The 288,358-nt window shown below is 41.9% G+C and overlaps 1 protein-coding gene across 1 annotated transcript; it reads right to left on the reverse strand.

The window, feature by feature from the left end:
• Positions 1 to 79,214: 79,214 nt before the first annotated feature.
• Positions 79,215 to 206,737, reverse strand: LOC145397679 (protein amalgam-like). The gene is made up of 8 exons (XM_080270716.1): positions 206,641 to 206,737; positions 203,220 to 203,369; positions 122,269 to 122,639; positions 87,824 to 87,964; positions 82,795 to 83,092; positions 82,352 to 82,494; positions 81,788 to 81,995; positions 79,215 to 79,270 (listed from the first exon to the last, which is right to left on the reverse strand). The coding sequence occupies exons 1-8, from the start codon at positions 206,735 to 206,737 to the stop codon at positions 79,215 to 79,217; spliced, it is 1,464 nt and encodes a 487-aa protein (XP_080126842.1).
• Between the last annotated feature and the right edge of the window lie 81,621 nt (positions 206,738 to 288,358).

Below are 288,358 nucleotides of genomic sequence, written 5' to 3' on the forward strand. Positions count from 1 at the left end.
GAGAGGCGAGTGTCGTGGCCGCACTTGCTAACGGCCAATGAGTGTGAGCGATACACAACCGCAATATCACTCAGGCAGAGGTTAATGTCGCACACAAAGATGATCACTTATGAAATAGTGAAAAATGTCCTGAAAAACACTCCCGATCGGGTGAATATGTGGAAGTTAAACTGAGCGATAAATACTGGGATTCCACTAGAATTCGCGGTTTCCCACGAAAGTTAATGTCACGAGTTTATTCAAATACTTAATCTCACCAACTCGTGACATTATGCCCCATGAAAAATGAAATTTTTTCTCAGGAAAAAAATTTCAATATACATACATATAAATCCTAACTCAGTCATACAAGATTCACACTGTGGTGTGTGTGTGCTACCCTGCTACAAGAGAAAGTCACAATCACCAGTGAGTGAAAAAACCTCGTATTTATGTTAATAGAAGCAAGCTTGAGGGAAAAACTCCGTGATGACGGTGAAAAATCCTGTACTCAGGTCAAACTGAGCGAAAATTTCTCTACATTTACATTAATAAGTAATTGTTATGTAGTGTAATGTATATAATACACGGTGTAGGTGTGACAGTTGTGGTGTAGCTATACCTACGTGTAAAATTACATAATGCAAATCAATAGTAAATGATGACGACGAGGCAGAAGAGAAGAGGCGGCAGCATGCATCAGGGATGATCAGCTGTTCTTTTTTTTTTTTATGCGAGGAAGAAGGAACCAAAGGCCATGAGCCCGCAGTAACACCTCCCTCAAAGAGAAAAATAAAATACAATAGAGAGCCAAATTCAAGATCCGATCATTTTGAGATGCCTGGACACACTGCGTTTGAAAGACTGGAGATCATAGGCAGCCGGAAATACAGACAGAGGGAGACAGTTCCAGAGCTGACCTGTTGCATAAATGAAAGACTGGGAGTAACGGTTAACTCTTGCATTAGAGAGTTCGACAGAAAAGGGATGAGAGTTTGCTGCCAGACGGGTACTACGCGCCCGTCGTAGAGGTGGAGGAATGCAAGCAGACAGTTCAGAGAAGCAGTGACCATTAAAGTAGCGATAGAAAAGAGATAAAGATGCCACAGTGCAGCGAAGAGACAGAGGTTGAAGGGAGTCAGTAAGAGGAGGAGAGTTGACGAGACGAAAAGCCTTTGACTCCACCCTATTGAGAAGAGCTGTATGTGGAGAGCCTCCCCACACATGAGAGTTGTACTCCACACAGGGGCGGATAAAACCCCTGTATAGAGTCAACAATTGTGCAGGGGTAAAGAAAGAGTGGAGTCGGCTTAGCACACCCAATCTCTTGGAAGCAGATTTTACAAGAGATGTAATATGATCTTTCCAAGCTAAGTCCCGAGTAAATGAAACCCCAAGCATGTTCAAGGATGATGCAGGATTAAGTTGAATATTATTAAACATTAGTGGGTATACCTGTGGAAGATTTTGTCAGGTTAATAGGTGTAAGAACTGAGTCTTAGATGCATTAAAGACAACCATATTATTTTTACCCCAGTCAGAGATACGAGCCAAGTCAGACATTAGGTGTGCCAAAGCCTCATCCCTTGTTTGTTGAAGTAACTGTTGAGATGGGCGTTGCGGGAACCGAATGGAAAGGTGAAGGGTGGAGTCATCAGCGTATGAGTGGATTGGGTTAGATGTACAGCTTAGAAGATCATTGATGAATAAAAGGAAAAGAGTTGGTGATAGGACAGAGCCCTGAGGAACACCATTGTTGATAGATCTAGGAGAAGAACGATGGCTGTCTACAACAGCGGCTATAGAACGACCAGAAAGGAAGCAAGTGATGAAGGCACAGATAGAAGGATAGAAACCGTAGGAGGGCATTTTGGAAATTAAAGATTTATGCCAGACTCGATCGAAAGCCTTTGAGATGTCAAGTGCAATGGCAAAGCTTTCGCCAAAGTCCCGAAAGGAGGATGACCAGGAGTCTGAAAGGTAGGTGAGAAGATCGCCAGTGGAGCGTCCCTGACGGAACCCATACTGACGATCGGAAAGAAGGTTGTGATAGGAAAGATGTCTTAATATTTTTCTATTAAGAAATGACTCGAAAACTTTTGAAATACAGGACGTTAAAGCAATTGGACGATAGTTGGAGGGTTGGGAATGGTCACCCTTCTTTGGGACTGGCTGAATGAGAGCAAACTTCCAGCAAGAAGGAAAGGTACAAGTTGACAGACAAAGGCGAAATAGTTTGCCTAGGCAGGGTGTAAGCACAGAAGCACAGTTCTTGAGAACAACAGGAGGGACCCCATCAGGCCCATATGCCTTGTTAGTACTGAGGCCAGTGATGGCAGAAAATACATCAACTGAAGAAATTTTAATGTCAGCCATGAGGAAGTCAGAGGGGGGAAGTGATGGAGGAACAGCACCGGAATCGTCTAAGGTGGAATTGGAGGAGAAAGTCTGTGCGAAGAGATCTGCTTTATCAGTAGAAGAAATAGCTACAGAACCATCAGAGTAGAAAAGAGGAGGGAAGGATGATGAGGTAAAGTTGTTAGAAAGATTTTTGGCAAGGTGCCAGAAGCAGCGGGAAGAATTCGAGTTGGAGAGTTGAGAGCATTTATTATAGATGAAATTATTTTTAGTAGAGTGAAGAACAGACTTAGCACGATTCTGGGCAGAAAAGTAAAGATGATGTGATTCAGGGGTGGGTTGGCTCCGGTACCTTTTGTAGGCCTTCTCCTTGTTGCGGACAGCATTAGAACAAGCGTGATTAAACCAAGGCTTTCTTGCGTTAGTGAAAGGATATGAGAAAGGAATGTATGCTTCCATGATCGAGAGAATAACCTCTGTAATGCGCAAAGCACACTCAGATGGCTCACGGCCATGGAAGCAATAATCATTCCAGGGAAAATCAAAGAAGTACTGCCTGAGGGCCTCCCAGTCCGTGGCTCCAAAATGCCACAGATGACGTTTCCCTGGAGGGTCCACAGGCTGTACCGGAGTGATAGGACAGGTTAAGGTAATAAGGTTGTGATTGGAGGAGCCCAACGGAGAGAAAAGATTAACAGAGTAAGCAGAAGGATTAGTTGTGAGGAAGAGGTCAAGTATGTTGGAGCTCTCTCCAAGGCGGTCAGGGATACGGGTAGGGTGCTGTACAAGCTGCTCTAGGTCATTAAGGATAGAAAAGATGTAGGCTTGCTCACCAGGTGGATCCGTGAAAGGAGAGGAGAGCCAATGGTGGTGGTGAACATTGAAATCTCCAAGAATGGAGATTTCAGAGAAAGGAGAAATGGACAAAATGTGTTCCATCGTAGAAGTAAGATAGTCGAAGAATTTTTGATAGTCAGTAGAATTAGGGGATAAGTAAACAGCAGAGATATATTTAGTCAGAGAATGACAGGAAAACCGAAGCCAGAGTGAGGAGAATTCAGAAGAATCAAGTTCAGGAACACGAGAGCAAGATAAGTCGTTGCGTATGTATACACAACAGCCACCTTTGGCTTTGAAATGGGTATAAAGAAAGTAGGAGGATACAGAAAAGGGTTTGCTGTCAGTTGCCTCAGACAGCTGAGTCTCCGTTAGAAAAAGAAGGTGAGGTTTAGAGGAGGAGAGGTGGTGCTCAACAGTGTGAAAGTTAGATGAAAGGCCGCGAATGTTCCAGAAATGAAGAAGAAGAGAGACAGACAGTGGTTCCAGGCACCTCGAGTCGTCACCGGGAGAGGGGCAGATGGAGGGGGCATTTATGGTCCCCCCCCCCCTGGGGACTCCGAGGCTTGGTGAATCGATGCCATTTTTGGTGAATTTTGAATAGGAAGTGTAGTGTGTACTGTGCATGTAGTTTGGTGAAGATAGAGAAATTTGTACTGGAGAGCATGCTGGCCTACTCTCTGTGTAACTGAGACACTGAAAAAGTTCAGCAAAGGGGGATGGTCAGGAACTAGTCCTGAGGGCTGATGAAACGGGAGCTCCAGCACTCCCTGTCATCAGCTTTCCATCCACCTCGGGAGTACTGCCCTGCTCGACTGGTGCTACAGTCCACTCCTCACTGCACGGCAATGCTGCATCCGCCAGCTGCACCTGCAAAAGGAATCAAGATGGAGCATCAAAAGTGTCATTTCTCTCTCTGCCTAGCAATCAGTACTTATGTCATTATTAACCAGGAAACGTAGTCTTAGGATTCACAAATCTTTCAGGACCCTTGTAGTTTACTGATTAAGCTAATTTATTAACCAGGAAACGTGTCAGTTCTTGAATTGCTCAAATCTCTTAGAACAGGCAGTTTACTGGTTAACCTAACGTTATTAACCAGGAAACGTGTCAGTTCTTGAATTGCTCAAATCTCTTAGAACGGGCAGTTTACTGGTTAACCTAACTCTACACTTATGACTAATAACAGGAAGCTGAGAATCGTTACGCAATCTCGGGCAGGTCACGTTTTAACACCCACGTGGGTGTGAACACTCATATGGATAATGTGCATTCTCCGGGAATCCTCTGATAGGCCAACAGCTCGAGACGTTCCACAAGGTAATTCACACACAGCCTCGGACTGTCTTGCGGGGTTCTCAAACTTACCCCTTAACCTACGGTACATAGGTATGTACAGGCCCTGGACATACTGTGTCCTGTGTGGCCAAAGGCCGAGACGTCAGGTCTGCACCCACATTACCACTGCCCTGTCTCTCAACTGCCTCTGAGATTATGGGTGTGGATTGCAACGGCACAGGAAGGACATGTCCTTGATTAGTGGTACATGGACACACATTGCAGGAATGCATAAAACTATCTATTTCTCGTCCCATCCCTGGCCAGAAAAAGTCAGCTTGGATATGGCTCTGGGTCTTCCTTTTGCCCATGTGACCTGAGGCTGAACAATGACCCCATTCTAACACTGCTTGGCGGTACTTGGCGGGAACCACAAACTGCAGTCGAACCTTGCCCTCGGGTGTTCGTGACTCACGGTACAGCTGTCCTTGTTTGTGAAGGAACTTGGCTTGACCTCCCCGTGAATACTTTATCACCCTTTCGTTTCTTTCGCACAGCAGCAAGTGTCAGGTTAGTATGTTGTTCTTGAACAACAACTTGGCTACACATCAGATCTTGCGGCGATTCAATGGTCACCGGGGTGACAGTTTGGAGCCTCAGCCATGGCTCGTGTTACTGTTGCCGAAGTCTGAGTAGCGTCATCTTCAGTGATCTTGCGGCGATTCAGTGGTCACCGGGGTGACAGTTTGGAGCCTCAGCCATGGCTCGTGTTACTGTTGCCGAAGTCTGAGTAGCGTCATCTTCAGAGCAACTATGCTTGGCACCGGGAATATAGCCTATGATAAGGTCAAATAAAGGTTCTTGCATGATAACTGCGAATGTCGTACCAGTGTACAATGGAGATGCCACCTGGATACGTGCCTCAGGGAACAATCTCACTGATCCATCAATAAGGTTAGCTTGGATCTGTCGACCTGTGTACTGCTCAGGCCGAACTAGACTCTGCCTGACAGAGCAACCTGAGGAACCATTGTCTCTCAGGACCTTCACAGGAATGTCTCCCACAAACCCTGGCTGAACAAGGAAGGCACTGTCACCTGCGGGAGGGGCTGTGGAGGAAGCAGCTAGCCACTGATTAGGCTGCTGAATAATTGATGGGGCAAACATGGTGCCCTGAGAATTAGATACTTGAGGGGTCATACTCTGCCTGGGGAGATGGAGCATTGGCCATCTGTGGAGGGGGGTTCACTGTTGCTGTGGGACTAGAGAATTGTGGGGGAGTACCTGTACTGGTAGGGATGTGACCACCGTGCTGCTGCTGAGGAATGAAGGCTGCGTTAGCCTCCAGCCTCCAATACACTGGAGCTGGTGCTGAAAAGGTTTGTCCCGTCAGTCGATTGCGTGGCTGATACTGCTGCTGGTTAGGGTACTTGTTGTACCTCATCCACTCAGGTTTCTGAGTGTTTTACCCCTGGTCCTTCCTCTGCGGTTTTGGACCTTGGCCATTATTCTGATAACGGCCTTGTTGCTGGGGTTCAGTCTGAGATGGTTTCCCAGATTTATCAGGTTTCCTGTTCCAGGGATGCTACTTGCAAGTTTGATACCCGTATGCAGTGAAGAATGCATCAGCCTTCTTCACCATATGGCTGCCATCTCTTACCTGGCAGATCTTATGCTGAGCCATAAGTTCAGTAGGCCACGACTTTTCCAGCTGCGTGCGCAGCATAAGGTCAAGTATCCCCTCATGCGTGGAAGGAGTTTCATCTTTCTCCATCCACTCATCTAAGTAAGCAGTAAGCCGGTCAAGAAACTGAACAGCAGTCTCTTTTTCCTGTAAACACGCCCTCATGAACTGACTCTTGGCGTCGTCAACTGTAAGACCATACGCTTTGACAAGTGCAGCCTTCATCATCTCATACATGAGATTGTCTCCACGAATTCTGTGGAGAATATCGAGGGCAGGGCCCTCAAACAGGCTAAGAAACTGAAGCCACTTAGCTGCATCACCCAGCTGGTACAGTTGAGCCATGTCTTCAAAATGAGCTATGTATGGCTTGATTCGCTCACCTTCTTTGTATGGGGGAAGCTTGATGTGTGGGGTCGCCATAATATGTGCAGGGATAGCGCTCGTGGAGCTTGGGCCAGCTGCACCAGATGTGTCTGAAGCCAAGGAATCTTGCTTGAGCTTCAACATTTCAAATTCATGTTTTTCGCATGCTTCTCGCTCAGCACGTTCATGTTCTTGTTCTCTGTCTCGTTGTTCACGCTCGTACTCACGTTCTCTCTCACGTTGTTCTAACTCGTGTTGAACTTCTCTCTCAAGTTGTTCTAACTCGTGTTGAAGTTCTCTCTCGCGTTGTTCTAACTTGGGTTCATGTTGTTTTTGCTTGTGTTCTCGCTGTTCTTGCTCGTATTTGCACTGTTCTCGCTCGTGTTCACGTTGGATTCTACGCTCTTCAAGGGCATCACTCTTGCGTTGCTGCTCGTGACTAAGCCGAAAGAGGACATAATCCTTTTTTTTCTCCGGATCCGTAAGCCCCATATCTTTGGCTTCTTGTATATAGACGCTGGTAGACATGATGCTAGCTCATTCTAAGTGAATTAGAGACTCAATACTGACTGCAATTTGCAAAGAAAGATGCCATTAATCAAGAATAAAGAATATAGGCACAGGTTAGTGGTGAGCAGTTTTTATCTAATTAAACTGGTAAAGAAAGAAAATTAAACAAACAAATGACTGTGAAAACTGTTACGTAAATTAATAGAACTGAATCAGTAATCACCAGTAAGATAGTGCCTATAGACTTTAATGATAAATACCTAAGTATGAGTGAGTGAGTATTATCTCGTGAATAGCTTTAGAGCTAGGAGTTAATATCCTGGAATGAGGTCGCCAAATGTCACGGGGTTTTTATATATATTCAATATTAAAAAATATTATTCAATAATCTTGGGAGCAGGACAAAGAATTGACTTGTGAAAATCAAGCAATGATTACTTTATGTCGTCTTACTTCACCAATTCTCTAAGGACGAGAATTTATAAACTTTCTCAACAGTACACAGCAGAGACTAATTACTCACACGTGCTGTTTATTAGTACTGTTGGCCTATGGAGAAAGTGACTCCATCCCTGACAATTAATAACGAATGCTAAGAACGATAAGCAGGTTCTTGCTGGTCCAATTGACTCCTAGATGGCACCACGGATTTAAGTTAATAAAAAGTGCTGGCCTAAGTACCAGTTATGAATAGCAAAGCGTTTATGCAAACTAGGAGCTATAAGTAAAATAAGCTCGTGGAGAAATAAAACACGAATTTACATTACATTAAGCTCAAGAAAAAGAACTGTTAATTTATTGATTACAATAAGATAAATTAACGTTACATGAGTCTCAAGATGATTTCAAATAAGATCGCACTCACTCACTCACTCAAAAGCTAACTCTTAAACCTAGGAAAAAAACAAAAAGAAATACTGGTCAGAAAAGTGGACCAAGCGAATGACTGGGCGTCGTTGCTGAGGAAGGAGTCTCTCGCCAATCACACTAGATGGGAATTCAATGGCGGCAGCGGGAACTGGGCGTCGTTGCTGAGGAAGGTCACTGCCACACACACTACCTGCTTCCACGGCACTCAAATCTTGACTGGTTCAAATTGTGGGAGAGAGGCGAGTGTCGTGGTCGCACTTGCTAACGGCCAACGAGTGTGAGCGATACACACCCGCAAATCACTCAGGCGGAGGTTAATGTCGGGCACAAAGACGATCACTTATGAAATAGTGAAAAATGTCCTGAAAAACACTCCCGATCGGGTGAATACGTGGCGATTAAACTGAGTGATAAATACTGGGATTCCACTAGAATTCGCGGTTTCCCACGAAAGTTAATGTCACGAGTTTATTCAAATGCTTAATCGCGCCAACTCGTGACATGAACTATAGATCGACTCCAGGTATGACTGACAAATCTTGCGCCGCTTCCCTGACCTATTCTCATGTGTTACTACTGGGACGGCCTCCTCCACCTCTCCTGTTCAAGCATCAAATTCATATTTGCTCTCGTATTCCTGGTCAGACCACAAGCCTGAACTTGTTTCAGTCTTTGGATTACACAGTGCCTTCAACTAACTGCCAGCCATATGTGATTGAAGCATTTTTCCTTGGGTCCTGATTGTTATAAAACGAACACATTGTCTTTGAATTTACTCTAGCAGCGTCGAGAATGTATCCAAGAGCATTCATTGTCCATTTTCAATATATAGTGTGTATTGTATGAAAACTTATCCTCTGATCCATAATGTCAGTGCCTCCTTCAGTGAAATCATACAACTTAGTTTTTTTTTTTTTTTTTTTCCAGATCATCCTTGGTAATACCCAATCTAGGGTACTGTACTCAGAAGTTGCACATTTTTCTTACCATTGCTTTTGGTGGGTGCTACATAGGAGTTGTTTCAATTCCTTCCTCTGTTTATTCAGTAAACTTGGTATGACCTATCTTCCCATTCAGTGACTACCTTTATCTCTGGTGGTATGCCATTTCTGGCAGGGTTGCCATATGTCCAGATTTTCCCGGACATGTCCTGCATTTAGGTGTCAAAATCTTCGTCCTGGAAGAATTTTTAAAATTCTCCAAAAGTCCGGAATTTCAGCTTCCATCACTTTTTCTCAAAAAATTTATTATACCATTAAAGTCTAATGAGAGAGATACCTACGTTTTCGTCAGGGAGCGTCCACACGTGCCTTCGAACATATGTTGACAACACGAGACCTACGTTTTCGTCAGGGAACGTCCACACGTGCCCTCGAACATATGTTGACAACACGAGACCTACGTTTTCATCAGGGAGCGTCCACACATAGCCCTCGAACATATGTTGACAACACGGTTGGCAGCATATCTGGATACATGTATGCAGCAGTATTTGGACAAATGTACCGTATGCAAACATGTTTCAATGCAGCTTCGAACACTGGCAGCACGGGCGATGGGATATGAGTAGCCAAACCAGGCTGCTGATACTTCATCATGATGTTACCAACAAGATCTGGACGCTGCTGTTCTCAACATGTTTGCAGCGTGTTCGTTATTGTGTTGCATACATGTTGCCAGGATGTGCCCTCAGCTGCTAAGTGTTGCCAACTTGGCTGATTTAGTGCTAGCAGCTGGCTAAACTGCCTTTCCTTGTTGTTCAGCCACGAGCTTTTTTTTTTTTTTTTTTCCCTGCCATAGTGCTGTTATAGTCATAAAATAAACGGTAATTGGCTTAGTTTTCGTTGTTACAATGTAGCATTTGTTATTCTTATGATCTTATCGTGCATCTAGTTTTAGCATTTATCAGTCATAATCTAGCCAGTTTTGTACTTTGCCTGTTTTCCATTATATTGTAAAAAGATTAAAGATTGTGATGCAGTACAGCAGTACTGGTCTCTCTCTCTCTCTCTCTCTCTATATATATATATAATGGTTTCATAACGTCAAAAGCCCAAAGTGTGAGTTGAGGACCGGGGGGGAGAATGGGTTTCAGCGGAGGACTCCAGTATTTTTACTATTCAGCAATGGCAACCCTATTTTTTTGTAGAATCTATAGTGCCTAAGGCAGTGATACCTTGTGTCTGAAGCCACCCAAATAATTCTATACTGGTATACAATCTCTCCAGACTAATAACCCTACCTCTAAAGTCGACAGCTGCTTGTAATTGACTTACTAGAGCTTTCACTGTTGAGGCTATTCATCTGTAGTGTGGTTCTGGCTCCCCAGAAGGTTTACCTGAATATACAGCTGTCCTAAAAATAAATGGATATCTAACAGCATAATAGATTTATATAAGAGGCCGTAGCACACGGGTTCGCTCTTATTGTACTGTCTGAACCCTAAATGTTCTACAGCTATACATTTCATCAATGGTCAAGGAGTCATCTGGCTCTAACTCTGAGCAACAAGTATTGAACTGTTCAGAAGCTCCCTGATTGCCGCAGACCAATCATGTACCCATCTCTGGTGTCTTGTATCATTGTTGTCGAAAATTATGTCGGCATGTGAGAAATCAAATCATTTTACTGACATGAAAGCTCCAAATACTGGGTGACCAAACCCTTACATGAAGAGACGTTTATAGCAATATTGTCCCAACAAGCCTCTTGCACAGAGAAGGCCAAAAAACATTTTTTAATTCTATGGAACCAGTCACCTTGACGTGTGTTGGTATTTCAGTATTGTCTGTATTATAAATTTCGGTATTTCTGCTTTGAATCCTATAATGGGTTACAATATCTTCAATCATATTAGATGTTATAAACAACTCCCATGCCATTATTTCTGTATTAGCTGCCCTTGCCTTTCCTAACAAACTTCCTTCCCTAACCCCTTAACCACGGGGCGTCACTTTCGTGACGCTTGGGAGCAAGGGATCATAACGCGGGGCGACACTTTTGTGATTCTGTGTTATTTTGAATTCGCCCGGGCTTTGAAGTGGTGGCTTGTATCATCTATCAGTACTGCCAATGTCCAACATTAGTCAGCACTCCTAATCTCATCTGTACTGCCATCCATTGTTGATAATTTAGTCATTTCTCCCCGTTCTTGACTCCCCTCCCTACCTCCCCTCCCTTACCCTATCCTCTCTCCTGCTCGGCCGTGCTACAGTAAATCTTCCCTGGAATTTTTCACTGATTTCATCCATTGAAATAAGCCCTATGCCCTATTCTTATACCAAATAATATATACAAGAAAGAAATAAGGTAAGTGAGAGTGCCATACACCTAGAATTGGCTAATTATCACCTGACAACACCTCACGTGCACTCGTTCGCTAATTTTCGCTGTTTATTTCCCCTTGAAATATGCTGTCTAATCTAGTTTCGTAATAAAAATATATATAAGAAAGGAAGGGAGAAGCCTAAGTGATATTTACATTCACCTGGAACTTCCTAATTATTGTAGGCCACCACACTGTATTCTATGCTAAGTATATCTTCCCTGGAATTTTCCACTGATTTCATCCATTGAAATAAGCCCTATGCCCTATTCTTATACCAAATAATATATACAAAAAAGAAATAAGGTAAGTGATAGTGCCATACACCTGGAATTGGCTAATTATCACCTGACAACACCTCACGTGCACTCGTTCGCTAATTTTCGCTGTTTTTTTCCCCTTGAAATATGCAGTATAATCTATTTTCGTAATAAATATACATATGAGGGAAAGCAGACGCCTAAGTGATATTTACATTCACCTGGAACTACCTAATTTATTATGTATTGTCGTGGTTTCCTGCCAATCATTTCATTGCTATATATTAGCAGGTCTCACAGGGCTGAAGTTGCACCTACCCTAGCCAGGCGGCAGGAGGCCACCACTATCAGTTCACTGTCGTCTTTGAAAGTGGGAGTATGTCTGATTTGCTCCTGCTAACTTCCGTCGATTTATAGCCCCATGCAAAGGGCCCTGTGACCTTTACCCCCTACTAAACCTCGTGTGGAAAGAGGTAAAGGGCTGACAATTGATAGAGAGTGACTACGATCTTCTTATTGAGTAAAACGGTGCAAGTGGAATTGTAAATAAAGTGTTAATAATGTGTAAGCAGCAAGAAACCAATGAATGTAAATATAAGTGAACAGTGGAAAATAGTTTTATAAGTTACTTCAAGTGACAATGCATAACACAGTGTAAATAAAATAGAAATGTAAATAACGTAGAGAACGTAAATAGAAATGTAAATGAGTGGTATTATAAGAATACGAGTATATATACTAGGAGTAATGAAAGTGAAAGTTTCACTCTAGCATGTATGAATACTATGAGTTATGAGAGTGAAGGTGAAAGTGACATTCACTCTCAATGCTAGTATACAGGACGAGAAAGTGAATGCTACATATTTTACTGAAAGAAATTGAATCCCTACAGTGACAATAAACTATTATTACTGAAGGAAACTTATGGATAAAGACTGTAGATATATACAAGTGTTATATAGTAACAGAAATATAAACTGTGAGTGTTTTTACATAAAGAATAATAGCCAACACTAGCGGCGAACTAACGTAAGTGGGACGGTCATACGCCCTCGTAATTTTCATTGCTTTCACAGTGTTTTTTTTGGGGAGTATGGATTCCAAACTATTTGAGAATCATAGATTAGTGTTTCTAGCGATAATATCAGGCTGTGGTAATCATATTACGAGTTGTCGGGAAGTGTAAAGGGGAGACTTCGTTACCCAACTTCAGAGGTCTCCACAAGTCCTACGGTACTCGAAGAAGGCTCAACAAACACCCAAGGAGAAAGCTGAAGGTATATGCCATAAGTATATGTGATTTTAATATTCTAGGACTAATAACTGATTTTTGGCAAATATTTTTAGAGAGTGTCGGAGTGCGAATATGCCCGCGGGAGCTGCAAGGCAAAGCAAAACAAGCCCGCGGTGTAAGGGCTAAGCAATACATTCTCAACAGGCCTACTTTCCGTATGACTGGTCCATGTAATTGACTTGCCGACATCTAATTTTCTCTGGGGTTTCTCTAAATTGCAAACATACCCTGAGCTTGCATGGCTGGGCATATTCATCATAATTATGTTTGTTCAAGCAACTGTCCAAAAAAGTGATTAATCTATTTTTTACCAATGGTTTCCTGTGTCTAACTGGGTACTCATTCTTCTTCATTCGATATATCATCATGCTGGTCTTTCTCTTCATCCTCGGCCTCAGCTACTTTCCACACGATAAGGTCAACATCAACACCAATTACCTCCGAAACGTAATCTTCATCTGGGTCGTCAACATAATCGAAGTAAAACAAAACAAAAAAAAATCCATGACTACGAGTCCGTCAGTATGACTACCCGACCCCTAATAATGCCCAACTACAGTAATTTCTCGGGCACGCCGGCCGCCACACGAGCCGCGAGATGTGTGTGTTTGAGTCTGTGCACAATACAATGCGCGCGTGTGTGTGTGTGTGTGTGTGTGTGTGTGTGTGAAGTAACCATTTCATTGGGAATGTGGAGTCATAAAACAAAACCAATGAATAATATACAAATAATAAAATACTTTTAATTAAGCTAGGAAACTGTATCGTACGTCTGGAAGCTGTGTTGTTGCCCGTTAGACCTGCGTAGACTACGGACCCAAATATTCCACTCATCATCGCGCGTTTCCTTTTTGTATAGCGCTCTCCACGAGAAAAAATCGTTAATATTAGAGAAAGGGCCTATTTCAACCCAGTGTTTTGGCTTAGAATCACCATTTATTGTGTTCCCAGTGATTTAATAAGAAAACATTCTTAAAATTTTGCATTACTTAAAAATTAAAGTTTGTTTATAAAACAGGCTAGGAGGTATCAAAAGTGTACCGGGCTGCATAGAATAGGGTTGACCTTAAGTCGAGGAGTTTTCTGTATTATGTCACAAGAGAAGTAATGTAATCGAAGTGCATTTCATTAGTCAACAGTGATAATCTCATTCTCGGAAGTTGTGTATTAAGTTAGGTCATTTTGGGTCTTACCATTTTTTAAATTTAGTGTTAAGTTTCATTATTGAAGTGAAAGTGTTATTGTAGGAGAGCGGTTCAGGATGTATTATTCCGTGGTCTTTATATTTTACAATCATCCCTCCTCGAGTCCTTCAGTGACCAAGGAGAACGACATCCACTCATAACTAGTATGGTCTTTCTGTTCCAAGTGGTATTAGAACAACGTTAGCTAAAGAAGTGAGGCTATGGATTTAAGCATTCATCTAATTTTGGGTATGATTAAAATCAACATCATACTCTTTAAATTCGGGTTTCCAACTAGGTACCCTTCTTTGATGGCTATGTATGGGGCAGCCCGCAAGGTGTACTAGGGAGAATAACAACTCGAGAACCTAAGTCTACCTAAATTCATGCTGATCCATTCAGTATGAAATCTGATCCTACAGTTTAGACATAAATTGGGTAAGTTATTGGTATCTATTTCGGAGTAAAAGGGGCGTAAAACACTCCAGTTGGTTTGGGTTTCACTAAATCAGGCTCGATAATTTGATGGCAGCCACGTTGGTAAGTAAGAAGTGTTATGCTCAAGGTCAGTCCAGAGACGGCTAGCCATAAAGAATATCAAGCTACCACATCTCCCATCCTCCATAAATTCTAATACAACCTTGAACTGAATAAGGAAACTAGAACCGGCTTAGAAATTTCACCTATTACTAAATACCCACTACCAACTGACACCATTATGATCTCAACTTCAAATTCAATGCACATTCCTAGGGATTTACGCTCCAGCGCTAAGCGGAGACAAAAGAAATTGTTGCAAAGGGAGAGATTATAGTGACGACAAAGTTTTGTGGGATCAGATTCATCGTAACATTATTCTGTTGTCTTAACAGTGAGATATAATTAAAAATTCTAAAGCAATACACTGGGGTTAGAGGTGGTATTCATTAAAATTCTCGGCAATACACTGGTGGCCAGTGAGTTATATATAAAAATTCCTACCAATACACATCCTCCAACCTTATCTCAACACACTACATGAATGGTTCACCACAAACCGGCTCAAAACAGCCCCAGCCAGATCTGCAGTGACCCATCTCACAAATTAGACAGCAGAACACAGTCACATCCCACACCTCACCATAAGCAACACTCCCCTAACACACACACACACACACACACACACACACACACACACACACACACAATCCTTGGTGTAACATACATCAGTCATTTAAACAACGCATCACGAACATTAAAAATAAAATAACACCAAGACTCAATGCCTTGGGGTCACTTGCCCATACAACATTCGAACACAACAAAGAAACCACCACCACAGTATACAAACAATACATACGTTCAGTGATGAATTATGCAAGCCCTGCCTGGGCTCCTAACCTCACCAAAACACACTACAACACTCTACAGACCATACAGAACAAGACCTTAAAAATAATCACAGGCTGCACAGCTACTACACCCACAGACCACCTACATCAAGAAACCAAAGTCCTCAAAGTCAAGGATCACCTACAGTAGACATGAGAGGCACCCAGATTCTTGCTGCAGCCTCCACAAACCCACAACATCCACAACATTACATGCCAGCACATCCACCCACACCAAGGAACATCAAAACAACACCCAGCACACGATATCATATATACTGTCATTTCTCCCCCCTCGCCCACCTCAGACCAGCTTCCAGAAGCATATTCTCACTTAAACCACTCGCCGCTCCATTCAGTCATAAAGACAACACACAGCTGCAAGCACGGCCTCCTGACATCCACCCTTCTGAATCCTATCTCCCTCGTGAGGACAGGGTCCACCTGGCCAGGCCTCTTAAGCTACCAGAAGAGACTGGATGACTCCGTTGCTGATGCCTGTCCAGGATGTAACAAAGCACCCCATGCTATTAAGCACATTATGGAACACTGCACTGCACAGAATCACCTATGCCAACTACACAACGTACACACTTTGAGAGGTCTGTTGGAAAGCCTGGTCTCTGCCGTGGCCTTCCTAAGGGACTCGGGACTGTTGGGCAAGACTGCCTAGGGAACAACAACTACTACAGCTACCACTTTACTACAGAGGTGCAGGATTTCTAATTAACAAAAATTTTGCTGAGAACATTATGAAATACAGCAGTATGTCTGACAGAACAGCATGGCTTGTAATTAGACTATGAAAAAAGTCATCCTTTAAAACTTCACAAGTCTATGCACCCGCTTCTCAAAGCACATATGAAGAAATAAAGACATTCTGTGACGACATCTCTCAGATTATGGAAGACGGAAAAAAAACAGGTATGTTATAGGCTACTCATGGCAGGCTTCAAGGCAATGGTTGGCAAACCGAAAAATGGAGAAACAAGAGTATGTATGGGAGAATTGGGAACACGAGAGAGGAATGACAGAGGGGAAATGGTAGCATGTTGTGCTGAAATGTATAACATGAGAATAATGAATACATTCTTCCACAAAAGAACTGTAGGAAAAGGGATGTAGAGAAATCCAAATGCAGGGGAAAAGAGAATGAAATCGAATTCATTATAGCAAATTAGAACAACACGATCACTTATGTCACACTTATCAACAAAGTAATTACAGGAAGTGACAACAGAGGGTGGATTGCACAGCAGGATTCAATTTAAGAAATAAAAGAAAGAAGCTGATTAAATATAAAAAGATGTGCCCAATAGAAGTAAGTAAAAGCAAAGCTGCGTTTTCGCTAGAAACAAAGTACAGATTTCAGGTTCTAAGTTATGTTGAATGTGACCCTGATGAGTTGAATGACAGAATGACAAGTGTTAAGGGAATCAGCGGACGTAGTAAGGAAAACTAATACAGCCAAAGCCAACAAGTATTCAAAAATGATACTCGAACTCATAAAATGAAGCAAGGAGATGAAAGTAAAAAAAATGAACAAGAAAGAATGGAATTAAATAAGCCTATCATGAAGAGACAGAGAGAAGAAAAACGATAACAAACTTGGAATAGATAAAAAAAAAACAACAACAAAGGAAATCGAAACAGGTCTGAAGCAGAATGACGCTAGGAAAGCAACAAATTATTTCACTGAAAGACAAACAATGAAGCCATTAAAGAGAAAGAGAAGGTGCTGCAGAGAGATGAAAATTTTTTCAAAGAACTGTATGCATCAAAGACAGTAGTACCAATACTTAACTCTTCAGTTGACACAAGCGAAATACCAGAGTTAACTCACCAGCCGAAATAAAAATTTGTTTTAAAAGTATGAAAAGTGGGAAGGTCCCAGAAGATGGAATACTAACATGTTTATTGTCTGGTAAACTAGCAATTCAGAACTGGGTCACCCACTTATTTATTCAACATATTAAGAAGAAACTTCTTAAAACATTGTATAATGCAATTTTTTTACCTTACTACTTTGTGTGCCAGGTATGATTTTTTTTTTTTACACTGCAGGCTATGAAGTAAATTGATCATTATATATACATGCTTATCATACTTAGTCATTATTGTAATTAAAGTAGAATACATTATTCACATGCATATATGTACTGTACACGTTTTATTGTAGTATTTATAACTTGGGCATATGGAGAGAAAGGATGAAGAGCAACTGGTGAAAAAGATAACTGGATCGGATGTGAGAGGTGTAAGGCTGAGATGAAGATCACGAATAGGATGGATGGACAATGTGAAGAGAGTGCTATGTGCAAGAGGGATGTCTGTAGAGCAAAGACGAATGGTTGCGCATGATAGGAATGACTGGAGAGAAATTGTTAATGAATAAATGGTGATGCGGACCGGAAGGGATATTCTCCCTCATTTGGTCTGATCGGTTGATCAGGTCAGGTGAGGGTAAGGGGATGAGTCCATTATGATATGGCAGGGGTAAACCAGCACTGCTATCGGGCCCTGCTACGGATGTTACTGATTACACTGTGCAGTTGTCACTCATGCGGTGTGGTGCGGTGAGGATCTGTTCCTTCTCCTCTTGGGGCTAAGACATGAGTAAATTTGTGTGTGTGTGTGTGTGTGTGTGTGTGTGTGTGTGTGTGTGTGGATAAGTAAATTGGGAGAGTGTCGTCTTGACTCGGCTACCCTCCTTTTTTCTGGGTAGAAAGCAACCTAGGTATATAGACAGATTTATTACTTGTATATAAAACAAATAATTGAGTAGTTATGGTATGATATAGCAAACATTACTGCAAATAGTTAATAAACGTATACACTCACCATATTAATGTGATCCTTGCCCTTGCTTCCCTTTAGCCAAAGTTGATATTTCGAGTCAACATCTGGATACTTTAATACAACCCTCAGAATGATCCGTTGCAAGCTTGCTGCAGTGGGGGTTAAGGATGTGATTCATTTGTGAAAATATCTGCTCACACCGATGTGTAGACTCAAACGCTGATAGCAACGCAAAAGCAACTTTCTTCATGCAATTGAATTTATCGGGCAGTGATGTCCAACAGCTTTGGAAGGAGGCTCCATGATCATTCACAGTAGTTTCCTGTATTTCTCGAAGTTCTTTGAAGTTAGCTGACCATACTGGGGAGACCTGAAAGTCAGCTAACTGCAATTTCAACTTCTCAATTTCCATCCACTCAAAGAGAGACTCATCCAAGCGATTGTATTTAAAGTTTTCAAGTCTGATAAAAAACGAAAACACTGGGTCAGTGTGTCGGAAATCTTGAAATTTGACTGAGAGCTCAGACCCTAATTCATGCATGTAGCCTTCAATATCAGTGATGTTAACAGGATTAATTGCAGATAAGTTCTTCAAGTTTTTGTAGTAATGGAAAGATTCTATTTAAATATCCAATGAGAAAACAGCAAGCTTTGCAACAAACGATTCCCAATTATCATACAAATCCATCAACGTTTGTCCCGTACCTTGCAACCTTGCAAGCGAAGACTGAGGTCGATGAGATGTGTGATGATGTCCGAGAAAAACAAGTTTCACAATCCAACCATTGCCCTCCAGTTCAGGAGAGTTCTGGCCTTTTTCTGTTTAAAAGATCTCTATTTCACCAACGCACACCACAAATCTCTCCAAAACCTTCCTACAGCTTAACTACTCTGCTGTGCAGAGGTATAGCTCTGTATGCACTGTCCACCTGTTCAGTAAAAGACTGAAACTGAATGCATGAGAAGAGCGTGCAACAAGAAAATTCACTATTTTTGTTACAGTGGCTATCACCTTGTTGAGATCAGAGTTCGAAAGCTTGGGACATAGATTTTCTTTATGACTGATGCAGTGCAATTTCAGAATGGGGTGCCCCAATTTTATCCTCAATAATCTTGGTAAAACCATCGTGTTTTCCTTCCATAGCAGGAGCACCATCCGTTGTACCTGTAAAAGTATTTTCTAATATCAACCCCTCTGTCCTCAGAATGGTCAGTGAACGTTTTCATTATGTCATCTCCCTTGGTAGTGTCATGCATAGGTTTAACACATTCACTGCAATGTGGCTCACCGGTGGGTCAAGGGCTATTCTCTTTTGGTATGATATGATCCACCGATGAGTAATATATAGATATTCACCAATTTTTTTTCTTATCTGTCAATATGAATCAGTATTCAATAATTTGCATTGCCAATAGGGGATTAAGGTATCAAAACATACAAATTTGTCAATTTTATTCTTTTTATTTGAAAATCAAAGTACATAATTTTAATGCAAGTACCATCCAAAATTATTAAGGAATTTTCCTATTTATCAAGTTTTCAATAAAGAATATATGGAATAGATGGGAAGTTGTTGAATGCTGTGAAGAGTATGTATGATGGTGCTAAGGCTGCAGTTCGTGTGGATGGTGAACTAAGTGAATTTTTCTCTTTGAAAGTTGGTTTGAAACTGGGATGTGTCATGTCTCCATGGTTGTTCAATCTGTACATGGATGGGGTAATAAAAGAGGTACAAGGTAGGGTAGTGGATGTTGGAGTGGCCCTGGTGAGAGAGGATAGTGTTTGGAAACTCCCTGTACTGTTGTTTGCAGATGATACTGTGTTGTTGAGTGAAGACGAAGGGGAGCTGCAAGGCTTGGTGGATGAGTTTGAGAGAGTGTGTAAGAAACGGAACCTAAAGGTGAATGTAGGGAAGAGTAAAGTGATGGTCTTTGAGAGAGGTGAAGTTAGTGAATGTACAGCGAGGTTGGATGGTGAGGAATTGGAAAATGTGAGTACGTTTAAGTATTTGGGTAGTGTGATGAGTAAGGATGGAGGTTTGGAGGATGAAGTGCTTGAAAGGGTACAGCAGGGAAGAAAGGTTGCTGGTTCTTTGAAAGCAGTGATAAGAAACAGGGAAGTGAGCATGGAAGTGAAAAAGTTACTACATGACAGTATTGTGATACCAACTCTATCGTACGGAAGTGAAGCTTGGACATTGTTGGAAGGACACAAGTCAAGAGTGAGAGCAGTGGAAATGAGTTATTTAAGAGGAGCCTGTGGAGTCACATGGAGAGACAGGCTGACGAATGAGGATGTAAAGGAGCGTTGTGGTGTGGATGTGGATGTGATAGGAAGCGTTATGAGGAACACACTGAGGTGGTTTGGCCATGTGGAGAGGATGGAGGGTGAAAGACTGACGAAGAGAGTGTATGTAAGTGAGGTGGAGGGGGGAAGAGGGAGGGGGAGGCCGAGGATGAGATGGAGGGATGGGGTGGAGAGGTATATGAGAGAGGGGGGTGTGAGTTGGGAGCAGGGCAGTGAAATGGCGGGGGACAGGGTGACTTGGAGGCGATTTGTTTGTGGCCACCCCAAACGGGATTGAGGCGTCTGGCAATAGATAGATAGATAGATAGATATTTTCCATTACGTGCATGTAAGTATATGCAGTACAGTACATACAAAACAATATCCTTACACAGTATCCTTAAAAACTCAAATGACATAGGCAGCATTAGCAAATAATACACATTATTTGTGTAGCACTAACATATGCCTTCCATTTGAATTTTCCTTTGATAATCAGATAACAAAACTAGTGAGTGCTCAGAGAGGGCAGACCTCCGCCAATGCCATACACATTAAAAGGGATCCGGATCCGGATCCGGATCTGTGGATATAGGATCCATCCAAAAATGTAATCATTTCTTTCTTGGTCCATAGCCCACCTTTCCACAAAAATTCGTTGAATGTCATCAGCCTTTGGAGACAGTGTGCGGGATACTCCGGATTCGGATCCGGATCCGGATCCATCCAAAAATTTTATTCTTTCTTGGCCAATGGCCCACCCTTCAACAAAATTTCATCAAAATCCATTCATAACTTATTATTAGTAATCCTGCTAACAGATCCGTGGATATAGGATCCAGATCAGAAACTGGATCTGCCTCAAATGCTATTAAATTCTTCCTTGGTCCATGGTGCACCTTTTCACAAAAATTCATTGAAATTCATTGAGAACATTTGGAGACACTGTGCGGGATACTCCGGATCCAGATCCAGCCCAAAATTTAAAAATTTCTCCCTTGGGCCATGGCCCACCCTTCCATAAAATATCATCACAATCCATTCATAACTTTCTGAGTAATCCTGATAAATAACAAACAGACAAGTAAACCAATTCATGGTAAAACATTACCTACTTGGCGGAGGTAAACAATGAACATATTCATCAGTGCTCTACGTAAATAGTACACACACTTTCCCTATCCCTGAAAAAGGGTAAAGTAAAAGTATATAATCTGTCTGAAAGGAAAAGGAAAAAACAAGCTGATTTGCATTAGTAGATTATGTAAATACGACAGTCAGTTATGACATGTAAGCAACACACACACACACACACACACACACACACATATATATATATATATATATATATATATACTGTGTATATTCATATTGTTATGTCCTCACCCCACACTGCCACAAACTCCAACAGCAGCAGTTCAGTACAGGAAGGACGTTGCCCAGTGAGTTGTTCTTCCTATGGTCAGCATTAAGGTGTACAGAACACAAGATCAGCTGAGGCGAAAATAAACACTGGCTCCTTAAAGGTCACTTTCCAAATAATTCCACATAATGCTTTCCAACTTCTCTTCACTATTCTCACAAGCACTGGAGCTATACACACTTTACTGATTGCAATTACACTTAATGTTTAACAACACTTCACAGCCATTATACTTAATGCTTGACAACACTTCACAGTTTTTCACAAGCACCGAAAATAATCTTCACTGACAGTAATTACACTTAATGCTTGCCAGCAACAGTGAACCAAAACCGACTGAACTTCACTCAAACTTAACTGAAAACCAACTGAACTTGTTCTAGTCTCTTGTCCATCCATATATAAACTTGCATTGTTCGAGAATCATCTACTTCTTCACAATTCTGGAACCTGCTGGTCTTGTACTTGTCCCTAGCAACAACAGCTACCAGCTAGGAGACATCAAAACATGCTAGAGAGTTCCTTTATTACATAACACCCTAAATCATTTACCATACGAACTTAAATTACATAATTTAATAAGCAATCACTTAAATAAAACATTTTAAAGAAAAAGAGCAGAAAAATTAATGCATAACTTACGAAATATCTACGCTCACAAACAGCAGGCAAACTGGCAACTCTAACTTGCACCGATACGGAACTACAGTACACGAAACGCCGAGAAGCTTCTCGAGCACCTAGCTGGCAACTCTCACTTCTTAACACTACCACCCTCCCTAGTTCTTTGTCGTCCCAACAAAGCTACACAATATATACAAACATAAACCTTAATCCCACTGAAACATCTATCTTTACACAAAATAATCCATCAACTTATCAGGTCGTCTTCTGTGCTGCTTCCGACGAAGTCCTTGTTCCTCCGAACAGTTCACTCCTGGAAGGTCTTGGTCATCTTCGTGATTCACATCTTCACTTGGGGAACTGTCACCATCCTCTTGGACTTCAGCTCCTTGGTCTTCCTCAACATCCTCGACTGCAGGTAAGCACAATTCCTTGGAGACATCCCAGCTGGACTGTCCTGGCCCATGGTACTACCACAGACGGTTCACATGTACCACCTTTGGGCAAGATTTCTCGCCTCCCTGAATCCGATGTTAATCTGATAGGCGCTCCAACACAGTGTAAGGCCCGTGCCATGGGCTTTGCAGCTTCGGTGATTGTCCCTTCTTTCACAGAGGATTGTATAATCAAACTTGGTCACCATCCTTGAAACTCACCTCACTTGGCATTGCATTTGCACTTCATCACCTCACCTGAAAACTTGAGGGCTCCTCACACTTGATGATGCACCTCAGCCAGCTTTTCCTGAAGATCCTTCGCATAGCCAGTGGTGTCAATAGGCAGCTCTTCACCAGGTGGTCTCCCATTAATAAGTCAATGGGTAGGCTAAATGTAACTCATGGCTGAACATCAGTGATGCAGGAGTGTAGCCAGTGGATGCATGGGATAGAGACTGATATGCTATCAGCAGTGCAGGTAATTTCTGGTCCAATTCTGTTTGTCCATCAATGCAGTACTTGGCCAGTTCTTGTCCCAGGGTCCAGTTGAATTTCTCCACCATCCCATCTGACTGGCCTTAGGAGGATCGGCCTGGTCTTCTTGAACCCCAGTAACTTGCAGCAGTCATGAAACACAGCAGACTCGAAGTTTCTACCCTGGCCTGAATGCAGCTCTTGTGGCATCCCAAAACGACAGAAAATCTGATCAACCAACACCTGAGCAACAGTCGCTGCCTTTTGATCAGGGATAGCATAGGCTTCGGGCCACTTTGTGAAGTAGTCCATGGCGACACACATATACCGGTTTCCTCTTGCAGTGAGTGGCAAAGGTCCAGCAATGTCCACCACGACTCTTTCCATCGGTGCACCCACTTGGTACAGCTGAAGAGGGGCACAACCGCGTTTCCTGGGTCCCTTCTTGGCACAACACACATCACAGGCCCGACACCACTCTTCAACATCCTGACGCATGCCAATCCAGTAGAACCTCTGTCGCAGCCGGCTTAGAATTTTCATCACTCCCAGGTACCCATTAGTGATCTGGCTATGGGACTCATCCAAGATCTCAGACCACATCTTCTTCGGAACCACCAGTTGCACATACTTGCTGAGGCCATCGGGTGTCTCCCACTGACGCTCCAGTAGTCCATTGTTCAGACGAAGTAGATCCCATTGACTCCAGTAGCTCTTGGTTGCAGGGCTTAACCTGGAAACTTCTTCCCAAGATGGACGCACTGTACTCTGATGCAGCCACTCTAGCACCGGTTGTAAATCTGCATCCTTCATCTGCATCCTCCCCAGGTCTTCATCTGATGCTGGCCCTGTCACTACAGTATGGCAGCGTTTCTTCCTATGATTCCTATTCTTACTACACTGCATATCGTCTGTTCTTCTGTCTTCTCCCAAACTATTAATCAAGGTTCTCCGGGATTTCTTCAGTGGTGGGTCTTCTGCAGCCCGCTTCTTAACATCCCAACCATTCTGATCTGCAAGTAACTCAAATTTTGCACGGTAACCTTCCCGAGATACTCTACCATCAAATTCCTGAGGTTTCTTCTTAATTGGATCCCCATTATAGCCATGCACTTCACTGGTTTGGGGCCTAAAAACTGGGGCATTATAATTAAGGCCAGGACTTAAATCTCCTACATTATGATTATTCAACCCTGTAATGCTACCTTTAGATCCTTGGGATCCATCAAGATTCACCATACACTGTCCATTCCTTTCATATGCTCCCTGTACTCTGACCTGAGGCTCAGCAGTGCAATAATTCTGTACAGCCTCAATTTTCTCACTAATTATCTTCACATGGTCAACTGCATCTTCGACTGGTTATCTACATGCTGTCTGCACTCCATCACTATTCCCTCACTAATCTTAAGCTGGTTGTCCACATGCTGTTTGAACTCCGTCACTATTTCCTCAATAATTGTTTTCAACTGTTCGTTCACGTTCTGTTTACACTCTATCACATTACTGTATTGCTTACCTCATACTTCTGCTGCTCTAGCTTGGCATCTACTTCCTCCTTAGGCTGTTGCTGTTCTTCCTTCATTTCCCCCATGAGTGCTTCTAGCTGTCCTTGCACTCTCAGTTGTACTTCCCTCTGTTGCTCCTCTGATGCCTCTTGAAGTTGCTCATATTGTTCTTTTTGTTCTTCACATTGTGCCTTTAGTTGTTCCTTATGTACCTTCACTAGTAGAGTTTGTGCCTGTAACAGTTCTTTGAGTTCTTCCTCTCCTTCAATCAGTGCCAGTAGTTGGACACTTCGTGTTTCCAATAGCTTCATGATTCCAACCAATGACACCTAGTCTTCCTGCCCAGCTCGAGATCCTGTCTGCACAACTCCTGCTTCCATGTCGAAGGTTAGCCTCACTGTAGCCCTGAAATAATAATCCACACTCCTGACACCAGTGTTACGTCCTTACCCCACACTGCCACAAACTAAACAGCTGTAGTTCAGTACATGAAGGACGTTGCCAAGTGAGTTGTTCTTCCTATTGTCAGCCTTAAGATGTATAGTCAGCCCAAAAAGTCGTGTCTTCGTTCCGAACCCCGTAAATATTCGAACAGGTAAATCGAAGCAGCAGAGATAGCTTCACAAGTCTGGCAACTGTGTCAGACCAGACGGTGGTGGGGGTGAGTGGTTTGGGGTGCCATGTATTACTGTCGGGTGGAAATTGTTGGGAATAACATACTGGGTAATAGGGTTACAGTCAACTATCATCACTGTTACGCCACTAAATGTCTACATATGCATCATTCATCATGAATTTACATGTAATCAGAATATACCGCAGTTTCATATACATGGGTTGTCATGTCTAATTCAACTTTGATATTTGAAATACTTCAGAGGACGGAATAACGGTGGAATACGTTTCGTAACAAGTGTTTGGAATTTAATGAAACGTCACGAATATGATATAAAACAGCTTTTATTAGTGATAACTAGAATCTCCCCTCTATTTCCCGTCGTCCTGTATAGATAGCTGAATGACTGTGAAGATATGACTATATGCTGGTGGGTGTATATCTTGGTTTCATCACCTGTGGCTGGGTTTCCCCATAGATAGAAATAAGACTAGATGCCTCATCGCCCATTCTTCAGTACAGCAGCGGTGCGTCTGTGCGGCCGCCATCTTGGAGCGGTCAAGCATGTAATAGTGGTGCTTGTTTTAGAGTGAATTCAGACTATGAGAATGAATGTTGTTGTGGTGGAGGTGGTGATGGTGGTTATTGCCTTGGTGGTGGTGATGGTGGATTCTGTTGTGGTGGTGGTGAAGGTGATTTTTGTTGTCGTGGTGGTGGTGCTGATGATTTTTGTTGTGGTAGTGATGGAGATGGTGGTTTTTGTTGTTCTTGTGGTGGTGGTGTAATTGTTGTGTTGGTGGTGATTGTTGTTGTTGTGGTGGTGGTTGTGGTGGTGGTTGTTGTTGTGGTGGTGGTTGTTTTTGTGGTGGTTGTTGTGGTGGTGGTGGTGGTTGTTGTGATGGTGGTGGTTGTGGTGGTGGTGGTTGTTGTGATGGTGGTGGTTGTTGTGGTTGTGGTTGTTGATGTGGTGGTGGTTATAATGGTGGTTGTTGTGGTGGTGGTTGTAGTGAAGGTGGTTGTTGTTATGAAGGTGGTTGCTTTTGTGGTGGTTGTTGTGGTGGTTTTTGTGATGGTGGTGGTTGATGTGGTGGTGGTTGTGGTGATGGTGGTGGTTGTTGTTGTTGTGGTGATGGTGGTGATTGTCGTGGTGGTTGTTGTTGTGATGGTTGTTGTTGTGATGGTTGTGGTTGTTGTCGCTGTTGTGGTAGTTGTGGTGGTGGTGGTTGTGGTGGTGGTGGTTGTTGTGGTGGTGGTTGTGGTGGTGGTGGTTGTTGTGGTTGTTGTTGTGGTGGTGGTGGTAGTTGTTGTTCTTGTTGTTGCTGTGGTGGTGGTGTTGTTGTGGTGGTGGTGGTGTTGTGGTGGTGGTGGTGGTTGTTGTTGTGGTGGTGGTGACTGATGTGGTGGTGGTTGTTATGGTGGTGGTAGCAGTTGTTGCTGCTGTTGTGATGGAGGTTGTTATGGTGGTGATGGCGGTTGTTGCTGTTGTTGTTGTTGTGGTGGTGGTGGTTGTTGCGGTGGTGGTGGTGTGGTTATTGTTGTTATGGTGGTGGTTGTTGTCGTTATGGTGGTGGTTGTTGTTGTTGTGGTGGTGGTGGTTGTTGTTGTTGTGGTGGTGGTGGTTGTTGTTGTTATGGTGGTGGTGGTTGTTGTTGTTGTTATGGTTGTTGTTGTTGTTATGGTGGTGGTGGTGGTGGTTGTTGTTATGGTGGTGGTGGTGGTGGTTGTTGTTATGGTGGTGGTGGTGGTTGTTGTTGTTGTTATGGTGGTGGTGGTGGTTGTTGTTGTTGTTATGGTGGTGGTGGTGGTTGTTGTTGTTGTTATGGTGGTGGTGGTTGTTGTTGTTGTTATGGTGGTGGTGGTGGTTGTTGTTGTTGTTATGGTGGTGGTGGTGGTTGTTGTTGTTGTTATGGTGGTGGTGGTGGTTGTTGTTATGGTTGTTGTTGTTGTTATGGTTGTTGTTGTTATGGTGGTGGTGGTTGTTGTTGTTATGGTGGTGGTGGTTGTTGTTGTTATGGTGGTGGTGGTGGTTGTTGTTATGGTGGTGGTGGCGGTTGTTGTTATGGTGGTGGTGGTGGTTGTTGTTGTTATGGTGGTGGTGGTGGTTGTTGTTGTTATGGTGGTGGTGGTTGTTGTTGTTATGGTGGTGGTGGTGGTTGTTGTTGTTGTTATGGTGGTGGTTGTTGTTGTTATGGTGGTGGTGGTTGTTGTTGTTATGGTTGTTGTTGTTGTTGTTGTTGTTGTTATGGTTGTTGTTGTTATGGTGGTTGTTGTTGTTGTTGTTATGGTTGTTGTTGTTGTTATGGTTGTTGTTGTTATGGTGGTGATGGTTGTTGTTATGGTGGTAGTGGTGGTGGTGGTGGTGGTTGTGGTGGTGGTTGTTGTGGTGGTAGTTGTTGTGGTATTGGTGGTAGTGGTGGTGGTGGCGGTTGTTGTTGTGGTGGTGGTTGTTGCGGTGGTGATGGTTGTTGTAGTAGTGGTGGTGGTGGTGGTGATGGCTGTTGTTCTTGTTGTGGTGGTGGTGGTGGTGGTGATTTTTTTGTTATTGTGGTGGTGGTGGTTGTCGTTGTTGTGTTGTTGTTGTGTTGGTGGTGGTGGTGGTGGTGGTTGTTTTGGTGGTAATGGTTGTGGTTCCTGGTTCATCTGAAACGTGAACTTGGTGGACTGCAGGTTTAAATTTCCCGTCTACAACCACCATCCTCCTTTCGGGGGATAGGGGAGCAGCTGAGGGACGTTTGCATAACCAGACAGTTGAACCGCTCATGCTATCGGTGTCACTCTTGATATATTCCGACGCTTTCTACACCCAAAAGCAGCAGTGTTGCAGCATTTCCAGGTAAATAGTGGTCAACTTTGCCCATTATCAGGAACACGACATCGTCTGCCTCGACCGTTCCAAGATGGCGGCCGGGCAGACGCATCTCAAGTAGTGTCATGCGGCATCTAGACTTATTTATATCTATGGGTTTCCCTCACCCCTTTACCAAAACACTAACCACTTGTGGAATGCTTTTCTTGTTATTACTGTGAAGGCACCGCATGCGTCTGCCACACCACACATGGTATACATATAATATATCCTGCCATGTTCAGAAGGTAAACATACTGTAAAAACACAGCTTTCTGTCCTTTATTCCGATGTCATGTGGCTTGTTGATACCCGACGGAGGGGGTGTGGCAGGAAAGTGGGGAGGGGGCGGGGTTGCACCTCGTCGTTTCATTTAACGTTTGATTGGCTACACGATCTAGGCATTATTTCTGGTTGACGATACATTTCATTATTTACAGGTATTAAATCACGTGTAATATCACATTTAGCACCTTTACTATGCGGTGTAATGCTAGACTACACTGCCAACAAGAACTACAGCACACACATCCTTCATTAACCCACCTCCACCCCCAAACCACTCACCCCACCACCGTCTGGTCCGACACAGCTGCCAGACTTGTGACGCTATCCCTTCTGCTTGGACTTATCTGTTCGAATATTTGCGGGGTTCGGAAAGAAGACACGACACTCTTGGCTGACTGTACAGAACACAAGATCAGCTGAGGCGAAAATAAACACTGGCTCCTTAAAGTTCACTTTCCAAATAATTCCGCTTAATACTTTCCAGTTTCTCTTCACTATTCTCACAAGCACTGGAGCTATACACATTACTGATTGCAATTACACTTAATGTTTAACAACACTTCACAGTTATTACACTTAATGCTTGACAACACTTCACAGTTTTTCACAAGTATCGGTACCGAAAATAATCTTCACTGACAGTAATTACACTTAATGCTTGCCAGCAACAGTGAACCAAAACCGACTGAACTTCACTCAAACTGAACTGAAAACCAACTGAACTTGTTCTAGTCTCTTGTCCATCCATATATAAACTTGCATTGTTCGAGAATCATCTACTTCTCCACAATTCTGGAACCTGCTGGTCTTGTACTTGACCCTAGCAACAACAGCTACTAGCTAGGAGACATCAAAACATGCTAGAGATTCCCTTCATTACATAACACTCTAAATCATTTACCATACGAACTTAAAATTACATAATTTAATAAGCAGTCACTTAAATAAAACATTTTAAAGATAAAGAGCAGAAAAATTATTGCATAACTTACGAAATATCTACGCTCACAAACAGCAGGCAAACTGGCAACTCTAACTTGCACCGATACGGAACCACCGTACACGAAACGCCGAGAAGCTTCTCGAGCGCGTAGCTGGCAAATCTCACTTCTTAACTCTCTCTCTCTCTCTCTCTCTATATATATATATATATATATATATATATATATATATATATATATATCCCATTGGATCCCAAGGGTGCTGGGCGAGGCATGGCACTGGGTGGGTACTAAGCGTACCGCCCTCTGCCTATTGCCTCATAGTCGCGAACCCCATAGGTCCCTACCCGGGGGTTCCCTACTTTATAAACACTTGAAAAATCCCAGTTCTGTCCAATATTCCGGACACTGGGTTGTTATGGGTTAAAGAGACTGTTAGGTTTGCCATTCATTAACCCATTGGATCCCAGGGGTGCTGGGCGAGCCATGGCGCTGGGTGGGTACTAAGCGTACCGCCCTCCGCCAATCGACTCATAGTCGCGAAGCCCATAGGTCCCTCTCCGAGGGTTCCCTACCTTATAAAGACTTGAAAAATCCCAGTTCTGTCCAATATTCCTAACACTGGGCTCCAATGGGATACGCACACACACACACACACACACACACACACACACACACACACACACACACACACACACAGAAGAGGAGAGAAGAAGAAATTTTTTTACAAAGTAATAGGATTGCAGGTACGAAAGTGGTACACAAACAAGATGGAAGAAAAAGGAGGAAGGTAGTAGAACCATGTCATGACAAGTATATAAACAAGATGATAAAGTTGATGTACTCAAATGTGGATGGAATGGTATCTAAATTACTAGAGATGAATGATTATGTCAGAGAAAATGAACCACAAATAATATGCCTAACTGAAACAAAATTAACACCAAGGATATCCAATGACATACTAAACTTAGAGGAATACAATATATGGAGAAAGAAATTTAAAAAAAGGAGGAGGAATTATAATATTAACTAAGAAAAATCTAAAAGTCAAGGAAATAAAACTAGATATACCATCACAAGTAGAACTGATTGCAGTAGAGATCGACACATCTGAAGGTAAAGTAATTGTAGCCAATTTGTACATGCCACCCAGATCAAACACATGGGAAAGAGACGAATTTGAGGACCTGGCTGAGAGTACAATTCAGAGTATAAGATCATTGCTACATAAAATGGAAGAGAAATCGGAAAGAATTATACTAACTGGTGACTTCAATACAAGTATAAATTGGAATACTCTAGATATAAATAGCCAAGAAAGCTGTTGGGACCAAAAGCTCCTGGATCTCGTACAAGAGTTTTTCTTAACGCAACATGTGAGGGAAACCACCAGAAAATGAGGACTTGATGTACTACCTTCAGTGCTAGATCTAATATTTACAAGGCAAGAAAATGATATTGACAGTTTAATATATCACCCTCCACTCGGCAAAAGCGATCATGCAGTACTAAATTATAACTTCAGGATAGCATATGACATAGTAAACAGCAATGACAGTTACAAAAAGAGCCTAAACTATAAAAAGGGAAATTATCAAGACCTAAAGAAGTATTTCTTAGAAATTGATTGGGAAAATGAGCTTAGAGGACAAGATTTAAATGCTGTATATAAAAATTTTTGTGAATTTTATGAAAAAGGAGTCCAGAAGTACATCCCACAGCACAAAGAAGCAGATAAGAAAATACAGAAATGGTTCAATACAGAATGTAAAAAAATCAAAAGAAAGAAGAGATTTGTTGTGGAATAGATACAGAAGACACAATAGTGAAAGGGGGTATAATAATTACAAACAGGCAAGAAACGACTATACAAGAATAAGGAGGGAAGCCCAAAAACAGTTTGAGGAGGATATAATAAATAAAAGTAGTGATCAACCAAAGCTGTTTTACAGCTATATCAGAAGCAAAACCAAAGTAAAAGATATAATACAATCCATTACGGACGAGGGAATCACTTATACACAAGAGAAAGATATTTGTGAAGCACTAAATAAGAATTTCCAATTAGTTTTTACAGAAGAAACAAATTTTGAGAGGGACTATGTGGAACACGCATGTCCACACATACTACCAGATATACAAACAGCAGAAAAAGTGATACTGGAGGAGTTGAGTGGATTAGACAGAGGAAAAGCAAGTGGTCCTGATGAAATTTCATGTTGGGTATTATGAGAATGTGCAAAGGAGTTAAGTAAACCATTACTTTTAATTTTCAAGAAATCCTTGAGTCAAGGTAAACTACCTGATATTTGGAAAAAAGCAAATATTGTCCCCTTATTCAAGAAAGGAAATAGACAGAATCCACTCAACTACCGACCAGTATCACTGACCAGTGTTGTAAACAAGATATTAGAAAAACTTATAAGAAAAGCTTGGGTAAATCATCTAGAAGAACACAGTATGATAACAGAAAGACAGTTTGGTTTCAGAAAAGGAAAATCATGTGTTACTAATCTGTTGAGCTACTATGACAGAGTAACAAACACAATACAGGAAAGGGAAGGATGGGTGGACAGTATCTATTTAGATTTCAAGAAAGCTTTTGACACAGTACCACACCAAAGACTTTTATGGAAACTGTACCATCAAGGAGGAATTCGAGGCAAACTTTTTTGTTGGATGCAAGACTTTCTCATAAAAAGAGAAATGAGGACAGTACTAAGAGGAAACTACTCATCATGGAAAGAAGTGACTAGTGGAGTACCACAGGGTTCAGTGCTGGCACCAATCATATTTTTAGTGTATATAAATGATATACACAGTAACACTGGAAATGAGAGCTAGCTGAATATGTTTGCAGATGATGCAAAAATACAAAGGAGAATTACTAACACAGACTCTTGTAGGGAGCTACAAGAAGAATTAAATAAACTTCATGAATGGAGTAGTACATGGCAAATGGAATTCAATGTGGACAAGTGTCATGTAATCAAGTTTGGTAAAAGTGGAAAAAGACCTGATTGGGATTATAAGTTAGGAAATAAAACCCTATACACATCAGAAAGAGAGAAAGACCTAGGTGTGATTATCAATAACAGACTATCTCCGGCTGACCACATCAGCGAGAAGGTACGGAACATGTATACACTGCTTGCAAATATGAGAATAGCATTCACATACATAAATGAAGACATGCTAAGAAGGATAATAACATCATTCATTAGACCAACCCTGGAGTATACATCAGTGGTCTGGAGTCCTCATCTCAAAAAACATATAGACAAGACTGAAAAAGTTCAAAGGGCCGCTACAAGATGGATACCAAGCTTAAGGGACCTAAGCTACGAAGAAAGACTAAATAAACTGAATCTACCAACACTACAGGAGAGAAGGAAAAGAGGTGACATGATAATGCTATATAAGTGCATATCAGGAAAGGAGAAAATAGACATAAATGATTACTTAACATATGGAGAAGCATCAGCAAGAGGACACTGCAAAAAACTGCATAAGAAGAGAGGTGATAAAGACGTAAGGAAATTTAGTTTCCCAAACAGAGCAATTGATCAATGGAATGCACTACCGAATGAAATAGTGTGTGCCAAAACAATTCACAAATTTAAGGATATGTACGATAAATATGGTTTAAGACACAGGACAGTACGAGCTTGACTCATTCCTGTAATGATACAATTAGGTAAGAACAATTAGGTAAGAACACACACACACACACACACACACACACACATCTCAGAAACAGCAGACATTGCAAAAGAAATGTTAAATGACCTGAACAGGGAATGTCTCAAAGTAGGGCTAAAGATGAGCTATTGACTAATCCACATACACCAAAAAGCGTCGTCAGAATAAGTGAAGAAATTCCTGAAGTCCAGGAGTGCAATTAATTAGGGTAAATACTAAAATTAGCGAAAGACCATGATAGCGATATAAAAGGACGCTTTAAAATTGGATGGAAAGGTTTTAGAGACATTATGAAAAGTACAGTTACTTGCCAATATGTATGAAACAAACGGTGAATGTATAAATCTAGCTATGACGTACCGTTGTGAGACCTGGAAACTAGCAAAATCGATGGGAAATAACTAATCCATTCTCTGAAAGCAATGGAAAGGTCAATGTTGGTAATATCTTTAAGAGACAGGAAAAGATCAACTTCGGTGAGATAGCAGACGAAAGTCAAAAACATTATAGTAGTTATAAAAGAACAGAAATGGAGGTGGGCAGGCCGTGCAGGAAAAGGGATAACCGATGGAGCAAGAGGCTGACTGACTAGACACCACGAGATTGTGAGCATAGCAGAAAAAGCCAGACAGGAGATGGAAAGATGAGATAGAAAAATTTGCAGGGAAAACATGGCAAAGATTGGCTCAGTCAAAGAATTCGAGAAGAAGATTGGAGGAGGCCTTTGTTCAGCAGTTGACTTGTAATATATATATATATATATATATATATATATATATATATATATATATATATACTGTATATCAAAAGTACAAAGTTGTACTCCGGGAAAAAAGAAAGAAAATGCATGACATGCTAGGCAACCTGAGCTTTGGAATTCAGTTATGTTTGGTGGCAAAGCATGGGACACAGAGGTAATAATTCCCATCGCATACCTGGCAGAAAGTTGATACCTTTTTTACTTTTCTTGAAGCCACCCTGGATCCTTCACTTTGGATATTATTTAATTTCAACTTACACACCTTTTTCTAGATTTCTTTTTTTGGCCCTTCTGCTTCTAATAAATAGTGTTGTTCTCCTGAGGACTTGTCAATACTTTTGCATTTTTTACCAGGACATAGTGGTTCAGTGGGAGAAACAGTTATAAATGACAATATGAGGGACTCTTTGAAATTTAGAAATGACCATCTTTCAAGTTTGAAATACGCAATAGGAGTACAATATGATATACATGACAAAAATCTTAGTATTGAAAATAATATCCACAAATAATGCATGTCCGTCAGTGGGTCATAACGCAAAAGATTCATATACTCGTACATTACCTATAATGCAGTGTGACCCACTGGTGGTCACACACAAGGTACGTCCATCAGTGAGTCATATCGCAAAAACATGATTGTTTTTGCTCGCTTCGCTCGCTCGAACACCAAATCTAGTCACAGTTTGGACCTTAGACATATGTAACCGAGTGAAAGTTCTATCACATCAGCAGGCAATGGGGGCAGGGGTCCGGAGGAAAACCATGTAGTACAGTAGCCAGTTTTGAAGTTGGAAGAAAGATAGACACCAATTTGGAAATTGCATAAAAATCCTCGGTTATTTTCATTTCATAGACAACCCGTAATTCCCAGTAGTTTTTCCATATATTGAGGAAACAGTTTTTTGTAAGGCAGATCAATGTAACAGCCGGCTGCCCAATAAGTAACTGTCTAAGTTTGCGTCAGTTGTGCAGCAGTATTTTCCGACGATTGCTAAGAGCAACCAGGTTTTGCCTTTTCAAAACAAGTAATACCTTCTGTTTGGCTTTTTTGGAAAATTTTGACTGAATCTGAGTCAAACTAATACCGTACCCCTTGATCAACGAAAGAAACTCTGAATTTCTGATTTGTGATTCAGATCGGAACACACCGAGAGGTTTGGTGAAAATAATTTTCCCCCTGGGGGAATGGGGGTTTCAAGAATACTGCTTGTTGTACGAGGCGACTAAAAGTGTTTGTGGTGGGTTAGTGCCCCCACTCCGTAAAAAGAACTAACTAAACAAGCGAACAAAGTGCCTCGGACCAGGATAGACCATACATTGACAAACAAGGAACGGGCAAAGGACATTCTAAGGATGAGAACGTGGAATGTGAGAGGAATGAATAATGAAGTGAAAGAGAGAGAGAGTGTTCAAGTGCTTGAGGATGCAAGAGTGGATGTATGTGGATTGACTGAAACTAAATGGGGAGGTGAAAGGGTGAGAGAATGAGAGTATGGTTTAGGAATATGTGTGGGAGTTAATGAGAATGAGAGGGCAAGAGAGGGGGTATGTCTGATGATAAGCAAGAAGTGGAAGGGGAATGTAAGAGAGTATGGAACAGTGCGTGCAAGGATTGTATGGGTGAGGATGAAAGTAGGTATACATGCTTGGGCGATTCTATGTGCGTATGCGCTGACAGAGGACCGAGTGGCAAGAGTGAAAGAGGAGTTTGGGTGAGTGCAGAGGCAAGTGTGGATAAGTCTGAGGGGAGTGAGAGAGTGTTTTTGACTGGAGACATGAATGACAAAGTTGGGAATGGACGAGTGGATGGAGTGGTTGGTCAGTAGAGTGTGCCAGCTGAAGCAGATGGGAATGGTAGTGCTTTGGTGGACATCTGTGCTAGTAAGGGGTTGGCAATAGCCAACACCTTCTTCCTGCATAAGATGACCCACAGGTATACATGGAGAGTCATGAGGAGGATGGATGATAAACTTGTTGAACGAAAGGCAATGATAGATTACGTGTGTGTGGATGAGCGAATGAGAAGACAAGTGTTGGATGCAAGAGTGGGGAGAGAGTGGAGGAATGGAATCTTGGACCATCACTTAGTTATGGCCAAGGTAAGGCTGCAAAGAAAATTGGTGAAAAAATGAAGGGGAAGACAGGAGGAAACAGCTCCTGTGAAAAGAGTGTAGAAGTTGTAAGAGAGTGAGAAAATGGCAGAGTATAAGAGTATAGTGGAAGAAAGATTGGGAAGGTATGAATTAGAGCAGATGGAAAAGGTGGAAAAAGTATGTGACATTTTCACGGAAGAGATAGGCGCAGCATATCAGGTGTTCGTGGAGTGAAGAGGAGATGCAGGGGTGTGCAGGGGGCAGCATGGTGGAATGATGGGGTGAAATGAGCTGTGGAACAAAAGAAGAAGGCATATAGTGACTGGCTAGCGGGTATAGGTATGGGAGAAGATGAGAGAGAAGAGAGAGAGATATGTGAGCAGGAGAAAGGAGGTGAAGAGATTGTTGAAGGAGAGTAAGAAGAGAGTGGATGAAGAGTTTAGGAGGAATCTGAGCGTGAAATGGATGGATAATAAGAAGTTGTTTTGGAAGGAGGTAAAGAAAGTAAGACAGTTTAACAGGAAAAATAGTAGGGGAGTGAAAGAGGGAAATAATAGATTGCTGGTGGAGAAGAGAGATAAAATGAGAAGATAGGAGCATTTTGGGGATTTGTTGAATGCAGAGATTGAAAGCAGTGCGAGTATAAGTGGTTGGGGAATGGCTGGGAGAAGGAGAGATGAGAGGGGGAAGAAGAGATCAGTAGGGCAGAAGTAATGGAAGCAATGAAGAAGATCAAAATGGGAAGGGTCCCAGGAATTGATGAAGTGTGTGGTGAAATGCAGAAGTATGGGGGTGAGATCGTTGTAGAGTGGATATGGAAGTTGTGTAAATTGGCTTGGGACGAGGGAAGGGTTCCAGAGGACTGGAAATCAGGTGTAATTGTTCCTTTATACAAAGGAAAAGGGGAGAGAGAAGTATGTGGTAACCATAGGGGTATTTGCCTTCTTAGTGTGATTGGAAAAATGTATGGTAGAATACTCATTGATAGGGTTAGGCATATAACAGAAGAGCTAGTTGGTGAAGAACAAGGGGTATTTAGGAAGGGAAAAGGGTGCGTAAATCAGATATTTGTTCTAAGATGTTTAGTGGAGAAGTATCTAGGGAAGGAAAAGAAAGTGTATGCTGCCTTCATGGACTTGGTGAAGGAATATGACAGAGTAGATAGGCAAGGTATGTGGAAAGTATTATGAATATATGGAGTGGATGGGAAATTGTTGACTGCTGTGAAGAGCACGTACGAGGGAGCACTGGCTACGGTGCAAGTGATGGTGAGCTGAGTGAGTTCTTTGATCTAAATGTGAGACTGAAACAGGGATGTGTGATATTTCCATGGCTGTTTAATATATGCATGAATGGGGTTGGAAAGGAGGTGCAAGGTAGGGCAGTGGATGTGGAGGTGGCTCTAGTGAATGAAGGTGAGGTGTGGAAGATTCCAGTGTTGCTGTTTGCTGATGATACATTATCGTTGAGTGAAGCTGAAAGGAAGGTGCAAGGTTTGGTGAATGATTTTGGAACAGCATGTAAGAAGAGGAGTCTGAAAGTTAATGTAAACAAGAGTAAAGTTAAGGTGTTTGAGAGGAATGGAAGCTATAGAATGCACAGTGAGGCTGGATGGTGCAGATATGGAGAATTTGAGTGCATTTAAGTACTTGGGTAGTGTGAGGATGGAAGTTTTGGGGATGAAATGGTTGAAAGGGTACAGTAGGGAAGGAAGGTTGTTGGCTCACTGAAAGCGGTGATAAGAAATAGGGAGGTGAGTATGGAAGTTAAGAAGTCACTGCATGATAGTATTGTGATCCCTACCGTGACGTATGGAAGTGAGGCGTGGACCTTGCTAGAGGGGAACACGTCAAGATTGATAGCCTGATTTACCTGAGAGGAGCATGTGGAGTGTCATGGAGGGACAGGTTGACGATTGAAGTGAAAGAACGTTGTGGGGTGTATATGGATGTGACTGAGAAAATTAGGAGAAATACACTGAGGTGGTTTGGATATGTGGAGAGAATGGAGAATGGAAGACTGACTAAGAGGGTGTATGTAGGTGAGGTGGAGGGAGGGAGACGGAGGGGGAGACCGAGGATGAGGAGGAGGGATGGAGTTGAGAGGTATTTGAGGCAGGGGAGAGTGGTTTGGGGGGAGGGCAGTCAAATGGTGGGTGATAGAGCGCCCTGGAGACGTTATCTCTGCGGCCACCCTTCGCGGGACTGGGGCGTTGGACTATAGACAGATAAATAGATAGATAGAATTTTTGTGAGTGAGCAAAAAGCAAAGTCATTATCAACCTGCAAGGTTCCAAGCCCAAGACGTAAAATTAAAACAAGAGAAGTATTGGTTTTAGGGAATATTTTTGGCGTAAGCTAATAAGTTCTTTTTTGTATTTTCAGGTCAGGAAATCAGAAGATGATGAGCAACATGAAACAATATTCAGCACTGCCTGACTTCTCCTTCGCTCGCTTGAACACGTTCCACACTTTCAGTGTATTACATGCTATATTTTTCTCGTAGTACCCACTGGTGTCCGCATCATTTTTTGGTGCTGAGGGACTCAGCAGTCCTAACAGACATTGCTCTCCCCCGCCCACTCTGAATGCTTGAGCGACACTGGAGTGCCAACTGCCAAGTGTTTTTCCTGTCGCAGTGAGGTGGAGTCTTCTGCGCTGCCAGATGCATGTAACGTGTCAAGACAGTGCAGCTCCTCGTGTAACTCTGTGTCACTATGCCTGGCAAGAATAACCAAGCTGGGAATGTCAATTATATTCACACTTTCATCAAGAGCCACACTGAACATAGGTGCATTTATTAAAGCAATAGATTGCTGCTCACCTACACTGGCAGCCATTTCAGAAATGCGCCTCTCCACGGTCCTAGCAAGACCAGTATGTCCCTAAGATGATAGTGTTCTTCTTTGAAATGCTATCAAATAATATTTCAGAGCAGTCCAGGAAAGCCGCTTTTCTATAATTTCCATCAGTAAAACGTTTTCCATGCTTAGCAATTCACAGAGATACTTTGTAACTGGCTTCAGTTGCATTATTTTTGCTGGTATTCAGGCTATTAAACACATTGCTTTGTTTCTCATTGCGGGATACTGCTTTCTTAATTGCTTCAGCCTTGTCTTCTCGTGTTTTGTTTCAAAGTGTCTCCTAACACTCAAAGTTCGGCAAACGACATTCTCGCAGCAAAGAGCAGACACAGCTCGATCATTCTGCTGAATAAATCCAGTCATTTGCCCATGATGACTGAATCGACCTGACATCAAGCTTGGCTTTTTTGGCAATAGCCATAGGTACATTAACTACACACTCCATCACTTGTGGCGGATAAATGGTCACTGAGATAGCAGCCTGACACGTCACCGACGGCTGGGACGAACGTATTTCATTGTCTACACCTCGACATACTCGTCCACTCAGCATCGCGGGTATGAAATATTTTCGTTGTAATTCAGTGTAGCCTATTGTGAATGAATTTGGTAGAATCGTACATAACCAATAATATGCATTTTTCATAAAATTAACATTCTGACCATGTAGAGACGTACCCACCTACTCTCTCTCTCTCTCTCTCTCTCTCTCTCTCTCTCTCTCTCTCTCTCTCTCTCTCTCATTATCTAAGGTTGCTGACCCTGTTATAATGCAACAGTTATTTTGCTTTAACAGAAAGGCGTCTCAAAATACATTAGTAACAATCGACGTATTAGTTTATTATCAGTTATGTACAAACTTCACTAAAGTCCTTACTTACAGAGTAACAAATGTGGAAGAAAATTAGTCTAATGAGCAGACAGGATTCCGAAACGGTTTTTCGACTACCGATCATCTACACACAAAGAATCAGCTGAGAAAACTACACAACATAATAAACCATTGTGTTTGTCGAATATGAAAAGGTCTCCGGCTTAGTGGAGCACATAGCAATTATAAATACACTGTGGGAAGGAGTAAACAAGAACATTGTAAAACTGCTTGAAAACATGTATAATGAGGGAAGTACTATAGATAAGATGAAGACTCAGAAAATGTTAGGACTGAGAAAGGCGTGCCTCAGGGAGATAAATTTTCAACATAATTACAAGTTCAACAGAATTATTTTTAGCATGTCTAGAAGGTATTTTCAGAAAGCTAGATTGGGGGAACACTGGAGTAAACATAAAGAAGATTTGCAGATGACATTGTCTTAATCTCAGAGACAGAAGACACACTACAAGAAATGTAAAATGACCTAAATGAAGAAAGCCCATGAGTAGGGCTGAAGATGAACCAGAGTAAAACTAAGGCAATGTTTAATCCAAATACACTAAAATCCGTCATCAAAATAAACGAGGAAATTCTTCAAGAAGTTGAGGAATAGAGTTACGTGGGGCAAATACTAACGCAAAGGAAAGACCATGAAAATTAAATAAAAAGAGAAGTATACTTGGATGGAAAGCTATAGTTAAACATAAAAACATCACGAAAAGTAGCTTGCTAGTATGACACAAAAAGTATATATCGAGTGTATAATCTCAGCTATGACGTACGGTTATGAGACCTGAAAACTGACAAATCAATGGATAACCAGCAAATCCGTTTTCAAAGGGCAATGGGAAGGTCAACGTCGAGATTATCTTTGAGACAGGAAAAGATTCACTATGGTGAGAGAGCAGACTATAGACAAAGACATGACAGAGGTTAAAAAAAAGAAAAAAATCACGCACACACAAATGAAGGTGGGCAGGTCATCTAGCGATAAGAGATAACCGATGGAGCAAGAGTCTGACTAAGTAGACTCCAAGAGATTGCAAGCATAGCAGAAAAAGATCAGATAGGAGGTGGAAAGACGGGACAGAAGTTTGCAGGCAAATTTTGGCAGAGACTGGTTCAGTCAAGGAATTCATCGAGAAGGTTTGGGCAGGACTTTGTGCAGTTGTGAACTTGCAATGCCTGCTGTTGCTGCTGTTGTTGTTGCTGCTGATATACATACACATACATTCATACATACATACATATATATATAGTGTATATATATATATATATATATATATATATATATATATATATATAGCAACGTATATATATATATATATATATATATATATACACCAGATGCTGTTGGCAGTGTGTGTGTGTGTGTGTACAGTACACCCTCGATAAAATGAACTAATTGGTACCAAACCCGACATTAAAGCAGATAGTTCGTTAAAGCCTAACACCATGCTGTTCGGTAATTTCTTTGGCATTGTGGACTTGGGGGAACAAAGATCGTTAAATATAAAGTATCATTCAGACTTACAACTGTGCATAGTTACATACAGCTACGTCTAAATGGCTCTTTTCTCAATAAATTTTTATTTACGGCTCCTCTCACAAATGCTGGTCACCCAGAGACTAATGCAACATCTGCAGGATGTGGAGGAGCGCGCGCATGTGTGTGTGTATAGGGACGCCACGTTAGTCGGTGTTTCGCATACATTCATTCTTTTACCGAACGAAAATTCGTAAAATGAACATAAAATTCAGCCCGCTCAAGGTTGTCGTTAAAATCGATATTCGTTAAAAGAGGTTTCTGTACATCTAGGGATTACTGTACAGTTGCGGACATACCAAACAGAAACACCCCGTCCACCCGAGGTAGTGTAAGCTCTCCGCATCTGGTAACACTGATTGGCATGGAACTTCACCAGGTTTCGTTCAGTCGCTAGGACGAACCGAACGCGGTGATCATTGCCAGTGTGCTCAGTTATTGATGGTATATAAACAATGTCCCGCCTGACAATATACCGTACTGAGTATAACAATGTTTTGTGAATATTGTACCCTAATAAAATAATATCACACAATACATATTCGTAATTTATTCACATGAAACACAGATTTCGTAAGTGTGACTTTCAACAAACATCACGAGCCATATAATTACCGATGGCCAGCATAAAAGCCATTATGACATAGTCTGCATTCCCTCACCTGTCATAATAATCCCAAAATTACCGTGAACCCCCTCCTCCCTGACCGTGAATTTGAAACTGGTAGACCTCTTTAGGTGGCGCCACGGGTGGAGGCAGGGTGGGGCCCTTGGGAGACAGGAGGAGGGATATGGGTGAGGAGGGGGTAATACTGGTCCGGGTGGTGGAAGGGGAGCTCAGTGATGCGGTAGAGGAGAGTGGACTGTGGCAGGAAACTAGGATGAGATGGATAAATGATACGCTGGTGATATGGTGCCAAATCAACTATACTTTAACGTTGATTATGGAGTTTGATTGTCAGGCTGTTAAACGTTATGCAAACTTTGCCACGTTTCGCAGTCTACCAGCATGTTTTGTAATATTGTCTAAAGGACGATCTACTCCCCATAGGGTGGCACATTACACAAACCCCGCATTATTTGTGTATGATGACCATGTTATCACATGGTGATATATGAAACGTCCCTAGAATGTTTGCCTGATGTCACACCTGTTGTCATAGCAACTGAAAACTATTCTTGTTGCGATTACGTAGTAACATCGTGGATGACGACTGTGATATCGAAAGCAGATTAGAGGGAGGGAGGAATTTTCTCTTGCTACAATAAATAATTGTTAACAGTAGTGATTCGTGCCTATGGTTCTCGTTAATATCTGTATGGCACCGGTGTAAACCAACACGTGAATTACTAGGGGGGGGGGAGATGGACTGGGTCCCAGAAAATAGGTGGCGATACTGGGATGGGCTAATAGTTAGTTAGAGAGATGCCTTATCAGCTGTATTATATGATCTTTATGTCGGATTACTGTTAACTTTAGAGTGATAGAGTAAATGTGGTATGAAGGACGCGTAACTGTTAAAAAATCTGATTTACAACCTCAGTATCCAGTTTACTGTTCCCCCTTCCCTCTTCCCGACAACTGCATGCACTCAGACATGGGTACTGACGGGGAGGGGAGATGGCCGTTATGACTGCTGCACCATGAACCGCGGATCACATGTTTATTCATCAACTTCAGTGGTTCACCTGTTTTCTTTAGTGGATTGCAATATACACAGTTACACAGCCAGGGCAACAGCTCCGTGTTCGGACACCGCTGAGATATGTGGCTCAGTAGTTGCTCTCCATTAATTGGGCAATGGTCTTGTATTTATATTTATCCTGTCTGTTTGGCAGTGGTCTTGTATTTATATTTATCCTGTCTGTTTCATACAGTGAGAACGCCACTCGGTTGCTTAGCATGACAAAACACACTGAAGATAAAGTGTGTGTTTGCATTTAATACAAGCGATTTCTGTAAATAATGGCATAGTTGATATAATATGCACGTGCTCAGGCTGGATAACTGCAGACATTTCAACCCTGTTCCACCATTGTTGGCTCGAGGGTCTGTGAAGGGATGCTTATGGCGTACGGCAGTTGCTCAGTATGAACCAAAATATAACTAATAACCACTGGCAAATCTGTAAAATCAACAGCCAAACATGGCATACAGAAAACGGTTACATAATTATACAGTACTCGGGTTAAGTAAATCCACCTTTATTTTACATTGATGCCATACAGATATTAAAGAGAGTTATGGGGACCATCATTAATGTCAGACTGTTCATATTAATTGGTGATAAAGGAAAAATCTACATAGGTCTATCCCTACTCTGTTTGCGATATCAGTCGCCATCCATGATGATACCACGTAATAAGCTACAAGGGTAATTCCCAATCACTATGACAACATCTGTAACAGCTGACAAACTGTAGGGACGTGTAATATATTTGCATATTAACAAATAGTCACTATACTCATAATACCAGGGTAGGCCTACTGAGCCTTCCAGTGGAAAGTGTGTCGTGAATTATTACAAATCAAGACGGTCAGTAACAACATTTGGCACAGCCAACATAACGGTTCATGGTCCGACTGAAAATTCCATATTTCCATGAAACACTGATTTGGTCCAGTCATCACCATGTAATCTATCCCTCCCATTGTAGCTCCTGTCGTCTACCGAAGTCCATTTTCCCATACCCCATCACCCCTCGCCTCTAGCCCCCAGTTCTAACACTATTGTCCCCTTCCTCATCCACCTCACTCCTCCTGTCTCCCAGGTCCCCCACCCACACCCTGCTGCATCCTGTGGAGCCATCTCCTGTATGTAGCGAACTTGCTTCGATTTCAGAGGTCTACCAATGTCAGGATCACGGTAGGGAGGATGGGCGTCACGATAATTTTCTGTTCATTGATAGTTGTGGGGAAGCTGATAACTTTTACTTATATGAAAACTTATTAACTATTCCAAGGTTCATGACTCGAAACTAAACCACTCATGAAATCCGTGTCATTCATAATAACTTCCATTATATATGTTGAGGGTGTATTGTGTGACATAATATTTAAAAACTTGCTATCAACAGTGTATTTGCTGATGGAACATTGGTCATATTTTATCACCAATAACTGAGCAAAACGGCAATAATCGCTGAGTTTGCTTCGTCCTAGTGACCGAACGAAACCTGGTGAAGTTCCATGCCAATCAGTGTTACCAGATGCTCAGAGCATGACACCACCTCGCTGGTGGACGGGGTGTTTCTGTTTGATATGTCTGCAACTGTACAATATGAGAGAGAGAGAGAGAGAGAGAGAGAGAGAGAGAGAGAGAGAGAGCCTATGTGGTACAGCGGTAAAGTGTGCGTTTTTGTACACTGAATGCCAATCAGTGTTACCAGATGCTCAGAGCATGACACCACCTCGCTGGTGGACGGGGTGTTTCTGTTTGATATGTCTGCAACTGTACAATATGAGAGAGAGAGAGAGAGAGAGAGAGAGAGAGAGAGAGAGAGAGAGAGAGAGAGAGCCTATGTGGTACAGCGGTAAAGTGTGCGTTTTTGTACACTGAAGAACGAGGGTTCACGCCCCTCCAGGGTAATAAACTTTGGGAGCGTTCTTCTTGCCATGTAATGCTTTGGCGGACATAAGGGGTGCCGTGGTTGAATCAGTGCCACATACTATAAAGTATGCTTGCACCCAGTTGGCTTGCGCGGGCCGATTACACTTGGTTCACAGTTTACACACATATCCAAAGCCACTCCAACATTACAATCACACTTACAAGCGCTTCTAACCCTACATACAATCTCTACCAGGCAGCCTAAGCCACTTGGTAGAGATACATTGGCTGTATCATCCCCACTTCGGTCGGGATAGGCCGGTCCTGCAGTGGACACTCAAACGGCTGATGAGATAAGATTTTATATATATATATATATATATATATATATATATATATATATAGTGCGGATAATGGGTCACCGTACGAAAACTGGAGCGATTTTTGGGCGAAAGAGCTGTACGAAAACCGAGTTGTACGGGTAGAGGGGCGTACGAATTCCGGGGTTCCCCTACATATATATATATATATATATATATATATATATAGATATATATATAATGTTTTCCCTTGGATACCCGGTGCCACCAATGGTTTAAATTAGCTCTTTTGCCATAGGATATCCCTGTTTTCCGTGCTCAGATAAGTTGAAATTGCGTTTTATTTTTTTCTTTTCATTACAGTTTTGTCATCTGTAAAGTTAATTATTCCTGAATGAAACGATGCATTTTTTTTTTTACATCACTTAAGTTTCTCAAAGCAGGTATAGGCTAATTGGATACCTGTATACTCGTACTTCCATGCGTATAGTGTAACATAGTTTTCTCATCTTTCAAACTATTTATCAGTCCTTTCAATCTGGTTACTTTTAACCTTTGCAAATCCAAGACAATTTTATTTAGCTTACGGGAATATATATATATATATATATATATATATATATATATATATATATATATATATATATATATATATATCAAATCTGATGATGGCTATCTAAAACGACTCTAACAGTCCTGCTTCTGCGATACCACCCTATTTGGAAACCGTGACAAAATAACATACAGTATATTACTCCTTATGATTATGGCTTTAGATGTCGCGAAAGTAAATATGCAGCCACCACAGATATGCAACTTAATATGCACTTCAGGAGTATGAAGTGTCAGAGGGATTCTTTATGACATTTTCTTTCAACCAGTTCATTTCAGTGACATCATATTGAATTTGCACTGTCTGTGGTCAGATGAAACTTATCAGTTTAAGACAGGCCTCTCATACTGAAGGGATTCATTGAGATGCTTAATATATTTCAGATAACCTAACTCCATTTTACTGAGGGAATGTCTTCCCAAACTGATAACAATTCTACTGCCTTGGCCATAGTAAAAGAGAAGATACGTGGGTTAAAGGATTTAAATGGAAAGCAACATATTAAGTGAATAACGAGGAACCTACACGTGGTGGCGCTGTGCATCCTGGTTGGAGCAGTGTGGGGTTCATCAAGGAGCCAAACCTCCTCATATTTCCTTGCAACTCGTTGTGGGAAAAGCCTTCGCGGAACTGTTTACCACAAGGACGCGCTGGATCCCTACACGATATAGTTAGTGTACTGTACTTGTAGGACGGATCCATAGAAGTTGCTTGTCTGTGGTCGAAGGGTATGCTGCAAAATACTGAGACTGACAAACATTTTAAAGTTATTATTATTTGTGCAAGCACATTCAGTAAACTGAACCACGTGCCCTTACAACAAAACTACATGCGTAGGAAGTATACAGGGTTATTAACAACAAAACGGCATATTCACAAAATACAATTATTATGCTTCCAGCACAACAAAAGAGTCGAGTGGAGTCAGATCACGTCGAGCCATGACTGTATTACATGCCATTCGTGTACTCGTTAACTTCTTTCTATAATTCAATAGCAACTGTTCACACCAGGGAACGAATAAAGTCATATCACAGTCAGCTGGAGGCAAATGCATCTTAATCAATTTGCTTCTCAGGAGAAAATGAAGACTTAGGATTCATGCCCATCGACTGCATGGGGGTCGTTAAAGTAGATAATTTTAGTTATGATCAAGTTTTCCTATTAATATGGCACACAATAATCGATTTGACATCGAGGTTAGTGATTGTACTGCTGGCTGGAGAGAGACAAAGGAAACAACCTTTGACCGGCCCAAGACTCTAACTCAAGATCCTGCAGTTACAAGCTGGATATGTTGCCACTTTCAGTAACGTAGAGAGTAGGCCAAACTACACTCCAATACAAGTTTCTCTAACTTTCAACACCAAACTACGTGCACCTTACACACTACACATCCTATTCCAAATTAACCAAAACGACATCTTTTAACCAAGCCGCGGAGTTCCCAGCGGGGGCGGGGACCATAAATGACCCTACCATCCGCCCCTCTCCCGGTGACAACCCAGGGAGATGCCTGGAACCACTGTCTGATTCACTTCTTCATTTCTGCAACATTCGCGGCCTTTCCTCTAACTTTCTGTCTATTGAGCACCACCTCTCCTCCTCTAAACCTCACCTTCTCTTCCTGACTGAGACCCAGCTGTCTGAGGCAACTGATAGTAAACCCTTCTCTGTGTCTTCCTACTTTCTCTGTACTCATTTCAGTGCCAAATGTGGCTTTGAGTATATGTACGCAACGACTTATCTTGATTTCTTGTTCCTGAACTTGATACTTCTGAATTCTCTACTCTCTGGCTTCAGCGTAACTGTAGTCCTCTGACTAACTATATCTGTATTGTTTACCTATCTCCCAGTTCTAGTAACTATGAAAAATTCTTCGACAATCTTACTTCTAAGGTGGAACACATCCTATCCATTTCTCCTTTCTCTGAAATCTCCATTCTAGGAGATTTCAGTGTACACACCACCTTTGGCTCTCCTCTCCTTTCACTGATGCACCTGGTGAACAAGCCTACATCTTTTCTATCCTTAATGACCTAGAGCAGCTTGTACAGCACTCTACCCGTATCCCTGACCGCCTTGGAGAGAGTTCCAACATACTTGACCATTTCCTTACAACCAATCCTTCTGCTTACACTGTAAATCATTGCTCTCTGTTTGGCTCCTCCAACCACAGCCTTATTGCCTGAACCTGTTCTATTGCTTCAGTACGACCTGTAAGAAACGTTGATTGTGGCACTTTGGAGCTGCTGATTGACAGGCCCTTAGGCAGAAGTTCTTTTATTTTCCCTGGAATGGCCGAGAGCCATCTGAATGTGCCATGCTTATTACGGAGGTTACTCTCTCGAGCATGGAAGCATACATTCCTTTCTAATATCCTCTGACTAATGCAAAAAAGCCTTTACTATATAAGATTTCAATTGGCAATCCATGCAGTGACCCCTTAACCCCTAAAGCTTGGATAATGGCTATTGCTGCCATAAGGAAAAAAGGTGGCCGGGATGGATCAGATGACAGCTGTAGCCACTTTGTGTTTCCCGTCACCATTTAAATTCCTACCTACTTTCTATGGTGCCCTTATGAGTCACACAGGCTTCTAGGTGTCATATGGCAGCCCTGGTCAGTTTCATTCTCACGCCGCCAGTTAAAACAAGCAAAAATTCAGATCCTGTATCTTCTGATTCCTTTCCTGCCGCATGTGGCTGCCTGACCCTGCTACCTTCACCCCTGCCAAGCCTTCCATGTGCCCAAGGAAGAGGTTGAGTGATAGTGCTATTGACAGGGCACTAGAGATGGTGTATCATCATTATCAAGTAACGAAACTACTTCTGAGAGTGAGAGCTATCATGTGGACAGCGATGTGCACTTGCTGTCCTCCATGTTGCCATTTGAAAGCAAGTCAGAAGACCCTACAGTGGTGAATGGTATTCACACACTACATCGACATCGCCTACCCTTCTGACATCTCAAAAGACTCATCTGAGGCATCAGACTCTGATATAGAGGCCCGGGCAGCTGCAAGTCATGTGCAGAAGAAACGCCACATTTTGGCCACCCAGCAACCTATGCATCAGCCAAGAACAAGCTCCATGCCACCACCAACCACACTGCCTCAGCCTGGACATTCAACAGTGATGTCCCCACAACCTGGCTCTTCACATCCATTCTTATCAGCACTGAGGCAACCACATGGGCAGGCGCAGGAGGCAGCATCGCCTCCCAGCACTCCCTTGGCATCAATATGTGGTGGATCAGCACCATTTATTCAACCTTCTTGCTTTACTATCTGTACCATCAATTTGTATTAGATATCATAGTGACAGTCTTCTCTGTAACAAGCAGCCTCGAAAGGACCATTAGGTGTGCTGTTTGCTTTCCTTTGTACCCCTTTGTACCCTCCCCACTGAGCACGAGTTTGTGCATGTTAGCGTGCTGTCCAGAGGCCAGAGAGTATGTGTTGCATGTGACCATCGCCCTGTTTCTCACAGGCCATGTGTAGAGACAATGGAAACCCTTGTGTGGGAGGAGGGGGGAAGGGTTTGATCCTGCAGCACCTGCCTTTGGTGACTCAAAGACAGGCGTCCAGGCAGATTTCCCATGGACAGTGACATCACACATTTTGGACGTTTTCATGGCATTTTTTTTCAGTGTCTGTGATGGAATACTTACTGCCAAAGATAAATTTTCACCAGGAAATCTTCCAATGCTGGCCGAACCTCCTATCCCATGATCATTAAAGCATGAGGGAGTGGAACCCTGTGAATAAAGATGAATTATATGTGTGGCTAGCTCTGACACTAATAGTGGCATACAGTGTAAAGCATGTCATCAAGACTATTGGATCATGGATACCTCACAGCCATGTCAGTCTTTAGAAAGTTCATGGCATGGGAAAAGTATATAGCCATACTGCAGTTCCCTCACTTTTCCTCCAACCTGGGATTTTCACCCAATGACAGGTTGTGGAAGATTCACCCAGTTTGGATCATGATGAAGCAATCGTTCACCAAGTTTTTCTGGCCTTCTTAGACAGGGGTGGTGGATGAGTTGCTTGTGTCGTGCCGAGGACGACAGGCATTGATCAGGTACATAACTTCAAAACGTCATAATTTTTGCATAAAATTCTTTGTTTTTTGTGACTGCAAGACTAGATATATGCTAGACTTTGTCGTGTACACTACGCCAGATGTGGATATCCCTAGTGATGGCCTGCATGACTTCTCAGGTGCCATCGCAAAAGTGCTAATGGACAAGTACTTCGGTGCAAACCACATTCTGTTCACGGAAAACTACTACACATCAGCCAGCCGCCCCAAAGAGACACAGTGCTGTTGTTCTGTCAAACAGGGTCACCCAGGCTTCTCCACATGGTAAACCTGGGGTTCAACCTACACGGGAAAAATTTTGTACAGGTGATGCCATGTCATCCTGAACAGTCAGCAATGGCAGTAGTTTCACAAGGAGACAGACTGTTGGTACAGTAAATGTAAGGCGGCACTGCGCACTGAGTCCTTCTTCACTTACACACTGAGGTCTGGTACTAGGGTCTGGTGTGTGGGAAAGTGTAAATATTGTACATAATGTAATTACTGCATAAGAAATTAGAATACAAAGATAAAAATTGTGTAAGAAACCCTTCTCAGGTTACAGTGAAAGTTTTTTCGCAATACAACTGCACATTACTGTTATGGTAATGTAGTGCATTATGTGTGCAAATTAGTGTGGCTGTGATATTAACCTAGAAGATATTTTGTGCAGCTCCTCTGCCACAGTAAAACTTAGTCAAGTAAAAGAGATTACTACTTCTAATATACTATAGCAGTAGCCGTGTGTGTGTGTGTGTGTGTGTGTGTGTGTTTTGGGCAGCCGAAACTTCACATTCAAATTGCACCAAAATTGGCAGAGAAATCGCAAAAAAATCGCTGATGTGAAAAAACTTGGTCCCATCACGATTGAAAAACTTTTACTATATTTAATGAGCGATCACATTTTGACCAAAAAACGCTGCTCCTGGCGCCCGACATAGGATCTCTGTAGAATTTTTTGTCCATAGGTAGAACTAAAATAAACTGGGTTCCATTACCGAAGCTACAAATAACACTATCGATTGGTTAGCTGCAAAAAATCCAAGTGCCAACATTACACTAGAACAGCACATAAACGCGAGATCCCCCCGCAGGAGCATGTGCGAGGGGCCCGAAGGGCCCAAGCGCACTTGTATGAATGTATAAAGTAAATGATAATATGGATATAAGGAAACGATCTCGGAATATAGTGAAAGTGAACTGGCAATACAAGTGCCAATAAGTGTTGCAAATTGTGCAGTATATGTGCAAATTGGTTTTGTTATAGTAAATTCGTATTTATTTTGTGTAGTTCCTCTAGTGAAGTAAGAAGTTAGACAAGTAAGTGCCTTGGAAAACATAAAATGTACTGGCATCACATGAGAAAACAAACTCAAAAAGAACTCAAATAATCTTACACAGCACAGAGAACATACTTCAAGAGAAAGTGAAAGTAATCCTTTCTGGCATGTAATGTGTAATACAAATTGGAATAAATTTCTCTTTCTATCTATCTATCTATCTATTGCCAGACGCCTCAATCCCGTTTGGGGTGGCCACAAACAAATCGCCTCCAAGTCGCCCTATCCCCCGCCATTTCACTGCCCTGCTCCCAACTCACCCCCCCCTCTCTCATATACCTCTCCACCCCATCCCTCCATCTCATCCTCGGCCTCCCCCTCCCTCTTCCCCCCTCCACCTCACTCACATACACTCTCTTCGTCAGTCTTTCACCCTCCATCCTCTCCACATGGCCAAACCACCTCAGTGTGTTCCTCATAACGCTTCCTATCACATCCACATCCACACCACAACGCTCCTTTATATCCTCATTCGTCAGCCTGTCTCTCCACGTGACTCCACAGGCTCCTCTTAAATAACTCATTTCCACTGCTCTCACTCTTGACTTGTGTCCTTCCAACAATGTCCAAGCTTCACTTCCGTACGTTAAAGTTGGTATCACAATACTGTCATGTAGTATCTTTTTCACTTCCATGCTCACTTCCCTGTTTCTTATCACTGCTTTCAAGGAACCAGCAAGATAATTTCTAAACTCCATCCCAGTCTGCCCTGTCAAAGTGCCAATGGGTCACCCTGACAGGTTCAGAGTGGGAGTGTGTAGGAGGGTTAACTAATGAGGCTTTGATGAGATTGTGGTCAGAGGATCCAAGTGGTGACAGTACCTCTATCCTGTATTGATCTGGATTATTTGTCAAGAATAAATCCTAAGAGATGGTCATGGTCGCATTATTGGTCAGCTGATTGCTTCTACCAACTGGGTGAGATTAAACTGGTTCCGCAAACGTTGTCTCTTAGACCAACTGGCAGAATGCACATAAACGTACTCACATTTTCCAATTCCTCACCATCCAACCTCGCTGTACATTCACTAACTTCACCTCTCTCAAAGACCATCACTTTACTCTTCCCTACATTCACCCCATCTCATCCCATACACTATAGTGCAGAGCATCATTCTGGAAAGGCCAATACATATGAGCAAATAAACTGAGCTAGCCAAATGCACAAGAGGTGTTCATTGATGCATACGGCAGTAGCATGGCTAGTGGTTAAAAGTGTCAAGGTCAACTGGGGCATGGGGAAGCGTGAGTGCAAGCAGGGAATTCCCATCTGGCACAGATAGGCGTACGGGCTGTGGGCAGTAGCCACGGGCTTAGACACTTTTCTGAACACAGCATTCAGCAGTCATGAAAACTGCCCCCATTCATCATCTATCTCCTCAATGCCGCCATCTAGAGACCTGGGGATACTTGCAGTGGAGAGATGAAGGATTGGTGAGTATTCTGATCTTTATTTGAAGGCTTTGTGTGCTGTAGTTACAGAATAATGACAATGAAAACAACCTACTTTTCGGGGGGGGGGGGGAACGCGCTGAGTAAGCACCAGGCTCGTAACCCCCCCCCCCCGAAGCATTGGGGGTTAAAAGCTGCCGATCTTCATCGCTGTACTTTCACTGGATCAGCTGGCAATTCAGTTTAGCTCTGTGTAACATACAATTTTTCACTTGTATTACTACAGAACCAACGTATCTTACCAATGAAACGTCATAAGTCATAGTAGCCATTAAACTTTTATTACCTTCTCCATTGCGAAACTGCACTGTCATAAACATCAATATTTTACCCTGACGCTAATCTTGTTAAAAATTCAGAGTTGAATTCAGTCTAGAATGTTTAGAGTCACCATTTTTCTCCTGTGCCTCACCAACAAAAACTTGAAATTAGTAAGGACTTTTCGAGGATGGAATCTTGGATATCTCTCTACTAGTTGCTCAAAGTTTATGAGAAATCGTTAAGTCTCATCATAGTGTAATTCACTTATGACACCCACATACCGGGGTAATAAATAAGACCGACATTTACCACAGTCAGCATGGAGGGATGTCGATTTTATGGTTAGGTTAGCTCCCATTAGGCTTTGCATGTACGAGTGAAGAGGTTCTGTAATTAATAATGTCAAAATTCCTCACTTTGCAACTTTAGAAACATGATACTCTGATAGTCAGGTTATACTCTACACAGAACATATAAAACGTGGTGTTATAGGAGGGGGAGCTCCCCTAGATTATCACCGATTTCTTTTTCCCATATTCCAGTTATCATTCGGTTGTTTACATGTATTATAATTTAAAATCCACACACATATCAAGTTAAGAAATAAGCAGAGAATTCAATGGTGACATTTAGGTTCCAAAAATTTGTACCGTAAAATATTGACGCATATTATATTTTCGATACAAAATGACGACTTTCATCTTGAATATAACTATGCTTAGAAAAAGCATAATCAGAAACTGACGAGCCCCCCCCAAAAAAAAAAAAAAAAAAAATATGTTGAGGAATCATAGCCTGAAAATTTGATATTTTCTTACACTTTATGTTTATATACCATACTGACATTAAACACTTTATCTCACTATTTATATATTAAATAATCCTTTGAGACGTTCAGATATGACAGTAGATGTTACAGTGAGAGGAAAAGAAACCAAGTGACAGAGAATTCTTCTGATAAGCTTCGTGGCAAAGTTTTACTACATCCGTGATGACTTCGTCAAAGCTCGAAGGCTGTCTTCAAGGGCGTTGTCACAGGTATTGACAAAGCTTTTTTTTTTTCTTCAACATAACACCAATCTACATAGCATCTAATTCTAATAAAAATATCTACCGCTCACTATCAACATAACGTTCACTGACAGCAGTATTGTAAATGATAGATTATAATAATGTTGAATATTTATGAATGGCGCTGATCTACTGTTTCAGCAAACCTGACCCAGATAGCAAAAGCAGCAGAAGCGGCAGCACCACAGAACACAACTGCACGCACATTCCTGCCAACCCACCACTCACTCCGCTGGTTGACGGCAACATCGCCATACCTGTTAAAATGACAACAGAAGAAAGTCGGTTCAATCAATCAATCAATCATTTCCTGTTGCACCCTCGGGGATGCATAGGGCCTCGATGAACTCACACCACCACATCCTATCTTGTGCTAACTCCTCAAGATCTCCCCAACACTCATCTCCAGCTTCCCGTCTCATTGTCCTCACCCACGTCTCTTTTGGCCTTCCTCTACCTCTCCTACCAAGTGCCACCCACCCTGGTGTACCTCGTACTATTCCCTGTCTGCTATACACATGTCCTAGCCACTTCCATCGTGAGAACCTAACATATTCATCGACCGTCTGCACTCCCGTTATTTCTATAATTCTACTATTTGGTATCCTTTCCCACCACTTAACTCCTAATATTCTTCTAAGTGCTTTGTTTTCAAACACCAAGAATTTATTTTCCATAGTCACTGTGCTGTACCAAGACTCGTGTCCATAATTTAAGATACTCCTAACCATTACCTTATAAAGTTTGATTTTTGTATGCACAGAAAAATTGTTATTATTCCAAATATTTTTAAGCATTCCCATTGCCTGATTAGCCTTCTTTAACCTTTCCTCGAATTCAAAGTTCAAAGAACCATCCTTGGCTAAATAAGTACCTAAATATTTAAACCTATCAACTTGCTTTACAACCATACCTCCAATTACACATTCCTGCGCATTTTCCATATTCATATTGATTATTTCAGTTTTTCCACAATTAATAACCAACCCACCTTGCGACCTTCACTCACCAAACAGTCCAACACTCTCTGCATCTCTTCTGGCCCATCACAAATCAAAACTATATCATCTGCATAATCTAAATCCAAAAGTTTTCTGTTCTCTCCCCAAAGTATACCTGCACAGGTTATTGTTCCAACGCGTTTCATAATGTAATCAATGACCAATATAAATAGTAAAGGCTATAGAACACCACCTTGAATTACTCCGGACTTGACTTCAAACGAATCACTCAGACAACCATCAACCATCACTTTACAAAATGTGTCCTCATGCATGTTCATAATGACCCTCACAAACTCCTCTGGTATTCCATAATGTCTCATGATCTTCCCCATAGTCTCTCTCGAAACACTATCAAAAGCCTTTTCAAAATCAACAAAACAAAGACTTAACGGTACTCTCATTTCATTAACTTGCTGCATCAAATGCCTAACTATAAAGATCTGATCATTGCAACCACGTCCCTTTCTAAAACCAGCCTGTTCATCCCTCAGAATACCCTCAACCACCGGCTCCAACCTATTTAACAACACTCTACTGAAAACTTTCAAAGCTATCGGTGACAAAGAGATTCCCCTCCAATTACCACATTCACTCAGGTCTCCTTTCTTCGGAACTTTAACAATTACACCATTCTTCCAAACTGATGGTAGTAACCCCGTCACCCATATCTTATTGAATAGCTTGGTCAAGATCATTATTAATCTATCCCCCTCCACTTTAAACATTTCCGAAATAAACCATCCCCCCCTGGTGCCTTATTATTCTTTAACTGTTTTACTGCTTTCTCCACTTCTGCAAGCCTCAACTCTCCTGTTTCTTTATTTAAATCTTCCTGAGCAGACGGTATATCCTCTTCTGGTGGTATTGGTCTATTAAGAACTGTCTCAAAATGCTCTTTCCATCTATTTTTAATATCTCCATCTTTTGTCAATAAATTTCCTTCCCTGTCTCTAACTGGTATTTCCTTGCGTTTACCTGCATTACCACTCAGTTCTCTAATCGATTCATATGCTGAGCACTAACACACAAAGCTTTTATCATTTATAAACTGCTGAGCACTAACACACCCTTTACTACACCATCACTTGCTTATTTCACTCTACGCGCGCGCGTGCGTGCGTGCGTGTGTGTGTGTGTGTGTGTGTGTGAACAAATTAAGTCATATTTCATCTGATTTTCAACAAAGCTGATGGAAAGATTCAATGTCTCCCAGGAGGCGACCTGTAGTTTTTGACAACAATAGATCAAATGTCAAAGTCAAAGATTAGCTCAAAGTTGGACGTGTCGAGGGTCAGCTTAAGCAGTTATTATTCGGCTAAACTTGGTGAAAGGAATGGCATTTGGGCAAAGACGAAAGAATTCAAAGTTAAGAACAATCGAATACAAAGCAAGGTGAACGTTCAAACCGAGTCCAACATAGTACCATTATGCCGGGAATCGAACCTGGGACTCTTAGGTGAGAGACAGGCAGCATACCACTACGCCACGACGAGGCCACAGTGGGGGCGGAGGGACATTGGTTACAAGATTGCGACAATGTGAATTAACTTTTACCTGGTCTTAGTGTAATGGTTTGCTGTCTTGCTCTCACCTGAGAGTCTCGGGTTCGATTCCCGACATAATGGTAGTATGTTGGATGATTTTTCCTGTGTAATGTACAGGTTTCTCTCTTCATTCTGACTTGCCATATGTGCTTGGGATAGATTAAAAGCATCCACTTGCCCGGGTGCCAGGGGGTATCTCATCCTCTTCAGGCCCTCAGTGGGGGCGGAGGGAAATTGGTTACAAGATTGTGACAATGTGAGATAACTTTTACCTGGTTGTGGCGCAGTAGTTTGCTGCCTGGCTCTCACCTGAGTCTCGGGTTCGATTCCAGGCATATTGGTAATATGCTGGATGGTTTTTCCTGTGTAAAGGACGGGTTTCTTACTTCGTTCAAAAAGTGTGTTTGAGTATGAACAAGGTAACTACTACAGCTTTTATCTGACGAGCCAATCTTGGTGCAAGGGTTGAGCATAAAATACCGGGTTGACCTAGGGTTTTTAGAGCAATAGGTCAAAGGTCAAGGCAAATTAGAGACTTTATAACCATAAAGAGATGCGATATCTCTATTCTGGGTTCCTGAGACGAGCGGTATTACTTCCACAAACGTCTTTAGAATAACAAATAAGTTCACAATTATCTTAATAATTTACCTTTCTTGGCCATACTTACTCTTTGAAACCTGCCCACGTTGGTTTTAAAACATGTAGGCATTACGGTGTTTTGATACTATGATCTATTAGAATAGAAAGTGCAGTTGCTATTACTCTTATTTTCATCATTTCATGATAAGAAGAACGAAATTTCCAATACTTGTTATAGATGTTTATATTATATCTGTATGCAGATCATTAAAAACATTCATGTTGGTAAGGTCTGGGTATAGTAAAATTATTCAGGAAGTCATTACTCAAGAAATTTTAGCGACTTGGCAACAACATTCCATTGTGGTGGGTGCTCAACACACTAAAATTTTCCTCGCTTTACTCTGCCTATTCCAGCTACTATTTCACCAGTCTCTCTTGCAGCCGATTCCCGACTTGCCACACTCACAAAATCTAGTATTCAATAAAACTGGGAAAAATAAGATATGCCTTTAAGGACAGTAAGACAGAAACATAAATATAGTATTTTGTGGTGGCCGGGAGCACAACAGTCCCACAAACAAGGTCTCACTGTTTTCCTGTGAGCTAATTTTCGGTCTAGCTTTCATATGAGACTGTCAGATACTATGTGTATGCTAACCAGTACTGCAGAGAGGGAGGAGGAGGAGAAAACGTCAAATAAAAAAGTATACTATTGTAAAGTTACTTAAGGCCGTATTATAAAAACCCAAAGCTCAAGCGGTCCAACGGCGAGGTTCAGTGGTCAGACGTTACTGAGCGTCAATCATCCTTACTATAAAAAATCTCGACCATCGGTCTTAGCGAAACCCAGTTCAGGAATTTGAATGCCGCGACAGTCGCTAGACTGGACAAGAATGAGCTGCATGAGCGCTAACAGAGCGCGAATTTTGAATGTTTCTTTTGTTCAGTAAAAGAGACACTACGCTAAGCCATTCTGAACTTTTATTTTTCTGTAGGATATTCGTATATATGAGATAGAATTGGTAAACACTGACGATAGAACGGATAAAGAGCAGAAATATATGAGCAAGATACGGTATAGGCTAAGCATGAAATATGATTTATCCTCCTTTTGCTATGATTTGCATGAAAAAAAATATTGAAGATATCTAGATCTGAAATTATACGAGCAAAGTGAATGTATTACATGTGATATACTTCATGAAGCAACCCATTAAAAACAATAATAATAATAATGATAATAATAATAACAACAATAATAATAATAATAATAATAATAATAATAATAATAATAATTTCATAAATTTCCAATGCCAAGATTATCACACACGGATATTCTTCGGCAAGAGGCAGAAGCTTATAGGCTTGCCTTCAAATGTGCTAACTACAGCACTGATATTGTTGCCAGTTCAAAAATTATTGAGAAATTATACAGGTAGTCTGATATCAACTCTGGAGCACAGTTTATTATTATAATTCCAAACATTATGCGCCACGTCTTCTTCTTCTTCTGGGTATTGTTGAGAAGCGGGATTTGCTAGTTAGGAAGTACTGGGAGGTTCTCAGTGTTTATCGTATTTTCCCCCGTTACGTGTCGGAGTTGCCTTGTGTATATATATATATATATATATATATATATATATATATATATATATATATATATATATACGGTCGTAATGACCAGGGGCTTTGGCCCCAATGGTCGATAGGCCAGAAAAAAAAAAAAAAAAAAAAAAAAAAAGAGTTGCCAGTTAGTCTGCTCTTTGTGAGTGGAGGTAATTTGTAAGTGGAGGTATTCTGTGCATTAATTGTTGTGCTCTTTTTCTATATAATGTTTATTTATGTGATTGTTAAATTATGTAATTTTTTCTCAGTTTGTATGCTAAATAATTTAGAATGATATACAGTGTATGAAAACTCTGGATATTTTGGATGTCTCTGAGTTGGTTACTGTTGTAACTGTTGCTCCCTCGAGAATGCACGAGAACTTTGGAAAGTAGTAGATCACTCTAGTAAATAGGAAGCTTATATAGGGATGGTGAAGAGACTATGAGGAGTTTCAGTGAGTTTCAGTTCAGTTTGAGTGTAGTTCAGTGCCAGTGCAATATCAGTGCAGTTAGTGAAGATTGTATAGCTTTGCTACTTGTGAAAACAGTGAAGTGTAATTGTTTGGAAAGTAAAGACAGTGAAATTAAGAAGCCAATGTTTATTTGCTATGCCTCAGTTGATCTCTTTGATGCACACCGAAAGGCTGAACATAAGAAGAACAGCTCACTGGGCAACGTCCTCCCTAAACCGTGGCAGTGTGGGATGAGGACGTAACCGTATTATGGTCATCAGTCGCATTTACAACCCTGTGCCCAGAAGCAGCTGCTAGCAGGTTGTCTCACTTTACAGGCAAGGAAGTTGGTCAGAGGAGTGCAGACAGGTGAACTGAACAATGTGGCCATGATGTGTGAGTCGCCAGCCCTGCCACTGAGAAGAACAGAGAGGGAGAGCTGGGGTATCCCTAACATTGCAAAACGTTCTTGAGGATGATGCGGTGAGAGTGGAATCTGGGACACTGCAAAAGTAAATGTTCAGTTGATTCAACTGTGTAGGGGAACCATGGGCATCTGGGAGACAGTACTATCCCCAGCTGATGCAAGTGACCTTGAAGCCCAGTATGTCCTATGAGGAGGCGGACCAAGGCAGTGTCCAGTCACCTGTTTGGGTGTCGGGCCCAAGGGCGGGCTGTAGCATCGTTACGAAAGAGTCCTAGATGGGTGGCTGCCAAGTCCTGCATCAGGGTTGACTCCCAGGTGGATCGACAGGCTTGTAGGATTTTGGTGCACCTGGCAGCCTTGTGAACTATCTCATTTACCCGGATGTCCACATGATAGGGGATCCACTGAAAGCACACCAAGCAGGGAGGGGAGGAGAGGTAGAGGAGAAGGGAGAGGATTGCATGAACTAATGGGACACGGGAGGGAGGATGCTGGGATAGGAGGCGGCAGAGTGAGGACTGAGAATCAGTGTAAAGGACTACAGGTTGTGGGGTCAGGGTATTCTGAACAAACGTCAGTGCTCAAAGAATGGAATAGAGCTCCGAGGTGAGGACACAGTGATGTCCAGATAAGGTCCACATCTGACAGAAGGAGAGGTCTTCATGGTAGGCAGCAGAGGCAAAAGAATCAGGCAGGAAGTGGGACCAATCACTGAACACCCGAAAGAACCCCCATACAGCGTGCTGTCCATTTCAAGGGAGATCTGGTTGGCGATGGCGAATTTGCTGACTTTCGGAATGGTATAGGAAAGGAAGGGAAGATCACTGGGGGAAAGATCCGGCCAAGAGGGGACAGGAGGAATAAGGGAGGGAGAAGGAGGTATGATCGAGATGGAGTCGGAGGTTTGCTTACCCCAGTCAAAGAAAGATGTGTTAGTATGGGACCAACGGAGGAGTGGGTACAGTGGCTGGTTGGTTAAGAAAAGGACTGAAAGGGGATGGAAACGGGGGTACCTGTCGGCCTGGTAAAGAAGTATGCACTCATGCTCAGCATGGAGTGTCGTGAGGGCAGCATCCCAGATTCTGTGTGTAGAGACACCAAAGGGGAAGACCTTAAAGTCCCCAAGGCAATACGAAGGGCAGTGTTCTGGATCGTGTCCAGTCTGTGTAAATGGGTGGACAAGGCAGACCCATACACCAGTGCTCCATAATATAGGCGGCTCCTAATAAAGGCAGAATAGATATGGATGCACCACGTTGCCAATGAACCAGCACGGATGTTTCATTTACTCGTATTCGTTACAGAAGCATTTAATCTTGTAAAAGTTTCTAAACAGCCCAGTATTTCTCATATTTTAGCCTGCCAAGGATTTTTTCCTGAATTATTCAGTGTTTATAAATTGAAAAAAACAGATATTATATTTATTAATATTTATGTCTGTTACACGAAAGGATGGTCTCTGGTGGTGTTTATCCTCCTGTCACATTCCAGTACTCTATTTCGCCATAACAGGTGAACGAACGGCTGGCGGGAGCTGCAAATTTATTTATGGTATGATAAACAGGAACGTCTGATACTCACATTTGGCAATACTAGGGCTTAGTTTTTATAGTACGGACCTTAGATGATTCACCAGTAACCATATCAGCCCAGCAAATCTTGTGGATTTTGTAAGCAAATGATTGTAAAATAGTAATTACATTACACCATTTACACACTTTCTACATTTAGGCTGAAAATCAGTCGGAAACACTCTTAGTTTAACATCAGATTTGTGGTAATCCAACAAAGACGACATATGTAGCTGAAGGTCCTAGATGGACTGTGGGTGAGAGAAACATCATGGCATTCAATTCATTAGCCGGGCAGAAATCAGTGGCAATGTTGGATCTCTTGTTTTCCATATGGTCTCTAAGGTACAGCTCACCACCATCATCATCATACGAGTACAACTCACCTGTCTCCCCGTTCCCCTACTCTCATCACCTCTCTAACACTTTCCCACTCAGTGTTCTCCACATGATCAAATCATTTGAAGGTGCTTCTAATGGCTTCCAGCACAGTCTTATCAAAATCACAGCACTCCTTCACTTCCTCATCTGCCTGTTGGTCTCTCCACGTAACTTCGCATGCTCCTCCCGAATAATGTATTTCCATGCGTCTCATTGGTTAACTGACTAATACTTGCAAAAAAAATTTAATGGGCATTCAGATACAGTTTTCAGTCATGAACAGCAATACATCAAAAAGAAAACATAAAGTGACATTAGAATGATCCAAGTGTACAGGTGTACAACTGCATGGTATGACAGCAATTGTGCCAGAGCAACGACCCCAAAGTCCTTAGCATATGACTTTACCTTAATATAAATAAACGTCAGAATCAGTCATTTTAAAATTGCTGGAAACAATGCAAAACCAGTAGTAAATCTTGCTAAATCAAACTTTCTTCACAACCAAGCATCCAAATAATTAAATAATCCCAATGGCAATAGAATATTCTGGTCAGCTTTCAGTTCTTTCAATAATAACATTAACAGGCCATCACCCATTCCCTCACTAAAAACTTAGATGGTAGCACCATAAAATGCACGTGTGGAAAAGCGAACATCCTTGCCAGAAATTCTACCGTAGAAGAAGTCAGTCAGAGCATCTCTATACTAGAACTTGACTCTCCCGAAATTGTTCCACTTAAGACAGACTAGGTATATAAATTCCATCCTAGACAGTTTACCAACCAACAAAGTTCCAGGTCCAGATGAAATTCCTCCAATTGTTTTGAAAAAGTTTTCCTCAGAACTTGCTCTTGTTCTAGCAAAATTGGTCAGACTTTGCATACGTACAATACTTCATCATTCCCTAATTCTTGGAAAGAAACCAGTATCCACCCAATTCCGCCAAAAAGGGAGGTTCCTCTGACCCTCTGATTGTAGATAAATTCTCCTCTGGGGAAGGGGGGATTGAATACTTCCCCAGTATTCCTTGCTTGCCGTAAGAGGCGACTAAAAGGGACACTTCTATTTACATTCTTTTTACTCTCTTTCTTTACCTTGTACTTTGTCTGTCCAAACCCTCTTCATTTTACTTTCATTTAGTTAATTTCCTCTAGTTCCTGCGAGCCACTGGCATTGGCTTCAGGGTAAAATATTTTTCTGCCTAAGAAATCTTGATGATCTCTGGTTACGAAGCAATGGCCCTCAGTTCCGTGCAACCCTTAAGTGGGCAGGGGGTGCTAAGAATCCCACGGTGTAGAAATAAGTTTATACATCCAAAAAGAACCTTAAGAATAGGAAACTGGAATGTTCGAACTCTCAATCATGCTGGTAAAATGGAAGAACTTATTTCAGTATTCAAGGAATACAAGATGGATATTTGTGCTCTTACAGAAACGAGGTTGCTTGGAGTTGATAAAATGAATTTGGAAGATGGTATTACTATGTTGGATTCTGGTAGGAGTGATGGAAATCATTACCAAGGAGTAGGCTTACTGCTGAATAGAGATGCTTGTAAGGCAGTATGTGAGTTTGAACCAATTATTGAGCGCTTGCTTTATGCTCGTTTAAAATCTGACCATGGTAATATCAGTATGGTTGTACGGTATGCTCCGACAAATGAGGCTGCTGATGAAATGAAGGATGACTTTTATGAGAAGCTGCAGGATGTAGTGAATAGAGTGGCAAGACATGATGTGTTTATTTGCATTGGTGATTTTAAATGCGATTGTTGGCAGTAGTAGGGATGGCTTTGAAGATTGTATGGGTAAGGAGGGTGCTGGTATAAGAAACGAAAATGGGGTGCGATTTGGAAGCTTTTGTTTGGCATGACCTTATAATTGGTGGAACTATATTTGAACATAGAAAAAAACATGACTACTTGGATTTCACCATGTGGTAAATATTGTAACCAGATTGACCACATTGTAATTAGCAGAAGGCATAGGAGTTATTTGCAAGATGTTTGCGTAAGGAGGGGGGCAGATATAGGTAGTGATCATCAACTTGTTGTGTCAAAGATTAAAATAAAACTTAAGAGAAACGTTAATGGTAATTGTACAGGAGGTAATAATTATGATTTTGATGAGTTGAGGAATGATGAGAACACGAAGGAAAAGTTTCGGTGGGAATGTAGGAACAGGTTTCTAGTCTTGCAGACTTTGATGGAATCTGAAGACAATGATATTAATCAAATGTGGAGAGAGGTAAAAGAGGTTTTGCATGAGAGTGCTAAGGTTATTAAGAAGAAGGGAAAAGCGAGAAGGAAAAAGTGGATGTCAGATGAAACATGGAATGCAATTCAGAAAAGGAAAGAGGCTGAGTTAAGAAGTGAAGAACAACATGTTGATGGTCAGGTAGTTGAAGTACTTAGAGCAGAGTACTAGAGTTTACATTCTGAAGTAAAAAGACTCGTTAGACGTGATAAGAGGAGGCAATATGGTGAAAAGGCAACAGAGACAGAAATTATATTAAGTAAAAATGACGGTCAGAGCACAAGAGCAGCGTATCAGGCCATAAAGGAGTTAACTGGGACTGAAAAGAGAAGGAAGGAAATACCTGTTCGAGATCTATCTGTCTATCTATATACCTAGGCTGCTTCCCCCAAGGAAAGGGAGGTAGCCGAGACAGGACGACACACCCCTCATTTACTCATCCATTCAAACACATTCATTCGCATCTTAGCCCCAAAGGAGAGAAAGGACAGATCCTCACCGCACCACACCGTACAAGGGTCAACTGTGCAATGCAATCAATGACATCCGCAGCAGGGCCCGACAGCAGAGCTGGTTTACCCCTGCCACATCATAACAGACCCATCCCCTTACCCGCACCTGACCTGACTAGCTGATCAGACCAAATGTGGGAGAATATCCCCTCAAGGCTGCGTCATCACTTATTAATTCACAATTTCTCTCCATTTATTTCTGTCATGCACAGCCACTCTTCCTTGCTCAACAGACATCCCTCTCGCATCCAGCGCTCTCTTCACACTCTCCATCCATCCTATTCGTGGTATTCCTCTCAGCCTTACACCTCCCACATCAGATCTAGTTATCTTTCTCTCCATATGCCCAAACCATCGCAACACCCTCTGCTCAACTCTACCAGCCATCTCCCGAACAACTCCAGTTCTCCTTCGCACTTCATCATTTCGCACTCGATCTATACGTGTCACTCCACACGTACTCCTCAGACACCTCATCTCCATTACATTCAAACTTTTCCTCTCTGCTACACCCATATTCCATGTTTCAGCCCCATATAACGCAGTCGGTACCACAAGACCCTCATACAGCCTTCTCTTTACATCCATTCTAAGCGAACAACATCTAAACACTTTTTTCATTCCTCCCAGCACCTTTCCTACTTCACTTATTCTAAACTTCACTTCTGCATCTATTCTTCCATCCACAGCAACATGTGACCCTAGATATTTAAACACTCTACCTCCTCAAGCAACTTGCCATTCAAAACTATATTCATCTCCCTACCATCTACCAACCTCATACACTTCATCACTTTACTCTTATTTTCATTTACATTCAATTTCCTCCTTTCACACACCCTTCCAAACTCCTCTACCAACTGTCTCAATTTCTCCTCTGAATCAGCCACCGGTGCAGTATCATCTGCAAACAGCAGCTGCTTCAGATTCCACTCTCCACCATCAACATTCACCAGACTCAGACCTCCACCTAAAACTCTTACATTCACCTCCCTTACAACACCATCCATGTAAATATTAAACAACCAAGGCGACATCACACATCCCTGTCGCAGCCCCACTCTCATGGGAAACCAATCACTCACAGCATTTCCCACTCTTACACAAGCTCTACTATTTACATAAAAACTTTTCACCCCTTTCAGTAACCTACCATCAAGTCCATACAGTCTTAAAACAGTCCACAAAGCCTCCCTATCAATTCTATCATACGCTTTCTCTAAATCCATGAATCCCCAAAACACATCCTTGCCTTTCGCTAAATACTTTTCACACACTTGTCTCACAGCAAACACCTGATACACGCATCCCCTCCCTTTCCTAAAGCCACACTGCTCATCACCAATCACTCCCTCTGTACCCTCTCTGACTCTCTTAATTAACACTCTACCATAAACCTTACCTACAACACTCAACAGATTTATACCCCTAAAGCTAGTACATCCATACTTATCACCCCTGCCTTTATACAACGGGACCACACAAGCACATGCCCAGTCAATTGGCACCATACCTTTCACAAAGCACACATTCAACAGTCTTACTAACCAGTCAACAATAGTCACTCCACCACCCTTCAGGCATTCCACAGCACACCCATCCATACCTGTAGCTTTCCCTGTTTTCATCTCCTTTACTGCCTTCCCCACTTCCTCCTTCGTAATCAACGAATCATTCAACTCTCCCAACACATTTATTCCTTGCACCCTTCCATCCGTCACAATCTCAGCCACCCTTTCCTCTTCTACATTTAACAATCTTTCAAAATACTCTGCCCATCTCTTCCTTACTGCATCCATCTCAATTAACATCCTTCCATCCTCTGCTTTTACTCGTTCTTCCTTCCCAGACTCTCCCTTTCACACCCTTTTCACCTCCTTCCAAAACATTTTCTTATTCTGTTGAAAATTCTGTGTCAGCCACGTACCCCAGCTCTCAGCTGCTGCCACTTTAGCATCACGCACAGCCCTTCTCGCCCTATTCCTCTTTTCCTTATACCTTTCATATGACATCTCATCCTTCCTCTGCAGCCACACTTCATATGCACGTCTCTTCTCAGCCACAACCATACGTACTTCCTCACACCACCATTCACTTCCTTGTCTTACACCACCACCCACACGTCTCACGCCACACACCTCTTCTGCATGCCCCACCACAGCACTCTTAAACAACTGCTATTCCTCCTCCACACTGCCATTTTCCTGATCTTTCACAGCATTCCACTCATCTTTCAATTTCTCCTGACACTCTATCTTTTTCTCTCTTTTATCCAACTCACTCACTTTCAAAACCTCCCTGCCACACCTAACCCTCCAAGCTTTCACCCATCTCTTACCTACTCTTAACTTTCCCTCCACCAGGTAGTGGTCAGACATACCTGCACCCTTCCCTCTCAGAACTCTCACATCCAACAATTTTCCTATTACATTCCTAGACACAACCACATAGTCCATCAAAGCTCTGTCAACAACCCTTCCACCCTCCTGTCTCACCCATGTATACTTATAAATATCTTTCTTCTCAAACAGAGTATTTCCAATCACCATCTCTCGCTCAACACACATCCCTATCATTCGTTCCCCATTTTCATTTCTTCCAGGCACACCATGCATACCAACTACACCTTCAACTACTACATTTCCCACTCTAGCATTCAAATCTCCCATCATTACCACATCCACATTCGCTTCAAAACTCCGCAGACACTCATCAACATCATTCCAGAAAGACTCCCTCTCTTCTTCATCCCTTTCACTTCTAGGAAGATGGAAAGCGCACTTTGAATCTGTTCTAAATAGACCACTCCCAGCTGGAGAGGACATTTTGCCAGCCGAGAGAGATTTGCAGATAGAAACAGGGGCTATAACCTTGGAAGAGGTAGCAAAATCTTTAAAGGAGTTAAAGAATTTTAAGGCCCCAGGTGAGAATTGAATATTTCCTGAAATGCTTAAGGTGGAAAATGACGAGTTGATGAATGCGCTTTTGAAACTTTTTAATGTAGCTTGGGATAATGGTGGAATTCCAGAAGAGTGGAAAAATGGAGTGATTATAAAAATACCAAAAAAAAAAAAGGAGATTTAAGTGTGTTTGCAAAATGGGAGGGGGATAACTTTGACACCTGTAGTTGCAAAAGTCTTTTCAAAAATTTTGTTAAACAGAATATAGCCAGTAACTGACAAATTTTTAAGAGGAGAACAAGCAGGATTTAGAAAGGGTCGAGGTTGTAATGATCAGATTTTTAATGTAAGGCATCTAATACCTCTTCCTTCAACTGTCTACACCACACTACATGCGCATAACATATCACACCTTCTATTCACGTCTTTAGTAATGGCCGCTGCAATCTTACTATCAAGTGAGGTGGTATCTCGGATTGCCACCACCGGCAGGGTAGGGCTGGCGGCACAGGGTCCTCCTGGTCGCCATCAAGCGACTGTGCCGGGAGAGACTGTTGCTATTTCCGGGAATGCTCGTGAGCAAAGAAGTAACAGTGTGGCCTTATTCTTTACTAACATCCGTGGCCTTACCACAAATTTAACCCGCCCCGTCCCGGCAACTTTTCGACCACTGGTACCCCCCAATCCCGGGGAATTTTCGACCTTTTTTTTTTTTGCTTAAACTTTCGCTTTTGGTTAGAAACAATGGCCAGTGGCAAAGAAAGTGGTCCCTGGGGTCCCTAATTAGCTTAACCAGGTATGCGTTGGTCCCACCTGGCCCCGTGTTCTCCCTATGCGGTGTGAGCATCAAACGTTTTCTATGGTATTATAAGTTTGGGAAACCAATGAAAGTAAGTAGAAATGAATTTATTACAAACATAAAAACATGTGATAAAAGAGTATATTGGATTTTATACAAAAATAGAGCAGAAATAACCATAGTACCATCGTGAGAAACGAGCAAAATCGGCCAACTTGGTTCCCATGAATCGCTAACATTCTAAAATCATGATACATATAATTTTTTTTACTTACATAATACTTCTACAATAACATTATACCATTTTACATTATATTGAACTGTTTTTACGTATTCACAGGCCTTTTGATAACATTTAGCGTAATCTATCTCTCTATCTATCTATTGCCAGACGCCTCAATCCCGTTTGGGGTGGCCACAAACAAATCGCCTCCAAGTCGCCCTGTCCCCCGCCATTTCACTGCCCTGCTCCCAACTCACACCCCCCTCTCTCATATACCTCTCCACCCCATCCCTCCATCTCATCCTCGGTCTCCCCCTCCCTCTTCCACCCTCCACCTTACTCATATACACTCTCTTCGTCAGTCTTTCACCCTCCATCCTCTCCACATGGCCAAACCACCTCAGTGTGTTCCTCACAACGCTTCCTATCACATCCACATCCACACCACAACGCTCCTTTATATCCTCATTCGTCAGCCTGTCTCTCCACGTGACTCCACAGGCTCCTCTTAAATAACTCATTTCCACTGCTCTCACTCTTGACTTGTGTCCTTCCAACAATGTCCAAGCTTCACTTCCGTATGTTAGAGTTGGCATCACAATACTGTCATGTAGTAACTTTTTTACTTCCATGCTCACTTCCCTGTTTCTTATCACTGCTTTTAAGGAACCAGCAACCTTTCTTCCCTGCTGTACCCTTTCAAGCACTTCACCCTCCAAACCTCCATCCTTACTCATCACACTACCCAAATACTTAAACGTAATCACATTTTCCAATTCCTCACCATCCAACCTCGCTGTACATTCACTGGCTTCACCTCTCTCAAAGACCATCACTTTACTCTTCCCTACATTCACCTTTAGGTTCCGTTTCTTACACACTCTCCCAAACTCATCCACCAAGCCTTGCAGCTCCCCTTCGCCTTCACTCAACAACACAGTATCATCTGCAAACAACAGTACCGGTACAGGGAGTTTCCAAACACTATCCTCTCTCACCAGGGCCACTCCAACATCCACTACCCTACCTTGTACCTCTTTTATTACCCCATCCATGTACAGATTGAACAACCATGGAGACATGACACATCCCTGTTTCAAACCAACTTTCAAAGAGAAAAATTCACTTAGTTCACCATCCACACGCACTGCAGCCTTCGCACCATCGTACATACTCTTCACAGCATTCAACAACTTCCCATCTACTCCATATATTCTTAACACTTTCCACAATCCTTGTCTATCCACCCTGTCATATGCTTTCTCCAAATCCATGAAAGCCGCATACAACTTCTTTCCCTTCTCTAGAAACTTTTCCACTAAAGATCTAAGAATGAATATCTGATCTACACAACCTCTTCCCTTCCTAAAGCCTCCCTGTTCTTCTCCAACTAATTTCTCTGTTCTTTCTCTAACTCTGTCTATAAGTATCCTACCATACACTTTTCCTATTATACTAAGAAGACAAATGCCCCTATGATTACCACACACTTCTTTTTCCCCTTTTCCTTTGTACAAGGGAATAATTATACCTGACTTCCAATCCTCCGGGACTCTACCTTCCTCCCAGGCCAATCTGCACATCTTCCACATCCATTCTACTACTATCTCTCCCCCATGCTTCAGCATTTCACCACACACTCCATCAATTCCTGGGGCTTTCCCTGATTTAACTTTCTTCATTGCTTCCACAACTTCTATCCTACTGATTTCTTCCTGTCTTCTCACCTCCCTAGTTCTCCCAGCCATTCCCCAGCCACTTATACTCGCATTACTTCCATCCTCTACGTTCAACAATTCCTTAAAGTGTTCTCTCCATCTGCTCACTTTTTCTCCCTTCTCCACTAGTAATCTACCATTTTTATCTTTCACTCCCCTGCTAACTTCACTTCCACCCTGTCTTACTCTTTTCACTTCTCTCCAGAACATTTTCTTACAGTCCCTCCACTTTACACTCAAATTCCTTCCAAATTCCTCATCCACTCTCTTCTTACTCTCTCTTACTAATCTTTTCACCTCTCTCTTCCTTTCCACATATAACTCTCTCTTCCGCCTCTCAACTTCTTCCACGCCCCTATTTCTCATCCATTCATTGTATGCTTTCTTCTTTTGTGCCACTGCCTGTTTCACCTCTTCAGTCCACCACGCTGTTCCTTGCACCCCTCCGTCTTCTCTTCCTTCCACACACCACATCACATGCTGCACATATTTCTTCTGTAAATATCTTACACACACCTTCCACGTCTCCCATCTGCTCCAATTCATATTTGCCCAATCGTTCCTCCACTTCTCTCTTATACTCTGCCTTTTTCTCATCCTCTTCTAACCTTTCCACTCTCCTTGCAACTACTCCTTCCTCTCGTCTTTCCCTTCTTCTATTCCTCCATCTTACTTGCATCCTAATTCTGGCCACGACCAAGTAGTGGTCAGAAAGTCCACTCCCCCAACCTCTATACACTCTTGCATCCTTTACACATCTTCGCATCCTTTCATCCACACACACATAATCAATCATTGCCTTCCTTTCATTCAGTTCACCACCCACCCTTCTCATCACTCGCCATGTATACCTGTGGATCATTTTATGCCTGAAGAGGGTATTGGCTATTACCAACCCCCTCCCAGCACAAATGTCCACTAACGCACTCCCATTCTCATCTACCTCAGCAGGCACACCCCACTCACCAACTATTCCATCCACCTTCACATTACCAACTTTACCATTCATATCACCAATCAAAAACACTCTCTCATTCCTTCCAAACTTTTCCATGCACACTTCCACATTTGTCCAGAACTCTTCTCTCACTCTTCTAGCACGATCTTGCGTTGGCGCATACACACACACAATCGCCCACATTTGTATTCCAACTTTCAACTTTACCCACACAATCCTTGACCCAACTGATCCATACTGTCTTATGCTCTTCTTCCATCTTTTACTCACAACTATACACACTCCTTCCTTTGCCCTCTCATTCTCATCTACTCCTGCACATATACCCCATCCATACTCCCATTCTCTCACACTTTCTCCTCTCCATTTTGTTTCAGTTATTCCACATACATCCACTTTCGCATCCTCAAGCACCTGGACAATCTCTCTCTCTTTCACTTCATCATTCGCTCCTCTTACATTCCATGTACACATTACCAAGTCCTTTGTCCGGTCCTGGGTCGTCAACGTTTGGTCAGTCCTTGTCCGAGGCTTCTTGTTTGTTTTTTTAGTTAGTTGTTTTCCGGGGAGGGGCACTAACCCTCCGCCAACCCTTTTAGTCGCCTTTTACGACAAGCAGGGATACTGGGGGAGTATTCTTGAAAAACCCCCCTACCCCCAGGGGGTAGCGTAATGCTAGCGCTAATTTACGTAGTGAGTGAACTCGCTGTGACTGATGTTTCAACTCGTATTGTGCTTTTTCTACTAACATAATACCTTTCTAATATTATTATACACTTTTCAACTTTATAGAACTGTTTTGAGATTATTTCAGGCCTTACGTAAATATATAGCGTAATAATAGCGCATAGTAACACACACGGTGAAGTCGCTATGACAACTAATTCAACTTACAACCTATTTTTTTACTTATATAATTATTCTACACTAACATTGCACATGTAAACACTTGATATAATTGATATTACATCATTTCTGAACGTACGATGGAACTTAGCGTCATATTTGCGCGTACTTACACAGGGAGTGTTATCGTGATATCATTTGTTTCATCTTACACAAGTAATCAACTTATAAAATACCTTACTACTAACATTACAACATCATCCACTGTATATAATTCCTATCACATACTTACTGACCAGAATGTGGGTGTACTCGTGACATCAATTATGACAACTTACAGTAATGTTCAACTTATACGTTTTATTCATGCTAACATTACACCCGTTTCCACTTTATTTCCTTGCTATCACATATTTACTGACCAGATTTACACAGTGGGTGTAGTTTTGATAACAATTCTTTCCACTTACACTAATTCTCATCTTATACATTACTTTTCTGAAAAATAACACCCGTTTCAACTTTATATTTGACTTAGCACCTACTGACTGGCCTTACCATTATCATGAGCGTCATTTCGCCTTCCCACACAGTTTCAGAAGTGTACGAGATTATGATATTCCTTGAAACAAGGCTGAAGGCACAACGCAACATTGCACTCGACACACTCGTATCTTGTGTCTTTTCTCTGCGTTGATGGTCTGACTGTCGAGTGCTTACATACATGGCAGCGACGCTGGGGTTTTCGACGGTTTGGTTCGGAAGGGATTGCGCTGGGGTAGTGGCGGGCTGCAAGACGTAGGGGAGTCTGAGCAGCACGGGGGGCGCGGGGGCGGTGTGGGGGTCTTTCCTGGGCATGCTTGGCGATTATTTCACGTGCCACCTCCCTCACAAACCCCTCAAAGGTCTCGGATACTCCGGTGGTCATTGCGTGCAGGTAGTGGGCGTTCAGGACCGTGATGTCGAGCAAGTGGAAAAAGAGTTTCTTGTACCACTTCATCGTTGTCCTGGCACAGTCAACACTTGAAATCATCGAGTCTGACTGATCAACTTGCCTCATGTTCAGATTATAGGCAAGTACAGACTCTGGTTTCCATACGTTGCGCCTCCTCTCGCTACGGTGATCCACGGAGTCTGTGCGGTGCATCAGGGGGCTGTGAACAGTTGATAGGAGGCAAACTTCCCTGTTGTGGTTCCACAGGGTTGCAAGGATGTTATTGGCCTGGAAGAAAACCACCTCATTCTTGTCATGTTTCCTCCCTATCTTGACCATATGGCGACGGTTTCTCTTGACTGTACCACAGACTCTGGTGTCGTGTTGGTGGCGGAACCTAGCGAGAAGAGGGCTAGTGTACCAGTTGTCCAGGTACAAAACATGACCACGATGAAGGTACTCTTCTATCATTGTCTTCACCACGGCGCCAGAGAGTCCTATACTCCGATCTTCTATTATATCTGTCTGTGCGCCCGTGTACAAGACTATGTCTTGCACATAACCAGTCTTACAGTCACACATAACAAAGATCTTGAACCCGAAACGGTGTCTCTTGCTGGGTATATACTGCCTAAAGGAAATATTGCCTCTCCACAACACAAGACTCTCGTCTATGACGAGGTCTCTGTAGGGATAAAATGAGGAGCGGAACATTTCCCGTAAATGATCAAATACCAGCCTAATTCTCCTCATTTTATCGGTGTTATTTGCATTGGCTGGATTATCTGCATCAAAAAAGTGGAGGCGGCCGAGAATAAACTGAAATCTATTACGACCCATCACCTTTCCAAAGAAAGGTGTTAGGATGATTGGGTCCGTTGTCCAGTGGCAGGAATTTGATTTTTCCTCACCACACCCATCAAGATTACCAGGGCAAAAAATAGGAACATCTCTGATATAGTCACGGGAAAGCCATACTGTTCTGCATGCTTGCTTGTGGTTCCTAGGCGTTCACTTTCAAGGCACTGGGATTGTGAAAATATATTTGTCTGTTCTACTATGCGCCCAACAAACGCCTCATCAAAAAACAAGTTGAAAAAATCTAAACGTGACGACCCAGCATTTACACCTGGAGCCGTGCAACCTGACCGCCACTCCTCAGTGAACTGGTGAATGATGGGAGTAAAATTACTCCTATCCTCCCAGTTCCACGTGACACCACCGTCTCCAGCCACGTCACCATCGTCCCCTTCGTCAGGGTGGGGAGGTGAGGGTGGTGGGGGAGGTTGGGGAGGTGGAGAGCGGCGCCTCTCATCACTCGCACTTCTCTTCCCTCTCCCTTTTCCTTTGCCCTTTCCCTTCCCTTTCTTTCCTTTCCCCACATCCTGGGGCTATGGGGAGGAAGTTTGTGAATATTCAGGGGCGAAAGAAGTGCTGGGGAGTGACTCAACCTGCTCTCCCCTAGGCCTACGAGCACCACGTGCTCGTGCTGCCTCCCTCACACCACTGGCCCCTTCACCCCGCACTACTCCCACACCACTCTCACTTTCACCCCGCGCTGCCGCCACAACACTTTCCCTTTCTCCCAGCAATCCCACCACACCACTTGCTACTTCCCCAGACAAAGTACTTGAACCATACCTTAGGTGTCGTCTCGCCCCACCTTCTGATCCACGTGGTGATATTTTTTCCTTTCCCAACCACTCGGCGATATCACGTCCTAGGCCTCTGTCATCCTCATCATCCTCATCCTCGTCCTGATCAGAATCGTGATGGAGAGATAGCTGTGCACGTGGTTGGGGAGCAGGCTGGCCTTCCCTTGCCTTACGGTATGTCACATACCGCGTTTTTCGGGGCGAAGGGACCTCCTCATCACTGCTACTTATTTCTTCCTCTGGCTGGACGTAATTGTGATCCACCACATCATCATCGAGTGGAGAATCACTGTCTCCAGTGAAGGCTTCCAGGACGGATGCAATTTGCTCATCTGAGAGACCTTTCCGCGCCATGTCTGACCTGGGTCACTGCTGGCAGGTGAGTGACCGAGACAAGGGCGAGCGCGGGTCACGTTGGGTCTAGGACGCTGCCTGCCTGGCGGCAGGTAGGGGAGGCTTGGGTACCCGGGCGAAACGAAAATCTCCCGCGAATTTTGAAAATTGTGGAAATTATGAACCTTACAATTGCAGGACGTTGAAGTACGTCCTCGGGACTGGCTGTGACAAAACGTGAGGACGTGGAAGTACGTCCTCAGGACGGCGCGGGTTAAACTCAGTTCATTTTTTCCTTCAGTCCATATCCCCTTTGGCCCTTTTCCTCACAGAACCACAAATCTCACCCTCTACCGATATATATCCATTTTGTTTTCCCAGTTACCATCTCCTTACAAACTTCTGTAACAGGGGCGACACCTGTTGTTATATCAAATCCCAATATGCAGTTGACACTATTTTAAACTTCACTTCATCCAGTTTTGATTACTCATTATATATATTAAATTGTCAAAACATTACCAAACATATTTGTGTAGTTTATCATTCCCCCAATGCTTCTTCGGAACCCAGTGTATTTGATTCCATATCCACTCAGTTGAGTAACCTTGACCTTGCCCTTGGCACCGTAATAACCATTTTGGTGATTTTAACATACACAATGTTAAATGGTTATTGTATTCTGCCCAGACTGACGACGCTGGTCTACAGTGCGAGCTGTTTGCGGAATCGTTTAATCTCACCCAATTGGTAAAGCAACCAACCAGAATACCTGATAATCCTAACCATAATGCCCATCTCTTGGATTTATTCTTGACAAATAATCCAGATCAATACAGGATAGAGGTACTGTCACCACTTAGATCCTCTAACCACAATCTCATCAAAGCCTCTTTAGTTAACCCTCCCACACCTCCCCGTTCTGAACCTGTCAGGGTGACCCGATTGCACTTTGATAGGGCAGACTGGGATGGATTTAGAAATTATCTTGCTGATGTTCAATGGCAGTATTTCTTCTCTAGTGATCCCAATTCTACCCAGTCCCACGTTTTTGACTTAATACCAGCTGGTATTGATTTTTTCATACCAAGTCAACAGTTCACTAAAAGATCGAACTCTCCAACATGGTTTGATGGCAACCGTGCCAGAGCAACTGCCCAAAAGTCATTAGTATATAACTCTTACTTAAAATAAAAAACATCTGAATCACACTCCCAATTTAAAATTGCTAGAAATCATGCAAAAGCTGTATTAAATCTATCTAAATCAAACTTTCTTCCAAAGGAAGCATCAGAATTACTTAACAACCCTAATGACAATAGAATATTCTGGTCAGCTCTTAATTCTTTCAATAATAACTTTAACAAGACATCTTCCATTCCCCCACTATAAACTTCAGATGGCAACGTTACAGATGACCCACGTGGGAAGGCAGATATCTTTGCCAGTACCTTTGCCAGAAACTCTACCATAGACGATACCAGCCAGAATGTCCCAATACTGGAACTTGATTCTCCCGAAATTGCCCCACTTAAAATACAGACAAGATACGTAAAATCCATCCTAGACAATTTACCTACCAACAAAGCTCCAGGCCCAGATGGAATTCCGCTAATTGTTTTGAAAAAGTGTTCCCCTGAACTTGCCTGTGTCCTAGCTAAATTATTCAGACTATGCATACGTACTTCTTTATTCCCAAATTCATGGAAAGAAGCCAATATCCACCCAGTTCCGAAGAAAGGAAGTTCGTCTGACCCCTCCAATTACAGACCAATAGCTGTCACATCTTCTTTTGGTAAGGTATTTGAAACTTTAATAAAGCACATTGTTAAACATCTTGAATCCAACAACTTAATTAGTGATAGACAATATGGTTTTCGCCACGAATGATCCACCATTGACATACTCAATCTCTTAACTCATACCATTCATCAATCAATAAATTGATCTTTTTGGAGAAACTCATGCAGTAGCTCTCGATATCTCTAAAGCTTTCGACAGAGTATGGCACCGTTCCCTGCTGTCCAAACTCCCTTGCTATGGACTAACGTCTTTTGTTCCTTTGATTTCTTCATATCTTAGTGACAGGAAAATAAGAGTAAAAGTAGATGATGTATATTCCAATTTCCACTCAATTAACGCCGGCGTGCCGCAGGGATCAGTTCTGGCGCCAACCCTATTTCTGGTTCATATTAATGATCTCTTATCTGTCACCTACAATCCCATTCACTCATATGCAGATGACTCAATACTACAGAGTTCATTCACACTCAGACATCCATTTACAAAGTCTAATATCTCTACCTCTCAACTCAGTACAGCCATCTCCATAAATCAAGATCTATCTACATTCAGTTAATGGGGACAAAACAACCTTGTCTCTCTTAATGCTAGTAAAACTAAATATATACAGTTTACTAATAGACAGATATTGCCAGATTCGTACATTACCTGCAGTGCTACTAATATTCCCATCTCCAAAAGTATTGAAATTCTTGGCGTCTCACTTAACAGTGCCCTCAGCTGGACCTCTCATGTCAGATCACTTGGTAAAACCGCCTCAAAGAAACTTGGATTATTGTACAAAGTCCGTAACTTCTTCGCCGATGAGCAGTTAGCTATAATTTATAAGAGTCATGTGCGCTCTCAGCTTGAATACCGCTCACCCTTGTGGAATGGTTGTGGAGAGGTTGCATTAAGACAACTAGACAAAATTCAGAATAAAGCTGTTAGAATCATTAACAACCCTGCCATTACATATAAACTACCTCCCCTGCAAGTAAGAAGGAATGTTGCCAACCTTGCATTATTTTACAGATATATTTTTGGCAAATGCTCAGACGAAGTTGTATCCATGGTGCCACCTCTCCATGCCTTCCCTCGTTCTACACGGGCATCTGGTAGCGCTCATGACTGGAATGTCACTCAGCCATATTGCAGAACTTTTGCTTATCAGAATTCTTTCATTCCCCGAACTGCATCGGAACTCGCTTCCCAGAGTTGTTTCCCTCCAAATTTCAACCCACAACTGTTCAAGTCTAACTGTTACAGATATTTTATGAACTGAGGACACCAGTAATCTGGTGTATGGATTATTATTTATTACTCATTTGTTTTTCCTTCCTCCGTTCTGTTATTTATAAAAAAAACAAAAAAAAAACAGGCTAATGAGATGAAAATGCCACTTAGTATGTGTTTTGTGGATCTTGAAAAGGAGTTTGATAGTGTTTCACGTGGAGCTATGTTGAAAATTATGAAATTCTATGATATACCAGAAAAGTCTGTAAATATTATTAGAAGTCTGGATGAAGGTACTTTTTGTAAGGTAATGGTGGGTGGTTCTTTGAGTGATCCATTTCAAGTTAGGTCAGGAGTGATTCAAGGAGGAGTTCTCTCACCATTACTGTTTGTTTTGGTTATGGATTATGTTATAAGAAAGGTTGTAAGAAGAACAGGTGCAGGAATTAACTGGAAAGAAAATAAGAAGCTGATGGATTTGGACTATGCTGATGATATTGTACTGATTTGCGGAAGTATTTACGAGATGCAGAGGGTGCTTGATTGTCTTGTGGAGGAAGGAGAAAAAGTGGGATTGGTAATAAATTGTGGAAAGACTGAAATTATTGATATGAACGTGGAGAACCAAATTGATTGTGTAATTGGGAATAATGTGGTGAAGAATGTAGAAAACATTAAATATCTGGGAACGATTGTATCATCTAATGGACCATTAAACAATGAAATTGATGAAAGGATTAGACAGGCTTGGGGAGCTGTTGGAATGTTGAAATCTGTTTGGAATAATAATATGCTTTCGGCACATACTAAAGTGAAAATTTACAAGTCCATGGTTAGACCAGTTTTAATTTATGGGCATGAGTCATGGTACAGTACAATTGCAACAGATCAGAAAGTATTAGGATCTGAGAATAAAATACTGAGAAGAATTCTTGGGGTAAAGTGTCAAGACAGAGTAACATATGAAAGAGTAAGGGATATTACGAGAGTGGAACCAGTTAATGAATATGTGAGACTATCTCGCTGGAAGTGGCTGGGGCACATATACAGAAAAGAAGGCAGTTTAATACAGGATGTGCCAGAATGGACTGCTAGAGGAAGAAGAGGTAGAGGTAGGCCGATGGAAACTTGGTTGAGGACAATGAAAAAAGAAGCAGGAGAGGAGTGTTGGTGGGACCTGAAGGAGATGGCAAGAGACAAATATTGGTGGAGAGAGTTCATCGAGGCCCTATGCATCCAGTGGGGTGCCACAGGAAATGATTGATTGCTTGATTGAAATAATAAGCACATTGATAAACATCTTCACTCCAACAATTTAATTAGTGACAGACTATATGGTTTTCGCCACGAAAGATCCACTGCTGATATACTCAGTCAACCGAATCATACTATACATCAGTCAACTGACCAACATGGAGAAACCAATGAAGTAGCCCTTGATATTTTTAAAGCTTTTGACAGAATATGGCAACGGTCCCTGCTTTCGTATATTCCACTTTCCACTCGATTAATGCAGGCCACAAGGATCAGTCCTGTCTCCAATCCTATTCCTAGTTCATACTAATCTATCTATCTATCTATTGCCAGACGCCTCAATCCCGTTTGGGGTGGCCACAAACAAATCGCCTCCACGTCGCCCTGTCCCCAGCCATTTCACTGCCCTGCTCCCAACTCACACCCCCCTCTCTCATATACCTCTCCACCCCATCCCTCCATCTCATCCTCGGCCTCCCCCTCCCTCTTTCCCCCTCCACCTCACTCACATACACTCTCTTCGTCAGTCTTTCACCCTCCATCCTCTCCACATGGCCAAACCACCTCAATGTGTTCCTCATAACGCTTCCTATCACATCCACATCCACATCACAACGTTCCTTTATATCCTCATTCGTCAGCCTGTCTCTCCATGTGACTCCACAGGCTCCTCTTAAATAACTCATTTCCACTGCTCTCACTCTTGACTTGTGTCCTTTCAACAACGTCCAAGCTTCACTTCCATACGTTAGAGTTGGTATCACAATACTGTCATGTAGTAACTTTTTCACTTCCATGCTCACTTCCCTGTTTCTTATCACTGCTTTCAAAGAACCAGCAACCTTTCTTCCCTGCTGTACCCTTTCAAGCACTTCACCCTCCAAACCTCCATCCTTACTCATCACACTACCCAAGTACTTAAACGTACTCACATTTTCCAATTCCTCACCATCCAACCTCACTGTACATTCACTGACTTCACCTCTCTCAAAGACCATCACTTTACTCTTCCCTACATTCACCTTTAGATTCCGTTTCTTACACAGTCTCCCAAACTCATCCACCAAGCCTTGCAGCTCCCCTTCGTCTTCACTCAACAACACAGTATCATCTGCAAACAACAGTACAGGGAGTTTCCAAACACTATCCTCTCTCACCAGGGCCACTCCAACATCCACTACCCTACTTTGTACCTCTTTTATTACCCCATCCATGTACAGATTGAACAACCATGGAGACATGACACATCCCTGTTTCAACCCAACCTTTAAAGAGAAAAATTCACTTAGTTCACCATCCACACGTACTACAGCCTTAGCACCATCATACATACTCTTCACAGCATTCAACAACTTCCCATCTACTCCATATATTCTTAATACTTTCCACAATCCTTGTCTATCCACCCTGTCATATGCTTTCCAAATCCATGAAAGCCACATACAACTTCTTTCCCTTCTCTAGAAACTTTTCCACTAAGGATCTAAAAATGAATATCTGATCTACACAACCTCTTCCCTTCCTAAAGCCTCCCTGTTCTTCTCCAACTAATTCCTCTGTTCTTTCTCTACCTTTGTCAATAAGTATCCTACCATACACTTTTCCTATTATACTAAGAAGACAAATGCCCCTATGATGACCACTCACTATCATACTAATGATCTCATATTAAATCACCCATAATCCCATTCACTCATATGCAGATGACTCAACAGTTCACGGTTCATTCACACTTAAACAAACATACATTCGCAAAGTTTAATATCTCTAACTCATAACTTAGCACAGCAATCTCCATAAATCAAGACTTATCTGAGATCACTGAATGGAGACAAAATAACATTGTCTCATTTAATCTAGGGTAACCAAATGTATACGATTTATTAATAGACAGCTATTCCCTGATTCCTACATTACCTTCAATGCTAATAATATTCTAATCTCTAAAAGTACTGAAATTGTCGGGTTTTCACTTAAAAATGCCCTCAGCTGGACCTCTCATATTAGATCACTTGCTGAAATCGCTTCAAAGAAACGTGGATTATTGTTCTGAATCCGTAACTTCTTCACTGACGAGCAATTATAATTTACAAGTCATGTGTGCTCTCAGCTGGAATATTGCACACCCTCGTGGAGTAAATGTGGAGAGGTTGTACTAAACAACAGAAGGATATTCAGAACAAAGCTCTAAGAATTATTAACAACCATGCAATTGCAAATGAACTACCTCTACTACAAGAAGGAATATTGCCTCCCTTGCATTATTTTGTAGATACTTTTATGGTAAATGCTCACATGAAGTTGCATCCATTGTGCCACTTCCCCACTCCTTCCCCGTGCTACGAGTACACGGGCATCTTGTGGCGCTCATAACTAGACTGTCACACCGCCATGTTGGAGAACTTCTGCCTATTAATATTCTTTTATTCCCCGAACTACATCTCTTTGGAACTCACTTCCCCAGAATAATTTCCCTCCGAACTTTAACCTGCAGCATTTCAACTGTCACAGATTTTTTTAATGAATAGAGGACACCTGCTATCTGGTGTATAAATTATTTTTTTTTATTCATTTTTTTTTTCTTATTTCATTCATCTTCTGTAAAAAAAAAAAAAAAAAAAAGTCACAAAATTTCTAGAAAATCGGTGGAATTTGTGGGATCACTTCCTAGCGCAATTGTACATTCTTCGTAAAACCGATAAATGTTCACTTGCCTTTTTGGGTTGAAAATTGAAAGTAGTTGGACTCATCCGACCATCCATATTTGTTCCTGACCCTGACAATAGCAAGGTAGTCAGTGGCCACTTCGAGGTTGGTCAGAATGTAAGCCATGGAATACTGTGCCTTGTTCACCTCATCCTCAGCCTCCACAGCACTCGATACCTTATTCCACGACCCTTCCATTACCAGGCTCCCATTTCCCTGTCGATATCAGTGACCACAATCAGTGCCATGGTCCAGATGAGGATATCTCGCGATTTTCTTGCAGAATATCCCGAATGCAAACTTTTAGACATTTACAAACATATCTTAGAAACTGAATGTATCAGTGACTAGGATATAGAGAATGATATACATTTCTAAAACAGGAAATATGTTTGGTTTATATTAATGATAAAAGCAGCTTGTGATCTTGATAATACTGGACCTTCCTGCGAATGAGCAACCTTGTACCTTTGACGAATCTAAAATGAACAGTTTTCGGGCTAGCAGTAGATGAGTAATTCAAGTTTGCATTATTCAGGTGACCTGAAGGAGGTCAGGCTGCAAGATCTCACCTGCCAGACCCCCCGATGTGCTTTTCGATACATGATGATGAATTCTTTCACAGGAGAGTAGCTTTCTGTTTTCCAGGTGAGAGTGTATCTGGTACTTTCATCACCGTTAGGGCTACTGGTGATGTCTGGAACCTCTGGTAGTCCTAAGAATACCAGAAAGCTTGTATAGTGCCTGTCAGAATTTACCACCCGACAATAAAGTTTTCTTAAAAGTAAAATATCAGATGTTAACAAGGATAAGTGTTTATTCATTAGTTCAACTGTCCGAATGAATTAGAAGACCTCTTCTAACTCTACTGAATGTAATTAGCAGGTGTTATGCAGAAGAATATATCCAAGCAAGAGCATCAGTGGGAAAATGTTGGAATATAAAGCTGATCATACAAAAATATCAAATAGCTGAAAGCACAATGTGGTTCATGAAAATTATCTCCTTGTCTCACCTGTCACCTGGATTGCTGCATGTTTTCGACCATGGGCGTTCTCAGCGATACACATGTAAGATCCAAAGTCCTTTTCTGCTAAGGATGTTATGAGTAATGAGTGTCGGTGAGTCGGAAGGCTATGACCACTGAGGACGGTGGTGGATGTGTGAGTGTGAGTTGGTAGCTGTGGCTGAGTGTCCATCACAATATCCTGCACTGGTTGGCCATCTCGCGTCCACACCACTTCAGGTGTGGGACGTCCTTGCACAACACATACCAGCTCCATCTGGGCTCCTTCACGTGTCCGCACTACTGCCTGTGTAATAAACACAACCCCGCATGGAACACTTTCCTTGCAAGCAATAAAGACATTATTCCATAATTATTACCCACTGGGAACTTAGTGAAAGTAGCCTAGTTACCGTGGTTCACATCATTTAAGGAGACTATCTTAACTCCATATTTATTCTTGTATTGATGAAACAGAAGGACATACCTGTGGACTAAGCGGTCTCAACAGAAAATGTTTCAGGATGAATATTTCTTCCATGATTTCTACACTACATACGTATCCATATATATATATATATATATATATATATATATATATATATATATATATATATATATATATATATATATATCATCAGCAGTAGCAGCAGCCGTTTGAGTATCCACTGCAGGACCGACCTATCCCGACTGAAGGCGGGACAATACAGCCAATGTATCTCAACCATGTGGCTTAGGCTGTTTGGTGGAGATTGTATGTAGGGTAAGAAATGCCTGTAAGTGTAATCGTTGTGTTGGAATGGCTTTGGATCTGTGTGTAGTCTGTGAACCAAGTGTAATCGGCCCGCACAAGCTGACTGGGTGCAAGCATACTTCACAGTAAGCGACACTGGTTCAACCACAGCACCCCTTGTGTCCACCAATGCACTACGTAGCCGGCTGAACACTCCCAAAGTTTATTACCCTGGCGGGGCACTAACCCTGGTTCACCCGTGTACGAAACGCACACTCTACCACTGTACCGAAGATGTCCATATATATATATATATATATATATATATATATATATATATATATATATATATATATATATATATATATTCATTCATTCATTCATTGCCAGACGCCATGTATCCCAAACGGGGTGGTCAAGGGCTTAGAGTTAATTGTTTTACAGGGAGGGGCACTAATCCTCCACCAACCCCACTTGCCACGTAGGGATGCCAACAGCATCTGGTGTTCCCAGGCGGTCACCCATCCAAGTACTAACCAGACCCAACGTTGCTTATATATATATATATATATATATATATATATATATATATAGATATATATATATATATATATATATATATATATATATATATATGCTCAGTGTTATAAAATCGATGACATATGAAAAAGATGATAGAATTAGACATACATTTCTTCACTGGAAAAACGGAAAAAACAATGTGTGTTTTTATCTTGTAGGTAGAAGCTTGGCTAGCAGTCATTATTATATGGATGAACTTGTCAAAAAACAAAGCTTAATGAACTTTCTAATGATTTTTTTATATTTATTACATCCGAGCTCGCGATAGTGAAAGACGACTCGTGCCCTCGTGCACGTGTGTGTGTGTGTGTGTGTGTGTGTGTGTGTGTGTGTGTGTGTGTGTGTGTGAACAAAGTAAATCAGTTTTGATCCAATTTAATCAAACCTCGTGGACGGAATGAAGGTCAGTCAAGGGATTGACTTATTGCCTTTGTGGAAAATTAGGCCACAGGGCTAACACACAGTCTGACTAAGCAGGGTCAACTAAACTGTATGTATCTGATTTAAAGCAAACTCGACGGAAGGGCTGACTTTAGGATTGGACAAAACTTAGTGGGACGGTTGATGATCAGCCGAAGGTTTGACCTAATGTCTATGAGAACAATATGTAAAAATTTAATGCCACATAGTAAAGTCAGCACATATAGTTTTTATCCCATTTACAGCAAACAGTAGGGAAGGGTTTAGGATCAGGCAAAGATAAAAGAATTCGATTTTGAGAACAGTCACTTGAAGGTTAAGGTCACTGGGAGAAGCTAAATGTCAAGATCACATAGTTTAACTTACACAATTATATCCGATTTGGACCAAACTTTGTGAGAGTCTTCAACGTATAACAAGAATGAAAAGATTTTATTTTGCATACAATCTATCATAGGTCTGGGTCATAGGGCAAGGATAAATGATCGACCCCAGAAAGCAAACAGTTTTAATTTTACTTGGACCAGGCTGCGTGGATTGATAAAGGGTCAGTGTTGAACGAGATTTGACGCTGAGAACAACAGGACAATGATCACGGTCATGGACCAAGGTCTACTCAATCATTTTTAATCTGGTTTTTATCAAAGTTGGTGGAATGATTACGAGTCAGTCAATAATGAACTTATTCGAGTTTGTGAGCAGTCTGTCGAAGATCGAGGTCACACGGGATGTCCATTGTATGGACCTTAGGTCGGTTGGTGGATCCGGGTGCTGAACTCTCTGAGTGCTCATTTTTATTTTTGGCGCGATGAAATGTTTAAGGAATTATGACGGAAAAATAAGCAAATCTGGGACAACTGAGCCAGCAGGTTCTGGAGTGTCTTCTGTGACCCGGGAAAGGGTGAGTTACCGATTGTATCATTATGAGCCATTTATGTCTCACTATGATACGTTTGAAAGGTCACGATTCTTTTGAAAACTTTCACCTGGCAACAATTCATTTGCATTTTACGTGACACTAGAATCACTGATTTATTACTTTTTTTTTTTTAAGCATTTTCTACCTATATTCATATGATCATAGACACACAAAAAAAATTACAGTTTAATGTTAAAGCTTTAGATACAGAAACAGACTGAAGAAAGAGGTGCTCGGGAGACGCTTTAACCTCTTCAAGATGAAGACGTCAAATATACTGTTATTCCTGGTGCTTTTACTATAGTTTTTATTTATATTTGGAGAGATATTCGGAACCTGTGATATAAATGTAACGTTCATTAATCCCTTGACTGTCAAACTAGAGGTTTGTCCTAAATTTAATAAAAACATCTTGTGGTTGCAACAATAGAACACTCTTAAGAAAAAAAAAATCATGGGATGGACACGCGTTCGAATTCTGTCTGGGTCTAAAAGTTTAACGGATATGAATTTCATTAAAAGTAGACTTTACTGATCTACCAAAGACCCGCTGACTTGACGCAGACTTATACCAGTTTGACAGCCCAGCATGTATTCAAAACTGACATTGAATGTATAGGCCGAAGCAGTGATGAGGTGTATGATACGTAGGAGGACTGATGGGCCGCAGGGAACGGGTATTTAATCCTACGGCCAGAATCGTGCAAATAAAAAAACAAGTAGCAGATAGAAAAATTCATTAATTTTCAAGGAGGAGGTTTTAGGGAACCTTCTTAGCCTTTTCACAACATGATGTGTTAGTGGAGTTTTTTCATGCTATCTTTGAACAATTTTATTTAGCTTTGGAAAGATGTCTCGCACTGAAAGGGTTAATCAGTGCTATATTTTGCCCCATTTCGAATTTATTCACCTAAATTCATTTAAATCGTTTGTTTATAGCAAGAATATAGTATAAAAATACCTAACGGACTGAACTGATCAAAGTATCACAAAGAGAAGTAAACTGATAAGGTTATTGCCAGCCGCGAAAGCGATACCGGCATTATTTTCAGTCTGTCAGTCTGTGTGTCTGTCTGTGTGTGTGACTGTGTGACTGTTAGCACGATAATTTCGCAATCGCTCAAGATATCATCAAGAAATTTTACACGTTTGTTGTAGAGTTGAAAATCTCGGACGAGTTCGAAATTGGTGAAAGTAGGTCTAGATCATGGTCATATTCCGAGCCGCGCTATAGACGTATCGGATCGCGGCTGTGATTCCCCTCTTGGGGGGCCTCTAGTCTTCAGTTTTATATTTTATGTCGTGACGACACCCAAACGATGTTGTTTAGCTCGGGAAGATGCATTGCAGCAAGGCAGTTAAAATGACTGTATAGTTACATTCTTTTCACTATTTTTTTTTTCTCTCTGTAGACCATTTTAAAATCAATTTGCAGCAGTCAAAGGTCTATCTGACGACAATACGGGCCACTTCTTTGTGTTCGATGTGGTTTTGGAGATTCTGTAATACATTTCCCTTAGCACAGCGATTTATTCTGCCCAGTGCAGAATATATATACATACATGCATCTCATCTCTCATCTCTTCAGCCGTGTGAGTGTCCCCTGCAGGACCGGCCTATCCCGACCGAAGTGGGGACGATACAGCCAATGTATCTCTACCAAGTGGCTTAGGCTGTCTAGTACAGACTGTATGTAGGATGAGATGTGCTTATAAGTGTAACTGTAGTGTTGGAGTGGCTTTGGATGTGTATGTAGTCTTTGAACCAAGTGTAATCGGCCCGCGCAAGCCGATTGGGTGCAAACATACTCTATAGTATGCGACACTGGTTCAACCACAGCATCCCTTGTGTCCGCCAATGCAGTACGTGACCTGAAGAACGCTCCCAAAGTTTATTACCCTGGCGGAGCGCGAATCCTTTTCTTCAGTGTACGAAAATGCACACTTTACCACTGTACCACATAGGCTCCATATATATATATATATATATATATATATATATATATATATATATATATGTGTGTGTGTGTGTGTGTGTGTGTGTGTGTGTGTGTGTTATCACTGCAAGCTATGTCGATAGAAAAAGGATGTAAAAAGCATACACCAGCATGTTAAGTTGAATATGGCGAAGTAAGTGGTGCTACAAAGCCACCGATGCTACTTAGAATATAGGACACGTTCTTTTCATCTCCTGTGTAACTACAGAGAAAAATAGTCTTTGTACAATGAACTTCAGGGATACTGTCTTGCTTTCTCCGGTGTGTCCCCAGTGCAGTATTTCCTTTCTGGTGCGAACTTTAAGGCTTTTGTCTTACATTTGTCCTACATTCTATGGGGTAAGGAGGTTATTGTACTGTGGGATAAACTTCAAGGCTACTGTCCTACCTTCTCCGGGGTGACTTCCGGGGGGTATTCTATGATGATGGCCATGGCAGCCGAGGCGGGATCACCGATGTCATTGTCCGCCGTACATAGGTAAGTCCCCTCCGCCCCCTGGTCCACATCCGTGAGCGTTAGTCTTATGCCCTGTGTGTGTATATGGATGGTGCCTGACGAAATGCTAGAAAATCATGGTCGTTGAACATTTATGGCAAGTTTATCAGGAATGTAGCCTATTTGCATTAATGGACGAAAATTTGTTGCAACTGGTGGGAAGGATATTTTCTGTTTTGTTCGCTGCCAAACATTCTAAGACTATGACTCTATCATACCCATATAAAATAGTCTTGCACTACATGAATTAAATAACACAATCGTCGGGCTTCTCTGAAATAGAGTGCTAGAAGATATTCAGATCATGAAAAGGTAATGAAAGGAATAAAGACGAGAAGCATTAACCGAAAAACCTTCCTCGAAAAGTTGGGAAACAACTACTGATAGAAGGAGTATTTGATGCCAATCGTGTTCTGAAAATATTAACTCTCTTATTAATTTCTTCTCGATTTGGTGTCTTTCATTAACTGGAAAAATCGCCTGGACGTTGTTGGAATGAGTAAGATAATCGTCAACGTAGTTAAGGGCTTGACTAAACTTCAGTTATATACCCACTTCACAGCCTGTGGTGGGTAGGCATGGCACGGCTTGCCTCCACGAGGATGATGAAAAGGAGGAGAATCTAACGAAAAGCTTTACAGAAAAATGAAACTATTTTAGAATTAACTATGGTATTGTTACAGTAATTTTTCAGGGCCAAGTACGATATAAATTGTGTTAGTTGTGGGTTTCTGTATGTTAGAATCTCTGGTGTAGAGTGGAGCAGCGTAGTTTTTTTGTGCTTTTTTATCCCGTCAGTCACTTCAATGAGTAATAAAGCTGGCCAATAATAGACCACAGATGCTGGTATCTTTATCAAGACTTTAAATACATTATGCACTGCACAGCATTTCTCTAAGGTTAACAGTTTTGGAATACGAATTACTATTCAGGAATGTGTTACTATAGTTGCGGCGCGCGACTCAGAGGTTGTTATTATCGTGCCCTGGCAACGTACCATTCAGAAGTGCATCTGATTTCGTTCATAATATGAGATGCATGTGATTCGTGTATAATTTGTTCGTGTATAGTAATATTCGTGTATAATATATTCGTGCATAATAATATGATTCGTGTATAATATGATACGAAATCGGACGCACTTTTGAATGGTAGGTTGCCAGGGTACGACAATGACAACCTCAGACTCATGCGCCGCAACTATAGTCACAATATCACCACTAGCATCTTAGGTTCTGGCTTCAAGTACGATCTCTTTCAAATGTATTTAATAATTATTTCTCACTCCGACCAGTTTAGTGTACGGTACTATATTATGAAGTGGATTAGTATTTTGGGAGATTTAAGAATATTATGATTTAAAAAAATGAAATATTACATTGTGTCAAATGGTGCGTCTGAAATGACTATAGCGTTTATCATCATAACTATATTTGGTTTATTTTGTGCAGTGAATGATCCAGACAAGGAAACTTTGCCTCAGTTGGTTCTTGTCGTCGCCTGTGGAGGAAGATATGTTTTTCTGTGTTACTCCCATACTATATGATGCATTGAATTAGTATTATAGGATATTAGAGAATAATGATTTTTAAAAATGAAATGTTAGTGTGTCAAATGGTTGCGTCTGAAAAGACTATAGCGTTTATCATTATAACTATATTTAGTTTGTTTACTTTGTGCAGTAAATGATCCAAACAAGGAGACTTTGCCTCAGTTGGTTCTTGTCGTCGCCTGGGGAGGAAGATATGTTTTTTTCTGCGTTACTACCACTTATTTCCACAGCTTCCAAGGGTGGTGATCGGGTTCAGCTTGAAGTAACAGTAACCCTCTGACTGCTAGAATTTCCATCAGCTGACTGAAATCGGTAGGTGTTGACCTAAATATATTTCCTAGGTATACACTCCCCAGCAAAAGTCCTGTCGCCTCTCCTGTTTCATTCATTTTCGTAATTTTGCATCAACTGGCATTTATTGTCTTATTTGACCATACAGTAGATCAGAGTCATCAGTGTCATTTGCGTCGAATTCAAAATACTAAATTTTAAAAACCCTGGAGAGAATGGCAGGAGATGTGACAGGACTCTACTTTCCGATAGTACTAACCGAAGAGAAAGGGTTATTTGAGACGGCTTTAAAAATTTCACTACTGGGATGTATATTTATACTTTGTTAGAATGTCTCTTAACTGAACAGAAGCCTCTACTATTACCTTGAATTAAATACTCAAGTGCTCCAAGTGCAGCAAAAGGGTTAAATCCCCGTCCAACTTTCGGCACAACATAATCAACTACCAATGGAAAAGGCCAGGGTACTAAGGTTTGCAGTAGGATATCCCACATCCATGGCCTCGTGAGCAGCATCACACCACTCTGGGATGACCCTACACATGACTTATACAAACCTATTTTCATGTTTCCAGCACCACGCCACGTGTCTAGCTGCTCCAGTTCCATGCTTGTTAAGACCAAGCTGCTCTGACCGTTCCCCATCCTCCTTAACCTGACGTGTACGCTGTTCCAACTTCTTGCCTTAAACCCCTGTCGCCCTTATTTCCACCTCAGTCATTCGATGCCCATGCTGATCCATTAACCTACTACTTTATATCCCAAGCCTACTATGTTCCAGCCACTTCTTCCCAGTCTAACGTCGCCACCACGCCCTTCACGTCCTTCCTTCCCTGATACACTGCCCTATACATTTCCCTATGGGCACTTCCACCTCTGGCCAAAACCCTAATCCAGCTGGCATGGTTAAGCTATGGGGGCTGCTAATAATTCAGCCAAAGTATGGCCAAAGACGGCCCACAATACATTTTCTGGTCCATCATGTTCTAGATGAAGTAACGGGGACTCAAAAATGGTTGAAACATGAATCTGTGATAGTGAAAGGGAAGGCAATGGTCCATTTTATATATCATTAAAATAAATCATGAAAAATGAAAAAAAAAAATCTTCTTTACCGGCTGTGTTACACATGGGCTACGAAGTTTCATACTTTTGTATTGTCAGCGGTGTTACAACCAAGCTTCACATAATGGGGGATTACTTTCCCCTTCACAAATGGAGCTCAATGTTCATAAGTGCTATTTTGAAGATCAAGTGACCTCAGTTCAGTGAGTACACCCTCTACAGTATATCTTATTTTTGCCACACCCACAGGGACGGCCAAATATAGTGTTTTTCCATAACTGTGTTACTCTTGCCCTACCATTGTCACTGACTCACCTTATTTTCTTGAAGAACCCGGTACAGGGCTAATGTGAAGAGTGTTTGGAAAACGACATTTTGCAGATTGGTACCCCCCCCCCCAGGTCAGGTTTCCAGCAGCATGGGACCGCCGAGGACCGCCCCTCATGGAGGCGAGGGCCCCTTGGATGTCCCACCCAAAGCCATTAGGCACAGATTTTTTTTTTTTTTTTTTTTACCTAGGAACATGAATTTTTGCACAGTTGTAGAGCTTCAATCGAGCCAGGTTCCATACACAGTGGAATTCCCGAGAACCAGGTGTGGTCTTGGACAAGGTTGTTATGCACTACCAAAGTTTTTAACAAAATATATGAAATTTTGCAGATTGACAGACGTTCACCCCGGCCACATATCAGGAAGAGTGGAACCACCAAGAGTCACCTCTCACGGGGTAGGGGACGGCCTCCGGGGGTCCAGCCAAAGCTATAGTGCACTGCCATAAATTCTGATCGAGGATCACATAATTTTGCATATTGGTAGGCATTTACCTCAACCATGCTTTAGGCATGGTGGACCTCCAAAGACCAGCCACCACAGGCTGGGTCTGGGGGAACAATCAAATATGTATATACTGCACATCTATCTATTTATATATATATATATATATATATATATATATATATATATATATATATATGTATGTATGTATACAGTAATCCCTTTAATATCCGATGTATTTCAGCCAAAGACATGTCTGGAAATTGGGCCCATCTGGATATTGCGCCCCTGTCTCATGGACTTGTACATATGGACCCTAACCCAGTCTAACTCAGAAAAACACCTACATAACTCCCTACCAGACATGCATAGCACCTATCTAAGACCCTATTCACACCAATAAGTGTCATAAAATAGTGAAATAAATGCAAAGGAACCAGAGAATGAGGTTTTGGAGGTTAGTATGGAAAATACAGTACATTATTAAATACTCTAGGTACAGTACTTACAAGTCTGTGGCCATCTCGATGAATAACCCGTCCCCTCTCAGGCTTTGACAGTAAAAAAGTGCACCTGAAGCACCTATAGTAATAAAGTATTGCACCACACTTTGTCATTTGCACTCTGAATTCAAATTTCTCAACACTGCACATTCTTTTCCCACTTGCACCCTATTGAACTTTCCTGTAACCAGTGTTGCAATCTGCACATAAGTCTTTGCACTCTGAACTCTAATATCTTAACACTGCACATTCTTTTCTCACTTGCACTCAATTGTACTGTTCAGTACTCTCATGTAACCAGTGTTGCACTCTGCACTTAAGTCTTTGCACCCTGAATTCTAATTTCTTAACACTGCGCACTGTTCTTTACACTGCTCAACACTGTAAATTCCCGTTTGGTCTAGTGGCGAGTTCTTGCTGCTTATTCACTGTCAGAGTCCGAGAGTAGGTGAGGCAGGTGGGCGCGTCACTGGGACATGGTGATGGACTACCCACTGCAGACGACTCTGAAAACAGGTGCAGACTCACGTCCAATGGCGACTCCACCGTGGCTGATGTGTTGGCTGTGGTTCGGAGGTTGAAGGCCTGTCAGTCATTATTGACACAAGGAACCAGGATTTTGGCAATTGATGATGCACTTCCTAAACAAGTCCCAAGGGCCCCATCTCCCTGTCGCAGTCCGGGTGTTCAAGGTAGTCCAGAACGAACTCTACATGCTCCCAGAGTGTGCTTAGCTTGGGGATGGCTGGAGTATTGGCACGCTGAGAGGAGTCCACATCATTGTCGCTTTCCTCATCAGAATCTTCAAGCTGGGCACTTGTACCTTCAACTGAAGATGCGATCTCAATATCAGACATGATCTGATACCCAGGATTGCCCTTGTCATCATCCAACCACTCACACACTTCGTCCACATCAACACTGTCGCCAGCCACACAAAGACATGCATGGAAGTCATCCACGTCAAAACCTAGAAAATCGTGCACCACATCGGCTCTGAGAAGTAAACGAGACCAACCACTTTCCAGAGTCTTGACAGAGACTTCCTTCATTGCACTGGCCCAATTGTAGATGGCCATCCCTCCCTACGCTCATCCTCATCCTCGAGAACAACCAACACTTCGTCCAGAAACTTCAAACAGTACAGCTTCTTCATTGCCACAATCACTCCTTGGTCCATTGGTTGGATGAGAGAAGTCGTACTAGGTGGCAGAAACATGCACCTAATGCGGCCATTCTCAGCCACCAACTCCTTGTTGGATGGATGCGCAGGTGCATTGTTCAGAGTAAGGAGGGCCTTTACCTGGTCGTGCAGGATTCCCAGTGTGCACGTCTGATAATGGATGACCTCCATGACGAAGTGCTGGTGAAACCAGTCTCTGAAGATCTTGACTGTGAACCAAACCTTCACAGAATGGTACCACAAGACAGGAAGGACATTCATCACCCACGAAGACACCTAGGCTGCTTTGCACAGTCAACAATAACGGGCTTGAGCCGGTGCATGCCGTTAGTGTTGGTACAACACAAAGCAGGTATCCATTGCTTGGAGAGCTTGTGGCCAGGTACACGCTTCTCTGTCTCCTCGGCTAGAAAGTTCATTAGCAGTGAGCAATAGAATAGACCAGTTTCATCAACGTTGTAGACTTGACTGAGAGTGAGTCCCTCCCTGTCAATCAGGCCCTTCACCTTGTGCTGAAACTCCTCTACTCCATCCTCGTTTGCCTTTAGAACTTCGCCATGGGCCATATGGTTAGTAAGTCTATGCCGTAACTTGAAAGCGAAGAGCCAACCCTCGGATGCTTTGAAGTCTGGGGCGTCGTGGAGCCTTGCGAACTTCTCAGCAGCAGCCTTCAGCTCCGTACCACTTACCAACACACCAGCAGCACGTTGTTGACGATACAAAATCAGCATGGAGCAGTCAATTTCTGCAAACCTGGGAGGGTACATAACCTTCCTTTCCACGTTGCGTTTGTCTTTGATGCGAGGTCAACCATGTACTGGGTAAGTTTGTTGCGGGATTTCTTGATATCAAACAATGTAGAGCAGGCCAGGTTGAATTCACGGAGGATGCGTGATGTCGACTATCCTGTGTCTGCCTTGTCCAATATCTCCCTCTTCTCCAGAGTCAGAACCACTCATTTGCTCTTCTCGGGCGACAGGGCCATCATCACACACACGAAGAAGAGGCAGGCGAGGAGGTAGGGCACCACCACAAAAGCAAGCACGTGGGAGGCCATGGTGACAAACATCACTCACAATGAAGTACGGGCAGGAAATGGGGAGGAAGCATGGGCGCTTTAGTGGATGTTGGCATAGCTACTGTACATGCCAAAACACAGCTGGTCCTCTCCATGTACCAGGTTCAAATTACGAGGCAAAAAGGTCAGATTTTCAATTAATTTTTTGCTTTCTAGGGGCAATTTGGGGGCTACGAAGTCCTGGGCCGAAAATGTCCGTAAATTGGGGTGTCTGGGAATTGGGCATCTGGATATTGCAGGGATTACTATCTCTCTATCTCTCTATCTATATACTATACATATATATATATATATATATATATATATATATATATATATATATATATGTATATATATATATATATATATATATATATATATATATATATATATATATATTTAATCCATTGGCTTCCAGATTTCCTGCATGAGGGATTTTGCTGGAAGGGTGCTAGGCGTACCACCCTCCACATGTCGGCTCATTGTCACGAAGCTCATAGGTCCCTACCCTGGGGTTCCCTTCTTTATTAAAACTTGAAAATACCCAGTTCCGTCATATATTGAGGACACTGCACGCCAATTGGATATATATATATATATATACCTGAGATCATTAAATTTTGCACAACTCTAGATATTTAGTGGGACCAAATTTTACGCTGGGTGAGACCTCAATCTCCCCCCTGGAGCTGGTGCAACCCCCGGGGTCTTGGCCAAAGAGTTTATGTATGGTCAAGTTTTCAAATCAGAAAGGCAAAATTATGCTTATTAGTGAACATTCACTCTACGCTTTAGGCAATGTGGGATCGCAATGACCAATCCCCACGGGGGAGGGGAAGCTGATGCGAGGGGGTACGGCACCATAGTTTATGAGTAGGCACACGAAATTTTGCACAGCAGTATGCCTTCACTTGGACCAGAGTTTATAACGGGAGGGAACCCCCGGGGTTTGCCTCTCTACCTCCCTTGTACGTAATATTTCTTTCCTTTCACAGTATTGTAGTGGTGGGTGCAGCTACACGTGTACACTTGAGGGCTCCAAGACACATCCCTAAACATTCATTCTGCGACACATCCAGCCTCCTCATTGTAACATCAGATGTCAACGCACACACCTGTGAGCTTGGATCTGATGAGGGACTTATGCATCACTAACAAAGATTTTCTGTTGACTCTAAAAGTAGTACCTGTTACAGACCTAAGAACATTTAATGGTTTAGCACAAATAGCAAGTAAATTGTTAATATGAAATTTTTTGATTAATCTCCCATCAAGGAGTAAGCCCAAGATTCTTGAGGGCTCCAAGACACATCCCTAAACATTCATTCTGCAACACATCCAGCCTCCTCATTGTAGCATCAGATGCCAACCCACACACCTGTGAGCCATAGTCCAGCTTGGATCTGATGAGGGACTTATGCATCATTAACAAAGATTTTCTGTTGACTCTAAAAGTAGTACCTGCTACATCCTTTAGAACATTGAATGGTTTATCACAGACAGCAAGTAAATTGTTAATATGAAATTTTTAGATTAATCTCCCATCAAGGAGAAAGCCCAAGATTTTTACAAAATTCTGAAAAGGTACCGGTTGATTATCCAAAGTCACACTCAGGTCAAGGACGTTATAACTGGTAAAAAGTACAGAGGCACACTTAGGAATGGAAAACATTATTACCCACTACAAGGCCCACTGGTGGACGGAATCAAGAGCAGCTTGAATCTGACCAGCAAAAATTGTGCATTAGGGGAGGAAAGTTATGGTGCACAAATGACAGCAAAGAGTGAGCCTTTGAGGTTCCTCGGGATGGAAGATGAGAGTATATAATTTATCATAATGCGAAATAATATAGGACTAAGCACACTGCCCTCAGACACCCCATTTTCACGGATAAAAACCACCTATGGTTCGTTACAAGACACTCTGACAGAGTAAGTTCTGTCCCTGAAAACGCTAGAAATAATTATTTTTAATGCAAGAAAGAAGGAACCAAAGGGTCAGGAGCCCACACACTGTTCCCTACAAGAAAAAAACAAAAACAATACAACCGAGTCAAATTCAAGATCCGTTCATTTGGAGATGCCTGGACACACTAAGTTTGAAAGACTGGATATCATAGGAGCAAAAATTACAGATAGAGGGAGACAGTTCCAGAGTTCACCTGTTGCATAAATGAAAGACTGGGAGTAACGATTAACTTTTGCATTAAATACTTAGACAGAAAAAGGATGAGAGTTTGTTTCTAGACCGGTGCTACACACCCGTCGTAGTCGTGGAGGGGTGAAAGCATAGTTCAGAGGAGCACTGAGCATTGGAGATGTGATAGAAAAGAGATAAAGATGCAACAGTGCAGCAAACAGCCAGAGGTTGAAGGGAGCCAGAAAGAGGAAGAGAGTTAATGAGACGAAAAGCCTTTGACTCCACCTTGCTGAGAAGAGCTGTATGTGGGGAGCCTCCTCACACATGAGAGTTGTACTCTGCACAGGGCCGAAAAAAGCCCATGTATAAAGTCAACAACTATGCAGGGGTAAACAAGGTACGGAGTAGGCTTAGCACACCTAATCTCTTGGAAGCAGATTTTACAAGAGATGTAATATGATAATTCCAAGACAAATCCCGACAGAATGAAACCCCAAGTATGTTTAAAGATAATTCAGGATTATGCTTGATATTATTAAACATTAGTGGACACTCATGGGAAAGATTTATACAGGTTGATAGGTGTAAGAACGTAGTTTTTGATGCGTTAAAAACAACAAGATTACTTTCATCCCAGTCAAAGATACAATCTGAGATGGACACTGTGGGATGCGAATGGAAAGGTGAAGGGCAAAATCATCAGCGAATAAGTGGGTAGGGTTAGCTGTACAGCATAGAAGGTCACTGATGGATAAAAGGAAGAGAGTTGGTAATAAGACAGAGCCCTGAGGAACACCACTATTGATAGATCTAGCAGAAGAATGGTGGCCGTCTACCACAGCAGCTACAGAACGACCAGAAAGAAAGCCAGAGGTGAAGGCACAGATAGAAGGATAGAAACCGTAAGAGGACAGTTTGGAAATTAAAGATTTATTCCAGACTCAATCGAAAGCCTTTGAGAAGTCAAGCACAATGGCAAAAGCTTTCAGTAAAGTCCCCCCCAAAAAAATGAACAGGAGTCTGAAAGTGTAAAGATTACCCATGACGCATCTCTGACGGAACCCATACTGACGATCAGAAACAAGGTTGTTATATAGGAAAGAATATTTCTTATTTATTTATTTTTTTTGTTAGAGACACAGGATGTTAAAGCAACTGGGCGATATTTAGGGGATTGGTAGTGGTCACCCTTCTCTGGGACAGGCTGAATAAGGGCAAACTTCCAGCAAGAAGGAAAGGTACAAGTTGATACACAAAAGCAAAAAAGTTTACCTAGGCAGTTTGTAAGCACAGAAGCTCAGTTCTTGAGAACAACAGGAGGAACCCCAACAGACTCATCATATGCCTTGTTAGTACTGAGTTCAGCGATGGCAGAATATACATAGCTGAAGAAATTTTAATGTCAGCCATGAGGAAATCAGAGGGGGGAAGTGATGGAGGAACAGAGCCAGAAGCATTTAAGGTGGAATTGGAGAAGAAAAGACTGAAGAGTTCTGCTTTATCAGTAGAAGAAATAGCTACAGAATCATCAGAGTGGAAAAGAGGGAATGATGATGAGGTAAAGTTGTTACCGTAGAAAGGTTTTTGGCAAGGTCCCAAAAGGAGAGGGAAGAATTCGAGTAGGAGAGTTCAGAATATTTAGTATGTATAAAATTAATGTTAGCAGAACAAAGAGAAAACTTAGCACCATTATCATATACCTACATTTGTTTATCCTGTCGCCACGTAATATCATAGGCTTTATGGATATCCAAGAACATTCCTTTCATGAATTCATTATTTGGCAAATGCGTCCGAAATGTAATGTTCCAAATACTTCTGCATTTAGGAAGGACACACTGTCGATCATTTAACAAATTCTTCCACTCTGAAATAGGAAGAAGCCTCTTATTAACCATTTGCCGTATGACCTTATATAAACAAGAAGTTAACACAGTGCGGCCAGAATAAAATGGGGATTCATAGAACGACTAGTCTGTTTGGGTATCAGTATGACGTACGAAAAATACCATGAGCTTGTTAACGCTCTGGACGCCCAAAGCACATTACACAATGATAACAGCTTAATTAGGTTTTCCTTATTCACCCCAAAAATCCGCAAAGCTCCAGGTCAGACTTTTTTTTTATATGAGAAAGAAGGAACCAAAGGCCACGAGCCCGCAATAACCGTTCCTTCCAGGAGAAAAACAAAATACAAGAGAGAGCCAAATTCAAGTTCCGATCATTTCAAGATGCCTGGACACACTGCGTTTGGAAGCCTGGAGATCATAGGAAGCAAGAAATACAGACAGAGGGAGACAGTTCCAGACCTGACCTGTTGCATAAATGAAGGACTGGGAGTAACGGTTAACTCTTGCATTAGAGAGATGGACAGAAAAGGGATGAGAGTTTGCTGCTAGGCCGGTGCTACACGCCCGTCGTAGAGGTGGAGGGATGCATGCAGACAGTTCAGAGGAGCAGTGACCACTGAAGTGGCGAGAGAAAAGATGTTAAGATGCAACATTGTGATGAAGAGACAGAGGTTGAACGGGGTCAGTAAGAGGAGGAGAGTTAATGAGACGAAAAGCCTTTGACTCCACCCTATTGAGAAGAGCTGTATGTGGGGAACCTCCCCACACATGAGAGTTGTACTCCACACAGGGGCGGATAAAACCTGTGTAAAGAGTCAACAATTGTGCAGGGGTAAAGAAGGAACGGAGTCGGGTTAGCACACCTAATCTCTTGGAAGCAGATTTTACAAGAGATGTAATATGATCTTTCCAAGATAAGTTCCGAGTAAATGAAACCCCAAGCATGTTCAAGGATGATGCAGGATTAAGCTGAATATTATTAAACATTAGTGGGTACTCCCGTGGAAGATTTTGTCGGGTTGATAGGTGTAAGAACTGCGTCTTTGATGCATTAAAAGCAACCAGATTATTTTTACCCCTGTCAGAGATACGAGCCAAGTCAGACATTAGGTGTGCCATAGTCTCATCCCTTGTTTGCTGAAGTAACTGCTGTGATGGGCGTTGCGGGAACCGAATGGAAAGGTGAAGGGTGGAGTCATCAGCGTATGAGTGGATAGGGTTAATTGTACAGCTTAGAAGATCATTGATGAATAAAAGGAAGAGATGGGGTGATAGGACATAGCCCTGAGGAACACCACTGTTGATAAATCAAGTAGAAGAATGATGGCCATCTACAACAGAGGCTATACAACGACCAGAAAGGAAGCTAGAGATTAAGACACAGATAGAAGGATAGAAACCGTAAGAGGGCAGTTTAGAAATTCAAGATTTATGCCAGACTCGATCGAAAGCCTTTGAGATGTCAAGTGCAATGGTAAAGCTTTTGCCAGTCCCGAAAGGAGGGTGACCAGGAGTCTGAAAGGTAGGTGAGATGATCACCAGTGGAGCGCCCTGACGGAACCCATACTGACAATCAGAAAGAAGGTTGTGATAGGAAAGATGCTTTAAAATTTTTCTATTAAGAATTGACTCGAAAAGTTTTGAGATACAGGATGTTAAAGCAATTGGACGATAGTTAGAGGATTGGGAATGGTCACCCTTCTTTGAGACTGGCTGAATGAGAGCAAACTTCCAGCAAGAAGGAAAGGTACAAGTTCAAAAGACAAAGGCGAAATAGTTTACCTAGGCCGGGTGTTAGCACAGAAGCACAGTTCTTGAGAACAACAGGAGGGAGTCCATCAGTCCCATTTGCCTTGTTAGTATTGAGGCCTGTGATGGCAGAAAATACATCAGCTGAAGAAATTTTAATGTCAGCCATGAGGAAGTCAGAGAGGGGAAGTTATGGAGGAACAGCACCGGAATCATCTAAGGTGGAATTGGAAGAGAAAGTCTGAGCAAAGAGATCTGCTTTATCAGTAGAAGGAATAGCTACAGAACCATCAGTGTAGAAGAGAGGAGGGAAGGATGATGAGGTACAGTTGTTTGAAAGGTTTTTGGCAAGGTGCCAGAAGGAACGGGAAGAATTCGAGTTGGAGAGTTGAGAGCATTTAGCACGGATGAAATTATTTTTAGCAGAACGAAGAACAGACTTAGCATGATTCCGGACAAAAACGCATTAAAGATGTGATTCAGGGGTAGGTTGGCACTGGTACCTTTCATAGGCCCTCTCCTTGGTGCGGACAGCATTAGAACAAGCGTGATTAAATCAAGGCTTTCTTGTTTTAGTCAAAAGATATAAGAAAGGAATATATGCTTCCGTGCCCGAGAGAATAACCTCCATAATGTGCAAGGCACACTCAGATGGCTGCTGGCCATCGAAGCAATAATCATTCCAGGGAAAATCAAAGAAGTACTGCCTTGGGGCCTCCCAATCCGCAGCTCCAAAGTGCCACAGACGACGTTTCTTTGGAGGGTCAACAGGCCATACCAGAGCAATAGGACAGTTTAAGGTGATAAGGTTGTGATCAGAGGAGCCCAATGGAGAGAAAAGATTAACAGTGTAAGCTGAAGGATTAATCGTAAGGAAGAGGTCAAGTATGTTGGAGCTCTCTCCAAGGCAGTCAGGGATTCGGGTAGGGTGCTGTACAAGCTGCTCTAGGTCATTAAGGATAGAAAAGATGTAGGCTTGTTCACCATGTGGATCAGTGAAAGGAGAGGAGAGCCAAAGGTGGTGGTGAACACTGAAATCTCCTAGAATGGAGATTTCAGAGAAAGGAGAAGTGGATAGAATGTGTTCCATCGTAGAAGTAAGACAGTCGAAGTATTTTTGATAGAAGAATTAGGAGATAAGTAAACAGTGCAGATATGTTTAGTCAGAGAATGACAGGAGAGCCGAAGCCAGAGTGTAGAGAATTCAGAAAAATCGAGTTCAGAAACACGAGAGCAAGATAAGTCATTATGTATATGTACACAACAGCCACCTTTGGCTTTGAAATGAGTATAGAGAAGGTAGGAGCGTACAGCCGCAAAATGACATCGATTTTTTAACTTTCACCAAGATAAAATGTTCCCCTACCGATCTGAAGAGCTTGAATTTACACACCTTAAAATGCCAATCTCAGTCACATAGGCTTAATGACTGTCACGCAATAGACCGTCAGCCATTATAATAGTTACCCATTGCGTCTGAACGAAAATAGGAAAATTTTGGCATACACTTTTTCCCCACCACATAACCTTACAAAAATCGCCCAAAACAATAGGAAACATGTGCTCAGGTGTGAAACAAGCTGTATGAGTGTGCATAAAAAAGGGGGGATAATGACCATTGCATGCAAGATAAAAATATATCGATTCACCTCATAAAGTAAATGATTAAATAAGACAAAATTTTATACATAATTATATTGAAATGTCTGTCTGTCTATCTATCTATTGCCAGATGCCTAATTCCCGTAAGGGGTGGCCACAAACAAATTGCCTCCATGTCGCCCTGTCCCCTGCCATTTCACTTCCCTGATCCAACTCACACACCCCCTCTTTCATATACCTCTTCACTCCATCCCTCCAGCTCATCCTTGGCCTTCCCCTTCCTCTCCCCCCCTTCACCTCACTCACATATACTCTTCTCGTCAGTCTCTCACTCTCCATCCTCTCCATGTGGCCAAACCACCTCAGTGTGTTTCTCCCAAAGCTTTCTATCACATCCACATCCACACCACAATGCCCCTTCCTCATTTGTCAGTCTGTCTCTCCACGTGACTCGACATGCTCCTTTCAAGTAACTCATTTCCACTGCTCTCAATCTTGACTTGTGTCCCTCCAACAAGGTCCAAGTTTCACTTCCATACGTTAGAGTTGTTATCACACCACTGTCAAGAAGTAACTTTTTCACTTCCATGCACACTTCCCTGTCTCTTATCACTGCTTTCAAGGAACCAGCAACCTTTCTTCCCTGTTTTACCCTTTCAAGCATTTCACGCTCTAAACTTCCATCCTTACTCATCACACTACCCAAGTACTTAAACACACTCAAACTTTCCATTTCCTCCTCATTCAACCTCACTGTACATTCACTGACTTCACTTCTCTCGAAGACCATACCATTACTCTTCCCTACATTCACCTTTAGATTCCGTTTCTTACACACTATCCCAAACTCATCCACCAAGCCTTGCAGCTCCCCTTCGTCTTCACATAACAACACAGAATAATCGGCAAGCAATTGTACAGGGAGTTTCCAAGCACTGCCCTCTCTCACTAGGGTCGTTCCAACATCCCTTGCCCTACCTTGTATCTCTTTTATAACTCCATCTATATACAGATTGAACAACCATGGAGACATGAGAAATCCATATTTCAATCCAACCTTCATATAGAAAAATTCACTCACTTCACTATCCACAGGCAATGCAGCCTTAGCACCCTCATACGTACTCTTCACGGCCTTCAACAACTTCACATCTACTCCATATATTCTTAATACTTTGCACAGTCCTTGTCTATCCACTCTGTTACATGCTTTCTCCAAATCCATGAAGGCCGCATACAACTTCTTTCCCTTCTGTAGAAAGTTTTCCACTAAAGATCTAAGAATGAATATCTGATCTGCACAACCTCTTCCCATCCTAAAATCTCCCTGTTCTCCAACTAATTCCTATGGTATTTTCCTAACTCTGTCAATAAGTATCCTACCATATACTTTTCCTATTACACTAAGAAGATAAATGCCTCTATGATTACCACATACTTCTTCTTCCCCTTTTCCTTTGTACAGGGGAATAATTATACCTGACTCCCAATCCTCTGGGACTCTACCTTCCTCCCAGATCAATCTGCACATCTTCCACATCCATTCTACTACTATCTCTCCCCCATGCTTCAGCGTTTCACCACACACTCCAACAATCCTGGGGCTTTCCCAATTTTAACTTTCTTCATTGGTTCCACAACTTCCATGCTACTGATTTCTTCCTCTCTTCTCACATCCCTCTGTCTTCCAGCCATTCCCCAGCCATTTACACTCGCATTGCTTTCATACTCTATGATCAAGAAGTCCTTAAAGTGTTCTCTCCATCTGCTCACTTTTTCTCCCTTCTTCACTTGTAATCTACCATTTTTATCTTTCACTCCCCAACTAACTTCTCTGGCGCCCTGTCTGTCTCTCTTTACCTCCTTCCAGAACACTTTCTTACATTCCATCCACTTTACACTCAAACTCCTTACAAATATCTCATCCACACTCTTCTTACTCTCTCTTCCTAATCTTTTCACCCCTCTCTTCCTCTCTGCATATAATTCCCTCTTCTGTCCCTCAACTTCTTCCACGCCCCTGTTTCTCATCCACTCACAATATGCTTTCTTCTTTTCTGCCACAGCCTCTCTCACCTCTTCATTCCACCATGCTGTTCCCTGCACCCACTTTCGTCTTCTCATCACCCCACACACCACCTCACATGCTACACAGATTTCTTCTGTGATTATCTTGCACACACCTTCCACGGTCCCCATCTGCTCTAATCCATATTTACTTAATCGCTCCTCCACTTCCCTCTAATATTCTGCTTTTTTTCCATCCTCTTGTAACCTTTCCACCCTCCTTGTATGCACAACTTCCTCCTGTCCTTCCCTTCTACTGAAATGTATAAATGCAAAAAAAAAATATTATGATATAAATAAGTGAAATAACAAAAAATAAATTGTTTGTCTAAAAATATTAGGTTGTGCATGTAAATAATGGAATAAAATACACGTATGTGTTATATAAAATGGTAAAAAAAAATGTATTTGTGTGTAAATGGTCAATCTGGAGAAAAAATCGTAGTCAAAGGTACCATTCAATCACAAAAGTTTCCCATAATAATAGAAAATGGGTAAATTTTCCCAAGAAAATAATATACTTTGGCTAATGAATAACTAATAACAGACACAATATATATTCCATTGCATAGAACAGGTCCAGGGTCATAGCTTGTGAATGAATGACACAATGGTGAGGTGTCTCGCTTGCTAGATTTGGGTGGGAGGTGCCGGTCAGACAAGGAACCAATGGGGCAGAGGGAGGTGGAGTAGGCGTTGGGGGGCCCTGGGAGGTGGAAGGGGGTGAGGGGCCTCATTTGAGAGGGAATATGCCTGCTAAACACCCCGACAATGGGAGTATGGGGGAGATTTGGGTAGGAGGAAACAGTGAGAGGAGGATCCAAAGGGGAAGAAGGAGGTGGAGAGATGGCCATGGAGGGGGGGGGGAGACTTCCCACCACATCTAGGGGGACCAGTCATGCCAGACACCACCAGATATTGTTGTTTCCATCTGCAAGCTTCCTTTTACATCATCGAGGAGGCGTGGTAACCTCTCCTCATTTTTTTGTGGTTTCTGCTAAATCTATGTGGATCGGACTGAACTTACCTTGTCTAAAACATATCGATCGATGATGATGAACGGTCTTTAGGGGTTAAGATGCTGGATCAATACCTGACGTGATTGCATCTGGTCCAGGACTGATGATGTCTGAACAGGATGTTTGGGCAAGGATAAGTAATAAACTCTCGGTTGCATGGAGAGTCTACGTCTTCTACAGAAATGTCAATTACTTGTAACTCAGCCGGGCATTTATGGTCTTCAGAACACCGGTCGTAGCTGGCTGAACTAGTCGCATGAGAGAAACTATTAAGGATGATGGTTACATTCACAGGACCGTAATAGAGTGGCCACGAGGATAAAACAGTTTTTATTATTTAATGATTTAATAGTAGATCAGTTTTTATTCAAAGGGATACAGCAGTTCACCGAGACACAAAAGAACGCCAGGGGTCACGTATAACCCTTGCCTCAGCCCGTGCATGGTTGTAAGCCATTAAGTTTTATTCTGTAGCCTATCAAAAATCCTGTATCTCCTATTGCATTTCCTTAATGCTTGTCAACAATCTGGCGTCCATCAATAAGCTCTTTGCTTTGCATGAATTGGAGAAGTCTGGAGAATAGCAGCCTCGGCCACGTGTAACACGGCATTAGCTAAAGTTTGGACTTTTGCGTCTATGATCTCCCGAGATATAAGATATTTCTAAATCGGCGATCCTTGCGAAGGATCCTAAGTCTGCTTTCTTATAGTTAAATTGTGGAAGTGGTGGATCCAAAAAAATGTCGCGTGTGTAAGAAAGACAGATGGGTAAAGGTTCACTTCCCAAAGAATTGTCATAAGGATCCCATAAGAAATCTTGATGTATACCTGGGGAGGACAGAGACAAGTTAATGGACAAAAAAAGACAAAAAAATTACCAGTACGATCATCTACACGAGTCACTCATTATTCAGAAAACATAGGGTAGTTTAGGTCAGTTAATTGCTCCCCACGACCATGGATCCTCAAGGTACTCTACTGATGGTGATGGGCATCTAAGTCGCCCAAAACTAACTTTTTTCCAGGAAGGTGGTCAAAAAGTAAATTCAAAGCATCTCTACCGATGGGGACGTGGTGTATAGCAGAGAGAGAGCAAATAAACAGATATGTGTTATTAAATTTTATTCCTGCAAAGAAGAATTCAGAACCACTTCTGTTTGAGTGTGTGATCTGTGTGTATACTGCAACTCCATGACCATCATATTTTCTATCCGAATGGTGGTAGTACTTGAACTATGGATGATAAGGGTTATCCTTCAAGTGCGTCTCCCGTAAATAACAAATGAATATTAAGATTGCTGTATTGTGTAATTTATTCCCAAGAGCTCTACAAATCCACTGCAACACAGTGAATGCAATGGTTTAAGATTTATGAAATGAGTCATTGTGCTTGGCAGTTTTTCTATTTATGCCACAAACCACCAGGCAAGCAACTACTGGGGGACCTTTCCCGGTGCTTGCTGATGGAAACCTCCATATCATCATCAATAACAAGGAGCACAGACTCCCCTGAGGAAGCGCTAACTCTTCTCTTCCTCATTGGAGCAGGAGCAGAAGCACATGAGGAAGTGACTGTTGCTTAAGGACAGTGAGATTAAGACTATCAGATTTGTCAGACCGGTATATGGTCAGTCTGTGTCTCGACAGAGCACATCACGCCTTCATCTCTTCCCTAGCTTCATAGTAGAGTCTTTCACATGCCTTCAACATGCACATCTCTTTCTCCCCCTTCCACTCAGGGCAGTCCCTCGAGGAGGTGGAATGAGCACCCTTTCAGTGAAAGCAACATACAGTCTCCGATTTGCAGTGTTCAGCATCCTGACCCAGCGCTGCACACTTGCCACACACTGTTTTGGAAACCCAGCAAGACTTGTCATTATGTCCATAGAAATGACATTGTGAACGACGAAGAGGACTGGGAATATATGGCCTAACGCTAACAACTTCGTGACTCTGACTTGCACAGGGAGAGATACCTGCCAAAATTCATGATAAGGATGGCTGTATTCTTCCACTCGTCCTCAGAGAATCTAGTTATAAACCGACCATCAGTGAGCAAGTTCGTGTATGATATCCTCCTTTTCCATAACCATGAGGTCCCTACAGGTAATAACACCCTTGGCGGAGGTCATGCAATACAGGATCCTCGGCTCGATACTATAGGAATGAAACTTATGCAGTTTAAGCAAACCTTTAACCTGGGTCAAGTTCATAACTTTACTAGAAGGTATTCACTAATAAGTTTTTTAACCTACTCCACCTCACCATCACAGCCATCAATCACCTTGGTAATGAAGGATGGAGGCTGACCAGGAGAGTGCAACTGACAGCATGTAATAAAACAGGAGATGCATCATTTCCACTGATGTCAAGCAGTGTACCCGTTTCGGGCTGGTCAACGTGGGGGCGCTCAGTCAGCGAAATAGTAATAGAGTTGTCAGGACACCCCCACCCACCCCCGAGGGGTTTATAGGCAGCAGGGGAGTCCGACATAGTAATCATCTTACCCTCATGGGGAAAGTGGGAAGAGGGAGAGAAAAACAACCAAGGGACAAAATACCCAGCGAAAAAAAAAGAATTACTAAGGATGTGATTATCCTCTCAAACCACACTCGAAGGCAGCGTCTTTGCTAAGTCACACCCCAGAGCGTTCAGCAGGGGCACCCTCAAGAAGTGAATAATCAAAGATAAGCTCAGTGTTGAGGTACAGACACCTACTGTACCAAATTAAACGGGAGGGGAGGAAATTGAGAACTAGCTGTCCTAATCGCCACCAGAAGGGTGAAGGAAAACCTAATGTCGTTGGGGCAATCCTAAAAAAACAGAGTAACCGAAAACACGTCTGCACCATCCACGACCATGCATCAAAGTCACGTAATACGTTAGTAGCAACAAGCAGTTTAAGTAGTTCAGGCCCGAGGTACCTGTGACAAACTTTAACAACAATCCTTTTGAAACAATGTAATTGACCTAAACTTGCATCCCCTAGTTAGGAAGAATGCTAATAGTTTTGCTTGCTTGAAAATTCTTTGTTTTGGTTAAATATATCAATTTTCAAAATACAAACAGATTCTACTCATCTTCTTTTGCATATACAATGTTCATATAATTTACTTTCTTCCCATTTTATTCTACGGCCAGTATTAACATACGTTTAACACTCACATTATTCAGAATAAATTTCTTTAACATCATATTATTTATGCTCACTTATACTTTTTGTATTCCTCGAAACGCTTCTTTTATATACGATTATTTAGTTATTACATGGTACGAGATAAATTCCCACCTTATGCTCTTTTTGTTTGACCTCCCGATGCGTTAACAACTCCCTAATTGTAACACTGTTTCTGCTCTTGTTTCATACATTATATGAGAAACATCCTTTGACTATGAGGTGTTTAGGGATACAATTACGATGTTCAGTTTCACAGTACACTCTATTCTCTGGTTAATTTCTGTGGGTTTTCTCCTTGCTCTGAGGATGATGTAATGAGATTTTTTTTAAAAATCCGTGAACGTCTTACAAATGTAGTCTTACTCCTCTTGCAAATGCTTATCGGAACATATCCTCAGCACTTGAAGCTAAAACCCAGTGTGTATACCATGTGTATTCTTCCTGTCTGTTGTTCAACAGGAGTCCACTATATAAATTTAGCTGGTAATTTTTTCTAAAAAGCTTTGAACTTTTGTACTTTCTCGTTTTTTGTTAAAAGTATATACAGATACGATAATCTCTTGCCATGCTCTACGCCCACAGTAAACTGGAAGCTCTCCCCTACTCTATTTAACATGTCCTGAAGTGCAACAAAATCTAGCCTACGAGGTGCTATCACTGAAACATCATCCTCATATCTATATCATATCACTTCTTCAAGTACAGTATTGCTAAAACCATTAACTTCTAATGGGTCTGGAAAAAATTAGGTAGGACGGCACTGAGGAAGAAACCCATTGCCATCCGAGCTTTTTTGTCTGCAAAAAGTCATTAAAATAAAGTAACAAGATGACACACATATCTTACATAACTCAATAAAATCCAGCTGAGGAACATGTAGTACATCATCATCACCTAGAATATTACATAACACATTCCAGGCCTCCTCAGTTGGCATGTTAGTGAACATGAAGACAACATCAAAACTAGCTTACTTGTGTCTCATGATCAGTGGTGTAATCTTAAGGTCATCATAGTGTTTCATGCAACAACTAATGATTGCTCAAATATTCTCTGAAATAGCTTTGGCTGTAGCTTCCCCTAACTCACATAGCAAAGTACCCACCCCAGAAAGAATGGGACGAAACAATACCCTGGTTATGCCAATGCAAACCTCTTCCCTTCAGTACGGTAAACAGACAAGGAAAGTAAGTTCCCAAACATTCCCCCGGAATACGACACGCAACCGTCGGTTTTACATCCGGGTACCTATTTTTAGTTCTAGGTACGAACAGGCTAGGGCAAAGGAGACTGTGCATTAAGGCAAAACTTCACATAACCGTTTTCTGCACTATTCATGGTATCGTTATGGGTCACTTCACTGATTCTGCCATAAGTATTTGTTACAACCCCTTAACCACGGGTGTCATTCCAGAATGACATTGAATAAACTGGACCAAACCGCGGGTGTCATTCTGGAATGTTCGTGAATATTTTGAATACCGCGGGTTTTTTCTGCCGCCAATTGTTTCAAGGGAGAGTAGCTATTAAGTTCTTTCACTCCAGCCGACCCCCACCTCCCTCCTCCGACCCCCTGGGGGGCACCCCACCACCCCCACTCCTGCCCAAACATGCATCAGTCTCTGTCCAGCTTTGTGCGTGATAATGCTGCAGTGAAGTGCGGTCAATTACAGTGCCTTTTACCTACCTCAGTGAACACGGAGTGGGTGTTTATCGTATATGCAGTGTTCATATATGTTTATAGTATTATTATCAGAGTGTGGTTGGCATTTGGTACTGGTGTGTGGGGCGAAAAGTAGTAATTTAGATCGCTCACTTCTAACGGCACTGCCTGTCCAGTGAAAGTCCACTAAGTCATGAAACCTACATCGCTGCAAAGCTGAAGGTTAGTACTTTCTAATGGTACCTTATTTTTTGCTCTAGCTTTATTCTGTGCAGTTATAAAGGTTTAAAGGTTTGTTTACATTTTGGTTGGAACCCCCACGGGGGGGGGGAGTGGCAGTCGGGTCAAAACAATGCCCGCGGTAAAAGGGTTAATAAATCATGCAATTTCTCGCCATAACTTGATTTATCTAATATTACAGCTTCCCCACCTTTGTCCGCAGAGGAAATATGTATGCTCGTGTCTGTATCCAGATCATTCAGTGCTTTAATGTACCGTTGAAGGAGGATGGACTATGTGTTTTCTGATCAATCGGTAAGCAGTATTTTTTGAATCAGTCCAAGCTTGAAATCACTATAATTGTTTTTGTTACTCTTTAATCTTAAGTCAAGATCCATATCACATTTCTGGATGCCCATTGCAGACTTTCACCATAGACTTAGCACCTGTTTCTCTCATTAAATTGTTTTCTCGATTTGGTGTTGATCAGGTCACTTCTTCCAACGACTTACCACTTCTTATTATCACAAAGGGCATTTAGTTGTCTTGTTAGTCTTGATTTCTGACTTCTGTTAAATTTCCTGTGTCTAAAACAATACCTCACGGAGGAATATGATGGATATGCCCTATGTGCGAGGCAAACGCAATGGATTATAAAGCAATCTTTGACCTGACTGTCTTAGTACTGGTCAAACAGATTCACAATGCTGACCTCGTTGTGTCTGGCCTATGGAGTGACTCGTCACTCTCTCATGAAACTCGAGCTGCCAGATCGCTGTCACGCTAATTACCATGGACGCCTATGTCCCTCTCATCAGCTTATTCTTGTATGAGTCCAACTAATTCATGGGCTCATTAATTCTCGTCTGGGAGGAAATTTAGACATTCCAGGGGGAGAGGGAGAAACAGAGCCAAGTAACATTGCTGGTTTGTTGTTAGGTATAAATTTCATATATTTTGACAAATGCTGTTTTGCTTTTAATTTGTGCATTATCAGGGAAAAAATGGCCATTAAATAATTACCATGCTACACAAGAGTGCAAAATCTCAAAAATATTCCCAAAGCTTTGTAGAAATCTTCAAAATACTGTTGCACATTAACTAGTAACTCTAAATAGAGGCCAGTAAACTATTGAAACTACAGTAGTTAATCAGAATAAAAAAGGGGGATTCTTCACCACTCCCCTTGGAAGTTGTGTGTGTGTGTGGGGGGGGGATCATCTAAGAAATTCTGACAAAAGAATGTGATGACCAGGGAAAGTTCGAAACATCTAATCAGTGGGACCATCCATCGTCTGAGATCTACACCAGTCAAAGACTCCCACCGACTTGATCTCTCCTTGCATTACATATACTCCTTCATGTTTGCTACAGACCAGAAAATGTGCTTAGGGATATAATCCTTCATGAATAGTTGATTGAAACCTTTTGTGTGTTTCCCAATTGTCATATCATATTCATTCCAGCTACTAAAGACTCAGTTTCACACTTGTAACCATACGATCCCTGTTTGTCTCCAACACTTTCCCACTCACCTTGCCCTGTCCAGTGCCTTACTTCTTCTTAGGCTGTAAACACTTATGTCTTGTGATAATACTAAGAATACTTACTGAAAATATGTGACCCATGGTGGTCTTTTTTTTTTTCTCTCTCTCTCTTTTCGTTAACTGTGACCAACAGGGGTACTCGGCGTTGTGCACGTGAGACAATGATCATGCATACTGACATTGCCTGGGACCCTGGATAGCCACTCCCCCTGTGGTAGAAAACACCCCCAGGTCCCATTTTACCCAGTTAACCCATGCTCCTCCTTGGGATCATCAGGGATATAATTTCCATGGGCTTTTCCTACCATGGACCTATTTTCCCCAATACCTGATAAAGATGCATCCCCATGAATTCCATGGAGGACAGATAGACAAACCTTTATATATATATATATATATATATATATATATATATATATATATATATATATATATGTGTGTGTGTGTGTGTGTGTGTGTGTGTGTGTGTGTGTGTACATTACTACTGATTCACTAATTCATCCGTTCGTGATCTTTGCATGCAATGTCTGAATACCTAAGTACCTCCATTCTCAAAGGACATCCCTACACATCATATCTCCACATCTGGCAAGCGAACATACTACAGTACTCTGTGCATCAAACAAAATTCCACCGCTTCAAGAGCTATTTCATCATGATCCATATATCTCTTTTCTTCTTGCTTACACAGAATGAATGTCTATCTCGCACTTCTCCACTCTGATCCATTAGTTGATTGCTTGTTTCATCCATCCTAAAAAATTCTCCGCATTTCATCTCTTCATCTTGTACTCTGTCAGTCCTTCTTAGAGTTACCAGTTCGTTACTCTTTATTTTTTTTATATTCTTCTTCGAAAGACATAACCTGTCAGCACCATTTTTGTTTATTGTTGCTGTAAATATATTTACTATTTTCATATGCTCCCGTATCATAGAAGCTCTCTCCTAATATCTTTATCTGATACAAAGCGCAATACTTTCCATTCCTCTCTGAACACTCCCAAGCTTATGTGTGTGAAGTACATCTGTAAGATATATATTGTACCAATAATATATACCTTGATGGTTAGGCCTGTGATTTGAAGTCATAATTCCGGCAAACTGAAAGACGTTCTAATAAATGTATGGCTCATTTCACTGCGAATACTGCAGATAGTTCGCCGTCGTTCTTTCCTATTCTTTATATGGCGGCACCAGAACCCTGACAAGCTTACCCTAGTCGGAAGGGAGGTGGCAGAGTCGGTAGAGAGGTGACAGAGTCGGTAGGGAGACGGCAGAGACGGTAGAGAGGTGGTTTGCAGATCCAATGGACCCAGGTTTGAATCCTGGCTCTGCCAGAAAACTGATTAACCCCCAAAAGCTGGGCTATTTTTAATGCAGTCGTCACCTCACTACTGGCAATTCCCGGAAATTGCATGTTTTCAAACCTTAACATCGCGCAAGTATAGCTCTTAGGGAAACAAATTAAAGCCCATGTTACACATCAATTCTTCCATTTGCAAATGAAAGTATTCCTAGGTCTGTAGGTCGTTGCTTTGATGAGTAATGACATGAGGAAGAGAACTAATTTTTGGCGTGAGACCAAGGCATGTTCATGCACCTGCACACAGCACTGACTACGACTTGGCTCTCATCGTGATAATTTCTCCAATGCTAGATAAATTAGACACTGTTGCATCCAAGGCATGCCTTAAGGCACTATCACTGAGCCCTTTTCTAGTATCCTTGGAAAGATGTTTGACAGGGGTGGATGATGCAATTGGCTACAGGTGGTTTGGATGGCATCAGATAAGTAGGAACCTGAAGACATCGTTGAAAACCTGGCTAAAGCACGAGACAGACTGACTCTCGCCTGTGTGCTATGAAAGGACTTCGTTCCTACTCTCCCTATTCTTTGGTGCTGGTTCAAATGGTGGCGAGAAGAAACTTGCGTGCATAACCGCTACCAAGTGGCCACAGCACCCCGATTATGACGTGTTTAGACGTTGCCCAGCAGTTAGGGGTTAAGGATTTGAAGTTCGTAAAATAGTCTTTACTGATCTACCATGAGACCCACTGACAGTTTGTAACAACATCCCCACTAATACTGATTCACTAGCCCTGTATGAGAAAGCCCTAGCATGTAGTCACTATGAATGGCGGATCTTAAGGCCTAAGTGTTGACATGTGGAGCTGAAACACGTATGAGGACTACAGGGCCAAAGTGAATAGGCAGTAAAACATATGCCCTGAGTTGGACATTTTATATAGTTCAATCTTTCTTTCTACTCCAGAAAGGCCATGTTTCTCTTATGCTTTTTAAGAGGGATTATAAGAAGTCCAGGAACTTTCTATTTCATCTTTCACAGACTAATGTGGAGCATTTGTGAGCACTTGTTTATTAATATCAGTGACCTTAAATGACCTCTGACCAGTGACCTCAAATGACTTTGGAGGTAAATCTCACATAGCCAGTGTCTGAATTGGAGGTCATGTAAATCTCCATGCCAAAAATTGGGCTGCTGTGTCCAATCGTTCGAGCGTGCATTAACGGTGACCTCAAACGACCTCGGAGGCCAACCTCACATAGCCTATGACCGAAATGGAGGTCATGTGAGTCTCCGTGCCAAAAATTAGGCTGCAGGGGTACCCGATGTTGCCCGGACCAAAAACAAGGCGAACACTCCAATGGTGACCTCAAATGACCCAGATCTGAATTTTGGCCCTCCTAAAGCCATCCCTGGATCACCCTGATTCAGAATATGTATGAGTTTGGGGGTCTCTGGCCCTTTGTTTGGGCGGATTGAAAGACAAACAAACAACGTGGCTCCTTTATATATAAACAGTATATAGATAGATAGACAGATAGATAGATAGATAGATATAGACATAGATAGATAGATAGATAGATATAGACATAGATAGATAGATAGATAGATATAGACATAGATAGATAGATAGATAGATAATTCCCCCACATATTTTCCTATAAATACCAGCAGACTTAAAACATGGAAATTTTTTACTCATGTTGACCACTATTTATTCTTTAATCAGACCATCATCACAGCCTTTTTCCAGTCTCTTACACTCTGTTGTTTCTGTTCCAGTCATCATAGCTTTTTCACAAAGGCATACTTCCATATTAAAAATCCATTATTTAAGCGGAAAGAGGCACACAAATATACATGGCATACAGTGTTGGAAAGAGCCTGATTGATTTAGTGCCTAAAGAAAGAATGATGGTAGGCAATACTGAGAGGAGTGTTTTGGATACAGCTCGAGAGACGAATAGACAGGAGGGGCTAATGGTCAGTGTGAAAGAGTAAAACTGGAGAAGCTGAGATGCAAAACAGTGGCTAAAGGTAGAAGAGGACTGAGTCAATGAATTGGGAGCAAATGGATCTGGAAAACATGAAATACGTATAGAAAGTGTTTAGTTGGGAATGTTAAAGCTAAAGCTGTGTATGGCTTTGGGAGGCTTGCAAGCAATTAGGAAGGTACAGCATGGTGGGGGGCAGAGGCTGAAAGGGTAATTGTGGAGAAAAATAATTATGGCTAGATTTAATAGAAGGAAGAGGTTCAAATAAAAATAGGAAATATATTGAGAGTAACAATTGCATTAAGAAACTGGTACTGAAAAAAAATGCAAATGATTTTTTTGGAATTAAAATGAATGCGAACTATACTTTAAATAGGTAAACTTTCTGGAAAGAGGAACAAAATCGTACAAACGAGGATGGGAGAAACGAGTGAGGGAAGAAAATGGAAAAATACTAACAAATGAAAGTGAAGTTCGGAACGAGCAGAGCAGTAGTAGACACCAGACAGGCTCACTGTTAGGGATCAGACGAAAAGTATTCCCCCCTGCAGTAATTGCCTGGGCCAGCTTTGCGAGGTGCCGGGTTCAGACCTCTTTTCTCAGCCATTATGCCTAATTCTTCCACGCCATAGCTTAGATAGCGTGACTCACAACAGGTAAAACTTCTTTAACAAAACTGCGAACATTCCCAAGGGAATGAAAGGTTGTTTTCTCACAGCTGCAGTACACTGACACGCATCTGTGTAATTGCCATGATGATAATGAACATACAAATTCACTGAGCTTAAAAGTTTGCATATTTGTAAAGCCTGATCTTGACAACACAGATCCTTTTAAAATTCCGAAATAACCCCCCTCCCCACCACCACCACCGAAAAAAAAAAAGGTGTCTGGGGTTACTGGTTGAAGGAACATTTCGTGAAATTTGAAGCTACTATGGCACCAAGATGAAAAAGTGTTTGGAAGAAAAAAGAAACGGAGGATATAAGAGTAGAGTAGCTCTCCAGTCATTGGTGTGAAGACATAATGATCGGGTTTGGTGGCGTGCACAGAAGGAACGTGGTGCCAGAAAATGTTACAGTGGCCGAAGTTAAGAATACTGTGAAGCGGTTAAAAAATGAGAATGTGTTAATCAGGTGTATGCAGAGATGATCAAGTATGGTGGAGGGCAGAATGAAATACTTGTTGGAAATATGTAAAAAACTTGTGTGGCTGGAACTATATCTCAAGAATGACAGAAGGCTGTGATTTTGCCCTGGTTCAAAATAAAAATAATTGAAGTGAGTGAACGAATTATCGTGATATAGGTCTGGCGAGTGTTATGGAGAAGTATGAAGGAATCAGAAAGCCTAGATAGTAGGGTTACTGTATCTGAACATTAAAAAAAGAAGACACTTTACAAAGGCAAGGGAGAAAGGGCAACGAAAATAATAAAAATTAAAAAACTTTATCAATTGTATTAAAGTGTTATGTGATGTGCATTACCTGAAAGTGTTGTTGAATCAGTCACTGGAATACATTTTTAAATTTTATCCAAGTGAAGCTATAGGTGGTTATGGACCGGTTAACGACGGTAGGTGAACCACACAGCGGGTTATATCAGTCCAGGATTGAACTAGCATGCAACCTTCAATCATTCTCTCAAGATAAAATATTTTGTTCCTAATTCTGCTGTATAGCATTACCAGTCTCACATAATATAAGCCCGATGAAAAGTAAGACGGGGAAAATCTCGGACAGTATTGAATATTAAATTCCTCCCAACTAGCAATAAAAAGAACACAAAAGGAGGATCATGTGCGGGAAGAAAAGAACCTTAGCCCTAAGAGAGAGTAACAAACAAGGTGACCCTAGGAGTGATAGGGTATGTGCTGATCAAATCTCTGAAATGTGCAAAATAGCGAAGAAAGCTTGTGAAATGGCTTGTGCGGTGCTAGTGACATTTTTGGTTATATAAAAACCGTGTTCGAAGGTAAAAAGAGAGGAATTACACGAGGTCTGAAGGATTGATGGTGTGGATGGAAAGGTGCTGAAAGCTGGTACGAAATCTTATGATGGTCGTAAATCCTGCGTAAGAGTATATAGGTGTCTAATTGAATGGTTACATATAAGGACTGGAAAGAGGCAAGGGTGTGTGGTGCTTCCATGATTGTTTAACGACTTATCTTGCTCTCGTGTTCCTGAACTTGATTCTTCTGAATTCTCTACTGTCTGGCTTCGGCTCTCTTGTCATTCTCTGAATAAATATATCTGCACTGTGTACTTATACCCTAATTCTAATGACTATCAAAAATTCTTCGACTATCTTACTTCTAGGATGGAACACATTTTATCCATTTCCCCCTTTTCAGAAATATCCATTCTAGGAGATTTCAGTGTTCACCACCACCTTTGGCTCTCCTCTCCTTTCACTGATCCACCTGTTGAACAAGTCTACATCTTTTCTACCCTCAATGACCTAGAACAGCTTGTACAGCACCCTACCCGTATCCCTGACTACCTTGGAGAGAGCTCCAACATACTTGACCTCTTCCTTGCAACTAATCCTTCTGCTTACACTGTCAATCTTTTCTCTCCATTGGGCTCCTCCGATCACAACCCCATTATCTTAACCTGTCCTATCGCTCCGGTACAGCCTGTGGACCCTCCAAAGAAACGTCGATGTGGCACTTTGGAGCTGCAGATTGGGAGGATCTCAGGCAGTAATTCTTTCTTTTTCCCTGGAATGACTCTTGCTTCGATGGCTGGGAGCCATCTGAGTGTGCCTTGTGCATTATGGAGGTTATTCTCTCTGGCATGGAAGCATACATTCCTTTTTCATATCCTTTGACTAATGCTGCCTTGGTTTAATCACGGTTGTTCTAATGCTGTCCGCAACTAGGAGAGGGCCTGTATAAGGTACCAGAGCCAACCCACCCCTGAATCACATCTTTTTATGTTTTTTCCCGGAATCGTGCTAAGTCTGTTCTTCGCTCTGCTAAAAATAATTTCATCCGTACTAAATGCTCTGAACTCTCCTACTCGAATTCTTCCCGCTCCTTCTGGCACCTTGCCTAAAATCTTCCTAATAACTTTACCTCATTATCCTTCCCTCCTCTATTCTACTCTGATGGCTCTGTAGTTATTTCTTCTACTGATAAAGCAGATATCTTCGCTCAGACTTTCTCCTCCAATTCCACCTTAGACGATTCCCGTGCCGTTCCTCCATTACTTCTTCCCCCCTCTGACTTCCTCATGGCTGACAAAAATTTCTTCAGCTCATGTATTTTCTGCCATCACTGGCCTCAATACTAACAAGGCATATGGGCCTGATGGAGTCACTCATATTGTCCTCAAGAACTGTGCTTCTGTGCTTACATCCTGCCTAAGTAAACTCTTTAGCCTTTGTCTTTCAGCTTGTACTATACCTTTCCTTCTTGCTGGAAGTTTGCTTTCATTCAACCAGTCCCAAAGAAGGGTAACCATTCCTAACCCTCTAACTATCGTCCAATTGCTATAACATCCTGTGTCTCAGAAGTTTTCGAGTCTATTGTTAACCGAAAATATTTAAAGCATCTTTCCTATCACAATCTTCTTTCCGATCATCAGTATGGGTTCCATCAGGGACTCTCCACTGGCGATCTTCTCACCTACCTTTCAAACTCCTGGTCATCCTCCTTTCGGGACTGGCGAAAGCTTGCCATTGCATTTGACATCTCAAAGGCTTTCGATCGAGTCTGGCATAAATCTTTCATTTCCAAACTCCCTCTTACAGTTTCTATCCTTCTATCTGTGTCTTCATCTACAGCTTCCATTCTGGTCGTTCTACAGCCGCTGTTGTAGACGGCCATCGTTCTTCTCCTAGATGTATCAACAGTGGTGTACCTCAGGGCTCTGTCCTAGCACCAGCTCTCTTCCTTTATGATCTAAGCTGTACATCTTATCCTATCCACTCGTACGCTGATGATTCCACCCTTCAGCTTTCCATTCGGTCCCCGCAATGTCCATCTCAGCAGTTACTTCAACAAACAAGGGATGAGGCTATGGCACACCTAATATCTGACGTGGCTAGTGTTTCTGACTGGGGTAAAAATAATCTTGTTATTTTAAAGCATGAAAGACTCAGTTCTTACACCTATCAACCCGACAAAATCTGCCACAGGAGTACCCTCTAATGTTTAATAATATCCAGCTCAATCGTGCATCATCCTTGAACATGCATGGAGTTTCATTCACTCGGGATTTATCTTGGAAAGATCATATTGCATCTCTTGTAAAATCTGCTTCCAAGAGATTAGGTGTGCTAAGCCGACTCCGTACCTTCTTTACCCCTGCACAATTGTTGACTTTATACACAGGTGTTATTCGCCCCTGTGTAGAATACAACTCTCATGTGTGAGGAGGCTTCCCACATACAGCTCTTTTCAATAGCATGGAGTCAAAGGCCTTTCGTCTAATTAACTCTCCTTCTCTTTCTGGCTCTCTTCAGCCTCTGTCTCTTCGCCGCACTGTTGCATCTTTATCTCTTTTCTATCGTTACTTCCATGGTCACTGCTTCTCTGAACTGTTAGCTTGCATCCCTCCACCTCTACGACGAGTGCGTAGCACCCATCTAGCAACAGACTCTCATCCCTTTTCTGTCCAACTCTCTAATGCAAGAGTTAACCGTTACTCCCAATCCTTCATTTATACAACAGGTCAACTCTGGAACAGTCTCCCTCTGTCTGTATTTCCTACTTCCTATGAACTCCAGTCTTTCAAACGCAGTGTGTCCAGGCTTCTCAAAGTGAACGGATCTTGAATTTGGCTCTCTTTTGTGTTATTTTTGTTTTTTTCTTGGAAGGAACTGTTTGCGAGCTCCTAGCCTTTGGTTCCTTCTTCCTCGCATAAAAAAAAAAATGCTCTGTTCACTAGTAGACTACCCATGGCTGATGTTATGTATATATATATATATATATATATATATATATATATATATAGATAGATAGATAGATAGATAGATGATAGATAGATAGATATAAAGAGAGAGAGAGAGAGAGAGAGAGAGAGAGAGAGAGAGAGAGAGAGAGAGACAGACAGACAGACAGACAGACAGACAGCTAGGTAGGTAGAAAGATACTGTAGATATATAGACAGATAGATAGATATAGATATATACATATATATATATATATATATATATATATATATATATATATATATATATATATATATATACTGTGTACAAATATATACTCTGAAGGTATTTATTGAGTAGTTATCTAACTGTTTATGAGCAGTATATTGCAAAGAATAAAATGAAAGCGAACAGACAGTAATTTTGTGTAAATGGAGCTGTGAAGTTGAGACGGAAGCAGACAATGTTGGGACTATTTCTGCAACTTAAATTTTATTTCATGCCGCCGGAGGTCGCATTTAATATCGCTCGAGAGGTTTATAAATCCAGAAGGAAAGGCTCTCGAAGGCTCCTACTCTTCATTGTCCAGAGTGTTAGGCTGAAACGATAGCGATGTTAGGATGTTGTGGGAAAGAGTGTATGATTGTCTCTTATTCATTGTATCCGTGCTTGCAGAGTGAAAGTGGGTGTTTTGTTTTGATAGACGTGTGTGTGTGTGTGTGTGTGTGTGTGTGTGTGTGTGTGTGTGTGTGTGTGTGTGTAGGAGAGAGAGAGAGAGAGAGAGAGAGAGAGAGAGAGAGAGAGAGAGAGAGAGAACAAAACAATTCCATTTTTAGCTAAGTTTAGTGTAGAAGTTATAGGCCAAGGCCACTGAGGTATTTCAGTTTTAAACCTAGCATTATCAGCTTAAAAAGTTGTATCTGATATGGACCAAACTTGGAGTAAGGATGGAAGGTGATATAAGAAGAAAAAGGTTCAGTATTGAGACCAGTCACTCAGAAGTCAAGGTCACGAAACAAGGTCAAAGTTCTAAATATATGTCCGTGTCTGAACAAAATCAATCTACCTATACCCAGACGCCTTAGTCCCGTAAAGGGTGGCCGTTTGACTTTGAGTTAACTGTTTTATGGGGAGGGGCACTAACCCTCCGCCAACCCATTTGTTGACAAGTAGGGAACGCGTATGGGTTGCTTATATGGTTACCACCCAGCGGTGTAAATTGTTTCCTGGCTTACAGGAGACCATTATGCATGTCACACAGCGTTAAGCCATCTGAAATGGAAAGAAGAGTAGTAATATGTGACAGGAAAGATGGGAATAATAGGAAATATAGGAGAAGGAAACAAGCAGCATTACATCAAGTGCGTGGATTATGGTCGCCACCACCTACCGCAGACAAAATACAGTAACTAAAACAGTTTGATCCACCTTAGATCAAACTTGGTGGCAGGGTTGAGGATCACCCACGGAATTAACATACTGCTTTTAAGAATGCTTGGTCAAAGTCAAAGTCAAATATCAAGGTTAACTTAAATAGTGATTATCAGATTAATATAAAACTTTCTGGACTGGTTGAGAATAGGACAATGATAATGGGATCCTTCGATTCTGAGGACAAGTAGTTAAAGAATAATGTCGAAGGAAAAGAAAACTAGGGTCACACGGCAAGGTCAATCTAGTTTTGATTTGATCTGGATCAGTCTTCGAGGAATTTTAAGGGTCAGGCAAAATTAAGTAAATCACTGTTTAGAGTAATTGGTAGAAGTCAGGGTCACAGTTTTGTCGAAGACAGGTCAAATGTTTGGCCTTTACATGAATTGGTGTACTAGGATGTTGCTCCCTCTCATTGCTCCTTCGTAGGTATCAGCTTCGCATAACGAAATTTGATTATTTTTCGAGGTTATAAGCACATGTTTGAGTCTACTGGATGCATTTGGAATTAGGCTGTGTAAATGCAACTAAAACCGGACGGCATTCCCTTGGACCCATATCTGACCAAGTACAGAATTCCTGAGCCATATGGAGAAGAAGATGGTCCACTACGTGTAAATGTGAATTATGCTTTGGTTTCTGTTCCTCAAGTTGGCCCTTCTGAGTAGGTGGCAGCAGTTTCAGTTGTTCATGCTATAGAATGGTAACTGTTTGGTTGGTGTCACATTAATATGCTATTCACAAACAGTTTTGACTTTTGAAAAATCCAAACTTGGAGGTTGAGTTGAATATATGTCAAAGAGATGCTATACTCTATGATTACAATAATATGCCAAAGGTCGAAGACATGAAATGAGGTCACCATACACACCTTTGTTCCAATTATGACCAAGTATGGAGAAACATTTCAGGGTAAGTCGAGGGAGAAGGGAGTCAGTTTTAGAAAAATCAGTCAAACGCTAAGGTCACAGGGCCAGCTTAAAGTTTGACTCAAGTGTGTCTGTTTTCATGATCTGGATCAAAGTATGATCATCTTAATGTATTTATTTGACCTGGTCCAGATTTGTTGGTAGGGTTCACAGAAAGCAAAGAATGAAGGCATTTAATTCGAATATAACTAAAGGTAAAGATCAAAAGATAATGTTAGAGTTCGTCCTGTTTGCATTATATTTATCAGCATCTCGTGCATTCTTGCACTATTTTTTAATGACAACGTTAAACCTATGATAATGCTGAATATCTGTAGAGTTTGCTGACTGTGATCAAATACCTGCGAGGTGTGTTGTCCTGAGGGCAGCTTTCCCTCCTGCCTTGACCAGTGTATTGTGGGGTGAGGGTTGCCGTGTGCCTCACACTCCAGTGTCACACTGCTGCCTTTGGCCACGTGCTGCTCCGGCGGCACCAATGAACTGACCGTGGCGGCGTACTGTACCAGTAGAGTGTGTTTCAGCTGCACTGGTGGGTCCAGGTCAAAATAACAAAGGTACGTTCCGGCGTCCCGAGGCCTGATGTGAGAAATGGTGAGCCGCGCCCCCGTGATGGATATGCGCTGGTCTGGTGTCACCTTATGGATGTCAACTGCCAGTAGCTTCTCGTTTCCCCCACGGGCTGACACCTTTTTGATGATCAGCTTGTGCTCGCCTGCAGACAACATAAGAAATAATTACCTTGTGAGAACACACACACACACACACACACACACACACACACACACACAAGCTGACTACAGTTGATTGAGATGAGGATTTGTGTGTGTGTGTGTGTGTGTGTGTGTGTACACACACACACACACACACACACAAGCTGACTACAGTTGATTGAGATGAGGATTTGTGTGTGTGTGTGTGTGTGTGTGTGTGTGTGTGTCTGTGTGTGTGTGTGTGTCTGTGTGAGAAGAATCTTTATGGTTTGGATAAATGATATTACTGTAGCACATTATGCCGTGTACATGGAACGAGAAGCGATGAAACATGATGACTGCCACTTTGTTAGGCAACCGAAGATGCCAATACCTCAATATACCGACAGTTGAGTGATAGTTCTTGTAAAAAGAAAAAAAAGTTTCATGACACTTCAAGCTAATCGAGCACAATTAGATTATTGACGTCGTTTAATGAAGTATACAATTGTATTTAATGCTGGAAATGTTTAGTGTAAAATGTGGATGAAATAAGTGAAGTTGGAAAGTACCATCACGGATAATATAAACATTACAAAGAAGAGACAAACAAGCAATGGCTGGAGTATGTAGTCGGATGTCGAGAATATTGAGAATGACGTGAGGCTCTAGTGGTAGACAAACTACTTTTGAGAAGATAAATAAAATAAAGTATAATAAAATAAACTAAGATTTTTGATGATATAAAAAATGCAAATGCACCATTCTGTAAAATTTCAGTTCCCTCTACATACCTTTTGCACCTGTGTTCCATATCACCACCCATCCTTAACCTTTCCTACCAGTTCAAGGCTCCCTCCTATATGTACTCCATTTTTTCTTTCCATATTGTTCTTGACCTCCCTTTCCTTATCCCCCGAACAACGTAAAATCCATATTAGTTTGCTGATTTAAAAAAAAACGTATGGAGTGGCTGCCCCCACACAGGAGACAGCGCCCAGCCAAGGTGTACTGGAGGCCTCCTCGCCTTCGTCCTCAAGTAGGAGGCCTTCTGCGTTTCTCCACCCAGGACAACAGCAGCACCGTGGGAAGGTTTCCTTTCACCGCCCTGTTTGACCTCTACTCATCACAAGTGCAAGACATACACGTGGATCTATTCAATACAGTTCTTGCAGGGAATGGGTCCACATCACTTTCACCACACTAACAAATGCCAGACAACCTCACAGCACACGGGTGTGTGACAGGCGCAACACGTCCACAAACACCTCTTATCACACCAAACACAACTCTCCCCTGCCCCGTCCTACAAATCCCCTCCCCCTCCTTACACAACGACAGACATCACAACTCAGTTACACAGCCACATACATCACAAGCACAACTACGACACAGACACACACCAGACGCATACAGCCACGAACACGGATAAACACATTACAGCTAAACGATGATCCCCTCTACTAAAAAAAAAAAAAAAAAAAAAAAAAAAAAGAACGAAATAGGACAGTTCTTTCATGACTACAACATACACATAGCACAAAGACAAGAAACAAAACTGACACACATACAACAGATCTCTAAAATCAGAAACTTGTCACACATCCACTCAAATAGAATTAAGGATCATGGAGAAGGCTCAACATAACACAGACAACACAATCAATTTTCCAGAATGACAAAACACTAGAAGTACAGTAACTCAGTGCCAAATCTGGTCACAAACAAGAAATCACATCTTTGACATACATTCCCGCTGACACTCCCACGGTGTACCTGCACATTACAACCCAAAGTTCCTCCTCCTAACAGATACCTAACTCTGTCACTGTCTGGGATATCATAGTAGAAAACACTGCCTTATACGAATGGTCAAAACAACCTCCGAGGTCTCGACTTTGCTGCACAACTCAACAACATGATGTACTGTACAATCTTGATAACGCCTCACAATACACCCTCATCCCACACCAGGCAAACTGCAGCCCCTCCTCCCCAGACATCACAGTCTGATCACATTCTGCTTGCATTCACCACCACCTGGTGAACGAAACCCAGAACTCACCACAGAAAAATAATCCAAGCCAGAGTGATCACGCCTCATGTACATAAACTGCAAGAAAAATGACTTGACAAATTTCACTGAAGAAGCAGAACAACACTATAGCACAACAGACACCACACCCATGACCAACATTAAAGGGTACATTATAAAATTCAGCAACATACTCAGTGTAGATAAACACCACATTCCATATGGCAACAGAAGACACTGCAACCCAAACTGTGCACTGAAGATTAACAATCTCATAAGAGAACACGACAGACTTAAACACTACTCCTCTCTATCACACAAACAAAATACAATCACAAAGCTTTAAGAACTAAACAATGAGATGAATAACAAAATTAGTACAAAGAAGATGAAAAACTGGATGGCCTTTGTAACAACATTTAATCTTTACAGACTGCTCTCGGTTCAACAAAATACTCAATAGTATCACCAAATCACAAACATGCACATAAAAGACCCACCCCGCCATCTCCTTCAACACCCAATGCATCCCTTCCTACAAAGAACAAGCAAATGTTCTTGTAAGCCACTGAGCAAGCATAAGTCACTAAACTCCAGGGAGAAATGAGTCTCAAATGAGGATTAAACAGAGACAGTCCTTTCCCCTTGATCACAATGCAACCGCAGTCACTCCAGGACAGACACGTAACGTTATCAAAAAAACATTGAACTCCACAAGCACAAGGCTGGATGGCACAGCAACCTGCACCTGAAACACTGTGCAATAGCCTTATCCTTTGTTTGTTGAAGTAACTGCAGATATGGACGTTGCGGGAACCGAACGAAATGGTGAAGAGTGGAATCATCAGCAAATGAGTGGATAGGGTTAGATGTACAGCTTAGATCATTGATAAATAAAAGGAAGAGAATTGATGATAGGACAGAGCCCTGAAGAACACCACTGTTGATAGATATAGAAGAACTGTGGCTGTCTACAACAGCAACTATAGAACAAACAGAAAGGAAGCTATTGATGAAGGCACAGATAGAAGGATAGAAACTGTAAAAGGACAGTTTGGAAATTAAAGATTCATGCCAGACTCGATCGAAAACCTTTGAGATCCCAAGTGCAATGGCAAAGCTTTCGCCAAATTCCGAAAAGGAGATGACCAGGAGTCTGAAAGGTAGGTGACAAGATCGCCAGTGGACTTTCCCCGACAGAACCCATACTGACGGTCAGAAAGAAGGTTGTGATAGGAAAGATGCTTTAAAAATTTTTGGTTCAGAAGAGATTCAAAAACTTTTGAGTCACAGGATGTTAAAGCAATTGGGCGGTAGTCAGAGGGTTGGGAATGGTCACCCTTCTTTAGAATTGACTGAATGAGAGCAAACTTCCAGAAAGAGGGAAAGATACATGTTGATAGATACAGGTAAAAGCGTTTACCTAGGCAGGATGTAAGCACAGAAGCACAGATCTTGAGGACAACAGGAGGAACCCCATCAAGCCCATATGCCTTGTTAATATTGAGGCCAATGATGGTAGAAAATAAATAAGCTGAAGAAATTTTAACCCTTACCATGCTGGGCAGAAAAAAAAAAAAGAACATTCCCCTCTATGCCAGCCAGTTTTAGATTTTTCTTTTTTTTTGGTTAAACGGGCTTAATACGTCAATATAAGAGCCCTGGCACTAATAAAAGTAATCACTAAAGCCAGACAGTTGATTGAATCGAGTCAGGTTAGTGCCATTCTATCTCTGAAATCTTTGAGGTCACTGAGAAAGCAGAGCGGCTCTGAACTTGTGAACCAATTTTGGATTTTTTTGTGACTAAATGAGTTTATTATACCAATATAAGATCAGCAAAGCCAGAAAGTTGGTTGAATCTAGTCAGGTTAGTGCCAATCGACCTTTGAAATCTTCAAGCTTACTGAGAAAGCAGAGCAGCTGTGAGCATGTGAAGACTGCCATTTGTCTCTCGCACTCCTAAATCAATGTCGTAATCACAGCAGAGAAGTGTCTGAAGTTAGCGAGAGATATTATTATTTTCATTTGACTTCAGTTGCTTGCAGTGACTTCTCAATGCTGCAGGACGTAGATCTACGTCACTGGCGTTTTAGAGGGAGATGTAGATCTATGTCGCAAGCGTGGTAAGGATTAATGTCAGCCATGAGGAAGTCAGAGAGGGGAAGCAATGGAGGAACAGCACCGGAATCGTCATAGGTGGAACTGAAGGAGAAAGTCTGAGCATAGAGATCTGCATTATCTGTAGAAGAAATAGCTACAGAGCCATCACAGTAGAAAAGAGGAGGGAAGGATGATGAGGTAAAGGTGTTAGAAAGGGTTTTGGCAAGGTGCCAGAAGGGTGTGTCTATAAATGGATCTAATGGAAAGTTCATTTAACTAGGCTTACTGTAGAACAGGACATCACCTAGCCATCCTCAGCAACTGGGATAGATATGGGTTGAGTCTAATTAGATAACATGTGCCCAGCTTGTATAATAGGCTCACACAACAAAGCACACGTAATGGAGCACTGTGACACACTAAGACGCAGACACATAAACGTTGTAAAGAACCTGTGGAACAGCCCCACAGGAGTAGCAGCTCACCTGCGGTCGACGGGTCTGCTAGATTAAGCAGACCCAGGTGAGCAACAACATCTCACATCAGTTTTACTTGCACAAACCATTTGGACAGTATTATCCAAGCTACTACATGACATCCACCTCGGCACCTTTTTGATTGCACACTGTTGCTTCATTAAAAAACTATCTTTCTCGATCATATAACACCCATCTGTCTAGGCATATTAGCAGGGACTCATCAAATAAATCATATCATGACCAAGAGTTAAAGTAGCACTAATTTAATATCATACAAGGATCTAACTCCATCCATGCTTACCTCTTATCACTGCTTTCATCTGCATCACTTTTCAGCATGGCTGGATTCTGTTATGTATAGGCCTACTTCAAGGCGTTATAACTTTGTAGCAGGGTGCCACATGTCCTGACTGGAGGAAGGTGGAGGAGAAGTAGTAAGTTTCCTTTTACTTCTGGCCCTGGGCATAGTGTTCCTGAGTGTGTAGATGCATGCATACCAGAAAGAAAGTCACATATAATGTGCACCGCCAACATCTTGTGAGCCAACCTTTACTGGTGTGAAGTTGTATATAATGACAGTTTAGTAAAAACAAAAATTTTTAATCACAGGGTATGGCATCACTTGACTGAGACTTCGCCAACTTTGTATTTCAAAGTTACCAGTACTGAACGATATATAGCTATACACCTGTTTGCTTAAAAAAGCATCATGCTCTTGTTTTAGGGCGTTTATGTTTAACCCTCCTGAGGTAACCTTAAAATTTTACCCTACTCAGGTAACCTAGGGTCAGTCAGACCCCAGTCTTTTAATAATTCACCAAAAATACCTACAATAACTTTTTTGAAACAGTCACTTGTACACAAGTTCTGTAGCCCTTTTTCTTCAATTTAGTGCAGAATGTATCAAAATATAAGTGAAGAAATATTGTAAGGAAAATTAAAAAGGAAAACACTGAAAAATTTTATACCAACTAAAATTAGTGGCTGTCATACCAAAACTATAATGTTCCACCAGTTTTCTATCATTAGACCAATGGCCAAAGTACATGTAAAAGACAGAGAAGCATGGCATTATAATTTTTGGCAGTAGAGATAAATATGTAAAAAAAAAAAAAATGTTAGGTACCCTGTAATCTATTGCACCCTAAAGGCCCTTCAGCGTGAAAATAGAGCCAGATCCTGAACTAACTCCATCACCTCCCTAAACTACTCTATTAGTATGGAAGGTAGAGGGAAAACCAGATTCCAGAATCATATAGTTCTCTATGAAAAACACCAAGAAAGGTAGCCTGGGGTCTGAGGAACCACATGTTACCTGTGGAGGGTTAGAGACAATTGATTATGTCAGAACGTGCAGATCTTTTTGCTTGATGGCAGCTTTCCATATATTCTGGGATCTTGAGGTAGTTTCGTTCTCTATCCATTATCACAGAGGTCCCCACGTCTTCCTCGATCCATCTGTGGACCTTGTTTCCTCCACATTCATACTAGTTCACCTCCTCTCTTCTCTCAACCTCACCAGACTATCTCAACTTTCTGGTTCACCACACTTCTCTAATATTTCTTATGCCAAATATCCCTCGTGCCACACTATTATCAGTTCTGTCCCTCAGTGACACATTACTAATCCATTTCAACATTTTCATTTCTCAGTGTTTAATTTTACTTGTATTTTAGGCCACGTTTCGCTGTCATACAATATAGCATTTCTCACACATGTTTTGAAGAGACTAGCTTACCCTTGGCCTAAGAAAGAGCCATCAGTTCTCTAAACTTCTTCCATCCATTTCTTAAAAGAGCTATAAAAGTAGCCTCTACTCCTGCACGCTGCATGTCCCCTTGGTAAAACACGCCTCCAAGCCTTCCAAGTGTTTGTTTCTCCAGACACTATCCATACTATCGTCAACAGCCCGGATGTATCTATAAAACACTCCAAATACTACTCACATCCTACAGTACATCTGCCTGTCACGAATTTGCGAGATTGTGCTATTATGCCAATAGACGTATTCACGTGCCTGGAGGAATGCCGAATGTCACCACTATTAAATTTTTCAGATGGAAAAAAAAAAATCACATGTCAGGCAATAATTGAATTTCCTTTTTCATGCATCTTACATTTTGTAAAAATATATAAATATTCTATTTCATCTCTTTAAAACAGTGTTCTGTCAATGCAACATGAAAAATTATAATAATAAAATACATATTCCACAGCGGTTGCAGCCTGGTTTATGCATGCTTACAAATATGTATGTATATCTTATACCAGTAACTGAAGTTAGTTATAATTTATACTAACAAATTAAACTCCATATGGGTATGAATAAAACTTAATTCACTTCAAGAAAGCATGTCGATGTTTAGGTGCTGCATCCAGTGCAACAAGGTTTCCGAGCAAACCAAAACAGGCGTCTGTGATCACTCACACTGATCTACTCCATCAGCTGATCTGTGTATGCCTGCTTCGTACATCTGGCAGCATTAGGCTTCGATACATCCTAACATTTTAGAGTCTAATAAATATTAAACTGTGGGTAGACCATTTGTGCCATTTTTTGTACAAGTCAGATTATTTACAAATGTCAATATTCATAAGCCTTTTTTACTTTTTACAGTCCAACAACTGTCTTCTTTGCAGATATTGTCCTAACCTTCTTGGGAAAGAATATATAAATATACTATTTTTTCGGGGATATTTTGGGTGAAATTGCATAAGTAAGAGTGATTTACCTTTTTTAAAGGTATTTGCTTAACCAATATAATTATCGATCAGAAAAATAACAATAAAGTTTAACCCACCGCTTGCCAGCTATTTTTAGCCATGTGGGTCGCCTCCATGCCGGCCATTTTTGGACCTTTTTTTTTTTTTGGCTAAAATGATAGATTTTGATGTGAAAACAATGAATTTCACCATTAAAATGCTCACCGAAGCTCGGAAATGGGTTTTATTGAGTCCTGCATACTCGTATACAGGTATAGCCGCTTTCTCATGCTCACCACATAGGCGAGAGAAAGTTGTTTTCTATGTAAGGTAGCCTATACTCAGGTATTTATGTTGGGAAGGTATAGCAATGTTCAGTACACTTCTCTGATTACTTATTACTTCAACATCTATCACAATTTGCATGTCTCTCTCACTGTGAATGCATTATCTTACACTTACTTGAAGATAGGTACAACCTGACTTCATTATGTACAGTCCTGGCACTTACAAGAAGGTGTTTACAACTTGACTTCACTATTAGTCCTTACACTTACAAGAATATATTTACAACTTAGATTTACGTGAAAATACTTACAAAATGCCTTCAGTATGTACAGCACTGGGTGAGGCAGACAGGCAGAGTGAGGCAGAGTGAGCATGAGGGGGGGAAATGAGTGATTGTATGGCCTCGACAGCCTGGGGGATGGTAGAGGAACAGTTACCATACATGCCTGCATATTAATACCCACGAATCTTGAAAACTGCAGTCACAGTGATTTTTTTTTTAACTGTTTTAAAACGGCACTGGCACTGGGTGCGAAATTATGTCAGACCGTTTTAAAATGGCACTGACACGCAGCGGGTTAACTAAGACACCCTTAGCCCATAGAATTGGAAAAGGACATAGTTTTTGGTGGCGTCCAAGGTCCAGAGAATACCAGATCAGTCCACAAAGGGACAAAAATGAGCCCCTGGCCATGCATGACATCACTAGGCCTGCTGTCTCAGTTTGACCCAGACCACCACACTGATCGGGTCGTGTTCAAGGTCGAAAAAATGCCAGATTATTGTGCAGTTTATGGTTGCAATTCTTCCTATTCACACAAAAGAGCCATTCTCTACACAGATTTCCTCAAGATGAAGAAATTAGAAAGAAGTGGATTAATCTGTGTGGAGAAAAGACATTTTCAATCACAAAAATGCAAGGATATATAGTTTACGTTTCTAGCTGATTCCATTAAAAGAAATCTATAATATGAACTCCTGGGCATTCCAGTTCCAGCAAAGATTTGAAAACTAGCGGTGGATGCAGTAACAACTTTGTGCCTTCCCACATCAAGAGGCAGGTGTAGACATGTATATATACAGTTCAGCTTTATGTGACATTTGTTTCAGTAATATTTTAAAGTAAGATTTTTTTTATTATGATCTTAACAATAGCCTAAGAATGTTGATTTAATAGTATGCCAGAGCTATAGGGATAAATGCAGGAAAGCATATATACTGTATATGAATAAGCCTACTATAGCTTAAGAATGTTTATTTAATAAAAATAGTATGCCTAACCTATGGGGATAAGTGAAGGAACGAATATATATATTAATAAGCCTACTATTGTCAGGACTCTAAAATATCATAATACAATATATAATAGCTAGTAGCATACATACTCGTATGTAATCAAGAGGCAAAGCTGGGAATAGCGCCGCTACTTTTTAAATAGCGATGGCGGTAACGCCATTCCTTTTATTAGCCAGTAGCGGAACTGAGAGCGTCGCTACTTTTTGGCTGTACTCACGCGTTACCGCGCTCCTTGCTACTCACGCGAAGAATACAGGTCCGGAGTCGGTGAGTACATAGATATGCCGACGGTTTGGTTATATTTATTAATAACGAAAAATAATACTTCTGTCATTTGTCAGTTAAGATGTCAGCTAGATGTAGGCAATGCTAACACACACACACATACACACACACACCTCTAACTATCCCCGTCTCTAGCTCCCGCTCCCTCCCTCACTCTCTCTTTCAGACTAATTCTTACTCATTACGTTATTATTCCGTAACAGTATGTTACTTTCAGTTTAAAGTAATGGAAAAAACATTGCTATTATATAAATAGCCTTTACAAGAAAGCCCCAGTTCATTTTTACTTTCGTTTTCGTACATACCTTTAATAGGTATCATTGAAAATATAATAAATCTACAGTATATAATATGTATCAATGGTAGCCACATTTTTTTGCCTTTTATTTACGTATGTTACTTTCAGTAGGTATACTAGGTAAAAATGTAAAAAAAAAATTGTTACATTATACGGTATATAGCCTTTTCCTGTACTTTCGGCTCTAAGCTTCATTAAAATGACACCGACATGTATATGATTTTTTTTTTTCAATATAAGTTTATACTGATATTACTGGTACACTACAACCACTCAGACGGACTAATATTATCAAAACGTTATAATTTATAGTGTATTGCTATATCACAGATTTTTGTTAACCTTTCCTTCGTGTACCTTTTCTTATCCAAAGTAAGCGGAAGCGCCGCTACATTTCATATCAAGTAGCGAAACCAGTAACGCCACTACTTTTTCGAGCTAGTAACGGGAATGGGAGCGCCGCTACTTATTATTAGTAGCGTTCCCAGCTTTGTCTAGAGGTTAAGTCAAAGTCATGGCTAGGGCCTGGAGGAAGTGACGTTCGCATTCTTTCTCTCAGAAGGAATGCCACACACAGCAAAGTAAGCCACAGACAGCACCTCGTAACGCCTGGTAGGAAAGTCCCCAAGAATCGAGAAAATTCTACTCAACCTTTCAGTACACGTGACACAAGCTCTCCTATACGAGAAGGAATTAGGAGGTAGAAGGAGACAGGAGAGCTAGTGAGAAGGGTGTCTACACTCTAGAGAGAGAAGCACGGTGGCGAAAAAGAGGCAGGCTCGCGAAGTTAGCAAGCATAAAATGCACTCACCTCCATACATTCTTTGAGACAGATTTAGTGTAAATTTTGATATATCCTCATTGGAGAAATAAACTGCAAACAACAAACCCCAGTACTAATCTTTATCTTTCTCCTGCCATCGACTACAAGTAAACTAAGGTTATCTCCTACAAATCTACTCACTGTCTAGTACAGCTCGGCTACGACTACGATATAATCAGTTACAAGTCTGATACTATAGCTTAAGAATGTTGATTTTAAAATATATGATACCTAAACTTTGGGGATAAATACAGGAAAGCATATGTATGGGGATAAATGCAGGAATGCATATTTATTAATAAATCTAATGATATATATATATATATATATATATATATATATATATATATATATATATATATATATATATATATATTGTTACGGAACAGAGAAAGCTGTCCCGCAAAGTTCCAGGTTCAAAACAAAAGAGTTAGGTAAAATCACAAGTTAAAGTTTAATGCTCAAACTAACAACTAAACATTCAGGACTCATAAGGATAATGTAATGGCAAAAACAGGTTAAATATATGGTTAACTGCAATAGCCGCTATTAACACGAAATTAGCAAGAGTAAATTTATCTAAGTCAGCCCTGATAAAATGAGAAAACCGGATAATGCTCAGTTAATGCAAGATATGTTATTACAGATACAAAACATTATTACTACTGGCTGACAGCAAAAACTTTACATTAATCACAAAAACCTCACCAGGCCTACGAATTAACACCCCATGCCATACAGTACAAGAAAAAATGTAATAACACTTATACTCAAATTACACAGCAGCTAGATGGTTGGAGACTTCCTGAGCACTCACAAAAATAATAACAACTGTGCAGGGGAGGACAGAGATGTGAACAAAATGAGGAGTAGATCTAAGTGGCCATTAATGCAGAGACTGAGCTCATTATATAGGGGCCGGCCGAGCTTGATACAACTTGTAAGAAGGACGAGCAAATGAAGCCATAGGGGACAAAGAGTTGACACTCCTGCTCTGAACAACAGAAAGAACGACTTACTCTACTATAAGGGAGGAGGGGGGGGAGTGAGGTAGAACACGCACTGCGGAAGCCAGGAGGCGAATAGTGATCAAACATGCAGCATACTGTACGTTAGAATTATACAAAGGATGATGAAATCATAGGCTATGTAACACCTCCCCACAAAGAAAAAGAAATTTACAAAGGAAGTTTCTTATTACTCTAAAACAATCTGTCTAAAGTCTAGATAAGCAATCTACAATAACATTTTCTTTCCCCTTGATATGTTGTATGTCTAATGAATACTCCTGAAGAAGTAGACTCCATCTTGTCAATCTCTGATTTTTATCTTTAAACTTACTAAGGAATTTCAGTGGGTTATGACCGGTGTAAATGACTATGGGGTCAAAACCAGAACACAAATAAAATGAAAAATGCTGTAAACCCAAAATCAAGGCCAAAAGCTCTTTCTCAATAGTTGAGTAGTTCTTTTGAGGTGGAGTGAACTTCTTACTGTAATAAGATACAAGGTGTTCAATACCCTGATCATCCTCTTGCAGCAAAACAGCCCCAGCTCCTGTATCACTTGCGTCAACAGCCATCTTAAAAGGCTTAGCAAAATTTGGAGTAGCGAGCACTGGCTGACTTAATAGGATAGCTTTAAGTTTACTGAAAGAGGATTCACAGTTATCGGTCCAGACAAATTTAACTCCCTTTTTCAGTAGGTCTGTAAGTGGTGATACAAGAATTGAAAAGTTAAGAACAAATCTTCTGTAATAACCTACCATTCCCAAAAATCTTTGTAGCTCTTTCCTACTTTTAGGTCTGGGAAGATCACTTGTAACCTGAACCTTAGCTGCTGGTGGTGCAACGTGTTCATCACCAATTACGTACCCAAGGTACTGAACTTTAGCTTGACCAAACTCACACTTTGATAAATTAGCTACAAGATTAGCCTGAACCAAACGCTCAAGAAATTTACTGACATAGCATAGGTGATCTTTCCAGTTGTCACTGAAGATTAATACATCATCAATATAAACAACACACCCTGCCAAACCCTCTGTTACAACATTCATGAGCTTCCGAAAAGTGGCTGGTGCATTCTTCATACCAAATGACATTACAGAACATGCAAAAGTCTTTCCTAGTGTTGCAAAACATGAGATCTCCCTAGCACGTTCAGTCATAGGTACTTGCCAGTATCCCTTTAACAAATCAAACTTACTTATGTACCTAGCCTTTCCGATCTTGTCTATGCAATCTTCCACGCAAGGGAGAGGGTAAGTGTCTGTTTTGGTTATCTGATTAACACGTCTGTAGTCGATGCAAAGCCGCTGTGACCCACCTGGCTTAGGGACTAGAGTGACAGGAGAACTCCACTCGCTCTGACAGGGCTCAATCATCTTGTGGTCCAACAGGTAGCCAAGCTCCTTCTGGATGAGAGGAACTTTCACTGGGTTCACACGGTAAGGAGGCAGTTTAATTGGCTTTGCGTCTCCAACATCGACATCATGCATCAACACAGTGGTTCTTCCTGGAGTGGCACAGAACACTTGTGGGTACTCCTGCAGTAATGCCGAAAACTCCTGCCTTTCCTCGGGAGCTAGATGAGAAAGCTTAGTCTGGAGATCATTCATGATATCAGGATTCTTCCCCAAAGTATCACTCAGGCTCATGCTGCATGGGAGAACTTCACTTGCAGACTCGGGTGGAACAACTACAGTGCAAACTGGATTATTTTCGTCCCGCCTGTGATATAACTTTAGCATGTTGATGTGACAAAGTTGCTTGTTCTTTCTACGATCTGGTGTGGCGATGACATAGTTGACATCACTGAGTTTCTTCTCCACGAAATAAGGACCACTAAACTTGGCTTGAAGAGGTTGCCCATGCACCGGTAGCAGAATCAAAACCTGATCTCCTGGCTGAAAGTGGCGTAACATGGACTTCTTATCATACCAAGTCTTCATCTTCTCCTGAGCAGCTCCTAAATTCTCTCTCGCCAGCTGTAAAGCAGTGGACAGCCGTTCTTTGAACGTCATCACATACTCCAGCAGGTTGACGTCATCTTCCTCCGACAGCCAGCATTCCTTGAGTAGCTTAAGGGGTCCTCTTGCTTCATGGCCAAACAGTAGTTCAAAGGGTGAGAAGCCCAGTGATTCATTTGGAGATTCTCTTGCGGCAAATACAACGAATGGAAGACCTTTATCCCAGTCTTTCTGATGTTCCAAACAGTATTTCTTGAGCATCGATTTGAGTGTTTGATGATATCTCTCCAACGCTCCTTGGGTCTGGGGATGGTAAGCTGAAGACGTGATCTGGATGATGCCCAACTCTTTCAGAGACTGCTTGAAAACATTTGACATGAAATTACTTCCCCGGTCTGACTGTACCTCCTTGGGCAGAACAAACTTGGTGAAGAACCCTAGCATTTCCTTAACCACGTTCTTTGCTGAGATATTTCTAAGTGGAATGGCTTCAGGATAACGAGTAGCCATATCAATCAGGGTCAACACATAAGAAAATCCTGAAGAAGTCTTAGGAAGAGGGCCCACAATATCCACCAACACGGGTGAATGGCGCCTCAAAAGGAGGAATGGGAACTAGAGATGCAACCTTTTTGGTCTGATTACACTTCCTCACAACTTGACAGGTGTGACAAGACTTACAATACCAGGAAACATCTCTGAAGATACCTGGCCAGTAGAAGTGTTTCAAAATGCGTGCCACAGTCTTCCTCACTCCAGGGTGTCCTGCCAAACTGGAATCATGAGCCACTCTAATGATATCCTGCCTACAAACACGAGGGATGACAACTTGATGTACAACCTCCCATTCACAGTCGGCTGATGCTGTTGGGGGTCTCCACTTCCTCATAAGTACTCCTGATTTTATATAATAACAAGTAGAAGCACCAGCTGATTCTTCCTCACTGCAAGCAGAGTAAGCTAGACCTTTCAACTCAGGGTCAGCAACCTGCAACTCAACCAACTCTTGACGAGACAAAGTATCAACACTACGGGGTACTGCCTCATCTGGTGAGTGGTCCAAATTAACAAGAAAAGTGTCAGCTAGGATAACATCATCATCATCATTATCCTCTAAGTCACCAGTAACTTTAGATTTAGCCCTAGTGACAGCACATGCAGAGAACACATCAGGGACATCACAATCCTGGGTCGCAGTCACTGGCTTACTAGACAACTAAGGAGCTGGACACACTTGACTTCAACCAATATCATTTCCAAGTAAGAAAGTTACACCTGACATTGGGAGTGTCTCAACCAACCGAACCATAACGTAAAAATTCACTCTGCACAGAGGGACAGAGAAGTAATCATTCCCTACACCTTGTAAGATTACAGTTTCATCAGAGGAATTAACATTAGAGCCTAGAAGACTGCTCAGCATAAGGGACTGGGAAGCACCTGTATCACGATATATTTTAACTGATTTCCTGTCATTACTGTCCAGAGGACCGACAAAACCATCAGACAGGAAATTAGCACATAAACTCTTGAGAGTGTCACCCACGTTACTGCTCAAAAGAGGAGCTTCATCATGAGAATTTAATTTACCCCTCAAAGCAGGTTCAGTTAACTCAGTTAAAGAATTCTGGGAACTCTCAAGGGTGGACACTAGACCAATTGACTGAATATTTAAAGATTCCTTTTTGTTCACATCACGCTGTCTCCTGAAACATTTCTCCGTAGTATGACCAAGCTTACTACAATAAGTACATTTACTTTTCTGAAATCTAGAGGTGAAGCTGGTATTAACTTCCTGAGAAACATCATCTTTATTCTCTTTCCTGTTACCTGTACTCTTAGTAGAGGCAACGTACTTACTCTCAGCTTTCCTTTTTTCTTTAGAATATCTCTTGTGAGTGAGAACATATTCATAAGCTAAAACTGCAGCATCAGACAAATTATCTATCCTTTTCTCATCAAGATATAGGCTTACATCTTTATTAATACACCTTTTGAAGTGCTCCAGCAAAATCATCTGCTTAAATTGACCAAAATCAGAATCCACATTCTTAGAATTTAACCACTGCTCTAACAGATCTTCTTTGATTTTTGCATACTCAACATGGGATTGCTTATCTTGCTTATAAGTTGTCCTAAATTTTACTCTATAGGCTTCAAGAACAAGCTCATAGGCCTTAAGAATCAAGCTCTTAACTACATCATAATTATCAGATTGATCCTGAGGCAAAGATGCATAAGTTAATTGAGCTTTACCGGTGAGAACAGTTTGAAGGAGTTCTGGCCAATACTTTTTGGGCCAATTAAAACCTGTAGCTACCCTCTCAAACAACTTAAAATACTTTGTTAAATCAGATTCATTAAAAGGAGGGAGAAGTTTAACATTTTTAACCACATCAAAATCATCAGAGCTAGATGATCCAGTTCCACATTGTTTCATGCGATACTCATGGTCTGCCTGAATCCTAGCAAGTTCAACTTGTGCGTGAAACTCAGCCTCCTTAGCACGAGCCTCCTGCAGGGCTAGCTTTAACTTAGCTAATTCAATCTGCGTTTGCTCATCTGGAAGAGTTACATTAAACAAGCTTTTATTAATTATGTCAACAACTTGATCTTTAGAATGATGAGAGCGAACAGCAATTCCCAATTGTTGAGCAACAAGCTTAAGTTCATTCTTTGTTCTGTTTTCTACATCACACACTGTTTGCACATTTGACAAAAAATCTTTGGCTTCATCAAGAGTAGTAATAGTAGACATCATGAATAAATCACAGTCACAAAATATCAAGCAATATATTTATGATAATATCCTGAATATCCTGATAAGAGGTCGCCAAATTTATGTTACGGAACAGAGAAAACTGTCCCGCAAAGTTCCAGGTTCAAAACAAAAGAGTTAGGTAAAATTACAAGTTAAAGTTTAATGCTCAAACTAACAATTAAACATTCAGGACTCATAAGGATAATGTATGGGCAAAAACAGGTTAAATATATGGTTAACTGCAATAGCCGCTATTAACACGAAATTAGCAAGAGTAAATTTATCTAAGTCAGCCCTGATAAAATGAGAAAATCGGATACTGCTCAGTTAATGCAAGATATATTATTACAGATACAAAATATTATTACTACTGCCTGACAGCAAAAACTTTACTATCACAAAAACCTCACCAGGCCTACGAATTAACACCCCATGCCATACAGTACAAGAAAAAATGTAATAACACTTATACTCAAATTACACAGCAGCTAGATGGTTGGAGACTTCCTGAGCACTCACAAAAATAATAACAACTGTACAGGGGAGGACAGAGATGTGAACAAAATGAGGAGTAGATCTAAGTGGCAATGATGCAGAGACTGAGCTCATTATATAGGGGCTGGCCGAGCTTGATACAACTTGTAAGAAGGACGCGCAAATGAAGCCATAGGGGACAAAGAGTTGACACTCCTGCTCTGAACAACAGAAAGAACGACTTACTCTACTATAAGGGAGGAGGGGGGGAGTGAGGTAGAACACGCACTATGGAAGCCACGAGGCGAATCGTGATCAAACATGCAGCATACTGTATGTTAGAATTATACAAAGGATGATGAAATCATAGCCTATGTAACAATATATATATATATATATATATATATATATATATATATATATATATATATATATATATTTATGCCTAAACTATGGGGATAAAAACAGGAAAGCATATGTATAGGGATTAATGCAGGAAAGCATATTTATTCTATCCATCTATCTATTGCCAGACGCCTCAATCCCGTTTGGGGTGGCCACAAACAAATCGCCTCCAAGTCGCCCTGTACCCCCTCCACAATATGTCTACCCCCGATGTATATATGTCCCCCTCCAATGCATACATGCCCCCACTAAACTTGCTAGGTCAGCACGCTTTCCCACGCCTGAAGAAGGCGTTATTGCATCAGTTGATACCAGGCAGCCTAGACGGGCAGACTATTTTACTGTGAGCTTGTAATAAACTCCTTATCTAGCTGTCTGTACACGGAGTTTCTATTACCAAAGTATTGCAAGTTCCATTTGATAGCAGCAGTGTTTCGAACCATTAGATTCTGACCGCCTCCTTGGATTTTTAGTGATACAACAAGATACACGACGTCTCGCATGTGCCAGCCTCGCCCCTCCTCAGTGCCTCTAGTGGTGTAATACCTGGCTGTACTTTCCGAGTGTCCAATTTTTCTCACCAGTGCTCACCTCTCAAACAACTGCACCCATACGCCTTGTTCCTGACCGCACGTGTCGCCGTCGCCAACCTACGCACCTGTTGCACCTGTTCCCAGCACCTGTTCCAAACTCATCATAGCTCCTGCCCCCACAGTGCCACTTATCACTGTCTGCCCGCTGCCTGCCCACCACCATTCTCTGCATTTGCAACTCACCAACTCTACACCTGCCTTGCGCCAACATCTGCCCTCACCACCCACCACCGGCCTCCGCCGCCGCCACATCTGGTCTGCATTACGGAGCCTCCTAAGACCGCCACTCCCTGCCGGTGATTCAACGCGGCGTCTCTTCTCCTCTCCGCCAAGCTGTCTCTCCACCGCCACTGCTGCCTCGCCCCGCCCCGCCCCGCTCCGCCCTGCCCCGCCCCGCCCCAGCCCAGCTACGTCCAGCCACCCCTGCACACCATACATCTCAACACTCCCATCTCTACTGTGTAACTATAGTATATCTTTCCTTTCTATAGAGATTATCCTCGATTTTCTCTACAGATTGGTTATTGTAAATATTCCATCTCATTTCCATTACCCCATTTTCATCTTCACCTACGTTATTTATACTCCATCTCATCCTTCGCATTTTATTTAAACCATCCATGCCCGCACCTTCATTCATTTTCACGCCTACTCGTGTATTCCATTCTCTCATTGTTATTTATACATTTCCACCTACGTATCCATCTTCATCCTTTCATCTTCCCGTGCAGCATTAAATGTCATACTTTCCACGTCAACCACTTAATACCAGCCCTCTTGACCCGGAAACATCACCTGATCCTACTCCTTCTGCCGACTCGAACACAATCACTCATTTACGAAGTGGCAAAGAGTACCACCGCCCTGTACCTGAGTCTCCCGTTTCATATCCCACAGAATCACTTACTACCCGTCCTACCCTCGTAAATCCAGATACCTCCTCCTCTACTCCTGCCTCTACACTCCCTTCTTCTTCCTCTACTCCTTCCCCTATCGTTCCCTCTCCTGCCTCCCTCCATACCCCGTCTTGCTCGCCCTTAACTGCCACTACCTTCTCCCTCTCCCACACCTCTCCTGCCACCACCTCTACACTTCCAGCCATGGCCAACCCTCCACAGTCTATCTATCTCGATGATGCCAATCGTCCCAAATTTACCGGCCAGGACCCAACTTGGTCTGTCTATGATTTCCTCAGAGAAGTCAAAACAGAAATACACAATAGACAAATAACCGATGAATCGCTCAAAGTAGCTTACCTCCTCGGTCGCTTGCACCACGGTAAATCGGACATCGGATCCGCGATCCGTGCAGGGCATTTCGATAGCATTCGTACCTTTGCTGATTTTCGTACGGAACTCATCAGCCTTTGTTGCCAGCATTCAAATACCGCGTCTCTCATGGGATTCATTAATCTCCTAAACCAACTAGATGAGGACTGGCGCGTCCCAGCGCAATATGCCAAGCTCCACGAAGCTGCTGCCACCATGATAGCAACTAGTAGCGAGATGCTCCAATTACTGGAAGGCACGAAATGGTTAGAAGACAAGAATGGTGTTCCAATGCTTTCACTCACCAACTTTGCTGACTTAATTGGTTACCTGAGATTCCTTCACTGGCTTACTCCTAAACAGCGAGAGCTAGCCTTGGAAATCGGTTTCAATCCAGAAGATAAAATTATTCAGGTCACTAAAGCCATTCATGAAAGAACAGGTTCGAACTACACGCGTCAGGGCACCACCCAACCCTTGGCCTCCTCAGTCTGTCACACCTCCACTATCCCAGACCAATCTCGCTCCCGTCCCACCACACGCGGCAGACCTGCCACACATCGTTCTCCTACCGCAGGTCGTGATCAATCTAGCGCCCGACGGAACAGACAATATTCGATTCTTTGCTGGTACTGTGGTCATCCTGGACATCGAGCATCCAGTTGCGACCGTACATACAGACGTCCTCACTCCCAAACCAGACAGTGTATGCCTTCCCACTCACGTCGTCCATACTGCAAATACCACAAATCAAGCATGACTCACACCACTGAGGAATGTCATTACCTCAACCGCCAACAGTCGGGGGAAGCACCGCGCCCGTATCGGACCAATATCACGTAGAACCAGAAACCCAACTCCCCATCCACCATGTAGGTCCCATAACATCCTCGGGTTTAGTGATTCTCGGCAGCAGTCATGACATACCAACGTCATTCTTCTTGGACACAGGATCTATAGTAAATCTCATCTCCGAAAATTCCTTACAAATTATTCATCACCATCACAACCACGTCAGTTTCCTAGAACCACCAGACATTCGCCTATGTGGTGTCAACGGCTCAGAGTTTAAGGTTAAGGGAAGAGTCACCCTTGAAGTCAAACTCCACAGAGATTTGCCCCCTATCCCAATTGAATTTCATGTCACTAATGACTTGCAGTATCCCGCAGATGCCCTTATTGGTTTCTCCACCATGGCACAACACTCCATTGCATTATTACCTGCTTGTGGTAGTATAGACATTTCTGGACTCCCGGTTTACACTATGGAATGTCCCCGTCCTGTTCTTATGATCAAATCAGTCCTTCAATTACCTCTGTCCCTATCACTACCAAAAAGTCCAGCCCAGCCCAAACCACCACTATCATCATCTGAGAATACAGAGATCATTCCTTTACTGACTGTGAGCAAGGACATAAATTCCTCAATGTCTCCTGATACATCATCTCAGCCTTCGAACATGGCTCTTACCTCCTCTCCCGACAACACTATCGCTGACTCAGACATGTCTCAGTTACCTACCTCACACAGTCTGAATGATCTTCTCCAACACGCAGAGACAAAACGTGCAGTAACAAATACGTGCACAATTTTGTTACCACATGAGTTCACCAAAGTCTCTGTTTGTGTTGCCGGTGCGAAAGAAGGAGTGGATGTACTAACCCTACCTGAGACGTGTTGTGTGAATGGCTCGACTTATGAGTCAGCGTGGTGTACAGTCTTAGAGGACAGTTTATGCTACCTGTACTTGCTCAATGTCACAAATGCTTCACTTCCTAGTATACCCAGCGGCCGTAAAGGTGTGCCAGGATTCCTCAATTCCTACTATTCAGACTGATGATACGCCAATCGGTGTATGTACTATTAACTCTACGGGATCTGCGCCAACATATTCACCTGATATGCTCTCACATCTCACTTGCACAGATTTCCCAGAAAATACGCCTCAACTCCTCGACCTTCTGACCTCGTACAGAAACGTGGTTGCGTTACCCGGTGAACCGATGGGTAGAACAGACCTTGTCAAACATACGATTGAACTACTACCAGGAACTCAGCCAATTTACATACCAGCGTATCGATTTCCTCACAGCCAGAGAACGCAGACAGATCAAATGGTACAGAACATGTTAGACCAAGACATTATTGAACCCTCCGTCAGTCCATGGAATAGCCCACTTTTCTTAGTACCAAAGAAGGACGGCAACTTTAGACCAGTAGTCGACTATCGTAAGGTCAATTCTGTCACCGTTCCAGACCGTTTCCCGTTACCTGTCCTCACTGATTTGCTAGAATCCCTTGGTGACAATAACGTAGTCTTTTCATCTTTAGACCTCCTCAGCGGGTACTGGCAGGTCAAAATGGAAGAGTCCTCTCGCCCAGTTACAGCCTTTAGCACCCCTTCCGGACATTTTCAGTTTAAGAGACTCCCTTTTGGTCTGAAAAATGCTCCTTCCGTGTTCATGAGACTTATCCATTCAGTCTTCAGCGGTATGATGGGACACTCTCTTTTTGCTTACCTAGATGATATCATTGTTGTGAGTAAATCCATCCCTGATCATTTTACCAAACTCCAGCAAGTCTTTGAACGCCTCCAGCTCGCAGGCCTGAAAATCAATCTCAGTAAATGTGACTTCCTGAGAAAGAAAATCAAATTCCTAGGCCATGTCGTAGATGCACAAGGCATTCATACTAATGAGGATAAAACTAAGGCGATCATTAACTTCCCAGAACCTACCACTGCCGACACTGTACGAAGTTTCCTGGGCCTCAGTGGCTATTATCGTCGCTTCATCCGGGATTATGCAAAGATCGCCGCTCCTCTGACCTACTTACTCAAGCAGAATGTGCCCTTTGTTTGGACTAACGACCAGTCACAGGCTTTCCAAAAGCTAAAGACAGCTCTTGTTAATGCCCCTGTTCTAGCGTTCCCTGATTATACCACACCCTTCCTTCTCTGCACAGACGCCTCAGGCACTGGGCTTAGTGCCGTTTTGATGCAACTCGATGAAGCATCAAGGAAGCGCGTAATAGTGTATGCTAGTCGCACCCTTACAACCGCTGAACATAACTACAGTGTCACAGATCTCGAAGCGCTAGCGGTAATCTGGTCCTTGAAACATTTCAGAGATATAGTCTATGGTTATCCAGTGCATATCCAAACAGACCACCTTCCACTATGTGATTTGTTCAAGAATCGCAACCTAACAGGTAGAGTAGCTAGATGGTCTGTCATCATTCAGGACTTTAATCCCACTTTTCAATATGTACCAGACAAGTTGAATGTAGTCGCAGACGCACTCTCACGTCACGTAGCAGCAGCTATAACATCACTGCAGCCTGAAGTAACTGCAAACACTACACTAAGGTCAGAAGTTGTTCGAAACTTTCAGCGCCAAGACCCCATGTGGTCCAAAGTCATTTATTTCCTAGAATCTGGCGATGCCTCGACCTTACCTACTCTGCCAGTATCACTAGATGAGTTCATGCTAGATGATGATCTCTTGTACAGGAAAACACTGCTAACAGGCAAAGATATGCCCAATCGCGAAGTACGCCAACTTGTTGTCCCCACTGCCTTGATACCAAAGGTTCTTCATATTGTTCATAATACTCCTCAAGCTTCCCATCCAGGTAAAGACCAATGCTTGCGCCAAGCATGTCTCAAATACTATTGGCCAACCATGCGCCGCGATATCAATGCCCACTGTGACTCTTGCCTCTCCTGCCACCACCACAAAGGATCAACCGGCTTACCAACACCTCTCTTACAATACCCAATCCTATCACGACCATGGGAAACTGTCTCAATCGATCTCTTAAAACTACCTCTCACAGAATCTGGCGCTGGGTACTTGTTCGTAGTGGTCGACCACTTCTCCCGCTACTGTGTCCTCGTACCCCTCTCCAACAAGACCGCGAAGAGCGTTGCACGTGCCCTTGTAGATCACGTAATTTGCCCGTTCAGTACCCCTCATACCATTCTTACTGACAACGGTACAGAATTCAACAATAGCCTTCTAGATGAGATCTGTCGCCGCTTTCATATCAGTAAGTGCAATGTCGTGCCTAACCATCCGGCTTCCAATGGCCTTGTAGAATGCCACAACCGTAAAATCTTAGAGTGCCTCAGACATCTAGGCTCCCATAGTTCGTCCTGGGATGACTGGATTCCCCAAGTGGCATCCTCCATCAATAGTTCCATCAATGCATCCATTGCTGAATCTCCCTTCTTCGTCCTCTTTGGCTTTGACAAGGACCTCCCATACTCTCTCTTATCCTCAAAGCCGGAACCCATCTACAACATGGATGATTATGTTAAACTAAAATTGGCCAACTTCCAGACAATCCACCAGTATGTCCAATCCACTTTGGCTTCCTCTCAGGAGGACATGCTGCAGCGCCAACATAAGTCCGCCTCTCCTATCACTATCAATGTAGGCGATCTTGTCTTTGCTCATTCCCATACGCGTTCCTCTAAGTTGGATGACAAATTTACAGGGCCCCACCGCGTCCTCACTCAACAAGGCAACAAATTTCACCTCCAGGACCTGTCCTCTAGGGACACCAGATGGGTCCACGTCGATGACTTAGAGTGAGCACCCCTTGGCCTCGTGTTGGAAGAGTCACTTACACAACCTCCTGCCCCTTCTTCCCCTCCTCCCATCCCTCAGTCTACCTTGTCTCCACCTATCCCTCAGTTTCCTTCCTCTCCACCTCCACCTGCTCATTCATCAATCAATCAATATCAGTCCAAACTGCGCTCTGCCCATCAACCTCTTCACGACCTCTCCCCTGATTTTCTAGGTACGATGTTAGCGATCTCCCTGCTGGCAGTGCTGACCCTCCTGGGGTCTGGGTCAGGTCAGGACGATGGTGGAGTACGTCCCGGGGCCTTGGTCGGCTCGGGAGGTGAGGTAATGCTTATCGAAGACGTAGCCTCTTTGCGCTACGATCTTGCGCCCCTGGCCGACATAGCCATTGCCCTACCTGCCTACGCGCACCAGCTCCGTGGAATCAGGACCCATCTCACGGCCCTCATGGGGACACACAACCCGAATGAGTATCTCTATAACCTTTTCCTACCACTCTCCTGGCAATTGCAATACATAAGTAACAGATGCACTGAGCTCAATGACACATTTTCCATTCAGACACCCGTGGGTCGTTCTCGTGTGAAATGAGGTCTCTTCGACTTCGAGGGTGAGATTCTGAGTGGCTTGTTTGGTGTTGCTACAGCCCGTGACATTTCTGGCTTGAAATCTGATCTCACTCATTTAGCTTCAGCCCTAGAATCACAACGCCGAGTCATTAAAATCCAACACACTATGTTACAGAAGCTCACAACCCAACTCAATGAAGTCACGTCCACTCTAAACAATTTCACCGATATCTTACAACGCCATCTTTCAGATCTCAACGTTATCTCTCAGTTCTTCTACCTCAAACTCAACATGGATAATCTCCAACTAGCCATTGACTCTCTCTTGTCTCAAGTCTCTGCCTTGGTTCGTATCCTGGTCGATGCTATCAATGGACGTGTCACTGCCGACTTAGTACTTGTCTCAGCTCTCCGTTCTGTCCTGGAATGGGCTCACTCCACCTTCGGTCTCTCCCCAGTCCTCCCTTACTCCTCCCTTGAATATTATTATCCTGTTCTCGAAGCCACCCTTCTCACCACATACGTCGTCGTCCATATTCCTCTCCGTTCTTCCATAACCTTTAACCTTTTCCACATCATTCCCTTCCCTTTCCGCCTCAACAACTCCTTGTTACAAGTATCTGTTCCTTCAGAATATTTCCTCCTCTCCCATGATCATCTTTCCGTTGCCTTCCTTTCTTCCACGGACCTCCAGCAATGTTCCTCCCTTACTCCGACCTCTCGTCTCTGTGCTGCCCACCTTTTCATTATCTTCCCTAGCAGTGCTACACCCTGTGAGTCTGCTTTAGTTCGCAACCATTCCATCTACTCGGCCTGTTCTTTTGTCCCAGCTCCTGACCTCCCGGTCCACCATGCTCACTTCAACCATGTCCAGTTCTTCTTCTTTGCTGTTCCCATCTCTGTCACAATCATGTGTCCTGGTTCTTCCATTAGCTCCGTCCCCGCTAGTGGTCTCTACAAAGCACCTGACTATTGTACCGTCAAATCAGAGCCCCTCATCACTTACGCCACTCGCTATCACCAAGCTGTCCGTAATCACTCCTATGACATCTTTCAACCACTCGACATACCTTCAACCCTACCATCTGCCAACATTAACATCACCTCCCCTAACTTGCGCATGCTCACCTTCCTCAATGACAGTGATTTCATTATGGATCAATTTTCTCTGGCCTTCAGCCGTTCATGGGTTCATCCAACAGTTGTGTTTCCCCCTGTGGTTATCGCCTTCATAGGTTTTCTACTCATCATCTGTGCAGTGCATTGTTGTGTCAGAAAAATGGAATGTCGACTCCAGGAAATCAGAGTCGCCACAGGCATAGTCCGCCCTATGCACAACGTAGAAACTCCCCGTACTTAGTGCCCTCACATTCAGTGACTACCCATGCCATCTGACCATTAACCAACCTGTGAACAGAACTCTGCCTACTAGAAAATGATGGTATTTCTTTAATGCATTACTGCGTGCCAGTGTATCCTACAGCAAATACAAAAAAAAAAAAAAATGAAGGAAGAACAACAATAGAACTCTCATATCTACTCCTTGTTTATCATGTATCAAACTATTATTGTGTAATTCCCATTATGTCTTAATCCTTGTATATCTTATATGTATATATCCTTCTAATTCCCTCCCCTCAACATGGCCATGTCTCCCCTACTGCCCCTGTATCATACTTATCCCTTGTACAAACCTCCCGGTCCTGCCTTACTACTATAATCAAACACCATTTAACTCCCGGTGTCAGGAGACACCGTCTCAGCTACCTGGGGGAGTAGTGTACCCCCTCCACAATATGTCTACCCCCGATGTATATATGTCCCTCCCCCCAATGCATACATGCCCCCACTAAACTTGCTAGGTCAGCACGCTTTCCCACGCCTGAAGAAGGCGTTATTGCATCAGTTGTTACCAGGCAGCCTAGACTGGCAGACTATTTTACTGTGAGCTTGTAATAAACTCCTTATCTAGCTGTTTGTACACGGAGTTTCTATTACCAAAGTATTGCAAGTTACAGCCCTGTCCCCCGCCATTTCACTGCCCTGCTCCCAACTCACACCCCCCTCTCTCATATACCTCTCCACCTCATCCCTCCATCTCATCCTCGGCCTCCTTTTCCCTCTTCTCCCCTCCACCTCACTCACATACGCTCTCTTCGTCAGTCTTTCACCCTCCATCCTCTCCACATGGCCAAACCACCTCAGTGTGTTCCTCATAACGTATCCTATCACATCCACATCCACACCACAACGCTCCTTTATATCCTCATTCGTCAGGCTGTCTCTCCATGTATACTGTATGTGTATATATATATATATATATATATATATATATATATGCAGATAAACATGTATATATATAATAAAGAACAAGGTCATGGTTTACTTTTGAACACTGTGTAATTGAGCTGATCCCATGAGAAAGAGAGCAGTTGATGAGAGGGATTTAACAAGTGAGGTGTGGCAAACTCATAGTAAGGAAGGAAGGAAGGGTGAGCAGCGTTTGTAATGGAATTGCCACATGTAGGTGAAAAGTAAGATGGAGTGGTGTAAGAGGAATGGAATAGGATGGAGGATAGAGGAAGATGGAAGGGAAAGGGGAAAAGGGAAAGGAGGAGGGGAGAGAAAAGGAGGAATGAAGGAAAGAGAAATGGACACACACACACACACACACACACACACACACACACACACACACACACACACACACACAAACCTTTCACAGTTATGTAAGCCAGCATTTATAGAAAATAAGTACAGATATACGTAAATATGCAGTGCAATATTTTGTATGTATTGAGAATGAATCTAGAGTGAGAGGGGAAAGGAAGAGAAGGAAGGAAAGAACAGAGTCTATCTATCTATCTATCTATTGCCAGACGCCTCAATCCTATTAGGGGTGGCCACAAACAAATCGCCTTCACGTCGCCTTGTTCCCCGCCATTTCACTGCCCTGCTCCCAACTCACACACCCCTTTCTCATATACCTCTCCACTCCATCCCTCCATCTCATTCTCGGCCTCCCCCTCCCTCTTCCCCCCTCCACCTCACTCACATACACTCTCTTCGTCAGTCTTTCACCCTCCATCCTCTCCACATGGCTAAACCACCTCAGTGTATTCCTCCTAACGCTTCTTATCACATCCACATCCACACCACAACTCTCCTTGTGCTCACTTCCCTGCTTCTTATCACTGCTTTCGAAGAACCAGCAACCTTTCTTCCCTGCTGTACCCTTTCAAGCACTTCACCCTCCAAACCTCCATCCTTACTCATCACACTACCCAAGTACTTAAACGTACTCACAGTTTTCAATTCCTCACCATCCAACCTCGCTGTACATTCACTGACTTCACCTCTCTCAAAGACCATCACTTTACTCTTCCCTACATTCACCTTTAGATTCCGTTTCTTACACACTCTCCGAAACTCATCCACCAAGCCTTGCAGCTCTCCTTCGTCTTCACTCAACAACACAGTATCATCTGCAAACAACAGTACAGGGAGTTTCCAAACACTACCCTCTCTCACCAGGACCACTCCAACATCCACTACCCTACCTTGTACCTCTTTTATAACCCCATCCATGTACAGATTGAACAATCATGGAGACATGACACATCCCTGTTTCAACCGAACCTTCAAAGAGAAAAATTCACTCCATTCACCATCCACACGCACTGCAGCCTTAGCACCATCATACATACTCTTCACAGAATTCAATAACTTCCAATCTACTCCATATATTGTTAATACTTTCCACAATCCTTGTCTATCCACCCTGTCATATGCTTTCTCCAAATCCATGAAAGCCGCATACAACTTCTTTCCCTTCTCTAGAAACTTTTCCACTAAAGATCTAAGAATGAATATCTGATCTACACAACCTCTTCCCTTCCTAAAGCCTCCCTGTTCTTCTCCAACTAATTCCTCTGTTCTTTCTCTAACTCTGTCAATAAGTATCCTACCATACACCTTTCCTATTATACTAAGAAGACAGATGCCCCTATGATTACCACACACTTCTTTTTCCCCTTTTCCTTTGTACAAGGGGATAATTATACCTGACTTCCAATCCTCCGGGACTCTACCTTCCTCACAGGCCAATACCTTCCTCCCAGGAAATACATGAAGGGAGGAGAGAAGAGAATGAAGAGTGGATAAGGAAAGGGAGGGGGGAAATGTTGGGAAATGAGGTACAGAAGGGAACAATAGGATGGAGAAAGAAAATGACAAAGGTGGAGAGGACAGACTAAGAAATATAATAAGGGGAAAAAAGGAGAGGGAGGGAGAAGGAGCAGCCCAGCTGTCATCAGGCTTATTGACGGCATCACGGTCCCCCCACATGCGCACAGACTGACCTGGTGTTTTCTGGACTTTGGTGGAATCTGGCAGATTGTCCACTCCACACAGTCGCTCGTATTCATGACACTGTATTATTACTGGGACTCCAACATTGTATTATTGTGCAAACCTACGAACGCAGTGGGAAATCCCCGAAAATTTCGCTCAGGCAGCTAACCGTCCTGTGACGGCACTCTGACTGTAACTGATTTTAAAAACAATTGTCATTGTTTCAGGAGTGACTGTCTTCATGTACTGACGTAGTGCTTCATTGAGCGAATTTATTACGTATGTATATCGTTCGCACCACCTCTTTTAACCGTTGAAGGTAGGCCACGCCCACTTCCGGTGAACATGCTTTTGTACCAGGCATGACGCATGAGATCAGATTGTTTTAGTAGAAGAGGGGCACCACCGAAGGATGGATACACGCCGTGGCGAGGATTCCCACGGATTTGTCTACTCCTGTGCTGCAGGCCTTAGCTCGGTGATGCCATGCCTTTCCACTCACCGTTGTTAATACTTAGTGATGGAAGGCCGAGAGAGAGACAGATAGCGCGTGTCTCGATCTGTGGATCGTCTGTGATTCCCAGAGATCGCCAATCTCCGTCGGTAGACCAGGGAGTGTGGACGTAGCAGACAGGAAGATCGTCAAAGATTACGCTTCTCATCTTGCGGTGTCTTAGGTGCGACTCCAGTCTACAGCCCCATGACCCCACATCTTCAATTAACAGTATCTTTTTTCTGTTCTGCAGGCTTAAGATTATTAGCTGGCATGACTGATTGAGCGAGTGAATTTACTTGGCTTGAGATTGTGAATTTTCTTGCATAAGTTCCCTTGTAACGTAAATTTATTTTGTTGTAATTAATAAACTAGCAGTTCTTCTCCTTGAGCTCGATTAAATGTAAGAATCGTGTTTCTTTTCTCCACATTTTGCTTACTGTAATTAGCTTGATCCCAGTTTTGCATAAACTTTTCTTATATTATTCACGACTGGTAGTTAAGCCAGTTCTTTCATATTAATTCATGAATCCACTTGTGCCAACTAGGAGTTAGCATCAACAAGAACCTATTTATTATTATTAGAATTAATTATCGATTGTCAGGGGTAAGGACACTTTCTTAGAGACCAACAGTATCAATAATTCAGCATTCGTGAGTGATTAATCTCCGCTGTGTACTGTTGAGAAAGGTAATGAAATTCTCGTCTTTAGAGAATCAGCAAAGTAAGCCGGCATAAAGTGAGAACTTACTATTTGATTTAATAAGTCGATTCCCTTGTGAAATGTGGCGACTTTCCTATTCTCCCAGAAGTTGGAGAAATATCCAATATATTCCTTGCCGCTCAGCAACAGACTGGCATTCTGTAAGCTATTTATTTCATTAAAATTGCTTAGTTACCCCAATATTTTAAACCCCCCGTGATACTACCTTTAAAAGCAGTACATCTTTTGTTGATCCATACATTAGTGGCTGTACACAAGAAGAACAACCTTATTTTCACAGAACATAAAGTTGCACACTTCTTTCCACTACATTACTTCTTGCACACCCACTGAACAAGTATTAACATTCAATCCCTTTGCTTCCATACCATCCCTCAACCTTTCGAACTTTTCTCTAGTCCCCCAAGGTAGTCCACTTCGAAGTTCTAACAAATGTCATTATGAACAGCAATAAAGTTAGCAATAACCCTTATACAGTACACATTAACACTGGCCGAGAATTCCTTGCTTAACTTTCTGCTCATTTTCTGAGATGCTGCAGGTCGATCGCACAATCTCTCACGAACTTAAAGATCCATTCATCGACACATACTGTATCTTTCTTATAGCCCAGTTTACTACTACCCTAGAGACACTACCAAACGCCTTTTCGAATTTTTTTTTCTTGCAGCTGAATATATCAGCCGTGTCCGTTCTTTGCACAAAACAAAAACTACACAATCATTTATATTCACTTTCTCACTTATCATGCTCTCAAAGACCCACTGCCCAATCCTTGCTCTCAGATATAGTTTAAATCTTTAATTACCTCTTCATTTCATTACATTTATCTTAATGCATACTCATAAACACAGGCCTCAAGAAGTTTCGGGTACTGTTTCTTCTCTTTCAACTGCATTTATGAATATAGTTATTACATTCATACTTAAAATACTAGCAGCTCTGAGCATCTTTGCAACTATTTCCAAGATGCCAACCGCTTTTAACCACGTTCATCCTTCTGACTGCTTATAACAGGCTCGTCTTTAATCTCAGTCCATCACATAGTGATGGCCAAGGTAAGGCTGCAAAGAAAATGGTTCAAGAAACGAAGGGGAAGACAGAAGGAAACAGCTCCTGTGAGAAGAGTGGAGAAGTTGCAAGATAGTGAGAAAATGGCAGAGTATAAGTGCATAGTGGAAGAAAGATTGGGAAGGTATAAATTAGAGCAGATGGAAGGAGTGGAAGACGTATGTAAGATGTTCAAGGAAGAGATAGGCGTAGCGTGTGAGGTGGTTTGTGGAGTGAGGAGGAGATGCAAGGGTGTGCAAGGGACAGCATTGTGGAATGATGAGGTGGAACGAGCTGTGGAACAAAAGAAGCAGGCTTATAGGGAATGGCTAGTGAGTAGAGGTAGGGGAGAAGATGAGTGAGAGAAGAGAGAGGTATATGTGAGAAAGAGAAGGGAGGTGAGGAGATTGGTGAAGGAGAATAAGAACAAAGTGGATGAAGAGTTTGGGAGGAATCTGAGTGTGAAATGGAGGGATAGTAAGAAATTGTGTTGGATGGAGGTAAAGAAAGTAAGGCAATGTGAAAGGGGTAATAGTAGGGGAATGAAAGATGGGAATAATAGATTGCTGGTGGCGAAGAGAGAGAAATTGAGGAGATGGAAGGAGCACTTTGAGGATTTGTTGAATGTAGAGAGTGAGAGCAATGCAAGTATAAGTGGTTGGGGAATGGCTGGGAGAAGAAGAGATGAGAGGAGGGAGGAAGAGATCAATAGGGCGGAAGTAGTGGAAGCAATGAAGAAGATCAAGATGGGAAAGGTCCCAGGAATTGATGGAGTGTGTGGCGAAATGCTGAGGTATGGGGTTGAGATTGTAGTGGAGTGGATTTGGAAGTTATGAAGATCGGCTTGGGAAGAGGGAAGGGATCCGGAGGACTGGAAATCAGGTATAATTGTTCCTTTATACAAAGGAAAAGGGGAGAGAGAAGTATGTGGTAACCATAGGGGTATTTGCCTTTTTAATGTGATTGGAAAAATATATGGTAGAATAATCATTGATAGGGTTAGGCATATAACAGAGGAGCTAGTTGGAGGAGAACAAGGGGGATTTAGGAAGGGAAAAGGGTGTGTAGATCAGATATTTGTTCTAAGATGTTTAGTTGAGAAGTATCTAGAGAAGGAAAAGAAAGTGTATGCTGCCTTCATGGACATGGAGAAAGCTTATGACAGAGTAGATAGACAAGGTGGAAGGTATTAAGAATATATGGAATGGAGGGAAAATTGTTGAGTGCTGTGAAGAGTATGTACGAAGGACCTAGGGCTGCAGTGCGAGTGGATGGTGAGCTGAGTGAGTTCTTAATGTGGGACTGAAACAGGGATGTGTGATGTCTCCATGGCTGTTTAATATATACATGGATGGGGTTGTAAAGGAGGTGCAAGGTAGGACAGTGGATGTAGGGGTGGCTCTAATGAATGAGGGTAAGATTTGGAAGATTCCGGTGTTACTGTTTGCTGATGATACAGTATTGTTGAGCGAAGATGAATGGGAGTTGCAAGGTTTGGTGAATGAATTTGGGACAGTGTGTAGGAGGAGGAAGCTGAAAGTTAATGTAAACAAGAGTAAAGTTATGGTGTTTGAGAGGAATGAAGTCACAGAATGCACAGTGAGGTTGGATGGTGAGGATATGGAGAATGTGAGTGCTTTCAAGTACTTGGGTAGTGTAATGAGAAAGGATGGAACTTTGGGGGATGAAGTGCTTGACAGGGTACAGCAGGGAAGGAAGGTTGTTGGTTCACTGAAAGCAGTGATGAGAAATAGGGAGGTGAGTATGGAAGTTAAGAAGTCACTGCATGATAGTATTGTGATCCCTACCCTGACGTATGGAAGCGAGGCATGGACCTTGCAAGAGGGGAACAAGTCAAGAGTGAGAGCAGTGGAAGTGAGTTACTTGAGAGGAGCATGTAGAGTGACATGGAGTGACACGTTGACGAATGAAGAAGTGAAAGAACGTTGTGGGGTGGATGTGGATGTAGTTGAGAAGATCAGGAGAAATAACCTGAGGTGGTTTGGACATGTGGAGAGAATGGAGAATGAGCTACTGACTAAGAGGGTGTATGTAGGTGAGGTGGAGGGAGGGAGAGGGATGGAGTTGAGAGGTATATGAGGGAGGGGGGAGTGAGTTGGGGGGAGGGTAGTCAAATGGTGGGTGACAGAGCGACTTGGAGGCGTTTTGTCTGTGGCCACCCTTTGCGGGATTAGGGTGTTGGGCTACAGACAGATAGATAGATAGTCTTTAATCTCAAGTGGACGTTGCTCTGGTTTAACATTGCCAAGGTCCTCTCTATCCCAGTCAAATGCTTCACTTAGCAGATGGTTGTAGCTGTCATACCATGCACTTTACTGTTAAGGTACTTGAAGGGTGGGAGCAGACGTCATGAGTCACCTAGCCAAGGTGTTAATATCCTTAATTTAGATCATTGAGCCTGTGGCGGGCGTTACTTCCACCTCCCTGGAGTATAAGGCCACTACATCATGCAGGCTACCCCAGTTACCTCCCCTAAGAACAGTCGGTCAAACAACTATCGCACCCGTGGGGTTCGGCAGGTGTGAAAATGAGCGAGTTCTGCAGACACACATTAGTCAGTAAACCCTATGCCTCAGAAAAGCATAGCACTCAGTATGTGATTTTTTGTGTGTGATTTCGAGTCCTACTAATTACCAAGGACAATATTTCGAAGTATAATTACAGAGGGCCCCATACACCACAGTGCTTAGTTGGTGTTAAGGAATGATACGTGCGGTAAGAAGGCAGATACTTTTTTTTGACTGACTGTATTACCCTAGCTACTAATTGTTACCTATCAACCAGCAAAAGGTGGATGGATGCATGAGTTGAGTGACGCCAGCTGCCCGCACCAGAATTCGAACCCTGGCGCTAACGGGCCGTCAACTTGGCAGTCAACAATGTTGACCACTCAGCCACAGTGGCCGTTTTATATGCATATATATTATTGTAAAACTATGGTTCCTGTCTCCAATATATTCATAACATTGTTGTCATTTACTTAGTGTTATAGAGACATTCATTTTGTCAGTCCAGTGTTCATCATTGTTCACATTTTATAGAGTGTTGGGCATGTTAGAGACATAGTGTATAATAATGGCCACTTTCGTATACATATAAATACCGATATATATATATATATATATATATATATATATTTATATATATGGAGCCTCTATGGTACAGTGGTAAAGTGTGCATGTTCGTACACTAAAGAACAAGGGTTCGCGCCCTGCTAGGGTAATAAACTTTGGGAGCGTCCTTCTGGCCACGTACTGCATTGGCGGACACAAGGGGTTCTGTGGTTGAATCAGTGTCGCATACTATAAAGTATGCTTGCATCTAGTCGGCTTGCGCTGGCCGATTACACTTGGTTCACAGACTAAACACACATCGAAAACCACTCCAACACCACAATTACACTTACAAGCACTTCTCCCCCTACACACAATCTCTACTAGACAGCCTAAGCCACTTGGTAGAAATACGTTGGCTGTATCGTCCCCACTTTGGTCGGGATAGGCCGGTCCTGCAGTGGACACTCAAACGGCTGATGATATATATATATATATATATATATATATATATATATATATATATATATATATATTATTACGGAACAGAGAAAACTGTCCCGCAAAGTTCCAGGTTCAAAACAAAAGAGTTAGGTAAAATTACAAGTTAAAGTTTAATGCTCAAACTAACAACTAAACATTCAGGACTCATAAGGATAATGTAATGGCAAAAAACAGGTTAAATATATGGTTAACTGCAATAGCCTCTATTAACACGAAATTAGCAAGTGTAAATTTATCTAAGTCAGCCCTGATAAAATGAGAAAACCAGATAATGCTCAGTTAATGCAAGATATATTATTACAGATACAAAATATTATCAAAAATGACTGACATAAAAACACATGAATCACAAAAACCTCACTAGGCCTACGAATCAACACCTTATGCTATACAGTACAAGGAAAAAATGTAATAACACTTATACTCAAATTACACAGCTGCTAGATGGCTGGAGACTTCCTGAGCACTCACAATAATAACAACTGTACAGGGGAGGACAGAGATGTGAGCAAAATGAGGAGTAGATCTAAGTGGCCATTAATGCAGAGACTGAGCTCATTATATAGGGGCCGGCAGAGCATGATACAACTTGTAAGAAGGACGCGCAAATGAAGCTATAGGGGACAAAGAGTTGACAATCCTGCTCTGAACAACAGAAAGAACGACTTACTCTACTATAAGGGTAGAAGGGGGGAGTGAGGTAGAACACGCTCGTGATCAAACATGCAGCATACTGTACGTTAGAATTATACAAAGAATGATGAAATCATAGGCTATGTAACACCTCCCCATAAAGAAAAAGAAATTTACAAAGGAAATTTCTTATTACTCTAAAACAATCTGTCTAAAGTCTAGATAAGCAATCTGCAATAACATTTTCTTTCCCCTTGATATGTTGTATGTCTAATGAATACTCCTGAAGAAGTAGACTCCATCTTGTCAATCTCTGATTTTTATCTTTAAACTTACTAAGGAAATTCAGTGGGTTATGATCGGTATAAATGACTATGGGGTCAAAACCAGAACACAAATAAAATGAAAAATGCTGTAAACCCAAAATCAAGGCCAAAAGCTCTTTCTCAATAGTTGAGTAGTTCTTTTGAGGTGGAATGAACTTCTTACTGTAATAAGATACAGGGTGTTCAATACCCTGATCATCCTCGTGCAGCAAAACAGCCCCAGCTCCTGTATCACTTGCATCAACAGCCATCTTAAAAGGCTTAGCAAAATTTGAAGTAGCGAGCACTGGCTGACTTAATAGGATAGCTTTAAGTTTGTTGAAAGAGGATTCACAGTTATTGGTCCAGACAAATTTAACTCCCTTTTTCAGTAGGTCTGTAAGTGGTGATACAAGAATTGAAAATTTAAGAACAAATCTCCTGTAATAACCTACCATTCCCAAAAATCTTTGTAGCTCTTTCCTACTTTTAGGTCTGGGAAGATAACTTATAACCTGAACCTTAGCTCCTGGTGGTGCAACATGTCCATCACCAATTACGTACCCAAGGTACTGAACTTTAGCTTGACCAAACTCACACTTTGATAAATTAGCTACAAGATTAGCCTGAACCAAACGCTCAAGAAATTTACTGACATGGCATAGGTGATCTTTCCAGTTGTCACTGAAGATTAATACATCATCAATATAAACAACACACCCTGCCAAACCCTCTGTTACAACATTCATGAGCTTCTGAAATGTGGCTGGTGCATTCTTCATACCATATGGCATTACAGAACATGCAAAAGTCTTTCCTAGTGTTACAAAACATGAGATCTCCCTAGCACGTTCAGTCATAGGTACTTGCCAGTATCCCTTTAACAAATCAAACTTACTTATGTATCTAGCCTTTCCGATCTTGTCTATGCAATCTTCCACGCGAGGGAGAGGGTAAGTGTCTGTTTTGGTTATCTGATTAACACGTCTGTAGTCGATGCAAAGCCGCTGTGACCCACCTGGCTTAGGGACTAGAGTGACAGGAGAACTCCACTCGCTCTGACAGGGCTCAATCATCTTGTGGTCCAACAGGTAGCCAAGCTCCTTCTGGATGAGAGGAACTTTCACTGGGTTCACACGGTAAGGAGGCAATTTAATTGGCTTTGCGTCTCCAACATCGACATCATGCATCAACACAGTGGTTCTTCCTGGAGTGGCACGGAACACTTGCGGGTACACCTGCAGTAATGCCGAAAACTCCTGCCTTTCCTCGGGAGCTAGATGGGAAAGCTTAGTCTGGAGATCATTCATGATATCAGGATTCTTCCCCAAACTATCACTCAGGCTCATGCTGCATGGGAGAACTTCACTTGCAGACTCGGGTGGAACAGCTACAGTGCAGACTGGATTATTTTCGTCCCGCCTGTGATATAACTTTAGCATGTTGATGTGACAAAGTTGCTTGTTCTTTCTACGATCTGGTGTGGCGATGACATAGTTGACATCACTGAGTTTCTTCTCCACGAAATAAGGACCACTAAACTTGGCTTGAAGAGGTTGCCCATGCACCGGTAGCAGAATCAAAACCTGATCTCCTGGCTGAAAGTGGCGTAACCTGGACTTCTTATCATACCAAGTCTTCATCTTCTCCTGAGCAGCTCCTAAATTCTCTCTCGCCAGCTGTAAAGCAGTGGACAGCCGTTCTTTGAACTTCATCACATACTCCAGCAGGTTGACATCATCTTCCTCCGACAGCCAGCATTCCTTGAGTAGCTTAAGGGGTCCTCTTGCTTCATGGCCAAACAGTAGTTCAAAGGGTGAGAAGCCCAGTGATTCATTTGGAGATTCTCTTGCGGCAAATACAACGAATGGAAGACCTTTATCCCAGTCTTTCTGATGTTCCAAACAGTATTTCTTGAGCATCGATTTGAGTGTTTGATGATATCTCTCCAACGCTCCTTGAGTCTGGGGATGGTAAGCTGAAGACATGAGCTGGGAGATGCCCAACTCTTTCAGAGACTGCTTGAAAACATTTGACATGAAATTACTTCCCCGATCTGACTGTACCTCCTTGGGCAGACCAAACTTTGTGAAGAACCCTAGCATTTCCTTAACCACGTTCTTTGCTGAGATATTTCTAAGTGGAATGGCTTCAGGATAACGAGTAGCCATATCAATCAGGGTCAAAACATAGAAAATCCTGAAGAAGTCTTAGGAAGAGGGCCCACAATATCCACCAACACACGGGTGAAAGGCGCCTCAAAAGGAGAAATGGGAACTAGAGGTGCAACCTTTTCGGTCTGATTACACTTCCCCACAACTTGACAGGTGTGACAAGAATTACAATACCAGGAAACATCCCTGGAGATACCTGGCCAGTAGAGGTGTTTCAAAATGCGTGCCACAGTCTTCCTTACTCTAAGGTGTCCTGCCAAACTGGAATCATGAGCCACTCTAATGATATCCTGCCTACAAACACGAGGGATGACAACTTGATGTACAACCTCCCATTCACAGTCGGCTGATGCTGTTGGGGGTCTCCACTTCCTCATAAGTACTCCTGCCTTTATATAATAACAAATAGAAGCACCAGCTGACTCTTCCTCACTACAAGCAGAGTTAGCTAGACCTTTCAACTCAGGGTCAGCAACCTGCAACTCAACCAACTCTTGACGAGACAAATTATCAACACTACTGGGTTCTGCCTCATCTGGTGAGTGGTCCAAATTAGCAAGAAAAGTGTCAGCTAGGATAACATCATCATCATCATTATCCTCTAAGTCACCAGTAACTTTAGATTTAGCCCTAGTGACAGCACATGCAGAGAACACATCAGGGACATCACAATCCTGGGTCGCAGCCACTGGCTCACTAGACAACTGAGGAGCTGGACACACTTGACTTCCACCAATATCATTTCCAAGTAAGAAAGTTACACCTGACATTGGGAGTGTCTCAACCAACCCAACTATAACGGAACCATTAACAAAACCAGACTCTAAATTCACTCTGCACAGAGGGACAGAGAAGTAATTATTCCCTACACCTTGTAAGATTACAGTTTCATCAGAGGAATTAACATTAGAGCCTAGAACACTGGTCAGCGTAAGGGATTGGCAAGCACCTGTATCACGATATATTTTAACTGATTTCCTGTCATTACTGTCCAGAGGACTGACAAAACCATCAGACAGGAAATGAGCACATGAAGTCTTGAGAGTGTCACCCACGTTACTGCTCAAAAGAGGAGCTTCATCATGAGAATTTAATTTACCCCTCAAAGCAGGTTCAGTTAACTCAGTTAAAGAATTCTGGGAACTCTCAAGGGTGGACACTAGACCAATTGACTGAATATTTAAAGACTCCTTTTTGTTCACATCACGCTGTCTCCTGAAATATTTCTCCGTAGTATGACCAAGCTTACTACAATAAGTACATTTACTTTTCTGAAATCTAGAGGTGAAGCTGGTATTTACTTCCTGAGAAACATCATCTTTATTCTCTTTCCTGTTACCTGTACTCTGAGTAGAGGCAACGTACTTACTCTCAGCTTTCCTTTTTTCTTTAGAATATCTCTTGTGATTGAGAACATATTCATCAGCTAAAACTGCAGCAGCAGACAAATTATCTATTCTTCTCTTATCAAGATATAGGCTTACATCTTTATTAATACACCTTTTGAAGTCCTCCAGCAAAATCATCTGCTTAAACTGACCAAAATCAGAATCCACATTCTTAAAATTTAACCACTGCTCTAACAGATCTTCTTTGATTTTTGCATACTCAACATGGGATTGCTTATCTTGCTTGTAAGTTGTCCTAAATTTTACTCTATAGGCTTCAGGAACAAGCTCATGGACCTTAAGAATCAAGCTCTTAACTACATCATAATTATCAGATTGATCCTGAGGCAAAGATGCATAAGTTACTTGAGCTTTACCGGTGAGAACAGTTTGAAGGAGTACTGGCCAATACTTTTTGGGCCAACTAAAACCTGTAGCTACCCTCTCAAACAACTGAAAATACTTTGTTAAATCAGATTCATTAAAAGGAGGGACAAGTTTAAAATTTTTAGCCACATCAAAATCATCAGAGCTAGATGATCCAGTTCCACCTTGTTTCATGCGATACTCATGTTCTGCCTGAATCCTAGCTAGTTCAATTTGTGCCTGAGCCTATGCCTGTGCCTCCTGAATACGAGCCTGAGACTCAGCCTCCTTAGCACGTGCCTGAAACTCAGCCCTTTAACAAGAGCCTTCTGCAGAGCTAGTTGTTACTTAGCTATTTCAATCTGCGTTTGCTCATTTGGAATAGTTATATTAAAGAAGCTTTTATTTAACATGCCAACAATTTGATCTTTAGAATGATGAGAGTGAACTTCATTTCCCAATTGTTGAACAACAAGCTTAAGTTCATTCTTTGTTCTGTTTTCTACATCACACACTGTTTGCACATTTGACAAAGAATCTTTGGCTTTATCAAGCATAGTAATAGTAGACATCATGAATTAATCACAGTCACAAAATATCAATCAATATCCTTATGATAATATCCTGAATATCCTGATAAGAGGTTGCCAAATTTATGTTACGGAACAGAGAAAACTGTCCCGCAAAGTTCCAGGTTCAAAAGAAAAGAGTTAGGTAAAATTACCGGTTAAAGTTTAATGCTCAAACTAACAACAAAACATTCAGGACTCATAAGGATAATGTAATGGCAAAAAACCGGTTAAATATATGGTTAACTGCAATAGCCTCTATTAACACGAAATTAGCAAGTGTAAATTTATCTAAGTCAGCCCTGATAAAATGAGAAAACCAGATAATGCTCAGTAATGCAAGATATATTATTACAGATACAAAATATTATCAAAAATGACTGACATAAAAACACATGAATCACAAAAACCTCACTCGGCCTACGAATCAACACCTTATGCTATACAGTACAAGGAAAAAATGTAATAACACTTATACTCAAATTACACAGCTGCTAGATGGCTGGAGACTTCCTGAGCACTCACAATAATAACAACTGTACAGGGGAGGACAGAGATGTGAGCAAAATGAGGAGTAGATCTAAGTGGCCATTAATGCAGAGACTGAGCTCATTATATAGGGGCTGGCAGAGCTTGATACAACTTGTAAGAAGGACGGGCAAATGAAGCTATAGGGGACAAAGAGTTGACAATCCTGCTCTGAACAACAGAAAGAACGACTTATCTACTATAAGGGTAGAAGGGGGTAGTGAGGTAGAACACGCTCGTGATCAAACATGCAGCATACTGTACGTTAGAATTACACAAAGGATGATGAAATCATAGGCTATGTAACAATATATATATATATATATATATATATATATATATATATATATATATATATATATATATATATATATATATATATATATATATATATATATATATATATATATATACACTGTTTTTTTCAGAACTCAAACGTTCATGAATTCCTTAACTCCTAAATTTATCATTCATAAGCAACACAATTTCACCACTAGGACGAGAAAGATTGTTTAATTAGCACTTCCTCCCTCTATACGGCTTGGCTGCTTTTCGTTTTCAGCTTATTTTTTGTAGTTACTCTCCATTAAGAAAAAATGAAAACAATGATCATCACATATCTAGTCCTAGTTTCAGACTAAACCTGTGGTGGAGTTTCTCACATAGTTGTCCATATGTTTTTGCAACTGGCTTCTCCCTGTTAAAATGTTCTTTACTTCGCTCTCGGACACCCATTAAATCTATGTTATACTGTAATCACTCTCCACTGTTTATGCCTGTTTACCAATAACGTTGAACCATTTAGGTCAGTGATTTGAATATGTTTCTAAAGCGTCTATCTATTTGTTCATCCCTATTTCATGCCCATTATTTCTCTTTTTTTTTTTTTTTTTTCAGGTTTACCAAAATCCCACCCATAGGTTATTCGAGCTTACCTTTGCCTTTAGGCAGCCCAGAGTTAGGCTTAATTCGTAGTTCTTTTTTTTGTAGAACAGTTCAGAGTGTAAATCTGAAGTAAAATGTGATGAATCTGAAAAACGGAAGCAGAACAGATAACCTAAGTTACCTTTTCCATTCCACATCTCCGACACATTATATATAGAGACAGCAGGTGATATATTGCTTTGATTATCTTGGTGGGGGTTAGATAAAGACAAGCTTTACCAGCTCATCAGTTGATATCCTTGAAATGAGCCTGATTGTCACGGTTGATGCCTCAGGAGCAGTGCTTCGTGGTAAAGTTGAGGAGGTAGTAAAGCAGAGGCTCGGTGAAGACTTCACTGCAGTACCGACATTTCTCTTCCCTGTTTGTATCTAGCATATAATGTGTCCACCGTAACCCAGATGGATGTGGTGTAGGTATATGCAGTCACAGGAAGAAACCGCCCTTTCCACACTGAAAGGCATGTACTCAGTGGCTGTGGCATACCAGGTGGCTGATGATGAACTCGATGCCACCCATAGCTCACGTTTATGTCGAGAAGTAATATACCCATGACCCTTGGCTTTTGCCTTTGTCAGCACGAGGCTCAGGGGAAAGTTCATATTGACATCTGATCTCTTGCTGGCATATTTGGCAGTACTGTCAGCTCGATAATTTCCTTTAATACAAATATGGCTAGGGATCCAGTTTAGGGAGATGTATTTGCCATGTTCCTGAGGTTCTTGGTCGAGAGAAAGGGTATGGATTATAAGGTGAATGTTATCATTCGGCTGAGTGTGAGCACATGTTTGCAGGGCTGTCAGAAATTATGCATGAACGATGTGAAGTAAGTGTGGTTAGTTAGAAGTGTGTTGAAGGTCCCCTGCTAAAGCAACTATCTCAGGCTATAATGTATGGGACCCATTAGAAAATTGAACAGCTTCATTATATATATCATAGCTGCTCCAACAGCGTTATTGAGGTCTACTGACTATCAGTAAAGTATGCTAGGACTTCATCCTGGGAGACAGAGTGCACACTTTGGAGGGCTTCCTGATTTAGGTTAGCTCCTGGGGAGTCGATCGACGCATCCTCGGACACAGAAGTGGAGTCAGAGTTAGAGTCCTGCCCCTTTTCAGTCACTGGCAACTGGTTGTGGTAACCAGGAGGATCAACAGCAGTGTCCATGGTCTGGTCCGGAGCTGGGTCAGTATCTGAAGATGGGCAGTTTCAGTGATTTAGTGGGGCATCAAGCCGCAGTTGCTTCTGTTGTGTTTTGCAGGATGCAATAGGCTGCAGTAGTCGTGTCTTACACTCTCGATGACGATGGGAGGCGGGGCTTACATTGCAAGTGAAACACTTGGAAATGAAAAGGAGAGGAAGCCCATTCTTTTCAAAGATCTTGGGGAGAAGAATGTGAAGTGCCCCCATGTCACCCCCACAAAAAGCTCTCGCTGTAGCAATGCACATCTCAAAGATAGTGCTAACCTCTCCAGGGCTTGCAGAGACTCCAGCCCGATGTCTCAGGACCAAGCAGGGCTGCTGCGTATGAATTGAACCTTGCACGGCCGCGCCCCCCTGCCCGGCAACATCATGGACCTCAGGACCCTTAGGAGTCCCAAAGATAGAAAACTCCACCCCTCACTATCCCGAGAAACCGTTCAAGATGCGGTGGATTTGATGCAGCTATAGCTTGGCGGTGCACAAAGACAGCAGCATCAGTGTCCTGGCGTTCGATGAACTCATACCTCAGTCTGCAGTTGAACCAAACCATGGTTCCCTGGATCGGCATCTAAGGCATTATCGATCTGCTTAAGGCCCCCCTCAACGGGTTGTAGGCGAGAGCAGGAGAGCGCTGGGAAAGGTGTGAAGCCTGGGACTTTCAAATTCGAACCGTTCATTTTCCTAAAGCACTAGCCGAGTTTCATATTTGTAAAATAAGCTAAATGATGTTTAATCATGCAATGAATTGTGATTTCCGCGCCAAAATAGCAACGCTGCCAGTTACACACTATTGCGGAATGCTCAAACCTAGGGTTCATATTCAAGGTAGCTTCAGAATCTTTGGATGTACTTCTTAGATACCGATTTCTTCTGAACATTACACATCAACATCCTCGTTTAAAATTTATACAAAAACTATGTTGACACTCAAACTCTCCAAGTAAATGAAAAAACAGTGATAATTATAGGCAAAACAAGTTGCTTAGTAAGAAGCGCTACGAATCCTCCAAAGTCCCTATTAATACGGACCTAACGCTGAGCAGATCAGCGATACTAACCAGGCACGCTAACTCAGTTTATTTTCAGGTCTCTTGTCAGGTGGGTCAAAAATTTATCACCTCTAAAAGAGCGATGATAATTTTATAGTGGGTGTACATTCTCTACTGTTTTTTTTTTTTTTTCCAAATTCCACAGAATTCATTGTACAAGGGGCATGATGGATAGCTCTGGGAATTGGCAAATCACTTAACCCCTAATACGTGGCCAATGGACAGCCGGCCCCCCCCCCCGGGTGGCGGCGTTGTATCGCGGTCTGAGTACCTGTAGGAAAATATTAGCCAAAAATCAGAGATTAATCCTAGAACATTATACTTGGTATGGCAGATAGTACTTACATTCAGCTTACTCCAGAGACAGGTGTTGAGCCTTCGTGGACTACCGAAGGACTTGTGGAGACTTGCAAAATTGTGTAACAAAATCTTCACTTTCACACCTCCAGCAACCTGGTTTCCCCTCTACCACAGCCTCATTCTGTCACAGTAAACTTTATACTACAACGTACAGGTAGTTTGGAATCCGTATTTGTACAATAAGCACTGAAAATAAGGCTAAAATCAACAAAGCATACGGCCGACATGCAGCGCAGTGGCGGTCTTCCCGTCACTCAACAAACATTTCCGTTTTCACAGCTAAAAACACGTATACTACATTATTTTTAATCATATTACTTCCCAAAAGATCACCACAGCGCGCTTTTTATTCTGCCTTACGCCCGTCACTTTATTCTCGTTCCTGTCGGCCGCTCGCACTGACTTGGAAGAGCTAGAACTCGCCATAATGTCACTTTGAAAGCCTGCGGTAAACTGACGCTAAACAGGGGCAAACCATGACAAAAAAAGCTAGTGTGACAACTGGGGAAACAAGCATTTCCTATTAGCATAAACTGCTTGTGAGAGGAGAGCGCAGACTTACAGTTCTGAGCAGTCAGAGCGCTGCCATGTATCACAGCCAGGCTGGCTGGGCCCTTGTGGGGGGGGGAGGGAGGAAAAACGCGATACTTGGCAACAAAGGAGGTCAGTATTACAAAGGTAAAGTATGCTAATTGTAGATAAAGGGTGGTGGTACTGATAGACAATACCAGCTGGAACATCCTTGCCCGCATTTATTCAAAATTAACTTGAATCGCAAACGCGACGATCCGCCATTATGTCCCTTTTCAGCGAGAGTCGCAAACGCGACACCCCGCGTTTTAGGGGTTAACTATAGCACTATTATGGTGGAAGTAGCAAAAGTACATACATCCCCTTCTCCACTCTATAAATCGCCTTGTTCTCTAATTTTATTCTTATTTTTACCTTCTCATCCTATGAGCCCCATTTTGTCTTCACACTTTCTTGATACACAGGGCAATCCCATATTTTCATAGTTTTTACACTTCATTCTTCCATCCTGTCTCTTGTATAACTGCTGTCCAGCACTTTTCCCTGCTTCCATACAGTCCAGTATACTGTCAGTAACCAAATTTCTACAGTTTCACCCTCACACATCAACATTTCACCACATGTCCCATCTGCTCATGGATATTTTATAAAATTCAGCTTCCTCGGGCTGCATCACTTTGTTGCATATAAATGTGTGCTTTCTCGTCCCACTGCTATTTCAGGTTATGCTGTTTCCAAAGATGTAGTCATACAGCAACATGTATCTCTCAAAACGTAGTCAGAATGTTGTCATAATAATTTTTCCGTCTCATGAATAGTACTTCGTTTTTCGCCTCTTGTATTTCCATTTTTGTCTTTTCCCCTTTGTCTTTCAGATTTTTCCACCCTTCTTGCATTCAAAGATTTTTTTTTCCTTCATACTCATTTTTCTTCCGAATTCAACTCCTACTACGGTTTTGGTCTTTCCTCACTGTGCATTTAATTTCCTCTTGAACATATACTTTACTCATAACTTTCTGTTAGTGTAACATACTAACTCTGCATCTTCTTCGAATTCACTGATTCACCATCATCTTTTTTTACCATAATATATCTTAGATTCTCAGAATGATTACCTTGGAAATGCTCACCTTGTCATATGGTCTAACTCTCTTCAACTATAAACTGCAACTCTGTCCTATTCTATCATATTCTTGTATCCACACACCTTCTCACTGGCTCCAACTCTAACTCCAGCACATTCCTCATTAGTCTCATATATCCCCACACATTTTTTTTCACCTCTTTCTCATCTATTCTCCTTCTACTTATCTTGCATATTTTCTGTCCTCCGCGGTGATATTAGGAAAGTTGTCTGACTAAATCTGAAATAATGAATGATGGGATTAAGAGTGCTGTGATCAAATAAATTTATGCACATTACAGACTGCAATACTATGCCGCAGAGTTCAACGGTAAACAGCAAGAATAAATTTGGGGCTTTAACCCCTTAACCACGGGGCGTCACTTTCATGACGCTTGGGAGCAAGGGATCATACCGCAGGGCATCACTTTTGTGATTCTGTGTTATTTTGAATTCGTCCGGGCTTTCAAGTGGTGGCTTGTATCATCTATCAGTACTGCCAATGTCCAACACTAGTCAGCACTCCTAATCTCATCTGTACTCCCATCCATTGTTGAAAATTTAGCCATTTCTCCCAGTTCTTGACTCCTCTCCCTACCTCCCCTCCATTACCCTCTCCTCTCGCCTGCCCGGCCGTGCTATGCTAAGTAAAATCTTCCCTGGAATTTTCCACTGTTTTCATCCATTGAAAAAAGCCCTATGCCCTATTCTTATACCAAATAATATATACAAAAAAGAAATAAGGTAAGTGAGAGTGCCATATATCTGGAATTGGCTAATTATCACCTGACAACTCACATGCACTCGTTCGCTAATTTTCGCTGTTTATTTCCCCTTGAAATATGCTGTATAATCTATTCTCATATTAAAAATATATATAAGAAAGGAAGGGAGAAGCCTAAGTGATATTTACATTCACCTGGAACTACCTAATTATTGCAGGCCACCACACTTTATTCTACGCTAAGTAAATCTTCCCTGGAATTTTTCACTGATTTCATCCATTGAAATAAACCCTATGCCCTATTCTTATACCAAATAATATATACAAAAAAGAAATAAGGTAAGTGATAGTCCCATACACCTGGAATTGGCTAATTATCACCAGACAACACCTCACATGCACTCGTTCGCTAATTTTTGTTGTTTATTTCCCCTTGAAATATGCCGTATAATCTATTCTCGTAATAAAAATATATATAAGGAGGGAAGGGAGAAGCCTAAGTGATATTTACATTCACCTGGAACTACCTGATTTATAATGTATTGTCTAGATTTCCTGCCAATCATTTCATAGCTATATTTTAGCAGCTCTCACGAGGCTGACGTTGGCAGTAATGCACTCTCCCTAGGTAGGCCACCCCGGCCCACCAGTATCAGTTTACTGTCATCTTTCAAGGTGAAAGTACGTCAGATTCGCGCCTGCTATATTCCGCCACTTTTTAGCCCCATGCAAAGGGCCCTGTGACCTCTACCCCCTACTAAACCTCGTGTGGAAAGAGGTAAAGGGCTGACAAATGATAGAGAGTGACTACGATCTTTCTGGTGAGTAAAACAGTGCAAGTGGAAATGTAAATAATGGGTAAATAATGGGTAAACAGCAAGTGAAAGCAATGAATGTAAATATAAGTGAACAGTGGAAAATAGTTTTATAAGTTACTGCAAGTGACAGTGCCTAACACAGTGTAAATAAAATAGAAATGTAAATAATGTAAATAAAATAGAGAATGTAAACAGAAACGTAAATGAGTAGTATTATAAGAATACGAGTATATATACTAGGAGTATTGAAAGTGAAAGTTTCACTCTAGCATGCATGAATACTATGAGTTATGAGAGTGAAGGTGAAACTGACATTCACTCTCATCGCTAGTATACAGGACGAGAAAGTGAATGCTACGTATTTTACTGAAAGAGAAATTGAATGCCTACAGTGACAATAAACTACTATTATTGAAGGAAACTTATGGATAAAGACTGTACTGTAGATATATATAAGTGTTATATAGTAATAGAAATATAAACTGTGAGTGTTTTTATGAATAATAAATGACAGAACACCTGCGGCGAACGATGTCAAGTGGGAAGGTCATATGCGCTTGTAATTTTCATCGCTTTCACAGTATTTTTTTTTTTTTGGAGTATGGATTCCAAACTATCTGAGAATCATAGAATAGTGTTTCTAGTGATAATATCAGGCCGTGGTAACCATATTACGGGTTGTCGGGAAGTGTAAAGTGGAGACTTCGTTACCCAACTTCAGAGGTCTCCACAAGTCCTACAGTACTCGACGAAGGCTCAACAAACACCTCAGGAGAAAGCTGAAGGTATGTGCCATAAGCTTATGTGATTTTAATATTCTAGGACTAATAACTGAGTTTTGGTAAATATTTTTAGGGAATCTGACGGAGCATGAATGTGCCCGCGGGAGCCGCAAGTCAGAGCAAAACAAGCCCGCGGTTAAGGGGTTAACAAGTGATATAATAGTAAGAACAGAGCCATAATTATGGAAAGTCTCTCTCTCTCTCTCTCTCTCTCTCTCTCTCTCTCCATCCCTGGGGGTAGGGGGTTTTCAAGAATACTCCCCCAGTATCCCTGCTTGTCGTATGAGGCGACTAAAAGGGTTGGCGTAGGGTTAGTGCCTCTCCCTGGAAAACAGCTAACTAAAAAGTCGAATAAGAAGCCTCGGACAACGACTGACCAAAAGATGACAACCAGCGACCGGACAAAGGACATGGTACATTCGCGACGTGGAATGTAAGGGATGCGAATGATGAGGTGAAACAGAGAGAGATTGTCCAGGTGCTTAAGGGTGCGAAAATGGATGTATGTGGAGTAACTGAAACTAAATGGATATTGTGAGAGTGTGAGAGAATAGGAGTATGGATGGGGTATATTTGTAGGAGCAGGTGAGAATGAGAGGGCAAAAGAAGGAGTGTGTATTGTTGTGAGTAAAAGATGGAAGAAGAACATAAGAGAGTGTGGATCAGTTGGCTCATGGATTGTGTGGGTAAGACTGAAAGTTGGAATACAAATGTTGGCAATTGTTTGCATGTATGCGCAAACAGAGTGAGAGACGAGTTCTGAACAAATGTGGAAGTGTGCATGGAAAAGTTTGAAAGGAATGAGAGAGTGTTTTTGATTGGTGATGTGAATAGTAAAGTAGGGAATGTGAAGGTGGATGGAATAATTGGTGAGTGGGGTGTGCCTGTTGAGATAGATGAGAATGGCAATGCGTTAGTGGACATTTGTGCCGGGAGGGGGATGGTGATAGCCAAAACCCTCTTCAGGCACAAAATGATCCACAGGTATACATGGTGAGTGATGAGAAGGGTGAGTGCTGAACTGAATGAAAGGAAGGAAAAGATTGATTATGTGTGTGAATGAAAGGATGCGAAGATTTGTAATGGATGCAAGAACTTATAGAGGTTGGAGGAGTGGACTATCTGACCACTACTTGGTGGTGGCCAGAATCAAGATCCAAGTAAGATGGAGAAATAGAAGAAGGGAAGGACGAGAAGAAGGAGTAGTTGCAAGGAGAGTGGAAAGGCTACAAGAGGACGAGAGAAAGGCAGAATATAAGAGACAAGTGGAGGAATGATTGGGTAAATATGAACTGGAGCAGATGGGGGACGTGGAAGGTGTGTGCAAGGTATTCACAGAAGAAATATGTGCAGCATGTGATGTGGTGCGTGGGTTGAAGAGCAGACGGAAGGGGTTGCAAGGAACAGCATGGTGGAATGAAGACGTGAGACAGGGTGTGGCACAAAAGAAGAAAGCATACAATGAATGGATGAGAAATAGGGGCGTGGAAGAAGTTGAGAGGCAGAAGGAAGAGTTATATGTAGAAAGGAAGAGAAAGGTGAAAAGATTAGTAAGAGAGAGTAAGAAGAGAGTGGATGAGGAATTTGGAAGGAATTTGAGTGTGAAGTGGAGGGGCTGTAAGAAAATGTTCTGCAAAGAGGTGAAGAGAGTAAGACAGGGTGGCAGTGAAGTTAGAAGGGGTGTGAAAGATGAAAATGGTAAATTACTAGTGGAAAAGGGAGAAAAGGTGAGCAGATGGAGAGAACACTTTAAGGAATTGTTGAACATAGAGAATGGAAGTAATGCGAGTACAAGTGGCTGGGGAATAGCTGGGAGAATGAGGGAGGTGAGAAGACAGAAAGAAATCAGTAGCATAGAAGTTGTGGAAGTAATGAAGAAAGTCAAATTGGGGAAAGCCCCAGGAATTGATGGAGTGTGTGATGAAATGCTGAAGCATGGGGAGAGATAGTAGTAGAAAGGATGTGGAAGATGTGCAGATTGGCCTGGGACTTCCAGGTATAATTATTCTCTTGTACAAAGGAAAAGGGGAAAAAGAAGTGTGTGGTAATCATAGGGAAATTTGTCTTCTTAGTGTAATAGGAAAAGTGTATGGTAGGATACTTATTGACAGAGTTAGGGATATAACAGAGGAATTAGTTGGAGAAGAACAAGGAGGCTTTAGGAAGGGAAGAGGTTGTGTAGATAAGATATTCATTCTTAGATCTTTAGTGGAAATGTTTCTAGAGATCGGAAAGAAATTGTATGCGGCCTTCATGGATTTGGAGAAGCATATGACAGGGTGGATAGACAAGGATTGGGGAAAGTATTAAGAATATATGGAGTAGATGGGAAGTTGTTGAATGCTGTGAAGAGTATGTATGATGGTGCTAAGGCTGCAGTGCGTGTGGGTTGTGAACTGAGTGAATTATTCTCTTTGAAGGTTGGGTTGAAATAGGGATGTGTCAGGTCTCCATGGTTGTTCAATCTGTACATGGATGGGGTAATAAAGGAGATACAAGGTAGGGCAGTGGATGTTGGAGTGGCCCTAGTGAGAGAGGGTAGTGTTTGGAAACTCCCTGTACTGTTGTTTGCAGATGATACTGTGTTGTTAAGTGGAGACGAAAGGGAGCTGCAAGGCTTGGTGGATGAGTTTGGAAGAGTGTGTAAGAAACGGAATCTAAAGGTGAATGTAGGGAAGAGTAAAGTGATGGTCTTTGAGAGAGGTGAAGTCAGTAAATGTACAGTGAGGTTGGATAATGAGGAAATGGAAAATTTGAGTACGTTTAAGTACTTGGGTAGTGTGATGAGTAAGGATGGAAGTTTGGAGGGTGAAGTGCTTGAAAGGGTACAGCAGGGAAGAAAGGTTGCTGGTTCTTTGAAAGCAGTGATAAGAAACTGGGAAGTGAGCATGGAAGTGAAAAAGTTGCTGCATGACGGTATTGTGATACCAACTCTAACGTATGGAAGTGAAGCTTGTACATTGTTGGAAGGACTCAAGTCAAGAGTGAGAGCAGTAGAAATGAGTTATTTAAGAGGAGCCTGTGGAGTCACATGGAGAGACAGGCTGACAAATGAAGATATAAAGGAGCGTTGTGGTGTGGATGTGGATGTGATAGGAAGCGTTAGGAGGAACATACTGAGGTGATTTGGCCATGTGGAGAGGATGGAGGGTGAGAGACTGACGAGGAGAGTGTATGTGAGTGAGGTGGAGGGGGGAGAGGGAGGGGGAGGCCGAGGATGAGATGGAGGGATGGAGTGGAGAGATATATGAGAGAGGGGGGTGTGAGTTGGGAGCAGGGCAGTGAAATGGAGGGGGACAGGGCGCAGTGGAGGCGATTTGTTTGTGGCCACCCCGTACGGAATTCAGGCGTCTGGCAACATATATATATATATATATATATATATATATATATATTGTTACGTGTGTGGGAATTTATGTTTTTCTGTGTATTATGTATAGCGTGTGCGTGTTAACAGGGTGTGTGTGTGTACTTGTTTTCGCTTGTTCATTGCTTCCGCATTTATGAAGTATTAGTTAATTAAGTTTGCTGTCTCTCGACGTGGGTGTGACTAAAATTATTTTTAATCAGTGACTTGGGTGGAGCTTGGAGTCGCGTGACATAGGGATTAGTATTCACCAGCGACATTTATAATGTCTGGAGTGTGGGAGGAGAGACTGAGGTACTTAGCTGTTTTGTGTATAATTCTCGTCTGGCCTAGCTGCGAGCTAGTGCATGCTCACCACCGCGGGGGTATATAAGACCGAAGATTTTGAATGGTGACACACACCACAAAGCCAGTCAGGAGACAGGACGTGTGTGCTGGGCATTCCCCAGGTCCTGTCCTCCCCACTTACTGTTTTTTAATCAGCCCATACACCACCGACCGGGCTAATGTATGGCCCGGCCTGCACTATATGTGCAGGGAATCTTTCAACAAACGAACGAATGGTGACACTCGCAGCCCACCTCCCGTCCCGTCGACACCTCCACACCAGTCCGTGGCGGGACCAGCCCCCCTTGCATCACCGAGGAGGGTAGGCCTGTCCTTTCGACCTGGAGGGCCACGGCCTAGGGCCTGCCGACCTGGAGGTTGAGAGAGCCGTATTCCTCCCTCCGCCCACCTGGACCAGGGCCTGCCCTCCTTACGACCGTGTCCGGGCCCCCCTCCTTGGTCTCCATCTGCTGCAGGGGTTGGGCGAGTCGTATCGCCTTTCCACCAGGGCAAGGGGGTTGAGGGCAGCGTCGGGGCGGTATTACATCCAGCACTTGTCGGCGCCCTCTCCATCGGCGCCTGGGAGCCCACCGTGCTCTCGCCGTCCCGCCCTGCCCTCCTCGACCATCGTGTGCTTGTTTCCTCTGAACCACCCGCGCCATCCCCTCGCCTTGTTCGCCACCTCGTCAGCCTTCGTGTCGGCCCAGCTATGCTCTCATGGAAGAGCTTTTATTTCTGCTATTTCCGTGACGGGCTCTCCTGTTTACCCATTCCCCATCAGAGCTATGGGGAAAATATTCACAAAACAAAAAATGAATGGTGACAGATATTTGTGGGCTTCCGTTGAAAGAGGGTGTGTTTGTGTGGAGAAGAGGGGGAGGAGAGGCAGTTTTGTGTGTTGTATATAATTTCTGTACATCTTTTTTCACTTCGTATCGCAATCCTACTGCAAGTATTATTATTACTGTATTATTATTATTATTTATTATTATTATTATTTATTATTATTATTATTATTTATTATTATTATTATTATTATTATTATTATTATTATTATTTCTGGCAGTTGAGTGCAGTTTAGTTATCTTTTTGTATGATTTTTATTTTTTTCGTTTGACAAGTTTGTTCCCAGAGTTTAGTGTGATTATTCAGGGTATTATCTGGTTTATTGATTTTTTTCTCATTCTTTTGTATTTTTCATTATCTCATTGTAAATATTATTAGCTTGTATTATATTAGGTATATTTTTCATGGTCTTTATTTTGCCCTTGCTAATATCAGCTAATTTTATTTACTTTCGACCTGCATTGCAAGATTGGAGTTAGTTTTTTTTTCTTCTTAACCATTTGTTCAGTTCCCTTTTCATTTTTTTTCCCCTCAGTTTTTACATAGTCAAATAGTTATCTTGTGTTGCGTACTCCCATCTCGTAACATATAAATTGGCAACCTCGCCAGGATAATACCCTGATATTTTGATTATTATTGTTTCATTGCAGTGTGTCATTATGGAGGTAAAAGCTAGTGATGTTACTGTGGCGCCCCTACATACTGTGTGCCAGCAAGATGCAGTTGACTTTATTAACTCACGACCAAAGGAGGATAAGGTTAAAAGATTGCAGAGACAGGAGTTAGCCTTTGTTGCTCAAACTGTTGATATTCAGAGTGAGCCAAATAATGCCTTCCCGTTAACTAACTTAATCTGCCACTGATTGTTTGGCACAGACCCATGTGAAGTCCCTGGCTCCATACCAGACCTTGAATCAGTTTCTAGACTAGTTCATTCATCCCACGATAGTTTAACTGAGGTCACTCCAGCAGAAAGAATATGTTGATGCAGAGTGTCAGGACTCCATATTATAATAATACAACTCGTAGCATGATAGATAGATAGATAGATAGACAGTAATCAATACGAACATCAGCCAAGGCGTGGGAATAGGAAATGTGTCAGCGAGAGTTGACCAAAGGAAATGTGTTTGCGATTTTAGTGGGAAAGCAAATGTGTCTGCATTTCTGTACGGAATGCCACACTTACACTATGTCACCGGAAACGCTACATACACACAGACACACGGGCTTTTCGAACATTCACATGTGTCTTGCACACGTGACACTAGCCCTCCTAGGGAAGGATGGAAGAATTAGAGAGCCAGAAAGGGGCTAGCCATAGAACCGAAAGGTTGTGGAGAGATGAAGAGAGAAGGCGGGTCCAGTCGGTGGCTCAATCGGTAGAGAGTTGGTCTGCAGTCCTAAAAGGAACCGGGTTCAAATCCCTTGGGCAGGGAACAGTTTAAGGATTCGAATTTCATAAATATCAGACTTTACTGATCTACCAGAAGACCCGCCGACATGTCGTAAAAATATCCCCGTTAATACCAATACACCAGTCCTGTATGAGACAGCCCTAGTATGTATTCAGTATGGACGGTGGGTGTTAGCGACGAAGTGGTGACATGTAGAGGTGTGCGGTATATAGGAGGACTACTGGGCCCTGAAAGCAGGCTGTGAAGCCTATGCTCAGAGTCGGTCAAAAAAAAAAAAAAAACACACACACACAGCTAGTAAATTGTTCCTGTGTAATACATACACTGCTCAACTTAAACTTTTCCTTGAAGATAATAAACTGCGATCAACTCCCTGTATCCATCTTTAACTTCCCCTGCCTTCGGCTACACGATAACTAGAATCAAATCTCAAGATTTACATATTATATGGTCAAGATACCACATATCACAGTTGGTGGCAGTAACAGACGACCCAACGCCTTCAAACCATCACCTATACAATCGATTAAACACAATCGAGTATACAATAAGAAGGACGAGTTGAGTGAGGAATAACAAAACAAGCAAACGAAAAGCAAGTACACAGCAACAACCACCTGACCCCCACCGCTCTCTCCAACCACCCCCCAACCTCCACCAAACTGACGCAGGAGTGCAGGAGGTCAAGCAAATACCAAGCCCATATTCACAACTCATCTTAATCACCTTTCGTCATTCAGGTTACTCACCGCTACTCATTTACTCACCACAGCTACCAGAGGGTAGGAAGCTGACATCAATGTGTGTGTTTGCTGAGATGACGCCAGGTCAGTCAGCGTGTGTCTGACACCACACATTTCCCACCCACTGCTCATTACTCATCCTTATTCACACATTCCTACTCATACACATTTATTTCCAACAGCTATTGAGTGGGAATTCGATGTGTATGGTGTAGTTCGACTATGACTAAACGTGTTGTGCACTGCAATCAACACTGACATCACCAATCCCTGAAAATTCCGGGAGTAATATCGTCTATCAACACAGCCCTAGAATTACCGAGAGTGAGACCTTCTATTAACACTGCACTTACCTTCCGAGAGTGACATCTCTATCAACACGCCTCTCCGAGTGACATCATCTGTATCAAGTGGGTGTAATTATACTTTACTTATTTCTTCCCAGTGCTTTAAACTAGGTACAGTCACCTCCTTTACTTACTTCTATATACTTAATATCTTTCATTCATTTCAACTCATTTACTCATCTGTTCAGTTAAGACATAAATAAAAGAAGTGTTTCATAACACCATACCCTAGCAACATGAGTTCAGTTTAGCTGAATGATATGACCGGGATATTTTCGCCTCCACTCATGTTAGAAACAGATGATACACAGTTAGAGGCCACTGCGGATCCACAATTAGGAGAACAACAGGACAACACACCCACCCCGCAAAATTCAACACAAACTAAAGACAAAGAGTGTCACGGGGTTTTTATAATATCACGGTGTTTTTAAAATAAATTCTTAAATATTTTTTAATTGATATTAATATTCAATAATATTAAAGAGCAGGGACAGTGATTGTCTTGCTACATCAAGCAATGATTACTTTACGCTGGCCTGCTTCGCACGATTCTCTCAGAACGAGAATTTATAAACTTTCTCAACAGTACACAGCAGAGACTAATTACTCACAAATGCTGGATTAGTACTGTTAGCCTCTGGAGAAAGTTACTTCACCCCTGACAATAAATAACTAATACTAATAATAATAACAGGTCCTTGCTGATGCTTAACTCCTGGCACAACGGATTTTAAGTTAATACAACAAGACTGGTCTAAGTACCAGTTATGAATAGTAAAACGTCTATGCAAGCTAGGAGCTATGTGGGAAATAAGCTTAATTATGGAGAAATGAAACAAGAGTTTACTTTACATTAAGCTCAAGAAAAAGAACTGTTAAATTTATTGATTACAAAAATAAATTTAACGTTACATTTCAAATCAAATCAATGAGACCGCACTCATTCACTCACGCAGAAGCTAAATACTTACGCCTAGAAAAAAAAAACACCTTAATTAAACTCTTAAGACTAGGGAAAACAAGAAGGAAATACTATAGTCGATGAATGCTGTGTATCACCAAGGGGGTGGGAGTTTGGAGAAACTATACTCAGTGGAGTCTGGGTGCTAGCGACCTCTTCTCTCGCACTTCTGGAGCACAGGACCTCTCTCCGTCACAATAAACACTGGACTGAGTAAGTCGTGGGAACAAAAGGGGGAGCAGTAGGCCACATTTTCTAACGGTCGAGGCAAGCAGGGGCGAACAATAAAGAAACAATAGTATCGCTCAGTAGCGCACTTAGTGACGTGCATTAAATCGGTCACTTTTGAACAGTGACGAATGTTTTGAAAAGTATACCCCGAAATGGAGAGAGAAACGGTTAACTGAGCGATACACAGTGAGTTTTCCACTAATAGTTCGTGGCTTCTCACAAAAGGGGAATGTCGCGAATTTGATTCGTGACAAAGAGACAAACACATCATTTCTAGATGATAATGATGATTCTTGGGAAACTCCCTCTGATGTAGCAAGTGAGAACTTTGTCTCTGACTTGCATGTCTATGAAAATTTACTTAACAGAGTTCATCGCTCCGGTAAAACCTACTCCACTATTCCCTCACACAACGATAAACAAGTCCAAGTTAAATTAACAAAGCAACCAGTCAAAATGAATAACGCAAGCAATACCATAGATAAAAAATCCCCACCTCATGTTTACGTTTATCATGAGGATAAAAACATCCCAAAATTCTCAGGCATAGAAAAAGATCGCATTGATGTAAAGTCTTTGATCAACCAGTGTGAACAACTCTTCGTAAAGAGGCACGTAACGGATGAACAGGAGAAAACAGCAATATTTTCCTCCTGGATTAATCAGGAGATGCCCGGCAAGTGATTGGCTTAAGTCAGATAAGCTTCTTAAAGCTAAGACATATGATGAATTTAAAACAGAATTCCTGAAAAAATTTTCTGAAGACATAAACTTCCTGCCAGGAATAATCCCAGAATTACATAAGATTGTGGATCTTGTAAGAGAGCACACAACAAATCATGTGCTCAGTGAAATAACAGGAGATGTCTCTACCATTAAAAGGACATTATTAGCTATTTTAGACAATTCAAACTGGATAAAAGGAGATGGAAAGATGTCACCAGACCTTGTCGTAGACATCATTGGTTATGTAGCTGCCTTATGTAAATTACCTGATAGGATCCTCAAAATCGCTAGGACGATTCCTTACACCACAGGAATGTGCACGTCAGACTCTATGAACGAGGTAGAGATGAATTGTAGCAAAGCAGGGGTGACCGAAACACAATTACATTCTACTAGAATGAGTGCCAGACACAGTATCAGCTGTGAAAACAGCTACAACTACCCAAAACAAAGAACAAAATCGCTCGCGACCCGAAAACAGACAAAACAAACACCCACACGCTTCGAGGCAGCACTCTCAAACACCAGGTTACAGGCAGTCACACAAGTTTGCACGCAGTCCAAGCAGAAGCCGCGCCACAGATACCAATAAATATGGGAAGTCATCTCGTAGGTCACATTCAGGAGATAGGTTCATTCTGTGTTATTACTGTGCTAACCCACGACACACAAAGAATGACTGCTTTATCAAAGCAAAGGAAGATAAACAAAAGATACAAGGATGTAATCCATACTGTAGACATCAACAGTATCCCAAGGTCACTGGACCAGCAATTGTAAAACAGTAGAGACAATAGTTTCTATATTCAAACCAGGGGAAGGCCAAGTCACGACAAAAAACGATCAGTCGTAAACAAAAGCAAGTCTAAAGTTCACATAGTAGGCATGTTGGGAAGTGAGTGTATCTTGATACCAGCTGTATGTAAAGGTCAAACCGTTTCATTGATCTTAGACACAGGCGCTCCACTGAATTTAATAACACAAGAAGAATTAGAAAGAATTTTTAGCAATAAGAAGAAAGTAACTTTTCTGGAAGAATCTGATTTAGGCTTATATACAGTAGATGGCAAACAAATTACAGCAAAAGGCTTGATACGATTAACCCGCCCCGTCCCGACCACTTTTTGACCACTGGTACCCCCCAATCCCGACCATTTTTCGACCCTTTTTTTTTTTTTGCTAAAACTTTCGCTTTTGGTGAGAAACATCGAAAATTCATAGAGAAATCGCTCACCTGAGGTTTAAAATACTCATTACAGGTAGGAGAGCCTCCCTACCTTACTGGGTTTTCTATCAGGCTGGCACCAAAGAAAACGAGTTCTATGGGAGGATAACTATTTCACACCACTCATAAACGGTATTTATTTATTTACTGTTACGAATTTATATGTAGTGCAAGAGTATATTGGTTTTCAAGCAGTAATATAGGCATTATAAGCATTGTTTCACTCACTAATACCTGACCTTTTTTTGCCACATTACCTGATCATCATTTCTAACTGTTTCTTCCTCTAATGCTATGTAAAGTTTGTCCTCCACATTGTCATTGATTGGAGAATCACTCTGGCCCTGAATTTCGTACCGTGGCATGACATGGCTATACTGGCCAGGTCACTGATAACAGGTGAATTGCTGAGAAAAGGGCATGCAGGGGGGGGGGAGGAGGTCATGCTGGGTAAGGCATTGTCTCTGCCTGGCATCTTGTTGAGGAAGGTGTCCCGTGTATACGTATAAAAAATGACTCGCGAAAATTGAAAATTGTGGAAATTATGAACCTTGCAATTGCAGGACGTTGAAGTACGTCCTCGGGATTAGCTGTGACAAAACGTGAGGACGTGGAAGTACGTCCTCGGGACGGCGTGGGTTAAACATCAGTTTCACAGAGACTACAAGACCAATTTCTGCATTTTTTTTTATATTGCTGAAAACTTATCAATAAAAGCTGTTTTGTTACTGGGCCTACGATCCATGAGAACAGAGAAAATAACTTTGCTTCCACAAATGAATGGAACAGATTTTGGTAATGAATTCACAGAAGAATTACCGATATCACCAGATTTCTCACCTATTAGTAAAACAGAACCACAAAGAATTGGAAACATTAATATCCTAAATATTAAAAGCCTAAACAAACATACACAAACAGATGAGTGTATAGATCCACTCACACCACCTCCCCCAGCCTCCCGCACTAGAGACCGAGGTAGCAATACTGACTCATCAGTTTTTCCCGCCCATCTCACCAGTGATTTAGTTATTCCTCCTAACTCATACATGAGAGTTATCATAAAGAGTAAATTGAAGGATAGCACTGTTCTTGTCTTGGAAGAATTATGTAAAGTGAATGTCAGTAGAAAACGCATTATCTCAGATGAATAACGATGGGCAAACTCAGATCCTCCTAATTAATCACATGAATGGGGAATTACAGTTGAAAAAAGGGGACATGTATAGTTAATATTGAAAATATCCCTCCCCCGTGATGGAAATCACTTTAGCTGGAGTGACAAGATAAAATCTATTGATAGAGAAAACATAAAAGATAATTAAATTCACTCAAGTGAATTTGATGAAGAAACTGATTTGTTAATGCTACAAAAACATAGGTAAATGGTAGCATAACCTGGAGAACAATTGGGGTGTACTAACCTGACCAGTCACAAAGTTAACGTGCAACCAGACACACAACCTGTTTTTGTACCAGCCTATAGAGTCCCACAATCACAAAGTACACTTGCAAACAAGCATGTCGATGAAATGCTAAAAATTGGTATTATTGAGCCATCAGTCTCCCCATGGAATGCCCCACTATTTTTCGTGCCCGAACGAAATGGAGAAATGCGTGCGGTAGTAGATTACCGTAAACTAAACAATCACACAATACCAGACCGGTGTCCCATGCCATTTCTAAGTGACGTCCTGCAAAATATGGACCAGAAAATAATGCATTTTCCACAATAGATTTGCTTAATGGATAATGTATTTTCCACAATAGATTTGCTTAATGGATATTACCAGATACTGTTAGATGAGGACTCACGTAAATACACTGCCTTTTCCACAAATACAGGTCATCACCATTACAAAAGAATGCCAATGGGATTGAAGACAGCACCAGGCACTTTTCAGCCTTTGATGAATTGACATTCTGAGAGTGGGAACATGGAATGTGAGAGGAGTGAATGATGAAGTGAAAGAGAGAGATTGTTCAGGTGCTTGAGGATGCAAGAGTGGATATATGTGCAGTAACTGAAACTAAATGGAGAGGTGAAAGGGTGAGAGCATGGGAATATCTATCTATCTATTGCCAGACACCTCAATCCCTTTTGGGGTGGCCACAAACAAATCGCCTCCAAGTCGCCCTGTCCCCCGCCATTTCACTGCCCTGCTCCCAACTCACACCCCCCTCTCTCATACACCTCTCCACCCCATCCCTCCATCTCATCCTCGGCCTCCCCCTCCCTCTTCCCCCCTCCACCTCACTCATATACACTCTCTTCGTCAGTCTTTCACCCTCCATCCTCTCCACATGGCCAAACCACCTCAGTGTGTTCCTCATAACGCTTCCTATCACATCCACATCAACACCACAACGCTTCTTTATATCCTCATTCGTCAGCCTGTCTCTCCACGTGACTCCACAGGCTCCTCTTAAATAACTCATTTCCACGGCTCTCACTCTTGACTTGTGTCCTTTAAACAATGTCCAAGCTTCACTTCCGTACGTTAGAGTTGGTATCACAATACTGTCATGTAGTAACTTTTTCACTTCCATGCTCACTTCCCTGTTTCTTATCACTGCTTTCAAAGAACCAGCAACCTTTCTTCCCTGCTGTACCCTTTCAAGCACTTCACCCACCAAACCTCCATCCTTACTCATCACACTCCCCAAGTACTTAAACGTACTCACATTTTCCAATTCCTCATCATCCAACCTCGCTATACATTCACTAATTTCACCTCTTTCAAAGACCATCACTTTACTCTTCCCTACATTCACCTTTAGATTCTGTTTCTTACACACTCTCCCAAACTCATCCACCAAGCCTTGCAGCTCCCTTCGTCTTCACTCAACAACACAGTATCATCTGCAAACAAGAGTACAGGGAGTTTCCAAACACTATCCTCTCTCACCAGGGCCACTCCAACATCCACCACCCTACCTTGTACCTCTTTTATTACCCCATCCATGTATAGACTGAACAACCATGGAGACATGATACATCCCTGTTTCAAACCAACTTTCGAAGAGAAAAATTCACTTAGTTCACCATCCACACGAACTGCAGCCTTCGCACCATCGTACATACTCTTCACAGCATTCAACAACTTCCCATCTACTCCATATATTCTTAACACTTTCCACAATCCTTGTATATCCACCCTGTCATATGCTTTCTCCAAATCCATGAAAGCCGCATACAACTTCTTTCCCTTCTCTAGAAACTTTTCCACTAAAGATCTAAGAATGAATATCTGATCTACACAACCTCTTCCCTTCCTAAAGCCTCCCTGTTCTTCTCCAACTAATTTATCTGTTCTTTCTCTAACTCTGTCTATAAGTATCCTACCATACACTTGTCCTATTATACTAAGAAGACAAATGCCCCTATGATTACCACACACTTCTTTTTCCCCTTTTCCTTTGTGCAAGGGAATAATTATACCTGACTTCCAATCCTCCGGGACTCTACCTTCCTCCCAGGCCAATCTGCACATCTTCCACATCCATTCTACTACTATCTCTCCCCCATGCTTCAGAATGGGAATGTGGTTTAGGTATATGTGTGGGAGTTAAAGAGAATGAGAGGGCAAGAGAGGGAGTATGTCTGATGATAAGCAAGAAGTGGAAGGAGAATATAAGAGAGTATGGAACAGTGGATGCAAGGATTGTATGGGTGAGGATGAAAGTAGGTATACAAGCATGGGCGATTGTATGTGTGTATGCTCCGACAGAGGACCGAGTGGCAAGAGTGAAAGATGAGTTTTGGGTGAGAGTAGAAGCATGTATAGACAAATCTGAGAGGAGTGAGAGAGTGCTTTTGATTGGAGACATGAATGGCAAAGTTGGGAGTGTACGAGTGGATGGAGTAGTTGGTCAGTGAGGTGTGGCAACTGACGTAGATGGGAATGTTAGTGCTTTGGTGGACATCTGTGCTGGTAAGGGGTTGGCAATAGCCAACACCTACTTTCGACATAAGATGATCCACCGGTATACATGGAGAGTAATCAGGGGGATGGATGGTGAACTAGTTGAACGAAAGGCAATGACAGACTATGTGTGTGTGGATGAGCGAATGAGAAGACAAGAGTTGGATGCAAAAGTGTGGAGAGGGTGGGGGAATGGAGTCTCGCACCATCACTTAGTGATGGCCAAGGTAAAGCTGCAAAGAAAATGGTTGAGGAGACGAAGCGGAAGACAGGAGGAAACAGCTCCTGTGAGAGGAGTGAAGAATTTACTTGATAGTGAGAAAATGGCACTAAGAGCATAGTGGAAGAAAGATTGGGAAGGTATGAGCTAGAGTACATGGAAGGGGTGGAAGACGTATGTAAGATATTTACAGAAGCGATAGGCGCAGCGTGTGAGGTGGTTTGTGGAGTGAGGAGGAGATGCAGGGGTGTACAAGGGACAGCATGGTGGAATGATGAGGTGAAACGAGCTGTGGAACAAAAGAAGAAGGCATATAGTGAATGGTTAGCGAGTAGAGGTAGGGGAGAAAATGAGAGAAAGAAGAGAGAGGTATATGTGAGTAGGAGAAGGGAAGTGAAGAGACTGGTGAAGGAGAGTAAGAAGAAAGTGGATGAAGAGTTTGGGAGGAATCTGAGTGTGAAATGGAGGGAGAATAAGAAATTGTTTTGGAAGGAGGTAAAGAAAGTAAGGCAGTGTGAAAGGGGAAATAGTAGGGGAGTGAAAGATAGGAATAATAGATTGTTGGTGGAGCAGAGAGAGAAATTGAGGAGATGGAAGGAGCACTTTGAGGATTTGTTGAATGTAGAGAGTGACAGCAGTGCGAGTATAAGTGGTTGGGGATGGCTGGGAGAAGAAGAGATGAGAGGAGGGAGGAAGAGATTAGTAGGACGGAAGTAGTGGAAGCAATGAAGAAGATCAAGTTGGGGAAGGCCCGAGGAATTGATGGAGTGTGTGGTGAAATGCTGAGGTATGGGGGTAAGATTGTTGTGGAGTGGATATGGAAGTTAGGTAGATCGGCTTGGGAAGAAGGAAGGGTTCCAGAGAACTGGAAATCAGGTATAATTGTTCCTTTATATAAAGGAAAAGGGGAGAGAGAAGTATGTGGTAACCATAGGGGTATTTGCCTTCTTAGTGTGACTGGTAAAATATATGGTAGAATACTCATTGATAGGGTTAGGCATGTGACAGAAGAGCTAGTTGGAGAACAACAAGGGGGATTTAGGAAGGGAAAAGGGTGTGTAGATCAGATATTTGTTCTAAGATGTTTAGTGGGTATTTGCCTTCTTAGTGTGACTGGTAAAATATATGGTAGAATACTCATTGATAGGGTTAGGCATGTGACAGAAGAGCTAGTTGGAGAAGAACAAGGGGGATTTAGGAAGGGAAAAGGGTGTGTAGATCAGATATTTGTTCTAAGATGTTTAGTTGAGAAGTATCTAGAGAAGGGAAGGAAAGTGTATGCTGCCTTCATGGACTTGGAAAAAGCTTATGACAGAATAGATAGGCAAGGTATGTGGAAGGTATTAAGAATATATGGAGTGGATGAGAAATTATTGATTGCTGTGAAGAGTATGTACAAAGGAGCTAGGGCTACAGTGCGAGTGGATGGTGAGCTGAGTGAATTCTTTTATCTCGGTGTGGGACTTAAACAGGGTTGTGTAATGTCTCCATGGCTGTTTAATATATACATGGATGGGGTTGTAAAGGAAGTGCAGGGTAGGGCAGTGGATGTGGGGGTGGCTCTAATGAATGAGAGTGAGATTTGGAAGATTCCGGTGTTGCTGTTTGCTGATGATACAGTACTGTTGAGTGAAGATGAATGGGAGTTGCAAGGTTTGGTGAATGAATTTGGGACAGTGTGTAGGAGGAGAAAGCTGAAAGTTAATGTAAACAAAAGTAAAGTTATGGTGTTTGAGAGGAATGAAGTCACAGAATGTACAGTGAGGTTGGATGGTGAGGATATGGAGAGTGTGAGTGCATTCAAGTACTTGGGTAGTGTGATGAGTAAGGATGGAACTTTGAGGGATGAAGTGCGTGAAAGGGTACAGCAGGGAAGGAAGGTTGTTGGTTCACTGAAAGCAATGATGAGAAATAGGGATGTGAGTATGGAAGTTAAGAAGTCACTGCATGATAGTATTGTGATCCCTACCCTGACGTATGGAAGTGAGGCGTGGACCTTGCAAGAGGGGAACAAATCAAGAGTGAGAGCAGTGGAAATGAGTTACTTGAGAGGAGCATGTGGAGTGACATGGAGGGACAGGTTGAAGAATGAAGAAGTGAAAGAACGTTGTGGGGTGGATGTGGATGTGGTTGAGAAGATTAGGAGAAATACACTGAGGTGGTTTGGACATGTGGAGAGAATGGAGAATGAAAGACTGACTAAGAGGGTGTATGTAGGTGAGATGGAGGGAGGGAGAGGGAGGGGTAGACCGAGGATGAGGTGGAGGGATGGAGTTGAGAGGTATAAGAGGGAGGGGGGCTGAGTTGGGGGGAGAGTAGTCAAATGATGGGTGACAGAGTGACTTGGAGGCGTTTTGTCTGCGGCCACCCTTTGCGGGTCTAGGGCGTCGGGCTATAGATAGATAGATAGATAGATGAATTACATATTGTCCAGAATTCTAGGACAAGGAATATTCGTCTGTCTTGATATAATTATCGCAACGAACGACATAAAGGAACATCTCCAGAAATTAGACCAACTACAAAAGCTTGGTGTTGCTGGTTAAAAAATTTAGCTGTCTAAATGCAAATTTTGCTTTAAGGAAATAAAATGCTTAGGCCACAAACTGAATGCAAAAGGCATACACACAACGGATGATAAAATACTAGCAGTAAAAGACTTCCCTGAACCAACCACTATAGACGATATTAGACAATTTTTAGGTCTGGTAGGATATTATAGGGCCTTTATACAACAGTTTTCTCACATAGCTTTTCCTCTATTCAAATGCTATATTCCAATGGCAAGAAGAACAAAAACAAGCATTTAATGAATTAAAGGATAAACTCACAAATGTCCCATGCTTAGCCTACACTGATTTCACAAAACCCTTTATAATTTACACAGATGCATCTGTTAAAGGATTAGGGGCTGTATTAATGCAAAAAGATAAGAGAGGAAAGAATCAACCAATTGCATTTGCCAGCAGGCTAAGCGCGATCATGAGTATAGGATGTTACAGCTTCAACTACAGCTTCACAGGGAGAAGAAGGAGGAGGAGAATAGGACGTTACAGCTTCAACTACAGCTTCAGAGGGAGAAGAAGAAGGAGGAGGATAGGATGTTAGAGCTTAAACTACAGCTTCAGAGGGAGAAGGAAGAGGAGAATACCAAACTGGAGCAGATGAAGCTTTGCCACGAAATGCGTATGAATTGCCCAAGTGCCCCAACTAGTTTTCCCCATTCTTTTTCAGAATTTAGAGCAGTTGACCCCACTAAATTAGTTCCTCCATTCGATGTGTGCTTAGTCCTGGAGTTCTTTGGGCGATCTGAGAAGTTTGCTACAGCTAACAAGTGGCCCAGAGACAGCTGGTCATCTTTAGTTCAGACAGTAATCAAAGATAAAGCTTTGAAGTCCGATGACAATCTTAGCCACCAAGAATCACAGGATTATGAGGTATTAAAGAAAGCCATACTGCGTGCATATGAGATGAGACCTGAAGCTTACAGGCAGAAGTTTAGGATTGTAGGAAGCGCCCTTACGACACTTTTGTGGATTTCAGTGGGCAGGTGACTGATGCATTTAATCAATGGATGCGAAGTGAAGATATCTTAGAATCTTATGTTAAGCTTAAGGAACTTGTTAACCTTGAGAACTTCCTTGATAAGATTGATACAGAGTTAAGAACTTACCTTGCTGATAAGAAGGTTTAGAATGCTGCTGAGGCTGCAGTTTATGTAGATGATTATTTATTGATTAAGAATTTGAATAAGGGTAAGGAAGTTCCTAGGAGTGTTCCTCAGATGTGTTACCCCTCTCAGCTCCCCAAACAACCATCTCAGAAGCCCAACTCCACGAATTATTCCACACCCAAACCTGATACACCTCACACTTCCCCAAAACCTACACACTGCCCATTTATTTGTTCATATTGCAAGAAGCCAGGTCACACCATGGACAGATGTTGGCGAAAGTCAGGTGTTTTGAAGCCAGTGAGCTTTGTTTCTCGTGGCGCTCCCATGGTTACCCCTTCAGTTGGTTCCACTGTTGTCAGTCAGGGAAAGTATGATGTTTTACCCCCTTCTAGGGTTGATGTTGTTCCAGAAGGTCGGAAGAAGGAGGCCACAGTTGTGTCGGAACCCACTGTTTCAGGAGGTGTGGTACAGGTGGTGACGAGCAGTGTTGCCCCTGCTTCTTCATATGTCCCCTACCTGTATTCTGGTTCGGTGAAGGTGAATGGCGTGCAGCATCTGTACGCATTCTTCGTGGCACTGGTTGTTCAATTTCCTTTTGGGTAAGGCAAGATAATGAAGTTTTTGATGCTGCAGGAGGTGAGTTTGTTCTGATTAGGGGAGTAACAGGTGCAAAGACTGTACCGCTAGTTTCTTGTGAGGTTAAATGTCAGTTGTTTGATGGATCGGCATGATTGGGTGTTGTAGATTATTTACCTGAGAGTGGTGTTGATTTAATACTTGGGAATGACTTAGTGAGAGGTGAGGAGATCACCATTCCAGTTTTGTCAGAGGTGCCAGTACCCGAAGTTCCTCTGCAGGTTGATCCCAATGATGCAGAGGTATTCCCAGTTTGTGCAGTGACTAGGTCTATGTCACATGCAGAGAGCAGTCGACAGGAAAGGGTAGCTGGTAGTGTGCCCAACGTCACTGTACCAGAGGCAACAGTTAGTCCTGTGTCGGAGGACACAAAACAATCAGACAATGAGCTATCTTTGGCAGATACGTTTATGGGTTATTTGGAAGAAGTTCCACCTGTTCCATTGGAGGAGGTGAACATTAAGAAGTTAAGGGAGTTGCAGTCTAGAGACCAGGAGATTCAGAAATCGAAGTTGTGTGCAGTGAATTACTTTGAGAAGGAGAAGGGTGGATGTTTTTATGTGAAAGATGAGATTTTGTGCAGACAGCGGAGACCTCCACATTGAATGTAGATGATGGGATGTGGGACTACCATCAGATCATACTACCTAATGTGCGTAGGCAGGAGTTAATTGAACTGGCCCATTCTACTCTATTTGCAGGTCACATGGGTGTAAGAAAGACCATGGAAAGGCTGTGTGCGGATTTCTACTGGCCCCGCATGGCAGCGGGTGTGGCTAAGATTGTCAAACATTGTCATACCTGTCAAGTAGTGGGTAGGCTGAATCAGTCTGTCCCTAAAGCTGCTCTTGTTCCCATTCCTGCCATTGACCCCCCTTTTCCAGGTTAGTTGTTGATGTGGTGGGACCCTTGCCCCCAACTTCTAGTGGTAACTCATATTTGCTCACTATCATTGACCCCTCCACGAGGTACCCTGAGGCAATACCTTTACGATCTTCCAAGGCAAAGACAGTGGTTAGAGTTTTGCTAGATTTATTTACAAAGTTTGGTTTGCCCTGTGAGGTTTGGTGCCAGCTCAACTTGGCATCACACACATCAAGAGCAGTGCCTACCATCCGGAGACACAAGGTGCCTTGGAGCATTACCACCAGACTCTTAAGAATATGCTCCACAAGTACTGTCTGGAGCACTCTAAGGACTGGGACCGTGGTGTGCCGTTTCTCCTGTTCGCCACGAGGGAAGTACCCCAGGCGAGTTTGGGTTTCACTCCTAACGACCTCGTGTTTGCCCATCGAGTTTGGGGTCCTCTGAGCTTGGTTAAGGAGACTTGGAGCAGTAACCTCGCTGAGAGCAAGAGCTTACTCCGTTATGTGCAGGACTTCAAGACCCGTCTGAATGAGACTCTGGGGCTGGCCTGGGAAAATCTCAAGCAAACTTAAGATAACATGAAGGTGTGGTACGATCAAAAGGCCAGGTTGAGGGAGTTTAAGGTCGGAGATGAGATTTAGGTGTTGCTGCCACTGCAAGGTCAACCTCTGGCAGCTAAGTTTGGTTGTCCTTACCCTGTAGTGTGGTGTGTTGGAGACACTGACTACCTGGTGGAGACCCCTGACAGAAGCAAGAAGCACCAACTGTGCCATGTGAACATGGTGAACCCGTACCATCGTGCATCAGATTCTCCAGTTCCCGTACACCTTGTCTCCCCTACTGCTGTTGCTGCTGAGGAGGGTGCTGATAGTGGCTTGTTTGAGGTGGACTCTGAGTTTCCAGATTGTAGTTGGGTGAAGAATGATGAAGTGGAGTCCACTCTCAACTCCAAGTTAGCACATCTACCTCAGGACCAAGCATCTCAGTTGGTTGCCCTTTTGTCGACTTTCAAGGAAGTATTGAGCAGTACCCCTGGGAAGACCGACTGGATTCAGCACGATGTGGATGTGGGTGACGCTGTTCCTGTGAAGTTGCCCCCCTATCGAGTCAGTCCTCAGCGTGTTGACGTACTGCGTCAGGAGCTCAATTACATGTTGGACTATGGGCTTATATCCCCTTGTGTTAGTCCCTGGAGTTCCTGTTACTTTGAAGCCTAAACCCGATGACACTGCAAGATTTTGCATAGACTACAGACGGGTGGACACTCTAACCAAGACTTATACGTACCCATTGCCCTGGCTTGAGGACTGCATCGATCGCATCGGCTCGTCTAGTTATACCAGCAAGTTAGATCTCCAGAAAGGCTTCTGGCAGGTGCCACTGACCGAACGGGCTAAGGAAGTTTCATGTTTTGTGGCAGATGGACAAACATATCAGTGTAATGTGATGCTGTATGGTATGAAAAACGTCCCGGCAAAGTTCCAGCGATTAATGAACATGGTTGTCAGTGGTATGAAGCATTGTGTGGTATACTTGGATGATGTAGTAGTATTTACCGATGATTTGGAAAGCCACTTAAGAGAACTAGGTGTTCTGCTGTCCAGACTTTCCAAGGCTCGCCTTGTGAATTTAAAGAAGTGCGAGTTTGTTTGTGCACAAGTTCAGTTGTGGTTGGTCATGGTTGTGTACACTCCTCTGACTCAAAGGCAGAGCAATAAAGAATTTTCAGGCACCACAAAACAGGTACGAGCTTCGGAGATTCCTCGGCAGTACTGGTTACTACCGTCGTTTTTTGAAGATCTTTGCAACTATAGTGGCCCCTCTCACTGAATTAAGAAAGATAGAAAATACTTCTCTACTGATGAGTGTCAGAAGAGGTTTGATGCAGCCAAGGAGGTCTTATGTAATTACCCAGTTATGGCTGCACCAAAATTTAATAAGACATTAATTTAAACTTGCTTTAGATTCTAGTAAAGTGGGTGCTGAAGCTGTGTTAATGCAGGATGACGATCATGGCGTAGGGCATCTTGTTTGTTATTTCAGTAAGAAGTTTTCTGCTTCTCAACATAATTATTCTGTTATCGAAAAGGAATTATTGGCCCTGATCCTCTCCCTGCAGCACTTTTCTGTGTATGTCCATGCATTTCGACCTACTGTCATTGTATACACTGACCATCACCCACTCGAATTTCTGAATAATTTGAAGATGAAGAATTAGCGATTGATGTGTTGGAGTTTGTTCCTTCAGCAGTTTCATTTAGATATTAGATGTTATGGGTGCTGATAATGTCATCGCTGATTGTTTTTCGCGTTCTTAAGAACGAATTTTCCTAAGGGAAAATTGTTTCTTAGGTGTGGGTGTGTTACGTGTGTGGGAATTTATATGTTTTTCTGTGTATTATGTATAGCGTGTGCGTGTTAACAGGGTGTGTGTGTGTACTTGTTTTCGCTTGTTCATTGCTTCCGCATTTATGAAGTATTAGTTAATTTAGTTTGCTGTCTCTCGACGTGGGTGTGACTAAAATTATTTTTAATCAGTTACTTGGGTGGAGCTTGGAGTCGCGTGACATAGGGATTAGTATTCACCAGCGACATTTATAATGTCTGGAGTGTGGGAGGAGAGACTGAGGAACTAGCTGTTTTGTGTATAATTCTCGTCTGGCCTAGCTGCGAGCTAGTGCATGCTCACCACTTATAAATTGCTGCGGCGCAATAGACGTCCCCTTCACCCTTTCCACCATCCTGGGTGATGGGGACATTGTTATGACTGATAAATTGATGGCTTTCTTGAGAGAGACCGGACTGATCAGATTGATGTGACTTTTTTACTGTATGGTTATCGTTTTTTATCAACTGTAAATATGTATATATTGTACTATTAATTAGGGTTGACAGTTGACGTATTTGAAATAGTTCCTCTTCCCACTGACCTATTTCTAATATTGATGTCCCCTACACTAAATCCCGTTCCTCAACTGACAGTCACCAGCTGATGAGTGCAAGTGTGCAATATAGAAAGGTATTGGGCACTTGCAGTCGATGATGGTCTGTTGGGCGAGGTTCTTCACTTTTTGTACATGTTATGTAAATACATTATACTATATTCCTGAAGTTACCAATTAGGGGCGACAGCTGACGTATATGGAAATGTTCCTGACTTGTCTGGTTCTCTTTCATATATTGATGTCCCCTACATTAGGTTGTGCCTCGACTGACAGTCACCAAGTGATGAGTGCAGGTGTGTAATGTAGAGAGGCATTACATATCTGCAGTCGATGGTGTTCTCTTGGTCGAGGCCTTTCTACCATTAGTGTAGGTTTAGTTATTTGTCTCTTTAGGATTCAGTATAGGTTAGTGATTTGTAAGTTAGGTGGTTAGTTTCAGGTTCTTTAGAGTAGACATTTTTGTTTATAATGTAAGGCCAAAAAAATAAAAAATTAAAAAAAAATGAAAATTATATATATATATATATATATATATATATATATATATATATATATATATATATATATATATATGTACGTGTTAGTGAAAGTATGTCTGTATTTATATGCATGGATGTGTGTGTGTGTGTATATATATATATATATATATATATATATATATATATATATATATATATATATACGTTTGAGTGAAAGTATGTCTGTATATATGCATGGTAGTGTGTGTGTGTGTGTGTATATATATATATATATATATATATATATATATATATATATATATATATATATATATATTTGTATGTATCTGTATATATGGGTAACTGTATACAGTATATATATATATATATATATATATATATATATATATATATATATATATATATAGTGGATACAAGCAAGGTGGAAAGGTTACAAGAGCATGGAAAAATGGCAGAATATAAGAGGGAAGTGGAGGAGGGATTGGGTAAATATGGACTGAAACAGATAGGAGATGTGGAAGCTGTGTTCAAGATATTGACTAATGAAATCTGTCCAGCATGTGAGGTGGTGTGTGAGGTGAAGAGAAGACGAAAGAGGGTGCAGGGAACAGCTTGGTGGAATGAAGAGGTGAGAGAGGTTGTGGCACAAAAGAAGAAAGCATATATATAGTGAGTAGATGAGAAACGGGGGTGTGGAAGAAGTTGAGAGACGGACGAGTGAGTTATATGTAGAAAGGATTAGTAAGAGAGAGTAAGAAGAGAGTACATGAGGAATTTTTAAGGATCTTGGGTGTAAAGTGGAAGGAATGTAAAAAAATGCTTTGGAAAGAGGTACAGAGAGTTGGACAGGGTGCCACAGTAGTTAGGTGGGGAGTGAAAGATAAAAATGATAGATTAATAGTGGAGAAGGGAGAATAAGTCAGCATATGGAAGGAACACTTTAAGGAATTGTTGAACATAGAGAATGAAAATAATGCCAATATAAGTGGCTGGGGAATGGCTGGGAGAAGGAGGGATGTGAGAAGAGAGGAAGAAATCAGTGGGATGGAAGTTGTGGAAGCAATGAAGAAAGTTAAAATGGGGAAAGCCCCTGGAATTGATGCAGTGCGTGGTGAAATGCTGAAGCATGGGGGAGGGATAGTAGTAGAATGGATGTGGAAGATGTGCAGATTGTCCTGGGAGGAAGGTAGAGTCCCGGAGGATTGAAAGTCAGGTATAATTATTCCTCTGCACAAACGAAATAGGAAAAAAGAAGTGTGAGGTAATAATAGATGCATTTGTCTTCTTAGTGTAATAGGAAAAGTATATGGTAGGATATTTACTGACAGAGTTAGGGAGATGACAGAGGAATTAGTTGGAGAAGAACAGGGAGGTTTTAGGAAGGGAAGAGTTTGTGTAGATAAGATATTTATTCTTAGATCTTTTGTGAAAATGTTTCTAGAGAAGGGAAAGAAATTGTATGCGGCCTTCATGGATTTGGAGAAAGCATATGACAGGGTGGATAGACAAGGATTGTGGAAAGAATTAAGAATATATAGAGTAGATGGGAAGTTGTTGAAGGCCGTGAAGACTATGCATGAGGGTGCTAAAGCTTCAGTGCGTGTGGATAGTGAACTAAATGAATTTTTCTATTTGAAGGTTGAATTGAAACAAAGATGTGTCATATTTCCATGGCTTTTCAATCTATATATGGATGGGGTAATAAAAGAGAAACAGGGTATGGCAGTGGATGTTGGAGCGTCCCTGATGAGAGAGGGCAGTGTTTGGAAACTCCCTGGACTGTTGTTTCCAGATGATACTATGTTGTTTAATGAAGAAGAAGGGCAGCTGCAAGGCTTGTGGATGAGTTTGGGAGTGTGTTTAAGAAACGGAATCTGAAGGTGAATGTAGGGAAGAGTAAAGTGATAGTCTTCGAGAGAAGTGAAGTCAGTGAATGTACAGTGAGGTTGGATGGTGAGGAAATGGAAAATGTGAGTGCATTTCATTACTTGGGTAGTGTGATGAGTAGGGATGGAAGACTAGAGAATGAAGTGCTTGAAGAGGTACGACAAGGAAGAAAAGTTGCTGGTTCCTTGAACGCAGTGATAAGAAACAGGGAAATGAGCATAGAAGTGAGAAGGTAATTACATGGTAGTATTGTGATACGAACTCTAACGTATGGAAGTGAAGCTTGGACCTTGTTGGAGGGACAGAAGTCAAGAGTGAGAGCAGTAGAAATGAGTTAGTTGAGCGGAGCATGTGAAGTCACATGGAGAGACTAACAAATAAGGAAGTGAAGGAGTGTTGTGGTGTGGATGTGGATGTGATATGAAGTATTAAGAGAAACACATTCAGGTGGTTTGGCCATATGGAGAGGATGGGGAGTGAGAGACTGACGAGGAGAGTGTATGTGAGTGAGGTGAAGGGGGGGAGAGGGAGGGGGAGGCCAAGGATGTTACGGAGGAACGGAGTGGAGAGGTATATTAAAGAGGGGGTGTGTGAGCTGGGAGCAGGGCAACGAAATGGCAGGGGACAGGGTGACATGGAGGCGATAAGTTTGTGGGCACCCCTTACGGGATTAAGGCCTTTGGCAATATATAGCTAGATAGATAAATAGATATAGATAGATATAGGCTGCTTCCCCCAAAGAAAGCGAGGTAGCCGGGACAGGGCGGCACACTCCCAATTTACTCATCCACACACTCACATTTATTAGTATCATAGTCCCAAGAGAAGGGACAGATCCTAACTCCACTACACAGGATGGGGGTCAACTGCGCAGTGCAATCAGCGACATCCGCATCAGGGCCCGACAACAGAGTTGGTTTACCCCTGCCATATCATAATGGACCCATCCCCTTACCGGCACCAGACCTGATCAGTTGATCAGATCAAATGGGAGAGAATATCACCTCACGGCCGCGTCACCATTTATTCATTCACAATATCTCTCCAATCAATCCTATGACGTGCAGCCACTCTTCCTTGCTGAACAATCATCCCTCTCGCATCTAACGCTCCCTTCACGTTGTCCATCCATCCTATTCGTGGTCTTCCTCTCAGCCTTACACCTCCCACATCCGATCTAGTTATCTTTTTCACCAGTCGCTCTTCATCAGCTCTCTTCATGTGCCCAAACCATCGCAATACTCTCTGTACAACTCGATCAGCCATCTCCCACATAACTCCAGTTCTTCTTCGCACTTCATCATTTCTTACTCGATCCATACGTGTCACTCCACACATACCGGTACTCCTCAGACACCTCTTCTCCATTACATTCAAATTTCTCTCTGCCACACCCATATTCCATGTTTCAGCCTCATATAATGTAGTCGGTGCCACTACCCCCTCACACAGGCATCTCTTCACATCCATTCTAAGCAAGTGACATCTAAACATTTTTTCATTCCTCCCAGCACCTTTCCTACTTCATGCATTCTCCGCTTCACTTCTGCATCTATTCTTCCATCCACAGCAACATGTGACCCTAATTAAACACTCTACCTCCTCAAGCAACTCCTACCATCTGCCAACCTCCTAGACTTCATCACTTTACTCTTATTGTTATTTACTCTCATTTTTCTCCTTTCACACACCCTTCCAAATCCCTCTACCAACTGTCTCAATCTCTCCTCCTAATCAGCCACTATACTCCATTTCACCGAATCTGGTACCATCAGGGATGTCCTCAACGCCTGTAGCATTGATAAAGGTCCTCAGTACTGGAGACACCTTTGTTTATTGCCTTTATACATTGGTTCTCAAGGTAAAACATAATAAAGGTTTACCTAGTGCAGAGGATTTACATCAACACTACAGGCATTGAGGATATCACTGATGATGCCAAACTTGGCGAAATGGAGTGTAGAGCAGTATCATCCGCAAACACCAACTGATTCAGATTACACTCTCTACCATCAACATTCACCAGACTCAAGCCTCCACGTAACTCTCTCGCATTCACCTCCCTTACAAAACAATCCTTATAAATATTAAACAACCAAGGCAACATCACACATCCCTGCCGCAGCCCCATGCTCACGGGAAAACGGGAAACCAGTCACTTGCACTATTTCCCACTCTTACACACGCTCTACTATGTACATAAAAACTTTTCACTCTTTTTAACAACCTACCTTCAAGTCCATACAATCTCAAAACAGTCCACAAAGCCTCCCTATCATATCTGTCATAAGCATTCTCTAAATTCATGAACGCCCAAAACAGATCCTTACTTTTCGCCAAATACTTTTCACACACTTGTCTCACAGCAAACACCTGATTCACGCATCCCCTCACACTGTTAAAGCCACATTACTCATCACCAATCCCCCCCCCCCTCCCGTACCCTCTATAACTCTTTTAATTAACACTCTGCCATACACCTTACTTATAACACTCAACAGACTTTACCTCTAAACCTAGCACATTCATACTTACCACCCTTACCTTTAGACAACGGAACCACACAACCATTTTCTAAGACAATCGGCACCATACTGCTCACAGAACACGTTCAGCAATCTTACTAACCACTCAACAATAGCCACTCCACCACCTTTCAGGCATTCCACAGCACACCCATCCATACCTGCAGCTTGCCCTGTTTTCATCTCCTTTACTGCCTTCTGCACTTCCTCCATCGTGATCATAGAATCATTCATCTCTCCCAAAACATTTATTCTTCGCACCCTTCCATCTGCCACAATCTCAGCCTCCCTTTCCTCCTCTACATTTAACAGTCTTTCAAAATACTCCTCCTATCTCTTCTTTACTGTATCCGTCTTAGATAACATCCTTCCATCCTCTGCTTTTACTCGCTCTTCCTTCCCAGACTGTCCCTTTCACACCCTTCTCACCTCCTTCCAAAACACTTTCTCATTCTGCTGAAAATTCTCACTTCAACCGCCTTCCCCACCTTTCATCTGCTGCCACTTTAGCATCATGCACAGCCCTTCTCGCGCTATTCCTCTTTTCCTTATATCTCTCCTATGACACCTCATCCTTCCTCTGCAGCCACACTTCATATGCATGTCTCTTTTCAGCCACAGCCATACTTAATTCCTCGCACCACTATTCACTTCCCTTTCTTACACCACCGCCGACTCGTCTCACACCACACACCTCTTCCTCATGGCCCACCACAGCACTCTTAAACAACTACCATTCCTCCTCTACACTGCCATTCTCCTGGTCATCTTTCAATTTCTCCTGATACTCTATAATTTTCTCTCTTTTATCCAACTCATCTTCAAAACCTCCCTGCCACACCTAACTTTGCTAGCTCTCACTCACCTCATACCTACTCTCAACTTTCCCTCCACCAGGTAGTGGTCAGACATAACTCCTCCCTCCTCTCTCAAAACTCTCACATCCAACAATCTTCCTCTTACATTCCTGGACACAACCACATAGTCCACCACTGCTTTGTCACCAACCCCTCCACCCTCTTGTCTCACCCATGTAAACTTATAAATATCTTTCTTCTCAAACAAGGTATTTCCAATGACCATCTCTCGCTCAGCACACATCCCTTTCATTCGTTTCCCATTTTCAATTCTTCCGGGCACACCATGCATACCAACTACACCTTCAACTGCTACATTTCCCACTCTAGCATTCATTTCTCCCATCATTGCCACATTCACATTTGCTCCAAACCTCTGCAGACACTCATCAGCATCATTCCAAAAAGACTCCCTCTATTCTACATCCATTTCACTACCAGGTCCATATGCACTCACAAATACCCACAAGTCACATCCAAATTTCGCGTTCACCCACATCAGTCTCGATGACATCTCCTTCCATTCAATCACATACTGCTGCACTTTCGGGCACACTAACAAGGCCACACCTTCTCTCGCCCTTCCTCTATCAACACCTGACATACTTCCATTCTCACTTCCGAACTTAAACTTACCTTTCCTTTTCATCTTTGTTTCACTCAAAGCTAACACATCCAACTTTTTTTTTATCACAAACACTCTCCCAATCTCTGCCCGTTTATCCTCTATCGTACTACATCCACGCACATTCATATACCCAATCTTCAGGGTACGGGGATAAATCAATCCCACATCCCTTTCTATGCCCTGTCTCATTGCAGGAACTATAAAATTAGAGGAGGGGGTCCCTTGTCCCCTCACCCCGCCCCTTTTAGTCGCCGTTTACGACACGCAGGGAATACGGTGGCAGAATTCTTCCTAACACAACCTGGCAGCAATGTGGTAGCACCACCCGACAGTACGGCCAGATTGTGTCCCCCCCTGCCACAGGAAAGGGGGGGGGGAGTACTCCTACAATACACAGCTTATAAGGGAGTTCCAGGCTGGTCCTAACAATTAAATATACTCTACACTATCTAGGTATTTTACGCCTGACATAGGGACTGTAGTGGGATATGGGTTTGATTACTTTGTATCTTCTTTTCACAGCAAGGTGAGTAGAAGGCAATATTCATTCTACGAAACAGGTGAGATAGTCATGCTGTACATCCATACACAGTAATGTGATTACAGGGAGCTTCTTTCCCAGTTCAAGATCTGCCATAGCAAGTTTCCCCACTGGACCTCAAATTCTCATTAGGACGAGATGCTTTTACTGTTTATTTCCTGCTTCAGTGCAATAGCTGCAGGGTCTTTCCTGCCTGTCTTAGTATGATCCTGAGTCTCATGAAGCAGGCAGCTACTTCCACAGGTGCCTAGTATTCCTGCTTAGGATCTTAGCATCGGAGATCCGTACTGATGCTGTATCAGGATTGCCTACTATAGTCGCTGCGCGCGACTCTGAGGTTGTTATTATCGTGCCCTGGCAACCTACCCCTTAACAGTGCGTCTGATTTCGTGTATAATATGAGATGCACGTGATTAGTGTATAATATGTTCATGTATAATAATCTTCGTATATAATATATTCGTGCATAATAATATGATTCGTGTTTACCATGATACGAAATCGGATTCACTTTCAAATGGTAGGTTTCCAGGGTACGATAATGACAAACTGAGAGTCGTGCGCCGCGACTATAGTGATAGTAGAGTGTCAAAAGTCTCAGCATAGTCCAAGGAATTGATGTGAGGGGGTTAGTAAATGTGGTATTCAATGGGCATGGTTACTGATGGTGCCAGGTCCTGCTTGCTATTCTACCTGTACAGCCGCCTTTATAAATTATCAGGGGTTACCGCAGAAGTCTACGGCACCTTCTATAGCACCTTCTTAGTGAGTTTCCGGCTGTTCAAATGAGATCCAAACTGGGTCTCTCCAACTGGCAACTCAGGCAGGGCAGTTAAGGAGGCGTTACACAAAAGGATTTTTAGGTGCTGGAACACCTGTAGGTACGGCTCCGACCACCTGTTTCTCACGAAAAATTTTCGGAAGCGACGTGCATCCCTTCTGAAGACTTCAGCTCCTTCAGCAAAGCCAGACCACGCAACACCACATATAATCACTCTCCCACACCACACCACACAAAGAACATCACCAGAAGGACCCTGAAGCTTCCGCTCGTAGTGCTTTTGTACTTGTCTGGCGACACTTCCCTGGCAACTCATCTCAGCAGTATCCTCTTGGTAACTTTATGGAACATTATCATACAACTATCTGTCTGTCTATAGCCAGACACCTAAGTATAGTGGGGAGTGGTCACAAACTTAACGCCTCCATGTCACCCTGTCCTCTGCCATTGAGCTGCCTCAAACTCAAACACTTTCCTCTCATATTTCTCTCCACCTCTTCCCTTCATCTTTCCTTGGTCTCCCACCCTCAGGTGGATATAACCGAAAGAATTAGGATAAATTCTCTGAGATGTTCTGGCAATGTGGAAAGCATGAAGAATGAGAGACTGACTAGAAGAGTGTAAAATTCAGCACCAACCTCCTAAAAGTCGCCGCCAAGAGCTAATTGCTTGGGAAATATTCCGAATAACAACGTCCATGTGACACGTCTTTTAATGCCAACAGGATGGTCGACATACTGGTGAGGTAGTAGGGCAGTCACTACCGGGTACTTGGAAGCTGATGAGAGGACGTTGATAAACAGCAGGAGTGCAGATTTGCTGTAGATGCCAGTCTTTGGCCAATTTATCATTGGTTAAAGGACTCTATAACTCATCCTTACAATTCATATATTAACCTGGGACGTTAACAATTACTTTCTCGTTGGTTACGGAGGCTGTATTGCACTCGTCATTAGTTATACTGAAATGGAACGTAAATAATTACATTCATATGGGTCAAGGGGGTTGTATAGCACTTCATTCATACTCATGTATTAATATGAGGAGCTGATAATTACGTATATATTATGTCTGTAAACAGTATTTATACTGAAAATATTAAAACAATATAGAACAGAATATAAGTGTGTAGCATGCATATTGGATCGCTAAGAAAGAGGTGTTATATAGCCTCCTTAGCTGCCAGAACATAGCCTCACATCCCTGCCGCGACCTGAAGGAGTTTGCTGTTTGTAAGGATGCCTAGGTGGGCTCCTGTTGCAGCTGCGGAACCGTAACTTTTCAGCTCGAGGACTCCATGTATAATCTAGTGTTATAACCACCAGGCTGCTATATTCGGTTTAAGATAGTGTATTAGTACTGCAAGGTTTAGTGAAGGGTTTATCCAACCCATTCAGTTTGAAAAGCCTCTTTTCAGCTTACTAAAATCGTCAGATAGCAAGGAAAAAGATATTCACAATATTGTTTAAAGGCTATTTGAGACCCCATCCTGTCAAAAAGTACAAATTTCAGTCCTCTATTAGCGATGCTTGCCCCGTGCTACTGCTGCTGCTGCTGTCCTCTCCGTGCTTCACCATGATGTGGCAGGCTTAATTAATTCACCCATTACTTTCTGTCCATGATCATGTCTGTTTCTCCTGTCACAGTTATACGAGGGAGGTGATGGGCAGTAATTGTAAAGACCCTCTGCTGTCTCTCATGACTCTAGTCTGAGACCAGATTCCTGCCATGAACGGTATGATTAACTGACTTTCGTCAAACAGACTTTTCTGACCTTCCACAAGATCCACCGACATGTCAAAAAAGCCTCTCCATTAACCCCAGTCCTGTGTAAGACAGACCTTGCATGTAATGAATATGTATGGTGGGTATTACTACCGAAGTGGTTACATAGGAAGGTGTGTGACATATAGGACTGTTGGCCAACAGGAAAAATGCTGCTACGTCTGTGCAGAGTGCCGAACACAAAAAAAATTCACACACACACACACACACACACACACACACACACACACACACACACACATTTTCCTCCTTCAAGTATTCTCTTTTCATTTAATGCCCTGTCAACTCTCCAATGGCGTATAAAATCTTGATGATTTCAGTGTTCATGCACCATCTCTGGCTATTTTATGAACAATATAATAATATATCAAACTTGTGTATGGTGAAGGAATCTTAATGATAAAGCCAAGCTTTTTATATGTGAGTTTGTGCATGTGCTCATTTCTTTAAGGAGAACTGTAATAGATATAGACCTAATTCTATTTGCATTAAGTCAGGGTAAGTGCAGGGAGTGTCAGAAATATACCAAACATATATGTTAGCAATTACGTTTGACATGACGTATACGTACGTCGGAAATCTCATCCCGCAAAAAAATGCGAAAATAATTTCTCTACTTTTTGGTCAGAACTGGTCATTGTGGCCTCAATAACGGTATGGAAAAGAAGATAGTTGTATTTGCAAACATTATAATTATGAATGAAAGACTATTAGCCTACTTAGTCCCACAAATTTTTGCGGGCAAACATTGCTACATAAATAGAAAGGACTCTGAAATACGGCTCTGCATGTCGTTAAGAATAAGAGTAATTCTGAAAGAAGAGTTAGCAAGTATTATACGGCAAAAAGAGTAAAAATGGGAGAAGACTTAGTACCTGCTTACTATCTCAGCAATTCTAATTGTGGGAGAGACACAAAACCCACCTAAATAGAGGGAGGCAGAACACGTAAGGATGAACATCAAGTGGAAGAAGGACAGGGGAGAGACTAACTCATCCTAGCCTGACATAGCCAAACCTGCGTTCGTGTAGTCGCACGGAATGATGACAGACTGGCCCATTTCCACAGTGAAGGTCTGTGGCCGAGCAGTGAAGTTAGGAGGCTCGGTGCCATGATCGGGGAAATAGGGGTCGTAGTCGTAGTACTCCAGGTAGGTCGTAGGCACACCTAGGGAACACAACACTGATTTAATAAGAATAATTTTTGTCACACAAGGTGGTTTGTATGTTGCATGTCTCAGTGTGCCACTCAACTACAGGATACTCTTGTGTTGCAGCGACAGCTCAGTTAGCTTCACCCGTATTATCTGTCCTTCACTATTTTCCACTTCCAATGACCCTCGCCATACCTTTTAGTGTGTATTGCTTTCCCTAGCTTTGAAGTGTCTAAAACCCCACGTCCCTTTCCCCCCCTTTTTTTCACCCCTTTGCTTTATGGTTAATTTATATATTGATGAAGCATGCTCAAGTGCGTGCATTCCTCACACCAACACACTGAGCCGTCCCTTTCACACAAGATAGGGGACGGAACATGCTGACTACCCTGCCTCTATGAATTTATGCACTTCTTTCCGTGTGTGTTGGACAGTGTATTTACTACCGTCAGTCTATTTATATACCACAACCACCACCACTATCATCAGTCTGCTGCTTGACGAAAGCTTCTCCCGTCTTTTTCCACAAAGAAATATTGGCTGCTGACAAGTTTCATGCATTCCTAGCAAAAATCTAAGAATATTACCTCCACAGTTACCACAGTATTGAAGTATAAGTCATATATCACTGAATAGTTGTAACACTGCATTCCTACCAAAGCTTGAAATATGTTTGAAAATGATTTAACGACCTACGGTGTTGCAGTTTATACATTAGACAGATTCGTAGGAATATGCGAAACACATACTAGATAAGTGGCAGTTCGAACTGCAAGTTAGCAATATGCGTACCACATTTCTTAGTGAGGGGAGGTTATTCTGTCACCCCGTTGACTGACAGTAAATCATCTCTGAAACATTTATCCGAATTCTCCTCAGGAAAGGATTTAGTATTGTTCATTCACACAACATGCATACTGCCTTACGTAAGAGTCAGTTATTAAGCATTATTGCAGGGAGCGTTCAGTGGTGCAAGACTATTTTTCATGAAAGAAAAAAAACTCGGTGGACGGCCTAGAAAAATTGTCCTTTCCAAGGACTGTGATATAGAGAAAGCTCCGTTGAACAGTGAGGACACCTTTCACAGAATTTGATGTAAGCTGAATGATTGTCGTGCACTATATAATCCCTCACGGAACAGCCTTTACTTTATTTTGAATATTCAGTTTTGTTTTCTCTTTCTCGTCCTCTGCCTTCATTTATGGGTTACCTATCAATAATGTGATATTCCATCTGTTGTATCTTCCACCAAAAACGTGAACTTTTATTTATCTGCTGTTTAATTTTAGGGTGTACTGCTCATATTACTTGCATTCGTCATTTTACCTAAAAGTTCTCACATATACTATTCTTCCATGTAATGCCTGATTTTCTTCACCAGTCTTCTCTGAGCATTGCTAAGTTTACTTTTTTTTTTTTTTTTTTTTTTACCTAGGCCTTGTATGAAATAACATATATTGAAAGGCATTTTATTAACCCTTCAGTTCCGTGACGAATTTTCTTTTTTCTTCTTGCTACCCCTAGGTGATTCAGTTCAGTCCAAGTTGAAGTGCAGGTTTAGACATATCCCTCATTAACCTCTTCATTATTAAACGTCCTTCCTAATTTGCATGAAATATTCTTATAGCATCCTGAGTAAATTGAAAAATACTTTGTTGTACAGAAGGAGTCAGATGCCAGACATAAATGGGAAAATTTCACGATTATACTGATGCAGATTCATGTCTCTTAAAGAAGGACATCTCCAGTTTATTTGTCTTCAATCTGTGGAGTCAGACATACAGTCAGTTTAAAGGTGAACTCGAAAACAGGCTTTGTTTCACCAGCATGAAGGCAAGCAAAAGGAAACTCAAAATTATGATCACAAGTTTGGAGTTGACCTATCTTTAAACTCGTTTCGATGCCTACTGGTCGGAGCCAGGAACCTTTGGCATCTGGCTGTGACATCTATATATCTACTGAGCAGTATTTTTATCTTCTATCACCAGACGCCTCAATCTCGTAACGAGTGGCCATAAACGAATCTCCTCCATGTCACGTTGCCCTTCACCATAAAGCTGCACTCTCTCTCTCTCTCTCTCTCCAGCTCACATCCCTCACATTCGTAGCTCTCCATCCCATCAATCAACCCCATCCTCGACCTCGACGTAATCCGTCTTAGGTCCCCTCTGGATGCTTGGGTACGCATTTGTGAAGTATCTTATCTAAGTGGCAGGATGGAGAAGTCTCTAATACAATACACCAATACCAGAAATGGATTTGTTGTCGTATTCCATTATCACATTATCTTTGCAAGTTTGTCCATTTCCTTCATCTGACCCAAGTTATATTTCTCTGTCACTTCTCCGCTTCCCATTTATATTCTACATTTATCCCTCCTTCTGCACTTCTCTACTATCTACGCAACATCCGCACACTCGAATCTTTCTTGACCTCTTTTCACCCACCAGTACTCATGATACCATTGCAAGATGGTCAGGTAAACCATCCTGCATTTCCATATGTACTCTTATTAGGCTGCTCACACAGATATGATTAGTAATTGTCTTATAGGCTAATCAGTTAGCCCCCTTTCCCTTCCCCTTACCATTCTCTAGGTAAGCATGCGGATTATTTAGTGCCAGGGAAGAAAATGTATTTGCAGTCTTTAACCCCTTCCCCTTTCTAACCACAAATGTCCTACACTGCATTACCATTTCCATTCACTTCGTTGGGTACACGCCACTAGCCAAGCACTTCATCTGTTTTTGCATATCAGGTTTTATCATCCATATCTTCAGTCAAAAACATTCTTTCGTGTCTCTCATGTTTCTCCATGCATGCTTCGTCTTCAGTACTACACTCCGCTTTCACTCTGGCCACTCTGGCCTGTGTTGGAGCGCAGTTCCGTTCAAGGTGGGTCGAGGAAATTTATACTATAACACGGATCAAAGAGACACGAGTAACCTTTGAAAGAAGACTATGATTATGTTCTTAAAAATTAAGTTTTGGTGTATTCACAACAATAGAGTTAAATGTGAAAAGTGTGGAAGTTTGTACGCTGATATGAATGTAGTACGTAATGTGATATTGAGGGAAGTGTGAAGACATATGAGAGAACTGATCAAAAAGAACTAGCGTACTGTAAGATAAAAGGTAGATGTATATGAATATAAGGGCGCGTCTACACGTGTCTCTGAACATGCGTTGACAACACAGCTGGCAGCATGTTGGGATACTTGTATAGTATACACCAGTATATGGACAGATGTATGCACACATGTTTCAGTACTGCTTCAAACTTACTGGCAGCAGATGTGATGGGATAAGCATGTCCATACGAGGCAGCCAAGACTTCGTCTGGATGTGGCCAACGATATCTGGACACTGCTGTTCCAAGCATGCTGCAGCTTGTTCGTTAATCTTTTGTTTACACGTTGTTACACGCGCGTGGACACAACCTAAGAGGAGTTGGTGTCCATGAACTGAGAGCAAAGGGGTAATGGACTCAGAGGAAGTTTGTGGAATTCATATAACGAGGGTTTGGTTAGAATCGTTAAATTTGTCCATGTGAGGTGCTGAAAACATTTCGGGTACTGGGGAGGATCAACATGACTGGAAAGAAAAACAGATTGGGCCGTGTGAAGAAAATTCAGAACTGGGTCGTGCGATACGAATGAAAAGTTGTTATAAAAGAATGAGTAAACATACTGAGGGTACGAGGTACTTACAGTATGGGCGATTTTAAACTAAGTCTTCTCCAATTTTTACGAAAGATCATGATAGCGAAATAAAAACACGCATTACAATTGGATGGCAAGCTCTCGGTAAACACAGAGCCGTTATGAAAAGTAGCTTGCCAGTTTGTATGGAACGAAAAGTATATAAAGAACGTATTATCCGAGCTATGATGTACGGTTGTGAGACCTGGAAACTAACAAAATCGATCGAAAATAAACTAATCCGTTCTCAGAGAGCGATGAGAAAGTCAGTGTTGAAAATATCTTTTAGAAACTGGAAAAGATCAACTTGTGTGAGAAAGCAGACTAAAGTCAAAGACATTATAGAAGTAATAAAAGAACGGAAATGGAGGTGGGGAGGCCATGTAGCAAGAATCAGAAATAACCATTTTTTTTTCTTTTTTTTAATAACAGAACGGAGGAAGGAAAAATAAATGAATAAAAAAATAATAATCCATACACCAGATTATTGGTGTCCTCTGTTCATAAAATATCTGTAACTGTTAGACTTGAACAGCTGTGGGTTGAAATTTGGAGGGAAACAACTCTAGGGAAGCGAGTTCCAGAGAGATGCAGTTCGGGGAATGAAAGAATTCTGATAGGCAGAAGTTCTGCAATATGGCTGAGTGACATTCCAGTTATGAGTGCTACAAGATGTCCGAGTAGCACGAGGGAAGGCATGGAGAGGTGGCACCATGGACGCAACCTCGTCTGAGCATTTGCCAAAAAAAATATCTGTAAAATAATGCAAGGGAGGCAACATTCCTTCTTAATTGCGGGGGAGGTAGTTTATTTGTAATGGCAGGGTTGTTAATAATTCTAACAGCTTTGTTCTGAATTTTATCTAGTTGTTTTAATGCAACCTTTCCACATCCATTCCACAAGGGTGAGCAATATTCAAGCTGAGAGCGCACATGACTCCTATAAATAATAGCTAACTGCTCATCAGCGAAGAAGTTACAGACTTTGTACAATAATCCAAGTTTAGGCGGTTTTAGCAAGTGATCTAACATGAGAGGTCCAGCTGAGGGCATTGTTAAGTGAGACACCAAGAATTTCAATACTTTTGGAGATGGGAATATTAGTGGCACTGAAGGTAATGTACGAATCTGGCAATATCTGTCTATTAGTTAATTGTACATATTTAGTTTTACTAGCATTAAAAGAGACAAAGTTGTTTTGTCCCCATTCACTGATCGTAGATAGGTCTTGATTTATGGAGATGGCTGTACTGAGTTGAGAGGTAGAGATATTAGACTTTGCAAATGGATGTCTGTGTGAATGAACTATGTAGTGTTGAGTCATCAGCGTATGAATGGATGGGATTGTGTGTGACAGATAAGAGATCATTAATATGAACCAGAAATAGGGTTGGCGCCAGAACTGATCCCTGCGGCACGCCGGCGTTAATTGAGTGGAAATTAGAATATACATCATCTACTTTTACTCTTATTTTCCTGTCACTAAGATATGAAGAAATAAAAGGAACAAAAAACGTTAGTCCATAGCAAGGGAGTTTGGACAGCAGGGAACAGTGCCATACTCTGTCAAAGCTTTAGAAATATCAAGAGCTACTGCATGAGTATCTCCATGTAGATCAATTGATTGGTGGATGGTATGAGTTAGGAGATTATGTCAATGGTGGATCTTTTGTGGCAAAAACCATGTTGTCTATCACTAATTAAGTTGTTGGATTCAAGATGTTTAACAATGTGCTTATTACTTAAAGTTTCAAATACCTTACCAAGAGAAGATGTGACAGCTATTGGTCTGTAATCAGAGGGGTCAGAGGAACTTCCTTTCTTCGGAATTGGGTGGATATTGGCTTCTTTCCATGAATTTGGGAATAAAGAAGTACGTATGCATAGTCTGAATAATATAACTAGAACAGAGGCAAGTTCAGAGGAACACTTTTTCAAAACAACTGGCGGAATTCCATCTGGGCCCGGAGCTTTGTTGATAGGTAAATTGTCTAGGATGGATTTTATGTGTCTTGTCTGTATTTTAAGTGGGGCAATTTCGGGAGAGTCAAGTTCTAGCACTGGGACATTCTGGTTAGTATCGTCTGTGGTAGAGTTACTGGGAAAAATATCTACCTTCCCATGCGAGCCATTTGTAATGTTGCCATCTGAAGATTTTAGCGGGAGAATGGAAGATGACTTGTTAAAGTTATTATTGAAAAAATTAAGAGTGTTATGAGTCCATATTATAATTACAAGTCATAATAGATAGATAGATGAATAGATAGATAGACAGCTCCATGCGAGCCTGGGAAAGGGAAATGATCTTGCAAGTTAACTGAGGAAATGTTGACCATTACACAGGAAGTAGCAATGTCAGAAGATGATGTAGGTAGTGTGTCAGCGAGATAGCAGGCGAACAAAGCCCTAGTGACATACACACATACTCACACACAGGTTTCTGGAACTTTCCAACCACAGTGTAACACACGTGACATGACCCCGTTTCACCAGAATTTAGGAAAGAGAGCGCAGAAGGAGGCTAGCATTTGAACAGACAGGTAGTGGAGAGAGTGAACAAGAAAGAGGGGCTCAACTAGACTTACTTATTATATTGTCTCTGTAAGATATACCCTGCTCAACTTAGATTTCTCTGAAGATAATAAATGAAGATCAACTCCTGTATTCATCTTTAATTCCTACTACAAGAAATCGAGAGTGACAACTAAACCACAAAACTTCTCTACAAGTAACTACAAAGTCTTTTATGACATTATTTCTAAGTCTTTCATGATAAGAGTTGACCAGAATATTCTATTGTCATTAGGGTTGTTAAGTAGTTCCTGATGCTTGCTTCTGAAGGAAGTTTGATTTAGCTAGATTTAATACAGCTTTTGCATGATTTCTAGCAATTTTAAATTGACAGAGTGATTCAGATGTTTTTTATTTTAAGTAAGAGTTATATGCTAATGACTTTTGGGCTGTTGCTCTGGCACAGTTGCCATCAAACCATTTTGGAGAGGCTGATTGACTGGACCACAGGAGATTCTAAGCGTTGCTGAAAAAGGCCAGACAAGAGGTGGAGTGATGAGACAGAGAAATTTGCAGGGAAAACATGGCAGAGATTGGCTTAGTCAAGGGATTCGTGGAGAAGGTTGGGGAGGAGAGGCCTTTGTTCAGCAGTGGACTTGTAATGGCTATATATATATATATATATATATATATATATATATATATATATATATATATATATATATATATATATATATATATATATATATATATATATATATATATATATATATATATATATATATATATATATATATATATATATATATCTATATATATATATATAGTGTTACATAGCCTATGATTTCATCATCCTTTGTATAATTCTAACGTACAGTATGCTGCATGTTTGATCACTATTCGCCTCCTGGCTTCCGCAGTGCGTGTTCTACCTCACTCCCCCCCTCCTCCCTTATAGTAGAGTAAGTCTTTCTTTCTGTTGTTCAGAGCAGGAGTGTCAACTCTTTGTCTCCTATGGCTTCATTTGCGCGTCCTTCTTACAATTCGTTTCAAGCTCTGCCGGCCCCTATATAATGAGCTCAGTCTCTGCATTAATTGCCACTTAGATCTATTCCTCATTTTGTTCACATCTCTGTCCTCCCCTGTACAGTTGTTATTATTTTTGTGAGTGCTCAGGAAGTCTCCAACCATCTAGCTGCTGTGTAATTTGAGTGTGAGTGTTATTGCATTTTTTCTTGTGCTGTGTAGCATAGGGTGTTAGTTCGTAGGCCTGGTGAGGTTTTTGTGATTGGTGTGAAGTTTGTACTGTCAGCCAGTAGTAATAATATTTTGTGTCTGTAATAATATATCAACTGAGCATTATCCGGTTTTCTCATTTTATCAGGGCTGACTTAGATAAATTTACTCTTGCTAATTTCGTGTTAATAGCGGCTATTGCAGTTAACCATATATTTAACCTGTTTTGCCATTACATTATCCTTATGAGTCCTCAATGTTTAGTTGTTAGTTTGGGCATTAAACTTTAACTTGTAATTTTACCTAACTCTTTTCTTTTGAACCTGGAACTTTGCGGGACAGTTTTCTCTGTTCCGTAACATAAATTTGGCGACCTCTTATCAGGATATTCAGGATATTATCATAGGGATATTGCTTGATATTTTGTGACTTTGATTTATTCATGATGTCTACTATTACTACTCTTGATGAAGCCAAAGATTTTTTGTCAAATGTGGAAACAGTGTGTGATGTAGAAATCAGAACAAAGAATGAACTTAAGCTTGTTGCTCAACATTTGGGAATTGCTATTCGCTCTCATCATTCTAAAGATCAAATTGTTGACATGATTAATGAAAGCTTGTTTAATTTAACTCCTCCAGATGAGCAAACGCAGGTTGAATTAGCTAAGTTACAGCTAGCCCTGCAGGAGGCTCGTACTAAGGAGGCTGAGTTTCACGCACAAGTTGAACTTGCTAGGATTCAGGCAGACCATGAGTATCGCATGAAACAAAGTGGAACTGGATCATCTAGCTCTGATGATTTTGATGTGGTTAAAAATGTTAAACTAGTCCCTCCTTTTAATGAATCTGATTTAACAAAGTATTTTCAGTTGTTTGAGAGGGTAGCTACAGGTTTTAATTGGCCCAAAAAGTATTGGCCAGTACTCCTTCAAACTGTTCTCACCGGTAAAGCTCAAGTAACTTATGCATCTTTGCCTCAGGATCAATCTGATAATTATGATGTAGTTAAGAGCTTGATTCTTAAGGCCTATGAGCTTGTTCCTGAAGCCTATAGAGTAAAATTTAGGACAACTTATAAGCAAGATAAGCAATCCCATGTTGAGTATGCAAAAATCAGAGAAGATTTGTTAGAGCAGTGGTTAAATTCTAAGAATGTGGATTCTGATTTTGGTAAATTTAAGCAGATGATTTTGCTGGAGGACTTCAAAAGGTGTATTAATAAAGATGTAAGCTTATATCTTGATGAGAAAAGAATAGATAATTTGTCTGATGCTGCAGTTTTAGCTGATGAATATGTTCTCACTCACAAGAGATATTATAAAGAAAAAAGGAAAGCTGAGAGTAAGTTCGTTGCCTCTACTCAGAGTACAGGTAACAGGAAAGAGAATAAAGATGATGTTTCTCAGGAAGTAAATACCAGCTTCACCTCTAGATTTCAGAAAAGTAAATGTACTTATTGTAGTAAGCTTGGTCATACTACGGAGAAATGTTTCAGGAGACAGCGTGATGTGAACAAAAAGGAGTCTTTAAATATTCAGTCAATTGGTCTAGTGTCCACCCTTGAGAGGTCACAGAATTCTTTAACTGAGTTAACTGAACCTGCTTTGATGGGTAAATTAAATTCTCATGATGAAGCTCCTCTTTTGAGCAGTAACGTGGGTGACACTCTCAAGAGTTCATGTGCTAATTTCCTGTCTGATGGTTTTGTCAGTCCTCTGGACAGTAATGACAGGAAATCAGTTAAAATATATCGTGATACAGGTGCTTGCCAATCTCTTATGCTGACCACTGTTCTAGACTCTAATGTTAATTCCTCTGATGAAACTGTAATCTTACAAGGTGTAGGGAATAATTACTTCTCAGTCCCTCTGTGCAGAGTGAATTTAGAGTCTGGTTTTGTTAATGGTTCCGTTATGGTTGGGTTGGTTGAGACACTCCCAATGTCAGGTGTAACTTTCTTACTTGGAAATGATATTGGTGGAAGTCAAGTGTGTCCAGCTCCTCAGTTGTCTAGTGAGCCAGTAGCTGCGACCCAGGATTGTGATGTCCCTGATGTGTTCTCCGCATGTGCTGTCACTAGGGCTAAGTCTAAAGTTACTGGTGACTTAGAGGATAATGATGATGATGATGTTATCCTAGCTGACACTTTTCTTGCTAATTTGGACCACTCACCAGATGAGGCAGTACCCCGTAGTGTTGATAATTTGTCTTGTCAAGAGTTGGTTGAGTTGCAGGTTGTTGACCCTGAGTTGAAAGGTCTAGCTGACTCTGCTTGCAGTGAGGAAGAGTCAGCTGGTGCTTCTACTTGTTATTATATAAAGTCAGGAGTACTTATGAGAAAGTGGAGACCCCCAACAGCATCAGCCAACTGTGAATGGGAGGTAGTACATCAAGTTGTCATCCCTCGTGTTTGTAGGCAGGATATCATTAGAGTGGCTCATGATTCCAGTTTGGCAGGACACCTTGGAGTGAGGAAGACTGTGGCACGCATTTTGAAACACTTCTACTGGCCAGGTATCTTCAGAGATGTTTCCTGGTATTGTAAGTCTTGTCACACCTGTCAAGTTGTGAGGAAGTGTAATCAGACCGAAAAGGTTGCACCTCTAGTTCCCATGCCTCGTTTTGAGACGCCATTCACCCGTGTGTTGGTGGATATTGTGGGACCTCTTCCGAAGACTTCTTCAGGATTTTCTTATGTGTTGACCCTGATTGACATGGCTACTCGTTATCCTGAAGCCATTCCACTTAGAAATATCTCAGCAAAGAACGTGGTTAACCCACCCCGTCCCGACGACGTATGGGTACGTTGCAATGATTTGCATTTGCCAGTCCCGGCGACGTACCAGTACGTCGTGCAATTGCAATGTGCATAATTTCGACAATTTTCAAATTTCGCGCTTGATTTGTGGTACGTACCCTCGCCTGACCTTCCCCTACCTGCCACCAGGCGGGGACACTCGGCGACCCCGCGCAACCCGCACTAGCCCGCCACTCGTCCACTCACCTGGTAGCCACGGTCCTGCTCAGACATGGCTGAGAGAGGTCTCTCAGAGAGCGAGATTCAAGTCGCCCTGGACACCTTTACCAGCGACAGTGATTCCCCACTGGATGACGAGGAGATGGACAAAGATTATGTTCAGCCAGAGGAAGAAGAAACCACCAGCAGTGACGAGGAAGTTCCGTCACCCAGGAAGCGGCAGTACGTGACTTACCGTGCTGCTAGAGAGGGGCAGGAGGCAAAGAAGGCACGTGGTATATCATATCCCTATCCCCAGCGTGCTTTGGAAGGAGAATTCGAGGTCGAGGACGAGGTCGAGGACGAGGACGGAGCCGTGGGACGTGCTGCCACGTGGTATGGACGGGAGGTCATAACACATCGTGGCCCAGAGCGCACACCACGTCGTATGACCAGGTATGGGCCTAGCATTCTGTTTGGGGAGCTAGGAAGTCAAGTGGAGGGAGTGGGGAGTGAAATGGAAAGTCCTGGGATTAGGGAAAGTGAGAGTGACGTGAGTGAGTCATTGCTCTCCCTACGTAGTGTGAGGCGGCAGAGTGGATCACGTGGGCCAGTGCGGGTGCGTTCATTATCATGTGGGGTTGTGAGGGAGGGGGAAGGTGGGGAGGAACCACTCCAAAGCACGTCTTATGCTCCCCAATATCCCCTAACACGTGGTCGAGCAAGGTTGCGTGAGAGAGCACGTGGTGTGGTAATGGAGGGGGAAGGTGGGGAGGAACCTCTCCCCAGCACGTCTTCTGCTCCCCAATATTCAACTATTTCATCCCCACAGCCCCCTAATGTTCCTCAAGGCCGTAAGGGTAAGGGAAAGGGAAAGGGTAAAGTCAGAGGGAAGAGGAGTGACAGTGGGGAAGCCCTCCGCACTCCTTCTCCCCCACCTCCCCAACCAGGATCTCCTCCCCACCCAGACAAAGGTGGTGATGGGGACGAGGGATTTGTGTCGTGGGATTGGGAGGATGGGAGTGATTTTTCTCCCCTCATTCACCCCTTCACTGAGCAAGGGCGATCTGGCTGCATTGCACCAGGTATTCACAGTAATTCCACCAGGTTGGATTTTTTCACCTGTTTTTCAGTGAGACATTCGTAGATCAGATCGTTTATCAAACAAACCTGTTTGCAAGCGCCCAGCGCCTAGAAAGTGAAAGATTGGGAACAAGGAGTAGGCATTCTATGATCTATGATTACCTTGTCTCCCTTCCAGAAATGTTCTTATTTTTTGCCCTTGTCCTTTTGATGGGTATTATAAGAAAGAATAGAATTCCTGCTTACTGGACTAGGGACCCTGTTATGTTTACCCCCATATTTGGTCAAGTGATGAGCCGTAATCGGTTTCAACAAATTATAAGTCGCCTCCATTTTTATGATGCTAATGACCCTGCAAATGCAAACAACACTGACAAAATGAGGCGAATTCGGTTGGTCTTTGATCACCTCAGGCAAACCTTTCGATCCTCATTCTATCCCTATAGAGATCTCGTCATAGACGAGAGTCTCGTGTTGTGGAGAGGCAATATTTCATTCAGACAGTATATACCCAGCAAAAGGCACCGTTTTGGGTTGAAGATCTTTGTTATGTGTGACTGTAGGACTGGATACGTGCAAGACATAGTCTTGTACACCGGTGCACAGACAGACATAATAGAAGATCGAAGTATAGGACTTTCGGGAGCAGTGGTAAAGACGATGATACAAGACTACCTTCATCGCGGTCACATTCTCTACCTCGACAACTGGTACACTAGCCCTCTTCTCGCTCGTTATCTTCACACACATGAAACGGGAGTCTGTGGAACTGTAAAGGTGAACCGGCGTCACATGGTCAAGGTAGGGCGGAAACTTGCAAGGAGTGAGGTTGTCTTCTTCAAAGCCAACAACATCCTTGCAACAATGTGGAACCACAACAGAGAAGTAAGCCTCTTGTCCACAGTTCACCGCCCCTTGATGCACCGTACTGATTCTGTAGATTACCATAGCGAGAGCAGGCGTCGTGTTTGGAAACCTGAGTGTGTAATGGATTACAATATAAACATGCGCCTCGTGGACCAGTCTGACTCCATGATATCGACGGTAGAGTGTGCCAGGACAACGATGAAGTGGTATAAGAAACTGTTCTTTCATTTACTAGATATCACTGCTCTGAATTGCCACCACCTTCACGCCATGACCACAGGAGTTCAGGAAACATTTGAAGGGTTTGTGAGGGAGCTCACAAGAGAAATCTTTGCTAAGTATGCTGTTGAAAGGCCCCAACAGCGCCCTCGCACTGCCCCTATTACCCAGACTCCCCAGAGAATATCCGACCGCCATTTCCCCACTCCTATCCCTCCCCAGCCCAACAGACCTAGACCCCAGCGCAGGTGTCACGTGTGCAGTAATTCCCAGGTGAGACTCACGACACAGAGGAAGGACACCGGCTATGAGTGCGTGCAGTGTGACGTGGGTCTGTGTATTCACCCATGTTTTGCTGAATATCACACGTTGATGCAATTTTAGCATGGTGTGAATGCGAAAGGACGCTGAAATTATGAGGTAAATGCGACAGACAGACGCTCAGTGAAATTATCAGTCATGTGGATCTCTAAATATTAGTATAAAGTGCCTACGGGTAGAACATAAGTGAAAACATTGGGTGTAAGTATATAAATCTGCCCTAAGTTGAAACTTACATAGAGAGGGTTGTATGATGCGATATTCTGTCGGTCCGTTATTATATAATTATTATTATGTGACATTCTTACGGGTATAATATAAGTTCAAATTATTGTATATGATGATGTATATTCTAAGTCAAATATTCATAGCGTGTGTATAAAGATAAGATTTCCTGACGCTCAGTCGAATGAATAAGGCACGTATTAGTCAAAATAAAAGTCAGCAAGTGATAAAGTGAATAATTAGTATATAAGTGTGTGAGTGAATTAGTATATAAGTGTGTGAGTATTATGTATGACGAAACATTCCTTGCGAGGGTATTTTCAGGCGATATTCTCACGCTCACTTGAATAAATAATGGCAGTAAGTATGTACAGTGCATTCTAGGGGTGTAAACGTGTGTAATGTAAGTGGGAAAATATAATTGGAGTGAATAAAAAAAGTAGATGATGAAACACGAGTGTTTGAGATCGTGGTTGCTACGTGAATAGGCGCTAGCATATCGCTAAATGCCCTCGTAATGAATGAAAATAATTGAAAACCTTTACAGTGGTGGAGGAAAGGTTCTATGTAAAGAGGAAAATAATTGGAAAGTGATAAAACAATTTGGTATGTTGAAATACGAGTCATAGCGAGTGCGCTTACTAAGCTGATGTGCGCTAAACTTATGCTGCATGTCATCATAATGAATGAAAACATCTGAAAACACTTACAAACAGTTGTAATTGGTAAATTGTCATTGAAACAGAAGTATACAAGTAGAAAAAATGATAGGTTGACTCATACCAGAAACTTAGCATATAGCATGTTACGACTCGGACCACTCTCGCTATGCTCGCGCGATGGTACAATGCTTATTTTTCATATATATGTGTCTGAAATCCATTATATTGTTACTGTTATTGTTTATTAGTTCAAATTCAATAAATGTAGAGGTGTTGTGTGTTGTTTCTCCCATTATTCCTTACCATAGAAAACGTAAACGTATATCCAGCCCATTACAGAATATGATACCTGCGGGGGGAAACCGCACCTGTACAGACCACTTATAGACCGCAGGGACCACTTTCTTTATGATTTTCCTTCGTTTCTCGACCTAAGCGGAAGTTTTAGCAGAAAATTTTTTTTTCCAAAAAGGCTCGGGACTCGGGGATGTCATAGGTGCGGAAAGCCTCGGGACGTGACGGGTTAAGGAAATGCTAGGGTTCTTCACAGTTTGGTCTACCCAAGGAGGTACAGTCAGACCGGGGAAGTAATTTCATGTCAAATGTTTTCAAGCAGTTTCTGAAAGAGTTGGGCATCACCCAGATCACGTCTTCAGCTTACCCTCCCCAGACCCAAGGAGCGTTGTAGAGATATCATCAAACACTCAAATCGATGCTCAGGAAATACTGTTTGGAACATCAGAAAGACTGGGATAAAGGTCTTCCATTCGTTGTATTTGCCGCAAGAGAATCTCCAAATGAATCACTGGGCTTCTCACCCTTTGAACTACTGTTTGGCCATGAAGTAAGAGGACCCCTTAAGCTACTCAAGGAATGCTGGCTGTCGGAGGAAGATGACGTCAACCTGCTGGAATATGTGATGAAGTTCAAAAAAAGGCTGTCCACTGCTTTACAGCTGGCGAGAGAGAATTTAGGAGCTGCTCAGGAGAAGATGAAGACTTGGTATGATAAGAAGTCCAGGCTATGCCACTTTCAGCCAGGAGATCAGGTTTTGATTCTGCTACCGGTGCATGAGCAAGCTCTTCAAGCCAAGTTTAGTGGTCCTTATTTCGTGGAGAAGAAACTCAGTGATGTCAACTATGTCATCGCCACACCAGATCGTAGAAAGAACAAGCAACTTTGTCACATCAACATGCTAAAGTTATATTACAGGCGGGACGAAAATAACCCAGTCTGCACTGTAGCTGTTCCACCCGAGTCTGCAAGTGAAGTTCTCCCATGCAGCATGAGCCTGAGTGATAGTTTGGGGAAGAATCCTGATATCATGAATGATCTCCAGACTAAGCATTCTCATCTAGCTCCCGAGGAAAGGCAAGATTTTTCGGCATTACTGCAGGAGTACCTGCAAGTGTTCCGTGCTACTCCAGGAAAAGCCACTGTGTTGATGCATGATGTCGATGTTGGAGATGCAAACCCAATTAAACTGCCTCCTTACCGTGTGAACCCAGTGAAACTTCCTCTCATCCAGAAGAAGCTTGGCTACCTGTTGGACCACAAGATGATTGAGCCCTGTCAGAGCGAGTGGAGTTCTCCTGTCACTCTAGTCCCTAAGCGAGGTGGGTCACAGCGGCTTTGCATCGACTACAGACGTGTTAATCAGATAACCAAAACAGACACTTACCCTCTCCCTCGTGTGGAAGATTGCATAGACAAGATCGGAAAGGCTAGGTACATAAGTAAGTTTGATTTGTTAAAGGGATACTGGCAAGTACTTATGACTGAATGTGCTAGGGAGATCTCATGTTTTGTAACACTAGGAAAGACTTTTGCATATTCTGTAATGCCATATGGTATTAAGAATGCACCAGCCACATTTCAGAAGCTCATGAATGTTGTAACAGAGGGTTTGGCAGGGTGTGTTGTTTATAGTGATGATGTATTAATCTTCAGTGACAACTGGAAAGATCACCTATGCCATGTCAGTAAATTTCTTGAGCGTTTGGTTCAGGCTAATCTTGTAGCTAATTTATCAAAGTGTGAGTTTGGTCAAGCTAAAGTTCAGTATCTTGGGTACATAATTGGTGGTGGACACGTTGCACCACCAGGAGCTAAGGTTCAGGTTATAAGTGATCTTCCCAGACCTAAAAGTAGGAAAGAGCTACAAAGATTTTTGGGAATGGTAGGTTATTACAGGAGATTTGTTCTTAACTTTTCAATTCTTGTGTCACCACTTACAGACCTACTGCAAAAGGGAGTTAAATTTGTCTGGACCGATAACTGTGAATCCTCTTCCAGTAAACTTAAAGCTATCCTATTAAGTCAGTCAGTGCTCGCTACTCCAAATTTTGCTAAGCCTTTTAAGATGGCTGTTGACGCAAGTGATACAGGAGCTGGGGCTGTTTTGCTGCAAGAGGATGATCAGGGTATTGAACACCCTGTATCTTATTACAGTAAGAAGTTCACTCCACCTCAAAAGAACTACTCAACTATTGAGAAAGAGCTTTTGGCCTTGATTTTGGGTTTACAGCATTTTTCATTTTATTTGTGTTCTGGTTTTGACCCCTTAGTCATTTATACCGATCATAACCCACTGAAATTCCTTAGTAAGTTTAAAGATAAAAATCAGATATTGACAAGATGGAGTCTACTTCTTCAGGAGTATTGATTAGTCATACAACATATCAAGGGGAAAGAAAATGTTATTGCAGATTGCTTATCTAGACTTTAGACATATTGTTTTAGAGTAATAAGAAATTTCCTTTGTAAATTTCTTTTTCTTTGTGGGGAGGTGTTACATAGCCCATGATTTCATCATCCTTTGTATAATTCTAACGTACAGTATGCTGCATGTTTGATCACGATTCGCCTCCTGGCTTCCGTAGTGCGTGTTCTACCTCACTCCCCCCCTCCTCCCTTATAGTAGAGTAAGTCGTTCTTTCTGTTGTTCAGAGCAGGAGTGTCAACTCTTTGTCTCCTATGGCTTCATTTGCGCGTCCTTCTTACAAGTTGTATCAAGCTCTGCCGGCCCCTATATAATGAGCTCAGTCTCTGCATTAATTCCCACTGAGATCTACTCCTCATTTTGTTCACATCTCTGTCCTCCCCTGTACAATTGTTATTATTTTTGTGAGTGCTCAGGAAGTCTCCAACCATGTAGCTGCTGTGTAATTTGAGTGTGAGTGTTATTGCATTTTTTCTTGTGCTGCGTAGCATAGGGTGGTAGTTCGTAGGCCTGGTGAGGTTTTTGTGATTGGTGTGAATTTTTTACTGTCAGTCAGTAGTAATAATATTTTGTGTCTGTAATAATATATCAACTGAGCATTATCCGGTTTTCTCATTTTATCAGGGCTGACTTAGATAAATTTACTCTTGCTAATTTCGTGTTAATAGAGGCTATTGCAGTTAACCATATATTTAACCTGTTTTTGCCATTACATTATCCTTATGAGTCCTGAATGTTTAGTTGTTAGTTTGAGCATTAAACTTTAACTTGTAATTTTATCTAAGTCTTTTGTTTTGAACCTGGAACTTTGCGGGACAGTTTTCTCTGTTCCGTAACAATATATATATTCTTATTTTTTATGTGTCCGACTCTGGGCATAGGCTTCACAGCCTGCTATCAAGGCCCAGCAGTCCTCCTACATACCATACACCTCTACATGTCACCACTTCGGCGCTAACACCCACCATCCATATTGAATACATGCTAGGGCTGTCTCATACAGGACTGGTGTATTGGTATTAGCGGGGGTATTTTTACGTCATGTCGGTAGGTCATCTGGTAGATCAGCAAAGCCTGAGTTTAATGAAATTCAAATCCTTAAACTGTTCTCTGTCCCAGCCGGGATTTGAACCTAGGTCCGTTAGGACTGCAGGCTACCTCTCTACCGATATATATATATATAAATATATAGTCACACGTCTTAAGGTCCCAATGCCCCATTAAAAGAAAAAGCCAGAAAACGCTAGAAATTGCCTCCCAGGAGGCGATTTCTGGCGGTTTTTGTGTATGGCCCGTTCGGCCCTTAAGACACGCAACCCCTGTCGCACGTCTTAAGGGCCAGTTACGCCATCAGCAATAAAACTCCAGAAATCATATCTCATACAGACGACATCTGGCTTTTTTTTTTTTTTTAATAGTGCGTTGGGACCTTAAGGCGTGCAACCCCTGTCACAGGATAGAAGTATATACTGTCACCAGTTGGATCCTATGATCACAATCTCATCAAAGCCTTATTAGTTACCTTCTCCAAACCTCCCCATTCTGAACCTGTCAGGGTGACCCGATGGCACTTTGATAGGGCAAACTAGAATGGATTTAGAAATTATTTTGCTGACATTCCATGGCAGTCTTTCTTCTCTAGTGATGTCATTTCTACCCAGTCCCCCATTAATGACTTAATACTCGCTGGTATGGATTTATTCATACCAAGTCAACAGTTCACTAAAAGATCGAACTCCCTGAATCACTCCGTCAATTTAAAATTGCTAGAAACCATGCAAAAGCTGTAATGAATCTCGCTAAATCAAACTTTCTTCAAAATCAACCATCAAACCTACATAACAACCCTGATGACAATAGAATATTCTGGTCAACTCTCAGTCCTTTCAATAATAATTTTAACAAGTCATCATCCATTCCCCCACTAAAATTTTCAGATGGCAACTATACAAATGACCCGCATGAGAAAACGAATATCTTTGCCAGTATAAGCCTGAAATTCTACCCTACTGTAGAGGAAGTCAGCCAGAAAGTCCCAGCACTGGAACTTGATTCTCGCAAAATTGTTCCACTTAAACTACAGACTAGATACGTAAAATCCATCCCAGACAATTTACCAGCCAACAAAGCTCCAGGCTCAGATGGAGTTTCTCCAGCTGTTAAAAAAAAAAAAAAATGTTCCCCAGACCTTGCCTCTGTTCTAGTTAAATTATTCACACTATGCATACGTTCTTTTTCATTCCCTATTTCATGGAATGAAGCCAATATCCACCCAATTTCAAAAAATGGAAATTCCTCTGACCCCTCTGACTACAGACCAATAGCTATCACATCTTCTCTTGGTAAAGTATTTGAAACTGTAATTAATAAGCACATAATTAAACACCATGAATCCAACAACTTAATAGAGATAGACAATATGGTTTTCGCCACGAAAGATCCACCATTGACATACTCAATCTCCTGACTCATACCATCCATCAGTCAATTGACCAGCATGGAGAAAGTCATGCAGTAGCCCTTGATACATCTAAAGCTTTCAACAGAGTGTGGCACAGTTCCCTGCTGTCCAAACTCCATTGATATGGACTAACGTCTTTTGTTCCTCTGCTTTCCTCATATCTCAGCGGCAGAATAATATGAGTAAAAGTAGATTATATATATTCCAGTTTCCACTCAATTAACGTCGGCGTGCCATAAGGATCAGTTTTGGCGCCAAACCTATTCCTAGTTCATATTAATGATCTCTTATCTGTCACCCACTATCCTATCCATTCATATGCAGATGACTCAACACTTCGCAGTCCATTTACACTCAAACACCTATTTACAAAGTTTAATATCTCTAACTCTCAGCTCAGTACCGCCATTTCCAGACTCAGGACTTAACTATGATCAATTAATGGGGAAAAAATAGCCTTGTCTCATTTAAAGGTAGTAATACCAAATATATATACAATTTACTAATAGACAGATAATGCCAGATTCGTGTGTTATCTTCAATGCTACTAATATACCCACCTCCAAAAGCATTGAAATTCTCGGTGTTTCACTTAAGAATGCCCTCAGCTGGACCTGTCATGTTACATCACTTACTAAAACCACCTCAGAAACTTGTTTTATTGTACAGTGTCCGTAACTTCTTCACTGATGAGCAGTTAGCTATAATTTATGAGTCATGTGCATTCTCAGCTTGAGTATTGCTCACCCTTGTGGATTGGATGTGGAGAGGTTTCACTAAAACAACTAGGCAAAATTCAGAACAAAGCTGTTGGAATTATCAAAAACCCTGCTACTGTAAATTAGCTACCTCCCCTACAAGTAAAAAGGAATGTTGCCTCCTTTGCATTATTTTACAGGTACTTCTATGGCAAATGCTTAGACGAAGTTGAGTCTATTGTGCCAACTCTCTATGCCTTCCTTCGTGCTACACGGGCATCTGGTAGCGCTCATGTCGGGAGTGTCACACAGCCATATTGCAGAACTTCTGCCTTTTATTCCCCGAACTGCATCTCTCTGGAACTGGCTTCCTCGGAGTTGCTTCCCCCCAAATTTCAACCTACAACTGTTCAAATCCAACTATTACCGATATATTATGAATGGATTATTTTTTTTATTCATTTGCTTTTCCTTCCTCTGTTCTGTTATTCAGTATATATATATATATATATATATATATATATATATATATATATATATATATATATATATATATATATATTCCATTGGCTCCCAGGCGTGCTGGGCGAGGCATGGCGCTGGGTGGGTACTAAGCGTACCGCCTTTCGCCTATCGGCTCATAGTCGCGAAGCTCATAGGTCCCTACCCGGGGTTCCCTACCTTATGAAGACTTGAAAAATCCCAGTTTTGTCCAGTATTCCGGACACTGGCCTCCAAAGGGATATATATATATATATATATATATATATATATATATATATATATATATATATATATATATATATATATATATATATATATATATATATATATATATATATATATATATATATATATATATATATATATATATATATATACACTCGTATGTGTGTGTGTGTGTTACCCGGGCAACAGCTGTTATCTTTATAGTGTTTGTTTTTTCTTATTTTAATACGACAAAGAAGGAACCAAAAGCCAGAAGCCCGCAAGAGTGTTCCCTCCAAGAAGAAAACGAGAACAAACAAACACATAGCCAAAATCAACATCTGTTCTTTTCAAGATGGGCGACGCCTATTTACCTGATAGTGTCTATTTTTTGTTTTAATGCGAGAAAGAAGGAACCAAAACCCAGAAGCCAGCAAGATTGTTCTCACCAAGAAAAAACGAAAACAAGACAACGGAGCCAAGTTCAACATCTGTTCATTTCGAGATGCCTGGACACACTACCATTGAAAGACTGCGGGTCATAGGCAGTTGGAAATACAGACATAGGAAGACAGTTCCAGAAAAGACCTGTTGCATACATGAAGGAATGGGAGTAATGGTTAACTCGTGCATTAGAGAGTTGGAGAGAGAAGGGATGAGAGGTTGTTGCAGGATGGGTGCTGCGCACCGGCCGTAGTGGTGGAAAGATGCAAGCCGACAGTTCAGAAGAGCAGTGACCATTGATGTAGCGATAGAAAAGAGATAAAGATGCAACAGTGCGGCTAAGAGACAGAGGTTGAAGGGAGCCAGTATAAGGAGGAGAGTTGATGAAATAAAAAGCCCTTGAATCCACCTTATTGAGAAGAGATGTATGTTTTTTTTTTTTTTTATGTGAGGAAGAAGGAACCAAAGGCCATCAGCCCGCAGTGACAGTTCCCTCCAAGAGAAAAACAAAATACAACAGAGAGCCAAATTCAAGATCCGATCATTTTGAGATGCCTGGACACACTACGTTTGAAAGACTGGAGATCATAGGCAGGAGGAAATACAGACAGAGGGAGACAGTTCCAGAGCTGACATGTTGCATAAATGAAAGACTGGGAGTAACGGTTAACTCTTGCATTAGAGAGTTGGACAGAAAAGGGATGAGAGTTTGCTGCCAGTCAGGTGCTACGCGCCCGTCGTAGAGGTGGAGGAATGCAAGCAGACAGTTCAGAGGAGCAGTGACCATTAAAGTAGCGATAGAAAAGAGATAAAGATGCAACAGTGCGGCGAAGAGACAGAGGTTGAAGGGAGTCAGTAAGAGGAGGAGAGTTAATGAGACGAAAAGCCTTTGACTCCACCCTATTGAGAAGAGCTGTATGTGGGGAGCCTCCCCACACATGAGAGTTGTACTCCACACAGGGGCGGATAAAACCCCTGTATAGAGTCAACAATTGTGCAGGGGTAAAGAAAGGGCGGAGTCGGCTTAGCACACCCAGTCTCTTGGAAGCAGATTTTACAAGAGATGTAATATGATCTTTCCAAGATAAGTCCCGAGTAAATGAAACCCCAAGCATGTTCAAGGATGATGCAGGATTAATCTGAATATTATTAAACATTAGTGGGTATACCTGTGGAAGATTTTGTCGGGTTGATAGGTGTAAGAACTGAGTGTTAGATGCATTAAAGACAACCATATTATTTTTACCCCAGTCAGAGATATGAGCCAAGTCAGACATTAGGTGTGCCATAGCCTCATCCCTTGTTTCTTGAAGTAACTGTTGAGATGGGCGTTGCGGGAACCGAATGGAAAGGTGAAAGGTGGAGTCATCAGCGTATGAGTGGATAGGGTTAGATGTACAGCTTAGAAGATCATTGATGAATAAAAGGAAGAGAGTTGGTGATAGGACAGAGCCCTGAGGAACACCACTGTTGATAGATCTAGGAGAAGAACGATGGCCGTCTACGACAGCGGCTATAGAACGACCAGAAAGGAAGCTAGCGATGAAGGCACAGATAGAAGGATAGAAACCGTAGGAAGGCAGTTTCGAAATTAAAGATTTATGCCAGACTCGATCGAAAGCCTTTGAGATGTCAAGTGCAATGGCAAAGCTTTCGCCAAAGTCCCGAAAGGAGGATGACCAGGAGTCTGAAAGGTAGGTGAGAAGATCGCCAGTGGAGCGTCCCTGACGGAACCCATACTGACAATCGGAAAGAAGGTTGTGATAGGAAAGATGCCTTAAAATTTTTTTATTAAGAATTGACTCGAAAACTTTTGAAATACAGGACGTTAAAGCAATTGGACGATAGTTGGAGGGTTGGGAGTGGTCACTCTTCTTTGGGACTGGCTGAATGAGAGCAAATTTCCAGCAAGAAGGAAAGGTACAAGTTGACAGACAAAGGCGAAATAGTTTGCCTAGGCAGGGTGTAAGCACAGAAGCACAGTTTTTGAGAACAACAGGAGGGACCCCATCAGGCCCATATGCCTTGTTAGTATTGAGGCCAGTAATGGCAGAAAATACATCAACTGAAGAAATTTTAATGTCAGACATGAGGAAGTCAGAGGGGGGAAGTGATGGAGGAACAGCACCGGAATCGTCTAAGGTGGAATTGGATGAGAAAGTCTGTGCGAAGAGATCTGCTTTATCAGTAGAAGAAATAGCTACAGAACAATCAGAGTAGAAAAGAGGAGGGAAGGATGATGAGGTAAAGTTGTTAGAAAGATTTTTGGCAAGGTGCCAGAAGGAGCGGGAAGAATTCGAGTTGGAGAGTTGAGAGCATTTAGTATGGATGAAATTATTTTTAGTAAAGCGAAGAACGGACTTAGCACGATTCCGGGCAGAAACGTAAAGATTATGTGATTCAGGGGTGGGTTGGCTCCGGGACCTTTTTTAGGCCTTCTCCTTGCTGCGGACAGCATTAGAACAAGCGTGATTAAACCAAGGCTTTCTTGCGTTAGTCAAAGGATATGAGAAAGGAATGTATGCTTCCATGCCCGAGAGAATAACCTCCGTAATGCGCAAGGCACACTCAGATGGCTCATGGCCATGGAAGCAATAATCATTCCAGGGAAAATCAAAGAAGTACTGCCTGAGGGCCTCCCAGTCCGCAGCTCCAAAATGCCAGAGACGACGTTTCCCTGGAGGGTCCGCAGGCCATACTGGAGCGATAGGACAGGTTAAGGTAATAAGGTTGTGATCGGAGGAGCCCAACGGAGAGAAAAGATTAACAGAGTGAGCAGAAGGATTAGTTGTGAGGAAGAGGTCAAGTATGTTGGAGCTCTCTCCAAGGCGGTCAGGGATACGGGTAGGGTGCTGTACAAGCTGCTCTAGGTCATTAAGGATAGAAAAGATGTAGGCTTGTTCACCAGGTGGATCCGTGAAAGGAGAGGAGAGCCAAAGGTGGTGGTGAACATTGAAATCTCCAAGAATGGAGATTTCAGAGAAAGGAGAAATGGACAGAATGTGTTCCATCGTAGAAGTAAGATAGTCGAAGAATTTTTGATAGTCAGTAGAATTAGGGATAAGTAAACAGCACAGATATATTTAGTCAGAGAATGACAGGAAAGCCGAAGCCAGAGAGTGGAGAATTCAGAAGAATCAAGTTCAGGAACACGAGAGCAAGATAAGTCGTTGCGTATGTATACACAACAGCCACCTTTGGCTTTGAAATGAGTATAGAGAAAGTAGGAGGATACAGAAAAGGGTTTGCTGTCAGTTGCCTCAGACAGCTGAGTCTCCGTTAGAAAAAGAAGGTGAGGTTTAGAGGAGGAGAGGTGGTGCTCAACAGAGCGAAAGTTAGATGAAAGGCCGCGAATGTTGCAGAAATGAAGAAGAAGAGAGTCAGACAGTGGTTCCAGGCACCTCGAGTCGTCACCGGGAGAGGGGCAGATGGCGGGGGCATTTATGGTCCCCCCCCCCTGGGGACTCCGAGGCTGGGTGAATTGACGCCATTTTGGTGAATTTTGAATAGGAAGTGTAGTGTGTACTGTGCATGTAGTTTGGTGAAGATAGATAGAGAAATTTGTACTGGAGAGCATGCTGGCCTACTCTCTGTGTAACTGAGACACTGAAAAAGTTCAGCAAAGGGGAATGGTCAGGAACTAGTCCTGAGGGCTGATGAAACGGGAGCTCCAGCACTCCCTGTCATCAGCTTTCCATCCACCTCGGGAGTACTGCCCTGCTCGACTGGTGCTACAGTCTACTCCTCTGTGGGAAGCCTTTGCACACATGACAGTTATATTCTACACTGGGGCCGTATATAAGGTCAACAACTGTTCAAACGTAAAGAAGGCACGGAATCGGCTTAACACACCTAAATCTCTTGGAAGCAGATTTTACATAAGAGGTAATATGATCTTTCCAAGATACATCCCGAGATAAAGAAACCACAAGGATGTCTAAAGATGATGCAGGATTGAGTTGGATATTGTTAAAAATTAGGATACTCCTGTGGAATATGTTCACTGGTTGTAAGATGTAAGAATTGAGTTTTTGATGCACTAAAAACAAGATTTCTTTTACCTCAGCCAGAGATATGAGCCACGTCAGACATTACGTGTGCCGTAGCCTCTCCATTGTTTGTCGAAGTAACTGTTGATATGGACACTGCAGGAAACGAATGGAAAGGTGAAGGGTGGAGTAATCTGCGTGTGAGTGGATAAGGTTAGATGGACAGCTTAGAAGGTCAATGTTGAGCTGAAGGAAAAGAGTTGGTGATAGGACAGAGGCCTGAGGAACACCACTGTTGATAAGTCTAGGAGAAGATCAATGGCCGCCTGCAACAACAGCAATGGGACGATCAGAAAGGATACTAGATATTAAGGCATAGATAGAAGGATAGAAATCGTAAGACAGCAGTTTGGATATTAAAGACTTATGCCACAATCGATCGAAACCTTTTGAGATTTCAATAGCAATGTCAAAATTTTCGCCAGAGTCCCGAAAGGAAGATGACCAGAAAGTTGAAAGGTAAGTTAGAAGATCTCCAGTGAAGCATCCCTAGCAGAACCCATTCTGACGATCGAAAAAAAGGTTGTGATAGGAAAGGTGCATTTTTTTTGTTTTTTGTTAAGAAGAGATTCAAACACTTTTGAAAAACAGAATGTTAATGCGATCGGGAGACAGTCAGAGGGCTGGGAATGGTCACTCTTCTTTGTGACAGGCTGAATGAGGGCAAACTTCCAGCAGGAATGAAAGTTACAAGTTGACAGAGAAAGGTGAAATAGTATACCTAGGCAATGTGTAAGCACAGAAGCACAGTTCTTGAGTACAACAGGAAGGACCTCATCAGGCCCATATGCCTTGTTAGTACTGAGGCCAGTGACGGCAGAAAATACATCAACTGAAGAAATTTTCATGCCAGCCATGAGGAAATCGGTGGGGGGTGGGGAGATGGAGGAACAGCACCAAAATCGTCTAAGGTGGAATTGGAAGAGAAAGTCTGAGTGAAAAGTTTTGCTTCATCAGTAGAAGAAACAACTATAGAGCCATCAGAGTGGAAAAGAGCAGGGAAGGATGATGAGATAAAGCTGTTAGAAAGGTTTATGACAAGGTACCAGAAGAAGCGGGTAAAATATGAGTTGGAGAGTTCAGAGCATTGAGTACGAATGAGGTTATTTTTAGTAGAGCAAAAAACAGACGTAGCATGATTTCGGCCCGAAACATATAATAAATGAGGTTCGCGGGTGGGTAAGTTTCGGTACCATTTCTAGGCCCCCTCTTTGTTGTGAACAGCATTAGAACAAGCTTGGTTATTTTTTTTTTCCATTAGTCACAGGATAAGAGAAAGGAGTGTAAGCTTCCCAGCCTGAGAGAATAACCACTGTAATGTGCAATGCACACTCAGATTACTCTCGGCCATGGATGCAATAATCAATCCATGGTAAATCAAAGAAGCACTGTCTGAGGGGTCTCCCAGTCAGCAGCTCCACAGTGTCACAGTTGCCGCTTCTTAGGAGGGTCCATAGACTTTCTGGAGTGACAGGACAGGTTAGGGTGATAATATTGTAATCGGAGGAGCTCAGTGGAAGAAAGAATTAACAACATAAGCAGAAGGATTAGTTGTAAGGAGGAGGTCAAGTAATTTGGAACTCTCTCCAAGGCATTCAGGGACATAGGCAGGGTGCTGTAAAAACTGCCCTCGGTCATTAAGGATAGAAAAGATGTAGGATCAGTGAAAGAAGAGGAGAGCCGAAGGTGGTGGTGAACATTGAAATAAACTTGAATGGAGATTTCAGAGAAAGGGGAAACTGGTGGGTGTTTCATCATAAGAGTAAGATAAAGAATTTTTCTTGTCAGCAGAATTAAAGATAATTAGACACCATAAATACATTAAGTCAGAGAATGACAGGATAGCCGAAGCCAGGGAGTTGAGAATTCAGAAGATTCATGTTCAGAAACATGAAAGCAAGATAAGTTGTTGCAAACATATACACAACAGCCACCTTTGGCTTTGAAGTGACTATAGAGGAAGACGGAGGATACATAGATGGAGTTGCTGTCAGATGTCTCAGATAATTGAGACTCGGTAAGGAGAAGGTGAGGTTTAGAGGTGGAGAGGTGGTATTCAACAGAGAGAAAGTTATGGGAAAGACTATGAATGTTGCAGAAATGAAAAAGAATTGAGTCAGATAGTGGTTCCCGGCATATTGCTGGGCCGTCACCGGGAAAGGAGTGGATAATGTTTTTTTTTATGCCCCCCTCCCCTCCCAAGTACTTGATGGCTTGTTGTTGAGGTGCTTGTTTTCTTATAGGAGGTATCGATGTGTGCATGTAGTTTGGTGTTGACAGTTGGAGAAACTTGTACTGGAGAGCATGCTGGCCTACTCTCTATGCTACTGAAACACTGTAAAAGTTCTGCAAAAGGGGATGGTCAGAAGTTAGTCCCGAGGGCTGATGAAACGGGAGCTCCAGCTCTCTGTTTTATTAGCTTTCCATCCACCTTGGGAGTACCGCCCTGTTCGACTGGTGTGTGCATATTCACACACTGACCAGATGGGAATCTGTTTTTGATCAGAAAAAAAAAAAAAGCCGTACTTGAAACGACCATTATCATTTTCAGTGCTTAACAAACATGTCATTGAGAATATTCCATCCATCTCAGGTATTGTTTTGCATTTAAAGTTGTTCCTCCCAATACTTCCTTAATAGCTGACTGTAAAGTAGTGTGGTTATACTGAGGGGTGATCTTATCTGCAGAACTTTTTCCTGGTGAAGATACTTACGATTTCCATTTCGTATCTCATTTACAATGATCATCTCTTTTAGAAAAGCATAAACATATATTCACAGCCCTCATATTTGTGTACATGTACAGTATCACAATTATATAAACATATGCAAGTCTGTGTGACAGCAGATGAGAAATGAACACGCCTGAATAAAGACATGTAAACATAAATATACAATTTTTACAATCAAACATTTAGTTACAGTTTTATCAAGCAGAGTGAAGACTCACCTTGTGGTGCAAGCATCATCACGAAAGCGAGGCACCAAACACCCGCCTGCATGCCGCCGCTGACCCAACGACACACAGAGGAGGGAGTCTAGGACAGTCGAGTAGGGGACCGATTGAGGTGTTGTGAAAGTCCCCGGCTGTAATGTTGGGAAGGGCAAATACCAGGCCACTGGGCGTCTTGGCGATCACCCTCGCTCAAAGAGCAACCTTTGCAGTTTAGGAGTTTCCTACACTCTAAATTATTGAGACACCAAACAAGAGTGGTACTGATTTTTACAAATACCATATGTTGCCACGGCTTCGTTATTCTTGACCCCTTCAATGAAGAACACACACACACACACACACACACACACACACACACACACACACACACACACACACACACACACACACACACACACACACACACACACACACAGTGGAAAGTTATTGTTGCTAACGCCAGATAATTTTGGATATTGTAGAGAAACCGGTACTAATTATAGAGCGAAATCCAGATATTGGGAGTTCCATTTAATAACAAATTTACAGAATAAGCTGGTTCATTTACCCTATCCTTGGCATATCTCATTGTTTAATAGTAAGTCATACTTACTTCCAGTATGACTGAAACCTTAATCAACTTACATCATGCGATATAATTTAATTTCCATGCACGTCCTTCAGTATTCCTAGTTTTCTCATCAATAACGCATCTTTCATACCCAGCGAGACTGGCTGCTATACCCACAGCTACTAAATATTAGTTAATGAAAATCATAACCAGTTTCACTGAATGTCATAGTTAGTGTCGCTCATTAATACAACGGCGTCAATGAGTATCATACTGAGTATCCCAGTACGCGTCAACAAATGTCATAACCAGCCTCACTGAATATCATAACTAATTTATTGTGACTTCCAATTTCAATTAATGATATACCCAATGCCACAGAATATCCTAGTCAGCGTCACTGATTATCCTAACCTGCTTGAATGCACAGGCGCTCCCTGGAACAACTCTCAGCTAAAATAAATCGACTGGTATTAGCCGGAGCGTAGTGCAATAGTAATTCCGACAATGAGGGGGTTCATGTTGACTGAACTGGAACTTTCGGCCTCTGCTACTCTCTGCCAACTAAATGAAATCGTCTGATGTTACCGGGAACAAAATATAAGAGCCATCTCCAGCATGAGAGAGTAAGTGATCAAGTATTCAGGATGCTAAGTTGGCAAGAATTTTCTGTTTCCTTTTTAAATGTGACTCAGAAGGTGACAGTTTATCCTTGCAAAAAGTTATCACCTGAATCAGTCACTTTCAGTTCCAGAATAAGTTATGCTGCAAAAGTTATAAAGTCGTGTGGGGAGGCATTCAACATCCAGCTCTGACGAGGTGAAAGAAAGAGAGAGTGTCCAGGTGCTTAAGGGTGCGAAAGCGGACGTATGTGGATTAACTGAAACTAAATGCGGAGGTGAGAGTGTGAGAGAATAAGAGTATCGATGGAGTATATGCACGGTAACTGAAACAAAATGCGGAGGTGAGATTGTGAGAGAATAGGAGTATCGATGGAGTATATGCACGGGAGTAGGTGAGAATGAGAGGGCAAAAGAAGGAGTATGTATTGTTGTGAGTAACAGATGGAAGGAGAGTATAAGAGTATGGATCAGTTGGCTCAAGGATTGTGTGGGTAAGATTGAAAGTTGGATTACAAATGTGGGCGATTGTGTGCGTGTATGTGTCAACGCAAGATCGTGCAAGTAGAGTGAGAGAAGAGTTCTGGACAAATATGGAAGCGTGCATGGAAAAGTTTGAAAGGAATGAGAGAGTGTTTTTGATTGGAGATATGAATGGAAAAGTAGGGAATGTGAAGGTGGATGGAGTACTTGGTGAGTGTGGTGTGCCTGCAGAGGTGGATGAAAATGGCAGTGCTTCAGTGGACATTTGTGCCGGGAGGGGATTGGTGAGAGCTAATACCCTCTTCAGGACACAAAATAATCCATAGGTATTAGTGGCGAGTGATGAGAAGGGTAGATGGTGAACTGAATGAATGGAAGGCAATGACTGATTATGTGTGTGTGGATGAAAGAATGAGAAAGTGTGTAATAGATGCAAGAGTATATAGAGGTTGCGGAAATGAACTTTCGGAGCACCACTTGGTGCTGGTCAGAATCAAAGTCCTAAGGAAATGGAGAATTAGAAGAAGGGAAGGGCAGGAGGAAGTACTTCATACAAGGAGGGTGGAAAAGTTGCAACAGGATCGAAAAAAATGCAGAATATTAGAATGAAGTATAGGAGCAATTGAGTAAACATAGATTGGAGCAGATGGGGGATGTGGAAGGTGTGTGCAAGATATTCACAGAAGAAATCTGTGCAGCACGTGAGGTGGTGAGTGAGGTGAAGAGAAGACGAAAGGGGGTGCAGGGACCAGCATGATGGAATGAAGAGGTGAGAAAGGCTGTAACACAAAAGAAGAAAGCATATAGTGAGTGGATGAGAAACAGGGGGGGGGGAAGAAGTTGAGAGCCGGAAGAGAGAGGTGAAAAGATTAGTAAGAGAGAGTAAGAGGAGAGTGGATAAGGAATTTGGAAGGAACTTGAGTGTGAAGTGGAGCGAATGTAAGCAAATGTTCTGGAAAGAGGTAAAGAGGGTTAGACAGGGTGCCAGAGAAGTTAGTTGGGGAGTGAAAAATAAATATGGTAGATTACTAGTCGAGAAGGGAGAAAAAGTGAGCAGATATAGAGACCACTTCAAGGAATTATTGAACACAGAGAATGAAAGTAATGCCAGTGTAAGTGACTGGGGAATGGCTGGGAGAAGGAGGGATATGAGAAGAGAGGAAGAAATCAGTAGGATGGACGTTGTGGAAGCAATAAAAAAAGTTAAAATGGGGAAAGCCCCAGGAATTGATGCAGTGTGTGGTGAAATGCTGAAGCATGGGGAAGAGACAGTAGTAGAATGGATGTGGAAGATGTGCAGATTGGCCTGGGAGGAAGGGATGGCATTGTGTAGATCAGATATTCATTCATAGATCTTTAGTGGAAAAGTTTCTAGAGAAAGGAAAGAAGTTATGTGCGGCCTTCATGGATTTGGAGAAAGCATTTGACAGGGTGGAGAGACAAGGATTGTGGAAAGTATTAAGCATATATGGAGTAGATGGGAAGTTGCTGAAGTTTATGAAGAGTATGTACAAGGGTGCTAAGGCTGCAGTGCGTGTGAATAGTGAATTGAGTGAATTTTCCTATTTGAAGGTTGGATTGAAATATGGACTTGTCATGTCCCCATGGTTGTTCAATCTGTATATGGATGGGGTTATAAAAGAAATACAAGGTAGGGCAGTAGATGTTGAAGCCGCCCTAGTGAGAGAGGGCAGTGTTTGGAAACTCCCTGTACTGTTGTTTGCAGTCGATACTGTGGTGTTGATACGCGAAGACGAAGGGGAGCTGCAAAGCTTGGTGGATGAGTTTGGAAGAGTGCGTAAGATATTGAATCTAAAGGTGAATGTAGGGAAGAGTCAAGTTATGGTCTTCGAGAGAAGTGAAGTCAATGAATGTACAGTGAGGTTGGATGAGGAGGAAATGGAAAATGTGAGTGCTTTTAAGTACATGTGTAGCTTGATGTGTAAGGATGGAAGTTTTGAGGGTGAAGTGCTTGAATGGGTACAACTGGGAAGAAAGGTTGCTGGTTCCTTGAAAGCAGTGATAAGAGACAGGGATGTGAGCATGTATGTGAAAAAGCTACTACATGACAGTATTGTGATAACAACTCTAACTTATGGAAGCAACGTCTGGACCTTGTTGGAGGAATAGAAGTCAAAAGTGAGAGTAGTGGAAATGAGTTAGGGCATGCGGAGTCACATGGAGAGACAGACTGACAAATGAGGAAGTGAAGGAGCGTTGTGGTGTGGATGTGGATGTCATAGGAAGCGTTAGGAGAAACACACCGAGGTGGTTTGGCCATGTGGAGAGGATAGGGAGTGCGAGACTGACGAGGAGAGTGTATGTGAGTGAGGTGGAAGAGGGAGAGGGAGGGGGAGGCCAAGGATGAGATGGATGGATGGAGTGGTGAGGTATATGAGTGAAGGGGGGGTGAGCTGGGAGTAGGGCAAAGAAATGGCGGGGGACAGGGCGACATGAAGGCGAATTGTTTAGGGCCACCCTTTACAGGATTAAGGTGTCTGGCAATATATATCTATATCTATATCTATATCTATCTATCTATCTATCTATAATATTATGTATCTACATTTATAGAAGAGCCGCATTGTTTGTTGGTTTGTTTATTTGTTTATCCTTCAATCACATCAAAACCAAGGACCAGAGACACTCAGATCCATGTATATTCTGAATCAGGGTGACCCAAGGATGGTTTTAGGGGGTCAGAATTCAGATTTGGGTCATTTGACGTCACCAGTAGTGTGTTCGTCTTTCTGGCCCGGGAAACGCCGGGTACCCCTGCAGCCCAATTTTTGGCATGGAGACTCGTATGACCTCCAGTTCGGTCATAGGCTACGTGAGGTTGACCTCTGAGGCCATTTCAGGTCACCGATAATACACGCTTGAACGACTGGACCCAGTAGCCCAGTTTTAGGCATAGAGACTCACATGACCCTCAGTTCGGACATAAGCTATGTGAGGTTGACCTCCGATGCCATTTGAGTTCACCAGTCTGAGGTCATTTGAGGGCATCAGGAATAGTAAACAAGTGCACACAAATACTGTGCGATAGTCTACGAAAGCTGAAATAGAAAGTTCCTGGACTTCTAATAACCCCTCTTCCAAGGCATAAGAGGGAGTATATGGCCCTTCTGGAGTAGAAAGATTGGACTAGAACAAATAGGATTATAGTGTTCGCCTTTTTGGCCGGGTAACGTCGGGTACCCCTGCTAGTCTCTCTCTCTCTCTCTCTCTCTCTCTCTCTCTCTCTCTCCATCTATCTATCTATTTCTATCTATCTATCTATCTATCTATCTATATATATATATATATATATATAATATATATATATATATATATATATATATACATACATACATATATATATATATATATATATATATCTATCTATCTATCTATCTATCTATATATATATATATATATATATAATATACCCCCTAGGGCAGGTGGGTTTCAAGAATACTCCCTCAGCATCCTTGCCTGTCGTATGAGGCAACTAAAAAGGTTGGTGGTGGGTTAGTGCCCCACCCTGTAAAAAGAACTAACTAAACTAGCGAATAAAGCGCCTCGGACCAGGACGGACCATACACTGACAACCAAGGAACTGACAAAGGACATTCTAAGGATGGGAACGTGAAACGTGAGAGGAGTGAATGTTGAAGTGAGAGATTGTTCTCGTGCTTGAGGATGTGGAGGTATGTGGACTGACTGAAACTAAATGGAAAGGTGAAAGGGTGAGAGAATGGGAGTATGTTTAGGAATATGTGCATAAGTAATGAGAATGAAAGGGCAAGAGAGGGAGTATGTCTGATGATAAGTAAAAAGTGGAAAGAGAATATAAGAGAGTATGGAACAGTGGGTGCAAGGATTGTATGGGTGAGGATGAAAGTAGGTATTCAAGCTTGGGCGATTGTATGTGCATATGCGCCGACAGAGGACCGAGTGGCAAGAGTGAAAGATGAGTTTTGGGCTAGTGTAGAAGCATGTATGGAAAAGTTTGAGAGGAGCGAGAGAGTGTTTTTGATTGGAGACATGAATGGCAAAGTTGGGATTAAACAAGTGGATGGAGTGGTTGGTCAGTGGGGTGTGCCAGCTGACGTAGATGGGAACGATAGTGCTTTGGTGGACATCTGTGCTAGTAAGGGGTTGGGAGTAGCCAACACCTTCCTCCGGCATAAGATCATCCACGGGTATATATGGAGAGTCATGAAGAGGATGGACGGTGAAGTTGTTGAACGAAAGGCAATGATAGATTATGGGTGTGTGGATGAGCGAATGAGAAGACAAGTCTTGGATGCAAGAGTGTGGAGAGGGTGGGCGAATGGAATCTCGGACCATCACTTTGTGATGGCCAACATAAGGCTGCAAAGAAAATGGGTGAAGAGAAGAAGGAGAAGACAGGAGGAAACAGCTCCTGTGAAAAGAGTGGAGAAGTTGCAAGAGAGTGAGAAAATGTTAGAGTATAAGAGGATAAGGGAAGAAAGATTGGGAAGGTATGAGTTAGTGCAGATGGAAGGGGTGGAAGAAGTATGCAAGATATTTAGGGAAGAAAGAGGCGCAGCATGCAAGGTGGTTTGTGGAGTAAGGAGGAGATGCAGGGGTGTGCAAGGGACAGCATGGTGGAATGGTGAGCTGAAACGAACTGTGGAACAAAAGAAGAAGGCATATAATGACTAGCTAGTGAGTATAGGTAGGGGAGAAGATGAGAAAGAAAAGAGAGAGGTATATGTGAGCAGGGGAAGGGAGATGAAGAGATTGGTGAAGGAGAGTAAGAAGAGAGTGGGTGAAGAGTTTGGGAGGAATCTGAGTGTGAAATGGAGGGAGAGTAAGAAATTGTTTGGGAAGGAGGTAAAGAAAGTAAGGCAGTGTGAAAGGGGAAATAGTAGGGAAGTGAAAGATGGGAATAATAGATTGTTGGTGGAGAAGAGAGAGAAAATGAGGAGATGAAAGGAGCACTTTGAGGATATGTTGAATGTAGAGAGTGAGAGCAGTGCGAGTATAAATGGTTGGGAAATGGCCGGGAGAAGATATGATTAGAGGGAGGAAGAGATCAGTAGGGTGGAAGTAGTTGAAGCAATGAAGAAAATCAAGATGGAAAAGGACCAATGAATTGGTGTGGTGTGTGGTGAAATGCGGAATTATGGGAGTGATATTGTTGTGGTGAGGATATGGAAGTTGTGTAGATTGGTTTGGAAAGAAGGAAGAGTTCCAGAGGACTTGAAATCAGGTATAATTGTTCCTTTTTACAAAGGAAAAGGGGAGAGAGAAGTATGATGTAACCGTAGAGGTATTTGCCTTCTTAGTGTAACTGGAAAAATATATAGCAGAATACTTGTTGATAAGGTTAGGCATATAACAGAGGAGCTAGTAGGAGAAGAACAAGGGGGATTTAGGAAGGGAAAAGATGTGTAGATCAGATATTTTGTTCTATGATGTTTAGTGGAGAAGTATCTAGAGAAAGGAAAGAAAGTGTATTCTGCTTTCATGGACTTGAGAAAGCATATGACAATGTAGATAGGCAAGGTAATGGAAGGTATTAAGAATATATGGAGTGGGTGGGAAATTGTTGAGTGATGTGAAGAGTATGTACGAGGGAGCTAGGGCTACGGTGCGAGTGGAGTGTAAGCTGAGTGATTTCTTTTATCTAAATGTGGGACTGAAACTGGCATATGTGATGTCTCATTGGCTGTTTAATGTATTCATGGATGGGGTTGTAAAGGAGGTGCAAGGTAGGGTAGTGGATGTGTAGGTGGCTCTAATGAATGAGGGTGAGATGAGGAAGATTCCGGTGTTGCTGTTTGCTGATGATACAGTATTATTGAGTGAAGATGAATGGGAGTTGCATGGTTTGGTGAATGAATTTGGGACAGTGTGTAAGAAGATGAATCTGAAAGTTAACGTAAACATGAATAATGTTAGGGTGTTTGAGAGGAATGAAGTCACAGAATGCACAGTGAGGTTGGATGGTGAGGATATGGAGGATGTGAGTGTATTCAGGTACTTGGGTAGTGTGATGAGTAAGGATGGAAATTTTACGGATGAAGTGCTTGAAAGGGTACAGCAGGGAAGGAAGGTTGTTAGTTCACTGAAAGCGGTGATGAGAAATAGGGATGTGAGTATGGAAGTTAAGAAGTCACCGCATGATAGTATTGTGATCCTTACCCCGACGTATGGAAGCGTGGCGTGGACCATCATAGAGGGGGAACAATTGAACATTTCAAGAGTGAGAGCAGTGGAAATGACTTACTGTACCTGTGAGGAGCATGTGGAGTGACAGAGAGGGACAGGTTAACGAATGAAGATGTGAAAAAATGTTGTGGGGTGGATGTGGATGTGACTGAGAAAATTAGGAGAAATACACTGAGGTGGTTAGGACATGTGGAGTGGAGAATGAAAGACTGACAAGGAGGGTGTACGTACGTGAAGTGGAGGGAGGGGTAGGGAGGGGGAGACCTAGGATGATGGGCAGGGATGGAGCTGAGAGGTATATGAGGGAGAGGGGAGTGAGTTGGGGGGAAGGCAGTCAAATCGTGGGTGACAGAGCGACTTGGAGGCGTTTTGTCTGCGGCCACCCTTTGCGGGAATAGGGCGTTGGGCTGTGTGTGTGTGTGTGTGTGTGTGTGTGTGTGTGTGTGTGTGTGTGTGTGTGTGTGTATGTATGTGTGTGTGTGTATGTATGTGTGTGTGTGTGTGTGTGTGTGTGTGTGTGTGTGTGTGTGTGTGTGTGTGTGTGTGTATGTATGTATAGATAGATAGATAGATAGATAGATAGATAGATATAGATAGATAGATAGATAAGGATAAAGATATAGAAGTAAATATATTTATACATACATATTTTATCTATCTATATATCTATCTATATATCTATCTATATATATATACTGTATATATATGCCTACTGTGAACAGGGCGTGGCAGTTAGATAATAATTGTCGTTAGACCTCATGACTTGGTTATGCTGCTGATATTCGTGGTGACGATAATTTACTAGATTTCAATGACAATTTGGTATATAACAGTGTTTCACTTACTTGTTAAGTGCATAGAGATGTCACTGTTGTGTACTGATAGCATACAGTGACAATCTAATTGCACCCTATATTTGCATGCTTTCTGCTTTTACAGGCAATCTTACATGATTACTGATAACTGGTTGAACTTTGTTGATTCTGGACGAATATGGCTTCGACGAGTGGGAGCACTGATGTTAAAGCAAGGAACCCGTCTAGGCCTCGGTCTGATGTCTACTTGCTCGACAAGTTGGATGATGATATCAAAGGATCCAAATTGCCTTCAAACCGCCAAGCTCTAGGTTATCTTTTGCACCTCCACCTGAAGCAGAACAAAACAATTAAAACAGCAATAACAGCTACAACTGAAAAAGTGGAACAGTTCTGGGTGCATGCCCGTATTCCAGTTCGACAAACATGCAATTCCAAAAAAAAAATTGGAGAAGATTTTGCTGCAATGGCAATCTCTTAAGAAAAACAAGGGCAGGACAACACCAGCACAAGTCCAGGGTGAGCAATCATTTAAAGATACTTTGGATGACCTTTTCGATATTGCACATGCTGACGCCCTGAAACTGATCACAATTGAAGAAGACAAGCAGTTTCTCATCAGTCAGCGTTTGAAAGGTCGGCTGGGGGCAATGGCAGGAATCGACAAGACCCTAAGTATCAAAGAAGCAAATACAGTAAGCGCCACCGTGAGTATATGGAGCTCAAACGAAGAGAAAAGGCCTCCACTGCATTTGCGCAGGCTCAAGAAATCGCTGAATTGCAGAGCAGCAGCAGCAGTACTTTGTCATCTGGGTATGAGTCCAGTGGTAACTGCATGACTCCTGTAAATGAAGAATTAAATGTAAGTCTTCCTTCACCACCCAAACATGGTCGGAAAGTTGCGCTGAGTCAAAATTTGTCGGCCACTCTGGATCGATATCAACTGTCTGATCGCGGTGCTCTGATGATTCTCGGAGAAACAGCAAAAGCTTTGGGTCATGATCTCAGTTAATTAATTCTGAACCGCAGCAGCATCAGGCGACAGCGACAGAAATGGCGCAAAGAGACGGCGATGAGCATAATGAATGAGTTCACTCCGGACGAAGTAATCGTCGTACACTGGGAAGGAAAGCTTCTCCCAGACCTCACCAACAATGAAAAAGTGGACCGACTTCCGATCATCATCTCGTCAAGTGGTAATTCTCAGCTATTAGAAGTTCCAAAATTAAAATCAGGGACTGGTTTGCAGCAAGTACAAACCGTGGTCAGAGCACTGAAGCGATGGGGAGTTGCAGAAAGGGTCCAAGGCATCTGCTTCGACACCTCAAGCGCAAACACGGGTCGCCACAAAGGAGCATGCATTATGGTGGAACAGCTGCTGGACAGGGAACTCTTGTACCTCGCCTGCCAGCATCACATCTTAGAACTACTTGCAAGAACTGCTTTCAGGGCAGCCATGCATGTTGCACCGCACCAGAAGTACTGCTCTTCAAGCGAATTCAAACTTTTTGGAGTTCAATTGACCAGGAGCACTTCCAAGATGCATCATCTGATTAAGTGGTCTCAGCTCAACTTGAAGATATCAAGGAGGAAGTCCTGACGTTTGTTTTCATTACAGTTCTGCACAAGCAGCCTCGAGATGATTACCGTAAACTACTCGAGCTGACTGCCATCTCCCTCAGTTTATCACCACCACGAGGTACTCGTTTTCATAAGCCCAGCACGATGCATCAAGCATGATGGATGTCAAAGGTAATCTACACATTCAAAGTGTGAATTTTTCATTCACAGTTTACCTTGACAATCAGTGAAGAGCGTGGTCTCCGTGACTTGTGTGTGTTTTACACACGCTTCTACGTCAAGGCCTGGATAACAGCACCACTCGCAGTGAGCACCCCACAGAACAACCTGCATCTGCTGCAGGCCCTAGTTGACTATGCCACCATCAACAATGAGATTTCCAGAGTAACAGCTCAGAAAATTGCCTCTCATCTGTGGTACTTGAATGAAGAGCTGGTGGATCTTGCACTATTTGATGATAACATCAGTCAAGAAGTCAAGAAACAGATGGTGCAAGCTATGAATCTGCATGATGGTATAGAGGATCCTCCCAAGCGAGTGACCATTGCGATTTGGTGACGTTCGAGGAAAGACTGTCGCTGATTTCGCCACGAAGCAGACAAAGAACCTCTTCAAAAGACTGAATATCGATGATGACTTTTTGAAGTTACCTGTTAACCAATGGTATGAAGATCGTACATATGGAAAGGCGCTAGCATGACTGCAAAAACTCCCAGTAACCAATGATCACGCTGAACGAGCAGTTGCATTTATCGAGGCCTTCTCCGGTCGTCTAACGAAGGATGAAGACCAGCTACAATACATCCTACAAGTTGTGGCCGACCACAGACGCAGAGTTCCCCATGGAGCTGAGCGACGCCTGCAGCAATGAATGGTCAATGATTTGGTTGGTGACATTTTGGTCATTTAATAGTGCAGAAGTGACTGTATTGATATTCGTTTACTGGTATTACAATTAAGAGTTCATCAAAAATCTATAACTTGCTCTGAAGCAATTCAGATTGCTAAATAAATATATATACCTTTTTCCAAAATTAACCGTTTGTTACCTTCTATGAGCTGATATCGTATCTGAAAAATTCATAAATGTCAGAAAATTTCGTATATATATATATATATATATATATACATATATATATATATATATATATATATATATATATATATATATATATATATATATATATATACATATATATATATATATATATATATATATATTGCCATATATAATATAAAATGGTCATTTTGCGAAATTGCTCATTTTGCAAAATGCCTGGAGATTTTGAAAAAAAAAAAATCAGTAATCAATTCGCAAAATGACCGTAAATATCTTGGCACTTTGCAAAGAAGACCAGAACCATGGTTAATTTGCAAAAATGACCTTAAATGTCTGGGCATTTAGCAAAAGGACCACGGTTTTCAACTTTTTGCAAAATCACCAGTAATATAGTAGGTCAATATGCAAAATGTCTGTGATTGTCAAGCCAATTATCTCGACCAGCATGACGCCACGAGCTCAAGTGAGCTGTGTGTGTGTATCGCAATGTAGTAATGGGAGCTGACTGTGATGCCGTCATCAGTGAGGCACTGCTGAAGGTCAGGCAAGGGCGAGTAACGTCATGCTACTCCCATTATTGTGTGTATTATATTATCCTCTGAAAATCTATACAATGGAAAATAGAAACAGTGTCTCTTACACAAAGCTGGCGGAGGCTGAGGACAATAAAGCAGTAAATGCTTCGAGTTTGTTGTCAAGAGATGAATACAAACAAATACTGAATCGTTTGAATGAACTAAATGTCCTACCATGAAAAATACACATAAGGCCTGTCGTTTGTCACGAAAATATGAAATTCTTGAGGTCACAGCGGAAGGTATCACTGTCCAGAAACTGCAGAAAAAGGGAACTCAGCTTAGAGTCATATGCGCTGAAGATGTGTTCGATGTGATCCATGCTATCCATCATGAAAGTGGGCATGGAGGAAGAACTGCCGTCTATAAGGAAGCAAGTGAAAAATATGCCAATATTTCAAGATCCCAAATAAACTTGTGTTTGCAGTTTTGTGAGGAGTGTCAGCTGACCAACTAGGCTGACTGGGTAGTTTGCAAAATGACCAGATGCGCAAAATGACGATAAAACACCCACCCACACACACACATATATATATATATATATATATATATATATATATATATATATATATATATATACGTGAGCGCTTCCCAAAGTTTTTACAACTCTGGCGGGAGGCGAACCCGCGCTCACCAGCGTGCGAAACGCACACACTACCACTGTACCACAGAAGCTCCTATATCTATCTATCTATCGATCGATCGATTTATCCATCTATATCTATCTATCTATCTATCTATCTATATACACTCTACCATTGTACCACAGAGGCTCCTATACATACATATATCTATTTATCTATCTATCTACTATCTATTTATCTATCTATCTATCCATCTATCTATCTATCTATCTATATCTATATCTACTGTATATGTATCCACATATATATATATATATATATATATATATATATATATATATATATATATATATATATATATGTCACGAATCAAATTCGCGACATTTCCCTTTTGTGAGAAGCCACGAACTATTAGTGGAAAACTCACTGTGTATCGCTCAGTTAACCGTTTCTCTCTCCATTTCGGAGTATACTTTTCAAAACATTCGTCACTGTTTCAAAAGTGACCGATTTAATGCACGTCACTAAGTGCTCTACTGAGCGATACTATTGTTTCTTTATTGTTCGCCCCTGCTTGCACTTGACCGTTAGAAAAATGCGGCCTGCTGCTCCCCCTTTTTTCCCACGACTTACTCAGTCGAGTGTTTGTTGTGACGGAGAGAGGTTCTGTGCTCCAGAAGTGAGAGTAGAGAGAGGTCAGCTAGTACCCAGACTCCGCTTGACACAGCCCCAAGCTCCCACCTTAGTGGTGATACACAGCATTCATCGACCAGTATTTCTTTTTGTATTTTCTTAGTTTTAAGAGCTTAGTTAAGGTGTTTTTCCTAGGTGTAAGAATTTAGCTCTTGTGTGAGTGAGTGAGTGCGATCTCATTAATTTGATTTGAATTGTAACGTTAAATTTATTTTGTAATCAATAAATTTAACAGTTCTTTTGCTTGAGCTTAATGTAATGTAAACTCGTTTCATTTCTCCGCAGTTAAGCTTATTTCCCGTATAGCTCCTAGCTTGCATAAACGTTTGCCTTTCATAACTGGTACTTAGACCAGTCTGTGTATTAAGCTTAAAATCTGTTGTACCACCTAGGAGTTAAGCATCAGCAAGAACCTGATGTTAGTATTAGTTATTTATTGTCAGGGGTGAAGTAACTTTCTCCAGAGGCTACAGTACTAATTCAGCATTTGTGAGTAATTAGTCTCTGCTGTGTACTGTTGAGAAAGTTTATAAATTCTCGTTCTTAGAGAATCGTGCGCAAGCCAGCGTAAAGTAATCGTTGCTTGATGTAGCAAGACAATCATTGTTCCTGCTCTTCAATATTATTGAACATTAGTATCAATTAAATAATATTTAGCAATTATTTTAAAAACACCGTGATATTATAAAAACCCCGTGACAATTGGCGACCTCATTCCAGGATATTAACTCCTAGCTCTAAAGCTATTCACGAGATAGTGCTCACTCGTTCATGTTTAGGTATTTATAATTAAAGTTTATAGGCACAAGTATACTGGTGGTTACCGTTAATTTACCAAGTGAATTTTTGCTTTATTAATCCATAGAGTACTTAACTCTATTTTGTACTTTATTTTGGTAACGTCAGACGATTTTATTCGCTCCTGGGTACCCGCCGTACCCATTGTGTTAATTATTGAGTCTTCCCAGTCATTTGCATTTTTGCTTTATTTTTGCCAGTTAACTAGATAAGACTGGTCACCACTAGCTTGTGTCTGTACTCTTTACTTGTGTTTATTAGTATTCGTTTGCGAAGCAGTCAGTACTCAGTTTCGGTTTGCTTAATAAATTAGCGCCATGGCTACCACTGTATTTTTACAGGAAGCCAAAGAAATGGGTCTTTCGGACCCAACCGAAATTAAAGAGTATATACTCTCACGGCATAATCAGGAGCAGCAGCCCGAGAACGATGCCCGTGAAGAGCGTAAGATTCAGCGGGAATACGAGCGAGAACAGCGCGAACAACGTGAAAGAGAGCATGAGAAAGAGCGCGAATACGAGCGTGAACAGCGCGAATACGAGCGTGAACAACGAGACAGAACGAGAGCACGAACGTGCCGAGCGAGAAGCACGTGAAAAACACGAATATGAAATGCTGAAGCTCAAGCGAGATTCCTTGGCTTCAGATACATCTGGTGCAGTTGGTCCAAGCTCCACGAGCGTTGCCCCTGCACATGTCTTGGCGACCCCACGCATCAAGCTTCTTTCATACAAGGAAAGCGAGCGAATCGAGCTGTACATAGCTCGTTTTGAGGACATGGCAGACATGTATCAACTGGATGAGGCAGCTAAGCGGATCCAATTTCTTAGTTTATTTGAGGGCCCTGCCCTCGATATTCTCCACAGAATTCGTGGAGACAATCTCACATATGAGATGATGAAAGCTGCACTCATTAAGGCGTATGGTCTCACAGTAGATGACGCCAAAGTTCAGTTCATGCGAGCTCGTCTCCAAGACAAGGAGACAGCTGTTCAGTTCCTTGATCGTCTCACTGCTTACTTAAATGAGTGGATGGAGAAAGATGAAACTCCTTCCACGCGTGAGGGGATAATTGACCTTATGCTGCGTACACAGCTAGAGAGGTCGTGGTCTGCTGAGCTCATAGCACAGCTTAAGATCTGCCAGGTGAAAGATGCCAGCCAAATGGTAGAGAAGGCTGACGCATTCTTTACTGCATACGGGTATCAAACTCGTAAGCAAAACACCTGGAACAGAAAACCTGATAAATCTGGGAAACCGTCTCTGACGGCCCAGCAACAGGGCCATTCTCAGAATAATGGCCAAGGTCCAAAACCACAGTGGAAGGACCAGGGGCAAAACACTCAGAAACCTGAGTGGAAGAGGTACAACAAGTATCCTAACCAACAGCAGTATCAGCCACGCAACTGACCGTCGGGACAAACTTTTTCACCACCAGCTCAAAAGAGGCAGGAAGCCAATGCAGCCTTCATTCCTCAGCAGCAGCACGGTGGTCACGTCCCTACCAGTATGGATACTTCCCCACAGTTCACTAGTCCCACAGTGACAGTGAACCCCCCTCCACAGATGGCCAATGTTCCATCTTCTGAAGTATATAATTCACAAGGCACAATGTTTGTCGCATCAAATCAGCAGCCTCATGAGTGGCTAGCTGCTTCCTCCACAGGCCCTCCCACAGGTGACAGTACCTTCCTTGTTCAGCCAGGGTTTGTGGGAGGCATTCCTGTGAAGGTCCTGAGAGACAATGGTTCCTCAGGTTGCTCTGTTAAGCAGAGTTTAGTTCGTCCTGAGCAGTACACAGGTCGACAGATCCATGCAAACCTTATTGATGGATCAGTGAGATTGTTCTCTGAGGCATGTATCCAGGTGGCATCTCCATTTTATACTGGTACGACACTTGCAGTTTTCATGCCAGAACCTTTATTTGACCTCATCATTGGAAATATTTATGGAGTCAAGGATAGTTGCTCCGATGATGACGCTACTCAGACTTCGGCTGCTGTGGTAACACGAGCCATGGTTGAGGCTCCAGACTGTCACCCCAGTGATCATTGAATCGCCGCAAGATCTGATGTGTAGTCAACATGTTGTACAAGAACAACATTCTGACCCGACACTTGCTACCGTGCGGAACAAATAAAAGGGTCAAGTGATTAAGTATTCACGGGGAGGTCGAGCCAAGTTCCTTCGCAAATAGGGACGGCTCTACCGTGAGTCACGAACACCCAAAGGCGAGGTTCGACTGCAGTTTGTCGTTCCTGCCAAGTACCGCCTAGCAGTGTTACAATGGGGTCATTGTTCAGCCTCAGGAGGTCACATGGGCAAAAGGAAGACCCAGGGCCGTATCCGAGCTGACTTTTTCTGGCCAGGGATGAGGCGAGACATAGATAGTTTTGTCCGTTCCTGCAGTGTGTGTCAAAGTAACACCACTAATCAGGGATATGTCCTTCCTGTGCCGTTCGTAACCACACCTGTAATCTCTGAGACAGTTGAGAGACAGGGTAGTGGTGAAGTGGGTGCAGACCTGACGTCTCACCCATTGGCCCCACAGGACACAGTACGTCCAGGGCCTGTACATACATATTATTTACCGTAGTTTAAGGGGGAAGGTCGAGAGAGAACTCTGCAGAGGCGACTTGAGGCTATGGAAGACCCGAGTTTGCACAAGGATTCTCAGCTCCCCGATACTAATATATGTACCTTAAGTTAAGGGGGAAGTTCGAGAGACTCCGCAGAGGCGACTCGAGGCTATGGAAGACCCGAGTTTGCACAATGATTCTCAGCTCCCCGATATTAATATAAGTACTGTAGGTTAAGGCACAGGTTGAGGACCCGTGTGCAGTTCGAGGCTATGGAAGACCCGAGTTTGCACAAGGATTCTCAACTTGCCAACACTAATCATGTGCTATAATTAATGGCGACCTCGAATGTACGAAGCTTAGGCTGTCACTTGTATTTTTCAGCCAGAGCGTACTTTTTGTAGCATGTACTGATTGTTAGGCAGAGAGAGTAATTGTAACTTAATAAGAATTTTGTCTCATTGACACTTTTGATGCTCCACCTTAATTGGTTTTGCAGGTACGGCAATGGGTGTAGCAGTTTTGCTGTGCGGGCCAGCTGATCGTCTGCCGCACACTGCCGCCTCTTCTCCTCTGCCTTCGTTGTCGCCATATTATTATTTACTGTGTCATTTTACACGTAGGTACAGTTACACTACAACTGTCACACCTACACCGTGTATTACATACACCACGCTACACAACAATTAGTTGTCAGTGTAAATGTAGCGAATTTTCGCTCAGTTTGACCTGAGTACAGGATTTTCACCGTCGTCACAGAGTTTTTCCCTCAAGCTTGCTTCTATTAACGTAAATACGAGGTTTTTTCGCTCACTGTCGACTGCGACTTTCTCCTGTAGCAGGATAGCACACACACCACAGTGTGAATCTTGTGTGACTGAGTTAGGAAGTGTACATATATATATATATATATATATATATATATATATATATATATATATATCCACAAATTTTTTCCCATAAGGAAAAAATTTAATTTTGTAGGGGCGTAATGTCACGAATCAAATTCGCGACATTTCCCTTTTGTGAGAAGCCACGAACTATTAGTGGAAAACTCACTGTGTATCGCTCAGTTAACCGTTTCTCTCTCCATTTCGGAGTATACTTTTCAAAACATTCGTCACTGTTTCAAAAGTGACCGATTTAATGCACGTCACTAAGTGCTCTACTGAGCGATACTATTGTTTCTTTATTGTTCGCCCCTGCTTGCACTTGACCGTTAGAAAAATGCGGCCTGCTGCTCCCCCTTTTTTCCCATGACTTACTCAGTCAAGTGTTTGTTGTGACGGAGAGAGGTTCTGTGCTCCAGAAGTGAGAGTAGAGAGAGGTCAGCTAGTACCCAGACTCCGCTTGACACAGCCCCAAGCTCCCACCTTAGTGGTGATACACAGCATTCATCGACCAGTATTTCTTATTGTATTTTCCTAGTTTTAAGAGCTTAGTTAAGGTGTTTTTCCTAGGCGTAAGAATTTAGCTCTTGTGTGAGTGAGTGAGTGCGATCTCATTAATTTGATTTGAATTGTAACGTTAAATTTATTTTGTAATCAATAAATCTAACAGTTCTTTTGCTTGAGCTTAATGTAATGTAAACTCTTGTTTCATTTCTCCACAATTAAGCTTATTTCCCGTATAGCTCCTAGCTTGCATAAACGTTTGCCTTTCATAACTGGTACTTAGACCAGTCTGTGTATTAAGCTTAAAATCTGTTGTACCACCTAGGAGTTAAGCATCAGCAAGAACCTGATGTTAGTATTAGTTATTTATTGTCAGGGGTGAAGTAACTTTCTCCAGAGGCTACAGTACTTATGAACAGCAATTGAGTGATTAGTCTCTACTGTGTACTGTCGAGAAAGTTTATAAATTCTCGTACTTAGAGAATCGTTGCTTGATTTAGCAAGACAATCATTGTCCCTGCTCTTCAATATTATTGAATATTTTATCAATTAAATAATATTTAAGAATTTATTTTAAAAATCCCGTGATATTTTAAAAACCCCGTGACATATACTGTATATATATGTATGTATATAAATATAAATAAATATATATATATATATATATATATATATATATATATATATAAATAGATAGATAGATAGATATATAGATATTGTCACGGCGTCAGAGAGTGCAAATGAGACAGAATGAAGGAAGCCACCAGCCGCTCCCATACATTCGTTTTCCACTTAATTTTTGCACACTCCTCTACATGTGCCCAAAAATGTCGATTGCAAAAATTCATTAAACATTATTCAATTTGAGGGGGTTTCCTAGAGGGTCAAAGTTCGCCACCCCGCGTTGACAGGTGTGTCGCCTACGGCAGCACTGCTGAGGTTAATATGGCACTGACCAACGGCTCGCAGCACATTAAAGCTACTGGCCCGCAGCCACATCAAACTGCAGAGCTTCGTAGCTACTGTGTAATGATATAGCAATTTTTTTTTTTTTACAATTTATGACAACTTAGCCTACTGGATCGACTAAAGGTTGAAACGATGGAAGTCCGACTTTGTTAGTATAAAGTAAACACAACAGACAGGTGTTTCAAGTATAAATGTGAGCATAATGTAGTGTATGAAGAATCAGTGACGGGCACGGTGAGAAAAATTATAAGAAAACGCATTGAGAAACGCATTACGTGTTTGAGAATTGGAATAGCATCAGCGCGCGCGCGCGCAAGGGAGAGAGAGAGAGAGAGAGAGAGAGAGAGAGAGAGGGGCGGGGGGCTTGCAGCCTCTCCCACATATTTCACACCAAATACTGTACATGACTCCGGATGCACCAAAAAACGTCGAAAGGCATAGCTTCGCAGGTCCAAGTGGCTAGTGTATATATATATATATATATATATATATATATATATGTGTGTGTGTGTGTGTGTGTATATATACAGTATATATATATATATATATATATCCCATTGGAGCCCCGTGTCCCAAGTATTGGACAGAACTGGGATTTTTCAAGTTTTTGTAAAGTAGGGAACCCCCGGGTAGGGACCTATGAGCTTCGCGACTATGAGCCGATAGGTGGGGGGCGGTACGCTTAGTACACTCCCAGTGCCATGCCTCGCCCAGCACCCCTGGGATCCAATGGGTTAATGGCTGGCAAACCCGTTGGTCTCTTTAACCCACTGGAGCCCCGTGTACCGAGTATTGGACAGAACTGGGAATTTTCAGGTCTTTATAAAGTAGGGAACCCCCGGGTAGGGACCTATGAGCTTCGCGACTATGAGCCGATAGGCGGGGGGCGGTACGCTTAGTACCCTCCCAGTGCCATGCTTCGCCCAGCACCCCTGGGATCCAATGGGATATAGGAGCCTCTGTGGTACAGTGGCAGAGTGTGCGTTTTGCACGCTGGTGAGCACGGGTTCGCCTCCCGCCAGAGTTGTAAAAACTTTGGGAAGCGTTCATATCTATCTATCTATATATATATATATATATATATATATATATATATATATATATATATATATATATATATATATATATATATATATATATATATATATATATATATATATATATATATATATATATATATATATATATATATATATATATATATATGGGTGTGTGTGGGTGTTTTATCGTCATTTTGCGCATCTGGTCATTCTGCAAACTACCCAGTCATCCTAGTTGGTCAGCTGACACTCTTCACAAAACTGCAAATACAAGTTTATTTGGGATCTTGAAATATTGGTATATTTTTCACTTATAGGTCATTATGCAAAATGTCTGTGATTGTCGAGCCAATTATCTCGACCAGCATGAAGCCACGAGCTCAAGTGAGCTGTGTGTGTGTATCGCAATGTAGTAATGGGAGCTGACTGTGATGCCGTCATCAGTGAGGCACTGCTGAAGGTCAGGCAAGGGCGAGTAACGTCATGCTACTCCGATTATTGTGTGTATTATATTATCCTCTGAAAATCTATACAATGGAAAATAGAAACAGTGTCTCTTACACAAAGCTGGCAGAGGCTGAGGACAATAAAGCAGTAAATGCTTCGAGTTTGTTGTCAAGAGATGAATACAAACAAATACTGAATCGTTTGAATGAACTAAATGTCCTACCATGAAAAATACACATAAGACCTATCGTTTGTCACGAAAATATGAAATTTTTGAGGTCACAGCTGAAGGTATCACTGTTCAGAAACTGCAGAAAAAGGGAACTCAGCTTAGAGTCATATGCGCTGAAGATGTGTTCGATGTGATCCATGCTATCCATCATGAAAGTGGGCATGGAGGTAGAACTGCCATCTATAAGGACGTAACATAGTGTAAGTAAAATAGAAGTGTAAATATTGAAAATACAATAGAAAATGTAAATAGAAATGTAAATAATTAGTAATATAAAAATATGAGTACAAATACTTGAAGTTATGACAGTGAAAGTGAAACCTTGGCTCTCTACATATTTTACTGAAAGAGAAATTGAATGCCTACAGTGACAATAAACTACTATTACTGAAGGAAACTTATGGATAAAGACTGCAGATATATATAAGTGTTAGTAATAGCAATATAAAGTGTGAGTGTTTTTATGAGTAATAAATGACAGAATACCAGCGGCGAGCGAGCGCAAGTGGGAAGCTCGTACCCGCTCGTAATTTTCATTGCTTTCACAGTGTTTTTTTTGGAGTATGGATTCCAAACTAATTGAAAATCATAGAATATTGTTTCTAGTGATAATATCAGGCTGTGGTAATCATATTACGGGGTGTCGGGAAGTGTAAAGTGGAGACTTCATTACCCAATTTCAGAAGTCTCTGCAAGTCCTACGGTACTCGACGAAGGCTCAATAAACATCCCAGGAGAAAGCTGAAGGTATGTGCCATTTGCATTTTTAATTATAATATTCTAGGACTAATAGCTGATTTTTGGCAAATATTTTTACAAAGTCTGTCGGAGCACGAATATCCTAGCGGGACACGCAAGGAGCGCCAAAACAACCCCACAGTTTAGGGGTTAATGCTGTGACTGATTGCAAGACTGTTCTGATGGTGAAACATGAAGTTTCTGAGGACATCGGCATTAGTTGGCAGGCGAGCACCCAATATATCTTTCTCTGGCTTGCCCGGAAGCCATACTTTTGGACTGTTTCTTGGCGTGGGCATGACCTGTGAATGGAACACACTGATAAGCAAGGCTTTGTTATAACTATCGATAATACTACTCATCAGAACATCCTTTTGATATATTAGCTTCAATTCGTTCCACATATCTGGATACTTATGATCATATGCTGGATACAATGATTATTAAACATTGTGTTTGATATTAGAAATATTCTTTACTAATGAATCAAATATTCGTCAACAAGTGCCTGGTGTGTGGAGTGCAACTTTTTGATAAGTGTCATTATTGGTAGTTATAATAATGAAATAAATTTTACCTGCCAGATCAGAGTAATTCACTGGTCAATGTCACGACACGGTAGTCACCAAGAGCACATCAATGTACGTCCTATTGTGTGGAGAAATAGTCATCCACTGAGTGACTGAGTGACCAATGAGTCAGTGACAAGCTACCTAGCGAGCGCTGCGGCGTGGATGTGGTGATTTTCTGGCTGCACCGGAGTTTCCAACAGATGGCTGCAGCACGCAGCAGTAGTAGATGCGTGTTACAATACGTATGTCTACCGACTACTCAAGCTTTATTCAATGTTTAGCTCGAGAGTTGTCGCAGTTTTATGATAGTTACAGGCAGTTACAAGCCATATATTCATTAGACGATTTGACATTTATGATTAAACATATTATCTGGATCACATATTTTTCCTCCAGGTAGTGACTTCTAAATATGAGACGATTTTCTTGATTTTTTGCATGAAAGCTCCTTAAGTGATATAGAACAATAGTAGCCTTGTGGAGATTAATAAATTAAAAAAAAAAGTGTTTTGGTATATTTTTGAGTCACCGTAATCTCTCTCTCTCTCTCTCTCTCTCTCTCTCTCTCTCTCTCTCTCTCTTTCTCTCTCTCTCTCTCTCTATTTATTCCTGTGTATATACTGTATACACATGTGTACATATAGACAGTTAGATATAGATACAGATATATAGATATATAAAAGAGCCACGTCATTTGTTTGTTTGTCCTTCAATCACTTCCAAACCAAGGGCCAGAGACCCTCAGACCCATACATATTCTGAACCAGGTGACTCAAGGATGGTTTTAGGAGTTCAGAATTCAAATCTGGGTCAACTGAGGTCACCAGTAGAGTGCTTGCATTTTTGGCCCGGGCATCGCCGGGTACCCATGCAGCCCAATTTTTGGCATGGAGACTCACATGACCTCCAGTTCGGACATAGGCTATTTAAGGTTGACCTCTGGGGTCATTCGAGGTCACTGGTTGGAGGTCATTTGAGGTCACTGATAATAGTATACAAGTGCACACAAATACTGTGCGTTAGTCTGTGAAAGCTGAAATAGGAAGTCTCTGGCCCCCTTATAATCCCTCTTGAAAAGCGTAACAGGTACATGGTCTTTCTGTAGTAGAAAGAAAGATTGAACTAGAACAAGATAGTATGTTCGCCTTATTGGCCCAGCAACGCTGGGTACCCCTCCTAGCAGAGCTGGGCATCAGAAACAAAAATACACTTCCAGAAACGCAAATCCGCAAACTTAAACCATTACCTTCTGCAACCACGAATCTGCGACCTTCTTGAAATTTGTCGTTCCGCAAATGCAAATGCAAACCATTTGTATCCCATTCAGTATCATGGCATCAGTCTCATTTTATTCTGGATACCATTAGAGGACTTTCTTAAGTTTAGAATGAAATATTAGTTATCAAGGGGTTAAAAATCATCTTTAGTTACTCATCCACTACAGTCATATCTTTATTTATTCTATTATGACTAACAATAGGTAACTTATTGAAGTTCGGAAATTGTCTGTAGTATTGAATGGGCTATGTTATATTGTATTTAGTGTAAAATTAATATATATTTCTTAAATATTATTATATTAGCATATTAGACTGTTTTTACTACAAAACAAGGGTAAATCATGCACTATTGTAGATAAATAAATTGAATTATTACACTTCACAGTTTGCACTTAACAAGTGGACTCAACAGTCCACCTCTAGTCCTCGGCTCTAACCTCCTCAGTTCTCACTCCTCAGCCACAGTCAGACTCCAACAACTGAGTCAACTTCCTCATGAGCAGATCCATGTTGCCCTCCATAAAAACAAACCACTCAAGGCTGGTTTTTGGGCAGGTTTGCGCTTGCAGAAGTACTTTCGCAAACACAAAAACATAAATTTGCGTAAAATTTGCCTCCTAGTATATTAATGAATACTTTGTGTGTGTGTGTGTGTGTGTGTGTGTGTGTGTGTACACACACACAAACACACACACACACACACACATACACTTTAACTTTTAACTTTAAAACTGTCCTTCGACTACAGAAGACGACGGCTACTATGTTCACTAAGATGATGTGTTTCTCAGTCTTCGGTGCCAATGTGTGACTGTGCAAACCTATTCGGGATCCGCAAACTTTGCCACCCAGTCAGCATGTCTATTCCGGGTTTACTGGAAGTACTCTGTTTTGGTTGTGCCTCCATTGTTTATGCTCCTACCCGGTCATCTTCTGAGCTTCCTCAAGATGAATAGTTCCTTCACTGGAGAGGGCTCATCACTGTTTATTGTCAGAGGTATTGGTTTCATGATGTTTTGGTATGATGTTGCATTTCTTCAGAGTTGTCCTTATATGATCTCTTCTGCTGTCCCCCTGAAATGCAACATGCTGCAGGGAGTTGGCAGTGCAGAACTTGGTGGGGACGGCGGTGCTCAGGTATGCAGAACATGTGTCCGGCCCATCTAACCTATTTTTTTTTAGCCAGGATGGCATCTATACTGGTTGGCATTGCCCGCTGAAGAGAACTTATGAAATATAGAATTTTTCCTCCAATGTGGGTCCTAGGATGCACTGTGAACATTGGGTGTGAAGACTCTCCAGCGGTCTGATGTGGCATTGATATGTAGTCCAGGATTAAGCACCGGATAAGATGGTGGAGAGGCATACAGCTGCTTATACTGATACCTTCGTCTCGATACTCAAGTTGGTGTTTTCTAAGACTCTGGATCTGAGACGCCCAAAAGAGACTAAGGCGTGGGTGATTCATGCAAGGACTTCTGCATAAATATTACATTTATGTGTGAACACACTTCCAAGGGAGGTAAAATTCTCCATTTGTTTTACATTTTCGTCATTTATATGAAATACAAGAGGTTTTGCTGCGTTGTTTGTATGAGATATTATTTATGTTTTGTTGATATTTAAACGGAGCTCCATTGCATTGCATATGTTCGAAATGACGATGGAAGACTGTTGTAGGTCTTCTGGGGTATATGCAAGGACAACATAGCCATCACTGTTCTGTAGCTCTAGGAACTGAGCTGTTTCAGTCTTTTACTGTGCTTGAAGACGTCTTGAAAATAATCAAGTTCTCATCTAGACGGAACTAGATATTATTTCATCATTGGGGTTCATTTGTTAGTGACTTAAAAGAGTGGCTGCAGTGAGATAGATGCTGAAAATGACAGGAGCCAGGACACATCCTTGTTACGTCCACATTCACACTTAATGATTCGGATTTGCTCCCACCTATGGATGCACAGACAATCAGGTTGTCATGCAGGCTCTTTAGCATGGTAAGAAATTTGTCTGGAACTCAAAAATTTTAAAGAGCATTCTATTAGAGTTTTCTGTTGACAGTGTCAAATGCTGTTCCAAGACCGATGAATGCAATACACAAGTCACGGTTCTACTCAGGGCATCTCTTTTGTGTCTGTCAGGCAACAAAGATCACATCACAGTTACTTCATTCCTTCTGAAATCCACATTGTGATGCAGGAGATGTTGACTCATTCAAATATTTTGTCAGTCCAGATAATATTATCCTGGCTAGTACATTGCTACCATCACAAGGAGGGAGATACCTCTACCGTTGGCATAATTTGGGCAATCCCCTTTCTTCTTGTAGATGGTTACAATATCAGAGGTAAGCCATTCAGATGGTATTTGTTCTTGGCTCCAAATAGTCAGTATGAGATGGAGGCACTGGTAAAGTAACTGGCCACCCTCTTTGATCAGCTCAGATTGTGTGCCATCAGAGCCAGGGCTTTTGTTATTTTTTAGAGGTCTTTTGGCCTGAACGGTTTTTGCAAGTGAAGGTGCGACATCGAGTTCTGCTGCCGCGGAGCATTTAGGATGTTGTCAAGGATATTGTGCTTCACCAGGTTTCTTCGATTCAGTAAGGTATTGAAGTGCTGCACACATCTTTATAAGACTGCTTGTGTTTCAGGAACTATCCTTCGGCTTATTGTGCTGGGTTTATGTGTTGTTTGGTTTGCCAATAAAGTTTTAATGGCCTTGTAGAACCCATGTTCTTCGTTAATATCAGCCAGTCCCTGCATATCTTATGCTTGCTCAGTCCACCATATGTTCTTCATATTATGCAGTTTTATCTCGTTTTCACTCCTGAGATTCTGGAAGTCAGTTTTTAGGATTAAGGAGCTAGGATGAGCCAACTGGTTTTTATGTGCTTTACTGTTCCCTACAAGAAGGTCACGTTTACCTCAGTACTTTCATCGAACCAATCTTTATGGCAGCAAGTGGAGTAGCCTAGAGTTTCTTTTGCAGTGCTTTGGAGCAATGTCTTATTGTTCAGCCACTATGTGTCTACTGTACTGTAGGTTGTTGCATTGTCATTTAGATCAGGTGATGGGCACTGGGAGAGCTTGTTAGTAATAGTGCTGTGGAAGATGATACAAGTTGCCACATCCTACAGTTTAGTTTCTTGGTGGATGGTGTGTGGCACATTTGTGGGCATATGACTAGTTGCAGTTTGGATACTATTAGGTTATGGTCTGTTGAGCACTGAGCACCTTTCATAGCTCGGTTTATAAGGACTTCTCGTCAATGTCGTTGCCTTACAATGACATAGTTAGGTGCCAATGTCTAGACAGTGGGTGCATCCATGTGGTCTTGTGTTTATGCTTATGTTGGAAAATGGTGCTGGTGATGATCATACTGTGTTCCATGCATAAGGAAAGCAGTTTAAGACCATTATTGTTCATGTTACCAACACCATGGGAGCCTATAATGCCTTGCCAGAGACAATTATCTTTTCTTACTCAGGCATTAAAATCCCCAAGTAGGATCGGTTTGTCATTAGGGGGTATTGAGCGAATAGTTGCATTCAAAGAGCCATAAAAGGAATCTTTGATGGTGTCCTCAGACTCAAGTAATGGGGCATAGGCATTAATGATGTTGCATGTTGACCTGTAGAGGGTGGTATGTGCCAAGACATTAGCCTCTCTGATATACCCACAGGTGTTTCTTGGATATTCTGTAATAGGTTGCCTCGGATTGCAAAGTCTACACTATGGATTCTTTTTATATTATCTGGGTATCCCATTCAGAAATAGGTATACGCTTCTCCTGCCTCTATTAGGTTGCCCTATCCTAGAAGGGGAGTCTCATGCAAGGTAGCAATGACAATTTTATATCTTTTTAGTTCTTGGGCAATAGGAGCAGTTCAGTGGCATGGTCATATGTCCTGGTCAGTATCAAGCAAGGTTCATATACTCCAGGCAGCAAGAGTCATCAGAGCAATTCTTTTTTTTTTTTTTTTTTTTACCGCAGTGTTGGATGCCTTGGCAGATGCAGTTATTTGTCCAGGTGGTGTGAGCAGCAATTGATTAGGTTACATTTTCAAAACCCCTCCCCATCAGGGGTAAGCAGTTGGGTATCCGTTTCTAGCTGCTTAGTCACACTGGATGTCACCGAAGGCATGACCTGCTCCTATGCCACCATGCCAGCAACCACTGGGCCAATGTCGCATATATGCAGGACTCGAGCCAGCGACTTCCAGCCACATTCATGACCCGCCATTGTCACCCTGTCCTGTCGCCATAGATCTTTTAATTTTAATGGAAGAATGGAATGGGAGGTAAGTATAGCAGTAGTGGTGGTGAGGGTGTGCAGTCTTTATCATTACATGACTTGGCCCTTCTCAGCCTGTGATGGTGGCATGAAGGTTTACAACCATCTCCTGACCAGGGTTGCAGGAGTCTGCCAGGAGCCGTGTCTGTTGTGTCCTGCATTCTGTGGGTCTCCACTCATGGAATTTTCATTCGGGGTTTACTCTTGTAGCCTTAACCCATCCAAAGGCATTCCACAAAGCAGTGGACTGGGAACACTTAGTGTGACCCCTCACTGATGGCCCTCCAGCATACGTGACCCTGTCCTCCTACTGAGTCCGAGGGAACTCTCTTACTGCTGGTATCTCCCATCAGATTTACAGGGCACTCAAGCTCCCTACCACGACAGGGTGGTTCCCGTGGAGGGGAACACGCGCGCACACACACACACACACACACACACACACACACACACACACACAAACACACACACACATACACACGGAAAGAATTGTATTAACTGGAGATTTTAATACAAATATAAATTGACATACTCTAGATATAATAAGCCAAGAAAGCTGTTGTGACCAAAAGCTCCTGGATCTCGTGCAAGAGATTTTCCTAACGCAACATGTGAGGGAAACCACCAGAAAAAGAGGACTCGATGTACCTTCAATGCTAGATCTCATATTTACTAGGCAAGAAAATGATATTGACAGTTTAATATATCACCCTACACTCGGCAAAAGCGACCATGCAGTACTAAATTGCAACTTCAGGATAGCATATGACATAGTTAACAGCAATGAAAGTTACAAAAAGAGCCTAAACTATAAAAATGGAAATTATCATGACCTAAAGAAGTATTTCTTAGAAGTTGATTGGGAAAATGAGCTCAGATGACAAGATTTAAATGCTGTATATATAAAAATTCTGTGAATTTTATGAAGTAGTAGTCCAGAAGTACATCCCACAGCACAAAGAAGCAGATAAAGAAATACAGAAATGGTTCAATACAGAATGTAAAAAATCAAAAGAAAAAAGAGATTTGTTGTGGAATAGATACAGAAGACACAAAAGTAAAAGGGCATATAATAATTACAAACAGGCAAGAAACGATTATACAAGAATAAGGAGGGAAGCCCAAAAACAGTTTGAGGAGGATATGATAAATAAAAGTAGTGATCAACCGAAGCTATTTTACAGCTACATCAGAAGCAAAACCAAAGTAAAAGATATAATACAATCCATTACGGACGAGGGAATCACCTATTCAGAAGAGAAAGATATTTGTGAAGCACTAAATAAGAATTTCCAATCAGTTTTTACAGAAGAAAAAAATTTTGAGAGGGACTATGTGGAACATGCATGCCCACACATACTACCAGATATACAAATATCAGAAAAAGTAATACAGGAGGAGTTAAGTAAATTAGACAGAGGTAAAGCAAATGGTCCTGATGAAATTTCATGTTGGGTGCTACGAGAACGTGCAAAAGAGTTATGTAAACCATTATTTTTAATTTTCAAGAAATCCTTGAGTCAAGGTAAAATACCTGATATTTGGAAGAAAGCAAACATTGTCCCCTTATTCAAGAAAGGGAATAGACAAAATCCACTCAACTACCGACCAGTATCACTGACCAGCGTTGTAAGCAAAGTATTAGAAAAGCTTATAAGAAAAGCTTGGGTAAATTATCTAGAAGAACAGAAAATGATAAAAGAAGTCAGTTCGGTTTCAGAAAAGGAAAATCATGTGTTACTAATCTGTTGAGCTACTATGACAGAGTAACAGACATAATACAGGAAAGAGAAGGATGGGTGGACAGTATCTATTTAGATTTCAAGAAAGCATTTGACACAGTACCACACCAAAGACTTTTATGGAAACTGTACCATCAAGGAGGAATTCGAGGCAAACTGTATTGTTGGATGAAAGATTTTCTCATAAAAAGAGAAATGAGAACAGTACTAAGGGGAAACCACTCATCATGGAAAGAAGTGACTAGTGGAGTACCACAGGGCTCAGTGCTGGCACCAATCATGTTTTTAGTGTATATAAATGATATAGACAGTAACACTGGAAATGAAAGCTATCTAAATATGTTTGCAGATGATGCAAAAATACAAAGGAGAATTACTAACACAGACTCTTGTAAAGAGCTACAAGAAGAATTAAATAAACTTCATGAATGGAGTAATACATGGCAAATGGAATTCAATGTGGACAAGTGTCATGTAATCAAGTTTGGTAAAAGTGGAGAAAGACCGGGTTGGGATTATACGTTAGGAAATAAAACCCTACACACAGCAGAAAGAGAGAAGGACCTAGGTGTGATTATCAATAACAGACTATCTCCGGCTGACCACATCAGTGAGAAGGTACGGAACATGTATACACTGCTTGCAAATATGAGAATAGCATTCACATACATAAATGAAGACATCCTAAGAAGGATAATAACATCATTCATCAGACCAACCCTGGAGTATGCATCAGTAGTCTGGAGTCCTCATCTCAAAAAAACACATAGACAAGATTGAAAAAGTTCAAAGGGCCGCTACAAAATGGATACCAAGTTTAAGGGATCTAAGCTACGAAGAAAGACTAAATAAACTGAATCTACCAACACTACAGAAGAGAAGGAAAAGAGGTGACATGATAATGCTATATAAATGCATATCAGGGAATGAGAAAATTGAAATAAATGATTACTTAACATATGGGGAAGCATCAGCAAGAGGACACTGCAAAAAAACTGCATAAGAAGAGAGGTGATAAAGACGTGGGGAAATTCGGTTTCCCAAACAGAGCAATTGATTAATGGAATGCACTACCGAATGAAATAATGTGTGCCAAAACAATTCACAAATTTAAGGATATGTACGATAAATATGGTTTAAGACACGGGACAGTACGAGCTTGACTCATTCCTGTAAAAATACAATTAGGTAAGAACAATTAGGTAAGAACACACACACACACACACACACACACACACACACACACACACACACACACACACACACACACACACACACACACACACAAACGCACGCACGCACACACACACACACACACACACACACACACACACACACACACACACACACACACACACACACACACACACACACACACACACCATCATCATCATCATCCGGACCTCCTTTCCCACCCAAGGGCAGGGTGAGGAGTAGCAATGTCCAGACAGACCAAATTTGCCCAGTCCAATGGATCATGCTTCCATTCACTCATCATTCAAGTCCCCGAAATCCTGGCTCTATCAGATATTTCGTACACCAAAAACATTCACCACGTTCTGTAGCTTCACAGAAACGTATCTGCTTAAGTCAATCCAGACGCTGCCACGTTAAAAAGAGGTGCCAGAATCCCTGATCACGTACTTCTCCTCACAACATTCATTCAGCCAGCTCGATCTCTTGTCAGTTCCCTAGCCTCACCGACTTCCAAACCTCTCTTCCTCACACACTCATCCACCATATCTCTCCACCTTCTCCTTGGCCTACCTCGCCTCCTCCCTCCTTCAAATTCGCTCAGATATACCTTTTTCACCACTCCATTGTTATCCATTCTCTCCACATGACCATACCATCTCAGTACACTCTCTTCGATTCTGATGTCCACCGACTTCCTCACTCCACATCTTTCACAAATCACATTATTCCGTATCCTATCCATCCTCTGTACTCCACATACATTCCTCAGCAGTCCCATCTCCATTGCTCTTACTCTTGACTTTTCATTTTCATGCCACACCATAGTCACACTCAAGCCTTTGTTTCTTATCAAGGCTTTCATTGCACCAGCTACTTTTCTTCCTTGTGTCACTCTACTTTCAACTTCTTTTGCACATTTTCCTCTCTTGTCTGTCACTGTACTCAGGTATTTGAACTCACTCACCAGTTCCAGTCTCTCTCCATTCACTGTAACATCACATTGGGAGTCACCTTCTCTCTCAATAACCATCACTTTACTTTTTTCTACATTTACACTCAAGGCACAGCGTTCAGACACAGCAAAACTCTGCACTAGCCTATGAAGTTCTTCTCCGGTACATGCAAGCAGTACTGCATCATCAGCATACAACAAATTTGAGATATTCCATCCATCACCATTCATTACCAACGCCATTCCTCTCTCCATTACTCATGTTTTTACTCCTCTCATCACCCCACCCATATATATATTGAAAACCATATGGACATCACACATCCTTGTCGCACGCCCGCACTGATTGTGAACCATTCGCTTAGATGCCCATTAACCCTTACACATGCTTCACTATCATCATAAAAACTCTTGACAGCACCAAGCAGCTTACCATCTACACCGTACTTGCGCAAAACTTTCCACAATCCCTGTCTGTCTATTTTGTCATATGCTTTTTCTAGATACATGAATGCCATAAACACATTATGGTCCTTCTCACAAGCCTTCTTTGCTATCTCTCTCACTGCAAACATTTGATCCACACATCCTCTGCCACTCCTAAAGCCACCCTGTTCATCACTCAATAGAACTTCTGATATCTCTCTTTCTCTATAATAATGCGTCCATATACCTTCCCTACCACACTCAATAAACTTATGCCACGATAATTCTTGCACTCCCTTCGCTCACCTTTATTTTTGTACAGGAGGTACAATCACAGCCTTTTTCCACTCTGCAGGCACAGTTTCACTCATCCATGCCTTCTTACATATCTCCAACAAGCACTTCAATCCACTCTTTCCACTACACTTAAGCATCTCTGCATACACCTCATCAACCCCAGCTGCTTTCCCAATTTTCAGTCGCTTCACAGCACTCTTCATCTGTGTGAGTGTCACGTCTCCTGGCACTGCATTCCTTCTCTGCACACCCCCAAACCAATCACGTTTACAGCCGCTCTGCTGTCTCTATTCCCATTCATCAGGATTTCAAAAAATTCTTTCCATCTGGTCTTTACTTCATCTCCATGGGTTAATAATCTACCACCTGCATCCAGCTCACCATCGCATTTTTTCCGCTTTCACTGCTACATTTCCGCACCTCTTTCCAGAATAACTTCCTATTTTCAGAGTAGTTCGTATTCATTTTTCTTCCTAGGTCATCATTTACCACCTTCTTTTTCCTCTTCACTAGTCTCGCTATGTGCTTCTTGCTCTCATTATACTCAGTTCTTGTTTCAACTGAACCCCTATCCTGTAATCACTTCAGCCACTTCTTCCACTTTTCCTCCACCGCTTTAGCATTCCTCCACACCACTTTAGCATTCCTAACTAAGCAATCCCTATACACATTCCACAGGTTGTCCAAATCCATTTCATTCAAGTTCACTGATTCTAACTCCTCCTCTACTTTGGTCCTGTAATCATCTGCCATTTCTTTGATCCTCACTTTCTCAACTTTCAGTCTTTCTCCCTGACTGCACCTCTCTCTCCTGATCCACCTCACTCCTCTCAGCTTAATCTTGCATACTACAATTATATGATCTGACAGACCTCAACGTCGTCCTCACACGGCCCTTGTATCAACAACTATTCCCATCATCGACCTCTCTATAAGCACGTAATCAATCAACCCTCTTTCAACACGATCCCCGTTTACTCTATACCATTTATATTTATGTACATTTATGTGTTTGAAATACGAGTTACAAATGCACAACCTACTTTCCTGCCACATATCCTTTAGTCACTTCCCATTATCATTTTCTTCTGGTACTCCATAACAACCCATTATGTCATCCTCAGGACTAGTGCCTACTCTTCCATTCATATCCCCCATTATGATCATCTTGTAGCTCCTGGGCACACATCTCTCTCTCTCTCTCTCTCTCTCTCTCTCTCTCTCTCTCTCTCTCTCTCTCTCTCTCTCTCTCTCTCTCTCTATGTTACACGCAGGCTGTGAAATCAGTAATTTCGTGAAATGCCTAGCCAAATCATGAAATGAATGTAAATTAGGATGGGTTACTTTAGTTTAGGTTAACTTAGGCAGCGGTTTGGTTAGGCTGGGATAATTTAGGTTAGGTTAGGTTAGGTTAGATTAGGTTAAGCTAGGTTAGATTAGGTTATGTTGGGCTAGGTTAATTTAGATGAATGCTATAGTTAGTTAAACATTCATCTATATTAATCTAACCTAATCTAACCTAACTTACCTAGCCTAACCTAATCTAAATTTTACCTAGATTATCCCAGCTTAACAAAGCCGAAACCTATCTTAAAATAATCTATATTAACCCACCCCAATTCACAAGCATTTCACGAACTGACTTGATTGATTTCACAGTCTGCCTTTAACATTTTATATATATATATATATATATATATATATATATATATATATATATATATATATATATATATATATATATATATATATATATATATATATATATATATATATATATATATATATATATATATATATATATTTATCTGTCTATTGCCAGACGCCTCAATCCCGTTTGGGGTGGCCACAAACAAATCGCCTCCACGTCGCCCTGTCCCCCGCCATTTCACTGCCCTGCTCCCAACTCACACCCCCATATCTCATACACCTCTCCACTCCATCCTTCCGTCTCATCCTTGGCCTTCCCCTCCCTCTCCCCCCCCTCCACCTTACTCACATACACTCCCGTCGTGAGTTTCTCACTCTTCATCCTCTCCACATGGCCAAACCACCTCAGTGTGTTCATCCTAACGCTTCCTATCACATCCACATCCACACCACAACGCTCCTTCACTTCCTCATTTGTCAGCCTGTCTCTCCATGTGACACCACAGGCTCCTCTTAAATAACTCACTTCCACTGCTCTCACTCTTGACTTGTGTCCTTCCAACAACGTCCAAGCTTCATTTCCATACGTTAGAGTTGGTATCACAATACTGTCATGTCGTAACTTTTCACTTCCATGCTCACTTCCCTGTTTCTTATCACTGCTTTCAAGGAACCAGCAACCTTTCTTCCTTGTTGTACTCTTTCAAGCACTTCACCCTCCAAACTTCCATCCTTACTCTTCACACTCCCCAAGTACTTAAACGTACTCACATTTTCCATTTCCTTACCATCCAACCTCACTGTACATTCACTGACTTCACCTCCCTCAAAGACCATCACTTTACTCTTCCCTACATTCACCTTTAGATTCCATTTCTTACACACTCTCCCAAACTCATCCACCAAGCCTTGCAGCTCCCCTTCATCTTCACTCAACAACACAGTATCATCTGCAAACAACAGTACAGGGAGTTTCCAAACACTACCCTCTCTCACCAGGGCCACTCAAACATCCACTGCCCTACCTTGTATCTCTTTTATAACCCCATCCATGTACAGACTTAATAACCATGGAGACATGACACATCTTTGTTTCAATCCAACCTTCAAATAGAAACATTCACTCAGTTCAGCCATAAGCACTGCAGCCTTAGCACCATCATACATACTCTTCACAGCACTCAACAACTTCCATCTACCCCATATATTCTTAATACTTTCCACAATCCTTGTCTATCCACCCTGTCATATGCTTTCTCCAATCCATAAAGGCCGCATACAACTTCTTTCCCTTCTCTAGAAACTTTTCCATTAAAGTTCTAAGAATGAATATCTGATTTACACAACCTCTTCCCTTCCTAAAGCCTCCCTGTTCTTCTCCAATTAATTCCTCTGTTATTTCCCTAACTCTGTCAATAAGTATCCTACCATACATTTTTCCTATTATAATAAGATGACAAATGCCCCTGTGATTACCACACACTTCTTTTTTCCCCTTTCCCTTTGTACAAAGGAATTATTATACCTGACTTCCAATCCTCCGGGACTCTACCTTCCTCCCAGGCCAATCTGCACATCTTCCACATCCATTCTACTATTATCTCTCCCCCCTGCTTCAGCATTTCACCATACACTCCATCAATTCCTGAGGCTTTCTCCAGTTTGACTTTCTTCATTGCTTCCACAACTTCTATCCTACTGATTTCTTCCTGTGTTCTCACCTCCCTCCTTCTCGCAGCCATTCCCCAGCCACTTATACTCGAATTACTTCCATTCTCTGTGTTCAACAATTCCTTAAAGTGTTCCCTCCATCTGCTCATGTTTTCTCCCTTCTCCAATAGTAATCTACCATTTTTATCTTTCACTCCCCTATTAGCTTCACTGCCACCCTGTCTTACTCTCTTCACCTCTTTCCAGAACATTTTCTTACATTTGCTCCACTTTGCACTCAAATTCCTTCCATATTCCTCATCCACTGTTTTCTTAGTCTCTCTTACTAATCTTTTCTCCTCTCTCTTCCTTTCTGCATATAACTCTCCGTTCCACCTCTCAAAAGCTGATAAACCTAATGTTGTAATGGTTATGAAGAAAAGTGATTATTTATCAAAAATTAATGACTTGCTTAATGATGATGTTACTCCAAGCTTAAATGAAACCCTCCTTGAAACAGTGAATTCATGATTTAACAAGGTGATGAGGTTCTCATTAAAAATCCTACATCTGTCTCTCCTTCCATACATGTACAATCTCTTCAAAACTCACAAGCACGACAATCCAGCTAGACTCATAACACTGAGTAACAAAGAATTTGTTTGTTTGTTTGTTTGTTTGTTTTTGTCTTATTAGACTCAGTTTTCCACGCTGATTCCAATGATTTATGTTTTGTTTCTCTATCTCTAGGTTTTGGTCAACAATTGGCAATTGTATATTTCCAGTCTTGTTGCCATGCACTGGTGTAATGGCTGACGTATCGCTTACCACGTCACACACACATACACAAACACACACACTCTGATATGACCATTACTGCATCATGTAACGTGAATTGAGTCAGTTCATTTGATGAGCCAGTCTCACGTTGCTAGTCTGGCTTGTCGACATGTTTTTGAGCTGTTCCTAATGGTGTTTCTGTTGAAAAGGATGAGCAGTAAATGCTCTTGCAAGCTGTCAACCGATACATTTTGTTATGTGTGTGGAGAATATATTGGATCAAAGATGATCAAATACAAAATCCACCTTGATACCAAATTTGCTTGTGCATACAAAGCATACTTTGGTGTGGCAATGGGCGATCTGGATAAGGATTGGGCTCTGCACAACACTTATGGTAAGTGTCGCTCTGCGCTTGAAGCTTGGCTACGAGAAGAAAGAAAGAAGATGCCTTTCGCAGTTCCGAGAGTGTGGCGAGAGCCTTTGAGTCACCACAACGATTGTTATTTTTGCATGGTTGTTATAAAGGATGCAAATAGCATTAAGGGCAGAAAGAACACTGTATATCCAAATTTGCCTTCTGTGATCTCTCCGGTGCCTCACAACGATAACCTAGCGATTCCTATCCCTCCTGCGGACACGGACCATGAGGACATCATCGATGATGGTTGGGAAAGTGATGAGTAATTGTGTGTTGGAGAATGTTCCAGAGACACTCCACACTTTCCCAATCAACAAGAACTGGATGACTTGGTCCGAGATTTTGGACTCACCAATCCAATGCTGAGCTGCTAGCGTCACATTTAAGTGAACTGAACTTTTTGGATCCCAGTTGCAATTTCAGTTATAGGAATTACCACGGCAAGTTTGCATCCTTCTTCAAATTTTGTTATGGAACCTCCTTGTGTTATTGTTTTGATGTTAAGGGTTTGTTCCAAGCCATGGGAGTGATTACAAGGCCTCGGAATGGTGACTCATCTAAGACAGTTCCGAGAAGAGCTTAAAAGCTGTACTTTTGCATAACGGCAACGAATTTCCATCAATTCCGGTTGCACATTTGCAGAAATGAAAGAAGCTATGAGATTGTGAAGATTTGCCTTACAAAGATCAAGTACTCAGATCACAATTGGGAGGCTTGTGGGGATTTAAAAAATTATTTCATTCCTACTTGGAATGCAAGGCGGTTATACGAAGTACTCATGTTTTTTAAGTTTGTTGGACAGCTGGAGCAATGCTGAACATTTCGTGAGGAAAGACTGGCCTCTCAGAGAGAGTCTCACACCAGGCTCGTGCAACGTTCTGAGAGCTCCACTGATCCCCAGAGAGAAAGTATTGCTACGGCTGCTACACATAATACTTGGTCTTCTGAAACAATTTGTGAAAGCCATCGACAAGGATGGCGATGCGTTTCTGCATATCTGTATCAATGTTTCCCAAGCTGAGCATGGCCAAGGTGATGGCTGGCATATTCACCTGGCAGCAAGTTCGAAGAATGCTTGTAAGTCGTGAACTCCAAGGTAAAATAACTGATGATAAAGAGTGCACTTGGAATGCTTTCAGAGGGGTTGTGGAAAGAAGGTTTACTTGGCAACCAGAGGAGACCAGATTTCGCACAGCTCGTCAATGACCTGATCGGCGCATTCCACCAGCTTGGACGCAGAATGTCAATCAGATTGCACAATCTGCATTCCCACCTTGATTTCCTCAAAAACAACTTGGGTACAGTCAGCGAGGATCATGGTGAACGGTTCCACCAGGACATTCTGCTGATGGAAATCAGATATCAGGGCAGGTGGAACGAGGCGATGATGGGTAATTATGTTTGGGGATTGTTGCGCGATGGTCATCACATCTACAGAAGAAAGTCAAGTTCAGTAGTGTATTTCTAGATACTGTGTGCCCTGCATTCCTTGTGATGTTATTGTTTGCTCATTTTCTAGTTATATTCATGTTGTGTTCATAATTTACACCCAGAAATGTATAAATTCTTTGACATTCTCAACTTTCTCGAAATGGTAACAAGTTGCAGTTCCTGTCCTTGTACAATACATATGCTGTTGCATAATGTAATTCTAGATTTACACAAAAACGAAATTGCATATTCGGAATCTACGCATTGGTATTGATCAGAAATAGCATAACAATCAACATAAACAAAAAATTGGTGTAAGTTTGTTACACAGTGGATAATTAGTTCAGTAGCTTCACCTTCCAACAAGCTGTCCAGATGGTTAGTACTAAGTCCACTTGCTGGTACCATCTCTGACTCAAATATAAAGGATAATGTGGATCTTGTAGACAAACTTAATGAGTTTAATGTAAATTGTGATATTAAGCTTGTAAGCTTTGGTGTGACATCATTATTCACCAAGGTTCCCCTCGATGATCTGCTAGAATATCTCAAAGATTCATTAAATAACCTTTCTCTGCCTGTCTCAGACAACATTTATTGAGCTGATAAAGCTTTGTATCAAAAACTGTAAAATCGAATTTAATGAAGGATGCTACCGTCAGAAATTTGGCATGGCGATGGACAGCCCCCTCTCACCCGTTTTCGGTAATCTTTATATGGAATTCTTTGAGAAATGATTACTTTGTAACATTTTGCCTAAGGATGCAGTGTGGTTTATATATGCAGATAAAATAATATGTCTATGGCCATGTAGTGAAAGGCTGGATACTTTCCTTCCTTAGGTGAACAGTTTAGCATATTCCATAAAATTCACAGTGGAACATTAAAATGAAAGGAAACTGCCATTCTCAGACTACATTGTTCGTAGAGCAAGAAATGAATTTGGGTTCATTATCTACAGAAAGCCCAACTGATGTTTGTTTGTATCTACAGAAAGCCCAACTGATGTTTGTTTATGAGAAGTAGACTGTAGCACCAGTCGAGCAGGGCAGTACTCCCGAGATGGATGGAAAGCTGATGACAGGGAGTGCTGGAGCTCCCGTTTCATCAGCCCTCAGGACTAGTTCCTGACCATCCCCCTTTGCTGAACTTTTTCAGTGTCTCAGTTACACAGAGAGTAGGCTAGCATGCGCTCCAGTACAAATTTCTCTGACTATCTACACCAAACTACATGCACAGTACACACTACACTTCCTATTCTAAATTCAACAAAAATGGCGTCTTTTAATCAAGCCTCGGAGTCCCCAGGGGGTGGGGGGACCATAATGCCCCCACCATCCGCCCTTCTCCCGGTGACGACGCGAGGTGCCTGGAACCACTGTCTGACTCTCTTCTTCTTCATTTCTGCAACATTCGCGGCCTTTCCTCTAACTTTCGCTCTGTTGAGCACCACCTCTCCTCCTCTAAACCTCACCTTCTTTTTCTAACGGAGACTCAGCTGTCTGAGGCAACTGACAGCAAACCCTTTTCTGTATCCTCCTACTTTCTCTATACTCATTTCAAAACCAAAGGTGGCTGTTGTGTATACATACGCAACGACTTATCTTGCTCTCGTGTTCCTGAACTTGATTCTTCTGAATTCTCCACACTCTGGCTTCGGCTTTCCTGTCATTCTCTGACTAAATATATCTGTGCTCTTTACTTATTCCCTAATTCTACTGACTATCAAAAATTCTTTGACTATCTTACTTCTACGATGGAACACATTCTGTCCATTTCTCCTTTCTCTGAAATCTCCATTCTTGGAGATTTCAGTGTTCACCACCACCTTTGGCTCTCCTCTCCTTTCACTGACCCACCTGGTGAACAAGACTACATCTTTTCTATCCTTAATGACCTAGAGCAGCTTGTACAGCACCCTACCCGTATCCCTGACCGCCTTGGAGAGAGCTCCAACATACTTGACCTCTTCCTCACAACTAATCCTCCTGCTTACTCTGTTAATCTTTTCTCTCCGTTGGGCTCCTCCGATCACAACCTTATTACCTTAACCTGTCCTATCACTCCGGTACGGCCTGTGGACCCTCCAGGGAAACGTCGTCTGTGGCATTTTGGAGCCGCGGACTGGGAGGCCCTCAGGCAGTACTTTTTTTATTTTCCCTGGAATGATTATTGCTTCCATGGCCGTGAGCCATCTGAGTGTGCCTTGCGCATTACGGAGGTTATTCTCTCAGGCATGGAAGCATACATTCCTTTCTCATATCCTTAGACTAACGCAAGAAAGCCTTGGTTTAATCACGCTTGTTCTAATGCTGTCCGCAACAAGGAGAAGGCCTAAAAAAGGTACCGGAGCCAACCCACCCCTGAATCACATCATCTTTACGTTTCTGCCCGGAATCGTGCTAAGTCTGTTCTTCGCTCTACTAAAAATAATTTCATCCATACTAAATGCTCTCAACTCTCCAACTCGAATTCTTCCCGCTCCTTCTGGCACCTTGCCAAAAATCTTTCTAACAACTTTACCTCATCATCCTTCCCTCCTCTTTTCTACTCTGATGGTTCTGTAGCTATTTCTTCTACTGATAAAGCAGATCTCTTCGCACAGACTCTCTCCTCCAATTCCACCTTAGACGATTCCGGTGCTGTTCCTCCATCACTTCCCCCCTCTGACTTCCTCATGGCTGACATTAAAATTTCTTCAGTTGATGTATTTTCTGCCATCACTGGCCTCAGTACTAACAAGGCATATGGGCCTGATGGGGTCCTTCCTGTTGTTCTCAAGAACTGTGCTTCTGTGCTTACACCCTGCCTAGGCAAACTCTTTTGCCTTTGTCTGTCAACTTGTACCTTTCCTTCTTGCTGGAAGTTTGCTCTCATTCAGAAAGTCCCAAAGAAGGGTGACCACTCCCAACCCTCCAACTATCGTCCAATTGCTTTAACGTCCTGTATTTCAAAAGTTTTCGAGTCAATTCTTAATAGAAAAATTTTAAGGCATCTTTCCTATCACAACCTTCTTTCCGATCGTCAGTATGGGTTCCGTCATGGACGCTCCACTGGCGATCTTCTCACCTACCTTTCAGACTCCTGGTCATCCTTTCGGGACTTTGGCGAAAGCTTTGCCATTGCACTTGACATCTCAAAGGCTTTCGATCGAGTCTGGCATAAATCTTTAATTTCGAAACTGCCTTCCTACGGTTTCTATCCTTCTATCTGTGCCTTCATCGCTAGCTTCCTTTCTGGTCGTTCTATAGCCGCTGTTGTAGACAGCCATCGTTCTTCTCCTAGATCTATCAACAGTGGTGTTCCTCAGGGCTCTGTCCTATCACCAACTCTCTTCCTTTTATTCATCAATGATCTTCTAAGCTGTACATCTAACCCTATCCACTTATACGCTGATGACTCCACCCTTCACCTTTCCATTCGGTTACCGCAACGCCCATCTCAACAGTTACTTCAACAAACAAGGGATGAGGCTATGGCACACCTAATGTCTGACTTGGCTCGTATCTCTGAATGGGGTAAAAATAATATGGTTGTCTTTAATGCATCTAAGACTCAGTTCTTACACCTATCAACCCGACAAAATCTTCCACATGTATACCCACTAATGTTTAATAATATTCAGCTTAATTCTGCATCATCCTTGAACATGCTTGGGGTTTCATTTACTCGGGACTTATCTTGGAAAGAGCATAGTACATCTCTTGTAAAATCTGCTTCCAAGAGATTGGGTGTGCTAAGCCGACTCCGCTCTGTCTTTACCCGTGCACAATTGTTGACTCTATACAAGGGTTTTATCCGCCCATGTGTGGAGTACAACTCTCATGTGTGGGGAGGCTCCCCACATACAGCTCTTCTCAGTAGGGTGGAGTCAAAGGATTTTCGTCTCATTAACTCTCCTCCTCATACTGACTCTCTTCAACTTCTGTCTCTTCGCCGCACTGTTGCATCTTTATCTCTTTTCTATGGCTACTTTAATGGTCACTGCTCCTCTGAACTGTCTGCTTGCATTCCTCCACCTCTACGACGGGCGCGTAGCACCCGTCTGGTAGCAAACTCTCATCCCTTTTCTGTCCAACTCTCTAATGCAAGAGTTAACCGTTACTCCCAGTCTTTCATTTATGCAACAGGTCAGCTCTGGAACTGTCTCCCTCTGTCCGTATTTCCTGCTGCCTATGATCTCCAGTCTTTCAAACGCAGTGTGTCCAGGCACCTCAAAATGATCGGATCTTGAATTTGGCTCTCTATTGTATTTTGTTTTTCTCTTGGAGGGAACTGTTACTGCGGGCTCATGGCCTTTGGTTCCTTCTTCCTCGTATAAAAAAAAAAAATATTCATTTTTATTCTGCTCGTCAGGATAAAGTCAAACTGTCAGTGTTTTTTTTTTCTTTGTTTCTACATGCTCTTCGAATCTGTAGCCTGGAATTCATGGATCAGGAACTTGGAAATATCTATGATATTGTAGCCAAATTAAAGTACCCTTAAGTCCTCATAGATAAAGCTTTTAGCCAAGCAAAGGAAACTTTCTATAGAACCATCCCATTGCCTTTTCATGACATAACGAATCTCTTAATTTTATTATACAGTGAGAAATTTTCCAAAGTTCCTAATCTGATGAAGGGGCGGAATATAAATGTGTTCTTGCACAGGGAAGAGGATGCTCATTAAGAATTCACCTGATAATTCAAGTGCGTGCATTTACAAAGTACTATGAAAAGAGTGCAACAAATTTTATGTAGCCCAGACAGGAAAAGAACTTGATGCTAGAATCAAACAACATAAGTATAGTGTTAGGACAGGACAAAATATCCAGTACTTTACTTGTACATATGACAGATGAGGGTCATTGTACTGATTGGAATAATGCCTCTTTAGTTTTGTCTTGCACATCAGCTCTTAACCCGTACCGTGCTGGATATTAAAAAAAAAAAAAAAATGATAACCCTCTATGCTGACCATTTTTGGATTTGTTGTTTTCTGGCTAAGTGGGCTTAGTACATCAATATAAGATCCCTGGCACTAATAAAAGTAATCACTAAAGCCAGTAAGATGGCTGAAACGACTCAGGTTGCTGCCACTCTGCTTCTGAAATCCTCGTGGTTACTGAGACCTGAGCATCTGTGAGCTTGTGAACCGATTATGTATTTTTTTTTCTGGCTAAATGGGCTAAATTCTGTATATCAATATAAGATCCCTTTCACTAATATAAATAATCACCAAAGCCAGAAAGTAGGCTGAATCGAGTCAGGTTGGTGCCACTCGACCTCTGAAATCTTCAAGGTTACTGACAGAGTAGAGCGCCTGTGAGCCTGTGAAAACTCACTCGCCTCCCATACTCCTAATCAAGTGTCGTAAGCGTAGCGGAGAAATGTTTGAAGTTAGCTAGATACGTTATTACCTTCCATTTTACTTCGGTTGCGTGCAATGACTTCTCAATGCTGTAGGACGAAGATCTACGTCACCGGCATTTTTGAAGTGGACATAGATCTGCGTCGCTAGCGTGGTACGGGTTAATAGGAGCATTGCTGAATCCAGTGTATTCAAGAACACAGAGTCTGATAATACGAACCTGAGCAGTGGGATGTGCAAATTAGATAACTTCATCATAGAGAAAATATGTATCCTAGTTGAGATCACTTAGCTTGTTTGATCTCGTTTGTATTTGTTTTCCTCTCATGATATAAGCACACACTTGTACCTGAAGGGATTTCTAATTTTTTTCTAATCCAAGGAAAAAGGAACCAAAGGCAAGGAGCCCTCAAACCGTTCCTTCTAAGAGAGAGAGAAAAAAAAAGAAAATACAACAGAGAACCAAATTCAAGATCCGTTCATTTTGAGATGCCTGGACACACTGCGTTTGAAAGATTAGAGATCATAGGAAGTAAGAAATACAGACAGAGGGAGACAGTTCCAGAGTTGACCTGTTGCATTAATGAAGGACTGGGAGTAACAGTTATCTGTTGCATTAGAGAGTTGGACAGAAAAGAGATGAGAATTTGTTGCTAGACGGGTGCTACGCGCTCGTCGTAGAGGTGGACGGATGCAAACAGACAGTTCAGAGAAGCAGTGACCGCTGAAGCAGCAATAGAAAATAGATAAAGAGGCAACAGTGCGGCGAAAAGACAGAAGTTGAAGGAAGCCAGTAGGAGGAGGAGAGTTAATGAGACGAAAAGCCTCTCTGTTGAGAAGAGCTGCATGTGCTGAGCCTCCCCACACATGAGAGTTGTATTCTACACAGGGGCGAATAAAACCCGTGTATAAAGTCAAAAACTGTGCAGAGGTAAAAAGGTATGGAGTCGGCTTAGCTAAACTAATGTCATGGAAGCAGATTTTACAATAGATGTAATATGATCTTTCCAAGATAAATCCCGAAAGAAAGAAACCCCATGTATGTTTAAGGATGATGCTGGATAATATCAAATATTATTGGGTACTCCAGATTTTGTCGGATTGATAGGTGTAGGAACTGAGTCTTTGGTGCATTAAAACAACAGGATTACTTTTACCCCAGTCAGAGATACGAGCCAAGTCAGACACTGGATGTGACATAGCCTCATCCCATGGTTGTTAAAAGTAACTGCTGAGATGGACGTTGCGGGAACCAAATGGAAAATTGAAGGATGGAATAATCAACGTATGACTGGATAGGGTAAGATGCACAGCTTAGAAGGTCACTGATGAATAAAAGGAAGAGAGATGGTCATAAGACACAGCCCTGAGGGATACCACTGTTGATAGATCTAGGAGAAGAATTGTGGCCGTGTACAACAGCGGCAACAGAACGACCAGAAAGGAAGCTGTGGATGAAGGCACAGATAAAAGAATAGAAACCGTAAGAGGGCAGTTTGGAAATTAAAATTTATGCCAGACTTGATCGAAAGCCTTTGAGATGTCAAGGGCAATGGCAAAGCTTTTGCCTAAGTCCCAAAAGGAGGATGACCAGAGTCTGATAGGTAGGTGAGAGGATCGCCAGTGGAGTGCCCTTTACGGGACCCATACTGACGATCAGAAAGAAGATTGTAATAAGAAATATGCTTTACAGTTTCTCTGTTAAGAATAGACTTGAAAACTTTAAAGACACAGGATGTTAAAGCAATTGGGCAATAGTTGAAGGGTTGGGAATGGTCACCCTTCTTTGGGACAGGCTGAAAGACAGCAAACTTCCAGCAAGAAGGAAAGGGACAAGTTGACAGACAAAGGCGAAAGAGTTTACTTACGCAGGGTATGAGCACAAAAGCACGGTTCTTGAGGACAACAGGAGGAACCCCATAAGGCCCATATGCCATGTTTGTAATAAGGCCACTGATGGCAGAAAATACATCATCTGAAGAAATTTTAATGTCAGCCATGAGGAAGTCAGAGGGGGGGAAGCGATTGAGGTACAGCACTGGAATCTTCTAAGGTGGAACTGGAGCAGAAAGTCTGAGTAAAGAGATCTGCTTTATCGTAGAAGAAATAGCTACAGAGCCATCGGATTGGAAAAGAGGAGGGAAGAATGATGAGGTAAAGTTGTTAGAAAAGTTTTTTGCAAGATGCCAGAAGAAGCGCGAAGAATTCGAGTTTGATAGTTGACAGCACTTAGTATGGATGAAATTATTTTTAGCAGAGCGAAAAACAGACTTAGCATGATTCTGAGCAGAAACATAAAAATGATGTGATTCAGGGGTGGGTTGGCTCCGGTACCTTTTATAGGCCTTCTCTTTGTTGTGGACGGCATTAGAACTAGACTGTATGATTAAACCAAGGTATTTTGCATTAGTCAAAGGATATGAGAAAGGAATGTATGCTTCCATTCCCGAGAAAGTAACCTCCATAATGCGCAAGACACACTGAGATGGCTTCTGGCCATGGAAGCAATAATAATTTGACGGAAACTCAAATAAGTACTTCCAATCGGCAGTTTCAAAGTGCAACAACCGACGTTTCTTTGGAGGGTTCACAGGCCGCACAGGAGTGATAGGACAGGTTAAGGTAAGAAGGTTGTGATCGGATGGGCCCAATGGAGAGGAATGATTAACAATGTAAGCAGAAGGATTAGTTGTAAGGAAGAGGTCAAGTATGTTGGAACTCTCTCCAAGGCAGTCAGGGATATGGGTAGGGTGCTGTACAAGCAGCACTAGATCATTAAGGATAGGAAAGATGTAGGCTTGTTCACCAGATGGATCAGTGAAAGGAGAGGAGAGCCAAAGGTGATGGTGAACGTTGAAATCTGCTAGAATGGAGATTTCAGAGAAGGGAAAACCGGATGGGATGTGTTCCATTGCAGAAGTAAGACAGTCGAAGAATTTTTCATAGTCAGTGAAATTAGGGGATAAATAAACAGAACAGGTACATTTAGTCAGCGAATGACAGGAAAGCCGAAGCTAGAGTGTAGAGTATTCAGAAGAATAAAGTTCAGGAATACGAGAGGAAGATAAGTCGTTGCATACATATACACAATACCCACTTTGGCTTTCAAATGAGTATAGAAAAAGTAGGAGGGTACAGAAAAGGGTTGGCTATAAGTTGCCTTAGACAGCTGAGTCTCAGGAAGAGAAGGTGAGGTTTAGTGAAGGAGGGGTGGTGCTCAACTGAGAGTAAGTTAGAGGAAAGGCCGCGCAAGTTGCCGACATGAAGAGTGAGTCTGTCAGAGGTCCCAGACAACTCGTTAAGTCGTCACCGGGAGAGGGGCTGATGGTCGGGGGATTTATGGTCTCCCCCCCCCCCTTCCCAAGGATTCCAAGGCTTGGTTCAATGACGCCATTTTTAAAATTTGAATTGGAAGTGAAGTGTGTAATGTGCATGTATTTTGTTGCTGACAGCAAGGGAAATTCGTACTGGAGAGTATGCTGGCCTACTCCCTGTGTTACTGAAACACTGAAAAGGTTCATCAGTCAGGCACTATACTCCTTTTTTTTTTTTTTATTGAGGCGAAGATGCACTTGACAGGTTGATAATGATTGGCTGAATGCAACATTTCCAAAAAATATTTACTAACCCAAATTTCCCTCTCCGATATTTGTTGTCAGTTAATAATGCTAGATTAAGAAGTAATGTTGCATTCAGCCAAAAATCACCAATCTGTCAAGTGCATCTTCGCCTTGAAAAAAAAAAAAAAATGAGTATAGTCCCTAGGGCTGATGAAACGGGAGCTCCATCTCTCCCTGTCATCAACTTTCGATCCATCTTGGGAGGACTGCCCTGCTCGACCGATGCTACAGTCTACACCCTGTAATACGGGTGTGTATGATTCTGCCTGTAAATAATGGATTTACTATACGTATATTTGAAAATATTTTTTGTCTGTATACTGTATTTGCGCATAATTATATATGTATACGTTTGTATTTGTTTATGTAAGTACGAATGTAGGTGTGTTCATATACTTATATATGACTATGTATTATTATTATTTTTTACATGAATCAGTGTTCTTGTAGCTGTAATAAATATGCAAACGTTTATGACATTATTTATATGTGCAATCGCCAATTAAGCATGTGTGTCTTTGAATAATTAGCAGAAATATGAGTTACATAGAGTTACATAGATACACAGACCACTCATACCTTACGGTCCTTACGAGGGGGTCCGTCCTTAATACTAAGACAGTGCTATAATTATAGGAGCAGAAGCGATAGAGCAGCTGAGGGCTCTCTCCCTCACCCTCCAGACCCTCTGGCATTTCCGTACACGAAACAAGAGAGGAAGTAATACCTTACAGGACTGAAAAACATGAAGGAAACTTCATGGGATCGGCAGAAAGTAGAATAATGTGGAAATGGAGACTCTAAGCATACAGCCACATATTTACTCTATATATACACTTTTTTAACTTATTTTTGTATATAAAACACATGAATTTAATGTTTATCTGTTATATTTGGCCTAAAATATTGTCTTATGTTAATTACTAGTTTAGATGTATTGTGTTTAATAAGTTGATGAATGCACACGCGAATAAACAGTAATCGCTCTGTCCTAACTAAACGATACCAATTGCGTCGAGATACATGTCCAGTCTCTTTTTAAAGACATTTATGGTACCACTCTCACCCCAATTCTCATGGAGTTTATTCCATTCACTTACAACGGAGTAAGTGGTTTATCAAGATTAGCTCTCCTTGCTTGCAACTTCATACCATTTCCTCGAGTTACAGTCTCGGCAATAACTGTGAATAACTTGCTTGAATCAATATTACTGAAACCTTTCAGAATCTTAAAACAATCATTTTGTTGTCCCCTGAGTCATCGTTGGCTAAGAGAAAATAAGTTTTATTCCCTGAGAGAGAGAGAGAGAGAGAGAGAGAGAGAGAGAGAGAGAGAGAGATTTGGGTAGGTCAATAGGCCCATGCTTGATAATTCCTTCCCCACACTCTAATAATCCTTTAAGAACTTAATGCTACGACACTCCTCAGTTGTGCTTAATGCACAGTATGTAATTCATTGTTATCCATATGTTTATATATAAAGAATTATATTTTATGTAATATTATTTATCTTAATACTGTGTCTACTTACCTAGAAAAAAAGATATAAGTTTAGAACACTAGTATTTGTCAGCGACTTAGTCAGCTCCCTTGGGACTTTCCCCTTCCTCAGTATAAAAATGCCTGGTGTACTCCACCTCCTTCACTTTGCTTTCCCCTGAAGATGTGAATACACGAAATCGATCGGGATAATTCGTGTTTCCTTTACCTTGTGGGCGCACACACACATACACACACATACACACATTTCTATCTATCTATCTATCTATCTATGTATCTATACATTTAAATATACACACACACAAATATATATATATATATATATATATATATATATATATATATATATATATATATATATATATATATATATATATATATATTAGGGTTCTCCATATTACTAAGGCGAATAATTAAATCTGGAATATTTTGTTTACTGGAAGTGTATATATATATATATTGTGAGTTTATGGTTAGTACTTGGATGGGTGACCGCCTGGGAACACCAGATGCTGTTGGCATCCCTACGTCAAGTGGGGTTGGTGGAGGATTAGTGCCCCTCCCTGTAAAACAATTAACTCTAAGCCCTTGGCCACCCCGTCTGGGATACACGGCGTCTGGCAATGAATGAATGAATGAATGAATGAGTTTAGGTGTAAACTCTTGAGACACCAAATTTTAGCTGAACTTAATTATGTTTACAGGTGCCGCATCGCACTCAAAGCTTGAGCTTAATAAGCTAAGTTACTGATGCGATAATGACCTTTTTGTTATTTAAGAAAAAGTGTTCGCCTTACTTCATTGAGGGCTACATTCTAGTAATAACCGTATTTGTTTCTTCAGGGATTTGCCATTTGAGTTATTATTAAGCACTTATTTATGATGACTGAAGTGATGAAAAGCCGAAGCAAAACCAAGGTTTAGCTTGTTGGCCAACCAAGTGAAAGACTACTTGGAAGTAAATTACCTTCCTGTGGGGATGCGTTAGTGCAACTTTTCTACCTGATGCGAACAGGGACACGAACACTGAGGAATTCAGCATGTGTTCTGTCTGAGGAACTAGGGGTATTCTGGAAGGGAGGGAGCATTCCTGCATCTGAGCCAGTGGAATCTTATCCTCAAAATCGAACCTCTCTATAAAGAATGGAGAAAGTTGTAGAAGAGTAAGAGCTGGAATAATGAAAGAGAGGAGGAGAAGAAGAGAAGGAACTTCCAAGAACAATTGAAAGATCTTTGACACTACACACAGGAATGCCTTTGACCTCATCAAAAATAGTGAGGATAAGGAGTTTCTTGTGGCTAATACGGAGAAAGGGAGGCGAGGCTCAGTGCTGGGCAATTCTGTCAAACTCCACCGGAAAGAACGAAGACAGAGAGAGACAGAGACAACAGACTGAATATGAGAGGAGAAAGCATGAGGAATGTCATCGAGCAGTAAAAGAGGAAATAGTGGAGCTGGATGATGAAGATGAAACAGGTGATGATTATATAGATATAGCAGGCTCTTCCTTTTCGGCTGCAGCTCCTCCTCTGAATCTTCAACGAGCACGAAAAATAGTTTACTTCTCCAGTTGCTCTTGCTTTAGATCTGACCAAAACTTCAGACCGTGCTGCAGCCCATCTGCTTCTGCGACCATTTCTGCCTGTGGACAATTTCCAACAATGTATACTGTCAACAGGCCAAGTATCCTCCGAGAACGAATCAAGAGTCGGATGGAATCTGCAGATTTAGCTGAAGAAATAATTCCATCAACTGATTCACTTTTAGTATACTGGGATGGAAAACTAATTCCCGATGTAACAGGAGCAAATGTCACTGAAAGCCTTCCGATTCTCGTCTCAGGTGATGGAGTTTCAAAACTTTTGAATGTACCCAGTTTGGAATCTGGGACAGGAAAGCCCATGGCCAATGTCATCATTGAAACCTTGAATGACTGGGGTATATCTGGATGTGTGGTAGGAATGGCATTCAACTCCGCTGCCAGCAATTCTGGATAGTGGGCAGGGGCGTGCACCCTTATTTAACAACAGTTGCCCAAGGATCTCCTCCACCTGGCTTGTCGGCATCACATTTTTGAGATCCATGTTCAAAAGGTCGTCACCATTTGCCTTGTACTGTCCGCTGGTCCTGACATTCACATAATCAAGTACTTCAAAGCCAGGCGGAATACTGTTGACACAACACGCTTTCAGACCTTGGATAGCAATGAGGAAATGCCAGTGACTGATAGTGAGCAATGTGATGAGCTCATAGCATTTTGTATAAAACAATTGCAAGAAAGCCAGCCTCGAGATGACTATCGAGAACTGCTAGAACCGTCCAATGTTGTCTTGGTGGTGTACCGCCCTTGGAACAAGCACCCTGGTGCTTGTTATCATGTCAGATGGATGGCTAAAGTTATATGCAGCATCAACGTCTGTCTTTTCCATCATCAGACAACCATCACATTGAAGCAAGGCCGAAGATTGACGCAGTTTGTTGTGTTCATCATGAAGCAATACCTCAAATCATGGGTCATGGCAACAAAAACCGCTCTAGTTACAACAAACGATCTGAGGCTTCTCCAGGAATTGTCATTCTTTGCTGATAAGGACATATCACAAGTCTGCTAAAAAGCATTTGGTCGTTACTTGTATTTGTCAGAGCAATTAGTTGGATTGGCCTTTTTTTTTTTTTTTTTTTTTTTTTTTTTTTAATCCAACTGCTGAACCTAAAGAGAAGCGAAAAATGGTGATGAGTCTTAACGAAGAAGGAAGCAAAAATCAACTAAAGAGAGCAACAGTTGAACTTAAGGCGACAGCACTAAATCAGAATACAATTTCGATTTTGTGACCAGTAACAGAAAGAAGACCTTCACAGTGCTTGGCCTTCCTCATTCATTCCCAGAATTCGATCCATCCACATAGGAAAGCCGTGAAGATAACAAGAATGCTGAACGCATCATCCAGGGGATACAGGTAACAAATGACTTTGCTGAAAGAGGAGTAGCGCTGATTCAAGAGTTTAATCCAGTGTTGACCAAGAACGAAGATCAACGGCAGTTTCTTCTCTAGGTAATTGAGCAACACAAGCAAGTGTATCCAGATGCAAAGAAGGCTAAAGCTGGCAACAATTACAAGCCATAAAACTAGGCAACAATGAATGGGAGTTGACTTCCTATGATACTGCCCCCAGTGAAGGGCTAATACTCTGCAAAGAGGGGGACCTAGGTAACCCAATGGCATATTAACATTACGCTATAATAGTATAACTCTGGGCAAAGGCTTCAGGGCCTATTTTTTGGGGGTTGTGACCTATTCCAATGTCCAGTAGTCCCCCTACACCTACACATGTCACCACTTCGGCGCTAATACCCACCATCCATACTGAATACATGCTAGGATTGTCTCATACAGGACTCGTGTATTGGTATTAGCTGGGGTGTTTTTACGACATGTCGGTGGGTCATCTGGTAGATCAGGAATGTCTGCTTTCAAGAAATTCAAATCCTTAAACTGTTCCCTACCCCAGCCGGGATAAGATCCTGGGTCCATTAGGACTGCAGGCTGCCTCTCTCTCTCTCTCTCTCTGTATATATATATATATATATATATATATATATATATATATATATATATATATATATATATATCTATATCTCTATCTATATATATATATATATATATATATATATATATATATATATATATATATATATATATATATATATATATATATATATTGTTACATAGCCTATGATTTCATCATCCTTTGTGTAATTTTAACGCACAGTATGCTGCATGTTTGATCACGAGCGTGTTCTGCCTCATTCCCCCCCTTCTACCGTTATAGTAGAGTAAGTCGTTCTTTCTGTTGTTCAGAGCGGGATTGTCAACTCTTTGTCCCCATGGCTTCATTTCCGCGTCCTTCTTACAAGTTGTATCAAGCTTTGCCGGCCCCTATATAATGAGCTCAGTCTCTGCATTATGGCCACTTAGATCTACTCCTCATCTTGTTCACATCTCTGTCCTCCCCTGTACGGTTATTATTGTGAGTGCTCAGGAAGTCTCCAACCATCTAGCAGCTGTGTAATTTGAGTATAAGTGTTATTGCATTTTTTCTTGTACTGTATAGCATAGGGTGTTGGTTCTTAGGCCTAGTAACGTTTTTTGTAATTCATGTAAGGTTCTTATTGTCAGTCATTTTTTATAATAGTTTGTATCTGTAATAATTTATCTTGCATTAACTGAGCATTACCCAGTGTATTTTCATTTTATCAGGGCTGACTTAGATAAATTTACTCAAGCTAATTTCGTGTTAATAGAGGCTATTGCAGTTAACCATATATTTAACCTGTTTTTTGGCATTACATTATCCTTATGAGTCCTGAATGTTTTGTTGTTAGTTTGAGCATTAAACTTTAACTTGTAATTTTACCTAACTCTTTTCTTTTGAACCTGGAACTTTACGGGACAGTAGTGACTTTTAGTATTCTCACTTAAAGTGTACATTTTCTTTCTCTGTTCCGTAACATAAATTTGGCGACCTCATATCAGGATATTCAGGATATTATCATAAGGATATTGCTTCATATTTTGTGACTGTGATTTATTCATGATGTCTACTATTACTACACTTGATGAAGCCAAAGATTTTTTGTCAAATGTGCAAACAGTGCGTGATGTAGAAAACAGAACAAAGAATGAACTTAAGCTTGTTGCTCAACAATTGGGAATTGCTGTTCGCTCTCTTCATTCTAAAGATCAAATTGTTGACATGTATAATGAAAGCTTGTTTAATGTAACTCCTCCAAATGAGCAAACGCAGATTGAATTAGCTAAGTTACAGCTAGCCCTGCAGGAGGCTCAGGCTAAGGAGGCGGAGTCCCGTGCTAAGGAGGCTGAGGCACAAGTTGAACTTGCTAGGATTCAGGCAGACCATGAGTATCGCATGAAACAAGGTGGAACTGGATCATCTAGCTCTGATGATTTTGATGTGGCTAAAAATGTTAAACTTGTCCCTCCTTTTAATGAATCTGATTTAACAAAGTATTTTCAGTTGTTTGAGAGGGTAGCTACAGGTTTTAATTGGCCCAAAAAGTATTGGCCAGTACTCCTTCAAACTGTTCTCACCGGTAAAGCTCAAGTAACTTATGCATCTTTGCCTCAGGATCAATCTGATAATTATGATGTAGTTAAGAGCTTGATTCTTAAGGCCTATGAGCTTGTTCCTGAAGCCTATAGAGTAAAATCTAGGACAACTTACAAGCAAGATAAGCAATCCCATGTTGAGTATACAAAAATCAAAGAAGATCTGTTAGAGCAGTGGTTAAATTCTAAGAATGTGGATTCTGATTTTGGTAAATTTAAGCAGATGATTTTGCTGGAGGATTTCAAGAGGTGAATTTATAAAGATGTAAACCTATATCTTGATGAGAAAAGAATAGATAATTTGTCTGATGCTGCAGTTTTAGCTGATGAATATGTTCTCACTCACAAGAGATATTCTAGAGAAAGAAAAAGGGAAAGCTGAGAGTAAGTACGTTGCCTCTACTCAGAGTACAGGTAACAGGAAAGAGAATAAAGATGATGTTTCTCAGGAAGTAAATACCAGCTCCACCTCTAGATTTCAGAAAAGTAAATGTACTTATTGTAGTAAGCTTGGTCATACTACGGAGAGATGTTTCAGGAGACACCGTGATGTGAACAAAAAGGAGTCTTTAAATATTCAGTCAACTGGTCTAGTGTCCACCCTTGAGAGTTCCCAGAATTCCTTAACTGAGTTAACTGAACCTGTTTTGAGGGGTAACTTAAATTTTCATGATGGAGCTCCTCTTTTGAGCAGTAACGTGGGTGACACTCTCAAGAGTTCATGTGCTAATTTCCTGTCTGATGGTTTTGTCAGTCCTCTGGACAGTAATGATAGGAAATCAGTTAAAATATATCGTGATACAGGTGCTTGCCAATCCCTTATGCTGATCAGTGTTCTAGGCTCTAATGTTAATTCCTCTGATGAAACTGTAATCTTACAAGGTGTAGGGAATAATTACTTCTCTGTCCCTCTGTGCAGAGTGAATTTAGAGTCTGGTTTTGTTAATGGTTCCGTTATGGTAGGGTTGGTTGAGACACTTCCAATGTCAGGTGTAACTTTCTTACTTCGAAATGATGTTGGTTGAAGTCAAGTGTGTCCAGCTCCTCAGTTGTCTAGTGAGCCAGTGGCTGCGACCCAGGATTGTGATGTCCCTGATGTGTTCTCCGCATGTGCTGTCACTAAGGCTAAGTCTAAAGTTACTGGTGATTTAGAGGATAATGATGATGATGATGTTATCCTAGCTGACACTTTTCTTGCTAATTTGGACCACTCACCAGATGAGGCAGTACCCCGTAGTGTTGAAAATTTGTCTCGTCAAGAGTTGGTTGAGTTGCAGGTTGCTGACCCTGAGTTGAAAGGTCTAGCTAACTCTGCTTGCAGTGAGGAAGAGTCAGCTGGTGCTTCTACTTGTTATTATGTAAAGTCAGGAGTACTTATGAGGAAGTGGAGACCCCCAACAGCATCAGCCGACTGTGAATGGGAGGTTGTACATCAAGTTGTCATCCCTCATGTGTGTAGGCAGGATATCATTAGAGTGGCTCATGATTCCAGTTTGGCAGGACACCTTGGAGTGAGGAAGACTGTGGCACGCATTTTGAAACACTTCTACTGGCCAGGTATCTTCAGGGATGTTTCCTGGTATTGTAAGTCTTGTCACACCTGTCAAGTTGTGGGGAAGTGTAATCAGACCGAAAAGGTTGCACCACTAGTTCCCTTTCCTCCTTTTGAGGCGCCTGTCACCCGTGTGTTGGTGGATATTGTGGGCCCTCTTCCTAAGACTTCTTCAGGATTTTCTTATGTGTTGACCCTGATTGATATGGCTACTCGTTATCCTGAAGCCATTCCACTTAGAAATATCTCAGCAAAGAACGTGGTTAAGGAAATGCTAGGGTTCTTCACCAAGTTTGGTCTGCCCAAGGAGGTACAGTCGGACCAGGGAAGTAATTTCATGTCAAATGTTTTCAAGCAGTCTCTGAAAGAGTTGGGCATCACCCAGATCACGTCTTCAGCTTACCATCCCCAGACCCAAGGAGCGTTGGAGAGATATCATCAAACACTCAAATCGATGCTCAAGAAATACTGTTTGGAACATCAGAAAGACTGGGATAAGGTCTTCCATTCGTTGTGTTTGCTGCAAGAGAATCTCCAAATGAATCACTGGGCTTCTCACCTTTTGAACTACTGTTTGGCCATGCAGTAAGAGGACCCCTTAAGCTACTCAAGGAATGCTGGCTGTCGGAGGAAGATGACGTCAACTTGCTGGAGTATGTGATGAAGTTCAAAGAACGGCTGTCCACTGCTTTACAGCTGGCGAGAAAGAATTTAGGAGCTGCTCAGGAGAAGAGGAAGACTTGGTATGATAAGAAGTCCAGGTTACGCCACTTTCAGCCAGGAGATCAGGTTTTGTTTCTGCTACCAGTTCATGGGCAACCTCTTCAAGCCAAGTTTAGTGGTCCTTATTTCGTGGAGAAGAAACTCAGTGATGTCAACTATGTCATCGCCACACCAGATCGTAGAAAGAACAAGCAACTTTGTCACATCAACATGCTAAAGTTATATCACAGGCGGGACGAAAATAACCCAGTCTGCACTGTAGCTGTTGCACCCGAGTCTGCAAGTGAAGCTCTCCCATGCAGTATGAGCCTGAGTGATAGTTTGGGGAAGAATCCTGATATCATGAATCATCTCCAGACTAAGCTTTCTCATCTACCTCCCGAGGAAAGGCAGGAGTTTTCGGCATTACTGCAGGAGTACCCGCAAGTGTTCCGTGCCACTCCAGGAAGAACCACTGTGTTGATGCATGATGTCGATGTTGGAGACGCAAAGCCAATTAAATTGCCTCCTTACCGTGTGAACCCAGTGAAAGTTCCTCTCATCCAGAAGGAGCTTGGCTACCTGTTGGACCACAAGATGATTGAGCCCTGTCAGAGCGAGTGGAGTTCTCCTGTCACTCTAGACCCTAAGCCAGGTGGGTCACAGAGGCTTTGCATTGACTACAGACCTGTTAATCAGATAACCAAAACAGACACTTACCCTCTCCCTCGTGTGGAAGATTGCATAGACAAGATCGGAAAGGCTAGGTACATAAGTAAGTTTGATTTGTTAAAGGGATACTGGCAAGTACCTATGACTGAACTTGCTAGGGAGATCTCATGTTTTGTAACACTAGGAAAGACTTTTGCATGTTCTGTAATGCCATATGGCATGAAGAATGCACCAGCCACTTTTCAGAAGCTCATGAATGTTGTAACAGAGGGTTTGGCAGGGTGTGTTGTTTATATTGATGATGTATTAATCTTCAGTGACAACTGGAAAGATCACCTATGCCATGTCATTAAATTTCTTGACCGTTTGGTTCAGGCTAATCTTGTAGCTAATTTATCAAAGTGTGAGTTTGGTCAAGCTAAAGTGTACCTTGGGTATGTAATTGGTGATGGACATGTTGCACCACCAGAAGCTAAGGTTCAGGTTATAAGTGATCTTCCCAGACCTAAATGTAGGAAAGAGCTATAACGATTTCTGGGAATGGTATGTTATTACAGGAGATTTGTTCTTAACTTTTCAATTCTTGTATCACCACTTACAGACCTACTGAAAAAGGGAGTTGA

This window comes from Coenobita brevimanus, chromosome 42 (assembly GCF_032717465.1).
Source record: "Coenobita brevimanus isolate Jiangsu-jjx chromosome 42, ASM3271746v2, whole genome shotgun sequence".
Taxonomy (NCBI): domain Eukaryota; kingdom Metazoa; phylum Arthropoda; class Malacostraca; order Decapoda; family Coenobitidae; genus Coenobita; species Coenobita brevimanus.

Excerpts from the sequence above, each read along its gene's own strand:
- LOC145397679 (XM_080270716.1), bottom strand. The coding sequence starts at position 206,737 with ATGCTTGGAACAGCAGTGTCCAGATATCGTTGGCCACATCCAGACGAA. Across the intron at positions 83,093-87,823 it reads CGGAAGTCACCCCGGAGAAG|GCAGTAGTGCGGACACGTGA; the intron begins GTAGGACAGTAG and ends TTTATTACACAG. Across the intron at positions 82,495-82,794 it reads TGCAGCAATCCAGGTGACAG|GACTACCAGAGGTTCCAGAC; the intron begins GTGAGACAAGGA and ends TGGTATTCTTAG.